The 219,165-nt window shown below is 36.2% G+C and overlaps 1 protein-coding gene across 3 annotated transcripts; it reads right to left on the bottom strand.

Annotated features, from left to right (window-relative positions):
- Window positions 1–34,015: 34,015 nt before the first annotated feature.
- On the bottom strand, window positions 34,016–174,166 carry LOC145689825 (LIM homeobox transcription factor 1-beta). Of its 3 annotated transcripts, none has more exons than XM_081764038.1 (7): window positions 173,869–174,166; window positions 132,547–132,747; window positions 96,928–97,145; window positions 93,567–93,763; window positions 64,266–64,380; window positions 60,898–61,080; window positions 34,016–40,904 (listed from the first exon to the last, which is right to left on the bottom strand). In XM_081764038.1, the coding sequence occupies exons 2-7, from the start codon at window positions 132,732–132,734 to the stop codon at window positions 40,714–40,716; spliced, it is 1,092 nt and encodes a 363-aa protein (XP_081620164.1). In that variant the 5' UTR covers window positions 132,735–132,747; window positions 173,869–174,166; the 3' UTR covers window positions 34,016–40,713. The 3 variants fall into 3 exon arrangements, with proteins under 3 accessions (XP_081620164.1, XP_081620163.1, XP_081620165.1); XM_081764037.1 differs by having other exon boundaries at window positions 64,266–64,392; window positions 173,869–174,164; XM_081764039.1 differs by having other exon boundaries at window positions 60,839–61,080; window positions 64,266–64,392; window positions 173,869–174,164.
- Between the last annotated feature and the right edge of the window lie 44,999 nt (window positions 174,167–219,165).

The raw sequence follows: 219,165 nt of genomic DNA on the forward strand, positions 1-219,165 counted from the left end.
GGTAAAAGGTAGTACGCAATACGGCCGCTTAAACTATCAACATAGATTAATTTTTAGATGTAAGTTTCTAACGACAGTTTATCTCCTTTGAGGCATTCCAAGTGTCCCTATTGTTTCAGGATTGAAATTGATTCACAATAAGGATTAATATACGTTACATAATTTAAAAAATCTTACATAACAAATTTATAAATGTATAGCATATGTTTTGAATCAAATTTAAGAATTATTGGCTTAGTGTTTAACGCTCATTTCAGGACCGAGTCTATGTAATACACGGACCTACATTTTAGTGTGACGTCCGAAGCACATGAGCTCCGACCCAGAGTAAACTCGAGTCTCCTGCGCCAATACATACATTGAGAAAAAAAATGTAGAAGGCGTACTTAAGAAGGTAGGTTACATGTGTAATTCCTGTAGTTTTTGGACTTAACGTATAACTGAAAACGTATGTTTTATAATACTTTCCGTATAAGTGTTCCATCTATACGTACTTTCCGTATGAAACAATATAGGCGGTCAGGATCTCACATAGAAATGGACGTATATAACATATAGCTGACGAAGGTAACATACTTATATGTATGTAATATAAGGAAGACTGTTAGATATCAGACATCAACCTCTAAAAGCAGTGCCTATGTAGCATATGGATAACGTATGCCCTATACTGATTTCTGTAGTAAGAAAGAGGATTCCGTATATTTGTACAATATACCGCTGTCCGGTGAATAGTTTTTTCTCAGTTTACATATATAAAAGTAGCTATCCTTTCAGTGTTGCAACGGGCTAGGAACTTTGTGACTCTTGATTCAAAATGCGTGATCTACCAGATTGACAGCTCCATTGTGAGCCAGAGAAAATGAAGTATAGTCATACATGTGGAGACTATGTATGAGGCTTCTAATGTATTTTAACAAAAAATTTCTCTTCCCTCTCTCTTCTCTCACTTAATCTTTTTCTCTTGTTGTGTGTATCAGAGATAATAAACAAGTGAAATCTCAGAAAAGAAAATCCCTATGTTTTTCTTAAGAGGAATCCTCTAAGTTTAATCAAGCGAATCTGTAAGTTGAAAACTTCTGACGTGGAATATAAAAGATGCCACTGAGCACAAAACAGCGTTTTGTTAAATGTTTCGGAATAGTCTGTCTTCAAAACCAGTGTATTAGTTTTCATTATGTAGAGACGAATATACATGAAACTATGTTTGAAATACTGAAGACATGATACCCAATTAAGAAAGGTCTTATCGGAAATCGAACACGTGTGTATTGGAGCTCGAATAGTGGACATCACTAATTTGCCATAAAATAATATACAGGGGAGGCCAAAAATAGGTATACATACCAGTATCGATCAAGTATGACATTTTAATTGATTAAGATAATGAATTTATTTGCTTTGCTTTGTTCCCAGCTTAAGGTAAGAGTAAAAATAAATTAAGAAGAGATAAGGAAGAAACGAAGTCAATACCTGTATGGATAGCAATAAGTAAATGATATAAAATGTCATGAGCGATCAGTACGCGACTGTATACCTACTTTTGGGCCACCCTGTATTAATATTGTAGAATTCATATTACTGCTGTTGAAATTCGAATGATTCATTACTTGAACATTCGAATAAAAATCGCTATTCGGAAAACAATGAGGAACAATTGTTCGAATAACGAATAGTTATTCGAATATTGAAAATCATAGGTGGATCTAGCCTGAGGCCGGAAGGGGAATCCTAAGCCTCCCGAGTTTTCTCAGTGACAAAAATAAATAAGCCATACACAAAAAATGAAAGTTCTATGGACAGGTTTCGAAATTCTAGAACTACTGACCGTGTCAATTTTGTTTTATTGGAGATAAACGTCTGTCCCCCCTATCCAAAATCCCTCAAATGTTTCAGCCACTAAAAAAAAAAAAAAAAAAAAAAATGACACTGTTAATCGTCCTGCGGGTTTTGAAATTTGGATTCTGCATAATGCAATACATCGAATCCATACTCTGGGGTTCGCTGAACAGAAATTTTCTGTGTGTGCGTATGTGTGTGTGGCTGTCTGATTTAAGGTATTACTCATATAAACTTTTTGAAAGTTTATAGTAAACTCATTAATAGTCCGGGTTCTGGCTGGCTTCCACCCCCCCCCCATCAATTTTTACCTTCTGGATCCGCCGCTGTGGATATTCGAATAACAGAATAAAAATAATTCGAATAAATAAATTATTGGAAATAGCACCAGTTGATATTATTCACCATTTATGGTTTACCGGTCAAACTAGGCCTGATGGTTGATTTGGAGTTTAGTATCTCTCTCAGCACCATAACTAGACAACACGTGGACCTACAGATTGAAGTGGTATCCGACCCTTATAAACTCCCACCTTCAAATATATGTTATTAGAAGTGGGAGACTTTTATATATGTCCTGATCCAAGTATGCTACCTATCACTGCTTGTGCTAGCTTATAATTTCGCAAAAGTGATTTTGACTTGATATCATTTGGAATTTACTGCCCCTTTCAACAGCGACCTACAGCTTAACTTGGTATCGGAACCACCTGAGTTCATGCCGGGAATCGAACCTGGATCTCCCATATCAAAGATACGTGTACTAATCGCTTAGCCAGGAGGGAGCTTTCGCGAAAATCAAGTCCGTTTACATATAAACCAAGCATTTGGAGATTTCTTAATGTATCAGCTTACTCAAGTTAGATTCGTAGTTCTTGGCATGGATGAGAAAAGTATACCACATAATTTCCTTTGAATCAAACAATATCTACAAGATGTTAGTATTCTGACGTTTCAGCTGATCAACAGCCTGATTGTAGTGGTTCAGAGTAAATACAATCATGTATTACGAAGCGAAAGAAAAGAGAATTGGTATTGTTGAATCCACCCTTTTCCCACGCTCTGTTTCACATAACGAAGAAAATACAGAGTAGGGGAAAAAAAAAGAATGAAGAAATTAAATTTGTCCGAACTGATTTGCTGGTATGATGTGGAGGGTAGAGGAAAACCACAGAACAACCCCAGACGAAGACTTCATATAAAATGTAGCAGCCGTAAATCCAGTGCGCAAGTGTTAACAATCCCCTGGGTAGGAACCAATGTGTAGTCACCTCCCGACATCTGCGGTGCTGGCTCCACGGTTTTTGGTTGCATTCTTCTTCCCTTTCCGATCATTTTTCTCTTCTCCCTTTGATTTCGTTTCTTTCATATTATGTCTTCGCCTTCAATTTATGTATCTGCTGCACAAACCTCTTTCTTGCACTTTGCAATTTCGGCATCTCCTGACAAAACACGTTTTCAACTACTCTCTGTCAGCTTCTTCTGTCACTGAACACAGTTGTGTGGCAACCAATTTCAAAACGAAAATGCTTTTCAATTGCGTCTCCAGTTATTTTATTCGCTCAAAGATCGAAAGGAGTTAAATTCAATTTTCCATCGATCTAATCATTGCTATTGGATGCTACCAATTTAACAAGACAATTGCTTGCTACGAGCAGCGCCATAACTTAGATTTTTTCTGGGGACGGGGGCAAGCATTGATATTTGGGACCTCTAGAAAAAGTTGCTTTATGCCCTCCCGCAAAATTCGAAAATAGATCCCTTCTTTCCATCTTTCTCTTACTCTTTGTGCGTCTCCCGGAACTTGTGGGCCCTCCCGCATGCTATGGGTCCATTCCATACATGACAAATTAATTTAAGGGGATATATATTGACAAAACTCAAAGCCATACGAATAAATATTATTTATAGGCCCCCTAAAATAGTAGACATTTTTTACTGAAATGGGCCCACGACTCACTTTTGTTTTATTTACGTTTTATGTGCTATTTTGTTTATGAATGTAGTGAACCTTTTGATGCTTTATTTATAATTTCATGTTCGTATCGTATATGGAGTAAGTAAATTTTGTCTTAAAGTGGGCCCCCCTCGAAACGGCGGGGAGCTTCCCTGGGGAAAAGTTGCCCCCTACCTCCAACAAGTTACTGCCCTGACTACGAGACAACAACTGGGGCTTCCTCTTCTAGAAATGATGCAATCGAAATGACGTTTCGTCTTAAAAGATGTGTCAGTTTCTATTGGAAGAGATTTGTATCTCGTTATGAAAATTCTACCTCTTCTCTTGGGCAACCTAGTTGCTTCTATGATTGAAGTTCGCGCAAGTGAGCTTTTCTGCTATTCGACTCAAGATGCATTTTGTGTGTCTGTTGGTCAGTCTGTTTGTTCCCTCGTAGCTTCCAGAATCCCATTTGAGTGAAAATTTCCGTTTGACTTCCTTGGAGCTTAGCAATAGGCAGTGGTGTTGCCAGCAAATAGTACTAGGGGAAGTGTATAACTTTTACAGGGTGAGCGGGCTTTTAACATACTAAAAGCAAACCAAAAGTCTTCTTTCAAAATAGAAAGCATTAATTCACCGTACACACATACATATTATTGTGTATGGAAATCCATTTGTTTGACTTTGCTTGTACGTATTATAGGGAGCTGGCTTTAATGCGAGGCTGAGGAATTCAGAGTTGATTGACAGGTTCCCCACCCCCGTCACCAAGAAACGGTCACTCGACGGTCCGGGGCAGGGTTGCCAGTGCCTTGTCAAAAAATTCAGCTAATACTCACTTAATTCAAAGAGTTTATGCAATTATGCAATCCCTTTCGAAGATCCATGTATACGTTGACACACGCAAATTAGGCTGTGATCAAGGGCGCCCATCAGGAGGGGGCAAGGTGGGGCGCTTGCCCCCTAAGAGGAAATTGTACTTGGGAATATTGAAAACCCAATAGAATTTTTACAGCAAAATATGAAACTATATTTGAAACGTTGCTTATACTTGCCCCCCCCCCCCCTTGGAAACCACAACATGGGCGACCTTGGCTGTGATAACAAATGTTTCAGTTTTTTCTCCCTCTCTTCTTCGTCGCACTGCACTATGGCCTTCCTTATTACTTCTCTAGCTTCCCTGTGCATAGTTTGCCCTCTCTTACGCTGTGAAGCCATTGTCAAATGAATAATAAGCAACAAAACCGCAACCACAACAGCACACAACAAATAACCAACTCACACTAACTCTATGACATTCATGTGACAATTTTTTAACCCTGGCAACGCTGACATATAGAAGGAGGGTAAGGGAGTATTGCAAGAGTCAGGCAGAAAAAATGTTAAAATTTTTCTCCCTTCACCTCAGCCCCCGCTGGTAAACAAGCTAGCTCCCTATAATACATATATGAGTATAAATTTTAAAAAACGAAAGTCAGACACTTTTTCAGGGGTGTATACGGGAATATATGTAGCATGTAATCACTTAATATTCTTATATTCCAGCATAGAGTCACCTTAAATTTACGAAAGAACAGTCTTTATGATCTGGGTACGTTATAATCTTTGGAAACGATCGACCGTATACCTAGCAAAGATTCTACCATTATCTTACTGACTCTTATTCAATAACATAATAATAAATTTACAACTGTGAGTCCTGTTAGGAAAACTGAGAGTGCTAAAGGGTAAGGTTAATCTCAGTATTTTTAATTCCTTCAACATGTTTTTGACATAGTTCAACTTTTTAAAACCACTTTTCTTATATAGTCTATTATAAACTTTTTTAATTTGGTGTAAGAATTAAACAACTTTAATAAACACATTAGCAGATGAACCCCATTTTAAGGGACTGGGGAAAAGTTTCGGGGGCCGGTCTCCCATTTACCTATCAGTAGCCACACCTCTGCAAATGTGCTTATTTTGGGGTAGAAAGGGGGATAAAACTTTCGAACTTGAAAATTTGGCCATGTACTCATATATATTGTGATAACATTTTTCACCATGACTTCCATAAAAATCATTCGATTTTGATTTAATGTGGTGAAAGATTTTCTTTAGTGCTTCAGAACTATCCTTGTCGACATTCAAATCTGCCAAAGATAAGGGGGTAAAATGGTTATGTACAACCTCAAGTTGTTAGCTGTTTATATCTAATGTGATATCAAAACTCCTTTCCATAGTAACCTCCGTAAAATTACTCCATTTTTATGCAATTATAATAATTTTCTGACAGGTTTCCCAATCGTCGTTGTTGCTGCGAGTTTGAATAAGATAAGAGCATACGGTCCAGAGTTCGATGCCCGATGGAGACACTCGCTCGAAAAAGTGTAGAAGCTTTTTCATGCTGGCCATCTTGAGTAATGTTTACCTGGGTTTTCCTAATTCGCACCAGGGCAATGCTGGGATGGTACCTAACATGCAGGCCCCAGGCCGCTTCCTTTCTTCCCTTTAGTCGAATAGTGTGATCGCCTGACGGGCTAACACGGCCATAAATGCCGAAAACCCAGAAATCTAATTCCTAATCCTAATGAGCTAACAATACAGTTGACCTTCCTTGTACCAAGAGATACATTCCCTACTAGTAAATTCAGATATGTTAGACCTTAGTAAACCGAGCGAAGTAGCTCAAGTACTAGACCGTAGGCTTCGCATTCTGGAGATCGTGGGGTTCGACTCCTGCTGCCAACCTTCCTGACTGGGGTTTTTCAGGGTTCCCCTCAGTCCTACCAGACAAATGGCGGGATGGTACCTACTAAACAGGCCCTTTCCGATACTTTCCCAAATCCTTTCTATTGTTATCGTTGTTAGATATCCAGTATAAAATGGCCTCTGAGCTGTATCTGGTGATTCTTAAATAAATAAATAACCGGTTTTCATTAAATATGGCCTAATTTTGTGTATGATAAGGGTTACCGTTATTGCTTGGAGTTGAAAGACGACGTATATTTTATTTCAGGATTAAGAATTACTGTTGTTGGTTGGAACAGAAATCAATCAAGCATACTGAAATTCCTCAATTATATATAGTAGACCACTATTGCTAGTTACTCTACCTAATATAAACCAGAATTATAAACAAACACTAAGCTAATTTATGCATTCTCCTAATTTCCTTGGCAATTGTTTACCAACCATAGAAAATTTGATATGGCATCTCATAGTCAATATATGTTCTACATTAATATAGAGTATGGTTTCATTTCCGGTGCGTACAGGTAGATAAACACCGTTGTGTAATGAACTTGATACATTCCAGAGTCAATCATACTCTCTGTAAACAGAATTCTGACAACAGCCAGAAGCACAGTTTATTCCCCAAATAGTTAACTATACTCGGATCAAAGTAAGAAATGAATTGATATTTAGAGGAATGCGTGTTTTGCTGTTGGCACTTCATGCATGAGAAGACACACATAAGGAAACGATACGAAAATCACTTCATGTACACATGGAATTCTGTTCCTTCCACCCCAATTGACGTATGGGTCATTCAGAGCACAACGGAATTAAGTTCATTTACCGAAGTTGTGAGAAAAGGATGCGTAAAGTTTGTTCGAAATGCTTAAGTACATGGAAAAATTAATGTTTTTTTTTTTACATTACAAGGGGCACTGTGGCACAGTGGTAGAACGCTTGTCTGTCACGCATGGGGTCCCTGGTTTGATTCCCAGTCAAGTAAGTGTGGACAACATCGTGTCCGTGGGTTTTCCCGGGTACTCCCGTTCCTCCCACTTTCTCATTCCACCAACCCTACGTAACACACATATACACAATTAAATACTACAGTTCCAGTTCGATTAAACTTACTTTAATAACCACCAAAACTTAGCACGATAATTATTTCAATAAATTAAACTATTTTAATTCCTTTTAAACTTTGTGTTTTCTTAATACTTATAATTCATTTCGCAGAAATTAAAAAGACACTTCCATTAATTATGGCTTCCTCACTTCGTCACAACATTTGTTATCATAAGGTACCGGACTATTATCCGTGTTGCCCTAAAACTAAATATACAGAAACGTTATTGTTGTATCTTCCATTATCATTTATTTGCCTTAATCATCGTCCCTTAGCGTAGAGGACATAATCGCCAAACTCTTCAATTATTCCAGTTTGGTCTGATAAATGCACTTGCCAGAAAATGCGTGTCCCTTATATCCCTATTTTTTGTTTTTATCGGGGTAATAAGAGACAGTCTTTTGATATTTCCAGGTTCAGTAACTGAAGGTTAAAATTCCACTTGCCTCCTCATGATGATATTCAGGAAATGAATAAAGTGTTTATTTTTTATAGTCCTGTATTTTTATTAGGAAATGATCCGTCCATTGTCAAAAGAGCAGAACTTGTAAATATTAAGAGGCTTTATTCTATTAAAAAGATAGAATGTTTGGTGTAAAAAGTTTTGGTTTAGGCCTATTTTGTGTTTTAGGGCTTAAAGATTCATTCCATTGTTGTTGAAAGTATTCACGCAAGCTATTTTTTATTTTGGTAAATCCTATTTAATTTTGTATAGCGTACTGTGTAAGAAGTCACTGAAGTATAAAAAGTTGTTTTACGATGTAGGCCCTACCTTTTTAATAAAAAGGGTTATATGATTACAATGTGTTCAGAATGAGTGAAAAACTTCACAAAGTATGAAAGGCTGTAATTTGTGTAGTTTGTAACTAAAAGCGTTCAAGTACGACTTTCACTAACGTTAATTTTCACATGACAATTGACAGAAAAGTAGCCAGAATAAAAACATGTAAAAAGGCAGAGCAATAGAATACATCTTAGGCATATCGCTTGTAACTCCAGTTGAATAACAAGGCTCAGCATGAAAGAAATCTGGGTAGCGTCTCCTATTATCCCATACGGGGTAATAAGCGACAACAGAAATTAAAAAAAATAAAATTTTTTCGCAGTCTTCCTGTTCATTGGGAAGAAATAAAATAATTTTCTATTGTGTTGCTCAGTAACAAAGTATATATACACAAAGCACCAGAAATGTGACTTGAAAACTGTTAACATTTTAAATTACTTTTGTCTCTTATTACCCCGAGTTTTTCTTATTCCCCATCTTCCCCTATATACAAAAAAGTTAGAACATACTTCTCGTAAATATATAATATAAAAGGGGTCTACCTACCAGTGGTCCTAAATGAAATCTACCCTAACATAAACATCAATATAATACTATCCAGAAACATATAGTACAAAACCTACTCTCCAAATGGACACTTTCATATTATTAAGCAATCACTGCTGTGTATTTCTTCAAAATCATCCAAGATTTCTTTAATTTTCCAATAGCTGCTTGCCTCGGATTCCAATTTCAACTGTATAATCCTGTCTCATATTGCCTTGGTGCTGCAACCATATGTTAAACGTCACGTCACTTAACCAATCCAACCAACGTGTCTGACTGATTTCGTTTCCACCTCTTTCAGTGGTACACTTAGGAAGTGCAACATTATCCTTGCACACAACCTGCGAAGACCAGACATTTTACCACAGTATTCCATCTTCTTGCTTCAGGGTAATATTTTCTCAATTAATGTTACAACTGGAAGTAGTATTAGATTTCTACCACTTCCAGTTTTAGTAGAGATTAGAATGGAGTTTATATGTCATTGGGACGATTAGTTCATTACAGAAAACAACTACTCGCTATCTATTATCGTGTTTACTCTATAGCGATGAACGTTAGAACCGGAAATGGATGACTTCTACTATTTCCGGATTGAATATTGCTTCCTGTCAATGAACTTTTGACCAACACCCTGTTGAAAATGTATTTTGATCCTTCAAATAGTTTTTTGAGATGTATGGACGGAGATTGTCGTCCGCTACAGAAGCAAACGATTTGTCATTATTATTTTAATTAAATGTTTCACCAGCTTACATTTGATCGATTTCAATGCCAATCAATAGGACTCATTCTTATGACTCCAACGAAACACATGTCATGTTTTATGAAAACTATATGTTTTTCACAAAGTTGTATAAATGATCATGCTCTTGTATGTGATCCATCCCAACCTTTAATAGAATATGGATTTAGGATTTTAGATTTTAGATTTCTGGGCTGTCGGCGTCTATGGCCATGTTAGCCCGTCACCTTTGAGGGATGACGTCCCTCGGATTACACTATCCGAGGAAAGGGAAGGAAGGAATTCGCTATATGTTAGGTAACATCCCGGTATTTGATTCATGTGAATGAAGGAAACCTCATTCCGGATGCCTGACCTGAAAAAGCTTTTGACACTTTTTCGACCGAGTGCCCTTACAGAAATCAAACCCGGGACCGCTGGCACCGAAAGCGAGAGCGTTAGCTACTATGCTACGAGGGGCCACTTAGGGAGAATATCATATTGATAATTATCAAAGGACAAAAACAGTGAAGAACACGCCATACTTGTCGAAACGCAATCTATAATGGCTTTCTGTTCTCTGAATAGAATCGTTGCGTCGAAATATGTTTTATCTATACAGTTTCTGACCAATTTTCGTGTGGGATTTTTCTTGGATTTTCGTCATTCACACCAGGCAAATGCCGGGATGGTACCTTAAATAAAGGTCCCAGGACATTCCTTTCCTTCTCCACTTCCCGTTAGTGTGAGGGAGGTTAGGGATGTTATTCCTCAAAGAGAATGGGCTAAAAGGACATACATGCCCAGAATACCCAGAAATATAATTTCTAATCCTAATCCTAATGGAAGATTCGCGAGAAGTTAAGTAATCCAGACATTTAAGATTATCTTACCTAAGATATCTTGAATTCAAACCCAGAAACATTAGAATCTAAACCCTAGTGGAGGATATAGCAACAAAGAGCGATTAGGGAATGAGAGTGTTGTTCCTTTGAAATGGGGTTGTTGCATACGAAGTGTTGGTGGGTGCTGTGTTGAAAAGGGAAGCCTTTGTCACAGGATCCATTGAGCTCCGATTATATGGTTTGTCAAACACTGTTAAAACGACACCGGCCCCAACCAAAACAGTAACTCGTAATGCATTGACGGTCACCGAGCCATGGAAGGAGATCCGAGGCGCTACACAAATCTTTCCTCCTCCCGTTGGAAAGACATTAACAAGAAGGGGGGAAGCCATTCGAGGGAACCTTTCTTCTGCGGATCGACTGCTAATTTTCAACCATAAAATGTGCATCTACTCTCTTCCCCTCGATGCAAACAATGATTGCTTACAATGACAACTCGTTTCTCTTTTGTTTTTTATTGTTCATTTGTATCTTTTGTGTACACTGAGACAGAGGCGAGTTCTGATGACGTCTTTCTTTACAAACATTGCCACGTGTGACGTGGAGAACGCATTTTGTATTGTAAAATGTTGCATTAGACGCATTTACAATTCATTCAACGCGCGTATTTTCCTTGCTCACTTCTGTTAGCAAGAAGGACGGTAAAGGGAGTAAGGGTTCCACGATTAACAATTACACTACGTGTAGAACGAAAAGAATCTCCATTCCGAGATCGAACTATAGGCTATTGCATGGTCAGCGACAATTACAGGTGTACTCCTCCTTTAGTAGTAAAGTCCTAATGAAATAATCAATTGAAAGAGATATATTTGTTTCTTGTTCATAATAGCTTCTAATGATATTGTGTAATTTTTTATATAAAAACTTGTATTTACTGGCAAAATGTGCTTTTATAATATACACAAGCTATTCAAAATGAAGAAGAAGAAAATATAAAGAGAAATAGATGAAATTTCTTTTCTGTTATTATGATTGATGTTCTGTTGTGATAGTGATATGACATGTTTTGTAAGTTGTCATAGCAACGGAAATATAATGTATAGAGAATCCATCTTGTGAAACTTACATGTACACTCATGTCCAAAATTATTGTCGCATGTCTATAAATATGTTGTTGTCGGAATATAACTTGATAACGAATACGCTCGGTATCTTTTATAATGTTAGTATGTGTATAATCGGGAAAGACATCAGTATTAAAAGCACCCTGCAAAATCATTATCAAATTATATTCTTACAAGAAGATAGTTATAAATATGCGACAATCATTTTGAAGATGAGTGTACATCTTGTGAAACTCACATGTTTAACTTATTACGTACCACAATAAAAAAAAAAAAAAGGTAATATCGAAATGAAGTGTTTAGATGGATTTTGATAAAAACTGTAACCTAGATTATATAAATATACGCACTGTGGACTATAACGACATATAAAATATGCAAAACAAGCATTAAGCTCAGTACAAACTGGTGTTTTCCGTAGTTATACACATTTAGTGGTCGTTATAAGCTTTGGAAATATTCACAATATTATTAAAACGAAAACAGACCAAAACACCAAATATAGATTAATAATACTTGTGTAACAATTTCGACAGTAACATCACCTTCATCAGACACGTTATCTGATAAAGGCGATGCTACATTGCCGCAACTATTAAACAAACAACTATTATTAATATATTTGGTGTTTCGGTCAGATTTGCTCTATTAATACTAATACCAATATATATGTTGAGACGGGTGTAATGAGAGTGTGGGAGGAAAGGTGAAACCTCGAAGATCACACTGAGAAAAATCTTTTATCCGGACATCGGTATATTGTCCAAATATACGGAATCCATATGTTTACAACGAAAATCTTATTTAGCATCTGCCTTTTATTTGCTTAGATGTTACATCATGCTGCTGCAAGATGTCTGACATCTATCAGTCTTTCGTATATTACATACGTATACTATGTTACATACGCCAGCTATATGTTATATACGTCCATCTGTATATGAGATCCTGACCGCCTGTATACAGTCATACACAAAGTACGTATAGACGGAACACCTCTACGGAAAGTATAATAAAAGATAAGTTTTCAGTTATACGTTTGCTGTGGATGTTACATATGGTGCTACGTTAAGCCAAAATATACAGGATTTACGCATGTAACCTACATTTTTACGTACGCCATATATGTTTTTTTCTCTGTGCATGAATATAGTCCACTATAAACTCACATACCCTGGAAACGAATAACGTACAATTGGCACCCAAGGTGAGCGCTCTACAACCAAGCTACATGTCTACTCTAAAAATGTATAATCTTCAAGACATATCGTATATTATGTAAAAGTAAAGGAATGAAATCAGAGCTGTAGAACTAAAACTTCAACACTGCAAATATTCTGCTGATATTATAATACTTTGAACGTTGATGAAAAATGCAGGAACAAATGGAAAATTCCAGTAACAAAGTTGTAATATTCCAGGTTGAAGCCTGCGTTGGCAGTTAAAACTGAACTTAAAAGAAGATCTGCTGATCATGCTCATTCACTTTTGGATTCGTTGTACACATAAGCTACTTTCGTTTCTTTCTTTTTTATTTTATTTTTTCTTTCTTTTTTATTTGTGCTGGGCTGGACACCAGAAGCTCAGAGAAAATGCGAGAAAAATGTTTGGCATACTTTGCAGTGTATCGCGTGTTGTTAGCCCTGATACCGCAGGAATGCCAGGGCCTGGATCATTGTGCAAGGCTAAACGTGTGAGTGCATTCTCTCTCTCTCTCTCATATGCTATATGTGTGCGTAAAATAGCGGAACTTGGTATGGATGAATATATTTGCGTTCGTGTGTGTCGATGGAATTCAACTTGGATATTGCACATCGCATGGCTATGGAGAGCGATCAACTCCGCCCTAGCGACAGACAGATGCTGCAGACGAACCATCTCTCTGCTCCCTTGATTCAAAAGAACTCAACTTCTGCGTTTCTGAATTTCAAACTACTTTTTTGATGTTTATACCAGTTTTTTTCTGAAAGTTGTAACACTACTCTTTAGGATTATTTTTTGTTTTATTTAAACAGATGCATTTTTATTTAACGGTCAGATATAATATTTTTACTTTTCTCACATCATATCCTCTGTAATTGTTGAATTCAATTAAATTCAAATAGTAAACAATTTATACAAAAACACAATCTTTAATTTCCGATTCAAGATGCTTAACTGTTACAAGCTCCAACCTCATGTATATTAAATGTGTATTTTGTATATACAGGGTCGGATCCAGGATTTTCTGAGGGAGGTGCACCAATAACTACCAAAATTACCAATCAGACTGAAACTTTTCAAAGTGACATGCGACTATTGTTTACCCCTGACAATGCTGATACATAAAACGGGGGTATTTTAAAGAGGGTTGCAAGTGATATACAGGAAAAAATGTTCTTCTCTCCTCCTGGTTTCTTTTTTCTTCCCTACTTCACAAATGCTTTGCTTAATGAATCCTTTTCCTTCAACCTTCAGAAAATCGACTTAAACTAATGCTTTTGCAAAGCTCTGTTTTTTCTTAAGCCCCAAACAGAAAAATAAAGGCAAAAAGTTTCGGAAAGTGTTACTATTTTCACTGCTAGCTTCTCATTTTAAATTATGTATATTTACAACGAAGGGGGCTGCACATGCACTGGTGCACCCACCCTAAATCCGGCCCTGTATATATATATATATATGGAGAGCTTGAAAGGCAAAAGAATGACATAATTATTGTTGGCAGGATTAACACTAATCTGTACATACTTACTACAGATGAGAACCGAATCCGTTGGTTGTCCAAGTTTATACTCAGCCCAATTCTTGCATTTGAACTAGGTGGTGGCAACATATTGGACAAAATCGAATTAGTATCCTCATGTTGAAGGAAAATCGGTAAAAACAATTCATGAAGAGATGAAGATGGTGAGAAGTGCTCAATCTTATGACTGAAAAGCTGGAGGAGTAAATTTCAGAATTCTACAACTTGATCCAAGGTCATGATCCAACTGTGAAACAGCTGGTGCTGTGCTCAATATATGTACAAGGGTCGTATTTTATCTGATCCATCCGAAGAATGGGTATTTCAGCTAGTTTTACATAAAAGTTGAAATTTTATAAAACTGATGCACTTATTTCTCTGTTATACAAGAATTAATAGTTTGGAAATGGAATAAAGTAAACTACAAACATCACATAACAGGATGCTGCTAATCTATGAAGCATGTTGTGAATACAGTGTCACTCTATATACAAGTCACTTGAGCAACACTTGTTGCTTACTTTTAAAAGAAAAGACCGTTATTTGTAAATTTTATGGCGCTTTAAGGTTTCCAATTAATTTTTTTAAAAAATAAGTTAGTTGTTTACGCAGCAGTACAGTAAAGATTAAAAGCTCGAATCTTTACTGACGTTTAACATTTCATTTCTTTGACTTTGCCCATCACCCAATATGTGGTTGCTCAAATCTAATTATTTTTACGGTCTCCCATAATAATAATAATAATAATAATAATAATAATAATAATAATAATAATAATAATAATAATAATAATAATAATAATAATAATAATAATAAATATCAAATCTCGTTTCTGTTTACCATTACCATTATCAATTAAATTGTCGTAATAGTTTTAAATCCTACTATTGTGATCAATTAGGTAGGCAACGACAAAGCCTTTTCTTAGCTCATGACACTTCTTAGCATGACTGCTTATTATTAGAAATTCACGTGACACAAAATGAAGGAATAAGTTGCCATTTTGTAATTCCGTAGGAAACCATCATTGCTACAAAAACCCTTCTGAAACTGAAAGATAAATTCTTGTTCGGGTGAGAGAAGAGTAAATGCGTGATCGTATCGTGGCCCCGTCGCTCATACAGAGAGCAAAGGAACTTGGTGGCTATGGCAATGGGCGTTTGATTTCATTAACTCCTTCTTTCCGTAACACGTTTCACCAGAGAAACTTCTTCTTCTGATTCCACACACATTAGAAAGCTCCTTTGACCACAAATGGTACCAAATTTCTTGAAGCAGAATTAAAATACAAAACATGCCCTCTCTCCGCTCTTTCATTATATAATTAAATAAATCAATCATCGCAGCTTTGACCTCAAAATTTTAAAACTGAGAGCAGCGTCCACGTCATGCAGGGCGTCTCTATGTTCTGACATTGAAATGAGGAATTGCGCACTGTTCTTCTGGGACGCAATTAAAGGAGTTCTTTGGTTTTAGTTTTTCCAGATAAACCAATTGACTGAATTACAGATCACATTGTTTCATTTTCAATTATTATTAAATGTGTTGCATTAGTCGGAAAATACTACTAGCGGTATTACTGAGGATGAAAATTTAGATCGCATTAAAATAGTGAAATAGATGCATATCTATTCAACTTGTTTTAAAACATTTTTCTGATAACGGAACTTATAAAATACAAACTAAAAGACCTGTTCTTGGGACCGAAACAATAAAATTAATACACGAGAATTTAAAGATGTGAAAGGTAACCACAGGAAAAAAAATAGTTCGGTTATCTACTACAAATATAATATGTCTTATGCATATACGCGCTTATAAATTTTGGATTACGTACATCCACGAGTGGAAGACTGAAAAACCGGTGTAAGATATTAGATGTGCTGGAAATCTATCTGTGAACATTATTTGGTGGCTCCAGGTGATTTCTTTCTATGCGAAAATCTAATGACATATACACACGTTCTAGTAGTTCCATGTACTGTAGAAGGGAGCAGAATATTTAAAGTTCGAGATTGTCAAAATATTTCCTTTGAACCAACAACATAAATTCTTAAGTCTTGAAAGAAATTTTTATGAAGATCGATTAATTAATTTTTATGGTAGTTACCCTGAAATACGTTCTTTAATTTCAAGTTGGATTGACTCTGTTCCTGATTCATCTTAACCTGATTCATCTACCATTATAAATCATAATGGTACGACACTCATTACGAATCTAAATAAAAGTTACAACCGAAAATCATTAGAATCATTCAAACGGGACACACAACCGTTGGTTATTACACACAATAACTCTTGAACGAAAGCAAATTTTTGAATTCTGTTTTTGTAGTAGATTACCTAGAGCGATTATCTTGACCAAGCTCGTTAACGAAATTAATCCGTTAAAATCTTCACGAGTAACGAAGACTTTAACGGTGGTTATTCGTATCCCATTTTCTAGTATTGAAAGAAAGGTGTATAATACCAGAATGCTAGAAGTTACACATCACTCAGTTAGATGGAAGCAAACACTCTAGAGTGGTTAACATTTACCCAACGAAATTGAAACTTCTACGAGGATCCTCTCAACTGTCTTTAGCAGACTTTATTTTTATTTGTATTTATACTATACTATTTTACTTCTATATTTTTCGGAGCCTTTCCTCAAATTTTCTACCACCATGTTAATTTTTGATTTCCACTACGCAATAAGAGGTAGAAGGGTAATCCGAAAAGTAACTTGCGCTAACCAATCAAGAATACACAAATGCAGTGGAAATACAGTTTATTGTGTATTGAAAGACAGACCTTGGACTATGTTTCGACATATTTGTCATTCCTGATCACACACTTATCACAACGAGAGACCTTACTTTATATTTTTATATCGCAGAACAATGTCGCCTGTGACGATAACCTAAGAGTAATAATTTGTTTCACTGTATCGTTATTCCCGAAGCCCTGATCATCAAGGAATGCTTTCAGGCGCAAAAAAGTATTAAAATCAGACTTTGTGAGGTCTCACATATTTGTGTGATAAGGAAATTGAATTTCTTTAAGCTTAGTGTTCCTTTTGATCATCGAGGCTACATGAAAAGACGTGGTCCTAAAATTTAAGGTGGAATCACAACCACTGTAATGGGTTGAAATTTGAATGATTTCTCGCCGGGACTCGAACCCGGGCTCACACACTAGGCACTACACGGGGTACGGTAGCTCAGTGGTATAGCGTTCACCTCCGGTTCTTGGGGTCCCTGGTTTGATTCCAGCTCGCGCCGTGTGGACTTTGTGGTGGACAAACACCGTGCGCGTGGGTTTTCTCGGGATCCTCCCGTTTCTTCCCACTTTCATCATTCCATCATTTAATTCCTTTCTCATTATTACCGTCTCCTTAACCTAAGTGGTATAACTAACTAACTAACTAATTCTATGGCCTATGGAACCCGAAGGTTCAATGCCGCGTTCACAAAAGCTCTCCACTGACTTCTATCCTTAGCTAACTGCATCCAGTTTCTACTTTGTATTCCAATATCTGCGAGATCCATCTTAATATTGTCCTCCCATCTGCGCCTAGGTCTTCCTAATGGTCGTTTTCCGATTGGTCTTCCAGTCAAGACTTTGAAAGCGTTTCTACTTTCTTCCATTCTAGCTACATGACTCGCCCAACTAAGCCTCCTAGACTTGACGACCCTAACTGGTATAACTGAGGGACTGGTATAACTGGTATGACTGGTATGACTGGTATAACTCAAAGATTTCATTTTCATTTTTACTAGTCACTAGACCAGAGGAGAGGGGAGGGAACACTGTTTACACTTGTTGCCACCATTTTTAATTGGCGCTACGAAGTGAAAAATGCAATATTCTCCATTTAGTTGGGAGCCAGATCACGTGGTTATTAGGTTTCGTTCAACCCAAGAGAGTGAAAGCAACCGGTGGTCCTAAATCATCAAGTCCACTATCTTGATCATTTCTAGACCACCGGTCGCTTGACACAAGCGTGCGTTAAAGATCACAAAACGTTGAGATAAGTAGAGAAGTCTTTTATAGTGTTAAAATCCATTTACAGCTGATATTCAGGATGATTTCGATTTCTCAACTATATTTGTATGCGGTATTTCCACCGGTCGTCGAAAATAATTCCTTATTTCTTTAACAAAAAAGTTTATCTTGCCATAATGAGAAAGCAGAAAATATAAATAATGTTAGAACATATGTAAAGATGTCTTAAATGAGGTGAAACACCATTTATAGATACAGAGTGATTGATAACATTGTTGTACACTTAAAATTAAGAATGGGTCTGTATTTTCTTAATGGTCGCTTTAAAAAATGTTTCTGCAGAAACCTCAATAATTATATTGGTAGGTAAGTTATGAGAATATTACATCGAATTTCATAAAATACTAGTTACTGGAAACAAGCAAAACTATAATAATATTCCACATTATCATATCAAATCTGCGCAAAATATTTGCAAAATTACTTATTTCTTTAGTCTTTTGAATCTTCATCAGATGAATCATTTTCTGGTACTTAAATAAGTGTTTACAAGTAAGATATAACACTTGTTACGATTACAACTGCAGGTTCCAATACACTCCACTAAAGCACGCACACACTTGCAATGGTTTGTGTCTTACATATGTTTACATGTACAAGAGAACTCTGGGAAACTTTTAGGCATAGATTCCATTTGGGCACCAATTTTCCATTCGTAGTTTGTCAACCAAAATGTTCGGGTTGAAGGAAGTTAATATTCGAGTCTCTGGCGTGTTGCTAAATATATGTTTGAAGATGTGCTCGCTTGATGTAGAGCATTAGAGCATCCTTCGTTGGTGGAAATTGATCTGGGTTTTTGTGAACGACCATATCAACACTGACAGCATTGATCGAGAATTTTTGTGAGTCAGTGTAGAGGTTCATCAGAAATTCTTCTGCACGCGCTATCGTCTCATCTTCCCCATTACCAGATCCTAAGTATGATTTTTAAAAATATACATTCCATGCTTTCTTTTTTTAATTCTTGCGAACTGACTGGTGGTGTCTCTTCCAGTAAATACATGGAATGCTGGCAAGGAATGAAATATTTCATCGTTGAGCTCATTCACAATTGTGTGGATTGGAATAAATTGTAATTTTATTGCTGTTCTAATAGACATTCATATTTCTTCTGTCTTAATTGTTTTTAAAAATGTATAAGGAGAATAAGAACATCGGTGTCTTTGCAGTAAATGAGCAGTTGCTTATAACCTCAGCTGGAAGCGTGGTATGCGTGGGGTATTATCCTCGTATCAGCCTATTTATGATTAGATTCCAGAAATGGTAGGTCTTCTTCCTGTGATGACTCCACGTGAAGTAAGTCTGTAAATCCAACTGATGTGATAACTAACTGTTCTGTTCGTCTTTCAATGTTTGCCTACAGAATCTAATCGGCTCTAAAGAAAGAAATGCTGCGAGATCAAATTTGTTTTCAGGAAAATTAATAAAACATTTCCAATGCTCAGGAAGTGAACAATCTCAACCATCAATACTTCTCCGAATCACTCAGTAAGTACTTGCTATTCGCCTAAATCTAATCTTGTCTCTTCTTTAACAGAACATGGACTGTAATGGTCGAATAAACCATCAATTCCTGAGCACGCCCTGTTTTGAAAGTTCAGCTCACATTTTACAAAAATATCCGCCAAATTACAACCAATCAATTCGCAGATATTGGAAAAAAGAAAGCATGGAATGTATATTTTAAAAACAATCATACTTGCTATGTAAGTTAGAATCTGGTAATGTAGATTATGAGCCGATAGCGCGTGCAGAAGAATTTCTGGTGAACCTCTACACTGATTCACAAAAAAACCTTCGATCAATGCTGTCTGTGCTGATTTGGTCGATCACAAAAAAGCAGACCATCTTCCACCAATGAAGGGTGCTCTAATGCTCCACATCAAGCGAGCTCACCTTCAAACATATATATTTGGCAACACGCCAGAGACTCGAATATTGACTTCCTTCAACTCGAACAATTTGGTTGGCAAACTACGAATGGAAAATTGGTGCCCAAATGGAATCTATGCCTAAAATTTGCCCAGAGTTCTCTTGTACATGTAAACATATGTGAGACACAAACAACTGCAAGTGTGTGCGTGCTTTAGTGGAGTATATTGCAATCTGTAGTTGTAATCGTAACAAGTGTTATGTCTTACTTATGAACACTTATTTAAGTACCAGAAAATGATTCATCTGATGAAGATTCAAAAGACTAAAGAAATAAGTAATTTTTCAAATATTTTGCGCAGATTTGATATGATAATGTGAAATATTATTATAGTTTTGCTTCTTTCCAGTAATTAGTATTTTATGAAAGTCGATGTAATATTCTCATAACTTACATACCAATATAATTATTGAAGTTTCTGCAGAAACAGTTTTTAAAGTGACCATTGAGAAAATATAGGCCCATACTTGATTTTCCAAATACCCTTCAGGTGTACAACGATGTTATCAATCACCCTATATATCGCCTGTGAATGGTGTTTGCGCTCACTTAAGACATATTTACATATGTTCTTACATTATTTACATTTTCTGATTTCTCATTATGACAAGATAAACATTTTTGTTAAAGAAATAAGGAATTATTTTGGACGACCGGTGGAAATACTGCACACAAATAGAGTTGAGAAATCGAAATCATCCTGAATATCAACTGTAAATGGATTTTAACACTATAAAAGACATCTCTACTTATCTAAAAAAAAATTGTGATCCTTAACACACGGTTGTATCAAGTACGTTCAACTTCAAGTGCGGTTGTATCAAGTGCGTTGTATCAAGTTGTTCATTCTTCAACTTAACAAAGTATGACGAATTGAGATTCATTTTCTAGATGCAAAAAATGTCTTGTACATACGTAAGAATTTAAATTTAAACTTCTCTGTTAGACAAGATTTTATGTGATTGAACTGCAGCAGCAGTGATTGATTGCTCTTTATCTTCCAACTACGAGTATTTACAAAATATAATAAGTGTACTGAATAAATAATTACTTTACCAAATTTTTCTGTCACACAACAATCCGACTAGAAGCCTTCTTTAAATCAATAACATTACACAAGATTTCACCTCTTGCCTTCTCTCATCTCAATCCAAACTGCTGCTCCTCAACTTCCACATTTGTTTGACCATATAATGTTCTGTTCAACATTCGAAGCTGGATTCTGTAGCTCCATAAAGACTAATACAGATGAAACCTGTTACAACGACTCCGAAGGAATCGCATATTTACCGTCGTTATATCCGATAGTCGCACAAAGCAGGTTTTTCTGTTCTTGCTGAAAATTTTGTATCTAAGTTTTAGGCTATACACTTAGATGGTTAATGAACAGAATAAAGCTGAAACTTCCAAGAAAAAAAAACTGAAATACAGTGCATTCAATACAATATTTGTGCTGTGGGACGGAGAGGATTTTTCTTCTAATGTTTGTATAGTACGTACAGCAATAATAATACTGTATGGCAATAAAATATAAAAAATTAAAATAAGCTATTAAAAAGTAACAACAGTGTAAATTGTTCAATAATGTTGTACACGGTGTTCGAAAAGAGACTGTGTTTCGTCTCCGTTCTTCCAAATTGTAGAAATCCTTGTATTTGATAGAGTCAATTCCTTCGCGATGCTGATGTTTGTTTCTCCGTTTTCTAACTGCCATATTATGTATGATTTTTCTTCAATATTAAGAATTTTCAATTTCTGTTATGACATGTTCAGAGCGATGCTTGCCTTGACTATTTAACAGACATAGTGATTTGATATCTATAATATACTGAAAACAAGAATTTGAGAATAAACCTTACATTGTTGTCAGCAATTTCCAAACACGTAACAAACAAAAATCCACATTGAACGTTATAGCCGATACATTTCTCCGATAATGTGCTAAAAATAAGTCGTTTTATACGATATGTCGTAATAAGCAATGTCATACTGAGAGATTTTTTAAATACTACAGTTTTTTACATAGGGTTTAGACGTGACTGTTAGATTCGCCATTATATCCAATATGTCGTTAAAACTGATGTTGTTATAATCGGTTTCGACTGTATTTCTATGGACTTCACATTTTATATTCGACTTCTTAGCAACTACTTAATAATATTTCGATTATTTCCCAACTTCATACCTTTTTTTTTATTGCAAATAGCAAATATTTCTTTCTTGATTTGTTCTTCTATATTCTCAATTAATTCAATTTCTATATTATCCATATGATTCCTATTATTCGTATAATTATTCCTATCATTTTCAACTTTCTCATATTCATTTCGTAATATTCCAAATTGCATATCATTCTCACTTAATTTGTTTCGCTCTTCTATATATATAGGCTATACTATCTATTTTTATTTTCACAGTTCATCAGTGTTCCCATACGTTTCATTTTTTCTAAAGCTTTACTTACCCGGCTTTTTTGCCTTCTTACTATTAATGTTTTAGTGTCATTGTTGTTCTTCCTTTTTTTAATGTTTCCAATGGTTTCACCATCCGCTTCCTTTTCTTATATTTTTTTTACTCTTCGTTTCACGACATTTATGTTCTATTGTATTCCGCTGGCTTTCCCGTTTTCATTTACAACTCGTATTTAACTTTCTATACGTATTTCGTCTTCTTCCCTGTAATTTTATTTTCACCTCTTTCTTTCTCTCTTTTACTTTAAGTTTTCTTCTGTAACCAAGAAATCTTCATTCCTACATTGTTCTAAATGTTTCCACTTCTCGTTACTTGTTGTTTTTATTCCTTTCTGAAATATACTTTTTTTTTATCACTATATTAAACAAATGCGTTTTTCATTTACCTTCCTCCAGTTTCTTTGTACAACTTATTCTTTCCTACTTTTTAATTATTTGCAGTTGAGTTTGTACTTTGATTAGAACAAGATTGTGATCTGAGAAGTTATCACACCAAAGGAGATCCTTGTACTATTTAAAAAATTATTCTATATTATTATATAAGTATAACCTATTTTATATCTCCTTTATCATGACGACTTCAAAATATATCTTTTTTATAATGGTTGAATCACTTGTTTTGTATTACGAGGAATCTTTATCGAGAAAAGTTGGCAATCCACTCCCATTCCACGTCTTTTTATTCTAAGCCATATTTGTCTACTATATTACCACCCTCTTCTTCATTCAATACGTACGAACTAGTGATGAGCGCAAGAGTCTTGGTCTTGCAGTTTTTGCAAGAGTCTTGCATGCAAGACCAAGACCAAGACCAAGACCAAGACCAGGAATCCCGATGCAAGACCAAGACCAAGACCAAGGGGTGCAAGACCAAGACCAAGACCAAGACCAAGACCATACCTGCAAGACCAAGACCAAGACCAAGACTCTTGCGCAAGAGTCTTGCACAAGTATGATACTACTTGATTTTTTATAGAATGTAGAAAGGAAGGGGAAAAATCATTACATCTTTCACGTAAATTTCTAGGCTCCAGTAAAAATACCGCCGGATTGAATGGGTTCCCAGTAGTTTATGCAATCCATGTGAGTCGATCTGCTCCTGTAACATATAGCTACAGTATGTCGTTTTTTGAATCGGTTGTTCACGAGACGACCGACAGCATAATTCTATGAATTGTTACAAGCTATAATAACTTCAGTGTCTGATTTACTTTGGTCATCATTTGATCATTCACGACGGCCCATGATTGGATTTTGGGAAATCATACGAAGTATAGTTGTGTCCATAAGAAGTGGATAAGCAAAAATAAACTAGAGCATGTTATCGACACGGTAGCTCAGTGGCAGAGCGTTCACCTTTTATACATGGGGCCCTGGTTCGATCGCAGCTTGCGCTATGTGAGCTTCTTTGGTGAACAAACACCCTGTGCGTGGGTTTTCCCGTTTCCTCGTACTTTCTTCATTCCACTATTTCTCATCATCACTGTTTCCCTTAGCCTCAGTGTAATAATCGTGGGACGTTAAAGTAGATATTTTATTTCATTTCAAAACATATTAATGGTGTTCTTCTTCCAAAACTAAAGAAATGTAGTATTGAACATCGGCAATTCCGTACACCATAGGTGCCGACTACATGGGTATGACCTTGGCTCTGAGGTTCAAGCATCCATTGGAAATTTTTAATGTGTACTTATAAAATTAATATTGAAATAATATTTTCATGACATTGACAAAAACTTAGCGCATGTGACCGCAAGTTTGATTTCATAGGTGGATGCTTATACGTTGAATAATTGTTTATCAATATAACTTATAGCCCCCTTAGGTATACGGCATATCTAGGATTCAACGATATAACATTATACAACAATAAATAATCTATATTCACAACTGAGAGTGATTTCGTACTTATTTCAAATAACTTGAAGTTTGATGCCGTTATTATGTATTTCTAAAGTAGGTCAAAAGTAAATTCAGTTTACACAAAAGACATAAACAGTTGAGTCGTTTTCAGTTTTCACTCAAATTACTCTAAAATTTTGGGGCCGCGGTGGCTCAGTGCTAGAGCGTTCAGCTCTGGTATTTGGGGTCCCGCGTTCGATCCCCACCAAGTGAACTTTGTGGTGGACAAACACCGTGTGCGTGGGTTTCCTCGGGGTTCTCCCGTTTCTCCCATTTTCTTCTTTCCACCATTTTCATTCATTTTTCATCATCACCGTCTCCTTTAGCCTAGCCGGCATAATCGTGGGACGTAAAACTCACAAATTTAATTTCATTTCATATTCTAAAATATTAAGAGGTTTAATTATTATTATTTTATTTTTTTCTCTCTTTTTTGGTCAATATTGCAAAACATATTATCATCGTCATAATAATAGCTATTCTGCCATTATTGGCAGGTCACTTGCTGCAGCTGAGAAGCTTCGATGACTGTGGTCCTCAGCTAGTCTCTTCGTCTTAACGTAGCAATTTTCTGTCTTAATATCTTTCTTCAACTACAATCTCCTTCGCCCCCTCCCTCTAGCACGTCCCTCATAATAAAGTTCCTCCCCAGCCAATGTCCTACTCTTAATTACATCTGAAATTCTTCTTTTCCCCCCGACTGCTACTATTTCTAACACCTCATTCGTTTTCCGTTCAACCCAGCTGATTCTCTCCTTTTTTCTCCATGCCCACATTTCGAAAGTCTAATTGTTTCATCGTTTTTGCGTAATGTCCTTGTTTCTGCCCCATACAGTACATATTAGAATCAGTAAAACAAAATTTCAATATTTAATTGGGAGTTTGTTCAGGGCCGGCGCGAGGGGGGGTCGAGCCGTGCCACCGCCCAGGGCGGCAAGTCTAATGGGCGGCAAAAATTGAAAAGGAAAAGAATACCATCAAAATATAATGCTTGGTAATGGGCCCACATGGAAAAATAAAACTGTGTTCATCTGAGAATATAATTGAACTTACTGCACTCACATTTAGGAAAATACTCACTCAGGAAATTCGGAGCATTTTTCCTCATTTTCAATTATCAAACAGGTATCGTTCAATATTTTCCTTGCAGCGACGTAGATAAGATTTTCAGCTAGGGTGGATAAGATTATCAAGGTATATTTTATATGTTTTTCTATTCAACAATGTTCTAACGGTCCACTCCAAGTATGCAAAAGGTACACTCCCACTTGAGATCCATGGGAGGACCAAATAAATACCACCATTACTTAGGAATAGATTTCCAAACTGGAATCATTCAGATTCTTAGTGAACAAATAAAAAGTAAAATACTGTCTTTGTTGAGAGTTGCAAAATATTATAGTATAATACTAGACTGTATACCAGATATTTCTGGTACCGAGCAAATGACAATAATCGTTCATGTACAAATTACATACAGTAATGGAGAATGCCCTGTAAAAATTTGAGAACACTTTCCTGGTTTCGTAGTTGTAACAGACACCACTAGTCTAGGACTGATAGAAGTAATAATTAAACATATAAAGGAAATTAACATTCCTATCGAAGACATAAAGGGCCAAGGATATGACAATGTTTCCAATATGAAAAGGAAACATTCAGGTATTCAGAAGAGAATTTTAGAAATAAATTCCCGAGTCTTCTTTGTTCTTTGCAATAGTCATTCACTAAACCTTGTCGTTAATGATTCAGCCACAACATTTCAGTACGCCGTTCCATTTTTTGTATAGCTAAAAAAGTTAGAATTTTTTTCTGCATCGGTTCAACATTGGGCCATACTAAAGGAACATATTAGCAGTCTCACTTTAAAACCATTGAGCACCACAAGATGCGAGAGCCGAATTGATGCTCCGACTCCATTCAGATACGAGTCCCTTGTATCAAACAAGGAAAGTTTATGATGCCTTACTTCAAATAAGTAATGGCAATAGAACAGATAGAATGGTCGCCGTCGATGCTCTGTGTATAGCAAACCAGCTGCATAACTTTCCTTTCCTTTACTCACTAGTTATTTGGTACGATTTTTTTACTCTACATAAACATAGTAATTAAAAGTTTCCAAAGCATTGATTCTCATGTGTTGGATGCAGTTGGGGTTTCTTGACAATATATCTGAATACTTTGAGAGGAGCAGAAATGATGCAAAGTTTCAATCTTACTTAGTTGATATGATGGAGTTGTCATCACCATTAGACATGGATGACCCACGGATAGGTAATACAGTGCAAGCTCTAAGTCGAAAGAGCAAGAGACAATTTCAGTACGAGGCAGAGGATGAAGCTATTGAAGATCCACAAACAAGATACAAGAGCGATTTTTATTACAAAGTTCTAGACGTGATTGTGTTAGCTTTAAGAGAAAAGTTTGAGCAACTTAAACATCACATCGAGTATTTCTATTTTCATTACGATATAAGTAATCTTAAAGATATGTCACCTGAACTTTTGTCTGAAAAGGTACTGAACTTGCCGGCATTTTAACACACGAAGAATCGAAAGATATTAATTCCAGTGATTTGAAAGACGAACTAAAAGTGTTATCCGCTATACGTAAGCGTAAAAGTTCAACAAAAGAAACTTTAAGGAACATGACTTTACTCCCAATGTTAGTGTTGCACTTAGGATTTTGTTAACCTTACCGGTAACCGTGGCAAGTGGAGAAAGAAGGTTTTCGAAACTTAAGCTTATTAAAAACTATCTACGTCTTCCATGTCTGAAACACGCTTTAGTGGCCTAGCGATGATATCAATACAATACGAATTGGCTGAAACATTGGACTACGCGAATGTTATACAGCAATTTGCTCATATCTAAGCAAGAAAAGTTTCTTTCAATTAAGGTATGTTAAATTCATGTATCACTATTGTGTTCTAGTACATCATAAGGATTAGGCTAATCACTTAATTTTGCCGTAATAGCTGATTCACTATTATTTTCATGCTCCATACTCTATTGAAAACACCTTTGGCGTGGGAGACCCGGGTTCGATTCCCGGCGGAAGCTCATGTGGTTCGGATTCCACGTTAATCAGTAGGTCCATGTCTCATATAGCTGGCGAAAGGGACGCTAAACTAAAAATCAACTCAATCAACCAACTCTATTGGAAACACCTTTTGATATAAAATACGTTTAAAAATTAAAATTCTTAGTTGTGACTAAAGCATTTTTTTTTTTAATTTTATTTTCTGTATGCGCTGCTGTATATCACAGGTATACAGCGAAATCGAGCATACTGAATATTGTGTTACATATGGAGTCATTTAAATATTACGTAATCATTCGAGAGAGGTAGTTCAATTTTTTCTTTACTTTTACATTTCATACATGTTTTTAAACGGGGCATCCTACTTTTTCGTGACACTTGAACGTTTCCTGTCAAAATAAGGTTGCGGGTTAAAGGGGCGGCATGTGAAAGTACCGCCCAGGGCGGCAAAACTGCTAGCGCCGGCCCTGAGTTTGTTCAATACAAAGATGAGCTAATCGTGGTTGGAAAGAAAAAAATCTGACGCCTTTAGAGTGTAAAAATAATTTTGCAATTTATGGTATTTCAGTAATCTGTGCCGTCTTGGTTTACTTTCATGCGTCTCACTGTCAGGGGTAGCCTCCCCAGTTTGGGAACCAGTGGAGTATTGGATCTGTTAAAACATATAAAAAGATTACGAAATGTTGTGATTTATCTTATAAGTAATGAAGCGTGATCAACCATTGAAAAAAAAATGTAAAGGTCATCGCCTATGTTACAGTATCATCACACTTACACGAAGGTAAAATATATTACATTTAGAAACATACATTGTATTTCCCTCACTATTGACGCAATGTATGATTTATTATCTCTTATATCCAGAGTAAAATTTACTTATGAAAATCATAGATTTCTTAAAAGCAAAACTTGCAAGACTCTTGCAAGCAAGACCAAGACTGGGTGTGCAAGACCAAGACCAAGACCAAGACTAGGTGTGCAAGACCAAGACCAAGACCAAGACCGAGGGTTCCAGTGCAAGACCAAGACCAAGACCACCCGGGTCTTGGTCTTGGTCTTGCATTTGCTCATCACTAGTACGAACCCTCTTTCTGGAGTTGAGTTGATTTTGAGTTTAATGTCCCTTTTAGCAGCGAGGTTACATGAGACGGGACCTACTGATCAACATGGGTTCCGAACCACGTGCGTTCCGCCGGGAATAGAACCCGGGTCTCCCATGCCAAAAGCGTACGCTAATTGCTCAACCACGGAGGAGCTCCGAACCCTCTTTCTTGTTATATATGTACTCTTTTATTTTCTATGTCGTGTGTGAAATGAGTAATGCGTATATTTGTTCAAACACATATTCTTTTTCTTTCTTTTTTGTCTAACAGTTATTAGAGTCACGTGTACATTAGTATATTGTCCACGTCTGATAACAGAAATCCTAGTTTGATCTCAGTCTATATGAGCTTGTGTAGATACCATTGTATCTAAGGATTTTCTCGGAATTCTCTCTTTTCTTTCACGTTACCATTCCACCAATTCTTCTATAACTACTCACGTGTGTTTATTTGTCTCCTTGAACATTCAGATCTAACGATAAAGATTTTCCTACTTATTTCTCGCTATAATTAAACTATCATCTGCAAAATTCATTTTCACTGCTATTCCTTTTCCGCGCTTACCCGGAATTACTCTCTAACTTTTACTACTACCGGTCGTGTATAGTATATATCCTTTACTTTATAATTCATTATCTTAGCACCTAGCTTCACAAATCCCAACTAAATCTGGTTTATTTTGTTTCACCTCTTCCTTGGTGTTTTCTAATGTTTTTTTCTTCTTACATGATAGTATCTTCTACATTTCTATCCTATTCCTTTATTGCTGTTTGTCTTTTCTCTCAACAATCTTTCCCATATTGCTGTTCTCTCATCCAATCTTATATTTCAAATTATTTTTATTCCCGGAAAAATAATTTACTTTTCTAACTATATTTTAATCTTCTTTTCTAACTATATTTAAAGACCATTCTACATACTCCATCTTATCTTTGTCGGCACACGAAGGAAAATAAACTGGTAGTTTTGTGTTGTTTTCCACCTTGTAGTATTCCAATGGTAAAACTCATTCTGACCACGCCTGAGAGTAATATCAAAGTTGGCGTTAATTTAACTGTGACTATCAGAGCTCCTTTCTCCCAGGATACTCTTCGTTTGGCTGCTTCATTTAGACAATATTTTCAATTTTATCTTCTTCATCTCACAAAACTTATGGAAATTCAGAAAAAGGTTATTAAATCTGTTTTGGATACGAAATTAACTGGTGCGTAATATTTTTTTTTTCACTCCAAAGAAGTTACACACCAAATATTTCTATATTCAACCAGTTTTAACGTAATTATTTTTCTGAGTTGCAATATATTTTGTCAGATGGACAAGAGTCGTTTTGAAAACATACACGTCAGTTCATCAGAGATTGGTCTTCTGTTTGCAATCTAGGAGCGACAGAGCCCACTGCGACCCACCGTGACCCACCGACCCACTATGACCCACTCTGCTGAGTGCATTGTAAACAACATCTTCTGAACACTGGTGAATTTCTCTACGTTTTACTTTCAAGGTCTTTCATTTTTCTTCCCTTTTCACTTGTTTCTATTTACTTATCAAAGGTGAGTACATCTGAGTGGAAAAACTTCAAGCACTTTTGAATATTGATATTTGTAATTGTAATAATAGCAATAGGGCTTATTACTTGGCTTTCAAGACACGACATCTTCTGAACACTGGTGAATTTGTCTACGTTTTACTTTCAAGGCATCCATTTTTCTTCCTTTTTCATTTGTTTCTATTTATTACCTGAGATGAGTATATCTAAGTGAAAAAAGAACTTCAGGCACTTTTGAATATTGATATTTGTAATTGTAATAATAGCAATAGGACTTATTACTTGGCTTTCAAGACACGACATCTTCTGAACACTGGTGAATTTGTCTACGTTTTACTTTCAAGGCATCCATTTTTCTTCCTTTTTCATTTGTTTCTATTTATTACCTGAGATGAGTATATCTAAGTGAAAAAAGAACTTCAGGCACTTTTGGATATTGATATTTGTAATTGTAATAATAGCAATAGGACTTATTACTTGGCTTTCAAGACACGACATCTTCTGAACACTGGTGAATTTGTCTACGTTTTACTTTCAAGGCATCCATTTTTCTTCCTTTTTCATTTGTTTCTATTTATTACCTGAGATGAGTATATCTAAGTGAAAAAAGAACTTCAGGCACTTTTGGATATTGATATTTGTAATTGTAATAATAGCAATAGGACTTATTACTTGGCTTTCAAGACACGACATCTTCTGAACACTGGGGAATTTGTCTACGTTTTACTTTCAAGGCATCCATTTTTCTTCCTTTTTCATTTGTTTCTATTTATTACCTGAGATGAGTATATCTAAGTGAAAAAAGAACTTCAGGCACTTTTGGATATTGATATTTGTAATTGTAATAATAGCAATAGGACTTATTACTTGGCTTTCAAGACACGACATCTTCTGAACACTGGGGAATTTGTCTATGTTTTACTTTCAAGGCATCCATTTTTCTTCCTTTTTCATTTGTTTCTATTTATTACCTGAGATGAGTATATCTAAGTGAAAAAAGAACTTCAGGCACTTTTGGATATTGATATTTGTAATTGTAATAATAGCAATAGGACTTATTACTTGGCTTTCAAGACACGACATCTTCTGAACACTGGTGAATTTGTCTACGTTTTACTTTCAAGGCATCCATTTTTCTTCCTTTTTCATTTGTTTCTATTTATTACCTGAGATGAGTATATCTAAGTGAAAAAAGAACTTCAGGCACTTTTGGATATTGATATTTGTAATTGTAATAATAGCAATAGGACTTATTACTTGGCTTTCAAGACACGACATCTTCTGAACACTGGGGAATTTGTCTACGTTTTACTTTCAAGGCATCCATTTTTCTTCCTTTTTCATTTGTTTCTATTTATTACCTGAGATGAGTATATCTAAGTGAAAAAAGAACTTCAGGCACTTTTGGATATTGATATTTGTAATTGTAATAATAGCAATAGGACTTATTACTTGGCTTTCAAGACACGACATCTTCTGAACACTGGTGAATTTGTCTACGTTTTACTTTCAAGGCATCCATTTTTCTTCCTTTTTCATTTGTTTCTATTTATTACCTGAGATGAGTATATCTAAGTGAAAAAAGAACTTCAGGCACTTTTGAATATTGATATTTGTAATTGTAATAATAGCAATAGGACTTATTACTTGGCTTTCAAGACACGACATCTTCTGAACACTGGTGAATTTGTCTACGTTTTACTTTCAAGGCATCCATTTTTCTTCCTTTTTCATTTGTTTCTATTTATTACCTGAGATGAGTATATCTAAGTGAAAAAAGAACTTCAGGCACTTTTGAATATTGATATTTGTAATTGTAATAATAGCAATAGGACTTATTACTTGGCTTTCGAGACACAGTCGAATTTTAGATTGGCCTATTTTACGTTTTTCTTTTACGTTGGCCCATTTTATCTTGATTTGAGACTTTCAAATTTCATCCTATTTTCCACTAATTCAACAGGGAAATAATTATATATGAAAATTAAATTGAAATTCATCGTAATTTGGACCATGACAAATTTACCAATATATACTGTAAAGGTCAGATCCACTGGTATTATAACAGTGCGGTGCTTGAGCGATTGACCTTAGAAATTCAAATTCTGATTAATGATAATTTCACAGCCTTGTTTTATTACAAGGGTAAATTGTTTAGTCAGTGGACAGAAGAGTGTAAATCATGGGTCAGAGAGGATGCGATGGTTTTCGGTGGGTCAGACTGGATCACAGTGGGTTAAGTTTTCATTGACCCATACAATCTCTGGTCATAAAAGGAACATCTGCTATAGGTAATGTCTATCAGGAATGTGTCAACTTGATAATAATATAAAATATTAATAATATTATTATGATTATTATCATAAATGTGTTATAGAAAGATTTTTGTTTCATCACAGTTGCACATTTCTAACGCCATGTTACTGCTGAATCTAATTCAAAATACATGAACTATAATATATGTGCATTCTGATAAAAATAGTAAGGAATAACAGAGTATAGGGACATTGTCATCACGATACTAAACCAAAAACCATCAGTTCCTGAAGTAAAATGTTACCCTGTGTTTCCGTGATACCCTGGAAATAAATTCAGTTGCAATGTTCCTTTGTAAGCTGTTGGTTTATTTTAGTGTTTTTTAGGTTTTTTTAATTAACTTGTGTACAAACGTGTTTAAAGAAACTGATCCACTTTTCTTTCGAAGCTCTTTTGGTAATTGAAAATGTCCAACAGATGTAAGCATTCAATTAGTATTTGATATTGTTATTCGAAGACAAATGATTGAAATACAATGGGTCAGTATCAAGGTAATTTCCCACCTTTGAACATTAATAACTTATAAACTGTACAAGATAGAAAAAAAATTACACCACTAAATTTCTGAGCTCAAGCTAGTGTTATTTGATGTGGCATACACCCCCTTCCCATTAAAAAAAAAGACTTGAATCCAAAATGGCGGATTTGAAGATGGCGGCCATGAATGACATACACTCCAAAAGTTGCGGCCCCTCATCAAACCTCTGTTCCCATCATCACTTTTTACTTTTCCCGTCGATTTTCAAACTTATGCAGGTGTCCAAGGACTTTTGACTCACCCTGTACGTATCCTCGTATATACGTTTTGAATAAAATACTTTTATCTCTTTGAGTAGGTGGTCATTTCTTAATATGAATGTACACTCATGTCCAAAATTATTGTCGCATGTCTATAAATATGTTGTTGTAGGAATATAATTTGATAACGAATTCGCCCGGCATTTCTTATAATGTTAGTATGTGTATAATCGGCAAAAACATGTATGTGGCAAATTTCATGACAAAAGAGCAGTAAATAAGAACATTAAAACGGAAATAAAACTTTCTTGTCAATTTAGCAACATTTTGTTTTACACATTCTCATTTTCGTATTTATAATTATTTTCCTATGAAATTTACCACAAACATGCATTTCCCGATTGTACACATAGTATCAGTATTAAAAGTAAACTACAAAATCATCATCAGGTTATATTCTTACAAGAAGACAGTTATAGGTAAGCGACAATCATTTTGGACATGAGTGTACATAGAGTTTTAATTTCGTGAATAAAAGGCACTGATTAAAGTTTAAGTTAATTCATTTTTATTGCTATACACTTTGTGTACACTTAACATCATTTCCTTTTATAAATTCTGTATTAATTTACATGTTTTTAAAGTATTTTAAATAAAACTTATATTTAAGAGCAAAATAACTACACAAACTTAGTGCAGAAACCATTTCAAAATCATGATCTGTCTTTACAATGTATAAAAAATGCAAGTAAAACGCTCTTTATTTTAATAACTCGGAAACATTAAGTTTTGTGTAGCTATTTTTCGATTTAAAATTTTCTTTTTCTAATTTGTATTGGAATGTAATTACATTTTGGATAACCAAACTTTCAATTTAAGAACATTTAACAAACTTAAAATAGTTTTTGGGGAAAATAAATTAAACAATTCTTCATTAATTATGTTTGGAATGTTTTGCGTTTTCATTGATTGCACACCCACAATGCAACAGGAAAGAAAAAAAATGTAGGAATGGATGGATTTAAAACCAGTTGTTTATTTTAGAGAGAAGTGTTCCAGCGCTGTTAACCACCCTTCGCATCGGCTACCCAATGCGGTTGTTTGCCTCTGAATAGCCAATGAATTTTCAATTGCATTCAGTTCACCAAAAACATTCACTTCCCCCTCTCTTTCTTTTCACGGAAGTCCGGAAGGTGATTGACATGGTGGGGTCGTGGCCCCTCCCTGGAATTCAAGTAAATGAATAATTTGAATTAAGTTCCCGAACACGAGTAATATTTTCAAAATGGCATTGTACATTATTGTATTTATTTCTTTAAGTTTTCAACTTCTGTTGTGAAAAATACTTGTTATGTAACACTAAATGGTCATCAAAACAAAGCATTTTCCTTTTTTCTGAAACTGTCATGAATTTTCAATGACTGGCGACTTCTTTGCGCATCGTTTCCTTGTTCCGAACTGATCCTTATTTAAGTAAACGCCATAAATAACTTTAAAGTGTGAAATATCAAGAGCACAACTCGGATCTCTCCTGTGGAAGCCCCTTTTTTCGTATTTACGGAAGGGGAAAGAGTTCCTTTCCTCAGTTCTAGAGCTACAAACTCTGTGCCAAGAGTCTCAGACTCAGTGCAAGCTATGTGAGTTTATAGTATGTTGGTGTTTTCGATATTTTTGGAATTTTCGTGTTTCCTCCAATAGATAGCCTATCCAAATCTTTCGCCATTACTCCACTGGGTAAACAGTTAAGAGAATGGATCATTTTGGTATTCGAGCTCTTTAACGTACGTACTTTCGAAACTCATTCTTGGAATTGAAGTTGGTACAACTTTCTTTAAAATTGATATTTCTGTGAAATGAAGTTCGTATTATAGGGCAGTCTTTATAATGTTTTACGTTGCAACAATGTGAGGTGAGAGGATCACCTGACTGACAGCGGTCACATGGTTTCAAGATAAAATCAATTCAAGAAATCAAGAAGTGCAATTGTACTGTGATATGCAAACTGAAATCGTTTCGTTTATGCTGCAGATATTGCCTCTTCTGCAGCTGGTTGCAAGAAGTAGTAAGGATGAGCCACATTTCCAGCAAGACGTGACCCTTCCTCGTTTTGCTCTCTCAGTCATAAACTTTCTGGATCAGGAATATAAAGGGATAGAGAATATCGTCGAGGATCCACACCATGGCCCGCAAGGTAACCAAGCCGGACCCTGTGTGACTTGTGGCTATAGGAGCATGTCAAGACGAAAGTGTACGAGGGAAATTCAACAAATCTCGATAGTCTTAAAACAAAGATATTTGCAGTCATAGCGTCTATTTTGTATAAGCAGCGTCAGTTCGGACCGCCATTTTGTATAAGCAGAGTCCATTTTGTATAACAGCGAGTCCATTTTCTGTGTTTCAGGACGAAATTGCAAGAATAGTGCCCCGTTGGAGATATGGCGGTGAGGACAACACGCAGGCAGTGTTGTCAGATAAAACTTGAAAGATTAATAATGAATTAAAAATGACTATAAATCATTGCTTTAACGTCTCACGGAAACGCCATTTAGGGTAAAGTGAACGAATGATTAATGAAAGAGAACGATTAAGAAAGCATTGTTGGAAAGAGAATGCAGGAGGAAAGGGAGAGAGAAAATCTACGGACGTAATATTGTTGTCCACCAGAAATTCACATTGCGTGAGATGGAACCAGGAATCCATCGTTTCAGAGGTGAACACTCTACCACTACGAAGTCGCCATATATCTTCTCCGTACTTAAAGAGCAGTGATATAAGGAAACTCTTTTCTCACCCTGTTCTTTTATATACTGTTATAGATTGGTTCAAAAGGTCATACAAAAGTCGAATTTTCACTGATAGCTGTCAGCATTCTGAACAAAATAGTGTTTGCTAGTGTAAATATGTTCTTAATAATTAAGTCGATGATTTTAGAAAGAATCTGAGTACATTTTGTGTCGCTTTGATATGTAAGAGAAAAATTATTTAAACCCAGGACCTTTCTTACCCTTCAGAAAAATGTGACTCGGATCATTTGTGCTGTGCTCGATTCAATTGTCACCGATGTAATTATTTCCCAACTAAAGCCTACAGTAGTGAGCAAAAAAATCAATGTCCAATATGATTTCTTGAGCCAATATCTAACATGACATTGAAGAGTAGAGTGAATGCTTTCAGTTTATTTAGCTTTCCGTATCCGCGAAGATATTAAAATAGTCGCATGGATAAGAAAGATGAAAGGAATGACAGGCATTATCGTGAAAATGAAGGGATTCAAATAGCAGTAGACTAAACGTATTATTGCAAGAAGAGAATAAGCGATGGACAAAAGAAATTATTGACTGGATACAAAGAGACAATACACTACATAGGAAACGCCCTTATAGAAGATGTGACGGAATCAAAAAAGCGCTGCAGAGTAACGTGGGAAAGACTTACCAAGAGTCGGAGAGACGTTCATCCAGCAGTGGATTGAAGATTAGCCTGTCTCTCTTAACTCTACAGATTTCCGTCGCATTTCCGGAGAAGGTTTTTGAGCTTGAGCTTTGGAGTCTTTAGGCATCAGCGAGGTTATGAAGAATAGGAGGTATTGCCCTCTCTGCTGATCTAATGGTTAGCGTGCCCGCCTTTGGTGTACGGGATCCCTGGTTCGATTCTTGATGAAAGAACTTTGAACAGATTACAGTATCGGATTCCACCTTAAACTGTAGGTTCAAGTGATATATAGCCTTTGCTTTCAAAAGGGACTTTAAAACTTAAATAAACAATTACAATTTCAAGGAGACGAGTAAGTGTTAATGTGGGGTTGAATATTTTGCAGTTACTGGATATCATCAAGTAAGGTCAGCCTGCATGGTATACACAGTTCACCATCACAGTATTTCATCTACATGATTCCTGTATTAGAGGACTGTGACAGCTGTTTATAAATAATCCTGTGTATTTCTCTTTAATTTTGTAAAAGAACTATAACGCAACTCTTTATTCACGAAACAAACCTTTCTTCCTCCTAAAGGCTTCTTTCACCATTCCTTTTCTTGCTTTTATTTCACGTTTGCACTTCATATTATCACTAATAATACTACCCAGGTATCGAAAACTAGTCACCTGTTGTATTTTCTCCCCTCCTACTTCTATATTTGACACCGACTGCTTCTACCAATAATTATCTGGAAGAAATATAATAGTGGAGAAATATTAATTTACGTCTATAATTTACTTCCTGAGTAATGTAAGCATAATTGCACAGTTCTTGTGGTGCAATCTTAATGTTCAGCCTATTCTTCTAAGTCATCTTTTCATTTCAAGTATTTACTAATCATTTTATAGCTACACAACAAACCGGCCATCTTTCTCCTACTTTATAGGCTTGTCTGTTTTACCGTAAGTGGGTACAACTTCACTCAGACATAGAGATATAATTAAAGCATACCTTTAAACACATTGGAAAGTTTGAAATTTAAATAACTGTTCACACCGACCGTATAATTTGAATTAGAAGTAAAGAGGTGGTGATAGTATTTGCTTCTAAGATAAATTATAATCTCTCTTAGAAAAAATATTTATGGGAATGCGAATAATCATTTTACAAGACAGCTAAGAGAGGGGAAGATGAATCAAAAACTCTAAACTTTCAGAAGAGTCCTTTAGAGGCATAGATATGATTAAAATTGCCAATATAATAATGTAAATTCTCACTTTTCCCATAAATGTATGACAATATTAACTGACTATACGTACGTTGCATTCAGGCTGCTACATATGCATGAATTAACCAGCAACATATGCTATCACAAAGATGATCTTATCTCCGATGAAGGAATGGTCGATTAACGTTTAGTCGACTGTTTATCAAATGTCAGTTTGATTTTACCACTCAATTACCGCTATCCGACTGGTATCCTTTTATAATGCTAATATCATCGCATAATCTGTCCGTAGCGCGTTGGAATTCCGCTCAAGGCGTTGATATTATATATCGCCTTTTCATCATTAACATCCAATACGCATCGCTTCCTTTAGCTTAAAAAGCATAATTGTGCGTTATAAAAGTCAAAATTTAATACAACTTTCTTTCACTATTACTTAATTTATGTAATGTTCGACGATCATTCTTTCAATGTCAGTTTACACAAGAACTCAATCTGAGTACCAAAGGTGAACCAGGTAACCATTCGATAATTTCAGAAAATCTTTCCAAAAGTAGTGTTCGTGGAGTTTCTCGTCTCGTCTCGTCTAGAAAACAACAAAGAATTAAATTTTCCATCTCAAGTCGAGACGAGACATTTTACGAGTGTCGTGACCAGCACTACTTTACCCAAGTCTTAGTTCTCAAACACTGTTCTAGTGTTATATATGGTGCATACCATAAGATATATAACTTGATACACTGATTATACGAACACAATGAAGGGAATTTATCAACGTTTATAGATACGAAAGTCGTAATATAATATTCTTCAATAATAAATATTGTTTAAATGTTGTAGTATCACACTTTTCGGGGACCTCATGTGACGCGAATAATTCTGATCACTTCTAGACGAAATTAAGAAAATAATCAGGATATAAATTTTATACCTAAATTTACGAAGCGAGACGAGAAAAGGTTTTCGAAATTCGAGACGGGATGAGAAATACTTTCTGGAGAATCGAAAGGAGAAACATTCTTTCTCGTCCTGTGGGCGTGGGCAACACTATAGAAATGTAGTGATGACGCCGGGGGATTTTTCCCAAACCGTTTATGATGTCACGAAAAGAAGAAACATATCTGAGAAAATCTAATAATAAATGGTAATCTCTTCATTTTCTATTCTTTTATAAGCGCTGGAACACTACATCTCCTTCTTTTGATATTAAGAAAACAAAATAACTTCGATACTTACTCTGGACAATAGAACATAATTAACAGTCCAGCAATAATAAGGAATGTAGGGAAACAGTATTTTACGTAGTATAAAAAATGTTTTCCTCTTTGTTATTTATAACAATTGAATAAAATTGTTTCCAGGCAGTTTTAATACAGCTATTTAAACTTCCCAGATATTTCACAATTCTATACATTTCAGATGTCCATTAATTACATCAGAGAAGTCCCTAGCAGCACAGCCAGTAGACCCAATAATGATAAATGCCAGGCTATCAATTACCAACGTGAACTTTATTTTGTAATTAATTAATTTGCTGAGCGTTTTCCAACCAACTTAATTACGGCACTAAATCTAATCGAGCAAAATCTTTTCGTGTATACAAGACAAAAATTAACTAAAGAACCAAAGTTATTCATGGTACCTGATAATATATAGGAACAATAATAAAGTCGTTCATGATACGTAGGAACAAAAGTAAATGAAGATCACAGGTGAAAAAGGAGGTAAGTCAAGAAATGTTCGAAAATGAGTTAAGAGCAGAATTATATAGCCTGAAAGATGGACTGAATCCCACAGTAAGAAGAAGGTTAGTAAGCAATTTACTGCTAAAAAAAAATTCGCCCACAAGGAAGAAGTAGGTAAGTCGCAGGAAAATAGGGCAATTGTGTAAAGTTATAAGAAACTGACTTTTCTCCTTTTTTTCCCTGTAGTCTTCAAATCAAAGTCATTCATGGTATGTTGGAAGACGACGATAAATTAAACTCGTTCGTTGTCTGGGAGAATAAAATTAAAGTCATTCATGCTATGTAAGAATAGGAATTAATTAAAGTTATTTACAGTACGTGGGAACAAAAATTAAATTTGTTAATTCCATGTAGGAACAAAAATAAAGTCGTTCATGATACGCAGGAATAAAAATTAAGTCATTCATGGTATGTAGGGACAAAAAATAAATTAAACAATAAGGATTGTATGTTCCGGACGTATCAAGGAACGCAATAAGTTGGATTCAAGTAGTTTTCTTAATCATTGAATACTCTACTTAAAACTCCAAAAGCGTAAGGAAGCACATTCTCTTTGGTATGAAATTTATTTAAAGCCTTGAAACTTCTCGATCATCTTCAATAAAAATCACTGGAAACATATTTTATTCTTAACAAGACCACGAAATGTTGTGATGTGTTAATGTTTGCACTTGTACAAACATAGATTGATGCAACCAATCAGAGGTTCAGAAGCATCTAAATACTTGTTGTCGTTGCTCCAATGGGATCCTTATTTCTTCAGAAATGAAACACAACTGAAAAAAGAAATAAACAACGAAGAAATGAAGATCTGGAATTATCCTTTCGTTTCAATTATCCTTCGTTATTAGTGTCGATGGTTATTGTTCCATCATGGCGGAATCGTCCCTAGGGAAGTAGTTGGAGGTCATGGAGCAGAGATGGTCGATGGGGTTCAGCGAGGGGGGCTGTTGGTGGTGCACGACGAACAAATGATTGGCGGCGTCCATCGATGACGATGAGAAAGGGAATCCAAGGATGGTATTGGCGTTGCCCATTTCGCCACGGTCACCTGCCGGCGGAACACACAACCAAAAGAAAAAAACCAAACAATTCCAAACAGATTCAATGACAACAAACAGATCCTGTAGTTTCTAAAGCAACAACTTGACTTTATATTAGAAGCAAGGGAAAGAGTTAAATATCGACAAATGAAGAAAGCTTTTCAATTGATCCAAAAAAGTCAAGATGATCCTTTAGAAATACAGGCTTCAAATATAGTTTAGAATAACTTATTTTCTAATTTTAGACATTGTTTTCTAAATTCATAAAGTCCCTATTACCTGCTACTTTTATATATCTATGTTGAATACCTACGCCATTCTGTAGGGAGTTTCCTTCAGGATTTTATTTGAAACAAACTGGAACTTTATTTTCCTGATTTTACTGACTTTATTAACTCTAGTTAAATGTCTATTGCTTTTCAAAATGAATTTGCAGTACGTATAAATCTATTATATAATGAAATTTCTGAATAACAAACACCAACTATATGTCCGTAATACAGATGTTACACAAATGTAGATTACTCACAGATCATGCGGTATAGTATAAATACATTACTTATAAATGTAAATATAGGTTAATATCTAAGTACTGTACTCGGTTTTTCAATTGCTAGAGAGGGAAATATCCTCTGTAAAGAAACAAAAGTATCCCTGAGGGATGTGTTTGTATGGATGTCTGCTGCAAACAATATTTCATTTATGGTAAATTCTCTTCTCAAGTACATGGTATCCCCTCTAAAAGTCCTTTAATTCGCATATTGAGTGTGCAAAAAGTAAATGTAACGCAATAACAGCATGCAACATTATTATTAAATACAGAAAAAACAGATACAAGATACCAACCATGATGATTTATGAATTTCTTGAGGACAATGTTTCGGCAGTTGCCTGCAATGGAAGTATATCCTGTAAATACCAATTTCTGTTAGAATCTTGTTCTACTAATACAATGTCGCAGATTTATTTATTTTATTTATTTACATTTCAGAAAGTATCTTCTGTGCTAAATAGTACGAACTGAGAATAACTTCTGTCCATTACAAAGAGGATACCAATATATTTGAGTAAAACAATGGTGCCTATGTCCGTATCTGAGAGTCTACGTTGAAGCAGGGACGGCACTAAGGGTGGGCGAGGGTGGGCGACCGCCCACCCAATGAATGGCCTTGCCCACCCATCCGCCCACCCCAACAGAAGTAGGATAATGAAGGTGACATCCTGTACTTCAAAAGCAATAGGTATTACTATTGATTGTAATGTAATAGGTTCTAGGACCCTGTTTAACTCTGCAATGAACAATGATTTTATTTACAAATTAATTCCAGATACAGTTGAACGCCAATTTACACTGGAATAAGCCGTCTTCACCCTAAAAGTGAACATTTCCTCTCATTTGAGAAAATTGAACCACTTGTGCTGTACGTCATTATGGATGTGATGTCGATAGTGTAGAGTAGTGATGAGCGCAAGAGTCTTGGCCTTGCAGTTTTTGCAAGAGTCTTGCATGCAAGACCAAGACCAAGACCAAGGGGTGCAAGACCAAGACCAAAACCAAGACTATACCTGCAAAACCAAGACCAAGACTCTTGCGTAAGAGTCTTGCACAAGTACCGGTACTACTTTATTTTTTTTATATAGAATCTAAAAAAGAAGGGGGAAAATCAGTACGTCTTCTACTTGAACTTCTTGGCTTCAGTAAAAATGCTGCTGGAGTGAATGTGTTCCCAGTAGTTTATGCAAGGCGTGTGAGTCGATCTGCCCCTGTAGCATGTATGTCGTTTTCTGGATTGGTTGCTTTCATTTTCTGTAGACGTTGCTCGTTTTCAAGCCACAGATGTGTCATATTGAGCCATGTGAGCTTTTTTGGTAGACAACACCGTGTGCATTGGGTTTTCTCGGGGTTTTTCCATTTCCTCCTTTTTTCATTCCAACATTTCAGTTATTTCTCATCATCAGCTAATCTACCACTATTGGCAGGTTACTTGCTGCAACTGAGAAACTTCGATGTAAGGTGGTCCTCAGGTAGTCTCTTCGTCTTGACGTAGCAATTTTCTGTTTTAATACCTTCCTTCAACTACAGTCTCCTTCGCTCTCTCCCTCTCTTTCCTTACACCATACCCTCTAGCACGTCCCTCATAATATAGTTCCTCCTCAGCCAATATCCTAACCAGTTCCTCTTCCTCCTCTTAACAATATCTAAAATTCTTCTTTTCTTCCCCTACTGCTAATATTTCTAACACCTCATTCGCTTTCCGTTCAACCCAGCTAATTCTCTCCTTTTTTCTACATGCCCACGTTTCGAAAGCCTGCAATTTTTAATCGCTTTTGCGTAATGCCAAATTTTCTGCCCCATAGCGTACATATTGGAATCAGTAAAACAAAATCTCGATATTTAAATGAAAGTTTGTTCAATACAAAGATTAGCTAATCGTGGTTGAAAAGAAAAAATCTGACGCCTTTAGAGTGTAAAAATAATTTTGCAATTCATGGCATTTCAATAATCTGTGACGTCTTGATTTTCTTTCATGCGTCTCAGGGGTAGCCTCTCCAGTTTGGGAACCAATGGAGAATTAGATCTGTTTAAAAAGTATAAAAATATTACGAAACGTTGTAATTTATCTTACCCATTGAAAAAAAAAAGCCTATGTTGTACACTATCATCTTATTTACACGAAGGTAAACTATATTACATTTAGAAACATACATTGTATTTTTGTTACTATTGGCGCATTGTAGAATTTATCCAGAGTAAAATTTACCTATGAAAAGCATAAGCTTTCATAAAAGCAAGACTTGCAAGACTCTTGCAGCAAGACCAAGACCAAGACTGGGTGTGCAAGTCCAAGACCAAGACCAAGACTGGATGTGCAAGACCAAGACCAAGACCACCCCGGTCTTGGTCTTGGTCTTGCATTTGCTCATCACTAGTGTTGAGGTGGAAATGAAACTTCTTCCGAAAGTTTTGAAACGTTATGAGGAGGAAAAGCAATACAAAATTACCTCCATTTCTCAGTTTACTGAAGTGATGGATCCTTTCAAAATTGCTTTTCATGAAATTCACAAATTAGCCGTAATTGCTGTCACCATTCCTCTATTAAAGTGCAGGTATAAAAGTTTATTGTAAGCTTGTTCGTACCATGTGATCAGCCCTTCATAGTTTAAAATACATTGTTGTTTCTGTGGATCATGATGAAGTTTTGTTAATTGCTGTTTACTTCTTTATCCAATCTAGGCCTAGGAGGGAAAACAGTGCAGCCACCACATCCAATATTGCAAACGTAATGACGTTGCTCAGTAATTAGACATATTCCAATATAATCACATAGCTTAGATAATAATATAAATTAGGAAATTTTAGCGATTCGAAAGGTTTTTTGTACCCAATGTACGTAAATACGGGACATTTTGGCGTCCCGGGAGAATTTTCGGGACACCGGGAATGGTAGTGAAAAAACGGGACAATCCCGTTTTTACGGGACGGTTGGTCACCCTAGCAATAGCCTATTTTAGCCTTGTTTTACTTTACATATTTATTGTGTATTTTATGATATTAACGAAAGATGGAGTACAGGGTTTTCTTAAAGTCTGGACGGATTTAATTTGCTTATAATTTTCATAAAAATGCTCATAATGAAATCAAATAAAGTGCAAACGGTAGCGGAAGGATTAAATTTTTACTTGGCAACACTGTTAGATAAGCGGCAACTCTGAACACGTTGAGAGAGGGAGAGGGAGGGCAAGGGTCAGTTTCTTACCAAATTCCATCCATTGTTGTTTTCATTGTTGGTTCAATGTTGACTGTTAAAAGTAAGTTGTAAGCTGTATTGGTGTGTGTGTCTTTTAAAGAAATAAATAAATGAAAAACTCCTCTGAGAAGACTATTTTTTTTACCGTATCAAAGATGGCGTCGGTGAAAGAGAAAGCGCAATGTGTTCTGTGGTACGCAGAGCTAAAATCACCAATTCTGGTGTGTCGAAAGTTCACCAAAGAGTTCAAAAAGCCGGCACCGACTGAGAGTGCAATCCGAAAGTGGCATGCTAAGTTCTTGGAGACAGGAAGCGTCCTGGACCTTCCTCGAAGTGGGAGACCGCCAACATCGCCTGTGAGTGGATTCCAGCGCCGCCTACGCGAATGTGTGGACGTAAGTGGCGCCCAGTTGGAGGTGTGGCGGTGAATGAACTGAGCTGGTGCAGATTACAGGTAAAAATTTAATCCTTCCGCTACCGTTTGCACTTTATTTGATTTCAATATGAGCATTTTTATGTAAATTATAAGCGAATTAAATCCGTCCAGACTTTATGAAAACCCTGTATATCTGTTAGTCTGTGTTGTTTGAACCTTCTTTTATTTCTATGCATTCATGTGCATTCTTGGAGGGAGAGAAAATAAAGCTGTTTTGAACTTCATCGACTACACAGTACACACCGTTATTATTGTTTTTTAAAAAAACTGGAAGTAGAGATACTAGGCCTTATGCAGAGTCGTTTTGGCGTACGATTAGCGTAATACTAAAGACTTCACTACTGCAGGAAACATATGTTAGTCATTCTCTTTAGTATGACACTAATCACGCGTCAGAATGACTCTGCATAAGGCGCACTGTGTCTGCCACGCGGAATTCAGTAGGTCGAGCATATAGCCACGAACTCCCGCAGCCCATCCTAAGTCTGCATCTCTTCAGACCCACCAGGCGAATGCCGGAATTGTACCTTCTGTAAGGCCAAGACAACTGTTTTCTACATCCTTGTCCCTCCCCTATTTCGGTCTGAGCCTTAACTAACTAAAGAGTTTAAAGATTGAAAATTATTGTCCAAAAAATGTCTACATTGCCCAATTCTTATTTTCATTGTCCGCCCACCCAGCAACTGGGTCCGCCTCTTTCCGCCCACCCCATCAAACGTTTCTGGCGCCGTCCCTGCGTTGAAGAGAGGGTTCTGTCCAGTAGGAACATATATATTTTTGCCGGGATAAAGATGTCCGTAAAAGGAGGTTTCACTGTATATAAATCTATTGGTAGGAAAAAAAGAGGAAGAATATTAGAGGCATCACCCTATTAGAATTCTTATTGCATTTCTGTACTATTAGGTATGTACAGAACAGCAGAAGGAAAAGTGCGAAGAGGAAGGCTGCGATTGAAATATAGGGAACAACAAGATGTAGGAAAGAAAAAGAAGAGGGAAATGAAAAGAGTGGGTAAGAATATGGAAGAGGGGAAAACTGCTTCAAATTAATCGAAAACCTGCTGATATCAGAAGAAAAATGTAAATCTAATATTATTACAGGTTAAAATTATCATTAAATATTAAAATATAACAAAGAACTAACGATCATTCTATTAATTAGAAGTGCCCACGCTAATTTCAAATTTCGCTCTTTATATTAATTTAAGTACACTGAATCAATTGAAACTATTTTAAATATATCCGTCCACGGAGTTAGGAGAAATATTTCCTCAAATTTGTAATTTCTATCCCAACTTTGAGATAACTTTTCTAGGCACTCCATCGAACATACGTTTTAAAATAATTCCATTGAATTCAGCGTCCTCAAATTAGTACAGAAACGGAATTAGAAATTTGTCCAAGTGTGGGCACTTCTAATTAGCAACAGCATCGTTAGTTTTTTTTTTTTTTTTTTTAATTTTCACGAAGTTACTAAGATTTCAATAAGTATGAAGAACAAATCAGTACAATCAACCGATTAAAATTCCAGTTCGTCATTTAAAAAAAGAAAATAATTCCCCGTATAAATGAATGGATTAAAAGTTAAGAATGGGGCAGGTATTCAACACAATTAAAAGATGAAATTGATCGTCGTATTAATTACAGTTATTAGAACGTCCCTTATATTACAAAATGTTGTGCTTCCCATGGAGCAAGCACAAATTAGAAAGTAGGACAACAGCGACTGCTTGTGAAACAGTGATTTTTATTACTTCGCACTCTCAGAAGAAGACTGTCGTAACTTAAAATAAATTGTTAATTGTTGTTAGTTTTTAATGTGTAATAATTGTAATTTCTATGTACAGGATGATTGTAAGTGATTCATCGCGCTTCAAAGGTCTATATTAAAAATGATTAACACATACAACACACTTCATGTATGCTATTACAAATGTTGGATGTGGCTTCCTTTCGTCACATGACACATACTTATCCGGTAGTCTATTTCGACTCACATACGTTCCTATCATATCCCTACCAATGGTCGTAAATGTAGTTCTAATGCGAACCTGGAGTGACATATAATATGTTTTTCACATGTTCCCCCCCCCAAAAAAAAAATCTCAAACACATTTCGGCAGAGTTAGGAAGTTATAGGAAAAAAACGTTAACTCATTTCAGTACATTGGAAGGCGTGGGAGTTCGCCGTTCACTAGCACAAAGATGTGTGTAGCATCACGAAAGAAAGTCACATCGAACATTTGTAACAGTTTATCTGAAACTTGAACATTCTCTGTATATCTTCATGTACCATTCGTTACTGTATGTGTTACGTATTTTTAACACATCTCTTTCAAATCCGTTTAAAAAAATGAAATCTTTAAGTTTTACGTCCCATAGTTATGCCTGCTAGGCTAAAGGAGACGATGATGATGAGAAATGAATGAAATGGTAAAATGAAGAAAGTGAGAGAAAACGGGAGAACCCCGAGAAAACCCACGCACCACAAAGTTCACTTGGTGCGGGCTGGGATCGAACCAGAGACCTCATGCACTAGAGGTGAACGCTCTACCACTGAGCCACCGCTGCCCCTCAAATCTGTTTAATCATTTACAATCACTCAGCATTTAAGGAAGTTCAGTACGTATAATACATATTGAAATAATTATAATTCCCGAAAACAGAAAAGATAAGTTACATTAGAACAAACATTTTTCAGTTCACCTGTAAAATTGATACTTTAAAGCTACGACAGTTTTATTTTGGGAGAGAGACTTGCTGCCATCTATGATTGGGATTGTACAGAATGGGTCGACTATAGCTAAACGAAAATGCAGCAGATGAAGCAGAGGCATTTTTTTAAAAATTTGTACTCAACGAACACAAATGTATAAATCTATCATAACGCAATTATATCATATATATAAACTTAGGTCAAAATGTTTAAGGTTGTATCGTGTGTCATTTGATTGATACACATTTCATTTAGAGAAAGCAAAACAAAATTTGAGGAAATATCATGAGCAGAAACATGTAAATGCATTAATCAAATAAATGAAACAATTCCATTGAACTCAACTATATTATGCACTTACTAGTTAGTAGAGTTCTTTATTTACAAATATTTTTATATCCCTCCCTCCGAAGCCCCGACTTTTCTGTAAATTTAGTGTAATTTTAGTAATAGAGTATTATGCAGACATACCAACAGGAGGTCGTCAAAACACAGAATAACTTCGGTAGCAGATGCGATGGTCTCTCCGGGATGTCTTCACATTTGACCTCTTTCTGATTCATCTACAGCCCTCTTTGTAATTTATATCAATAATCCTCTCATTTTACATGTAGGTCACACAGGAATTCGTGTTTCTCCTATTCATGTTCCGCCTAATCTTTCCCAAGAGATATATAAAATATTCTAACATCGAAATTCCAGCTTACAGTTTCATCTTGTGTTCCAGTTTGTAGGCACTGTTAGATATTGCTTGCATTTGGAAGCTTAAGTGGCGCGAAGGGTTAATTCCTGTAAAATGATAGGTAGTAATAGCACCAGTGTAATTTCAGATTTTGCTTGAGGGGAAGGGGGATCTTCAGGCTTTTCTTTCGTATATTATTATCTTATGGACTAAAATGTAGGCTATACAAATGTCGAACTCAGGGGGGCGAATTGATCCCCTGGAGCCCCCAAAAAGCACCCCTAAGTAGCAGTCTAACCAATATACGAGAGTCGACTAATAAGTTATCGGCCCGACTCCCTTCCGAATGTACTACCCTGATGTAATTGATGTCATGTGAAACATTGATCCTTTGTATGTTTAAGTACCAAGTTTCACGACTCTACCATGAACGGTTTTTATTTTACAGGATACTCCACTGTGAAGAAATGGTGTGCGAACTTCAAGCGTGGTGAATTTTCAAGAGAAAATGGTGACAGGTGGGACAGGCCAGTGTCAGTGTCAACTCCGGAAAAAGTGGACCAGATTCATGACCTGATTTTGAGCAACAGACGGATTTCGCTTCAGGAGATAGCTGACAAAGTGCACATATTCAAAGAACGTGTTGGTTCAATAATCCATGATCAGTTGGACATGACCAAGCTTTCTGCGAAATGGATTCCGAAATGTTTGAACGCGGATCAGAAAAGCGAACGTGTAAGATCATCGCAGGTGATTTTACGGCATTTTGCGAACTCCAAGGACGATTTTTTGAATCGGCTTGTTACCCAGGATGAAACGTGGTTGCATTACTTTGATCTGGAAACCAAATAGCAGTCATGCGAGTGGCGCCTCTCAGGATCTCCAAGGCCCCAAAAATTCAAAGCACAAAAGTCCGCAGAGAAGGTGCTTGTCGCAATATTCTAGGATAAGGATGGTGTTTTGCTCTCAGACTACCTTCCAAAGGGCCAAACAATAACTGCAGAGTATTACTGCAGTCTGCTGGCTAAGGTAAAGGACGCTATTAACGAAAAGCGCCGGGGAAAGCTGGCATGAGGAGTCTTGTTCTTGCAGGACAATTCTCCCGTCCACAAGGCTGACAGAACAATGGATTTTCTGAGAAACCTAGGGTTTCAGCACATTGACCACCCACCTTACTCGCCAGATCTTGCCCCTTCTGATTATTATCTGTTTCCAAAACTCAAAACAGCAGTGAAAGGACAGAAATTTCACAGTGATGAAGAGGTGATAACAGCTGCGGAACAGTTTTTTGCAGACCTTGAGAATTTTTTTTTTTTTTTTTTTTGGAGGGGTTGGAGAAGTTGCAGCATCGATGAGCCAAGTGTGTTGACCTTCGAGAGGACTATGTTGAATAGCCTCACACTTTCATGCCTGCAGCTCAAGTCCTTCTGAGTCGAGCCGAGAACTTATCAGCCCATCCTCATACTATGTATTCCATTTCGACAGAGGTTACATGAGGTCTGTGTCATGTTGTGTGTTTCTCATTAGTGTGTGTAATCAGATATCATTGCAGTTGCTAGACGATGCTTTCTAGTAGTGCAAGTGTTGATAAATATCACTTATTTTTATTTGATGTTTTATTATTTTCCTTCCTTTTGCCTTGAATGTTTTATGACCATAATCGTGGAATTGGCGGCCAAAGGAATATGTTAAGAAAGCATTGATCCAATACTTCATTAGAAAGTCGTATTGCATTAAATTTAACATGTTAATAGTATTGTTACGTGCAAATGAATATACTGTGTGGATGTAAGCTGTTTGAAGAGACAATAGTTTATTATTGATGTTCAGGTACTTAGCCCTCTCCATAAAAATACAGTTCAATTTCCGAGAAAGTTAGTTTTATAGTTGTTACCGAAACCTCATCATCATCATAGGTATTCTGGCATTCTTGGCAGATCACTTCCTGCAAATTGAGAAACTTCCACGCATCATCTCTTCCACGTTCATCTTTTTATTTACATGACAATATTAATAGGGTCCATCAACTGTAACCTCTTTCGCCCCTTCCTCTTTTTCTTTCCGCCATACATTCATCGCATCCCTTATTATACAGTTTCTGTTCGACTTTTGAATTACATTGAACATTGTCGTTTTCTTCTTTACAATTCTTGCATTTCCTCATTCGTTGTCCATTCTACCACTCCTCTCTTCTCCACACCCACATTTCGAGATCTTCCCATCTTTTTAAATCGGTTTTGCGTACTTACTATGGTTTTATTCCATATACTACAAACATTTTATGAGACTTTTCTTAATGATTTATTCGAAGATCTAGAAAATACCTTATACTATTTTTATTCCTAAATGCTTCTTTCGCCACTCCTATTCTTGCTTTCGTTTCACTTCACACTTCATCTTCTCACTAATAGTACAAAAAATATTTACTTCTTTTACTTTTTCCACACTATATTTGATTACAGCGTTTCGATCGAATTACTATTCCTTTTGTCTTTCGAACGTTGATTTTTATGTCAAATACGTCGCAGATTTTCTTCAAGTTTTCTGACATCATTTTGAAAGGAATAATTATTCCATTTTCTGAAACTGTTACAAATCTCGGGATAATAATAGATCAATTTCTTGAGTGGAAACCTCACATTAACGCTGTACGTATGTAATAAAGCGTTCTGGTCTTTGCATTCACTCACTAGCCTGAAGAAAATTCAAGCCACTAGTAGAAAGTTACTACTTGTAAAATTTCTATTGCTTTACCTTGAATATTGTGATGTAGCTCTATCAGACTTAAATGAAGAATTAGCGTACCATTTGCAATGTATCCAAAATGCCTGTATACGGTTTGCCTATAATCTCAAACGATCAAATCATTTAACTCCATACTACAGAAAGCTGGGCCTTTTGAAACTTGCCGATAGACGTGATTTGCATCGACTCACACTTCTCTTTAAGACTTTGGGCTTTCAACAACCTTCCTACTTATTTCAACGCTTGCAACCACTAAATGCTCACCACGATCACAATACAAGATCAGGTGTAAATAAACTTCTTTCTCTTCCCCTACGTTCGTCAAAATTCTGCTCGAATGCGTTTGTTGCATCTGCTATCCGTGCATGGAATAACCTCCCATCCAACACAAGACAATCTCAGACAATCAATCTATTTAAGAAGTCGGTTGAACAGACCTTCGATAACTCTGTCAAGGCTTACTAATATCTGACAAAAACGCTGATTTTTATTCTTCTTACATTTTATTTGTTTATTATTCACTAAATGTATGTGAAAATGTTATATGGTTATTTGTAGTAATTTATGTGTGTATGTGATGTGATATGTGTGTAATGTGTGTTTTATATTTTATACATATTGAATTATTATTATTATTGTAATATTAATCATGATGATTGCACGGTTAAGTGGGAGACAAGACATGATTACTCTTAACTTCGCTATGTAAAATAAGACTAATTATATAAATAAATAAATAAATAAAAGTGGAATAATTCAATGCATATATACTTTGTTCGTAGTTTGAAGAAAAATCTATGTTGGAATTTGCGATTAATGTTGATTATTGATACGCAATTGATAGAAAAAAGGAAGATAGTGAATTAAGCAAAAGTCTCAATTGATACTGATATCAGAAGCCATATTCTTGCATCCTTGAGAAAAGAATCCACTGCTCTCCCCCTTTCGATGTCACTTAACTGTCAACTTTTTCCTTCTAATGACGGAAGAAGAAGAAAGAGAACGCAGCCCCTTCACTATTTTCGTTCCCGCAGATCATTTGCCATTTTTCCTTCGACTCCCTTCAAACCCCGCCCTCTGTGGCCCCATCATTCTGTTCTCCCGATAGTCATTTGTCTGCTTTTAGCCCTATCATTGATTCCACATACACTCGCAAGGCGTCGTTACTGCAGCCATTTGAACCTTTCCTACCTCCCCCCTCTAAAGAATAAGTAAAAAAAAAGTCCCTCTGTTGTATCATCTCGAAAGAAAGAAAGGGATCTATTTTTTCCCTTTGTTCGTCTTGTGGAAGGATTTTTCAGTCGCCCAAAAGGGCCATTAAGCTTTGAAGTAATGACGGCAACATACTGTGATAAAGAGTTCAGAAGATGATTTTAAGTCTTCCCCTTCCTTCCACTTCCTTCGACAAAGATGGAGAAGAGATTGCTTTGCCGAAAGCAGAAGAAGAAAAAGTCTGAATGTATTGAACAGGAAAAACGCTGGAGTATCCTACTGCGTTTGCAACTGTATATACACAGAGGTAAAGCTGGTTTTATATTCTCAGGAGCAAACATGGATGGATTTTGTCAAGATATCCATTGTTCCTTCCTTTTCCACACAAGACAAATGGCTCACTTCCTCTGAGTTTCCCATTTTTATACAGAAGAGAAAACTTTTGGTGAAACCGAACGATATCACAGTTTAAGACGAACAGAACTTTAACGAAAGTATGAGGGAAAACCATAAACACGAGATATTAATCTCCATCGCATGTGTTTACTACCAAATACAGGATAAGCTAAGAAGGATAAGAACCCTTTGTATTAAATTGAAGCATGGCCGTCCTTATGTTGTGTATACGTAGTGTGAGAACTTCTTTCTTTGTTTTAAACTGGAGCATACCTATCCTTCTATTGTATTTGCTCTAAGAGCTTTTTGTTTTAAATAGGAGTCTGATGCGCTGGAGAAACGACTAAAATTTTGTTTCAGAAATTCTTAGATGTTTAGATTGACGTAACCATTAGTCTGTAACCGTTTGAATTATCACTCTAAAGAGTAAACTGTAGAAAGTATGTTCTCTGTGCTCAATATTATTGAAAAAATCCCGAGCATTCACATCCTTTCACTTTTATTAATAAGCGCAAATTAATTTTACAAATGTGGACCTTCTTTGGGTGTTGTAAGGTATTTATTTCGACCATAGCCTCAAAACAGTCGTAGTAAATTTATGTGGATCCAACCTTTTAAATAGAGATGTGTATCAGGTTACTGTAAGTAGGGCTGAATATACAGTGTGAAAAATAATATTGTTGGACTGTTAGAAATTACTAATGCTACTGGTTTACGAGGATCGCTAACACAAATATATAGGAGAGAGACAGAGTTTCAAAATAACATCGACAACGTTTGGGAGGTGATTCTTGACGCCAAAATAAGACAAAAGGTATAGAGCAACATAGGTGCATAAATGCTTTCTTTCGGAGTTATAGGCTGCCGAAAACATAAAAAAATGAACTTTAAAAGTCCATAGCTTCAAATCTATGAAACCTACCGTAGTTGGATCAAGACTTCACTTAGGAAGTAGTATGTGCGCTATCCAAAAATACATGTTTCAGTATCCTGCGGCACTCACACAATAATTTTTATAGAGGGAGTTTGAGTACAGGCATATAATTTGAAGTAGTCACCAACTACCTCCATAAAAATCATTGCGAAATTACTGGCGAAGGTACTGGCAACGAACATAACTAAGTGAATGTACTGGCAACAAACTCAAAATTTGTAATAAAGATATAGGAAATGCCTATCTTATACGTTTGTAGTTACTGTGACATTACTTTCCTGAAGTAAAGATTCTCCCAAACAAGTCCTCAACTAACTTCTTCATCCTGGAGTTATGTTTATAATTTACCCTTTGTTCCTATCTTCTATCACGTCCATAAAAAGGCAGGTTTTTCTCACGTCATACCGTAACAATGATACCAGCCAAACTAAACTCTTTCCACTTTTCTCAAGAGCACAAACAGTTAATGTCTTCCTACTTAAGTAACCGTAGGCAATCAGTTGTTTATAAAGGGTGCATCTCTGAAAAGTTCAATGCTTTGTCAGGAGTTCCCCAGGGCTCAAATCTCGGCCCGCTTTTGTTTCTGTTAGCAGTGAATCATTTGCCGACTAGAATAAAACATGTTAACTGTCTTCTATTTGCAGACGACCTCAAAATATATATTAAGGTAGATTCAATTGATGATTGCGAGAAAGTACAACATGACTTAACTAACATTATGGAATGGTGTAATAAAAATAAATTTAAAATGAATGTAAATAAATGTAACTTCCTACGTTTTACACGTAAGAGTAGTTATGTAGACTATACTTATTCGATTGATGGGACAAAATTAACTCTCCCAAGTATATCAAAGATCTTGGAATTTTCTTTGATCAAAATTTAACATTTAAGCATCATATGGAAACAGTAACGAGCGAGGCTTATAGAAACCTTGGTTTTATCATGAGGCTAGGTAAAGAGTTTCGTAATGATTTAACTTTAATGAAATTGTACTTCACTTACGTTCGGTCAAAATTAGAATATGCTACTGTTGTGTGGACACCAAATATGCAAAAATACTGTGATATAATTGAGGGAATACAGAAAAAATTCCTAAGACTTCTAACGTACAGGAAAACTGAGCTTTACCCGAAATATGAATCTTACAGAGAGTTACTGGAAAATTATCAACTACCGACTTTATACGAAAGAAGAAGATATAATGATCTAATATTTTTATATAAATTAATACATGATAAGATTGACTCTATTGAGCTCCGTTCATTGCTTTGTTTTCAAGTCCCATCAACCAGAACGAGGATAGGAAACACATCTACGTTTTATCAAAGAAAGGCAAGAACAAATATCCTTCGGAAATCTCCTATATGGAGGATAAGCACTTTTCACAATGAGGTCGAAAAAGACTTCAATATTGTAGCACTTCAATAGTGTAGCTCCCACCGTGTTATTCTACGATGTTTGACAGATTTTTTTTTTTAAATATGATAAATACTTAAATTAATATGCATATATATATACAGGGTGTTGGATAAATATAGTCAATTATTTTTGTATTTTATACCAAGGATTTTGTCAATTTCTAGAAAGAAATTTATTCGAGAACGCAGTTCCCTCATTTTGAAGGGGGGGCATGTGAATATATACGGTTTAGGAACATATTATTTTGGAAATAGAGCATCTTAATTATTAAATGTTATATCAAAGCATATTAATGAAATGTTGTCATATAGTGTAAACACGTGTTTGTGTTTATGTGTTTACGTCAATAATTTGTATATGCGTTGAATGTTATGTTTTGTTACGACTAGACGCTAAGTCGTCAGTTTGTATGTTATTGTGATGTGTAATGTTTTGGTTGAAGAATTGAAATGTCATCAAGATGTAATGCTGTAACAGTGACACACTTTGACTGTGGCATAACCGTCAAGTTTGCAGAAATTTGTTGGTTTGAGAATTTGATCACGATGTGATTCGGGTGAAACCAATGTTTTACCAATAGCTAAGATATACAAAAAGTCAACAACGTGAATTCCAGAATGTCTGGAAACTGAGTATAAAAACCTATGGTCCGAAAGGATTTGGATCAGAAGTGGATCATCAGAAGTTGAGTATCAACAGAGAGAACCACTTGTACTCGTATCACAGTAGTCATTCAACTGTGAGTCCAGTCTAGGAGTAGATCTAGGGAGATCTAACATTATCCAGTACAACCATTAACTTGGATTATGGTTGAACAATAGTTGGCGAACATAGACTATTGGCAGCACGAGCTATTCATCGTTTTGAGAACTTCAACATCAGTCCAGGCGTCATCTACTAGAAGGTATGTGTATCTCAGCTATGTTCGAGTTATTCGTGATTGACTTCTTAGATGCTTAAGATATGTGATCTGACGCGTTATACACAGTCTACGTTAACAACATTAACACATGATATTTCATAGAATACAAATATCTAAATGAAAGTTAACTTTATGTGGTTTTCTTCTGTTCCCACTTCGTACCTACTCATTACAGATGGTGAGTAGTAGCGATCTTCAACCGTCAGACATTGATTTATCCCCATGCAATTTAGACACGACGGTTGGAGGTTGTTAATATTTAGCATGTCGGAAAGTGTGTACAAAAGAACAATTCAACAGGCATGTTTTGAAAACGGCATATAAAGAGCACATATGCTAAAGACAATATGAATGTGTATTCTTAAATTGTCTATTTTGTAATGTGTATTTCTTTTAATTATTTGTATGTCTCACTGTTTTGTACTAATATGTATTTCGTTGTCAAAGACAACACAATAATTGGGCCTAGAGCCTGTTGTGTTGTGCTTGAACTAAAATTAAAAAAAAAAAAAAACTAGTTATGTTCTGGTTTTTAACAACCTCTGAATTCAATCATCTTCTCTTCCTAGCCTTTTACTAATACTTTTCCATTACGTTTCTATTGTATACCTTTACTTTTATCAATTCTTTATATTCATGTTATCGAATCAGTAATTTTTCATTGTGTCGTTTCAATGCTTCTGTGTGTACTTCGCATAATATGGATATATTGATGGATATGTTGTCACCGTTCGTTGACAAAATGAGTTGCTGAACACTAGTCACGTGTTGTATTCTTATCTCCTTACACCTTCTCTAACTGAACTTTTTTTCTAAATTCTAATCCTGATTTCCTTAATTATTAAAAAAACAATAATAATTTACTCTATGTACCAGGGTGTTTCTGACTATCAGAAGGAATTAACTTGTTTCTTTTATTTTAATTGTTTGCGCAACACAATAGTTGTTTTTTAGAGCAGTGGTTCTCAACCGATGTATCGCGACACACTGGTGTGTCATGCATACCCCTAAGGTGTGTTGCGAAATTTTAGACTTTAAAAGTCATGAAGAGTTTAATATTAATTAGTTAAAATCGAGATAGACTGTACCCAGCGATAGCAATAATGTTGAGTGCTATATAGAGTCATTATAAAAACTAATTGGTTTCACTATTATAGAAGATATTATTATTATTATTATTATTATTATTATTATTATTATTAGTAGTAGTAGTAGTAGTAGTAGTAGTAGTAGTAGTAATAGTAGTAGTAGTAGTAGTAATAGTAGTAGTAGTAGTAGTAGTTGTAGTAGTATTTATAATAAAAATATCAAACAATTGTGTCGCGATGTCTTTAACTTTTAGTAAAATGTGTCGTCCGTGAAAAAAGATTGAGGACCACTGTTTTAGTAAACTGAATTTCATTATCCTGTTACGAATATGCTTCACAAAGAACTCCTTATATTCTTACAACGATAAGAATAAATAGAATCAACCAATTAGTAACAGTTCAAGAACCATTCGTAAAGTTTATTTATATCGGCAATTTCTTGCATCGAGACGTAAGTATGAATATACATCTGTCAAATTTACGTAATTCGCGGACTGTCTCTACTTTCTCTTTTTTAAAGTGTATTTTATAAACACATTGCTTTTACGTTAATGTTTACTATATCTTGCTGTTACAAACGATTTATGGTGGCCATCAACACCGTCAGTATAGATCAATGTACTCAGTATCGGTACATAGTGGCATACAGCATTTGATAACAGAAGAGTTTTCTCGTTTGAGAACTCTTAATGCTCAGTTATTCGAGACCAGTTGATTTATGTATTTAAAAGGTGTAACTTTATTCTAAATTTATCAGTGAAGGTAAAATAATCACAACATCGGAGCTCAAAACCTTCTAAATACGTAGATGAATTCTTTATCCTCCTCCTAAAAAGTTCTAAAATCTTCCTATCTGCTCTGAAGTTACTGGCAAAATTAATTGTGAGAAGAGAATTCAGTATTCAAAATTGCATTACAAATACGAGGCGCGTACAGAAAATAAATTTCCTTACACGGAAACACATACAGTGACTTTAAGACATTTATTGCCACTGATACAGGATAGGTAACACTATTTTTCAGCATATCCATCACCCACCGGAATTCCGACACTTATCATACCATGGAATCAACCTTTGTATCCCGATATCATAGAAGTCAGCCACCTGGAAGTGCAACTACTGTATGTTATCCGTCTGTAACTGTTTATCACTAGTAAAATGATAAGCGGACAAGAATTCCTTGAGATGTAAGAAGATGTAAAAATAGTTTGAAGCAGTGGCGTATTTAGGATTTGGTTTCGGGGGGTCTATGCACAACATGTGAACAAGCACTTACATTTTCCTTTAGAAATAATAAAAAGGACTATTGTTGTAAGTGGAATTTCGGGGGCTTGAGCCCGATAGCCACCCTCTAAATACGCCACTGGCTTGGAGCAAGATCCAGGCTATACGGCAGGTGATAACCGATCTGCAGTTATTGTGCAGACCGGATCTTATTTCAAAAGATTTTCATTTCTTCTTACATCTGAAAAAGCTCCTGTCCGGTAAACATATTGATAGTGAAAAAATGAAATCTTTGAGTTTTACGTACCACGGTTATGCCGGTTAGGCTAAAGGAGACGATGATGATGAGTAATGAATGAAATGGTGGAATGAAGAAAGTGGGAGGAAACGGGAGAACCCCGAGAAAACCCACGCACACGGTGTTTGTCCACCACAAAGTTCACTTGGCGAGGAGTGGAATCGAACCCGGGATATATTGATAGTGATGAACAATTGCAGACAGCTTTAGTTCACGGGTTGCACTTCCAGGTGGCTGACGTTTACGATATCAACATAGAATGGGTTGACTTCATGGTATGACAAATGTCTGAATTCCGGTGATTAACATGTTGTAAAATTCTGTCTCCTGTTCTGCATTTTTGGAAATAAATGTTTCAAATTCACGTCTTGAATGTGTTTTCCCTAGGGAAAACTTATTTTCTGGAAGCGTCTCATAATGAAAAAAGAAAACATAATAAAATGTTCACTGAAAATTAAACAATAATTAATCATAAGTAGTACATTGTAATTAAAATGTAAGATATTTCAGATTTTTTTCGAGTCGGCAATACCTGAGACAGAATTGTGTAGCAGAAGAGGGTCAAGTATTAAGACTAGAAAGAAGTAAGTCTTGTGACTAAGAAACAAAGAACACGTTCGAGAAAAAGGTACAATATTTTTATATTCAACATATTTCTGACATGATAATTTAGGTATTTTACACTGTTACCTTGAAATTTTGTTAAATCTGGTCAATTTGAGTAAACAATGAACGTGTGCAGATTAATTGTGTCATCATTTCGTAATTTTAAAGTAGTATTACATAATGTTATGTGTAATATGTGTCACCGTTAGATCTACGTGTGTCATCATTAGAATAAATTAAACAATAATAGGTCCAATCTTCAACTTAAAGAGTGGATATATTTCATGTTCAGTAGCTTATAAATCAATGCAGCAACAAACAATATACTTTTTAAACTCGTTTCTTTGTGAATTTGCTCTCAAGCATCTCGCCTTGTTAAGTTCGATATGGTCTATGGATTCATATATCTTATCTTTGGACTTTGAAATAATATCCTTAAGGATGCCAGAAAAAATGTTACGTCCTTAGTTTTCTATAGATATACATCACTTCCCGCAACGCATACGCACGCGACCTTTGTATAGAGGCTCTGGAACGGCCTAGGAAAGTCCTTCGCAGAACTGCTATCCAGTACCACCGTAACATTCGCTTGAATCAATCGTCAAATGTTCTCTCTGAAGCCAGATTTGAGCTTAGAGTAGACCATGAAGTCCGCTAGGACCAAATCAGCAGGATATAGGGGTGTTCAAGAACTGTGACCCTTCTTTTGGTTAAAAATTGACACACTACGAAAATCTCCGACCCACATCAATTTTCTTTTGCATCAGGTTTTGGCTGAAAGAACGTCTGTAGTCTTTGAATACCTTGATATTTAGCTGATTAGGCCCCAGTGGACTTTTAAGTTTTCCCTAACATAAAATCAAGAGTATTCCGTCAATTCAAGCGAATATTACGATGGTACTGGACAGAAGTTCTCCGGAGGATTTTCCTAGGAAATTCCAGAGCCTGTTAACGTAAGTATATGACGGTTCCCGTAAGTATGTGATGTGGGGACGTATGTAAGTTGAAAATTAACGCCACAAAAGATTTTCTGGCATTGTTAAGTTATGTATATTTCGAGGCAGTCTTGGAACTTACTGAAGGGATTCACAATTTAATTGTTCTTCATCTATTTCCTCAAGACCTAGCACCAAAGATTTCCACTCACTGATATCAATTGGTATCATATACAAACTTCTTTGTTAAACGCTGATACTACTGTACATGTATGTCTCTAATGTAATATTTTTTATTGTTTTGCTATTATTTTTAAAATACTTTTGTCCATACTAAAAATTGACCCTCTTTCGCTGAAATTTGTCCCAAGTATCGATAAACTTTTAACAAATGTCGAAAATTAAATTTATAATTTCAATATTCCCCACCCTTACATTACGACGTTTAACGATCTGCGTTAAAATTCCATCTCCCTGTATTGCGTATACTAGATAGCTATGCGTCTACTAGAATCTATGAAAGGATGTTATGAAAGCGGGGAGAATGGAGCTTAGAAGAAAATTCGAGCTACAAACTGGCAATGTGTATCCAACGGCCGTCTGATGGGGAGGTGAGATGAGCAGGAGCTGGGTACCTGCTTCGAACTCCTGATGCGATGGTTTGAAGTAGACGGCCGGGGGTCCATCTCCGTCCGACTCCTCCTTCAGAGGCAAGAAGTGCGGCGAGGGCTCTATTTCGCCAAAGCCTTCGACGGGCGCCGCCATGCTACCTGCTTCCGTGTCGCTGCTGTCGTTAAGGAACGTATTTGGTTGCGGACCTGAAAAATTCAAGAGAAACAATAGCAATTAGAAGCAGTAATAAAAGAGAATTGTTTTCTGTTAAAATACGAGGGTAAGTCTAAAAGTAATGTACGACGAATCACACGTGTCATGTTCAGGGGGCAGGGAGGGGCAATTACCCTCCCTGCGTTTGAGATTTATATAGATTTTCACTGAAAAACGCGAAATTTTACTTATATCAGGCCCCTCCCCCCTGTAAAATCTGAAATGACGCTCCTGGTCATGTTCCCTGAGGTATGAACAGGCGGGTTTTAGGGCCTAGCTTGCGTCCATTAAATTTTTAAGAAGACATATTTTTTCACTAAAAATACCAAAATTGAACATTAATTACACCATCATGGTCGTTTGAAAACACTTAGCGTGAAGAAGATCTTAGCGTAAATAACATTTAAAATATATTATCAAAGAATGGATTCTTTTTGGATTGAAAGGACAAAATTGTGGCGGTAGGTGTCAACAGATATAACACTGATTCTGTTTAAAAAGAAAATGGTAGAGAATACCAAGTGAAGTAGTTTCTTATGTACTTAACATACAGATCAGTGTACAGATCAAATTTCCTTTTTGGGGGGAGGTTAACCTGCACAAGCATTTTAGGGGTAAAGCTGGCGCAAAATGGTGAATTCTAAATAGGTATGATATTTTTTGCTTTGCCAGTCTCCAACATTTCTCCATGCTTTTTTTCGATCCGCAAGTATCGAAAGATTGAAATCCACTGTTTTAAACCATATACACTGTTTTATTACAATACAGAGACTCTGGGTTATTTATAGGCCGTAATAAAATTTAATACATTTAATGCCGTTTGCGCCATTTTGGTCTCCTGAAATTAATTTAACTCTGTATTAAAACGTTCAGAGTATTTTCCATAGAAATTTTTTGTTACAAAGTTTTGTTTCAGGGAATGTCTTTTCGACTGGCGACAGTCACGCGTAAAAAGTAATGGTCACGAGAATACTTTTGATGGAAATTATTTCAACGTTTTAACATAGAATTAAACTAATTTCCGGAGACCGAGGTGATAGAATGTGTCTGTTGTGATTTCTGCTTCAAATATCACACCTTCTTTCAAGTGACTCTGTCACGTAACAAAAAGTAAAAAGTTCCCAGCTCTTGAGAAGTCATCTTGGTCTGCCCAGGCGAAAGCATTCATACTTTCAATATACAACATCATCTCATCATCATAGGTATTCTGCCATTATTGGCAGGTCACTTGCCGCAACTGTAAAGCTTACATGCACCACGGTCTTCAGCTAACCTCTTCATCTTCAGGAATTTTATCTTTTAATACCATACATCAACCATAATCTCTTTCGTCCCTCTCTCTTTTTCTGCCACCATACTTTCTGCAACATTCCTCATGATAAGTGTTACTTCTCAGCCAATATTTAAACCAGTTATTCTCTGAGTTTTAAATTACAGCTAAAATTTATTTTTTCCTCTCCCATTGTTTCTAATACTTCCTGATTAATTTTCCGTTTGATTCAGGTAATTCTCTCCGTTCATCTCCACACTGACATTTCGAAACCCTCAAGTCTTTCCTATAACTTTAGCATAATGTCCATATTTCTGCCCCAAATAGTACAATTATTCACACGAAACATTTTTATGAGTCTTTTTATTAATTCTTTATTCAAAGACGCACAAAGTAAACTTTTCTTCCTCCTAAATGTTCTTTCGCCATTTCTATCCTTGCTTTTATTTCACGTTCTCACTTCAAATCCCGGGGGCACGTAGCTCTTACCTCTTGTAATTAGGTCTCTTGTTCGATCCCCGATCAAGTAAATTTGTGTTGGACAACATCGTGTCTGTGGGTTTTCTCGAAGCACTCCTGTTTCCTCCCACTTTCTCATCCCACCAATTTTTCCATCATCATTCATTTCCCTTAATCAATGTTTCCCTTAGCCTAAAGAACATAATCGTGGGACGTTAAACTGAAACGTTTCAATTCATTTTTTTACTTCAAATCCTCACTAATATTACTACCCAGGTATCGAAAACTAGTTACTTTCTCCCCCTGCTGCTACTTGTATATTTGAGATTGACCGTTTCGTTCCTGTCACTATAACGCATATTTCCATTTCATATTCTTCGTCTTTTGAGATTGAGATAGATTTATTTTAGAATACCAAAATGATGGAATGCATACTGTTATGATCTCTATGCAGCAAAGTTTATTACTTAACTGCAATGATTATAACGTCACAAAATTTAAACACATTTCAGTATGTGAGAAGCTACCATATTGGTATGCCTGATTGAAAGAGTTTTAGTGGTTAAACAGACTTTCCTTGCCAGAAATCAAACTGGAGGAATATGTACTCATCTACTTTCTATATATTGCACTGCTTGACTTGAGTGACACTGCAAAGATAGGAAGGGAAGGAACATTTTATAAATAATCTTTTTGAATGATCGTCTGTAACAACATATTTTGGTGTTTATTATAAAGTAATGTTTATACATATCCTAACCATATTCTATATCTGCTCCTAAACTCATCCAAAATTCTTGCATTAACTTTTAGGCAACCATAAAGCAGAGAATTATGGCAATATTGTACATGAACTAGTGAGATCATATCAACGTATGGGATGTAACATGTCACCTAAACTGCATTTCCTGAACGACCATTTGGACTTCTTCCCGGATAACTTTGGTGCCATTAGTGACGAACATGGTGAACGCTTTCAGCAGGATATTTCTCAAATGGAAAAGCATTATCAAGGGAAGTGGAGTGCGGAAATGTTGTCTGACTATTGCTGGACTTTACGACGGGACTTTCCTGAGGCAAAGTTTCGTAGGATAGGTAAGTTTTATTTTAGTTTTTACTTACTTCTATGCTGCTCATTCCTTTGGTTCCTTTGTGTACTAATACCGATTTTAAAAACCTTTATGCAAGAAACTATTTCTGCAAGGCCACGTCTTTATGGTAAATACATATAATACCTAAGCTGCCATAGGCATGAACAAAAACCACTTTTACATAAAAACTGAGGCCGATGGAGAAAATCTGTAATTTGATCTGGACTCAGGGCCAAATTATCTTCCAGAGACAATTTGTTTTGTTCTTGTGACAGAAACTTTATTTGTTTATTTTATTTTTTTATTATTTTTTGAATACCAGTATTATTAGATAACATTCGTGATTAATTGTACTTACTATGTTCTTCCTCTTTGAGTTTTGGCTTCTGGTTCTTCTCATCTAATTCTCCGTCCTTCGACTTGTTCTCCTGCCTCGCCTTCTTCTGGATTTTCTTCATCTTCGCCCGTTGATTCTGAAACCAAACCTGCACAATAAAAAAATAGTAGATGACCACCACTAAACAGTTCCATTTAACTACTACAAGCAACACAATCATACCTTCAAGATCTTCCTTGTGTCTATGTGGGTAGCGTACTGGGAGATTCAGATTCGATTCGCGGTGGAAGCTCATGTGATTTGGATCCGATTAAGCTGTAGGTTCAAGTCTCATGTAGCCTCCCTACTGAAGGGACGCTAAAATTAAATTTAATCCAATCATCACCCTCTGTTGGGTAATGAATATAAATATCCAAACAGTTCAGTGTGACAAACAGATCTAATGCAATCAGTGGCGTACGCAGAAGTTCGTCAAGGAGGCTTTAAGCTACCAAGTTCTTATTACTTCAGATATTTGTATACATATCGTAATGTGACAAATGATTATTCTGACATAATATCTTGCTTAAGTTGTTAAAATAACGCTGGGAAATAAAATGAAATGAAATCTTTCAGTTTAACGACCGATGATTACGCCCGTTAGAAGATGGGAGTCAAATGATTAAGGCAAGTCGGATCTATAGAATGGGTAAAGAGTTTAGAAAAGAGTCAACATTCATTAAACTTTATAATTTGTACGTAAGGTCCTGATTAGAATATGCGTGCGTTATTTGGACACCGAATGTGAATAAATACTTACAAGCAATAGAAAACATACAATTTAAATTTCTAAAAATGCTTACGTACAAGAAAACAGCTTTCTATCCCAAACAGATTCCCTACGTAGACATACTAAGGAGTTTGAATTTCCTAACGTTGACGAATCGACGAAAGATGTTTGACTTACTATTTTTATATAAAGTATTAAATAATAAAATTGACTGTCCAGAGCTACTCACGAAAGTATATCTGAGCATTCCAACAGGCAGAACAAGACCAGGGAATACTGGTATTTTTTTTCTGTGAAAGGGCAGGAACAAATATTCTCAGTAAATCTCCGCTGTGGAGAATGTGTGACTCCTACAATGAATTAAGTCATAAAACTAATGTTTTAGATATATTCAGTATGTCAGAATATGCATTTAGAAACAGGATTATTACCGAGTACCTGACACTCGAAGTGAATTGATTAATTGTAAATGTATATATGTCTATATATGTATTATACGACACTATAATTAGGCATAAGCCTCTTGTGTTGTTTTCTAAATAAATAAATAAATGATAATAGAAGAATCAGTAGAATGATAATGTAGGAAGAGACGGCAGTGTCCGAGAAAACCCACGAATAGGATGGGAACCCACAAACTTCGCCAGGGATCGAACCAGGGACCCCAAACACCAGAGGTAAGCGCTCTACCATTGAGGCATTGAAGCCCCCTGAAATTTCCCTTGTGTGCATTAGTGAATATAATATTATTCAGTTATCCGTACATGTTCCGATTGAGGCATGCTTAACACATCTATTCGCAACTATTATTTTTGTTTAAATACTTCTAACACTCCGAGAAAGGTTATGCTGCTGCGTGGAAATAACAAGAATCGTATGCTTTTATTGTATGTATGTCGCGCTCAGTGCACGAACGAATCAAGTCCACTTTTTTTGTCATTTAGGACATATTTCATCTTTAAGATCTCTATCTGAAGCTCCTTTCACAGCTTAAGAGTCTTCATCCCGGCGAAATTAAAATACCGCTAATTTTACAGTAATTATGTGATATCTTCAAATAGATAAAAGATAATTGAAATATGGAACAAGAGCGCCCTAGACAATATCATTTTACATAAGAAACCGTTATCACGACTCACTTATCTGCTTTCGATTTCGAAGCATTTTGAAAATCGGCATTTATTTTCGCGTTTCTATAAACGCCTGAAAACGGAAAGCCGCCAGGTGACTTGTGATAACGGTACCTCACGCAAAATAATATTGTCTAGGACGCTCTTGTTCCATATTTGAATTATCTTTTATCTATTTGAAGATATAACATAATTAATGTAAAATTAGCGGTATTTTAATTTCGCCGGGATGAAGACTCTTCAGATATTGTATATGACTTTTATAATGTAAAGAAGAAAACAGTGTTAGCTTTTCAATGTACTTAATCAACGTTACATCTCTTTTTCTCAAATTTTGGTAGTTGAAGTTGATTCTCTTGTACAACGCACCGTACAAGCACTGACTCACAAGGAATGCCTCCCAATTGTAAAACAAGTTTTAAGAATCTGAAACATTAATTTAGTGGATTCCCTGGAGATGTGATGTTTTTTAAAGTTCTAGGAGCTAATAGGCATTTGTAACAAAATTATGACTAATAAATGTTCTAGGTTTATGAATTCTGATAATGGCAATAATCAAAGAATCTTTAAATACTTGTAAGCAACCAAGAGAATTTTGGTGGATTAGATATAATATAACATTATATCCATGTATTATAAAGATAAAATACAGACTATCCACAAGACCTATCAATGATGTCAAATAACATAGTGTTTCCTATTCGACAGCAACTTATTTGTTTCCAAATGTCGCTCCTTTTTATTACATTTTGAGAAGTCCTACATACCGGTAAGCAAAATATATATTACATGAAGCAGTATTGCAAACTCAAAGATAATGCGTGGAGACGAATTTCTCAAGGTTAAGCATACAGATTGCAAAATGCATGAGAACAGCAACTTGACTTCGACTAAAAGTAGTTGTAAAGGATATTATCGTAAACTCACTTACAAAAATATATATTACATGAATAAACAGTGTTGACAGAATACATTTGAGTAATTTTGTAAGTAATTATTTCAAAGTTACACTTCACTTTTACCATATCAAATGAGTCCATGCATACAAGGAATTTGTGAGTTAATTGAAGAAAGTAACAATCAAAAAGTAGTCAACGGAAAGAAGAAAAATCACTCAGTTCTTTCGGTAGTTTTCTAATATACAACGTGGTCATGTGATTACTGGATTGAACAATTGTACAAGAATCTTATCTTCTCCCATGCAATGGTGTTATTGCAGATTTTGTCAGGGAGAGAGAGGGTGGGCAAGATGCTCCACTGATATAAGAACTTCAAGTTTTTTTTTTTTTTTTTACTACTAAATTAGTATACAATCAATTAAAAAGTACGGACTTCTCAAACTCAGAGGACAATAGTCCCCACCCTATCAAAATCACGCTCCTGCTCCAATGATATTTTTAACTTTGGTTTTGTATCACATTATGGAAAATACTACAATACACCATGCACGTCCAAAAAATGTATGGCATACTGTAGGTACTGCCTTTTTTTTTTTTTTTTAACTGCCTGCTTACCTCTGGAAAGCTGTGTACTCTTACTCATATTTGGAAGTAAAGGAAATAAATGTGGATATACTTTGGCCAAGTAAGATCTTTCTTTAAATCCAAAGTAAGGCTATTATAATTTCCTGCGTACAGTTGTCAGAACCAAGGAGGATAGTCCAGATTCTTTAAATAAAAGTATTCATTTTATCAATCATTATTCGCTTAATCTGAATACGTAATAATTTGATTTAAAAATAATTTCAAAACATATAATTATCTACTCAATTGACATCACTGTATTACTTACAAACACTCATGATGTCTTTTGGATACTACCAAAATTTATAGTATATGCCATTTAAAATATAAAAGTACTCTCCACTATAGCAAGCAACAAATGAAAAAAGTACAAAGTCTTGTATTTTCTACATTGAATATAAAATGAAATAGATCTGCATGGGTGTAATGAGTAAACTATCTACTACCAACTTAGTGTCCCGAGTTCGATTACTACATCAAGATAGGCAATAGGATAATTTCAGGAAGTGGCCTGAGGGGAAATTCCTCCAGGGCATTTCTCAGATCGAATTCAGCCAATATTTTCGCAGTGCTGCTTTTACTCCCTGTTTATTCGAAGTTTTCCCCGGGGGAAAAACTTCTGAAATCATCCCTGGGTTTTCTCTCGATCCATTCTCGTTCAATGCAGTTCATAAATTCTCCCACTCTTTGTAAAAGAGGAATCTGAGTGCTGTTCGCTACATATACGAGCTTGAGCCGAAATGTTAGTAAGTGTGACCACAAGACAGGAGTTGAATTTGTTCCGTTTTGGAAAGATATCGCGAAAGTATACATCGTCTAAGGAAATGTATTTATTTCTATTAGAAGAGTCCTGTCTTGTCTCGTCTCGTATCATGGAAGTTCATGCAGACTTTGGGACTTACGTGGATTGTTGCACGTAGCGTTGCCCACGAGACGAGAAATACGTTTTAATTTTGAGACAACACAAGAAATTTCAGGAGTCTCATGGGCAATACTAGTTCACCCAATTTTTAGATCTCAAACATTGTTGTTTAGATCTGAAATAACTTTATACATTACTCATAGTATAAAGTTATAAATTCATGAAGTGTTTGTACGAATACAATGCAGAGCATTTATCAGACTTTAGAGATACGCCAGTCATTACACAATATAATAATTTTAAAAAATGTTTTAAATAAGCGTTTCTCAATCTTTTTGATGTCGTGGACCCCTTGCTGGAACTGTTAATTCTCCGTGGCCCTGCATGAACTCGATTAAAAAAAAAACTTTATATTTGAAATGAAAGGATTAATTATATTTTTACAGTACTAAATGTGCCATTTATGACAATGGAATACTGGTATAAAAGGAAATATTCGTAAAAATACGATCATACCAGTCATGCTTAATATTATGAATTTATCATTGACGTAATGTAATGGCCTAGATTGGTATTTCTTCTTTTGGCTTACATATATATATATTGTTGAAATGTAATAAATGTACGTTGAGAATACCCCAGCTGTGAGCAACACAATAACATAAAATTCAATGAAAATATAATGTTTCGCTGATTTCCTTTCAATCTCTGACGACTCTCGGGGCTTCGTGGGCCACATATTAGAGAATTAGGATTAGAAATTAGATTTCTGAGCTTTCGGCATCTATGGCTATGTTAGCCCGTCATGTTTGAAGGATAATGTCCCTTGGCAATCACACCATCCCAGGAAAAGGAAGGAAGGAAGCGGCCTGGGACCTATATATGGGGACTATACCGGTATTTGCCTAGTGTAAATGAGGAAAGTCCAGGAGAAACTCACTCAAGATCGCTGTCATACTTTTTCGACTGAGTATCCCGATCGGGAATCCAACACAGAACATATACCAGATATTTAAAAAACACTTGTTTAAATGTTGTTATATTCTGAGACGAATATTCGGACCCAATTGGAACAGGAATTGGGAAGAGCGGATACTTCATAACGAGGAACTACATAATTTATATGGATTACCAAATATTGTTAGGGTCATCAAGTCTAGGAGGCTCAGGTGGGTAGGTCATGTATCCAGGATGGAAGAAAGTAGAAACGCTTTCAAAGTCTTAACTGGAAGATCAATCGAGAAACGACTATTAGGAAGACCTAGGGGCAGATAGGAGGACAATATTAAGATGAATCTCGCAGAAATAGGAATAAAAAGTAGAAACTGGATCCAGTTGGCTAAGGATAGAAGTCAGTGGAGAGCTTTTGTGAATGCGGGATTGAACCTCCGGGTTCCATAGGCTAAAGAATTAGTTAGTTAGTAAGTTATATCACAGAAACAAAAAATCAGGGAATAAATTTTGTACATTTTACAAAACAAAACAAGAAATGATTTTCGAGAATCGAGACGACATGAGACGGGAAGGAGCGCAACGCTATTTATAAACGGCGATTGCTGTTTATTTCTATAATATAACAATTGAAAAGTGCACATAGAGAAAAATCCGTACTCCGGACAGCGGTATATTGTACAAATATACGGAATCCTCTTGTTTACTACATATATCAGTATGAAGCATACGTTATCCATATGCTACATACGCACTGCCCTTAGATGTTACATCATGTCGTTGCAGGATGTCTGACATCTAACAGTTTTCCATATATCACATGCATATACCGATACCTTCATCAGCTATATGTTATATACGTCCATTTGTATATGAGATCCTGACCGCCTACATTCTTTCATACGGAGAATACGTACAGATGGAACACTTATACAGAAAGTATTATAAAACATGCGTTTTCAGTTATACGTCTGCTGTAGGTTAAGTCCAAAAACTACAGGAATTACGCATGTAACCTATCTTTTTAAGTATGCCACCTACATTTTTTTCTCAGTGCAGGAAAACTCTTTAAAATCCCATATTCATGTCCTGTAAGTTCATATGGGATGAAATGAGGACGGTCAAACTATTGAAATGAAGAGAGTTGAAGCAATGGGAGAAGAAAAACAAAAGGCATATGATATTGTTAATTACAAACTTACATTATGCATAATCGAACCACAGACCCTTTATAATAGAGGTCCATACATTGTCACTGAGCTACTGTGTTACCTACAATATAAAATAGTTTGTTCTTTGTATCCCGAAAGTTCCTCTAAACTATCCAGAAAAGAAGAATAAATGTAGAGTTTCGTCTGTTGGTTATTTTTAACATTAAAAAGTTGGTGTTTATAGTGGAATGGCGAAGTCAATATTTGGAAGCTTGACACTTGCTAACTTTTGCAGCTAACATCGATGTTGAGGCGGTTGGTGGTTGGAGTTTTATTCTCTGGAAGGGAGGCGGGGGTTTTGTTGTGGGAAAAATAAAAAGAAGGGGGAGGGGACATTATGGAAGGGGAGAGAAAAACACTGGAAATGAGAATCGATAGAAACTTTTGGTGTTGCATTTCGTGTTTGCAGTGGGACAACATAAAGTTGGGAATTTTAACATGGCTGCAGCAATCTCTCCTGGATGATTGGGTTGCAGGGGCGGAGGAACATGGATATTGTGAACCAAAAATCTCCTGTTAACCATGTTTTTGGTTTTTTAATTCTTTTTTTCAAAATTTATTTCGTATGCATGGAGAGAGGGGCGGATGAGGCTAAAATGTGTTGCTCGTGTGATACGTTTTTAATTCTCTCGGCAGTCCACTCGCATACAGCAGCACTCGATCGCCATTTTTTTCCTGCGTGTTGCATACATGGAATATATTCAGATGATGAAATGAAAGCCAGAAGTGGTGTTTCGAATGAATATTGAATTCTTTCTCTGTGGAGTTGGATCTGATACACTTGAGCTACATGATATTTGTCAACAGTATTTTTTGTTTTATTTTATTTTTGAATTCATTTATTGCTTTTCAATTAGTTTGTTGTTCAGTTGACGAATAAAAAAAGAATTTTCAATAACTTTCCAATTGCAGGACATAGTGTACGCCTTTCCAAACTCATAAATTGCATGTTTGGTTTATATTGGTGCCGAATGACACAAATAGAAATATGTGACTTCATTTTGATTGGTACGCGTACATACATGTCCAGAAGGCACTCGCATTGACGACCGATGCAACAAGTGCTGTCAAAGAATTTCATTTTTTTTTCAGTTTTTTTTTTATTACAAGTGGATGTGTGTCACTGCTAAAGCATGTGTGTCGCCGTTAGAGGAATAGAAACTTCGAAATAGATACACAGTCTTTTACTTAATACTGTAGTTTGAAATGAAAATGAAATCTTCCAGTTTAATGTCCAACGATTATACTCTTTAGGCTAAGGGAGACGGTAGAGACCTGTACGGGCCGAATTTTTCGGCCCGAGCCCAATCCAGCCCGAACGTACCTAGGCCCGGCCCAGCCCGGTCCCGAAAAGTTTTGGAGATTTTCGGCCCGAGCCCGGCCCGGCCCGATAAGTTTTTTAAAATTTTTGGCCCAAGCCCGGCCCGGGCCCGATAAATTTTAAAAGTTTTTGGCCCGGCCCCGGCTTGATAATTTTTTTTAAAAAATTAGCTCGAGCCCCAATCTTTCTCAAAATTTAGTACTAAATTTGTCCTAACCCTCAGAAACATTTTCTAAACTCTGGTTCACAACCTGACGCTTACCTCCCGAATGGCCATTGCCTCCTAGAACTTTGCCTGTCATCGAGAGAAGAAAAACTCCATTCCCTGTAACAAAAATCTAACTTAATGATTTTTAGCATAAAGTGAAGATGGCAATATTGTTTAGCGACAGGCAAAACATGCCCACTCCTTCTTGTTATATTTTGAGTTCAGTGAAGGTCAAGGTTAGAGCTCAATTTACCGCATAATGCCTGCAATCCTCTATAGTGAAAGTGGAGCCGCTAAGCAACACAAACTGTAAATAGCTATTGCATTCTTTGTAACACTTTTCACGGACACACTTCTTCAACGTTTGGCTTTGTTCCAATTATCGTTTAACGAAAGTCAATAATTATTAAAGAATTGCAATTGATCGGCCCGAGCCCGGCCCGACCTGAAGAGAAATCAGTGTCGGCCAGCCCAAGCCCGGCCCGGCCCAAAGAAATAATAGTGTCGGCCCGTGCAGGTCTCTAGGAGACGGATGATTAAGGCAACTAAATGATGATGGAAGAGTGGTTGGATTGAGAATGGGAGAAAACAGAAGTACCCCGAGAAAACCCACGGACATAATATCTACCACAAACTTTCTTGGACGGGGATCGAACCAGAGATCTCACGCACCAGAGGTAGGCGTTCTACCACTTTTTTTTTTTTTTAACAGGCCTCATAGAATAAGATTAAAAAAAACTATGGACCAGTACATCATGGTGTTAATTGTTCATTTAAAACAACAAGAAAATTGCCAAAGTTCTTTTGCTGTACACTGGGAGAAAATTTCCATTTTTCTTTGAAAACATGATATTTGTAACTGTCCACTGTATATTCCTGATTTGTCAAAAGATATTGTATCGTAATTCCACAAAGCCAAATTACTGCATTGTGTTTTTGTGATGGAAAGTATTTAAAATCTGGAAATAACATAAAGTCTGGCGAAAACGTATCAATACTGCAACGACATATAATTCGTAAAATAGTTCCGAGAAGGAGCCAGATGGGACTAATTAGACTGCAAGTTCTTAGTCTATGTTGAAGGTTATCAAGTTGAGAGCAAGACACACAATTTGGGGATTGAGTGAGATTAATCTTGTGTAGTCTGCTTTTTGTTGGTACCAAATCATGCACTACTTTATACCAAAGAGATCGTTGTTTGGCGTTAAGAATTGTATTATTTATATTTTCCCAAATCTGATTCCAATTGTGATGTGGATGAAACTTGAGACTTCTGTACATCACTGTCTGTGTGAGTTGTAAGGATTGATACATATTTTTGACACTAAATCTTACTGGTACACTTGGATCGAGAACATTATAACCACTTTCAAAAATATTGTCCTGAATGTATCTGACACAGGAGGGAATCACTGTGAGGTTAAGAGGTGCTACAGTCCCTGTTTTCTCGATCCAGTATAAACTCCATACTTTCACAAATAACGATTTGTCTGAATGAAGAATGTAGAACCATTTAAGGAAATACAAAACTTTACACTTAATGTGAACATCAACTAAATTCAATCCTCCATTAGATTTGGGTTGAGTTACTACATACATAGGAGTTTTAAAGATGGACCCTTTCCACACAAACCAATAAAGTGCAGTCTGAATTTGCCTACTACAACGTAATGGCAAGGGCAAGAGTTGGGCAACGAACCAAATTTTCGCAGCTATATATGTATTAGAAATCCAAACTCTTTCCTCTAAACAGAAATTACGATCTTTCCAGTTGTAGCACGTAACTTTGATGTTTTGAATAATCACATTCCAGTTGTAAGTAATCATTTCATGTACAGACCTACAAACCCAGATTCCTAAGATCTTGAGATTGTCAACTTGAGAGATCGATATATTATGTTCATTATTCCAGTTTCCAAATTTAAGTAATTTTGTTTTCTCCATATTAAGTTGTGCACCACTATATTTTGCAAAGGCATGAATAGTAGCAATGACACTATCCAACTCAATTGTATCTTTAACAAAGACAGTTAAATCGTCTGCATAGGAAAAAAGTTTAAATTGTAAATCAGCGAATTGTATACCAGATATGTTTACTTCAAGTGTATAAAGCAAAGGCATCATATATATATTAAAAAGGATCATGGATAATGGACATCCTTGTCTCACTGATCGTTTAACAGCAAAGGATGGAGTAAAATATCCATTAACCTGCACTTTGGATCTCGCCATAGTATATAATGCTTTGACTTGTTGTATGACTTCCATTCGAAACCCAATATTACTCATCACGTGATATAAATAATCACGATTTACTAAATCAAAAGCACCTTGAAAATCTACTGATAATATTCCATGTGGTTTTCTGCTGTAATCCAAATATGACACTGTGTCTCTTAAATCCATCAGCAATTCAATCATGTTCCGATCATTAAATCCAGCTTGCATTGGATGTAATATAGAGGGTATAACCTTCATTAGCCTATTGGCTAAGCATTTAGCAATGATTTTGTAATCCACACAAAGCATAGATAATGGACGATAATCTTTAATTTTACGTGAATATCTAGTTTTCGGAATTAGAATAATGACACCTTGGGAGAAATTCGGATGACTAACGTTACCGAAAAGAATTTCATTCACCATATGAGTGAATTCTGCTCCAATGGTGCCAAAAAATTTCTGGTAAAATTCTGCTATTAAACCATCTAATCCTGGCGTCTTGTTTCTTTTAAGATTTTTAATAACTTCCCATATTTCTTTCTCTGTATACAATTCCATTAACATATCATTAGCTGCAGGTGTAACTTGCGTCGCGTCAGAAATGTCTACAAGATGAGTTAGATCTGTTGTAAATTCTTTGTCAAATAAATTTTTGAAATGTTCATATATGCATAAGGAAATGTCAGCCTGTGATGATAGTACATTGCCGGAATCAGTTTCCAGTTTTGTAATCAATTGTTTCTGTCTTCTTGCACGGTGTTTAATCAACTGGTATAATGTTAACTTTTCGTCAGGTAAAATATCAGTATTTCGACATGAAGTTCGAAGTTTTTCAATTTTCTTACATTGTAGCTGTAATATTTTACGTTTGAAATATTTCCCATCCCTGTAGGAAATCTCAGTATTACCGTGAGAAAGTTTGGTTGTTTCAGCTAAACATTTCATATAATAATCCATAGTATATATATCTGTATTTTGTATTTCCCGAGCATATTGTATACAAAACCATTTTATATTTTTCTTAACATACGTTTGCCACCACTGGGTTGTTGTGGAATATCGCTGCTTGTATTGAACCCATAATTTCCATTCTTCAGAAAACAACTCATTGAATTCTTGGCGTTGTAAGAGCTGGGCATTCATTTTCCAATAACATTTCCCATAAGAGACAAAAGGCTTTCCAATGGCAAGCTCTAGTTTAATTGCAGAATGATCTGTGAAGGGCACAGCGTAGACATTATAATCAACTAATTGTGAAATGATAGTACGATTAACATAGCACCTATCTATTCTAGAACCAGCATTATTCCTGAGATATGTAAATAGCTGATCTCGTTTACACTGAATAGCACAATCAACTAAATGGAATTGATCGATGAGGAGTTGTAATGCTGCACTATACGAAGGCACACCCTGACAGTCTTGTGGTCGAAGGTGACAATTAGTATCACCTATTAAAATCATGTTATTGAAAGTGCCTGTAAACAGATATAAAATGTCGGCAATATAAAACATTTCTCGAGCTTCCCTGTTTTGATGCCCACTCGGAGCATATATATTTACAATAACAGTTTGATCCCAATATAAAGCAATACCACGACCATCAACTAACATTTTAATATCGGAAATATGAATGCCATCTTTAACTAAGATCGCAGTACCAAAGTTCTTCTCCCCAAGATTTACATAACTAGTATAGCCAAAAATATGTGAAAAATCATCAGTCGTAACCTCCTGAAGACACAGGAAGTCGACATCATGTTCATAAACAAACTGTTTGAATAGGGACTGTTTTACTTCAGATTGTAGTTTGTTAATATTTAGTGAAATGCACCTAGTAACATATGGCATTCAAGTGAACATAAATAACTATTAAACTGCACAAATTGCTGAAAATGTATGTTATGACGTCAAAAACTATGTCTGTACACTTTGCTTGTCTGTTCTTTCAATTTGACTAATTTTTCGTCTTTTCTTCTTGTTTCTACTCTCATTCAAAATCTCAGGTGATGTGCTCTCCGTGTTTAAGTCATCGTTTATTCCTTCTGTCTCTGGTAAGCTCATTCCTTCGTCTGGGCCCGCAATATAATGGTTCTTGTCAGCTAAAACAGTACCATCTTCGTCTGCTGTCACAACAGAAGGTATAGTATCGTCTGATGGTTTGTCAACAGATACAGTCATACATACTTGCATTTGATTGTCATTTGTAAAAACTGGGCCAAGACTAACGTCATCAGGCTGTAAAGCACCTATGGGTTCCGCAATTTGAAGGGTAGCAGCACTCTTTTTAGTCATAGCTTGAACTAATGGAGGGAAACTGTGCTCGGAGAGAGTGAAGTCATCATTCTTGTTAATATGGGGATCGAGAGTGTTGTACCGCGCTGCTGATCTGGCAGTTGAAATATGTTCTCTTTCCTCTATTCGTTCAGCTATCTTTTGTTCTGTAGTTGGTGATTGAGTTTGTCCATCATCCTGTAATAATTCTGTTGGAAGGAAGTTTACTACCTGCCGTTGCAAGACACCTGAAGATGTAGATGGCAAATTTTGTTGCTGTGTCACTGTAGTTCTTCTTCTGTTTAAAGAACACCTATTAGCTACGTGTTCAACTGATCCACAAATAAAACACGTGGGGGGTTGTCCATAATAGATAATCGAGGCACGATAGCCACTTATGACAAGACGAGATGGGATATGTTGTTTTATTTCCATTTGTACTATACGATTGCCATTATTAACTTTATATTCAAATTTGTCTGACCACTGTTCATTTGATACTGTTTTGATTACACCATACTTGCCTAAGATCGCGACAATTTTTTGATTTTCCATCTCCAATGGAAGATTGACTACCTTCACTTTCGTTATTTGTTCAGTAGCATTTGACACTAGAACTTCACTGATCAGACCATCTTCATGTTGAAAATTGACAGACTGAGGCAGTGAGGACATAATCTGTTCAAAAGAACACTTAGAAATTAACTTTAAATATACACAATATTCTTCGCTATTTAATTGTATACCTTGCACCTGATCAGCATTGAGTTTGATCGTATCAGACAGCCATTTATGTATTGCATAAGGGCTAGGCCTATTTCGACTCGTCGACTTATCAAATGCAAATTTGATTGTATTTTCTCTTAAATTCTTTTCCATTTTCACAAAAATTCAGAAGCAAAAAAAAAAAAAAAAAGTTCGTCAAGTATCGTATATAATATATATATATATATATATAAATGTGTAGCAGTCTCAGGAAGAACATGCAAAATAACAGGCCACACTTTACCTACCACTCCGCAGTTCCATTTGATAGGCACTACACAAGTAAACACGTTAACTTCGCAGAGCACGCAGACACGTCCACACACTTCCACGGTCAACGAGAAAATCCAACCGACTGACCACTGAGCCACCAGTCTCTTTGAATCGCAATACAAACTTGGTGATGGTATTATGGGTCGGATGATCGACGCTCTGTCTACCACTGAGCCACCATACCATTAACACTACGTTACACTGTAAAAAAATGAGGTGTTGAAATAACACAAAATGACTACCACTTTAGCGTGTTACTTGTGTGTTAATTCAGACCAAGCACATCGTCTTCCGAGCATATCAGAAATAACTCGTTGCTACCTTAGAGAATTTGCATTGGTATTTATCGTTTGCGTAAAAGTTTTGCGAAATATATTTGGCACTTATGCCAAGTAACGAATAATGTTCTATGTTTTCTGTAATCAGTCACAATAATATTGTTGTACAGGGTTTGTATGATAAGTAATGAGACCAGGTCTGGAAACATTGTTTTATTGATCTGATCTGTACAGGGACTTAAAAGCTTTCGAAGTACTCTCCTCTTGCGTCGATGCACTTCTGCAATCGATGTTTCCACGCTGCAAACGCCCCCTGGAAGTCAGCAGCCGGCATGTCCTTTAGAAATGTGGTCACGGCTGCTTGGATGGCTGTGACGTCTGCAAAACGGGTTCCTTTCAAGCGTGGCTTCAGCTTCGGGAAGAGGAAGAAGTCGGCCGGGCTCACATCTGGGCTGTAGGGTGGTTGTGGAAGGACTTCCACCCCAATCCGGGTCAAAAAGGAGGTCACTAAGAAGGCGGTGTGGGCAGGGGCATTGTCGTGATGCAACTTCCACCGGCTAGCGATCGCCGGTCTTTTCCGCTTGACGCTCCTGTGCAGTCTCTCAAGGACTTGTTTGTAGAAGGCGGCGTTGACGGCTTGTCCTTGGGGTACAAACTCCTTGTGGACCACCCCCACATTGTCAAAAAAAACAATCAACATTGTTTTCACCTTTGACTTCGACATTCTGGCCTTCTTGGGGCGCGGGGACGCAGGAGTGTGCCACTCCGCGCTTTGACGTTTCGTTTCAGGGTCGTACTGGAACACCCACGACTCGTCACCTGTTATGACGTCATCTTCAAAGTTAGGGTCACTGTTCATGAGGTTCAACAGTTCTTGACAACAATCAACACGTCGTTGCTTTTGTTCGTCAGTCAACACTCGCGGCACCAGTTTCGCACAGATTTTTCTCATTCCCAATTGTTCCGTCACAATCTTGTGCACTGTTGTGTGGTTCATATCGAGTTCATCAGCAATCAATCTCAACGATAATCGACGGTCTGAGTTCAGGAGATCCCTCACTTTTGCCACAGTTTCGTCCGTAGTCACTGTTGTCGGGCGTCCAGCCCTCTCCAGATCCTCAACGCTTTCCCGGCCGTTCCGGAACGCACTGTGCCAACGAAACACCTGGGCTTTGGATAGGGCTTCCTCTTTGTAGGCCTCCGTGATGAGAGAAAGCGTCTGAGTAGCCGTTTTCCCCAGGCGAACGCAAAATTTGATCGCATAACGCTGTTCGATGGAACCCTCCATGTTTGTTGATTTTCCGCCGTGACAAGAATGTTCACAAGGGCTTTGTCCAAGGCTTGTCCGCGCTCCACTAAGGCTCGGAGCCAACTGACGCGCGGTGCGTTGCTTTGCTCGGACCCCCCCCTACATCCTCCATCACCGACAAACCCGCTCCAGCGACACGCGCGCCGCGGCGCGGCGAGTCTCATTACTTATCATACAGACCTTGTAAACCTGTGAATCGTCTGACAACAGTTACACAGGCAACAGTTCTGCCATCTTCTGTTTATATGTGCTAAGACACAAGAATAACAGATAAAGAAAACAGATGGAAGCACAGCTATTTGTGTAACTGTTGTCAAACGATTCACAGGTTTACAACAATATCATTGTGACCGATTACAGAAAACATTGAACATTGTTCGTTCCTTGGCATAAGTGCCAAAGATATTTCGCAAAACTTTACTTATACCAAACAATAAAAAAACATTGCAAACGCTCACAGACAGTACCGTGGTATTTCCGATATGCTCTGAAGGCGATGTGCTCGGTGTTGAATTGACACACAAGTAATACGCTAAAGTGGTAGTCATTTTGTGTTGTTTCAACACCTCGTTTTCTGCTGTGTATATACATCACTTAAAGAAATAAACAATTTTTCCAGATTTTCTCGAAAACTAATCATGAGTGTTTAGCTTGAAAACGTGTCATTTTCTTCAGCTCGCTCCCATCTGTCTCATCTTCGCCAACATTATAGTTAAATAACAAGTAGCAGTGTCATGTGTACACCACGTGAAGGAGTTTGGTTTGTATGCCGTAATATTTTCTCAACTACTATCGAAACCGGAAGTGCTAGTAGATTTCTTCCACTTTCGGCTTTAGTAGAGAGGTGAAATACATCCTCCGGACGCTTACCGGATTACACAAAATCGCTTCACGGTATATATTACTACTTTTACTCTACAGCAGGCACGGTATAGTGGCTGGGTTCGAAACCTGAGCAAATAAGCTTGTGGTGGACAACATCGTCTCCGTGAGTTTTCTCTGGAACTCCCGTTGCCTCCCGCATTCTTATTCCACTAATTCTTCCATCATCATTCTCTTGCCTTAATCATCCGTCTCTCTTAGCCTAAAAGGCATAATATTGGAACTTTAAAAAAAATTCATTTCATTTCATTTCTACATTAGGCGCACTCCCAGAATGTTTTGTTGGGAGGAGTCCAAAGTTCGGGGAGCCAATGGTATAACACGCTACGTCTACATAGTATTGAACCGATGCTATTCAACACCTTAAAAGATGATAGGTAATTCCTAAGTAGTGTCACTTATATTTGCAGGAATAACGATAGGTCTGTTTTTTGTTATAGCAAAACAATGAGCACAGATGAAGTGTAAGAAAAATCTTCAGGTTACATCAATCATTTCTCTACTAGACAAGTACAATTTTATTAAGAAAATGTACACAAGTATGTAGAGTTACGAGGGTTCCTTTTTTTAAGGGTGGAAGAACCCAGTGGATCCCCCGTGTGGGTGAACCTTTGATTCTATAGTGATCAATGTTAAAATATGAAATGGTTCCCGTTTGAATAGTAGGTTAAGAAACAACGTGGTAACTATTTCTAGAACGTTAAATCAATTGCAGAAAGAAAACGTTTCCCGTCATTTCTTATAGTTTCTGTGTTATGTACAGTCCGCAGCAAAAAACCTGCAACATGAGCATGTAAATTTATTGTGAAACTACACCTAACAGCCTAGGGATTGAACATAGCGTCTAAGTGACACGAATCACGCCAGGAGAAACCTCGGCGTCCTCCCCTGCACACTTAACTTTCGAGCAAAAGACTTTCGTCGTTTCACAATAAACTTACATGCTCATGTTGCAGGTTTTTTGCTGTGGACTGCACATCAATATCGAAACCGGAAATTGTAGTAGATTTCTACCACATCTGGTTGTAGTAGAGAATTAAGGGTTAAGTTGAAATATATTCGTGATACGTTTAACCAACTACAGGAAACCCGTTCTTGCTAGGTACTACTATTTCACTCTAGAACAATCAACGTTAAAACCGGAAATGGTTAATTTCTTCCACTTCCGGCTTGAGTATGACGTCATTCAAGAAACTCGATTCCGAACTTTTTTTACCTTCTACACCCTGACTAAAATTAACGCTGATCCACTAAGTAGTCAAGGGCGCCAATCAGGGGGAGCAAGGTGAGGCGCTCACCCCCCTAGAGGAAATTGTGGTTCAGAATATCGAAAACCCAACAGAATTTTTACATTAATTACAGGAAAATTTGAACCTATATTTGAAACGTCGATTATACTTGCTCCCCTTTGGAACCCCCCTACCCTTGTAAGTAGTTCTTAAGATTTGTCGTTTAACGAACGGACGGAAACACGAACAGGGTAAATAATTACTTAAACGACCTTTGGTAAAGCAAGTTTCTTAAAAATCCAAATTTAAGAGTTAATCGTAATAATGCTCTATATTTTATTAACCATCCTATTTACCATCATCTTGCTATTGCTATAATGGAAACCTTGATGAACTGTACTTCTGTATCATTTCTATCTTAATAGGAGATGAGTTTATCGAAAAGTATTAATGTTCAGGTAGATTCTTTAAAAAATTCTTTCGGCGATTTTCTCGAAAATTACTCATGAGGATATAACTTACCGTACTCCCAATTACTAGTGAATTTTGTCTAGAGAAATTGACCAGCCCCTCTCCCTTTTCATTTCTTTTGCCTAAATCATATTTGCCTTCTTGTTTTTCTTCCACAACTGTATTGAAATCTCCCATTACAATTATACATGCACCCATCTTGTCCTGTCTATAATTTCTTCTATTTTCTCATAATTTTCCTCTAATTCTTCAATTGTATTGATTCTATGCATATGTCTGTATCACCACTAGATTCTTCTGTTTGGATCAAAAAATCCATTTTATTTCAATCAAAAATATTCTTGTAGGCCTTATATCTGGAGAACTACATAATAGTGCAGCCAAATCCAAACTATCACTTAACTCAGTATGGTTCCGTAGAAAATACGAAAACTCAATTTAGGGTCCGTTCAAAAATTTTGTGACCCCTGATTCAAAAATAATTATTAGCCATGATCGCAATCTTTTGATGCATTTTTTATATTATAATTCCTAAAATTCTTGGCCAAGATCGCGATCTTTTGAGCCTTTCTTTTATGATGATTCCTAAAATTCTTATTTAAGTCTTAACATTATAACTCTATCATCAATAAATTCTATTTTCACTACCTTCTCCTTTAAGCGTTTACCACGAATTATTTCCACACCATTATGACCGCCCTTTTCATTACCTGAGTGAAACATTTTATATCCTTCGCTGTTCAACACTCCATTACCTTCCCATCTAACTTTACAAACTCCAACCAAATCCAGATTATTTTATTTCATTTCCTCTTTAAGATTTTATAATTTTCCTGCTTGCAACTTGGTACATACTTTCCATGTCAATATCCTAAACTTTTTTCTCTTGTATGTCTTTCTTTCCCTATCTATCTTTTCCACATTGTTACTTTCTCGTCCAATTGCCCTTCTCAAGCCATCAACCTCGCGGAGATTCGAATGAGGGATTTTAACCTTGGAACTATACTTTGACCTGCGAAAGACGATTGTATATATGCTCTTTTTCTGCTGTCAGCAAACTAGGGAAAATAGAGTGGTGGTTTCCCGTTGCCTTCCATCTTACAGCATCCCAGCGGTTAAAGTTACTCTCACCACGCCTCTACTAATGTCCAGGTTGCCGTACCAATCACCGTGATTTCCGCCAACTTGGCTACTGGAGAACTGCTGTCTTCTCCCAGAACACTCTTCGTCTGGCTACTCCATTAAGGCCAATTCGGTAGGGATGACGCTTCTGGTAATGCACTACCGCCGACATACCTATAAATTTCACTGTAGCACGCAATCCTCCCTGCCTGACACATTAGTGTTTTTGTAAAGGTGTTGTTTATCGGGAAGGTGGGAAAGGCAGGAGGCTATTGTCCCCCTAAGTTTCTGAAACATATTTTTTAATCAACTCTGTACTAATATACAGGGTGGTTATAATTAAAGTGCAGCTATTCACAGCACGCCAGCGCGGGCTATAATCAACGTATTACATTGAAATTTGGTTAATATGCTAATGAGACCATGCGGAATCGAATTACTCTGGAAAATATATTACTTCCACTTCTGCCACCAGGGGAAAATGTGATGCTGCACAGGTCGAAACACACGGGAGCTCATACACGATCGCGTGAGGAACAGCATGGTTATTGATAAAAGAGACCGTATACTGTTAGTAAAATTGATCTATCAGAAGGGGAGCAATTACAATGCTGCATTGAGGGAATATCGGTGTCTGTAAGAAATTTTGTGCAGGAATAGCCATTATACTCTGCGCACATTACTGTGTGGTGTAGATTCACAGGGACGTTCATTATTGGCTCGTTTTTCTTTGAGGGGATGACATTCCAAGGAGTTGTCACTGTACCGTGACATCGGCACGTTATAGGGACCTTTCAGTGCAACATGTGATTTCTGTGTGACAGGCACGAAACTGTTTGGAGATGACTGTTTTCAAATAAGACGGGGCAACACCGCACATCGGTTGCCACGTGAAAGATCTGCATCGTGAAACCTTCACTGCTGATCGGTTTTCCAGATGCTTGGCCAGAAAGATTTCCTGATCTAAATCCATGTGAATTTTAGTTGTAGGGATAGCTGAAAGCTCGGGTCTACCAGGGAAATGTCCAGACGCTGCCGGATCTCAAGGACAGCATAAGGCGACGTGTTGCAACAATTCCACTGGAACTGCTGCAAACAACTGTTGCGCACGCCATTTTGCAGATACATCATGTCGTCGATTTGTCTGGTGGCCATATGGAACATGTTATGTAAATTGGTTACTGTAACCGAAAATGTTAATGAAGTTATTCCCATTCCACCTTTTGTTACCATTAAATGGAAATGAAGTTTTAGGTTTTGTTACCCTCACATTCTACCCCTTTGCACCATTTGTTACAATCACCTGTCCTTCATCTTGTTTGCATATCTCACATGTTTGACCTCTTCGACATAGATAATCGTCTTATCCATACATTCAGATCCATTTCCACGTACGTATTACCTGTACAGCGCCACATTTTTCCTGGTGGCGGAAAGTGGAACTAATATTTTTTCAGAGTAACTCGCTTCCACATGGTCTCATTATCATATTTACCAAATTTCAATGTAATATGTTCTTTACAGCCCGCGCTGGATTGCTGTGAATAACGGCACTTTAATTTGTAACCACCTTGTACTAATAGAAACGTGAAACCCTCATGTCAGAATAGAGTCTGGTTCGTCTCCCTCCCTCTCTTGCAAAATCCGAAATGATGGGTTAGGTGGTTAAAACTTTCAGGATACAAAGAAAAAAGCTTTCGCACGTTTTCACTGTGCATCGCACAACTAGAACTTTAATGAATATGATTCTCATAATAGTACTCAACCATAAATTAAAGCTTTGGTAAAGCAAACATCGTCTGGAGCGAACCGGCCGACGGAATATTACATAAATAACATTTTAATTGAACTAGTCAAATCAACCTGAAATTTAAAAGTTAAACCAATTGCATGTCAACGGATGAAATGTAAAACGCATCAACATGTCAACTTGAATCTGGACGCTACACTGGTGTTTTCTGATGGCATAGCTGTACTTGTTAAATGCACCAGATGTCAAAGAGCAGCCATGAATTTTGTATGGTGGAACCGCTAGACTAGAAGTGAAAGTAATATCATATGTTGAAATATTTCCTCTCGTGTTAAATTGTAAACAGTTGAGGCTGACCAATTGATGACTTGAAACAACCGTACTTTTTATCTCACTCAGAGACTAGACGAAACTTTTATAAATTCAAAATCGAATTGCTTTTTAATTCTTTCTTCGCGTTTATCGAAAGGAGGACGTTCAACAGAAGGGGAAATACTAGGTTCTATTAAAAATGTTCAAGGGTCTTAATATTCCACCGAAATTAGTAACAGTATGGACTGTCACCACAAGTTGTCTCCTGGTATATACTATTTCAACTGGTAACCTTCCAAGTGGTGTTCTTATGTTAGTTTTTGCTCACATCATGTTCTGCTGTTACCAAGGTCGAACTGACTAGGTTGGCAATTGGAGAGATCAGTTGGCCCCGAATGTTCAGAAGAGGGGGAGGGCTCCCGGATATAAACTAATAATAAAAAAAATATAAAATACTGCGAATGATATAATTTCTTACATGGTAGTGAAATTTTAAAACATGGTAATTCGTCCGATATTTAATATAGGTTATTTAGGTAAAAATAGTTAATTTTGATACAATGAGTCTTTCATTTATATAGTGTTTATATCTACAGGGTGTCTGAAAAATCCCCTGACATAGGGTAACTCTCTTATTATCAGAGTTACAACAAAATGTAAGAGGAAATCCTTCTCCAAATATGATGTTTTCAATCTAAAGCGATGGATTCTTTTTTAATCAGACGAGCCGTTTGGGGTGTACACTCTTTATGCGTCTAATGTTAAATGAAAATGCAACGTTGCCATTTACCTGGATTTACAACATAAGTGAATAAAGTTACTGTATTTTACGCTAACGTGTCGATGGCCAGTCCGCATTTTAAGTGTATATCATTTTCATCAATTTTTACATTAAAATCACTACAATACAAAACAATTAATTATACAAAAACTGAGTAAAACAGGTGACTGAGACCTAGGTCTGCATCTGAAGATATAAAAGCGTCAAGAAAGAAGATACTACGTAGATAATTTTAGTAAAATGTCTGGATATGTTTTCTTTTCTACTTTTATTTACTTAACTTATTTCAAGGAATTTAAACAGTTCGCTACTGAATTATATATGTCTGTGTGTCTGTCTGTCTGTCCGTTTGTCTGTTATTTGCGATTTTTTCAATTTTGAACCCTGCATTCGATAGAGCATCAACAACTATCAGAGCAAGTGATTAAATTTTTCGCGTCACTCTTACCATTCCTGAGATATGGACCAAAAAAAAATCCGACTTCCAGATTTAAGAAGCCATATCTCGGGAACCGTAAGTCATAGAGAGATCATATTGGTATTGATCAATATCTAAAAGGATGCTGATATTTTGGTATCAAATAGTAACTGGTGGCCACTGTCCAACTGGCTAGTGGTTTGGGCAATGACCAGTTGGCCAGTGACCACCAATTATTATCGGTACCAAAATATTTATCATACTCTTAGGTATTGATTAACATGAATATCCTCTCTCTATGACTTACCATTCCCGTGATATTGGCCAAAAAATTGCCCATTTCTAGATATTTAACAAGCCATAGCTCGTTAACCATAAGTTGTAGAGAGATGATATTGATGTTGATCAATATCTAAGAGGATGGTAAATATGTTGGTACCAGATTGTAACAGCTGGCCACCGTCCAACTGGCCACTGGTTTGGTCAGTGCCAGTTAGATAGTGGCCATCAATTAATATCGGCACGAAAATGCTTGACATTCTATTAGGGCTTAATTAACACCAATATCATCTCTCTATGACTTACCGTTTCCGTGATATTGGCCAAAAGATAGTTCAGATTTCGTGAGATTTAAGGAGCCAAACCTCGAAAACCGCAAGTCAGACAGATCGTATTGGTGTTGATCAATACCTAAGAGGATGGTGAACATTTTGGTACCAAATAGTAACCGATGGGCACTGATTAACTGTCTACTGGCCAACTGGCCACCGTTTCCATATATTGGCCCAAAAATTCGAATTTCTAAATATTTCAGCAGCCATATCTCGAGAAGTGTAAGTCATGGAGAGATGATATTTTGCTAATTTTTGCAAGAAAGGGAAGAAGGTGCGGATAAAAAGGTTTACATCTAGGAACAATGAGAGTTATCCTTCCCGCTCCATCAAAACTCGATAGAGCATAAAACATCTATTTTTTTTTTTTTTTTTTTTTTTTTTTGCAACAATTGCATTTTTGTTCTTATTGTACATAACCTCTATTGAGTTCTGACAAAACCTTTACGATTTAGTATTCTGTACACATGACACATTTCGATATCCTTCAATTCTGATTTCACAGCTCGATTGGTAGGACAAAAAGCATACCTCCGTTTCTCAAAATTTTCTCTATCGAGTTTTGAAAAAACGGTCCTCAATTGCTAATATTGACCGCAACATACTACAATAGGTTTGGCAGGAGATAGACCATCGCTGTCCAAATGGCGGCCCGCGGGTCGCATGCGGCCCGCCAAACCATTTCCTGCGGCCCACATAGCTCTCACGATTTGCGATTGTTATTAGCCCTACTGATACTATTTTCATTTATATTTATTCATTCATTTAATGTTTTCACTCTTCTTTCGAAATAACGCATCCATTTAGCGCTTCTGGACAACAAAAAGGCGAGGACATCCACGGCAACATTCCCTAAAAACTGTGAGTTTGTTCGGAAAAGAGCGTCACTATTTGATAGCACTCATTTGTGTAAAGTGCAATTTCCACCATAAAACTTGTGAAGAATCGCTTTAGAAGCTGCCTTGGAGATTCTTATTTTTTACATTTGCTGCGACTCACAACAACAGAAATGAATATAGATATCCCACCCCTTGTAAACGCTGCTAGTCACTCTCATTTGTCACATTGAATAGGTATATAATATTTCAAATACTTTTTCTATATTTTTCTTTTGTTGCGTATTATTATTATTATTATTATTATTATTATTATTATTATTATTATTATTATTATTATTATTATAAGCTGCGGCCCTCCACTTTACTAGTAAAGACTGTTATGGCCCTCAGGCTCATTATAATTGGACATCACTGAGATAGACTATCGGGTTGATGTGCTCCGTGTTACGCGACGTGCTCACATAGACCATTTGTGAATATGTTCCAAGAAAACTTTGACAATTTATATTTCTTAGCATATGTCTCACAATACATTTCATAGAATAAATTTCTAAAATCGAGTCCATCATTTTTACTTGACTTGTATATCCTTTAAAGACAAAACATATATCTGTCAATAGACTAGAGCTAGATGAACAAAATAACAAGGTTTGTAGGAAAATTTCAGGCGTAGGCTTTTATGCCGCTGAAAACTAAAGCCTGTGACAAACATCTTGGCATTTCAGCTAAACGAATAAAACGTAAGCTCTGACGCGACGTTGCCGAGTGCTAAGGGGTGTGGCTATGGCTAAGCAGACAAACTACAGCGCGATCAGGTGGCAAGGATAGACGCGGATGTGTACAAAATAAACGTGGCAATACCGCTGGACTCTCATTTGCTAGTAGCATTTAAAGAGAATTTAGAGCGCCGCCTTCAAATGCCAAGATGCTTGTCACGCCGTTTAATGTTTGTGTGATGACGGCAGTAATACATGACCGAATCTATAACACCATTGTTTATCAAAACTGGTTTGTTTTTGTCAGACTGTAGTTTTATTTTTAGAAAAGTTGTCGTTCGTTTCCGATAATAATTCATAGTTTACTTTTTATTTTGTTGAAATAAATTATTATTTGTGTACTGTACATGTACAAACTAGACTGTTTACTAACAGATTATATCTATTGTATTTCCCAACTGTGACACACACGCCCCCACTCCTACGCACATACTGTTATAATATTGTAAAATTTTCACTAATTAATACAAAGTTAAGTTGATTCCGTGCTTATATGATAGCAACATATAGTATTGATTTCCTTGTAGACATCCCCCTGAGAAGAAATGCTGAACGTGGGATGGCAAAGTTCAAGAGCTCTTGTCTTAACTGAAATTAAAACACTTTTCTTCAGACTAACGAGACTTGTATAACGCATCCGCGTTTCTCTTTATTGGAAACGGAGGGGAATCGAACAAGATTTAAGGAGATGGAAGTTTAAAAGTTCTTCAGTGGCGTGCTAAAGAGTACAAGTAACCATGATAATGTGTGTTCGCCACTTCTGTACTGAACCAACTAACATGTAAAGTTTCGAAAACGGGAAGTGTCGCAAAAATAATTGTGAATCCATATTTTATATACTATATATAACTTGTATGAAATAATAGACAAATTCTGACCAAAGCATATATTAACTAATAAATAATAGCGTTACAGTTTCGGCAAATTAACTTTGCCTTTATCAGAATGTGTCTGATGAAGGCAAAGTTAATTTGCCGAAACTGTAACGATATTATTTATTAGTTAATATATGCTTTGGTCAGAATTTGTCTATTATTTCATACAAGAAGTTCTAAAGCTAGAATGAGTGGCATTCAGATAGAAGTACCTCCAAGTCTAAATAGGAGGATAAACGGATGGAAGGACAGGAGAAGGAAGGAGATATATATAACTTATATATTCTCATCCTCCCCTTCTTGTTTCATTTTCAACCATATTTTGCCACTTTTTCTGAATACAATTTTTTCATAAATAATATTGCACTTAGTTTCTGTATCTCTATAGTATTTCCAATACAAAAGCCACGAAAGTATTAAAACTATCATTTGATAATATAATAATTCTATTATTGTAATATATTTTAAAAGAACACGCTATTTTTTAAAGTTGATCCCAAACTCTACATTTAATACATATTAAAATATTCATTAAACATTAGCTGCTATAATCATTGTTTTCTAATGTACGCGACGGTTTAAGGTAGCAGGAGGGTTAAGTAGCAATTTCTTTAACTTTTCACATGACAAAATGAATTACCAGTTCGAGAATCGAGCTCACATGTACAGTCAACAGCAAAAGTATCTCCCTCTGACTGCTATAATTCCATTAGCTTAGGTTAAGTACTTTTTCTGGTATCACAAACGCCTGGATAGATGCAACCCAATTTACATCTAACATTTCAACCCAGCAGACGATAACTGCTAAGCCTGTAGAGCAGTGAAACAGGTTTTTGCTGTAGATTTAATACATGAAAGAAATCTTGACTTTAAGATTTATCTATATTTTTTTGAAACGCTTTGTTCAGAGAGCGCTAAATATCAATGATACTATAGTTTGCTGTGTGTATAATGTATTATTTTACTATATACTTCATGTGAGAAAAGAGAAGAAACACTGATCATACATAAGTTTAAAAGTGGTTTAAGTTAACTGAAAATATCAAATCTAGAACAATCGAAGGAAATAAGTTTGTAAATCTTTTGTCTCCATTCCTGGATCTGTTCCAATTCCCTGTCATTCTCGTCACTCAAACATTTCTTTCCTCCTCCACAGGAGATATTGCTTACCACACTGAATATGGAAATTAAACTATGTTAAAAAGTTCGAAAATACGGGGATCTTAAGATGGGTAACCTTGATATAAATCAAATGCCTTAACCACTTGCCTATGACATTCACTTACTTAGTGTTGCACAAAACTTATTAGTATCTTAAAATCTTTTCCTGTAAGTTTATATGGGCCACTGAGGACTATGTGAAAAGACAATCATTAGTTGAGTTAATTCATTCTATTCATCTAGGGAGGGCGCGGTGGCTCAGTGGTAGAGCGTTCACCTCCGGTGCTTAAGGTCCCTGGTTCGATCCCAGCTCAAGCCGTGTGGACTTTGTGTTGGAAAACCATCGTGTTCGTGCGTTTTCTCGGGGTTCTCCAGTTTCCTCCCAACTATCTTGATTTCCTTCACTTCTCATGATCACCGTTTCCTTTAGCCAAACCGACATAATCGTGGGACGTAAAACTCAAAGATTTCATTTCATTTTTTTCTATTCATCTAATTTCATTGCTTATTAGGTAATTGTTATCGAAGTTCTATTATAGTGTATTAATATTATGATAATTCCAACTCCACAATTTTACAGGTTCAATCTGTTTTACACCAGTTATTGTGACGTAAAAGAAAATGTGGCAATGTATAAATGCATTGTGCGAAAAAATACATTTATACATTGCAAGATATGTATCTTCTAGTTATTCGCTGCAAACATAATCGTATCTGATTGTAAACACGTTTTAGTGTTGAACAGAAAACCATTTTACACAAAACAGCTTTGAGGTAGTATACGAAAGTCAACGGATTTGGGTGAAAAGTTTGTTAATCACGTGTTCAAATGCTGGATTCGGAAAATTTTGTTGCTCCTAACCTACCCAGCGGCTGACAACATTTCTTTGAAAATCTCTTTATTACTTATTTTCCTTTCAAATTCGATTAGGAAACATTATATCAATTGTAAATGTAAAAGGACGAACTCATTTCCTTTAATCTTTCCAGATTTGATATTTTCAGTTAATTTCCAGCACTTTCTAACTCATGTATGATCAGTATTCTATTTTTATTTTCTATTACATACAGTATGAAGTAAAATAATACACACAAAACGAATTAAAATGTCATTGATATATAGAGGTCATGAGTAACACTTTTTTTTTTATGCAATAGCCTGTTTCAGTGCTCTATAGGGTTACCTAGTTGAAAAGTTAGGTAAAAGTTTGGTTGCAACTTTTCAGGCGTTTGCGGTTCCAGCAATAGCACTGAGACCCCGACCTAATGGAGCTGTAGCAGTCATGAGGAAATACTTTTGCTGTTGACTGTACAACATAATGTTACAAATATTGAATACAAAATTCTCTACAGATAAAATTAAAGTAAAATATACTTTAACATGTATATGGTAGCCCATAAGTCATTTGACAGAGATGCATCAAATAAAGGCAAGGGTACAGTTATGTTTTTCCTTTATAAACATGTGTTTTATTTTTTAAGCTATAACATACTCAATGTGGTGACTTACATTTTCATTGCAAAAGGTCGAAAAACTTCTTCATTAGGATCACGCTAAGTGGTTCTCATAAGATTGTAATGTTATTGCCTCCTTTCATTCTTTATTCCACATGATAACTCTTGAACGAAAGTTAATTTTTAAATACTATTTTCAGGAATAGATAGCTACAACAATTATCTCGACCGTGTTCTTGAGTGGAGACAATCTGCTTACATTTTCGTAACGGTGTCCTTAATGTACTGTATCCATCACATTCTCTAACTTGTATGCAAGCTGTACAGTGGCAAAGCATTGCGTTTACCTATGTTAAAAGATATGCAGCTTTTCACTCATGAAGTCATTATTCTTTAGTTTCGCGTTATCCTCTTTATAGTCTTTGCCAGAATTTATTAAGGTTACGAGATGAGCATTTTTTTTTAATAAAAGACGATTCATAAAATAAAACAATAAACAAACTGAACAACGAACTTCATTTTACGTAATCCATATAAATTGAGTGTTCGGTCTAAAACAAATTAAACACGAGAGGTATACTCTCATGCGAATATGTAGGACACCTTAAGGTGTATTCGCAGTTTTCTCCTGTCGACAAGACGTCAGGGAGTATTCATATATTTAACGCTCATCTTTCGATTTCATGAAATCATGGATCGACTTAAGCCGTATTATTGCATAAAATACTTCCAATAAGTTGTTTATATCCGAATTGAAACCATTTACAAGATCTAAAAGACTTCCCGTCACAATATTGTGCATATCACATAAATTAAGAAAAACTGTATAAAAATGGAATTGCACCGGTAAAAAGCTAATTATGTTCGGATATGCGTCAACAAACTTAAATAACCAACTAATTCATTAAGTGTGGACTTTCGTCATGCAGGACCGTCAGCATCAGTGTTTAATAAATTATAAACTAGATGGGAAATAATCATCGCTTTGGTACTTTCCCATTTCAAAGAAGCTTTCGCCATGTGAAATCGTAATGAAGTTTTTTTTTAAGATGATTGAGACTTTCTCGATCAAACACCACGTTCATCTAATGTTTCAAAATGAATATTTCTGTTTTTGGCTTCTGTATGATGAAAGAGCGACATGACCATATTATGCTGAACGCGATAGCCCAGTCCTAACCAGAATTGTTTCTAGCAGCAGCACCATCGCTGCTTCCAAGTCAGTTTAGAAATGATATTTAAGAAATTGAATGGTACTATTATACATAAGTAATTGACAAACTAATAACGGGTTACAGTTTTCAGAGCTCATTATACGGAATGCTATTTTCCTTGCCAACATCTACTAATTTTTAATACATCTAATAACACTTCTGAAGAAGACGCTTTTCTTTGACATTTTTTTATTCTCGCTTATACAACGATGCACAATATGGTAGCTGCTATGTTAGTCAATTAGAAATGAATCAACCACTGCTGTCAAAATGCTTCTGGGCCACAAAGACTATTTTTCCAGTAAAGAATTTGAAGCAGCAGTACTCACCTGAACTATCCGAACACTTAACCCAGTTTCTTTGGCGAGGGCTTCTCGAACCTTCCGACAGGGCTTTGGACTAATTTCGAAGGAGGCTTTGAACGCTCTCCGCTGTTGCGTTGTAAGAATCGTCCTCGGCCTCTTGGGACCTCGCCGCCCATCTTGGCTCCTCGCTGTCGGAAGGAGTTCGTCACAGGAAAATTCACCTGCAATTTGAGAATGGAAATCATAAGTTAAATGATACAATGTTTAAAATATCTTAATTTAGCATGTATTGATTTATGGACTGTTAAGGTAATGGACTGGTATCATATTACTTATATAATTATTTATTATCTTATGTCCACATTTACTATTACGGATGAAACAAATATGCACTTTCAATAAACTTAATCCATTACTATAACACAACTACTTTAATGCTATGCTTCACAAACATTTGGTGAGCTTTTTAATTGCTTCCAGTTATTCTCTTACGGTTGTCAATATTTTAGTTGGATTTCAAATATATTCTAGAATTATATCGGAAACTTTTAAACCACCTTTTGGAATACACAAAAACTTTCTGTCCTGTACAATTATATTCTAGACCAGTGTCAAATTTTCATGCAATCCTTCTGTGAAAAAGTTTTGTGAACCCTTATCATGAATATTTGAAATGATAAATTGAAATTGTCATCGGTGAAAATAATTTAATAAGTGAAGTACGCATCGTTCTTCATTTATTTTTTATTTCCAAGACGTACCTTTAGTTGCTACTTAAACAATGTTTACTATTTTTTTTAACAGTGTCTTACTTGAGAGCTTTGTGCGTAAGAAATAAAAAATCTGGCCACTAAAATATTTCACATAGCAGGTTAAGGCCAAGTTTAGTCCCAATCGGACTAGCTCAGTGTATTTTTTTTTTTTTTTTCAGAAAATACGGTCAACAACTTGGGAACTGAAGGATTTGTACATAATATTTCACTCTTTTACAGCAGGTGAAGATCTATCACTATGCCAAGTTTGATCCAGATGTGATCAGTTCGATTGAACTTGTATGATATATAGTGTTATTAGTTTTTCAAGGAAAATTCAAATTAACTGCGATAAATAAAATCAAGAAAAGTAAAAATTTAGAAAAAACATTTCTTTAAAAGGAGTCGATTTTGGATTTTGCGGTACATGAAGATCAAAATGAAGGAAACCTCCGTTCCAAATTTGATGTCTGTATTAAGATATTTTCATAATGAATGCTTCATAGGAAATATGTGCGTATCATTAATTAAATTATAAAGTACACCAATAAGTACGATCGCTATTAGGGTGCCTCCACCATACTTTCTACTTTGCAAAACGAATTAGGTGTAAAGGCTATCTGAAATGTCAGAAATCTAGGGGGTTGCAATCACTTGATTTTCTAGATTAAAGAGAATTGAAAACCAGAAAAGAGAAACGTTTCAAATTTCAAGTATCCTTGACCCCTTGCAATAGCGTTAACTAGTATGAGTGATTTTCCTCAAACGTCAAATATGACTTCATAGCTTAATCAGTTCTCTGTATCATTGACTTCTGCGAATCATTTTAGAAATGAACTCCACACTCAAATAGGTACTTATGAATACTTTGGCAGGTTAGTACCTTGTGCATCCACACGGTAGCGGTGTTTTTCTTCAATTAGGCATGGTAGTGGTTGAAAATTCGGTTCCACTTAATCACTTATAGTTGAAGTGGTCTCTATGTAGCAGGTAGAAAGAAAGGTCGATAGAATAGAACTGCACCACATGATAGAGTCCGCCTCCATAGCTATTGTATCAAATCCTAAAGTACGCGTATTTATAAGTAATCGTTTTCTCATTATTATTGATGGCGTAACTTTTCTTTTAATCCCACCATTAACGATTGGTATTGGTAATGGAGCTGAGACTGGTCGATCGTGAGCGTTTCTGTTTATCAGTGATTTTATCCAGTCAAGGATATCCAATGTACATTTCCGAGAAAGTCAAAAGCATTGATGATTGTCTTTTTCTGCGAGAAGGGTGTCAATTGTTAGGAAGACCAGAGGAAAAATCCTTTTAGAAATAGAACTATAGATTTTGTTTTAAAAACCATCGCACACTAGCACTTGAATACGTTGAAAATTTGTTACGAAATGCAAGACTATCTCGAATCCTAGATTATCTCCGACACCACGCATCGTTCCACTGCCCTCTTGATGAATTGCTGTCCTAGACTGTACACCCCGAAAACGATTTCATATTGTTAGTTTATATAGTTTGACGTTTCACAATTGTTAATATGTAACGGAGCATTCTCCGTTACAGAATATTATATGAATTCTTCATTTGTTGTTATTGCTCAAAGAATGAACATTTCCTTTCTGACCAAAGGTTGTAATTTAAAGACACCATCGTGTAGAACTAGTCTTCAATATACCACGCACTAAAGTGTTAAAAGGTCATCAAATATATCTAATCGAAGACATCGATAGTCTTCTCAAACATACTATATTGATCTCTACTTTAATTTTTTTTTCTGATCTTAAGTGTGAAGAATCGTATTCTGAGATAACACTTTAAGAGATCCTAGATTAACCATTTCCAATCGACTAATTTCTGAGCCGGAGCAGCTCTTATTCCGGAAATAGTATTGAAAGCTAACCAAGAAGCAAGGCGACACAAAAGACAAGAATACAAAAGACTCGGTATTGCAAAGTGGTCACAGCTTTAAGAGATGTACCTAGAAGACGATCTACTCTGTTATCAATGTTTCTGTTTGCCTGCCAACACTGCCTATGCAAGTTGAAGTGGCTGTTGTCTGCTTCGATATTCTATGCGTTACTGATAATGGCGTCACAGAGCGTACAGTCTTAACCAACTTCACACATATAATCCACTTGTTTAAAATGTTACAAACAACATAGACAGTATAATATACTATTAAAGTGTTACGAAACTTTGCAGTACAATCCCTGTGTTGCTATGCAACCATAATCACACCAAAGAATGTATGGTTGCATATAAGCACGTTACTTTGCTATAATTAAGCCAGCGTCCGTTGGGGTGTTTCATACTCTAGCTCAAAAGATTAGCATCAGATCCTAAAGAAATTCATATAAAACCATCGGAAAGGTATATTAAAAAAGAAAACTAATAAAATATCTTTAAAGTCTGTGCACCTATGCCGAAGTTATGCATGAATATATCCAGAACATTAAACGGGTTGGATTAAGAACCACTTTTTTTTCTTTTTAAGCCGGTAAAACTGTATAACAACGTGTTGACCAAGATCCTATATTCTTCCACTATAGTTAACACTTTAGTGTAGCCAGAAGACATTGTAGGTGTTAGGGAGAGGAACAGATAGTTTCTAAAGGTGTCTAGAAATATACCTTGGGCATACCCTTGAAGCATTTCCACTTCCTTCTCGTAGTCTGGCCTGCAGAATAGTTGGTTCTGTTTGATGACAAAATGGTCGCCCTTCTGCAGACGCCCTCCGCACACTACACACACGAAGCATTGCAAATGGAAGACGGCGTTCAGGGCACGCATCACCAGCTCCTCAGGACCAATCCTTTCCGAGCAGCCGAGGCACTTCTTCCCGTACAGTCTGCAAAAGAAATATACATTTTATTCGTTCTCTGGAAAAAACATAGCAAATGAAACCTGAAATAAACTATGGTGAGGGCAGTAAAGAGGATCACGAGAATGTCGTAATGCTAACATTACAATATTATAAGGCCTACTTATCGTGATTCTTATAAATGGGTACAGAATACAACTCTGCTAAGAATCTCCAACGTTGTCCAAAAACTACACTTAATTTGTCAGATTATTTCCTCGTTACCGAAGTTATTAATTAACTATCATAACAAGATGAGGTTATTAACTTTTAAATGCCCATTGACGCAACTGCTGTTTGAAAGCTTTAAGCCTCAATAGCTCAGCTCTTAATTAAGTTAGGAATATAATTTTGGTATCAGTGTGTTCCTGAAGGATTAAGCTTTTCGCTGATATACACTTTATTTATATGTAGGTACCACGGAGAAAGGGGAGGATAAAATACGTGTTTTTGCATCAGAATTTTTTCAAGGCTCAATCCCCCTTTAGCGGTACACTCATAAAGGGAGTTAGGAATTGGATTTCTGGGTTTTTGGCATCTAAGGCCATTTAGCACGTTTGAGGGTTGCTGTCCCTCGGCGAGTGTACTATCCAGGGAAAGGGAAGGAAGGAAGCGACCTGGGACCTATACCACCACCGGTACCACCTCGGCATTTGTATGGTGAATGAGGAAAGTCCAGGAAAACCTCATTCAGGGTGGCTGCCCTGAAAAATCGTTTTACACTTTTTCGACCGCCCCCACCGGGAATTGAACTAGAGACCGCTCGCACAAAAGGCGAATGTGTTAGCGACTACGCTACGCGGGGCCACGGTACACTCATAAAAATTGGTATTTAAAGTAATAAAGTAGTCCACTATATTGTAATTCCCCATGTATGTACTTGTTGCTTTTTGGGAGAGGACGGGGAGGAAAGTTGGCAATTTTTTGTCTGTTTTTTGAAGTAAATTACATTATTTTCAGGACGGTTCCATATAGACCGTTCTTCTACAAATAAAGCGAGAACTGCACAAATTTTACCTCTTTGGAATCTGTGTTCCATAATGTTTCCAATGATGTGTCTATCATGACTGTGATAGTTAAGGGGCCGCGGTGGCTCAGTGGTAGAGCGTTCACCTCTGGTACTTGGGGTCTCGGGTTCGATCCCAGCCACCACCAAGTAAACTTTGTGGTGGACAAACACCGTGTGCGTGGGTTTTCTCGGGGTTCTCCCGCTTCCTTCCACTTTCTTCATTCCACCATTTCATTCATTTCTCATCATCACCGTCTCCTTTAGCCTCGCCGGCATAAACGTGGGACGTAAAACTTAGAGATTTCATTAAATTTCATTTCTATATTCTTCATATATATATATATATATATATATATATATATATATATATATATATATATATATATATATATATATATATATATATATATATATATATATATATATATATATATATATTAAATGAAGAATATAGAACGAAAATTACGTTACCCTTTTCTAAAAGACAAATAAGTCACTAAATTAAAAGAACACAAAAAGAATAACAAAAATAATTTTGATAACAGCATTCTCACAGATAACGTTTACAGCGAACGTGGAAAAACATTACTTTGTGCATGGAATTATGAGTATATGACTATGTGTGCGTTCAGGCCCCGAAATATTGTTCGCAAGCTGAAGGAAAAATTGTCCATAAAGCTTGTTCATAAACAGATTTGTGCGTAAAGAGAGGAGTTAGTAATGCGGGGTCCTTTGTACAGAGATTACATTTCAATGACAAGCATAGGGACACAATTTTTGTGGTATCATCCTGCAAAGATACAGAGCATCGAAGCACATAGCGATAGAAAAACCTTTTTTCTCCGTAGCTACATTTGGTTAATACTGTTCGAAAAGCTAGGAAAGTTTTAGTGAAAAAATATTTTTAAAAGTGGATCGCATAGAGCTCCTCTCTCGCAGCTCGGTACAGCAAAAGTTAGTATATTTTAAATTTGGTTTTAGAGTATTTCTGTTTGGGATTTAGGGATTGGAAAACATGATTTCTTGTTTTCCAACAGAACAAAGAAAGTAAATGTTCGGGTATTATTATTTGATCAACATAACTTCCGCCTTCCGTAATCACACCTCAGCCACAACACAGAGTAAAACAAAAGAGACTCCATTGAGCGTAAGCCTCTCCCCCTCTAATTAAAGTACATGCGATGGATTTGTTTTCTCTTGAGCTGGCCATTATGAACACAAATGAAATAACAACAATCCTCAAGAGATCTCCATTGTTTCAGCCAACTTCTAACAAATTAGTGAAAAGAAGTCGGAATGGGAATTCTCTTTGTTCCGTTGGAAGATACGAGCTCTTCTCTTTAATTCACTGGGATTCCAGTTTCGTTCACTAAGAGAGGGAGCTGAGAAAATAGATATTACTCAAATCGTATTTTAGAAACAAACTAATACTCTTTTTGTTATAGGCTACGTTAATGCTTACATAAACGGTGGACGGGAGGCTGAGGTTCATACAGCGAGGCATAAATTATAAAGAATAAATAAATAAATTCTGTGACACGAATAAATAAAGAATAAATAAATAAAGAATAAATAAATAAGACAAAGAATAAATAAATAAATTAGCATAAAACGGACAAAAGTCGAAAGATGAGACATGTACCAGTCAATAGACCTCATTGAGATGAACAAAATGAATATATTCTCATGCGTAGTTTTCGAGAGAATCAAGAAAACGATTCATTATGTAAACAACCTAAAAATTCATGCTGATCATAACAACGCCATCTATTAAGACAAAAAGTGATTCTGACGTATAGTTTCATAAAGCTTTACGTTATCTCGCTACAATGAGAATAAACGTAATAACGTAGGTTACATGCGTAAATCCTGTAGTTCGGAGTTAATATATGACTATAGGTTATATCTTGCACCAAACGTATAACTGAAAACGCATGTTTTATACGTACTTTCCGTATAAGTGTTTCAAATAAACGTATTTTCCGCATGACTATCAGGATCTGACATACAGATAGACGTATATAACATATGGCTGACGTGCGTAGCATACGGAAGACTGTTAGATGTCAGACATCTTGTAGTGACATGATGTAACATCTAAGCGGCAAAACAGCAGTATGTACCTCATATGTAGCATACAGTGATGAAAATTTTCCGGAAAATTCTGAAACGGAAAATTTTCTGGAAAATTTTCCCGGAAAATTTTCCGATTCATAAAAACATACTCCACTTATTCCTACATCGTTGTTTAGTCGAGATGTGAGGTGGAAAATTTTCTTCTATATTTTTCCGGAAAATTTTCCGTTCTTAACAAATATCAGTGATTAAGTAACAATTCGTCAGTATTCATAAAATTGATTGAATTCATATATGAAAACGTTAAAAAGTGAAAGATCGTTGAAAGAATCTGAAAATTTTCATGGCTCAGACAATTTTCAGTACGATGTAAGAACTAGTGGAACAATTTTCCATGAATCTAAAAATTGTTTGTCCTGTACAATGAAAATTTTCCGGAAAATTTTCCGATTCATAAAAACATACTCCACTTATTCCTACATCGTTGTTTAGTCGAGATGTGAGGTGGAGAATTTTCTTCTATATTTTTCCGGAAAATTTTCCGTTCTTAACAAATATCAGTGATTAAGTAACAATTCGTCAGTATTCACAAAATTGATTAAATTCATATATAGAAATGTTAAAAAGTGAAAGATCGTTTAAAGAATCTGAAAACTTTCATGGCTTAGACAATTTTCAGTATTTTGTAGGAACAAGTGGAACAATTTTAAATGAATCGAAAAATTGTGTCCTATACAGTGATGAAAATTTTCCGGGAAATTTTGAAACGGAAAATTTTCCGATTCGTAAAAATATACTCCACTTATTCCTACATCGTTGTTTAGCCGTGATGTGAGGTGGAGAATTTTCTTCTATATTTTTCCGGAAATTTTTCCGTTCTTAACAAATATCAATGATGAAGTAACAATTCGTCAGTATTCATAAAATTGATTGAATTCATATATAGAAATGTTAAAAAGTGAAAGATCGTTTAAAAAATCTGAAAATTTTCATGGCTTAGATAATTTTCAGTACTATGTAGGAACTAGTGGAACAATTTTCCATGACTCGAAAAATTGTCTGTCCTGTACAGTGATTAAAATTTTCCGATTCGTAAAAGAATAGTCCACTTATTCCTACATCGTTGTTTAACCGTGATGTGAGGTGAAAAATTTTCTTCTATAGAGAGAGAAAAACACTGTGTAAAATTTTATTTCCCAACTTGAAATACAAAATTTTCCGGTTCCCGAAAGCTAATTGGAAAATTATAATTTGTTGCTGATTAACTTTCCTCTACTGAAATTCAATTTTGTAGCTCTATGTGCAGTTAAATATAGTAGATAATTTTCCACCTAACATCACTATCCATAATATCCAAATTTGTCAGGCCTATGAAAAGTGTTTTCCACTTGTTTCTACATAGGGATGAAAATTTTCCGATCTATGAAAATTCCGATCTATGAAAACTTTCCGACTCCTAAAAAATTCTTCAATTTTTCCATATAAGGCAGAAAATATTTCGATTCATGAAAAATTGTTTAACTTGTTCCTACATAGTACTGAAAATTGTCTGAGCCATGAAAATTTTCAGATTCTTTAAACGATCTTTCAGTTTTAACATTTCTATACATGAATTCAATCAATTTTATGATTGCTGAGGAATTGTTACTTGATTACTGATATTTTTATAGAACGGAAAATTTTCCGGAAAAATATAGCGGAAAATTTTCCGGAAAATTTTCCCAAATGGAAAATTTTCCGCCTCACATCACTAAGCATATATATAACATATGCTCCGTATAGATTTCCGTAGTAAACATATACATCCTGTATATTTGTACAAAATACCGCTATCCGGATAACGGATTTTTTCGAGTGCATCTGAAACTACGTCCCGTTATTACGAATATGAGATGACTGAATACTAATGAACTAAAATATGTATGTTTAATGCGTATCACCGTTGCAGACTTTAAGAGTTGTTTGAGTATATTGGAAGCTACAGATTTGTTCCATACATTGCAGAACACACGAGAAAAGAATATAGTTTCGGACGAAACGAGTTCCAGAAAGAGCTACACTAACCTCAAATACATAAATTTGTGTCTCAAAAGTCTTGTTAAAATATAATATTATCTTTCAATAATTTTGTAAGGTGTGTTTTGCACTGAATGGTTTCCAAACTAATATAACACACTTATCATATCAAAATATTTCAAGCATACAAATCCTAGAATAACACAGTGAATTAAATGAAATAATCATCAAAGAATCATGCCAGAAATAGAAAGCGAAGTGAAAATAACTAATATGAATTCCATTAACCAATTCTCGGGTTACCCATATCATTAAGTTGGGCCCAATGAGTTCTATCGACTGGTATTAATCTTATGTTTGGAATTTCTCCAGTAAAATACTAATAATTTCTGGAATTGTATTTTAGTGTACTGTACCAGTTTATATTTATTGATATCTTACAAGTTGCAGTATATTTTTGCTGACAGGGGTTTACAAAACTGGAAGTAAAGCTATTATGACTATGATATTTGGAATTCCATCTCGCAAAACAATAACAACACATCGGTTATATGTAAAGGAAAATAAACAATAAACAATCACTCCTGAAAAGTTTGAATTATAATACGAAACTCAGTGTTGCATGGAAGCCCAAACTCTAGACACGTTTTACCAAAAAAAAAAAAAAAAAAACCCTATATTATACTCTGGAAATAGTAATGGAGAATATGTCATTAGTCAGCATGTACCTCATATTTTATTTGTATATCTTCATTGTATGTTCGATTTATGTACGAGGGTTGAACTCAAAGTTTTGTGAATTGTATATTGAGGAACTTGCAATATGTTGAAATTTGTTATATCTGTGAAGTATGATATGTGTTGAATATACAAGTGGCTTTCCATCTAACAAGGTTTCCTTTTTGTTTTACAGGAGCAGTTTGAAGCGAAGAAGTCGGTCAAAAAATGGATTTGACCAGAGAGCATTTTCGCGCAATGATTTATGATGACTTTCGATAGGATTTAACGGAACAACAATGTGCCAGTCGAATCAGTGTTACGTTTTCTGATGAAGCCCCCTCTAAAAAAGGAAAAGCTATTCATTGTTGGGTTCAAGAATTTAGATTTGACTGCAACAGCCTCAGTGACCAAGTTCGTGGAGGTCGTTCAGCGTCAACCATAGAACAAGAGAACATCGACACTGTGACCAACATGTGACATACTGTGAAATTTAGTCACATTTTGATATTGACATGAGTCAAATATGAAAAATTCTTTATGATTATTTAGTGTGAAAAAGTTACGTTCCCGTTGGATCCCTCAAGAGCAAAAGAACAGCCATGTGATGTAGTGTAAGACTATGCTCAAACGGTTTAAAGCAGGAGCATCAAATCTTGTGTGCACATCATCAAATGTGATTAAACGTGGATATATTCGTATGATCCGGAAACTAAACGACAATCTGTTGTAGAGATCTTCTAAGATTAGTCAAAACCAACAAAAGTCATTAATTCACGCGGCGTTGCGATGCAAATGGTTGCTTCATTGTACGGAACATCTGGACTCGTCTCTACCACTGCTTTGGAGAATTGCAGAACAGTTAATATTGAGTGTTGCACTATCATTTGTTTGCCAGAAGTAGTCAGTAGACTTAGATCCCACAAATCCAAACATCGCATCATTTTGTATCATGACAATGCAAGCTCTCATACTGCAGCTCACATTGGAGTATCTGAACAATGAAAATGTTGAAGTAATGTCTCACTTTGCTTAATCACCAGACCTAGCCCCAAACGATTTCCTTGTTTTCAACCATAAACAAGAATTTTAGAAATGATCAAAAAATGCATCAACAGATTGCGATCTTGGTCAATAATTAGTTTTTGGAACAGGGCCCGCAAAATTTTTAAACGGCTCTTATATCGAGTTTTCGTATTTTTTACGGAACAAGGACATCATATTGAGATAAGTGATAGTTTGGGTTTGGCTACACTATATGTAGTTCTCTATATATAAGGCCTATAAGAAATTTTTTGATTAAAATATATTGGATCTTTTCATCCAAAAAATAAAATTCATGGGTAGTGATTTCTAAGCCCAGAAGAAGCAGTACAAACATACAAAATGCATGTCTCTGAGATACCTACTTCGTTTCATAACTGCTTAAACAATTGATTTATTCAAATGGACAAATGATGTCAGACAAATCCGTCCATTCGTATAATTTGATTTCTGGGTGAAGGGGTTCAGAAATTTCCAAATTCAATATGAGGATAAAATCACCCCTAGAATTATACTAAATTAAAAAAAAAAAAAACTCGAGACCTGGTTCCCAGGACCCACCCATATGTACGTCCCTGATTGCTGTTAAGAACAAATACTTTGAAAAGCAATAAAGAAATACGTGCATCCTCTCTATCATCTTTCTGCTAGTTCTCGAAACTTTCAGTGCAACCCTCGTATCTTAGAATCTTTGTAGAATCAGTTACATTTTTATTCAATTTGTTACGTATGTACCAATATAATATATTCTCGCTGTTTTTAGCACAAGAAATTCCATAAAATGATTATATTATTATTATTATTATTATTATTATTATTATTATTATTATTATTATTATTATTATTAAAAGAACTATGCACATGAATATGGATATTGGTTAACATTTTGGGGGCTTCAAGAACTATCGGAAAGGAGGAAAGTTACTGATAAATTATTTATTCAAATGGTGTTGGAAAATAAATATAGTAGCGAATATTGCTTAGAAAATATAGGAATAAGAGTGCCGACTTATAGTGTTAGGAATCAATCGACATTGGTTGCATTAAACTTAAAACGTGAAATACTAAGAAGGATGACAATGTCCTACAATTTAAAATGAACAAATGTTAGGATAAATATCAGAGCATTTCTTACAAAATTAAACAGTTTTAACTTTATGACAAGGGTTCTATATGACAAGGGTTCTAGTTGCTTATCTTTATTTTATTGTTATTGTGTATATTCAGTGTATTTTTATGTTATAATATTTTACTCAAAGAACCAGTCTTTTACGTTAACATACATATGACAATAAGTGAAAGAGATTTCTGCATGTCAAGGTCAAATTTTAAGTAAGGTTGTTTCATTATTTTAAATGGAATTACTTCCAGAAGCGACATTCCTATTAGCGACAAGAACTGTTATCTGTCCTATGAGCGACCGATTCATTTACATTGAGATGATGGAAGATGATATCATTCCCTCTCGTGAAATATGTTTGCCTCTGGCGTTATTAGCGCCCGAACAACCTTGCTATGAAAAATGTATGTGCCAGTAATACAGTTCATCAAATATATTTTCCCTCTACAGTGAGTGCAAATAAAACTTATTTTAATTTTGAGTTAGATTTGACACAAAACATATCAAATAACTTAGCGAGACAACAGGGACATTTCCATGAAAACTATATTCTTATGTAATTATTGAAAATCCAGTTGTAATATCCCCTTTCTTCAAAAGCTCTGTTTTCTGTACTTAATTTGATTCAAATCTAATTACTCACTAAGCACAGTAATATATTTTATTTTGAAAAACTTAAACGTGTAACAGTTTCGCCAACTATCTAGTTTTTAGACTTCCAAAGACAGTGAATAAAATTACAAAAAAAAAAGTGAATGATAAAAGACAGCTTTTGAGATCGTTTACATCTGATTGGCTAACCTCAACCAATCTCACCAATTACAATGCAGTTCACTCTAAACAATCCAAAAGGTAAACAAACTCTTTAAACTACCTTCCTCCCTATTGTAAACTACAAAAACGTAAACTAATTGCTTAATTTGCTTTCCTTCCTTGTTTTGACTTATACATAAAAGCTTGTCGTATAGCAATCTGAAATACGAATAATCCCTTATAACTAGACGAACTGTTAAGTCCTGCGAGAGATTTGTAACTTGTGTAATAATTTCTTCGAATACATTTTTTTTTTTAGATTTCTTTGATATCCTCAAGTGGTAAACACCCTCTTTCCATGGGTGCACGATGGGAAGGCAGGGAACCCCCCTGGCTAACTAAAATGTATACGTAATATAGCAAACCACGTATATTAAATACCAGATATACCAGACATGGTACAGCAACCATGAAGATGCCCGTCCCTAGAAAATTTTCTTCGGGCGCCCCTACCTCTTTCTGATTTCTTTCTTATGCCATAAATATATTCAATCTAAAATTATGCTCCGCATCATTTTAACATGAAATTTTTAATTATATTAGAATCATAGACAAAGGCGGAGCTACTCTAAATATTTAGTTAGTTTTCCCCTTGATATAGTACCGGTAAGTGTATTCATAGAAAGTAATTCAAAAATATAATATTAGGAAAAACGTAGAAAATATTGTTAGTGTAATGAGAGCAGTTTCACGTATTAAATTCAGGTAGAGCGAAATTTTTCATAGCACATTTTGTTAGGTTCTAAATCGCATTAGCATGAAACAAGTTAAAGAAGAGAGAACCTTGTCTTCTTCCATTATCTTAGTATGAACGAATCAGTGACTCATAGAGCAGTTAACAGATCGAATCGGTCGCTCATAGGACAGTTAACAGTTCCTGTCGCTAATAGGAATGTCGCAAGTGGGATGACACCTTTTAAATGGTAGTTAAATGAGACTTTAATTTGCATAGTTCTTTTAATCGTATATTTTGAGACTGACAGCTATCTTTTATTTTTTGTTTTATATATCAGTTTGAACCTTATAATTTTAATATATTATTCTTCTGACAAAGGCTTTATCCTGCTCTAATAGTAATTTTATGTTATATAATTTCTGGTCTATTTAAAATGATTATATAATGATTTTAACATGGTGCTGTATTTTTGCTTATGAGCTGTTCATAGCACTTAAAATAAAGTTATTATTATTATTAACAATAATAATAATAATAATAATAATAATAATAATAATAATAATAATAATAATAATAATAATAATAATAATAATAATAATAATGTTCTGTTTCAGTAAACAAATAAGCAAATAAATTATTATTATTATTATTATTATTATTATTATTATTATTATTATTATTATTATTATTATTATTATTATTATTATTATGTGTGAATTCCGAGAGAGTGAATCCTTCCGCCAGAAGAGATTATTGTAAAAGGGTCAGGGAAGAGAGATGAAAGGGTTCCGAGAGCAGAGCATGAACCCTTCTAAATACAGCCATCTGGCTGCGCGAAGTTAATTGACTGATGGAGTCGCCGATATTCTAATCCTCGCTAAGCCTCCTGTAACTCTCCGCTGATACACCAAGAGATAACGCTTTTTCAGACTTGATACATCGACTTCACAAGTGAATACTCTATTGTTGGATGGCGTGTGGCATAACACTTAAAAATCTTTTCACCTCTTTACTGGGAACCTCGTTACGCTTATATATGTAGTTTTTTTTTCTTTAAATCCCCTTTAGTAATTATGTATTCTTATTCTTTTATCAGTATCATGGTATTATTAAGTGTGTTTGGTACTGAATTCTGTCCGAGCCACCAACTAGCCTAGAGTGCAAAAGAATTGAAATAAATGGTGCGAGCACTTTCTTGCTCCTATTTCTAAAATTAAATCATGCAATGCTCCAGATATTACGAATAATGAACAAAATTATAATATCTGTTTTTGAAAAAAATAATCTGGATAAAACACATCCTATAAGAACAACACCCCATCTGAATTCTAAACAAAGAAATCCATTATGCCATACTCACGATTAATAATCAAATGTTTATTCACAAAATATCAAAGAGGTCCTTAGTGCCGTCTACATAAATATATAAAAGAGCATGTGGGGAAATACGAGGGGGGACCCAAAAGAATCCGGATTGAAAGAGCGCTGCCTTTCCTAGGCGTAGTAGAGAGTTCTCCTGCTAGGTGGGTCTAGTAGAAACCTTCCCAGATCAGTTGGCCAAGCGGCGTCTACGTAGGAGGTTAACGTTTGATCGTATTATTGTTTTTCTCAACTGTTCTCGTTTGCCGCCTGCGAAATCGTTATGGCAGATTCAAAGGAACAAGGAGTGTGTTTGCTTCCTACTTGGAAAATCGGAAACGAAAACTTACCAAATGCTTCAACAGACTTTCAAGAAAGATACTATGAACCGCACACAATTTTTTGAGTGGTTTGGGCGCTTTAAGTATGGTGAGATGAGTGTTGAAGATCATGCTCGTTCTGGGTGCTCTTCATCATTTTGAAACGACGAAAACATCGAACAAATCTGCCCCAAAATCAGCGAGGATCGTCGTTTCATGATCGATGATATTTCAAAATAGGCAGGAGTGAGATGGAGCTCGTACCAGCGTGAGGTTTTGCAAATGAGACATGTTGCCGCTAAGTTTGTTTCTCGCCTGCTCACACAGGATCAAATCATTCGTCTGAATTTGAGCCAGGACTTGAAAAATAAGATTGAAAGTGATCCAAACTTTTTGACCAACATCATGACATTTTCCGAGAATTAAATAAAATCTAAAGGGAAAATGTTTTGATGGTATAGAGGCTGTAAAAAGAACTTCGCAGAGCGCATTGGACGATATAAAAGTTCCAGAGTTCCAGAGTTCCAGAGGTGCTTCAAACAGTGGGAAAGAAGATGGAAGAAATGAATCGCATTTAATGGAGAGTACTTTGAAGGAGACTGAAACAATTTTGTAAAAAATGTAATAAATTATTTTTTAGAACGATCTTTTGGATCGTATTGCTATATTTTCTACCTTTAATTGAGATTTTGTCTCCAAAGTCATCAATTTTTTCACAGGGTTATCTGACTGTTGGGTGTTGAGAGAAAGGAAAAAGATTAAATAGAATTTGAAGGAAAACTTTACAACTGTAAAAAGATTGAATATTTTGGGTCGATATGGATAACAATCTTACTATTTATACTTGTACTTAGGTTATGTTTTGTTAATAATTATTAAAAAGATGACATTTTGGGTTGATGTGGATCTTAGTATTTATATATGGTTGCGTTTGGTCTGTAAAACATTAAAAATAGAGATCATACATTGTTCAGTGTCTGATATGATTTTTCATTAAGCCTATGCGTCTTAGTAGCAGAGCGATTTTTACAGTAGTCCTGGTTATAATAAATGACAAATCCTAAAGGGTCACATTGAAAATTCTGATAGATTTTATGAATCACTGTAGAGGCATTTCTTCAAAATTTTCGAGTGATATTAGAAGGGACCGCAGTGTCTCAATGGTAGAGTGCTCATCTCTGGTGACTGGGTTCTTGATTCGATTTCAGCTCTAACCACATGAACTTTGTGGAGAACAAACACCGTGTGCGAAGAGTTTCTCAGAGTTCTTCCGTTCCTTTCCAACATTTCGTTCACTATAAACATTACTGTTTCCTTTCGCCTCGGAGCATAATCATGGGACGTGAAATTTAAAGGGCCTTATGCAGAGTCGTTTTGACGTATAATTAACGCCATACTAATGGTTTGACCAACGCATGGTTATCAGAAGTGTATTCAGTATCTCTAATTAGTACGTAATAGTTGACTAAGTTACTCATATGTGACTAGTTAATTTAGATCAGAGGGTATCCTGGTATAGAAACAATTTAGCCACAGTAAACTTACATTATAAGAATATAAAAACAATTAATTACCTTCGTTCTTTCTTTCCTTTCACCTCATCGGATGAATTAACTATGAAGCAGCTATTAAACCGACTCCTCTATAATAGCAAAACTATTTCTTAAAGTAAACAGTGAGAAATGAGTAGAAAATTTCCAGTTTTCTGAGGAATATATACAACTAATCGATAAAATATCTTCCCTTATAATTACCACATAATTACCCTCTCTCCATGGTAAGTACGTCATTGAGAAATAAACACGTTTCTTATCCGATGTGCAGGGGTTGTATTAATCATACCCAAATCAAGTTAATAGCTGGACTCCAAGCAGACTCTAAATACCAACAAATACACCTCCTTAGTACAAGGCTAATACGAAAGTAACTAGCCACGTGACTAACGCTTGATTAACGAATTTTCTCTGAATACCGCTGAAAAAAATCTTACAAACTTAATACATGATAATTTTGATGTGAGCAATTGAAATTAGAACGTAAAATATATTTGAAATTCTACAACGTTAGCGTCTGTGATCTAGACAGTTAGATCGCCTAGATCCCGTGCAAATACAATTTATGAAATATAGACCAACTTAAACCTTTGTATAACTTATAATGAGTTGGACAAATGTCATCATTCTTTACAATTCTGGACATGTTACGTCAAACTCATCAGACAACTCAAAAATTATATGCTGTGCTCATTGAAGATGAAAACTGTGCTGACAAAATCAAACTGGAAAAGAGAAACATCAGAAGTTGAAGAGAAACAGATGGACTATCTTGCCGAAACTCATCTTAGTAGTCTTTAAGTCTGAACCTAAAATTGTGAGTTGAACTCATATTCATGAAGCATTCAATGTAAAGACGATACTGTAAGCATTAATATTGAATAAGCGTGAGAAGACAAGACATTATAATAAAGAAAGACAGAAAAACATCAATATTCATCTCAAACAATTATTTACGTAATAATTTGGTAGGTTTCGAGCTCATCCGTGGACATCTCTTTCAACCTATTAATAACTAACACAGGACAAAGTATATATTGGAGAAACTCTAGAGATCTCCCCCACCTAAAAAGTAATCAATTTGGAATTGTAGTTAAAGCAACCTTCAAAATTGATTCTTGTGTTCTTTACATTGTGCAGTATTGGATCTTATCCTACGAAGCAATGCATCCCGAGTAAGGTTTTTATGAATTTTACTTATTAAAGTGACTGACTTAAATGAAGATTTAGATATAATTAAACAATAACTTCTACCATCTGAACTCACTGTCTCTACATATATTTGTTTAATTTTATTTATTTTTTACATGGGGCACATAGCTATTACCGTCGTTGTAAGGATTCTCCAATAGTTTTTACGGATGATTTTAGTAATTATACAAGTCATTTAAGGTTGGTAATAAGACATGAACTACGTACTATTTTAGGTGGATTTATGCCACACTAGGATCCGTTTCCTTTTCATCTTAGTCTGGAGTTCATTCATTATTCATTTTCCACTTTGTGGAAAAAGTTTTATTTATTTATTTTGGTTTAAGAAATTGAATTGTATAATGTGACGCTGAGTTCAAAAATATGGTTACATTGCTCTTTATTGAAGGAATTGAAAAAGATAATTTTGATTCATATGCATTTTAAAAGTCATTTTTCTCTCTTGACTTGCTACAGGCTAGCAACAGAAAAAGGAAATACGTAAAACCTTCTAAAGGTGACTAATGTTGCTTTTTCTGCGCAATTTTGTAGGAAGTTTACATGTCGAAGGTTACTCATAGTCATCCTACAGGATATATAATCATGATTTTGGCAACGTGACACCGCATTAATATGTTGAAATTGGTTATATAGATATGAATCTATAGATAAGTCTAGAGATCACGCTATTGAATTCTTCCGGCTGTGACAGTACACGTATGTACATGTGTGTCACGCCACGTATTTTGGGTGCGGCAGTCTCTAAGAGCCAATCAAAATGCAAATGAGCAATAAGTTTCCATATTTGTGGAAATGATAAAACGGATGTACCGACGGATGTGAGACTTGGGTGTGACCCTCGAGAATAATATAAAAGAACCTCAAGGTCTCAAACGGTTGATTGAGAAGTTCAGAAGTTCCGGTGCAAAGGTGCAGAGGTTCGAGACGTCGGTTGTGACCAGACAGAATCATCGTCAAAGTTTCTAAGAGTTACAAGAATACTACCATAAGGTATGTATAATCTCTTGTTGCATCATAAAATTCAAGTTTAGAGATGTCATGCGGTACTTCAAGATGAATTGTGTACCTACCATAAAACTTTCAAGATTAAGAACTGTTGTCACATACTTGTATTTCATCTTCCGTTTCTTCTAACTTAAATATTTCAATCTCTAGCCTGTCAATCAATATATATATATAAGTTAAGGTATCAATCTATCAAATGAACTATCAGATATTCCATTACTTTTGTTGAATCACTAAATCAAATGTTGTAATATATTACCATTTTAGTTATGTAATAAACTTACTTTTTATAAATAACGTTGTCATTCCCCTAGATTAAAACCACCTTTTCCCATGAAAATAATGGTGTAATTTAAATATATTTCTTTGTGACATCCGCTACAGAATTAGCGTGAGCAGATCTCTACATTATGATGGAATAAAACGAGCTAAATAATGAAAAAGAGACTGCACATCGTCACAATAACAATCAAAGAAAGAAAGTCATTCACAAATAAATGTGCTTGTATGTACACATATGATTTGCAAGAATACTGTGATGACAATCTCTACACAAGCAAGCAGAAATGGAAAGAGTTTTCTACGACTTTTTTATACAGGTAGCTGTAGCAAGATAATTATAAGATGACGTGTTATGTGGCTGATACTGGGATTTATTTCTAGCACTTTCAGATATTCAAGAGATGGGATACCTTTTTGTCGTATTTAATACAATTTGGATTTTATAAAATTGAACAGCTTAATAATCATACAATAAGAATCAACAGCTCAAATAAGGTTGGATTTCAAGAACGACAATAAGTTACTTGAGTACATATTTAGAAATCTCTAACAATAAACTCTACCACCTGAACTACTTCTCTACAACACTTAATTTTATTTTCTTTATTCAGTGATAGATCAGAAAAGTCTCCTTACTTATTAGACTTTACATCGATTTTATGTTTTTAAAAACTGTTATTCCAGGAATTTTCATCTTGTGTATTTGCAGCTACAAGCGTGGATTGTATAAAACCCAGTTTCAAGACATAATGTGTGTTTTCGTTGGGCAGATGAGAAGTCTGTTGATGAAAAGCGTGATTTTCCTCCCTAAAACTATTTGTTTCTGAAGCGATAGCCATCGATTGTTCACTTGGCAACAATGGGTGGCCCTAAAGCCAAGGTACGATGGCCACAGTGAGAGCGTGTGCTTCCTTCTCCATTATTGATCCGAGAGGGAGAGAGAGGCTGCGGCCGGGGACTCCCCGCAAGGTCCACGAAGGAACAATGTTTACTCAGAACATCGCCACCCGAAGCTGCTGCAGGTCTAAATCTTCTCCCGTGTTTACTTAGCTTTCCAATATTGCTGCCTCGTGCCAAAGGAAGAGTCGGATGGTCACGTGGCCTCAGCCGGAGGACATGGTTCTCCCTCCCCCTACAAAGACCACCCGCTTTCTTCGCTCGCTTGCTTTCACACGGGGATCCACAAGAAATCATTCGGACGCAAATAGAATCCCTGCACCAACCAAAGTCCATCTGTTCATTTCGTGGTTGTGGATCGACTCCTGAAAGATGTATGATGTGTTGAGATTTAAGAGAGACCTCACCCTCTTTGCTTCTCAATATAATCATTGGTTGCTCTACCTCTACAAATCTAAATTCATCGTACCTGTTCCGAAGTATGGGAAACAATTATATCAGCTTGAACAAAGTTAAGAAAGCTCTACATGAAATTCAGCAAAATATATCAAACTTGACCAATAATCGATATTGGTTTTTCAAAAGTAAATATGAATTAATTGATATCCGCTGCCTGTTGCTATGCGGCGAAACTACTTTCTCAGTTTTAGCTTTCTTCTATGAATAGGGTAGCTCACGAGACGAGGCAAAAATTTTCGTGACGACACGAGACAGAGTTCTTCCAATAGAAACAAATCCGCATTCGGAGATGAGACATTTCAGTGACACCTATTCAAGATGAGGCAGCCTGAAATCTTGACTCATAGGAAACTCTATTTTCAGGTTTCTGGTTGATGTGGTTCAAGAGAGCACAACCTCCGGATGGCGATCCGTTTCTATCCGAACAAATTGAATTATTCCCTACTTAAGATATTCTAGACATCCACTTTCAACCATACTCGATATGATGACCACAGATATGCACCATTGCACGACATCGCACTTTCAACTACAGCAGGTTTCGTTGCAGCTCTACCAGACGAAAAAAATTACTCCACTCTACTTGCAAGCTTTCCAGAGGTAATTTACCATGCGAATCCGATGTGATGAAAGGCGTCGTAATTCATGGGACTTGCATCTTGGACTCTTAATGGGAATGTCCTCGAACGAAATACTAAGGATATCAGTTGTGGCTGCCATGAATGAGAAGAAGGCCATAAAGCTTTGCCCTGGTGCAGTTCCATATGTTAGGTGTTGTCGTCATACAATGGTGGCAATGTTCCTGCTAATAAACAGTATTAATTTTGACATTTTTGTCCCCAACTCGAAATGAATTTTGAGTTTCCTTAACCCAGTAATACTCATGAAAATCTTTCAAGAAATTTTCTTTGCATTCTCGCATAAAGTTACATCGGTCTTTTCATGAACACACCTGTATATGGTGGCCCTACCTTTTCCAAAGTCATTATGTAAGTTCATACTTTACCTACTGTCACAAGACATTTTCAACGGTCTCTAGTTAACGGTCTACAGCAGTTTTCTTTTGCTCTTTTGCTCCACAATATGCCATGATCCACACACATGCTCCACATGATGCTCCACAATATCCACAATATAACATATCCACGCTGGCCTTGCGGGCAGTTTGTTGGCTCAACTTGTGATATATTTCACCATTTACTGCTGATTGAATTAACATGAAATCTTTGAGTTTTACGTCCCACGATTATGCCGGTTAGGCTAAAGGAGTCGGTTATGATGAGAGATGAGTGAAACGGTGTAATGAAGAAAGTGGGAGGAAACGGGAGAACCCCGAGAAAACCCACGAGCACGGTGTGTGTCCACCAGAAAGTCCACACGACGCAAGCTGGGATCGAACCAGGGACCCCAAGCACCGGAGGTGAACGCTCTACCACTGAGCCACCGCGCCCCCTTAGTGCTGATTGAATTATACAGGGTATGTAATCATTCGACCATAACTTTCACAAGCCGCCATATTTTGGTCCTTCATTAGCACAGGTCTTGGGAATTTCACTGAGGCCCTCTTCGATCCGATTTCGTTGGTGATTGTAAGGTTGCTGTGCATAAGGTTTAACTATAACACTCACAGTGACCTGCTTTACAACTAAGTTATTGTTTTGACACTGTTCTAAGTTGCGGAGAAATTTTAAGTTTGCTGGAAAAGGGCTATGATGTTCCCTTTTGCAAAAGCTAATCTTTGTGGTGAAATTTCGGCACTACAAGACCTTAAAGCTGCTACATAACAACTGAGACGGATCACGTGTAGTGATGGTAGGTCCTTAAGTTAAAATTTCCCTCAGAAATACTCAAAATTCCCTTTTTAAGATAAAATTTCCCTAATAATTGTTTAAAGAGAATATTATTGCGTATCCATGGATTATTATACTGTGCTCATATGTCCACAACATACATTTCTTACATTTCTGCTTTTGATCCCCTGTTATTACTTCAATGTTATCTTGTATAATGGCATCCTCAAGCCAGGCCGGGGAAGGCTTTTAGGGAAATAAAGTTTCTCACTTTGTGTGTGGGATTCTAGAATAAATGCCACCGTCTTTCGTCATACTGCCCCAGTGCTTAGTAACGTAATATTTGCTAAAAAGCTAAATTTCTCTACATTTTAACTCATATTCGTAAAATCTCCCTTTTTCCCTTCTTGCTTACTACAGAATTCAGTATGGAGCATACGTTATCCATACGCTACATACGCATTGCCCTTAAATGTTACACTATGTCGTTGCAGGATGTCTGATATCTAACAGTTTTCCATATATCACATATATATACTTATGTTACATTCCTCAGCTATATGTTATATACATCCATTTGTATGTGAGATCCTGACCGCCTAATTATATTGTGTCATACGGAAAGTACATATAGGTGGAACACTTATACGCAAAGTATTATAAAACATGCGTTTTCAGTTATACGTCTGCTGTATGTTAAGTCCAGAAATTACAGGAATTACGCATGTAATTTACCTTTTTAAGTACGCCATCTACATTCTTTTCTCAGTGCATTTGAGGTTCTGATGGACAACATCCTCTCCCTGAATTTTTCGTGTTTTCCCATTTCCTCCCTCATTCTCATTCTACCAATTCATTCACAATTTTCACTTTGATTTCTCACCTGTTTCCTTTGGACTAAAAGCATATTCATGGGATATAAAACTACATATTTCATTTCAATTATTTTCATTGGCTACACGCGCAGTTTCAGTTTATGTCGTTCTGGATTGATTCCCAGTGAAAAAGAATTAAAATTCGAACACATTACAGTGTTATAGTTCGATTTCTACCTTAAACTGTAAGTTTCATGTAGTCTTGCTGCTGAAAACGAGCACTAATCTTAACTTGAGAAACCAACAAATAAATAAATAAATAAATATTGAGTAAAAGCAAAGGTAGGAATGCGAAACAAGCTCTTGAGCAAAATAAAAGTATATAAGGTGAGACCATTGACCAAAGAATTACGAAACAATCTCGTCTAATTTGTAAGGTCACGGTGGCTCACTGCTACAGCGTTTATCCCTGGTGTGTGAGATCCCTGGTTCGATCCGAGCCATGTGGACTTTGTGGTGGTTAAACGGTGTGTGCGTGGGGTTTCTAGGGGTTCTCCAGTTTCCTCCCACTTTCTTCATTCCAGCATTTCATTCATTTCTCATCATCACCGTCTCCTTTAGCCTAGCCAGCAGAATCGTGAGGGGTAAAATTTAAGATATCATCTTATTTCATTTTTCGACTCATTTGTCCTGTACAGTAGTTTACTATGTGCGAAAGAATCATAGCCACTACGCAAAGCTACGAAAAAGATTAAATTGTATATGGGTGGCCTGGCTTATGACTTCAACTGAGCCTCCAACACAATCTTGTTATTTGCAGACAACGGTAAACAGTACAGAAGATTCCGACCTACTTCAAAATGACATAGATAATTTTTCCTTTTGGTGTAAAACGTGGCTTTTAAAAGTAAATCCCTATAAGAGTAGATTCGTAACATTTTCCCCAAAGAAAAATATTATACACACTTCATACAGCATACGGTTCATCCATCACGAGAGTCAATAGTCGTAAAGGTCTTGGAGTTACTTTTGACACAAAACTAACTTTTACAGCACATAAAAACGCTAACACTAAACAATCGATGCGTCTTCTAGGACTTTTGTACAGATTAACAGAGATACGGAACCTCTCTTCCTTAGCGACATTCTACAAGGCCGATAATTTCTCCTAAATTAGAATATTGTTCACCTATCTGGAGAATGGCAGCTTTTAGAAACCAATCACAGCTAAACTCAGTTCTAAACTTCTTCCTGGCAATAGTACGTTTCAGAGTACCTCGCACACGTGCGATGACAAAGCACGAACTGTTACGAACACTAAATATGTGAACTATATGACACTCCTCATAAAATCAGTGATCTCAAATATCTCTACGAACTCACACATGGCAGGTTCAGATCCGAAACGTTACTTTTAGAATTTTATTTTTGAATTCCATTCAGACAAACACGTAACATACATCTTTTTTCATATAGTACGACCTAGACTGTCAATAGTTGAACAATTTCTGTTCTGCAGGCTTCCTAAGTTATACAACGAAATGTGATACATCCGTAAATTTTTTTTAAATTCTGAAACTGCATATAACTCTGCACTATGACTCATTTTAATGGATAAATTCTAGTCAGATATTGTCAACCTTTCTTGTTATTAATGTTATTATTATTATTATTATTATTATTATTATTATTATTATTATTATTATTATTATTATTATTATTATTATTATTATTATCTTAGATTTATTAGATATCCCAGTGTAAACTGGCGTTGAGGTGTAGCTGCAGCTTGAGCTGTAGTTTTAGATAAATAAATAAATGCTTTTGAAGTGTGGATACGAGAAATAATTAAAGTTTGATTGGAAAACCAATGAAACAGCTCCCAAAATAATAGGCGGGCGAGAAAAATAATAGGTTAGAAAGCTTAAAAGAAATTGGTTGGACATTGTCTGAGAGAGAACTGTACCATAAAAGGCATAATTAGTATAGCTCACGAGACAAGACGAGAAACAAGATTATGTTATCTGCTCTCGAAAATTCCTCATCTCGTTTTCTAAATTTATATACAAAATTTTTCCCTGATTCTTTAAAAAATTCATCTAGAAATGATCGAAATCCTTCCGCGTCCAGAAATAGTATGATATAAGAACATTTAAGTCCTATTTATTACTGGAGTAGATATCTTGTGAAACTTCAAACATTGATAAACGCACCTGATTGTGCGATTGCAACCACTTTATCAATTTGTACTTTTTATACAATAAATCATGCAACACTAAAGCAGTGTTTGAAATGAAATTAAATTAAATCCTTTAGTTTAACGTTAAACGATTATGCCCGTTATGCTAAGGAAGACGATGATTAAAACAAGTGAATAACGATGGAAGAATTAGTGGAATGAGAAAGTGGGAGGAAACCGGAGTACCCGAGAAAACTCACAAACACGATATTGTCCACCACAAACTAATTTGACCAGGAATCGAACAAGAGACCGCATGCACCAGAGGTAAGCGCTCTAGCACCGTAGATACGCCGAAAGGAAAAGTACCTTCGAATCATTTTTTTTTTTTTTAATTGTTGCATTCATAAATTGCATAAATGAATCATTTCCGGTTAGAATGTTGGTTCGAAAACAGCCAAAAGGTTGAAAGAGAGCGAGAAATAGTTTCTCTTATGAGTTCAGAGTCTGAAGAATAAACTCCGTCTGCACCCTTTACACTCTACTGAAACGAAACATTCCACTGCAACTTCCGGTTTTAGTTTGGATCCTCATACAGCAAAAACAATAATAAATACTAGAGAATACGTTTAATCTAATCTCTAATTCCTTTTCCTAAATCCGGAAATTGTAAAAATCTGTCGCTTCCGGCATTGTTTATTTTTTAAATAGCAAAATCGGTAAGAGGTAACAAGAAATTAGAAATTCTTCACGAAATAAATTCAGCATCTCAAGCCTTAGTTCCATCTCCCTCTCTTATCTATCGTTTCAAACGGTAACAGATTAAAGCTCTCAGGAGTGGTCTAGTGGGTAGCTCGCCTTTGCTGAACGGAGTCTAGGGAAAAGAGCTGTAAGTCTATAGGTAGGTCTGTGTCTCATATAGCCTCGCTGCTAAAAAAAGATACTGAACTCCAACCAGGAAGAGGTAACTTTATTATTTCTGGTTACATTATTCAAACTTAGTTTGAGACTTTGCCATAGGTTCACAATATGAAATGAATCCCGTTTGTTACATTCAGGCAGTGGGACTTACAAGGTTGTACTATTAGTACGTCTGTCCGTTACTCTACAAGACAACTCTTGATCAAAATCGAAGCCTTGATTTCTGTTTTTGGCAATACACGTCTAAAGCGATTATTTCGGCAGAGCTTCTGAACGGAGTCAATTCGTTAAGTTCTTCACGGGTAACGGTTATGTTAACGACAGCTATCCATAACCCGTTTAAAATCTATAACATTCCCTAACTTCTATGCAACCTGTAAAGTAGCAAATAAAAGCCTGTTACCTATAATAAAAGGATATGGAATCACGTGATCCTCTTTATTATATTTTAGCAGAGTTTATTTTTCTCTCTTCCTCTCCATTTGATACTATTTTGTATCATTCTGGTATATAGAAACACACATTCAATAAAAAGATGATATTGGTTTGTAGCGATAAGCTCGAGAAAAGTATGCCACTATTATACCCTTCTCTATCCTTACTAATATATGAAGGAACGTGTGCGTCTCTATTATCAGCTTTTCTCATATGAAGGAGTCACCTACAGCCACCAAAGTTTGCACAAACTATCGAGAAGAGATATTGAGAAGATCTAATCTCGTATGAAGCCGAGAGGGTGTTGGGGAGTCAAAATATAAAGTACGTGTATGTACAGCGAACCATAGCGCCTGGGAGGTAGGCAACTCAACCATTTTGCTTGTATTGATGGTTACATATATATCAGATATTTCTCATCATTTGCATTAACCTTATTCTTGCAATGCAAATAAAGAGCACGTCAAGTGCCCCGAGAGTGCCAAAGGGGGCCAGGGTTAAAATAGTCTCCCCGGGAAGGAACTGGAATTTTAGCTAGTAAGAAGTAAACAAAAAATACAAGTAAATAAATACATAAATAAAGACAAATAATTGCAACTAGCTGTGAGTGAGGTCGTGAATTGGTGAGATGAGAATCATATTGTAAAGGTCTATTAGTCACTCATTATTGTGAAATAGATAAGAATATTAGTACTGTTGATATTAAAATCGATCTACCGATACATGGAAATATCGCACACCCCTATCCCTCGCCGAAATGATGTTTTTAATTAGTCTTCCGGACAAAGGTGTACGAGATTATGAACTGACAATTTGACTTCACCAACTGTAACAGTTGACGAGGATCTAACAAGAGACACCCATCGCTGAATCCACTTGTGATAGTCGTTTTCATGCAAAATCAAGCAGTCGAGCAGCGGCGGCGCCAGTTCGTGTAGTATGGGCCACTTTTCTAGAAAAGGTTTGAGAAGACACACGAAAATTGAAATGCTCAATGTAGTAAATATGATTAACGATTGAGCCTACAACATATCGAAGCTAATGTGAATGCCTTACGTTAATCACAGTGTTACCAACTCACTGAAAATCATGTATGAAAATGGTAATGGAAAGAAGTATCAAAATAATGCTATGATCGTAATACTTAAAAAATCTGATACATTATTTGGGATGCAGCCTTCTCATGTTATGCGTAAAGTATAATGATGATGATGTAATGTCCTGTCCGGAGGTCCGAAGGTCCCTGGGCAAGGTGTACCCATTGTGGATTGTCATTACCTTCCATGGGATGATGATGTCCTAGGACGGGACCTACAGTTTAAAGTGGGATCCCAACACTTGTGTCTCCACTGGGAATTGAATCGGGGATTCCTTGATTACCAGGCGACGACGGTAACCACTCATCTACCGGGATACTCATAAAATATAAAAGAGATAATATATTTAAGTAATAAGCAAACAAAAATTTAAAAATCCTCTTTTATACTCTCTGTTATAACATTTTTTAATACTTTTACAGCTTGACTGCTTGATTTTGCATCGAAACGACTATCAGCACTGGATTCAGTGACCTGAAATTAGTTAGTGTAGAATATTTTATCTGGTTTCTTCTATTCAAGTTTGCGGGTGTCCCTTGTAAGTGCGTACGAAGTTTCGACTTCCCTTCCGTTGCTTGGTTGGAGTGGAACTGAGAGGAGACATGATCCAGCGGTTTAACATGTGATCCGAAGCATATGAACTGTCACTTGGAATCAAACACGGGTCTCCAGCCAATAGCCACGAACAGGCTCTAAATTTACTTCCGTTGAACACATTACCTGATGAGAAGTACATGCTTTCTTGGGTTACGGTAGAAAGAGAAGAAAAAATACTTTTGATGTTTCATCTGTCTGTAAGAGTTTGGAAGCTGGAGACGCATCTTCCACATGTAGAGTATCTGATATGTGAAGCGTACTTGAAAGTATTTGGCTTGAGAAGGGCGTATCATTTGACATTCAGCGTCGGATTGAAGTGTTTCCTCTCACATGTGGCGCTCGAGTGTTTGACTAAAGTTAGATAATCTCTGTCAATATTATCCTAAAACGAAGGAACACGTCAATGTTATCTGTTTCAGCTACTATCGCAACTTCTTCTCCCACTGTTTGCGTCAGGTGGTCCAAGGGGGAAGCGCTTTAACATTCAGACAGCAACTCCTCGCACACACCATGTTCTGCATACGGATGTACAAGAAGTCAACCTCGCATGACTTTTTCTTCTCTAGAATTCTCTCTCTTCAGCTTTTTGATCCGATCTCTTCTCTTGCATATGCTATCTCAACCTTCAATGTGAAGCGACCCACGTCCGCAGTCTATTATACAGGAGCAAAATACTATTGTTTCATTGCAAAAGAAATTATTGTTTCATGATTAAATAGATTCATAAGTCACAAATATCTAAACGAAGAGATTAATTAAAGTGAATATTTTCACAACGTGAAACATCCTACATTTCCAAACTATAGAGTCCAATATTCTATATCAGAAATTATATTTTTGTCAGTTTCAATTTCAAATTGAAGAATAATAATGAACTCCCTCGTGGCTAAGCAGTTATTGTATGCGTCTCTGGGGTGGAAGACCAGGGTTCGATTCTCGGAGTTAGCTCATGTGGTTCGGGTCCCACGCTAAACTCCATAAATAGTTATAGGTCCATATTTCATATAGCCTCGTTGCTGAACGAGACGCTAAATTCAAAATCGAGTCAAATTAAATTAAAGAATAAGACAGGGAAAAGTGAAATCTACTCTTAGGATGACGAAAAGGCCGGTAGACAGCCCAAAAAAATGTAGGGCGGTAGAAGTTAGGGGGGCCCGATCCAACCATATTATAGTTCATTTGCAAGTTTTAGGGCAAAAATTTAGGGGTGTCCGCCCCCCCTAGACCCCCCTTGGATACAGGCCTGACGACGAATCTATAGAGGGAACAATTTCACGCAATCTTTTACTGTTTTGCTCTATCAAACTCCAATATTAAAAGCGGAAACACATATTTTGGTAATTTCCGGTTTCAATACAGAAAGTAAAGCCCGAAGTGGACCTATTTTTGAGACACTAAATTAAGCTATATCAAAGAAATTGTTTCTTATTATCTATTACAGTTCGTGATGGCCACGAGACGAGAAAGTTCTTATCTCGTCTCGAAAACAAAATGAAAGTCCATTAAAAGTATTTTATTATTACAATTGTCAATTCTTGTCCCTTTTGCATGAATCGAGACGAGATGACAAACCTTATGAATCTTGTGAAGAATATTACTCATGCCTGTAAGAGGTCAGAAGCAGAGATGGCGTGGGTCAATGAAAATTCGACCCTTGACACATTGACCCACCAGCCATGATGACCCATTGATCCACCACCCATCAAAACCTATTGTCATGAATTCTTACCCATGATCCACGCCCTCCTCTCCACTGACTAAATAGTTTACACTAGTAATAAAATAAGCCTATGAAATTACAGGGTTTGTATTTTAAGTAATGAGAATAAATTCTGAAAACAAAGTGTATTACAGATATCACTACAAATCTTTAGTAATCTTCAAAGTATGCCCTTGAGCGTCAACACACTTCTTCAGGCGAGCGTTCCACGCTTCGTACGCTCTCTGAAAGTCAGCAGCTGGAACAGCCATCAGAGCACGCGTGCAAGCCGCTTTAACAGCATCCAGGGTTCCGTGGTGGTGTCCGTTGGGGCTTCTTTCACTCTGAGAAAGAGAAAAAAGTCTGCAGGTGCAAGGTCGGGGCTGTAGGGAAGCTGAGGAATCGTTGTGATCCCAGTTTTCGTCAGGTACTCTGTAACCACGAAGCAAGTGTGACATGGCGCATTATCGTGATTGAGCTTCCAATCGGAAGCAATTTCTGGTCGCACGCGGTTGCCCTGTCTCTTCAATCTTTTTAACACTTCCACGTAGAAGCCGCCATTAACTGTCTGTCCTTCAGCCACAAATTCAGAGTGGACCAGACCTTTCTTGTCGAAAAACACAATCAGCAATGCTTTGATTCTGTACTTAGACACGCGAGGCGATTGCGAAGCGATAAACTTGAGCTTGTAATAAACTTTCACTGCCGTACGCTTGCCGAATCATTTCCAGCGTTGATGCACCAGATTTTTCAAGGCGAACAAAAAATTTGATTGCGTAACGCTCAGTGGTAGAGTGATTACCTCTCGTGCGTAGGGTTCCTGGTTTGATCCCACGGTCAAGTAAGTTTGCGATGGACAACATGCTATCCCTATGCTGTAAATGTCCTTCACTTCTTGTATTGGTTCTTCAATGTAGAGATTAAACACAATTTGTGACGATGAGCATCCGTGTCTAATCCCTTTCTGGATTGCTGCTTTTCTACTACTTTAATCTTTGGCTTCTGTTTTTGTACAGGTTACATGTTATTCTTCGCTCCTTATAGTTTATTCCTGCTTCATTCAGAATTTTCAACATTTTATTCTATTCTACATTACCAAACGCTTTTTCCAGGTCTACAAATGCTACGTAAGTTGCTCTTCCCACTCGAATACTTTCTTCTAGCAATACGCTTAATGCAAGTATTGCTTCCTTCCTTCATATTTTCTTTCTGAATCTAAACTGGTCATCTGCTTGTACTACTTCTATCTTGGATTCCTATCTTCTATAGATTATCCTTATCAAGATTTTCGAATCATGCGTAAGCAAGCTTATCGCTCTGTGGTTGTTGCATCTATCAGCAACGACTGGTTTTCGTATAACTACTATGTTACTGCTCTGGAAGTCTGTAGGCATCTATCTTTCTTCATAAACGTTGTTGATTTATACAATCTGTCCTGAACTTAATGATCCGCAGCACCTGGAGTTTCCATCATCTTGCTCTTTCCATTTTACTCTTCCCATTACATCCACGTTCAATCGTTCCATCTCTCTCTTCAGATTTCTTAACTTCTCTACGATGTTTAGACTCCTGACCTTCTATCCTGCGATTTGCATTGCCTTCCACAACTAAACAACTTCCCCCCCCAAAAAAAAAAACATGGAACTGACTACTTTTACAGTTTGGGATCCTAGGTAGACCTATACTGGTCTAAAAAGTTGTGGTAGTTCAACTTTTTTTAAAAATGGCCATTGCCATGCTGCGTGTTCTTTGGAAAGATGATATGGTGATGGTTTCCCGTTGCGTTTCACCGGTTAGAAATGCACTCTCATGCCCATACTCTACTAGTTTTGGCCGTTGTCCACTGCTACCTCAGGCACGCCTAGACCTTTCTTGTAGACTAGAATCTTCCACTGTGACGATCGCTCCACATGGCAAAGTATCATTGCCAAGAACTCGCCCCTAAGAGGCGTGTGCAGTGCTCTAACACACCCGATCCCTATCATAGCAGACCAATGCGAATTAATACCAGAAAAAAAATACCATATTACAAATATAAGTCTCACCCTGTCATGGAAAACAAAAGCTTCAAATTATACTGCGACAGATTCATAATCATAGATAAAACTATGGCATACATAGACCTGTATTTGTCGTGGAAGATATAACCACGAAAACCAACTTTTGTAATAAATATTTCAGTTATTCAAATAACATGTCCAGAAGAAATGCACAAAAAAGAAAGTACACTGGTCTAGTATTTGAAATTGAAGACGTGTGGAAACAAGAAAATGTAACCATTGTCCCACTCCTAATATTTGCCACAGGACTTACACCAATCACTTTGAAGACAGAACTCAGCAACCTAAACTTTCACAACATACTCATCTCTAAATTACAAAGGGCAGTGCTACTATCAGCAATCAGATAGTAAGAAAGCTCCTCAAATAACCAGGGCACAGTAGAGAAGAAACAGTCTTAGCTGGACCACAACACCAGAGTGAATCTGGGATAGACCCAAATATTAATAATATGTATGTTTGTGTGATATATGTATGTACGATTGGTTCCCTTTTGGTATGTAAATAACGCCCTTCCCCAAACAACTTACTGTCTACACCGCTGAGCATGCAAGAAAGAATTTAACCTTCCGGGAGGAAGTATTACAATCTTCGTTGGGGAGGGGGGGTCCTTTCCAAGATTGCTCATGACTTCTGTTCGTTGTTTTTAGTTTAAGACTGTCAAAGGCGAAGAATGTTTGTACTTTTAATTGTTGAGGCTGAAAGTGAATGATGCAAGCCTTCTCCGTTGCATAAAGGCGTGTCTGCGTGACATACGCACAAACTCATAGGCTTTGGGGGTGAATGCCTAATGGGCAGTAAATGAATATCAATAACCGGAGGCGAATAAATTAATACATTATTTTTCATGTCATTTGAGATGATGTCACACGTGGATCGGTTGCATATCTTTTATTCCGTTGTATTATTATTCCGCTAAAGAAAGGTTTTGAAGGGAGGTTGTGGTAAGCCTAACATAGAGGGAAGGCAGCAGCTGCATTGAGGGTCTTTTGTCGCTGCAGAGTGACACAGGTGCTGCTCGACGACATATTGTGGCTGGGCTGTTTCTTTTGACTTTTATACTCCTCGTGGCTGGCGTTGGAAAAAGAAACGAACGTAACACAAACTGGTTATTTCTTCTCTTTTCTTTTCTTTTCTTTTCTGTCGCGTATGCACTTTCCCTCTCTCATTCGTCCACACATAGAGAGAGACGGAAGAACAATATGTGCTTACGTGATTCTGCTGAAGTAACTACAATATCACAAGAAATAAATTCTGACTGCACATTTCGATCGCTAGCACTGTTTCTAGATATAATAATAATAATAATAATAATAATAATAATAATAATAATAATAATAATAATAATAATAATAATAATAATAATAATAATAATAATAATAAATGTAGTTATTATTTTTATTATTATTTACCGTACCTGATCATATTATTTGTGTTATTTGATTTGTTTTACTTTTGTCATTGTAATCAATTTGTCATTATTTTTTGTTTATGTCAATAAAATATTGAATTACAATAAAACCTGTCTTTAGCGGAATCGAACGGTACCCTCAAAAATTTCCGTTAAATATAGGTTTCCGGTTAAAAAGATAAACCTATGCTATGTAAAAGAGCATCTACATGCACATAATGAACATACTGAGATAAAATAAAATTTTTGCGTCTTATTCAATTTACAGTATTTATTACTGCCACCAATTAGTATACGTAAATCTTATGATGAACAGAAAAAATGCTTTACATATCAACTTATCCAATAGTTAAGAAGGGATTCCTGTATATATTACTCCTTAGCTGCTGGACTTCCCACAAACACTTTATCCTGAGGAAACACACTAACCATATCAATGTCATTTCAACATAAGGCAAATTATTGCAGTTTCCTTCAAATTGTTGACAGTCTTTAGTTTATCCTCTTTTTCCAACTCAGTGCCATATTCCTCTTATTCCTCCACTTCAGTTTCTCATTTCAGACTTTTCGTATTATATTCATAAGGCATCTATATACATTATATCCGTTTCGGTTCTCAATCACTATTTATTTCGTTGACAACGCAGTGTATTTTATATCTTTGCTCTTTAATAGGACATCGAGAAACTCTCTAAATACTTCTGGTTTATCTTGATTTCCGTTGTCCGCGTAAAAATTTCCGTTTAACGAAGGGTATTTAACACGTGTTTCGACCCTAATTTCTTGAGACTGAGAAATATTTCCGTTTAAGACAGATTTTCGTTTAATAAGTGTTCCGTTGATGGCAAGTTTTACTGTATTATTATGAAAAGAGAAAAGATGATCCAAAAATTTAAGGGTGCAGACTACTAAATATTTTTTAAAAATGTAACAATTTTTCTTTTTCCCGTTTTTCGCAAGTGAAAAGACATAATGAAATGTAACTTACCACAATAATATGTAATGTTATTCTACACTCGAAAATACGAATCGGAAGATTTTCCAGTGTTGCCATCAATAGAAATTATAGTGTGACCAGAATTTGAATTACCAAAAAATCTAGGTTAAGGCAGCGACTAGAAAAATGAACTCAACGGTAATTGATAATTTATCGCGTTGTCTTTGTTCCTTGTTAACTAGTTTTCAAATAATATTTGTATTTAGTTTGTAATAACTTATTTATTTTGTAATAACTTCTGCAAATTATTACAAAATAAATTCAAATATTTTTGAAACAGTAGTTAACCAGGAACAAAGAGAATGCGATAAATTATCAATTACCGTTGAGTTCATTTTTCTAGTCGCTGCCTTAACCTAGATTTTTGGGTAATTCAAATTCTGGTCACACTGTAATTTCTATTGATGGCAACACTGGAAAATCTTCCGATTCGTATTTTGGGGTGTAGAATAACATTACCTATTATTGTGGTAAGTTACATTTCATTATCTCTTTTCACTTACGAAAAACGGGTAAAAGAAAAAATTGTTACATTTAAAAAAATATTTAGTAGTCTGCACCCTTAAGGACGGTCGTCTATCGAGCCTCTAAATTTTTTTTTTTATATTTTCCGAAATACATTTTACAAAAGTTCAAAAATATAATCGTCAAATTTATTTGCGTGTTTACTTTGTAGGTACGTGTTAATGTGAGCAATATTTTGATTCCTTCTCTCTGAACATTTCAAATATAGTTCGTCTGAACTCAAAGTCCTGCTTGAAATCTGAACGTCTGTTACGGGCATCATAGTGAATCATTCTTCAATTCTAGGTGAAACATGTAACAACACTGAAATGCGTGTGTGATTATTTTAAGTGAAAGTCTAGATAGATAAAAATTTTCATGTCTGCATCCTTAATTAATTCCGAGGTATGAACAAATTATAATAACTTCTACCGCCACCCCTTTTCCTTCCTAACTCTATTCCTCTCTTCTAGGATGATACACGTGTTGGATTATTTTAAATGGAATGTTTAAATATCAAATTTCATGTCTCTAGTTTTAAGGGATTCCGAGATATACTGTAGACGTCGTACTATAATAACTGCAAACTCCATTTTCCACAATTCCACGTCGAATTTCCAAATAATATTTAGTACACTGAGAAAAATCCGTTATTCGGACAGCAGTATATTGTACAAATATACGGAATTCTTATGTTTACTACAGAAATCAGTACGAAACATACGTTATCCATATGCTACATACGCACTGCCCTTAGATGTTATATCATGCAGTTGCATGATGTCTGACATTTAAAAGTCTTTCGTATATTACACACGTATACGTACGTTACATGCGTCAGTTATATGGTGCATACGTCTATCTGTATGTGAGATCCCTGGCCACGTATATTCAGCTCTTTTGTACCTACGGAAAGTACGTTTATTCTGAACACTTATACAGAGAGTAAGTATAAAGTAAGAGAGTTACATGGGTACTTTTTCAGTTACACGTTTGCTGCAGGTTGTTAGGCCCTACCTATAGTTGTACGTTAAGAGTCTTCATCCCGGCGAAATTAAAATACCGCTAATTTTACAGTGATTATGTGATATCTTCAAATAGATAAAAGATAATCGAAATGTGGAACAAGAGCGCTCTAAACAATATCATTTTACATGAGATACAGTTTTCACGACTCACTTATCTGCTTTCGATTTCGAGCCATTTTGAAAATCGGCATTTATTTTCGCGTTTCTAAATGGCTGAAAACGGAAAGCCACGAGGTGACTTGTGATAACGGTACCTCACGCAAAATAATATTGTCTAGAGCGCTCTTGTTCCACATTTCCATTATCTTCTATCTATTTGAAGATATCACATAATTATTGTAAAATTAGCAGTATTTTAATTTCGCCGGGATGAAGCCTCTTAAGTTTAAAAAAAATACCCATGTAACCTAAGTTTTTACGTGCGTCACATACGATTTCTCAGTGTAGTGCCTTACACCACAAATCCTATGCCCTGTTCTAATTTCAAATCTTGCCTTTAAGCTCACGAGTGGGTAAGTGGTTAGCATACGCTCCTTTGGCGTGGGAGACCCAGATTCGATTCTTGGTCAGAGTTCATGTGGTTTGGATTACACTTTAAGCTGAAGGTTCACGCCTCATATAGACTGCTGAAAGGGACGCCAAACTGAAATCAAATCGTACCTTTACCAATTTGACCTAAACTTTGATCAATGAAACAGAATTTGTTTTGCACGGAGATTGCCATCCTGCAGTTTTAATTGATCGATGTATTTTCAACGGGTTTGCCGGAAGTTGAGAGGCATACAATCTCTTGATATAAAGAATGCATACCTTTATTCAAAACACACCCTGCCCATTCATTTCTCTTTGAGAAGCCCTGTATTCTTTTCCTTATTGGAATTAAATCAAATAAAGTAAGCCATCATTAAACACAATGATTTCGACAACAGAGACCAAAGAAGTCAGTCCAATCAAACCCCGAATCTACCAATCAGTCAGAAAACTAAGTAAAAAAATATTACTAAGGTATAAACATAATCTAGAACATGAGGAAACGAAGCAATCGTTTCGATGAACGTATAAGACCAATCAGAATGTACAAGGAGTTGAAATATGGATGTTTCTACCTAAATATGTACATATGCTGAAACATCTTCCTTACATCATCAGAAAAAAAAAATGTTTCTTGCTTGGTACAATTTTTACCATCGACTCTTTATTTGAAAATTTAATTTAGTTTTATACAAGCCAATATAGTTATAAACTAATAAATAATCCTACTTTTGTATAGAGTACTGTAGTGTTACTTTTCAAATATTGGTTGATTGATTGATTAGTTTTAGTGTCTTCTTCAACACCAAGACTATACTTTTTCTATGAGACCTGGACCTATAGCTTAACGAGGAATTCGAGCCACACGAGCAGCCAATAGGAATCGAACCCAGGTCTCCTGCACCAAAGACACTTGCGCTAACTCTACACTGAGAAAGGAACTCTTTTATAAATAGTAATTATTTCAAATTAAATTGACTTAAGAATCTCGAAGGTTCATTCCGATAGACGAAAATTCTAAATTCTACATAAGAACAACCTATTTTGAAATAATTCTATGAAGGTAACCGAGAAAGTTCTGCTGCTTTTCACCCACCACCTTCAAACATCGATATGTCAAACGTCGATGTACCTGGAAGATCAAAAATAGTCCCAACCTGCATCCAAGACCTTCTGCCAACGTTCTGGAAGGCCATGAATTCCATCCCGGAAGAGCTTGGTGGACCGTGAAGCAAATAAGGTAAGAAGTGCATTTGGAACCTCTACTAGGAATTTGAACTGGCGTCCTCTAAGGTGATTGTCCAAGGAATAGTACTGGTGATAATCGGATAGTATAATCTCCGGGGAGTATGGCGGAGTCAATCGTGTTTCCCATCCAAGGTGTAGAATGGTGTTCTGGGTCATCGTAGTCACGTGGGGATTAGCGCTGTCCTGTAACAGGAGGACCCTTTTGCGATTCAGAAATGCTGGTTCCAGAGTTTTGAGTTTTTCTTGAACACGGCTCAACTGCTGACAGTACACAGTTGCATTGATGCTCTAACTAACTCGTAGCAGTTTCCGATGCACAATGTCGCGAGCAGTCCATCAAACACACGGGAGGACCTTCTCGTGCAGTGCTGAGTTCGGCTCTTTTCGAACCGGTTCATGGGATACTAACCAATGATAACGGCACCGTGGAGCTTTGTACAGGACCCACTTCTCACCACATGTCAACACCCTGTCCAAAAACGGCTTCTTCCATAGACGAGACAGCAAAGAAACATTGGTGTCTGCTCGAGTTACCTTCTGGTCTGCAATCGAATCATGTGAGATTCATCGACCTAACTTGTAGTGCTTCCCAGGTTGATGGATGTGATGCCGAATGGTTTCTCCACTCACACTGAATTCTAGTCACAGTTCCTCATATTTCTGGCCACTGTTCGCCTTGATTGCTGCCTGAAGATCTTCATTTTGTACATATGTTGGTCTTCCGTCGCGTGGTGCGAATGTCTCGTACCGTCTTTAAACTTGTTAAACCACCGCTGCACTGTCTGCCTAGTCACGACACCCACACCAAAGGTCTGGCATATCTTTCGCCCCGCTGCAGCGGCGTTTGACTTAGTTTGAACTCGTACAGCATGCATACCCTTATGACACTCTGTGGAGGTCCCATGTTCACCTGTCCTTATGGAAGTTCACGGTGTAACTGAACTGCCCCAACCAGGTAGTATGTTGGATATAATCACACCAACAACTGACCTTCGTCTTATCTCCATTCGTATTCAACTCATGGTGTGAGAGCCAATGAAACACAGACCTCCACAAAAAGCGACATAACTTTATTGGTTACCTTTATATATAATCCATCCGCTCGCGATATCTATATTTTACGTTACCCTCCGCCTATTTTTTAGTAAGCCGAATTTTTTTCTCGAAGATACTTCTCCAAAATTCCACACTAACGTAATTCAAAAAAGTTTTCATCTACTCGCGTATATTTCCCATATATTTCTACGTACATATATGAGTAAGGCGGTAATCCTAGACGTCTTACTTTACCATCTGTATTACACGTATTTAGTATCGCGTGAAATAATTTTGGAACGTCCACATATACATTACTTGTACTTACTGAGAATGGGAGGAACAAACTATGAAGGAGGGAAGATAAAGTTGGAAAGGACTTCTGTATTAATATGAAGAAGGCGGAGGCGAGAAGGAAGTTTCCACCTCTTGAATGTAATTGAAGTTGGAGTGAAGTTGAAATATTAATGTAAAGAGGACTTACCTGTCATAGTCTATCTTGCAGTAGAACTTGGAATTCCTTGTGAAGCACTTTCCGGAGAGCGGGGAGCCACATTCGCAGCAGAAGAGGCAGCATTCGTGGTAAGAGACGTCCACTACTCGAAGATAGAAGCGGTCACAGATTGGCCTACAACAAAGCCCACACAGAGGGGGCTTTCGGTCCTCCGCCATCTCCGGGGCCTTCCTACACAAACACAAATATTTCATTACTTCAAACAAAGAATTCACAGTTCAAAAATCAAGAAGAATTAAACTCTTCTCAAGTTAATTACAATTTTTTCTCTTAATTGGTTTGATTATTATTGCAGTTAGATCTTTTATGTGTACTATAAACGCTTCATAATATTGCTTTCCTTCCAATTCTGAACAGAAGGTTGTATGGAAGAACAAATGAACAAGTTGAGGAGGAAAAGTTCGGGTTCAGGAGAGGTAAGGGCACAACAGATGCAATTGGATTATTAAGGGCGATCGGTGAAAGGTTTATAGAAAATGTGAAAGGTGCGGAAAACTTTTGACCGCATGAATTGGGAAGTGTTTTGGGGAGTTCTAAAGAAGGTTGGGTTGAAATGAAAACATCGAAGACTCATAAGAAACTTATATATGAACCAACAAGTAAATGTTAGAATAGATGAGGAAATGACAGAGGAGAGTGCAATTGGAAGAGGAGTTCGACAGGGATGATGTCTCTTGCCAACATTATTTAATATCTATCTAGAAGAGAGAGTGAAAAAAGAGCCTACAAGATAAAGACAGCATTTCAGCAGGAGGTAGAATAATTAGGTGTACACGGTTTGCAGATGATATGACGCTTGTTACGGAATCTGGAAAGAAAATTAATAGCGTTAGAAAACTTGAGGAAGGATTGTGAAGAATATGGGATGAAAATAATTGTTAGAAAGATAGAAGCGATGGTGATGGGAACAAAGCAGTCGGTGTCAAATATAGAACTAGGAGGAGATAAAATAGAACAGGTGAATAATTTTCGATACCTGGGTAGTATTATTAGTGATGATATAAAGTGTGAACGTGAAATAAAAGCAAGGATAGGAATTGAGAAAGAAGCTTTAGAAGGAATAAAATATTATTTTGTGGGAGGTTGAATAAAGAGTTGAGAAAAGGACTTATAAAATGCTTCATGTAGAGTATTGTACAGAATGGGTCAGAAACATGAACATTACCCAAAAATGATGTAAAACGACTGAAAACTTTCGAAATGTGGGTGGAGAAGAATGGAGAGAATTAGTTGGGTCGAGCGGAAAATGAATTACAGGGTGTTAGGAATGGTGGGGAGGAAAGGTCAATTTTAGATATTATTGATAAGAAGAAGAGAAACTGGTTGAGACATTGGGTGAGTAGGGACTGTATCATGAGGGAGGTACTAGAGGGTATGGTGGCGGGAAGAGACAAGGGGGCAAAGGAGACTGCAATTGATGAACGATATCAAAACAGAAAAATCGTACGTGAAGACGAAGAGGTTAGAAGAACACCGTGCGGAAGCTTCTCAGTTGCGGAAAGTGACCTGCAATAATGGCAGAATACCTATGATGATATGATTGCGTAAAATAGAACAAAACGATGGTCAGAGTGGTGGATATTGCCATCTGCTAATTACATCCTCTATTATAAACATACCAAAGTTTATGGAATTTTATATTGGTTCTGTGTGAGTAGTTTGTAAAATAGAGTCAAATGCGTTAATTCAGCAGTTATAAAATAATAAAATAATATATTTATATAACTTCTGAATTAACGCATTATTTAAGACATGGAAGGAAAACTTGATGTAGTATTGGATCTACGTGAGATGCAATCGAGGATCGAAGCCAGAGGCCCTCGTACCACGTCATTTTTCTCATGAATACTAATGCCTCTGACACTCAAGTGGACACAGTATATTCTATAGGTTTTAAATTACTTGAGACTTTAGGCTGGAATAGGCCATGGATTCAAGTACTGCCTCTTGTCTTTGTGGCCAATGCACTTTCTGTGCATTTGCTGGTGGATTGAATGCTTACTATAGGTAGTAACGTCGGATTCAAATTCCAGTTGAGGTTTGTGCCCCCCTTTTAAGGAATAGGTTCTATCATATATCATAGATGATGAAAAGGATCAATCAATCAATCAAGTCTTCTCTCCTCTTCAGCATTAACATTTAGCCCCAGTTTCTATCATTATCGTAATTTACAATGCTTCTTAAAAGACCTCATCCCGGCGAAATTAAAATACCGCTAATTTTACAGTAATTATGTGATATCTTCAAATAGATAAAAGATAATTGAAATGTGGAACAAGAGCGTCCTAGACAATATTATTTTGCGTCAGGTACCGTAATCACAAGTCACCTAGTGGTTTTCCGTTTTCAGCCGTCTAGAAACGCGAAAATAAATGCCGAGTTTCAAAATGGCTCGAAATCGAAAGTAGATAAGTGAGTTCTGATAACGGTATCTCATGTAAAATGATATTGTCTAGGGCGCTCTTGTTCCACAGTTTGATTATCTTTTATCTATTTGAAGATATCACATAATTACTGTAAAATTAGCGGTATTTTAGTTTTGCCGGGATGAGGCCTCTTAACATTTTTAGCTTATAGAGCTTAATAGAAATCAGAAGAAATAAGTTTTTAGGAAGTCTATGTCCTGGCAATCCTTTTTTAAGCTCACAAGTCTGTTATCACTGCTTTGTTGTCTTCTTGATACGGAGGCAGCTATGACCTTGAGAGCCACTGTGTTTTCCGAGACCAAAAATTCGCCAGACGTGCGTTAAACATTTCGTAACATTAAATAATACACCTAAAATTTCCAACTGTTTGTTTTGTGAAATGGGATTACAATTTTGACTTCTGACGATGAAAGAGGTAATCTGCTTACGCTGATGATATCTGCAACTGCTTCCATGTTGATCTTGTCGCTCCAATTAACTTCGTGTTAAAAGTCGTTGAGTTTCGTGTGCAAAGGGTCGAGTAAGAGAAGAGAAGGGATAATCTCCTCTGATCTACATCCGCGTTTTCCATCTGTTTGGTTCACAGCTGACACGCAATTAATGGTGCCAATCTTTATAATCGTTCTTTATTCCTTAAACCCATAATTCTCATACAAATAGCTACTTACATGGATCGATTTCCCTTACATAAACAGTTTTATTCTTTCCATTAAAGCTATGAAGAGATTATTCTTATCTGATAGTGTTTCAATATGCTTTTTCTCATTTCAAAACTTAATCGTTTATCAACTTGGTCGATTTTTCGCTCTCTCGCTTTTGTTGCCAGATTGCCTCCACTCCAGAATGGCCTTCACACATTGGATTTATAGTAGGAATCTCACTTCTGGTGACAGAGGTCTCTGGTTCGATCACAAATCATGTGATTTTGTAATGAACAACACTATCTTCCGTGGGTTTTTTCGGGATTCTCCCATTTCCTGCCAGTTTCTCATTACACCAATTCTTTCAAACAATTCAGTTCATTAATCCTCCATAATTATTCTTTAGCCTACAGGACGTTATAACGATATTCGATATTGTGTATTTTACCTGTAATCTTAAATATTTCTTGTATTTACGGGCAATATGTGCTATTGAAATATGCAACAGTTAGTTAGAAGAAGAAGAAGAAAATATAAAAAGAAGTAAAATTAATTATTTTCTGATATTATTATTGATATCTTGTCGATATGATAATCTGACGATATGTGTTGTTGGTCGTCATAGAAAGGAGAAACAAAATATATATAACAGAAGATCGATCTTGTAGAATCAACATGTATGTTATTTAAAAGGTGTAAATGTTTAATTCATTACGTATTATAATAAAAAGGTAATATCAAAATGGAGTGTTTAAGTGGATTTTGGTAAAAGTAGTAGACTAGATTATAAATATTCGGACTGTGGGCTAAAGTGTAACCCTGAATGTACTAAATTAATATATTGGTTACAACGTAACCCAGGAGTGAAAACTAGAAATTTCGTTTCATTTTATTTTCGAGGATGGCCGTTTTCAAATCAGGTTTTCTGCAGTTTGCCCCAGCTCCCACGTGGCTCAGCGCGTAGCATACGCGCCTTTGGCATGGGAAATCCGGATTGGATTCCAGGCATGAGCTCATGTGGTTCGGATCCTACTTAAGCTGCAAGCTCATGTTTCATATAGCCTCGTTGGAAAGGGACTCTAAACTCAAAATCAAATCAAATAAAATCTCCAGCTTGCGTGGGCTAAGATTACCTATTTTCAATGAGGTTGCGCTCATTAATGTTAACGAGGAGGACGCGGTGGCTCAGTGGTAGAGCGTTCAGGTTCCAGGTTCTCTCGTTTAATCTCACTTTCTTCATTCCCCCATTTCCTTCATTATCATCACCTTTACTCTTCGTGGGAAGTTAGAGTTTAAAGGGGAAAAAATACATGTCGAAATACGAGACGAGACAGAGCACTTCCTATAGCAACATACAAACTTTTTGAGACGAGACAGCAGTTTCATGACTCATTTTCGAGACGAGACAGCCTAAAGCCTTGTTTCTTCGCAACACTACTCACTTGACCTCGGCCCCATTTAATTTCACTCTTACTGACCTAATTAAGGTTGGACTTGTTAAGAACTTGGACTTGAGCTGTAGCCAGTGACGGATCTAACCCGGGGCCGTGGAGCCTATGCCCCCCAGTTTTTTGCATGACAAAAATATTTGAATTTATTATTTACATAATTTTGAAGGTTTATAGTAACGTGGAATTATCTATATCGGTTATTTGGAAAAAGGACAAACGATAAATGGAGAGTACTATGCGTCGTTATTGCACAAATTGAGAGAAGAAATAAAGAAAATAACGTTCTCATTGGCAAAGGTGAAAATTTCCTTCCTCTCTTTCATCTTTGATTGTGAAAATTTGAATTATTACAATATCTACCGTATTCAGTAGATTTGGCACCCAGTGACTTTATTTTATTTCCAAAGTTAACAAAATGGCTCGGCAGAACATAATCCACGTCGAACGAGGTCATCGTCCAAGCAGATGCCTATTATGAGGACACTCCAAATTCAACCTTTTGGACGGCTTAAAAAAGTTGGAAAAACGCTGGGAAAAATGAGTCGAGCAGAAAGGAGATTATGTTTAAAAAAAATTTTAAAATCTGCCCAAAATTATTTTTTAAAATCTTTCTCTAAGGACTTATTGAATGACTGTCGCAATTTAAAGAACTGACAAATAAAATTAGTGAAAAAGAAATGCTGATATTATCATGATAGATTAAGTAAAAAGGTGTAAAATTCATAGAAACCTCCATTGTAAAAATTTCATTATAAATAATGACTAATTTACCCTCTTCTACCGATGAATGGGAAGATAGATTGATTTATAATGAAAAATGCAAACATCCGTTCTGCCAGTATAGTCTGCAGCGGTTTGCAAACTTTTTAAGTAACAGTGCAGTTTTTCAGGAGAGAAGTTCATCACGAAGTATTCAATGTGATTTTATGACTTTTACTATTTTATTTATTTTGTGCGTCAATGTAGCCAACTGGCTATCGTCGTTGGCGTGTGTTCGATTCAAGGCGAGGACATAAATCTGTTGGTGGTTCATCCACCAGCGTGACGAAGTTGAAAACTATTTAAATTAAGAAATAGATCAATCCTATTTAGAAAGACCAACTAATGACGATGGTAGCGATGTGGCAACTACACTACACCAAAAGGGGGGGGGGGGAAGCCTTTCGTTGGCAGCTACTTCATGAGCTCTAAAGCTATAAATTTTTGTTTATTTATTTTTCAATTTCTTTACGGATAACTTACAGTTACACAGCTTTGACGCAGGGAGCTTCTTAGTTCGGTCATTTAAGCTTGTTATTATTATTCTCTTCGTATTACAAATATGGCGTATGTAGGTGTTTTTAGGTGGAGCTATATGATTATTCGTTTCAATGAATGTTCTGGCACTGACATGGCTTGCAAGGATGTTTTTCCAAAAATTTCGGAACAAAGTGTTTCCACTCCTTTCAAATATTTTTAGCTTGCTTCTTGCACGAAAAAAACAAAAGAAAAAAGAAAGAAAAACTTTTCCCCATGAGTAGGTAAATATTTCAAGAAATTTCCCTTCGGATACACTCTTTAACCCAAGTGACATCATAAAATCCCAGTTTGAGGTAAGCACTGTATTCCAAACTTCATTTCAAACGGTTCACCCATTTCCCTGTAATGCCATAAAGAAAACAGACAACATGGCTTTCAATGTTAAGAAAGGGATTATAAAAAATATCCCCTCCTCCTCCTCCTCCTTAAAACGGATATTTTCAAAAACGCTGCTGATAGTGTTTTCCATGTTTCTCCACTCGGTGAATGTCTTATGTACCGAGTTCCATCTTCCAAACTTGACGGGCTCGTGTCATGCTGTATTTTTATTAATGTAAACTTTAAATTTTCTCTACACCTTTAGGACGCGCACTTTAATCAAAGCAAGATGAGAAAAATTCAGTTCAAGACAGGCATTAACTAATTACAAAATTCATTTCAAGCTATTGAACTATTTCGTCGTAATGTGATCACAAACAACCAGGAACATTGCTTTCAATGTGAGTTAATATTTATATAAAATGTCCCTTCTCCCTTTAGAAACGGGAATTCTTAAAAAAGCTGGGTCGCTTATTTCTAATGGTGAGTTAATATACCAAGATTGAAATTCCTAACTTGATTGTGAAAAAGTCAAAGTAACACAATAATTACCCAGTTCGATGTAAGTGATAACTACAGTATATCCAAAATTTCATTTCAAACGATTGAACTGTTTTCCCGTGATGCGAACACAAACAAAATCCTTTTTATTTCTGTATAATAGATTACCCATTATTGTAGATAAATTTTCCATTTAGATAGAATGTTATATACCTAAAAATGTATGTATGTATTTATGTTCAAATATAACTGTGGAACGCCTGGATTAATTAAAAAGAAAACTTGGTACACAAATTACTTACAAACTGGAAAAAAATACTGTGAGGCTAAGAGACACATAGCATCCCTAGTGGGGAGGTGACTTACATCTTTACAACAGCCCCTAAGAGATTAGGCAACACTTTCTGGCTTAATTCAATGTTGATTGCCTACACAACAGGGGTAACACTTTCATTGAAATGCTTATTATACGGGGATAAAGGGGTTGAAAATGCTTCCCATAAACCTATTATGCTCGTGCTACTGTAAAAAGGGCGGGCATAGTACAGAAGAACGGCCGTTCCTTGTTGTTATTTACTCTACTCAGTGTTTTATTTTCTAATAATTCAATTAAACTTTATTCTTCTCAAGCGAATAATAGCATTTCAGCTAATTTTTTTTTTACTATAAATTTTAGCTCGAACATACGCATTTAAATAACCTGTAAAGTCAAACATTTCATCTAAAATCAAAATTTATGAAAATACAGTGATTGATGTGAACAAGGATATCCATATACCTAAGCTTATTCTTCATTATATTTATCTAAGGCTTGTTCAATATTTCCTGCACATCAGGCCACTTGCAAATAATCACAATTTGACTTAAAACATTAACAATTAAAATATAAACAACCCCGTTCCCCTAATCCGTTCCTGTATATCACTTTCACTATATTAAAAAACAAACGTGAAGGAGAATCCAATCCAAGATCTCAGAGTGAGAAAGTATAGCGCTCTCTGATGAATGAGAACCTCTTTAATGGAAAATGAAGTTTCCCCCCCCCCCCAGAAGAAAAAGCGATGCTTCTTTTCTCGGAAGACAAAAGATCCTGTGATGTAATAATCATTCTGCGTAAATTGTAAAATAAATTCCGCTAATTGTTACAGGACTTCAACCCTTTGGAAGAAAGAAAAATGGAGAACACAGCGCGTAATGAAGGGGAAAGGCGAAATTGAACGAAACTATGCAAATGCGGCAACAAAAAGAATAAGGGGGAGGGGATATTGCAGACACCTGTGGCAGGAGACCGTGTCCTCGTTGTGGATCGATTAATCACGCCTGGACTAATCTAAATAAGCTTCTGTCTATCCGATTACTCGGCTCTTTAGGCCAAAAAGGGGAAGCACAGAGGAGAGGCTTTCATTTCTGACTCCTGACGTCATCTGTGCCGTTACTGGAATATATGGAGACGGAAACAAAAGAACTACAATCTTGGTTGTCTAAAAAAAATATATTAAAAGATTCCCTTTTCATTGAGTTTACAGAAAGTGTTGCTTACTCATGATCTCTCCCTGACATATATATTTGGGGCTCAATGGAAGATTTACTTTGTCTTTAAAGCTTAAAGCCTACTTTTTTAGTTATAGTGTTTACATGAATTTGTTCAGCTTTACTTCTCTGTTATCTGTTTACAAACAATTTCTGACACTTCTAACGACTCTATTATTATTATTATTATTATTATTATTATTATTATTATTATTATTATTATTATTATTAGTAGTAGTAGTAGTAGTAGTAGTAGTAGTAGTAGTAGTAGTAGTAGTAGTAGTAGTAGTAGTAATAGTAGTAGTAATAGTAGTAGTAGTAGTAGTAGTAGTAGTAGTAGTAGTAGTAGTAGTAGTAGTAGTAGTATTGCGTTGATTTTAGTTTAGCGTCCCTTTTAGCAGCAAGGCTATATGAGACGTGGACCTACTGATTAACGTGGAATCCGAACCACGTGAGCTCCCTCCGGGAATCGAACCGAGGTCTCCCACGCCAAAGGCGCGTACGCTAACCGCTTAACCGCTTAGTAATAATAATAATAATAATAATAATAATAATAATAATAATAATAATAATAATAGCAGCAGTAGTAGTCAGATTAAAGTTTAGCATTGATCATTCTTTTGTTTTCAGCACCGAGAGTGTACGAAACGTGTAATACAAACCATATAAGCTCTGGCTTGGAATCGAACCCCAGAACAGAAGAAAACAGTAACAATTGAGGCATAAGGGAGCTCAAATTCTACATTCGTCTTCTACGATGATACTGAAATATTCCAACAATTCTACTATTGTGACGAAGACAAGAACTAGAAAAAAAAAAGTGGCTCGAACATAGTCGGTCGGTCCGCGCTAAGTATCGAATAGAAAGTTTTCAGAAAAAGGTATGTTATTTTAAAAGAAATGTTACACCCAAATTCCTTTGTTTTCTTTACGGTAGTTTCGATTGAAGCAAAATGATTTTTTAAAATAATAAAAATATTCCATTTTCATTAAGAGTGGGTTCACATTTCTCCTTTGTTATCTCGAAGGATAAATGAGTGTATTATTGCTCTGATAAAAAAAAAGAAAAGAAAAGAAAAACGAATTTGGAAAGGCATTATTACTCAACTTCTCGAAAGAAAAAATACAACTCGGACTTCCCTCGTAAAACTGAATTAAGAAAAATGAAGTTGTAGTGGTAGATCGCCATGTATTTTCATAGTTTAAGACAGATTAGTGAATCAAAATAGTTTACACGTCCCTACCGTATAGAATGACTTATAAGCTTTATAAATAAATTGATTTTCTCGAAAACTACGCATAAGATTTTAAGTAACATATGATTTTGTTGAACTCAATGACATGTCTTCATTGGAATGCTACATGTCTGATATTTAGATTTTTTTCTTTTTGCTAAACAATTATAATATTGAAGAATCTGATGCATTGCTATATTACATGTAAATCTATTCACTCTATTTTGTAAAACATATATTTTCAGTGTTAATTTCAATCACTACAGTTGTTCTCTATAACCACAAAGAAACATTTATTTACGGATAACACGTAAATGCATTCATCAATCACAGAAAATTGCTTTGGCTCTGTGCTTAATCATTGGACGTAATAGACTGAACGTATACGTATGGTAGAAGAAATTCTCCAAAGTAATACGAACACAGACTGTTATTAGTTTAGGATGCCTACATAGAAAAATCCAGCAGTATATTGTACAAATATACAGAATCCATATGTTTACAACGGAAATCTGTACGGAGCATACGAGATTCATATGTTACATACATAATGCCAGTTTCCCGCTAGGATATAACATCATTCCGATACAGGATGTCTGACATCTATTAGTCTTCTGTAGACCCTATATTGCACGTGTTTACGTATACGTATGTTACATACGTCAGCTATATGGTATATACGTCCATCTGTATATGAGATCCTGACCGCCTATATACAATCATACACAAAGTACGTATAGATGGAACACTTGTACGGAAAGTATTATAAAACATACGTTTTCAGTTATGTTTCCTGCAGGATATACATTTCCTGCTGTTACCTATAGTCAGTGGCGTATTTACGATTTTGTTTCGGGGAGGGCTTTGCTAACTTTCGGGGGGGCTTTTCCTGAAAATGTGATAATTCTGCAAGATATTTCATATACTTTACTATAGTAAGTAAGATTTCGGTGGAGGCTTAAGCCCGGAAGCCCCCCCCCTAAATACGCCACTGCCTATAGTAGTACGTTAAGTCGAAAAACTATAGGATTTACGCATGTAACCTACGTTTTTAACTACCCCACATACGTTTTTTTCTTCTCTGCGTGTTAATGGTTGACGCACGGATGTCAATTGGTTCTCCAGGGAGGCAATTCCCCCCCCCCCTCCAGAGGTTGAGATTTATGTATACATTTTAATCAATGGCATAGTATTATAACAATGAAAACCGTGAAGATTTACTTACATCAGGGGTCTTGCTCCTGCTTTGCAACATGCTGCTGCTGGGTTGTAGGCAGTGCTTTAGAAAGGAATCATTTTAACAATCACTTGTAAACACTGTTTTTCTATACAGTGTTACGTAGCTACGTTAAATCGTTTGCAACTAACTTGATAAGCCTTTATCATATAATATAAGTAAGTAGGATAAACAGCTGCACATATAAATTAGTTGTGTTCACTTTTTTCAGGTAGTGTTATTGAAGAGTGAAGCTCAAAGAGGTTCCGCTACTGAAGACAGCACAGGAACAGTTGTACTTAAAATCGTACAAGAAAGACGAAGCTAATCCCGTTGCTCGACCTTTTGTCATCTGGTCCCGCCATTCGGTGAGACACGGATGGATTCATCGTTGTTTACACAAGAGTCGTGTCGAAAGGTCAGTTGTGGAGTTGGACGAAGACACGAGGTCCCTGGCCACCGTTGACTGAAGATCTGCAGACATTCTCAAATCGCTTTCTTCTCAGTTTGGCGATGCAACACTTGTTCTAGCTCACAGATTGAATAATGTTTAAGGTAGAGATGCTATATTTTAAAAGTCAAAAGAGATCCGAGATATGATTCCTTCATTTCAAAATGCGTGATGTAAAAGGAGCAAAGTTCCTTGCATTGCTGTGGTAAATGTGAAAACCTAAAACGAAGTGATTAACAAAAGTGTTTTAAAAATTTGATGTATTGATATAGTTTACTCGTACATCACTCTGATAGTATTAGAAACCTAATCAAAGCTTGCTGTTTCAATTTTCTAACGTAAACGTAAGCCATAAGTCTTTCTGCATTGTTAGGCACAGCGGCTTCAGAAATACAAGGAAAATTACTGGAAGGTAATATTCTGTCATTCAACACAGTTTAAATATCAATATGTGGTTTCTAGACGGTGCAAAAAGAAATATCCACAATATTACAATAAGGCCTGCTATACACCATGAGATAAGTTCTAGGAAATATTTTAGGATTTATCTGAGGAAAAAATATTAACGACGTATCTCGTAGGAAATCCTACCCTTTCGTGCCATACACGTAACTACACTGCACATCTTACTGATATTGATACCAAGCGCTATATTGTCAAATTGCACACCTCTAAACAAAAGATAATAGTCAGAAGATAAAAGAGGAAAACTTACTCCATCAATCCCTTCACCGCTCTTCATTTTCTCAAGTATTTTTGATCTTTCATTCACATGCGGCTGGCAGTGACAAAACAAATTTGTTTCCATTTTCTTCCACCTGATGTCTCTTGAATCAAAATCTTACGAATTTCCTTTCCGAAATAAAGCGTGACCTAAACAAGAGGAATCTCGTAAGATCGTTCAGAACATAGGAAACGACATTTCATTTGATACCATACACATTGAAATTTTGACTCTATGAACAATCGTAAGAGACTTCCTATAATCTATCCTATAATGTACAGGACCCTTATTGTCAGGGTTTCTCAGTTTATGCTCAACCCCTTTGTGCTTTGAGCTGTTATTCTCATATACTGACGAGAACTCTTTTTTTTTTTTTTTTAATGTTGGGGAAAATTATATTTCTCTTGTGCTTCCAAAACTGGGACGTTTATGTGTCCCAAAATTTACTTTCGAGACGGAGATGTCGATCCTGGTACGATCCTGGAAATTCCACATTTTAAGGAAATAAAACGTTAGTTGGATTGGAATTTAGCGTCCTTTTCAGCACCGAAGGTATATGAGACATGGACCTACAGCTTGGACAACATAGTATCCGTGAGTTTTCTGTAGGTACTCCCACATTCTCATTCCACCAATTGTTCATTAACCTGTTTCTCTGAGCCTAAAGAGCATGGTTGTCGGAAGTTAACCTGACAGATTTAATTTCATTTCATTTTACAATTAATTGATAGCACCAAGAACTTCTCCTCTCTCTCTCCTTCAGTAGATTTACCTAAGTAAATATCGAGCAAGAGTATTAAGTTCTGATTGTGTAAATAACTGATAGTTATCTTCTTCGCATGAAATATCTGCTTCACAGCTTGTTCCGAAACATTATTCCTTTTTATTCTTTGCATTGCATCCTTTGACTTCTATTGCACAGAAATAACAGTCATCTTGGTGGTTTGAGGTTCTTTCCATATCACAGGCATTCCAAACTTCATTTCTTTCTTCTTACTTTTTGTCCAAGATCTCAGTGTCTCTGCGCATATCCTCCAGCGTCCATGATTTATCTCTATCACCCAATCCGACGCCAAAATAAGCCAAGTACGTTTTTCTTACGAAATTTGTAATAAATAGTCTGTGTTTGAGCACAATGTAACTGTTACACACATAACCAAAACATCAGGATCGTTCAAGCACTTATATGAAGTTATTTTTAACACTTGAGTATATTGTACATATTGCGGTACCAAAATAACTACGTTATAACATATCGTATGGAGATAACTTATATAGTCACATATTTAGAATCTTGGTGTGACTCGATAAATAGGCACACACATTATCAAAATCAATGTATTTTTTTTATATCAATATTGCATCAGAAGGTAAAATAAATGTTTACATTATTTAATTCATCTACAATTGCAAAATTCAAGATTTGAATTTAAGACTACATGCATTTTACACAAATTTATAGACCGCCATCTCTTGGCAATATCTGAAACAATATTTTATTATGTTAAGAAATTAATATATTGCAGTTAAGTGTAAAAAACTGTACGTGATGGAAACAAACAGTTTTTATTTTCTGAATGAGCATGTCAAAATTATTTAGAAACAGTAGTAGCCTGCGAGACAACCGACACTATTCTGGGCCTATGTTTAGCAGAAGGGGTCCAGCTCTTTTCTCTAAAAAATGTTACAATTTTGGTGATTTCTGTTCACATTTGGTTAGTTTAGGGTAGGGTTGGTTAGTTTAAGTTAGGTTAGGCTAGTTTAGGTTACGTTAGGTTAGTTTAGGTTATGTTATATTAGTGTAGGAGTTCCGCATAATTGTCCAAAAAATGATAGAATTTCGCTTACTTCTACTAATATTACGTTAGTTTAGGTTAGTTCAGGTTAGCTTACGTTAGTTTATGTTAGGTTAGGTTAGATTTGGTTACGTTATGTTACGTCTACGTACTTGCATCACTCATTTCTCCTGTAAATTTTGTGTTTTTTACGTGCTTCTGGACCCCTTGTACTAAACATACCCCCTATTCTGTGCAGTACAGGAAAACATCTGAACATAAATTTTATGTTTTCGAAAATAGAGGCAAGACGAGAAGTTGAAACTTTATTTCTTGTCTCGTCTCGTCTCCTAGTTAACATTATTCAAGACAATCATAATCAAATACAGAAACGGGAGGCAAGGTGGCTCAGTGGTTCAATGTTTATCTTTGGTGCGTGGTGCCCCTGCTTCGATCCCTGGCCAAGTAAGATTATGATGGGCAACATCGTGTTAGTGGATTTTCTCTAGATACCCCCGTTTCCTCTCACTTTATCATTCCACCCATTTTTCTATCATCATTCACTTGCTTTAAACATCGTCTGCCTTGGGGTAAAGGGTATAATGTGGGACGTTAAACTGAAATATTTCATTTTTTTCAAATACAGAAACTTCATAAAAGTGGTCACAACCTAGTCTAATTGTTAAAAGGAACCTGTATCCGTAGCATAAATAAAATTAACATCATTTATCAAAATAGACTTAGCACACCCCTCAATCCGGGTTGTATATCATTTTGACACAAATTACCTTAAGGGCAGTGGCAGATTACCTTAAGCCCAGGGCCGGGAATCTAGTCCTCCCTAATTTTCTGAGTGTCAAAAATAATTTGAACTATTATGTATTTTTGAAAGTTTATGGTAAACTCATGGTATACCTATCATAGTCTGGGTTGTAGCTGGCCCTCTCAATTTTTAGTTTCTAGATTCGCCACTGCTTAAGGGTCGAAAATGTTTTCCAAAGATAGAGTGTCTCAGAATTCCTTCAAGTTAGGGAGGTAAAACTCAGCACATAAACTCCTTATTGGAAAAAACGAAAGAAAGGAAAAGAGGCTTGTTTCAGCATTTTCGAAAATTTCTTGTCTACGGTGGGAGAAATTCCTAAAATAATAATAATTTCCGGTTTTGTATTTATAAGATGACCAATATCAGGAAACGACCGATACGAAATGAATGAATTTAGCACATGGATCGGACTGGCTATCTATAATTTTATTTACGTTAAAATACAAACTCAAAAAGAGACAAAGTTTTCCTCTTCTGCCAAGAATTGAGTATCTCACGATACTTTGAAGCTAGAGAGATGAAACTCAACTCATAAACTCCTTATTATTATTATTATTATTAAAGTGAGTACCTGTCTCAGAGTTTTAGTAAACTCTCCTTGTAAAGGGAGGACGAAGATAATTTCTCTAATAATTATAATTTTAAGTTTTTTGTGTAACAAAACAACTGAACTGTTTAAAATGAAATTTTCAACGTAGAATCTTATCCGTGAATCTTCTTGCCGCACAGAGAAAAAAACTATGTGGCGTACGTAAAAATGTAGGTTACATGCGTAAATCCTGTATATTTTGGCTTAACGTATCACTATATGTAACATCCACAGCAAACGTATAACTGAAAACGTATCTTTTATTATACTTTCCGTAGTGGTGTTCCGTCTATACGTACTTTGTGTATGAAACAAAAAATTGTATATAGGCGGTCAGGATCTCACATGCAGATAGACGGATAGCTAACGTATGTAGCATATAGGTATAGGTAGGGTCTATATAATATACAGAAGACTGTTAGTGTCAGACATCTGTAACGATATCTTGTATTTTCTGTATAAATTTTAAATATCTTTTCTTATATTTCCGGGCAATGTGTAATTTTAAAATAGGCACTCACCAGTTCGAAGAAGAAGAAGAATTTTTAAAAAATTTGATTCTAAGATTATTATGTAGAGATTGTGATTTGATGAGTTTTTTTGTCTTTAGGTTGTCATAACAACGAATTGTAAATAAATGATAGAATTCCCGGATCCATCTTAAAAAGGAGGATATATACATAATCTTTAAAGGTGTGTATTTATTTTAGTAATTGTGTGCCACAATAAAAAGAAGGAAAATTAAATGCCATATAGACTGTTTTATGTGATTTTCGTAGCTTGTTCTAAATATAAATATGACTGAGGGCCTTTGTATAAGTGTCGTCATATAAAATATTGCGGTTGTTGTTATACATAATTTTGGTGGTCCTCGCCGCAGGATTGACGACGTTACACATCCTGCAGCGGCATGATGTAATATCTAACCGGGAAAAAGGCAAAAAATGAAATCTTTGAGTTTTACGTCCCATGGTTATGCCGGTTAGGCTAAAGGAAACGGTGATGATGAGTAATGAATGAAATAGTGGAATGAAGAAAGTGGGAGGAAACGGGAGAACCCCGAGAAAACCCACGCACACGGTGTTTGTCCATCACAAAGTTCACTTGGCGGGGGCTGGGATCGAACTGGGGACCCCAAGCACCAGAGGTGAACGCTTTACCACTGAGCCACCGCGGCCCCGGGAAAATGGCAGTACGTGTGTAACATATGCATAAGGTATACTCCGTACATATTTCCGTAGTAAACCTAAGGATTCCGTATATTTCTACAATATGCCTCTGTCTGGATAACGGATTTTTCTCAGTGCGTGCACTTCAGATAATGTTCCCTACAATTCCACTTTAAATTCTCTGAAGAAAGAAAAAACATTGATGACCTTATTCTGCAAACACACAAAATACAATATTGTTATTAGCGTCGGTGATAAAATCCAAGTTCCACCCGCTGTACTTTAGTATGAGTCGTTGCACTCTCAAAACAATTTACAGAAGGAAGCATATTGCTGTTTTGAAGAGACAATTTTTCACTATTTGATCAGGCGACCTCCATGGCGGAGGGTAAAAGATTTCTCCCCCCTCGAGAGTTACTATTTTTGCAGGGCAAATGTCGCGTGGCTGAGACGCTAAGTGCGTGTGGCCTAGTGCTCTCATGAAACTCTCAACGCCTCCAATAGCTTTGACGAAAAATGATAAGAAAAACATAGGCTTCTACCAGAGGAGCCCTCGCTGCTTCGATGATGGATTAGTGGCACAAACACTCCATTCTAACCTCGTCAATCTTTCCCCTCTTTCCATGCTATTCTGTGTCAAAGACAAATGCCTTCTGCAATTGTTAATTGCATTGTTGAAGCTCGAAATTGATTGTTGATGGATGTTCTCTTATCTCATCTCCTGATAAAATAAGCTGTTCGAAACAAAAGATTTTCTTTGCAAAAGCAGATTCAATATGCCTGTTCTCATTGGCTTTCACTTCATGAGTCGTGTATTTGCAAAACTCCAAAGGACAAAGCTTCTTCCCACTGATCTAGAGGCTGCCACGCGCGAACGTGGTCTCGTGTACGATTTCCAGTAAGGGAATCTTGAGATTTGAATCCATTACGTTGCTCCAAACTCCATCTTTAAGTGTAGATTCATATTTCATATAGCCTCGGTGCTGTAAAGAGATGATAAACTTCAATAAATAAATAAACTACGAAATCTGGTATAGCAATTATTATCTTCTATTTGTTTTGATTTAAAATATTTTTCTAAATGAACCAATATCCTTATTATAAAACTAGGATGTCTCAGTGTGTCCGTCACACTCCTAATAGTTTACAGTCAGGCTAATAGATGTTGACAGTCGCAGACGATATTAATAATAATAATAATAATAATAATAATAATAATAATAATAATAATAATAATAATAATAATAATAATAATAATAGTAATAATAAATGCTTGCCATTACTTAGCTATCGTTCCTACTACCTACAGAGATGGCGAAAGAGGACAAACGTTTCCAATAATGGTTGCTTCAAGTGGCGTCATTTTGGGTTTTGTTTGAGGAGGTGGCAATACTTTCCGACAGAGGTCGATTTTTCATGGTTTTCGTAAGAGTATTGCTACTACGCATATCTGTCTCAACTCCGGAGTGGCAATTACTTTTTCTCCCATTGAAGGCTCAAATGACGATAGTAGTGGCTTTATTTCAAGAACTAGCATTAACGCCGAAAATACTAACTTCGAAAATGACTATGGACAGTAACAGCGATTCCATACGAATTATACAAACAATAACTGAAAATACTGTTCAAATTGCAAATAACATACAACGAGATGATTTCGAACATGTGCAAATTAGTCAGAAACTATTGATTTGCGACCCCTAGTTCTTCCAAAATACTTGTAGAATATGCTCTTGCAAGAAATACATCAAATTACCAGTCACCCTATATACACTATCTAGATCACTGTTGTTGGGTGAGAAGGTTTACTTGTGAGACCTTGCAGTATTTCACACGATGAACTTTTTCGCTTAGCGTGCACCTTAAACATTATTTTCTTAAAACATGCTGAAACGCCTGTTTCAATCTTTATAATAATTATACCTAATAGAAATAAGAATATTTTTCCAATTCTCATGCCTCGAAAGTGGCATTCTTGAGATATACGAGAAAAACATGGTTTATTAAGTACCCTTCTCCATGAGTGTATGGTTAAAGTCGTGGCTTCCTAATCAAAAGATTCTTGGTTCCAAACAACTTTTTCCAAAAACACTGAAATTTTTAATTCTTCATTCTCCATATCTTAAGATCTTTCTCTCACTGCGAAATCAACTGATGCTTCAAAAAAAGAATTCTCCATTTTAATTCGTCAACTGCAGGCGTGACGCTCACAAGTCGCATAAATTTTAAACGTTAAAACGTATTATTCTTATTATACTTCAGAAAATCCCAAATTTCCTCGGAATATGGGTTTTGTTTGGATGTTTATTTTTCCAATTCCAAATTTGCATACGAGGGAACATTCCTATATTCCCTCTCTATTCCCATATTTGAATCTCTCTCCCTTCTAATCCTCTTTCATTAACAATATCGTCCGTTACTTAGCCTAAATTCAAACATCCGACTCTTGAAACCAGAAATAAGCATCTACCACTAGCCATCGTGGCTCCCTATAGGTTTATTTTTAATAGGCTTTAGATATTGATGCGCTTCAAATAGGAAATTTAGACACAAAAATCAGCAAAAGAGTCGATTTCGTTCTGAAAGTTTCGATCTCGAAGCAGTTTGTGAATATTCACAGAAAAAAGTGCATGATATTCTGACAAAAGTTTATCAAGGCTGGCATGTAGACAGTCATCATCTAATCATCCATCACCAGTGTTAGATCATTCGGAGAAAACGAGATGAAAAAGGCTCTTACCCCTTGGGTTTATGCAACCCTCCTTACTTCGTTGAATTTTTTTGTTTCAGTATACAGGGTGTCCCAGGAGGAAAGGGCAATATTTTGGGAAATAAGTCCTTACAAGCAAAAAAGTCTATATAAACTATGGATCGCGATGTCCTCCTCTTCGAGATATGATATATCGAAATAAAGACCAGGGAATAGAAATATGCTTTTTAATGGGATAATAAGATACAGTCAAGCACCCTGTTGCAATGAAGAGTAGACCTACTACTCATGACGGTACACTTTGAGATGAAACAATCATTAGAATGCTGGCATTTTATGTTAATTTTTTGCTGTATCTCCCATGTAATAACGATATTGCAACACAACTTTCAGTACTGTTGCGATAAGGGGCCGTCCACATATTACGTAACGTTATTTTTGACCAATGTTTACCCCTTCGTCCCTTGTTGTCACACTTCGTAACGCAGAGCTGAACTCCCCCTTGTTACGTAACACTTTTGGATTTTTCTTTTTTCACCAATTTCATATTTTGGGAGTTATTACAGTAAAAAACTAATGCTATATTTAATGGTAGTCATTTTTATTACATAATGCTTGTATTCTGAATATATTTGTAGTGTTTTCCCCCAACAAATCAAAGTAGTATTAGAAAATGGTAGTACCGTAATAATATTTTAACACCATAAGGTTGATTAATTAACCAGTCTTAATTCTTTGAAACTGCCTACTGTCGCTTCCCCGAGGAGATCGCACCCATTCTTTTAGGTCACCGATGATCGGCAAGGAGGAAATGCTGGCGGAAGATGCAGGTGAGACAGGATCTAAAATATTGACATCGACCACTTTTTCAGGGATCCAGGATGCTTCGTGCATTTGAAGTTTGCCAGTGTCGTCAATGCAAAGTTCTCTTCCTCGTCTACCACAGATTCGAAGTGGCTGCACACGTGAAAGAGCAGGGACAATCTTTCAAGCATCTTCTATGAACTTTGAACTTCAGTTTATCCCTTTCTAAATTCTTGTCCTAAATCAGTGCCAGAATGCGAATAAACTCGACTTCTCCAGAAATATTAAAATCCAAAAATGAAAAAATTAGTTCGAGATTAACATTTTACGAATTAAGTTTTAATTATCTTATTTTGATCTGCAAATCATGATTCATTCCTTCGGCAAAAAATATTGTTTTACGAAAAAGAATTTCTTTTTCACATGCGAAACCCTTAGAAGAATAGAATGGATAATGATTCAAATCAAAAGTGTTAAATAATATTCTTAGGAATAGCGATACGAGTGGGAACGTAAGATTCTTTTTAACTGATGGTTACGATCACTAACAACTAACTCCAGAAAAGCGTGTGCCCTAAATGCAATGCTACGATAGCCTCAAAATGGAGTTTTATTATACAGTAATACACAAAGTGTTTATCAGTCATGCTGGTGTCTAGTATATCTTCGAATTCCTTCTGCACGTTTCAATTTATATGGGCTATATTTATGTTCGTAATTTCCCAAAGCAATAAAAATATTTATTTATTTATTATAAGAAAGAAAAGAACTGAATAAAATTATTTGTTTAAAAGATTGCACATAAACTTGAGAGCAAACATAAAAATGACAGAAAAAAAACATGCGTTACGTAACGAAGATGTAAATCCCCTCTCCCTTGTCACACTTTGTAACGCAAGGCCGAACCCCTCCCCCTTGGCACGTTAGGTAATATGTAAACAAACCCCTAAGCCTAGATTGAGTATTGATAACATTCATTTATATCATGACCTTCAGAAATATCAGGGATCAATGTCACATTTTGGAAGAACTGTTCTGAAATTTGTAATTAACTTTCCCGAATACAGGGATACGATTGTTATCATTGAAAAGCCTATTTCCCTGCCTTGGTCTTTATTTTGGTGTATCGATATCTCGCAAACGATACTTAAGTACGTGTACAAGAACCCCAAGGGCATTTTCCAATTCAGAATAAATTGTCCGCGTTCCCAACAGGAGCTTGACTGTATCTTATTATCCCAATGAAAAGCCTCTTTCTCTCCGTTGGTCTTTATTTCGATATATCGATATCTCGAAAAGGAGGCCATCGCGACCCATACTTTAAATAGACTTTTTTTCTTGCAAGGATCCATACTTTCATATCCCAAAATATTGCCCTTTCCTCCTGGGATCCTCAATTAGGATAGGTTTATCTGATTAGGCATTGCAGGATTTTTTATAAATAATTAATTAATTATTACTTTTTTGAAGTTTTTAAATATGTATAAACCTTCCTTGGGAATAGCTTATTTGATTAGTGAAAACCACATCAAAATATGACCAATGGTTCCCGAGATAATCGAGTACGTCATACATAGAAACATACACACAAACGGATCAAACTCGAAAAGGGTCGTGGAAAGTGAATTTGTTTCTATTGGAGGAGCTCCGTTCTGTCTTAAATATCGTCACCAAATTTCTGTCTGGTCTTATCTTCTGAACAACTCTATTCAAGTTCACATTTCGCGTAATCTTATGTTCTTCTATTCAAAAGGAAGCAGTTGAAATCTACAACAACTTCCTGTTTCAACACTGATCACAATAAAAATACAACTCCAACAGATAGCGAGAAATTGATTTTGATATGAATTTGACGTTCCAGAAAAACTACTTCAATCTCCAACTTTATTATTGTATTGAAACTGAGAGACGTGCATCCACCATTTGTGATTTCACTGTTGAATATTGAACTCACTGTTTGAGAGTTATCTGTAGTTTCACAAAGTGAAACGAAACCCAACACTTTAACTTTTGATTAGATTAAATGACACCGTACATTTATTTTTCAATTGTCAATTTCAAGGTACTTGATTCTACAGAATTTTACACACTGTACATACAAATTAAAAACCTCTTTTTAGAAGCGATAAGCCCAGAAAATGGCAGTGAAAAGTGAAGAAAGGAACCGTAAACATGAGAAGTAAACTTGTATCGGAATTCCGGTTGTTTCTCCCATGAATACGTCATGTTTCTGGGTGTTCAAATTCCCACCTGTTTGCAACTTTCGCGTGAAAATCAATAGACGAGTCGAGACGCTCCTCTCCGTGAAACCACACAGTTAGCTTCAGATTTCTCTCGGAAACTCTGACGCAAGAGGTCTCTACAACTCCTCCTGGAATTAATTACTTCTACTAACGACAACAAAATCACAGTGTTTACAATGTATAAAGTCCAATTATAATTTTTACTCTATAACTAAACACATAGATCAATGTAAGAATAAGCACAGAATAAGCAGATCATAACCCAACAGCCGAACATTCCTTTTGATTCATTGAATATTTGGAGTTTTGCGTCTCTTTTCAGCATCCTCCTTATCTATATATACAACAATGGAAGTGACTATGTTTGTATTTAATAACTCTTGAACCATCCTACCGATCTCGATCAAATTTTTAACATAGAAGAGGTTCGGGCCTGGGATGGTTTTTTATCATTTTACTTCGATGGTGCCACTTAGAAAAGTGGGAGGTAGGAAGATATTTAAAAATGATCGAAAATAACTTATATTATGGTCGAATCCATAGTTTTTGGGGTCGCTGAGATGAACAGTGACACTTCCGATGCCGTTTAAATCAAATTTAGACTCACAAATGTATAAATGATTGAAAATGACCGATATTAGTGTCGAATCCATAATTTTCGGAGTCGCTTGCATGAACAGTGATACTTCCGATACCGTTTAAATCAAATTTAGACCCACAAATGTATAAATGATTGAAAATGACTACGGATGGGCACGAGTCGAGCTAAAACTCGACTCGACTCGAAACTCGAAGCGAATTCGAGTCGAGTTTCGAGTCGAGTTGGAGGAAAGTTTTCGAGCCGAGTTCTTGAGTCGAGCTCAAAGATGTCTGTTTCGAGTCGAGTCGAGTTTCAATGAAAACTCGCTCGAACTCGCTCGTGTCCATTCCTAAAAATGACCGATATTAATGTCGAATCCATAGTTTTCGGGGTAGCTGAAATGAACAGTGACACTTCCGATGCCGTTTAAAACCAAATTCAGTTCTTTATGTCCAAAATGAAAGGTATTCTTCCCGTGCGAAGAATGGTATTCTGCAAGTATAAAATAAAATCGTCATCACAGATATTCTGCCATTACTAATACTATTTATTTTATCCCCTGACACAAAGTGGCAAATCTTTTCAAGTACTAGGGTTCTCAATCTAGCAAACAGGTTTAGCCCAATTACTTTATTTCATTGCATTCGTAAACATCTCATTCTTAGTGCATTTTAATAAAATGATCGTTTTTAGTGTTTTAATGACTATCATTTAATTTTTGGTGTTCACTTAATATCCTGAAATATATATATATATATTTACACGTAACTTTCTTATCTTGGAAATACTAAACGATTTCAATTTATTAGCTTGTAGAACGAAATAGTTGTGAAGCATTTATGGAAGACATTAGTTGCTAGAGATGCGCACGAGACGAGTCGAGACAGGATTTTCCTGACAACATTCGAGTCGAGACATGGGTTTTCCAATAGGGAAATATACATTTTTCGAGTCGAGACATCACTTTTACAGCACATTTTCAAGACGAGACAGCCACAAATCTTGTCTCGTGCGCATCCCTATTAGTTGCTAACTTTACTGGTAAATTCGGCACATAGTCTAAAGGACTTTTAGCACCATTGTACTATCCTGCGGTTCTTGCCATCTACTAAAGTAATAACCTAGTTGACAGCGTTGCCTACGAATATGCGCAATCCATCGACATTTGTAATAAGTTAATTAATTAATTTTACAGTAAAACGATAAACGGAAATTATGTGAAAATATTAGGTTGTCATAGGGACTACGCATCTGAACAATATTTGAGAGCTGAAGTTAGTTTGGTACTGCGTAATATTTAAGATGCAAGGTTTGACTCAAACAGAAAAGTAATAGAGACAGTAAAACGTTTTGATGCTTTCAAAATGGTTGTCCAGAAGTGTAAGGAAAACTGCCTGGATTGAAAGGAAACCTAATTTGGAAGTATTAGGAATAGTAAAAAGGAAATGAACAATATTCGAAGTTGATTAATGCATCGTTTGATGTGAATATGTATTTGAAGGGCATGATAGAAGATACAGTGGAAGGGAGACGACAAAGGACAGAAGAATGCTACAATTGCTGGGTGGTTTAAAACCAATAAATCATACACAAAGAATTAAAGGTTAGCTGATAACTCTAATGGATCAAAACATCTCTCCTTGCAGCAGAAATAACACTATTCTTATTATTATTACGTGTAACACACTAAAACGTATGCAATCCAATATCCACTGTACTGTAACTTTTTGAATTTGAGGTTTTTTTTTTTTTTTTTTGCAACACCAAGGCTATAAAGCTTGGGACCTACTATTAGCGTGGGCTGCGAGCCACAACCAGGGATTCAATCTGATGTAATTTGATTGGCACACATACAAACACCATTAATCATCATCAATTCTCATAATATATGCAGTGTTGCCAATGTGTGTGTAATTACACAAAATGTGTGCAATTTTATCCTGTGTGTTCATTTTGTGTGTAATGATAATCTGTGTGCATATTGTGCGTAGCTCGGTAGAATTCAATTTTTGATCATTAATGATTTTTGCGAAGTTCCTTTCAATCAAATATTCATTATTTCCATTTTCTTCCCCCTGAAAATTGCCTTCTAAAAAGTACGAGCGTAACGCCTGACTCCAGGGCGGCGCAATAAAACATGTCTTGCTTTCTTGATACCCAGGCCCGAAACCAACCGCAGAGGTTTGGGGAAGTCATTAATATGTTAGAGGGGGCTAAGTCATTAAAATTCTCTTACAAATATCTAAATTATGTTTTTTTTTTTGTACTGAGATCTAGAGGGGCCACGAAAAGTTATGGGGGGAGTCTGGGCCCCTAGCCCCCTCTGGTTGCGGGCCTGTTGGTACCTCACTTCTTGTGTTTCAGAAGTGGGTGTCATGACCTTTAGCTCACATCCCCAAACGAAGCCGTTTTGTTCAAGTCAGGTAATATGAATGAATGTTGACCCTCGATGTTCACCAAAACATGAGGAGGACGGGGGTAAGAAGTCTTTTTTGTCTTCTCACCCCTTGGCAAGAAAATGCTATTTTGCAAACAAGATGAACGAGAGAGACGGGAGGTCTTTTATTGAGCAAAGGACAAAACTCTAAAAATAAATAAATAAATAAATAAATAAAATAATAAAAGAGAGAGAGAAAGAAAGAAGATAAAGATTCAACACTCTTTCTGTGACAATGGGCGGGAAGAAGGTGGCGGTTTTACTATATTATTATTATTATTATTATTATTATTATTATTATTATTATTATTATTATTATTATTATTATTATTATTATTATTATTATTATTATTATTATTATTATAGTAAATCAAATGCTGAATCTTTGAACAATGGCTGGTCGATGTACTTATAGATATGTACATATACATAGGTAGTTATGTATTGTGCAATTTTGTGTGCGCTGTCTTCTACTTTGTGTGTAAAATTGTGCAATTTGGACGGAAGGTGTGTTTAATTTCGCGTGCTGTGTCTGGCAACACTGAATATATTTCGTTTGCCACTTGTGTTGTCCACGTGAAGAGAAATATAGTTTTCTCGTCTCGTCTGTATTCTCTAAAAGATTTTCTCGTCTCGGCTTCGAGGTTGTCTCGGCTTCGAGGTTGTCTCGTCTCGTTTTGTAAATTTATGTATAATATGTACGTCCTGACTTTTTTCCCCTAAGTTCACCTAGAACTGATCAGAATTTTCCCGCGCAACGATTGGTTCACGAAAGATGTGATATAAAAACATGTAAACTATATTTATTATTGGAGTATATTGTATAATGACCTGTGTATCTATAAATGTTGATAAATATCCTTCATTCTATTTGTACAACCACTTTATCGATTTAAAGCTTTTATACAAATGAATCGTGTAACACTAAAACAGTGTTTGGGATCTAAGACCTCGGGAATTAGTGTTGCTCAAGAGACTTGTGGAATTTATTGTCTCGTCTCGAAGACGAGAGAAAATTGTCATGTTTCTCGTTTCATCCCCAATTCGAAAATATATTTTTTTTTTTGACTCTAGTCTCGGTTTTGAGAGAAGAAATTTCTTGTCTCTAGGGCAACACTACTAGCATTACCAATCTGATATAATTTTCATATTACCATTTCAAACTCCTGCTCACTCAACCTCACACTCATTTTCTGACATTGAGTGTAAATTTCAAGCTTCTGAGCAACGACCTTGATACCGCGAGGAACTTTGGTTCTAAGATTTTCATAAATGGCTTAAATTTCCTCATATTTTATGACTGGATGAATAAAACAGTAATTCATTCACTTCTACTTTCTCTATTGTTCATGTCTTACAAAGATCAATTGAGGCATGTCATAATTTTTTAAGCGTTCGGCTGTCTCTTCGAAATGTAGAAGTCTCCATCTACTCGATTATACCGTTCATCAAGCTCAATCTTCGTTTTTCCCCTTTCCCTTTTATCTTCTCTTGTAATTCCGTTCACGTTCCTAACAATGCAGTTTCTTCTCATATATCCTAACTATTTTGGTTCTGTTTTTCTAACTACGAAGTATTTTCTTTTATATTTTCAAGTTTGTAACACTTTCTCAATTTACCTGTTTCTTCATTCACATCCTTTTTCATATATAATACATATTATTTCTTTTTTTTTTTTTTTTCCACATTCTGTTCCACGGAGGACGAGACTTCGCCCGAATCATTTGACAGTTCTATTTTTCAACAGTTTGTTCAACAATAATCAAAACATGCCTTTTATTTGCCATTCGTACCCTTCATTTTCGTTTATACAGTATAACTGATCTTCACTACTACTAATACTACCTCAGTACCGTAATGTATAGTGATTACAAGGAGTGGTGAGGCTTGACTTAGATTTATCTACTTCATCATCACATAGAAATCGACGGTATGCCAGTCGTCAACCCTCATCTATGCAATGTTGCCAGTGTCGTCTATCACGCTATATGGAGAACATCTGCTAGGGGTAAATTGTTGATGGATTGCAGCTAGATTTCGTTTTGCTTATTTTTATTATTATTATTATAGTGGTTGATTTATATTTTTGCTAATATTGTTGTTATCGTTTATTTCGAATAGTTCTTACCGTTCGAGTTATAGTTTTTTCGCTAGTTCAAAACTTGGCAACATTGTTCGTACATTTGTCATTTTTAACGTTTTCTGATAGACTTATGTTCTGAAGGCAGCTCCACGAATCGCACCGTACCAATATCTGCCGATGCATCACACATGGACCAAAACAGTTTTATGATTGGTGTAGACTTCAGGCTTGACGAGTCGTTTCAGTCACTGTAATTGCCTTTTCTAATGTCTTCCCTCAAGTGTGTCTCCATTGCCGTTCCGTTTAGACATTTATTTTCATCTGATTTTCAGTGCTTTTCCCTACACTTTTCTAATACGATGCCAGTTTTTGCTACAAATCGAGTATAAAAGCAAATATCTTGGAAAACAAATTACATGTTTTGAGAAACAAAATACTGTAGAATAAAACATACTAATCAATACTACATTATAGAAGTTAGTTAAATTATTGGGATTTAGCAAAAAAAAAAATAAAATTTAATTTTAGGCATCTATCAATTTGATAGAAGTGATTGGGCTGAAGAAATTGATATACTCTTAAATTTTCATGAGTAGAGTTTTGAGGAAATCGAAAAGAAAGAGTTTCTTTCTAAAAAAAAAAAAAAAAATGTGATTAGTTAGGTTTCTTAAACTTTTTGCATAAATGGAAGAATGTAGCTGACCATCATAATATATACCTGAATTAAAACTTCACTTAACTGCAAAAACATTTCCTTCAACCGTTTGGTTAACAAGCTCATTCTGTAACGTAACGGCTGGTTTTTAGAAAAAAATGAAATCTCATACAGTCACTTTCTGTTCTTCTTAGTTCTCAGGCTCTAAATTGGGCTTGATATATGAAACACGGTTACGCAGAACACAGCATTCAGAAATCGTATGAATTACGCACATTCTGTGAACCGTTGTTCCAGGGCAGAAGGAAAATTGTTCTTCTTTTGCTCTGTCTTGTGCTACATTACCACCACTGATTTACTTCATAAAAACATTATTTTCATTTATCATTTTTAAAATGGTTAATTATCCGAAATATTCGTGTCGAGCTCCTTCGTGACTAAGCGGCTAGCGTACGCGCCTTTGGTGCTGGAGACCCGAGTTCGATTCCCGGCGGAGATCAAGTGGTTCGGAGTCCACGTTAATCAGTAGGTCCACGTCTCATATCGCTTCGCTACTGAACGGGACATTAAACTCAAAATCAAGTCAAGTCAAGCCGAAATATTCGTGATAAATAATTTAAATTTAAACCTCGAACAACGCACGTGAACGTTTCTGAGAACCAATTAACCGCGCCAAACATGGAACTCCTGTATACTCTATAGATAGAACATTATGACCAGTTACCCAATACCAAGTATGTTCACCTTTGTTTAGCAGGGCAGCAACAATGCGCTTTCACATGGAAACAATCAGACTTTGGTAGGTGCCTCGAGACATGGCGCTCCACATTTGCACGAGTTCAGATCTGACGTTTAATAGCATCCCAAAACTGTTCGATTGCGTTAACATCGTGTGAATTCACCACATACACTTCGAATTAATACAGCTTAACGTTGAGCTTGTGAAAAGGATCATAGTTCTGCTGAAAAATTCCGTCGTCAGCTTCAATATGGCCGACATGAATGAGTGAACCTATTCAGTAATGACTGCTTATAGCTAGGAACCATCATTGTGCCCTCCACACGCACTATTGGCCCATGGATGACCATATCAAAATTCCCCAAATTATAATGGAGCTACCGTTGCCCTGTCGTTATCCTATTGTGTACGACTCGAGCAGCTGTTTCCCTGCAAGACGACGAGTTCTGACTCGGCCATCGATTTGATGGATGCCGTGTCGTGACTGTTCGGATCATGCAACGACCTGACATTGCTGTGTTGTTCAATTACGATGAGCACATACCTATTCTAGTAGTTATCGATGATACTGTGGAGTTAATATTGGTACACGTGCAATATGTCGCCCATATCTAACATTGAACGATGGACCATGTGCTCAGACAAGTCTGTTAAGTCTGCTGTTAATTGTACCAAAGATTGGGCCCTATCCTATTATACCAACTTCGACAGTTTACGACTTCCGACATCCTTAATGGAGTGTGACCACCCCATGTCTTGTGGGTTGGTGCTGATGTCACCATTATTTTCCCAAATTTGAAGGACTTTAACAATGGTAGCTCGCAATGGTTGGAAGGACTTTAACAATGGTTGAGCTACTTCCGAGATGCTTGTTCCCAGTCGTGTGGCCATCACAATCTAGTCCCTCTCAGATATGTTGCCAGCTTTCTCCATTCTACGAACAAGCACTACACTGTCTGATCGAGTGAGATCCTTGTCAACATCAGACGAACGGTTCTTATGTGTCTGTGACTCTTGCACCAAAACATACCGAATGGTCATAATGTTTTGGCTGGTCATTGAATATGAAAAAGGCCTATAACAGTTAACGACAAGTGAACTCTATCATTTTGTTTTATTTTAATGTTATTGTAGACAAATATCAAACAGATATGCGAAAAGAAATAGGCTTTACAGATATAAAAAAACTAAACATGTACAGTAACAGGGGGAATTAATGACGTCGTAACCGTAGAACTTGTGTTAACAGTTTCAATTGATATTCAGTTCGTTCGCAAGACTATATAATGTACAGAGGCTAGTCTTTGCACCATTTTACAGCGACAAACACTGTCAAATAATCCCATTTCATAAAGCATTTTATCTTCGTCCCCAGCGAATGCTCACTTCTTAGTGCGTGAAGTTAAAACACAAGTTTTACTATCTCCGAGGGTATGTGACGGTCATCTATGCTTTTAAAATCTCCTTTATTTATGTGTGTTTCCTCCTTTCACCGGAAACATTGTTTCATTTTTATAGGACACTTAACATTTCGAAAGGCTCCATTCGATGGCAACTGTTTCGCGATTCCAACCAAGACGAAGTCATAAGATTTGCTGATGTTCGCGAATGTTCTCATAAAGCTCATACGACCTCAATTCTGTTAATATCCATCTCTCTTCCTCTTTCTTTTGCAACGATCTTCCCGACTGAATACGATGAAATATCTGTCATTCCGGAGGCGTTTTAAAATAGGACGAAGCAATATCAAATAATAAATTGAAAAACTTATACACCTTTCACAGTAACTTTTAAACAATTGAGTTTCATTTCGCGAATTACGATTCACTTTCACAATACAGACATATAATCAGGGGCCGACCAGGCCAAATTTTCACCCGGTCAAAGTGACTTTTTGGCGCCCTCCCCCCTAGTACTAGCCTATATTTTACATTTTATCATAGTGTTTTTAATATTTTAAACCCACATTTCAAAAGACATTAATTACCTAAGAAAACTTCACAAAGAATATGGCCCACTATAAACAATACCAACTCCCCCCCCCCTGACAGTTTGGTTTATTGGCTAGCACGCCTGCCTCCTGTGGTCCAATTCCAATTCCCGGTAGGTTACTGTTGAACGATAAAAGTGGTTCGGATTCCACTATAATCAGTCAGTAAACTCAAGCAAACAAACAAACAATTCTTACTCCACCTCCACTCTTTATTCTACATGCAATGTTTCCATTTGTCGATACAGTCCCCTTAGTACTATGAAACTCTCTTCTTGCATGGTGAAATGGAAAAAGATTTTATAATTGCCGCTACTTTACAAGAATATAAACCCAAAAAGTCAGTAGAAAACACATTATAAAATTTACTTTTTGAGCCCCTCTGACTCTAGTGTCCCGGGCAGTCGCCCAGGTTGCCAGCCCTTTGGTCCGCCCCTGCATATAATATTGAACTGAGAAGTAGTACGGGGACATCTGGCTCAGTGGAAGGCACTCGCCTCTAGTGCGAAGGGTTCCTAGCTCGATCCCAATTGATCATGTAAGTTTGTGCTGAACATCATTGTGTTTGTGAGTATCTTCAAGGTTCTCCCGTTTCCTTCAACATTTTTATTTCACTGATTCATTCATAATAATTTACTTTCAATAATAACCACGACTCTAAAGGGCATAATATTAGGTGGCTCTACTCAGGGACGTACGCAGGGATTAGGTCCTGGGGGTCTGGACTCCCCTGAAATTTTGACTTCTGTGTAAATATAGCCTAATTGTAGGGGCAATTTGAGGAATTTTAATATACAATACCCTCATATTAAGTTTGGACCCCTCCCGAAATAAATTCCTACGTACGCTGCTGACTCTACTACTTCCGATTTCAAGAAAAGAATAAAGTTACTTCCGGTTGCAGTCATATTAATCAAGATGGAAGTCAGTTTGTTTCTGATTCTATCACGAAAAAAAAAACGGTTTAAACCTTTAAAATGATCTTTTGAAGATAGTACCTACCTGAAAGTGCGTTTACAATATGAATTCGATTAAAATGTTTATCCTAAATGTCCAAGAGGGAGTTAAAAATAAATTTCTTGCAAAAGTATAGGCATAGTATCTCACGAACCATTCACATTACAAAGATAAAACTCGGAATAAAAACCTCTCATAAAAAATAATTGAATACGTCTCCCAGCGTTTCGTAAACTTCGATCTTAAGGAAAGTACCGAAAATGAGAAACCAATTGAACCGTTTATGCAATGAAACCTTTGAGTTTTACGTCACATGTATTTCTATATGTCGGCTAGGCTAAAGGAGACGGTGACGATGAGAAATGAATGCAATGGTGGGATGAATAAAGTGAGATAAAACAGGAGAACCCCGAGAAACCCACCCATACACTGTTTGTACACCACAAAGCTTACTTGGCGCGAGCTGGGATCGAACCAGGAGTTCCACACATGAGAAGTGAACGCTCTACCACTGAGCCACCGCAGCTCAATAAAAATGAGTTGTAGATCATAGTTAGCACTTATTTTAACCTGACTTTTTATCTTTAGACTTTCACTTAAATGAGTATTTTGTAGCGAACATGCAGCCAGAATGGGCAAAATTATAAGTTTATTTTAAAAACACCTTTTATTATTAAGAAATTAACATTTCTTGTTTGGAACTGTGAGCATCCTTTGCGATTCCAGAATAGACTGTTATTCCGGAAATAGGGACACGGATGTCACGGTAACACACTTTCGCCGACTTAAAATAAAAACCCATATGAGTAAACTAGGATGCTTATCCATATATAAGCTCAATTTTAGAAAGTTTACTTGTCCAATTCAACACGAGTGAATAGAATGTCAACGCCGTCGCTCTGTGCGCCGAAAGAAAGGACGCGACGCCAATACTTCGGTGATGTAGCATCTAGCACCAGAGGTCCAAGTAGCTGATCCGGCCTACGTCCAAGCGTCCAGAAACCTCCCTGCCTGAGACGACCTCCAGGAAGGACTTCACAGACCCAGTCCAGCTCCGCCGAGGTTGACGACGAGGACAGCCGCCAGCCAAGTTCGAACCCTGGACCAGAAGGTTCCAAGACGAGTAGCGAGGCCCAGCGAGTCTACGAGGCGACGCCACAAAAGAAGAAGAAGAGTAAAAGTTTCCCGGCGGGTTTGAACCAAGGACCTCGACAACCGAGTACAAGTGCCTAGTGCGTCGTATGAGTTCCAATAACAACAGTGTCAACAGTTAGCCCAGTTCATTGGACAGCATCCAGCCGAGAGATACATGAGTAAGCAAAATCATATTTTGATTTGTTTCTCAAAGAGGTTCATTTGAGGAAAAAGGAAGCTAATATTCTATTCCCACACATAGCCTTGCATGGGCATGTTTTAATTCATTTGTCTCAATTTGGTTAGCTTTCAGCTAACGAGACACCCGGTCATAAACCGAGACCCTTCAGGTCAATGTGTAGACCGGTCTAGTTAGAAATTTAAATTATCCCCTTTTAGAACTCCGGATCTTTCATCTCATTCATTCATCTTTTCATCATCACCTATTTTGTAATAAAATATAAAATCTAATTTCCAATCTTTCATTTACGTGACATATTATCTAACCACTGTACCCTTGTAATTTTAAGGGGAGGAGGAATTCAAATATTTTCCGTAGAACTATCCTTGTCGCACGAAGAACACGCATTTCAACTAGTAGAATGATAAAGGCAGAGGAGAAACCTGTCTTTCGGGTTCAGCATTTATATAAAAAGATTTTAGCATAGTTAAAAAATAGAAACAAATGAGTCTGAAACTACGATAGACTTCCAAACTCTACGAATCCAATACTTACACTGACATGCAAGCGGTCCCGGATTCGATTCTCTGTGGGGACACTCGGTAGTAAAAGTGTAAAAGCATTTTCAAGCCATAAGGTTTTCCTCATTCACACCAGGCAAATGCCGGGATGGTACCTAATATAATAGTAACAGGTCGCTTCCTTCCTTCCCTTTCCTCGGATAATGTGACCTCCGAGAGACGTCATCCCTCACGTGACTAGCTAACTGGCCATAGATGCCGAAAGTCTAGAAATCTAATTCCTAATCCTAATCCTGAAGTAGGTCTAATACAGCTACAATTTCTGGTTGAATAGAAGGATGAGATCAAACATAGACCACGTTCCTCAGACGCTGAATCCATATCACTCAGCATCTCTTACAGTTTTCTCTCTACGCAGATCAATATGACAACCGGAAGTAGTAGTAAATTTCAACCACTTCCGGTTTCAGTAGAAACATAAAGGTGGAAATGGAATTTACTCTTAAGACCCAGAATCAATTTAGGAAAACCGGTTCTCGTTGTCTATTAATGTTTATGTTCTATGAGAAATAACGAAACCGGAAGGGGTTAATTTCTACCACTTGCAATTTGAATAGAAATTTAATGGAGGAGACAGGATCTATTGTGGTAAAGCTAAATCGATTCCAGAAAACAGCATGTTCGTTAGTGGCGGATCTAGGCTAGGACCTGGGGAGATCTAGGCCCCCCCTCAGTTTTTTGGGTGACTAGATCCACTTTTACCCCTGATATGCACAGAAAGTATGTCCTGAAAGTAAGGAGACAAAAACGTGACGTTTCGCGCACGTGCACTTGATCATTAAACCGAAAAAGGTGGGGAAAAGTTCAGCTTTACGACGCGATAGAGTTCACCTTGCTGCAAACAGTCGAAGTGAGTGGACAAGTTACACAGTGTACCCTTGTTTCTTCGCTGAAACGATCTTTGAAGCAGCACTAGGCCTACGAGGTGAAGTTTTGGGTTAAACTGAGACATTGCACATGATCAAGACAACATCTGGCAATGATGTACTGTGTAGATTGCGAGTGTTCAAATGACAAAAAAGCCTTTACAAATGCCGGGAAGATGTCCAGACGAGGTACGTAGGCGGCGGTTACGGACGTTAATATTAATTGCGTGTGTGTGTGTGATCGACATCGGTATGATTGCAGAAGAGTTATGGATTCCGAAAACGCAGGTTTATAAAATTGTAACTGAACATTTGAAAATGTGTTCGCTGTCAGGAAGGTTTTGACCGAAAAATTCATAACCACTTTCCCCAGCCATCATACAACCCCAACCTTCCTCCATGTTTCTTCTTCTTATATCTGAGGACGAAAAGCGCATTGAAAGGACAGCATGGAATACGTCCAAAGGGCCGCGACGAAGATGCCTTTCGTGTTTCCTGAAAAAGACTTCCGAGACGCATACAAAAAGTAGGAAAATCTTTGGGCCCGGAGAGTCGATGCCGAAGATTCTTATTTTCAAGAATACCGGTACTAGGCGTATTGGAAGATTTCACCAAATAAGTTTAGTAAAAAGTCACGTGTTGTCTCGATTTTTGAAGAAGGTTTTCTTGTTTCGTCTCGATTCTCGAGATTAGGGATGCGCACGAGACGAGTCGAGACAGAATTTTCCTGACAAAATTCGAGTCGAGACACGGCTCTTCCAATAGAGTAATATACATTTTTCGAGTCGAGACATCACTTTTACAGCACATTTTCGAGGCGAGACAGCCACAAATCTTGTCTCGTGCGCATCCCTACTCGAAATACTTAACTGACGTCTCGTTTTGTGAATTTGTACACAAATTTTAAGCCCTAACTTTTTTCTTAATTTAGAAGTTATTAGAATCCTTCTGCGCCATAAAAAGTGTAATATAACAACATTCAAACTATATTAATTGTTGGAGTATGTTGTGTAATTACTTGTTTATGTTTAAACGTTGATAAATGCTCTTAATTGTGTTTGTAGAATCACTTTATCAATTTATAGTGTTCATATTACAGGGTGTCTACTAAAATTCCAAAGTGAAATTCCATGACTTTTTTGTGATCTTTTCTTTACTAAACCATAAAATTTCGTAATATTCTCCAGAGTGAACTTGGGTGTGAATTAGGACAAATTTTCATGCATGCGTTAGAAGCGTGCTTTGCTTGCTGTTTGGTAACGTCTAAAGCCGACCATAGACATTTTTGGTAGTGAATTTTGACATTTTATAGAACAAATATTTTCAGTCTGTACAGATTTAAAAAAATCGTGACCCAAAAGCTAAATTTCGTGACATTTTCTTGACTTTCATGACCGTTTTCTGATTTCGTGACTTTTTCATGACTTTCGTGACTTTCATGACTGATAGACACCCTGTATTAAGAATCATACAACAGTAAAACATTGTTTGAGATCTAAGACTTGAGTGAAATAGTGTTGCTCACAGGAATAAATGTATAGTCATGTCCAAAATTATTGTCCCATGTCTATAAATATGTTATTGTAGGAATATAATTTGATAACGAATTCGTCCGATATTTTTAATAATGTTAGTACCTGTATAATCGGCAAAGACGTGTATGTGGCAAATTTCATGTCAAAAGAGCTGTAAATAAGAACAATAAAACGAAAATAAAACTGTCTTTCCATTTAGCAACATTTTGTTTTATTCATTCTAATTTTCGTACTTATAATTATTTTCCTATGAAATTTATACACAAATATACATTTCCCGACTATATACATAGTATCAGTATTAAAAGTACTCTGCAAAATCTTTATTAAATTATATTCTTACAAGAAGACAGTTATAGATATGCGACAATCATTTTGGACATGAGTGTACTTCTGGTTTCGACCCCCGTTTTAATTTCGATACAAGAAGAGAAATATGTTTTCTCGTGAGCAACACTAGTAAAGACAATGATGTAAAAAGCATTGATTTAATGTAATCACGGCTTGAGATGGAGATGCCAAAGTCAGCATTTTCATTAAAATTTCTTTATTTTGAAACATGAATTAAAGTTTATTGGCGGCTCAAAGAAAGTAATCTGGAATTTAATACTTTCAGCTTCCTCCAATTTGGACAATTTGTACTTCATTGAAGAGCATAACAAAGATATTGGTAGGCCTATATTCGAGAAAGCTAAGCGAGGCCAGAAGAAAATTATTATTATTATTATTATTATTATTATTATTATTATTATTATTATTATTATTATTATTATTATTATTATTATTATTATTATTATTATTATTATTATTATTACACAGAGAAAAACTCATGTGGCATAGTAAACAACGTAGGTTATATGGGTGAATCCTGTAGTTTTTGGACTTAAAGAGTCTTCATTCCGGCGAAATTAAAATACCGCTAATTTTACAGTAATTATGTGATATCTTCAAATAGATACAAGATAATTGAAATATGGAACAAGAGCGCCCTAGACAATATTATTTTGCGTGAGGTACCGTTATCACAAGTCACCTAGTGGCTTTCCGTTTTCAGCCGTTTAGAAACGCGAAAATAAATGCTGATTTTCAAAATGTCTCGAAATCGAAAGCAGATAAGTGAGTCGTGATAACGGTATCTCAGGAAAAATAATATTGTCTAGCGAGCTCTTGTTCCACATTTCGATTATATTTTATCTATTTGAAGATATCACATAATTACTGCAAAATTAGCGGTATTTTAATTTCGCCGGGATGAAGAATCTTAACGTACAACTATATTTAACATCTTGCAGCAAACGTATAACTGAAAACGTATATTTTATGCGTACTTTTTGTATAAGTCTTCCGAATAAACATACTTTCCGTACGAAAGAAAGAACTATATAGACGATCAGGATCTCACATACAAATGGACGTATATCTATAACATATAGCTGAAGTATATAACATACGTATACGTATGTAATATACGGTAGACTGTTAGATATCAGAGATCCTGCAGCGGCATGTTATAACATTTAAGCGTCTGAAATCCAGTACGTATCTAGTATATTTATAGCGTATGCTTCGTACATATTTCCGTCGTAAACATACGGATCCCGTATATTTGTACAATATAGCGCTGTCCGGATAACGGATTTTTTTTCAGTTTATTATTATAGCTCAATGTCCCACGATTATGGATCGAGGTTAAGAAAGGCGATGATGATGAGATAGATGATAATATTGGAATGATGAAAGCGGAAGGAAACGGAAGAACACCGAGAAAACCTACACACATTACAAAATTCACTTGGTGGGATCTAGTATCGCACCAAGGACTCTGACGCGCTAAAAGTAAGTACCCTACCATTGAGTCACCGCGGCCCCAAGGAAATTGTTAAGTATGCAAGCACAGTCTCCTAGGATTCTGTAATACAGTAGGATTCTTGGTAGATAGTAGTAGACTATAGTATTTTTTTTTAGTTTTACAAGGACAGTAAATAGTAAAGATCTATGCCGTGATCAGAAATCGAACCCACGACAAACAAGGTTTGCAATCGCCAGTCTGATTTCTTACACAACTAGATCCCCCAGCCAGAAAAAACGTATGTTGTGTACCCTTCAATTAAATACAATAAAATAACCAAGAGCAATACAATAAAATTTGAAATTACTACGAAGGAATGAAACCCAAAACTCTCCTGATTTCGAAGTAAGAAGTTAACCACTAATGCCGACCCTCGTAATAATGACTGTCGATAAGAATTTTATTGGTAACTTCAGAAACCATGTGTGTCCCAGTTTAAATTTTGTCAGAAGAGCAATATGGTGCATAAACTTTCTAAACCTGATTTTACGGGTCTCCTTGTGTTGTTGATCAACAATAAGTTGTGTTGTTGATATGTTTCTCATTCTGAATAATAAGTCTTCAATTCAATTATGATTTCATCGGTTTAGATCACGAAGTAAGCAAGAACGAAGACCATCTCAAAAACTATGGTTAGTTTACTAATTAATATTTTTTTTATGTTTTCTAGAAAATTACTCAATACAAAGAAATTATAATATTATTCTTTTATTCTTGGAGCTATTAGGGGAAAAAATGGGTCTGGGACTGATATGCTCTTAAGACTTGAATTTACAAATCATAAACTGCTACAGAGACGCTAATGTTAGTTTGTTTTACACAAATAATTTCGGTTATTATGTCGCAAATAGGTGTCACCAGCTTTTGTCAACATAAAGCTACCTTGTGGATCAGGCACGTAGCCAGGATTTCGCAATAGGGGGGGTCCGTGACGAAATACTGTGGTTGTCATACCAGGGGCTCGATCATTCTAAGCTATTTTAGTAGCAACATATATTCGTTGGTTTAGCAAGGATTTTGTAATGGGGGGGGGACGTGACATGAAACAATTTGGCTACACACCAGGAGATCAATCAATCTAAACTATTTTACTGGCAACATACCCATATTGGTTTGTTCCGACAATAAAATGAGGATATGTAAGTAATTATTTTAATTAAAAAAAAATATGAAGAAATCTTGAGTAAAAGAACATAAAAAAAAGTATTGAAAACGATAGTCTTCCGAGGTAATTTGAACTCGGTTTTACTGTCTTCTTTCTTCTTCTTTTTCTTATCTTCGTTTAATGCCGTCAAGGATAGCAACGAGATCTCTTTCGGGGGTAAAGACATCCTATAAAAACGATTAGTGTTGCCGCGAAATTCAAAATGGCTCATATTATTGGTGATTCTGAGCATTTCTTAAGTTCTACCTGAGAGTCTATCTAATCGAACCGGTTTATCGATCGTCATTTGTTGTCCATAGGATTAGCATGGAGCTAGACGGAATTCGGAATGCTTCGTCAGAATAATATCCATTTTTAACTTGACCCTCCTCCCCCGTTTCCGCCACACAAAGCTCCTCATAAGAAAGAGTAACCCAACGCTTGGTGTACTTTATATTTTTGACGTTGATTCAACTTTTTCTCGTTTCTTTTTGTTTTATCCTTCCTTAATATTTTTCATTTCTGGATCCGAAGGGGGGGGGGGTCCGGACCCCCCGGACCCACCCCTTGGCTACGTGCCTGTTGTGGATATATGGTTATCGTACGAACCGGGTTCGATTTTCGGTATTAGCTCATTTTGCTCGGATTAAGTTAAGCCGAAGAACAACATCTCATACAGTGTCAATGCTAAGAGGGATGTTAAAACTCCAAACCAAACGATTAATCAATCTCGACACGAATTTCAAACCTTTATACATATTATAGTATACTATATACCACTGGCTTTACAGAATTTTCATCAAGTGTGTGAAATACACAAGTTCATATTAAATAATATTTGAAATAATATAATAATAATAATAATAATAATAATAATAATAATAATAATAATAATAATAATAATAATAATAATAATAATAATAATAATAATAATAATACATGTAGCAATACCATTGACTCATAATATACGTACAACATTCAGTACGAAAATAAGCAAATATAAAGACCTAACTGACGAAATCAAAAAGTTATGGAACTGTCAGAAAGTTACAGTAAGACCAATCATTATCCCAGTTACAGCAATTGTCCCTAAAAGTACTGGGAAACAACTTGAGCAGATAAACACAAAACGTCTCCTAACAAATCTACAAAAGTCAGTAATATTAGGCACCTGTCATATGGTCAGGAAGTTCTTTGGAGAAGAAGAACTCTTGAAATAATCTGCACTTGCCAGAGACACCCTTCAGATTATTAAGCTGAAGCCGGTCTAAACCGAGATACAGCATTAATAATAATAATAGCACTTAATAATATATGTCTTAATAATATATCTGGCATGTCACCATTTTTACATAATAATTAATGAGCTTGATTTGAGAGAGGTTAACTATTAAATTTAGACATTTAATAGTTTTCAAAGTAGGAATTGCTAATATTGCTTCCAAGATAGATAACTGTTTCTGAGTGTATACTTCTTTCAAGATAATTTGAACCATTTTTGAGAAATCGCACAAAGAACGTTTTGTCTTATTTTAGAGTTGGGAAGCGACTCTTTTATCTGTTTCCATACATTTTCCGGGCTCGTATAAATCATTTCACAAGAAGTTAAATAGTATCAAAATATTTACATTATTACACTTCCATATTAAACTTCATTTCAAGTTAAGGTGCTACATGAATTATTAATAGAAAAAGTAATAAATTAACTAAACATATTTGTAGTGAATGTTTTCTAGGCAAGATTTTCTAGGAAATTCATCAGAACAATCGTTTGGCATTTATATGACTTTAATGCTTTTCCAATTTTCTCTTTTGTTTTTTAAGGCTGATTCTAAAAGACACTGGAGGAGATCTTCGTTTCCCAAATTATGTAATCTTAAGCGTAAAGTTTATAATGGTAACTACTGCTCAAATATCACAACCAAATTACAAAAGCAACAGCTTTCAATGATCTTGCTTCATCGTGGATAAATGGTCTGAGTTTCTTCTTTGGCACAGGATCGATGGGTTCGATTCCAACTGTAAACGCTTGTGTTTCGTGCTCCACGTTAAAATGTACGTTCACGTATCATTTAGACTTCCAACCGAAAAACGGATGTTAAAATCTAAACAAATAAATAAATAAAATGAATGAAATTATTAGCTTAATTTGATAAAAATTATCAAATTTATTTTTAAGGAGAAATAAAAAATCCTTAGAATTAACAAGAAACAATTTTATGATGAGGTTTCTCTCGGAATAGTAAGCAATTGATTCTTCAGCACTTTTCTCAATCCAGTCTATAGAAATGGTGTTAATGAATGTTCCAAGACTTATTCCTTCAATTCTAATAGTATTTAACATTTTTTTTATTATTCAGCAATGCCATTAGTTATATATATATATAATTCAATAAATTGGTTCATTAAAATTTTAAAAATAAATAGGGTCTATTAGAAGTCAAAGGAAATAAATAATGTTATCTTTGTAACATAATATAAAAATAAATTATTAAAGCATCAATCATAATATAGCCAGAGATGTAAAAAATTGTAATTTTTCTTTACAATATTTATTTTTTTGTAATTTGGGGAAGCATGCAAATTCCGTTTTAGTTACGGAAAAGATCTTATTTTTTCGTTTAAAATATATGAAATATTGGAGAGACAGACTTACCTGAAAAGCACCAGGGAGTTTATTTTGACGACTTGTAGAACAAACAGGCGACAGAAACACGATTTTTTTATAAATCGATCGGAATAATGGAAATATGTAATTTTAATAAATTCTTATATTTATGTTGTGTGTTAATCGTACATGTTGCGAAAATATGTAAAAACAACTAATTGTGCCGACGTCTTTTCGTAGAGAAACAACCGTCATACAACAGCGTACAACATGCATTATCATCGGATGCACTTCTCCCCCTCCCCTCCTCCCCGCAGCAAGCAACACAGAAACGGACGAGGGATCATCCTGGTTGCGCGCCACTTTCTCGGAAGCTGTTTCCGCGCGCGCCATGATTGTATTGTATTCCTCCGCGCGTTGGGGGGCGAGGCTGCCAGCTCCACGCCCCGCCCTCAAGGAGCTTCTCTCTCAGCCAATCAACGACCAGTCGTGTTTTGGCCTACGGAGATGTACAAGGGAGACACATCATACATCAGTTCACTTCCTCCGGTTAACGGTCGCCTTTCGCCATATCCTTGTCTTCTTTCTTCTCGGTCCATTTCGACTGATCTTTCTATTTTATTTTTTTTTTTATTTCCTTTGGAGTTGGCGTGAAGTAAGTCGCTTCCAAGGTTTGTGTTAAGTATTGAGGCTCTCTGTCTCTCTCTCCGGCCTTTTATAAACAGATTCATCTCCCCATCTTTTGATAGGTCCTTATTCGAGGAGGTTTCTTTTGAAGAAGGGATGAAATATTAGAGGACTTTTTGCTGCCGGAGTTGGTGGTCAAAATGGCCGTCAAAACTGTCTGGAGACTTTTCCTCTTCTCGTTCTTAGAACTTTATGTAACTTCACGAACTGAGGATAAGATTGATCCATACAGCATGCAGAACTAAACCTGGCACATTTTCCGCTAGTGGAGACAACTTGAAGTGACTAAAACTCGTAGCAGCTGCACGCTAAAAGTTAAAGCTTCTTTTTAAGTGTGATTGCGCTGGAAAAAAGAATAACGTAACTTTTTAAACTTGAATATATCTACTTTCTATATAATAATAACAATCATTATTTTACTTCTTCTCTTTCTTCTTCTTTTTTTGTTACTTCTCATTCAAATAAATTCATCTTCAAAATGAAGATTCATATTTGATTTGGTTTGAGTTTAGCGTCCCTTTCAGCAGCAAGGCTATATGAGACGTGGACCTACCTACAGCTTAAAGTGAGATTCTACAACATAAGCTCCAGCTGGGACCGAACCTAGGTGTCCCACGCTAAAGATGTATACGCTAACCGCTTATCCACGAGGGAACTCTGAAGATTCATAAATCCCGAATGTAGCTTATTTGAAGATTCTCATTCACAATCGCCCTTTTGGTTTATGTAATTACTTATTTTTAAATAAGTTATCGAGAGGACACAATGTACTGGTTAGAGATCCAGCTTTCCAATAGGGAAGCCCTTGGTTCGTACCCGGTGCCCAACCATTCTGACAGGTTTTTCCTCATTCCCACCAGCCGAATGCCGACTATTGAAACTATCCAACTTCCTTCTTCTTCGATTGTTATTGTTTTATTCCCAGTAATGATTTCAGGCAATTTCTCCCGACGGCAACTTCAATACACAGTCGGTAAACTAATATATTTCGAAAATGCTGGCAACCCTTGTTGAGCACTGTCGAGATTTGTTTCAGTGTTGCGGATCAACTCAACGGATAACGGCGACTTTAACTTGGGCTATCCATATAGCACTTAAAATCTATAACATTCCCTAGCTTCTATGCAACCTGCACAGTATCAAAGAAATGCTAAAAGGTTATACACAGAAGTGACTATTCATTATATGCCATACTGGAATCACGTGTAGAATCTGATCTTCTTTACTTTACACTGTAGATATTCTTTACTATCTTTAGCAGATTTTATTGTAAATTACTGTTAATGATTCAAGCATAAATACGCTTTCGAGGTTATATCTGGAAGTTGGCTAAGGGTAAAGACATACCTAAGAGACCTCGCAACGGAGGTCGAGGTTTAAGTCCCGGTCGCTACTTCGATACTGGCACAAACACATGGATTTAAATGCGTGAGCGCATCATGCCAAAGATGCACGCTACATCGTGACCTATAGGTCGACCGCGAGGGTGAACTAGTGGTCTCGATTATAAACGACCGAGTTTGTTTTTACATCAATGTTCAGCGGAAGCATCGCTGTGGCTCGTGTTCTCATTGGTTCTTCCTGAAGCGCTACACGGAATAAAGTCTTCATTTGTTTAGAATTTCGTCTGCAGATGATTGTGTGTCTATGCTTGAGAGCTTTTGCTGCACTATTAAATTTGATTATGAAAGACATTAAATAGAACTAGTAAGGAATGTTCCAGCAATATGGGATAAGAAACATCATAATAGGCACGGTAAATAGAGAATAGAAAAAATAGCAACTGAAATAGGATATTATATAAGGCAGTGGCGGTTACAGGGAGAGGGCTTTCGGGCTGAAGTCCGTAAATTACGGAATTTCTAAAGAAAAAAAGAAGCTACTGTTAATCATATCTATGCTTTAAAACTCCAAGCTCCCCCCCTCCCGAATTCCGAGATTAATAAAAAAGGGTGTATTCTAAATTCGTTACTACATATAAGGTAAAGAAATACCTGTAAAGACAGGCAAGTATCCATAGGGAGGAAACGTCGAATAATGGAATTGCAGTGACGAAACTTCATTTGTTGAAGTTAATACCCCCTCAACCTCGAAACCTGAAGACATTTTTTTTTGTTTTTTTTTTTTTAATTTTACTGGGAAATGATCTCTCGCCTGAATGCTGAAAGAGGGCATTTCTTCACAGAAAATTGAAAAAAAATGTAAAAGTCTTTGATTTATTGATAGAGATGGACAAGAGATGAGACTTAAATATTTTTGCGAAAGAAGAGACGAGAGTTTGGTATTTCTCATATCTCGTCTCGCGTCCATCCCTATTTATAAACTGTTTGGTCCTTTCAATTTCAAAATGTGGTTTCAAAGTGATTTTTATACACTGACGGAATAATTTCACACGCGTCACAATAATGTTTGTCCTCAAACAGAAGAACGAGAGTGCGACCTTCTCGCTACATGCGTTCTTCATCCATCGCGACCTAGACATCGAGGTAGCGACCGCGACAGTAGCGTAGGGAAGGGGGGGACCGGGCCCCCCCACCAAAGAGGTCTGACAATGTACTTTGGTACTTTGATGTTTGCAATGTTTTATATATTTTTATGTTTATATATTTTTTATTTGTAATTTTTGTTTGTAATTTAATTTGATGTTTCCTCCCTATAACAGCACTTGCCCCCCCCCCAAACACACATCCTGGCTACGCTACTGGACCGCGACCTAAACCTCGACCTCGATCGCGAGGTCTCTTCGGTATGTATTCACCCTAAAACTAAGTAAATGTACTCTCTCCCTTTCTTTACGAGAAATAACAACGTTTATATTGTTCATGAGATCCGAATCAATTCGCACCACAGGATGTTTCTCTGTAGTCCCTAAAGAACGTGCTCCTACTAGTTAGAAGGTCGTCGGGCCTTATTATGACTGTAGCTTTGTGAGTGAATCGGTATATGTACACAGGCCCGTATTCTCCCAGGGCGCAAATTTCTAGAAGCATCAAATTAAAAAGTCGAATTGAACTATGATATGCAGAGAAAGGAGGCTGTCCACAACAAAGAAATTTAGTTGAATATATCTACTGGAAACTGGAATATATACTGGAAACGGATTGAAAAGTGAACAGATTAGATGTATTTGGAAACTTATTCACAATTAATATGTTGTATTTTCTCTGTACACTAGTACTGAGTAGTTTTAGTGACTTTTGTTTTTATTTTGGATCTTAAGAGAGAGACAATAATGTTTTGTCTTTTGTGTTATTTTTGTTTAAGCAATAGCAAAAGCGAACAAATAAGGAAGAGAGTGCAAAATTTTCTTGGGCCTAGGGCGAAAAATACCGGTACCTAAAAACGTGCCTATGTTTGCATCACAGTCTGTCTCTGCAATCCCAAAGAACGCTTCTGGTGCAATTACCTAACTTGACCCATGGCTGTGCAATGAAGCTCCAATTGGGCATTGTACTGCAAAATTGCTACGCATGGGCTGAGATATGTCGGTGGTCCATCAATAATGTAGAGAATGAGAGGTAGAGGGTCCCTACACCGGACATTATCTGGGGTCGTCTGCTCATAAAGATCATTATGGGCACAAAGACCACCCCAACTGGTAGGACCAAAGTCGGCAGTGCAATGCATCATCGACAACCGTGTGAAAGTAGGTTCAGGAGCGTCATTTCAGATTTTACTTGGGGGGAGGGCAAGACCCCATGATATAAGTAAAATTTCGCGTATTTCAGTGACTTTCTACTACTCTATTGATAAAATCTATATAAATCTCAAACGCAGGGGGGCAATTGCCCCTCCCTGCCCCCCTAAATGACACCCCTGAGTAGGTTGCCCACGGAACGAGACAAGAAAAAAGGTTTTATCGTCTCAAATTTTGTAGAAATATTGTCTCGATTCTCGAAGAATTCTTTCTCGTCTCGTTTCGTAAATGTATATACAGTCTTGTTCAAAAATCTTGGTCATCCACCCTGATTCAAAAAGCGATATTCTAACAAATTCTCGTCCTTTGGCTCTACATAAAGGTGTTAATTGGTCAAAAGAAATCGCTCATTGATCGATTTAATTCTAACTGTTGGTGGGAGAGCAATTACCTGATCCTTCCGCGTTACTCGAGTTCCATTAAGGGTCTGATATAACGACATTTAAACCATATTCATATTTGCAGTATACTGTATAATGATCTGCGTCTCTTTAATCATTGGTAAATGCTCTTCATTGTGTTCATACAATCACTTTATCATTTTACAGTTTTTATACTGTGGGTCATGGAACACTAGAACAGTGTTTGAAATCTGAGAGTTAATGTCAAATAGTGTTGCTTATGAAACTTGTGAAATTTCTCGTCACTTCTGGAAAACTAGAAAGCTCAATGATCATTTATAGCACTTGCTTCTCGTGCTCCTTGTTCAATCCGCGGCCAAGTAAGTTTGTGGTGGACAACATCGTGTCCGTGAGTTTTCTCGGGTACTCTCATTTCCTTCCACTTTTATCATTCTCTTCCATTATCATTCACTTGCTTTATCATCGTCTCTCTTAGCCTAGCAGGCATAATCGTCGGACTTTAAATTGAAAACTTTTAATTTACATAAAAACTCGATTGCTCCTCAACCAAAACAAAACTGTAGTAATAAATAAAATACTGTACTTCTGATGCAACAATCTTTAGAGGACCACAGCCTTCCAGCCGGCTTGTGACGCGCTTCTGCCTTACAACTATGTTCAAAAACACTCTACGCAAAAAAAAAAAAAAAAAAAAAAAACTCATTATTTGAAAATATGATTGCGGGGGGACGCGGCAGTCCTAAATGGCAGAAGTCCTAAAAGGCACAAGTCCTAAAACTCATATCGCGGCAGAAGTTCTAAACGGCACAAGTCCTAAAAGGCAGAAGTCCTAAAAATCTCTTGTGGCGCTACGATCGCGTCCGTAAGAAGAATACTGTCAATCTGTTAGTCAAAGTTTTAGATATACTGTTTCATATTACAGAGCCTTAGTTCTTACAAGTTATTTGTATAAATACATATTGTATCGTTCTGAAATAATAAATAAATAAATAAATAAATAAATAAGCCTATTGTCCTTTCTTACTCTTTCCATGATATATTTCTATGTTGACAAAATTTTAACTTTCTACCAAACGTGATTCCCAGATCTTTCATAATGTCTGTTTTTCTCTATTTCCACACCATTGACTTCATATTAGTAACATGTGTTTTAGTTATGTACGTCATAAATTTTGCTTTCCTTGTGTTGTTTTGAAGTAAATTATTTTTACACATATATTTCTTGTACAGAAGTCTTTCTGTAGCAAATAATTGTCATACTCGTAATTAACTACTCCTGGGATACGGCTGTTTCGGTGTAGGACGTTTTGGTGCAGGGCGTTTCGGTGTACGGATTGCTCGGTGTAAGGACGTTTAGGTGTGTGGCTGGTTCGGTGTAAAAGTTCTAATGTTTACACCGAAACGTCCACTCTTCAAAATGAAAATTATTCGTTAAGGAGAAATAAATTCACGAATAGAATATATAAATTAATAAATAAAATAAAAATTAAATGTTTCTGTAATTGGCAAGGGTTACTTATTTATAGTGAGTCCCCTCGCTTCACTCTATGTCAGAACTTCTTATATCCTCAAATGTTATAATTATTAATTGATTGGGAGAACGTTTTACGGTAATGATATATAGTAAAAAAGTGTGTGATGCATAAACATTGTGTACACCACACACACCTTATTATGGCAATAACTGCACAAATCGCAAAATGCTGCACAATCTTTGAAAGAAAATTTTCAAACACAGGTGATTTTTTCTTCCAATAACCGCTTTTATATCATGCATACCCAATAAGATTAGCAAATCTAGGAAAAGAAAACTGATTATGAATCAGTGATGAGATCTTAATTATATTATTACGGAGATGTAAATTCATGTTATAGTTGAAGAGAAGGACAGTGTCAGAAAAATGTCTCAAGAAAATTTTTAACGGCCTAAAGAACACAACAAGAGGCTGAATCCTACCAGTTGTTCCTGCAGAAATTGTTTCTATTATGAGTTACTCTTTTGTTCTTAAAATAGGTCAAAGTTGAATTGTGACCACTCCACGAAACTAATAACAAAATGGACTTTGCATTAGACGCTTGAAGAAAAATCTCTTGGAACCATGATCTCACAAGACTTGATGTTAATTTTTTCCGGATTTGATACTTTTACAAGCATATCTTCAAATTTAAAGAGGTTGTGTTGGACTATAAGACCAAATGTTCCATTGTTTCCCTACAAAACAATTAAAAGTGGTGATAAAACACTATTTGCAGAAATTAAAGGCTGTATGATGTAGCTACGAGTCATAGAATTTACTGACTGTACCACACTTTCTACTGTTTGTGTCCCTGTAAACACTAGAGTACGTCCCGTCTGCATTTAAAAATTAAACCTATTGATCAGAGTTATAAATATTTAATTTTCCAATATGCTTTGGAACAAAATATATATTATTTTAAACTCTGTTAAACTAACTTTTGTGACACACAGAGTTTGACCCTGGTTTAGCAGATACGCAGTAGTGACCAACAGATTCCCTTTTGTTGTATGTATATCTTATGTAAATAAACACTCATCATCATTATATATTTTCTCTCTTATTCCATTTTGCAATTGTTAAATAAGATTAACAAAAGTTTGTAAGAACTAATAGCGTTATATTAACAAAGGTTCACCAAGTAGTTTATAAAATAATTTCGTCCTTATTTGTAATGGAATTGCAGGGGCTTATCGCCCATCCTTGTTAGGAAGAAGAAGCATATACAGTTTATTGCATTGCAGATAGCATACCCTACAGGGAAATTAAATTATAGGTCACACTCTATCACTGTACTACCACACCAAACTAGTAATATTCCAAGACAAGAACCATTCATTGTCTTGTTCTACAAATAACACTAGACTAGCAAGTGATAACACAATATGTGTACAGAAACCAATACATAGTCATTCAGGGAGTAGCCAGCAAGTTATTCTAGAGGGCCTTGATGTTTACAAACTAAAAACAAATCCAAAGTGTCTTTCAAGATTATGAAAGAATTAATAACGCATAGATACATACGTATTTCAGAAGTGCATATTATTATTATTATTATTATTATTATTATTATTATTATTAGTAGTAGTAGTAGTAGTAGTAGTAGTAGTAGTATTACTATTAGTATAGTAATAATAGTAGTAATTGTAGTAGTAGTAGTAGAAGTAGTAGTAGTATATTTCATATATGCTACATTTCTGAGCCTTGAGTCTTGAGAGTATGTGAAGTTAAAATCAAAGGTTATGTTACGGACGGCAAATGATGACTTAACACCAAAAACACATTCCTGGCCGGGACCGGGGGTTAGTCTGTTTTATGTTTACTAAAAGTGTTTAATAATTACAGCAAATGAAGGATGTTTATAATAGAATGTGAAAGAATACAGTTTTAAAAGAATTAAACTACGTCAACATGTTAAAATAATTAAAAGAACCTAATTAATTAGCCACTTTGTACTCTCGTTTGCTTAACTGGATGAATCGAGGCCTAAAGGAAAAGAGTTTTCTGCCCAAATCTTATAAGCAGTGGGATATTTTAATATTATAGAAATTGACCCTCCTTCCCCTTAGAAGTGTAATTTTCAAGTTGCTGAAACATATAGTATTTTATTACTTTTAGTTAAAAGTTCAAATACCGAATTTCACGCATCTAGCTTTAAAAAATCCTTCCTTAATTTATTTACATATTTTCTGAGTAAGTAATGGGGATTTCGAACATAAAAAGTGCTCCCTTTGCTCTTTCCTTTTTATGTGTTCAATTTTCAGTTTTTTTTTTAACAGGAAAGTTTATATGCCAAGTTTCATTTTACTAGCTTCAGAAACTTGCGAGATACACTACCCTTTAAAAAAATCTTGCCCCACCCTTTTTACGATACTTATTTCCAAAAATTCTTTTTTATGTCCTGCTTTCATAAGAAAATTATATTTTATAATTAAAATTTAACGACTCTACTTGTAGTAGTATGCCCAAAAAATTACTCATCTTTACTCTTTTATATAAGAATACAGAAGATAAATACAGTCAAACAAATGGATTTCCATGAACAGTTTCCGATTTCTTATAACTACCTGATTCGTACATTTCCCACAAGCTGTGATTTTAAATTTACGCTCTGTCAAGGTCCAGGTTTCAAAAAGGAACTAACTGGAAATATAATAATATTATGTATTTGTGTACATGTGTAATATGTATAAATTTATTGTCTTATTGAAACTTTCGTAATCTGGAAATAAACTTTTGATTTGCTTTTAATATATAAAAATCATGCTCCCCTAGAAAAATTTGCAGGCTACACCCCTAAATGACTATGTAGTAATTTCTGCAAAACTGGCACAGGACCTAAAATTTAGGTCTAGTGCCTATATTTTTAGGACTTGTGCCGTTTAAGACTTATGAATGTCACCCACTGTATTGCATAATAAATGTTCTTTGCTCAATTTTAAATTTACTGCGTTCTTTATGTATACAGTTGGCATTTAATGTTCACTCGTGAAGTGTCTAGTGAGCTTTTGTCCTAATTAAGTAAACTTCGGTGGATTTTTGTCCTACTCTTAATAAAATACGCTCCGCACAGTATATATTGTAATTCTGAATGTTTGCTTGGTTTCAGAAGTCTGGTAAAATATGCTTTTTAAACATTTTTTATTATTTATTTATTTATTTTTGTTTTAGGAATTTGTCTTGGGATTCTCGTATCTCCATTCGAAAGAAACGAATTTCTTAACTAATTATGTAATTAATTCTTAGAATGAAATAGGTTGTCTTATGTAATTCGTGTATAAGTGCAGAACAGATAGTGATAATAATAATCTTAGTAGTACAAATATAGCTGTTACTGTTGGAAATAGATACGTTCGTAACATTATTGCCAACTAGTTGATGCATCGTCCCATTTTCGTGTGGTGGTGGCGAATTTCAGAACTAAAGCAAGTGAATGAAAAAGGCACAAGTCCTAAATGGCAGAAGTTCTAAAAGGCACAAGTCCTAAAAATCATGTCGCGGCAGAAGTCCTAAACTGCAGAAGTCCTAAAGTGCAAAGTCCTAAACGGCAGAAGTCCTAAAAATCATACCGAGGCAGAAGTCCTAAACTGCAGAAGTCCTAAAGTGCAGAAGTCCTAAACTGCAGAAGTCCTAAAATTTAGTTCTAGTGCCCATATTTTTAGGACTTCTGCCTTTTAGGACTTCTGCACTTTAGGACTTCTGGATGTCACCCATACCCGAGGAAATTGCCAATCGGGAACCGCAATCGGGTGCGGTTCCCGATTGGCAATTTCCTCGGGTATATTTTAGAAGGGCAATGTACTGTAAATTCACTTCACCGTGCTGGCAACCCTTGATACCACATCTTTTCCACGCGGAAAGGCCAAGCATAAACCATTGTCCATCCCCAGATTCTGAAAATAGAGTTGACCTTCGTGCCTCTCTTTACCCCTTCACCCCTCTGTATAGAGTTTACTCGTGGCGCAAGATCTGTACCTTATTTCATTTTCATTTTCGAAAACTGAACAATTATGATGTTTCTCGTGTCGTTTTTGAGGCGAAAATCGAGACAAAACTACAAATCCCTTGTCTCATGGGCAATCTTATGAAAGCACGAAAGTTAAACAATCGATTGTTGGAGGTAGCTGTAGATTCCAGCGTTCTTCTCGCACAACTATCCCTGACAGCTCTTCATGGCTGCGAATGTCTTCACTGGTTCTGAAGGAGGAGAGACTGTATTGTTGAGCATAATGAGAAAAAGGAGGAATTAGCGATAACAGCCCTTTCTGTCTCCTATACAGCGGTGTGTGCATATTCATAGCCATGTACGTAAGCGTAAACATCCAGTGTCTATTTTTATAGGATCGACACCTCACATTCCGCTATGGGACAATAAGCTACACATCCTGCTCACTAATGGTCTTATTCAGATGAGTATGTCGACAGTATTTCAACTCTTTCTGGACTCCATATTTCAGCAGGATAAAGCGCGACCTCATACTAGCAGGGAAAACCAGTGTCTTCTAGTCATATACGCCTTCTACAATGCCCTGTTAGGTCTCTGGACTTGAGTTTTATTGAGTGTGTGTGGAACCTAGTAAAACGATGTCGAAATGCCAACAGGGTCCGCCATCGACCATCGACCAGGTACGCAGGACGGGTGACAATGACCTATGACCCGGAAAACCCACAAATAGTCAGATTACTGACCCACTAGACCCGGTGACCCGAAGATACCCATGATCCAGAGTGACCCAGACAGAACCATAATCCGGTCTGATCTGGAGACGGCGGAACATAGTAATATGCATGCAGAGTAGGATAATATGTATGTGGCTGCTAATGGAATTCGTTCGAGTTCGATAATGGAGTTCATCTGTTAACATTTCTGCAGGTAATGGTGAATAATGTCCGTCGTTGTTTCGCACGATAACTCTTGAACGAGTACGAATTTATGATTTTTTCTTTGTTTTCCAATTAATAGAGAAAGAGAGAGATTGTTTCGGCCGAAGTTGTTAATGGAGACAATCCCTTAATATTGTAATAGGTAACGGTAATTTTAACGGTGGCTATCCATAACCCATTTTCCATTATTGAAACAAAGGCATAATGCTAGAAGTTACACATGACACCGTTAGATGGCACCACAGATGCTCGAGTGGTTGACATCTACCGAATGAAATTGAAACTTGTAGGTGTGACCGTTTTTACTCTCTTTGGGTGGGTTTATTAAAATATGTATGCAACATGAGAAAAAAGATCATGTGCGTATTTGTCTTTTTTCTTTTTATCCGCTTTTTCCCATGTTTATATGAGGTCGGCGTTCTCGTCTTTAATTCTTTGTTGGGGTTACGGTGGCTCACTGGTAGAGCGTACACCTCTGGTGCACAGGATCCTTGGTTCGATCCCAGCTCGTGAAATTGTGAACTTTGTGATGGACACAGGCTCGTATCCAGGGGGGTCTAGGGGGCCGGGTACCCCTAAAATTTTCACGGTAGGCTTGCAAATAAACTATAATATGGATGGATCGGGCCCCCTAACTTCAGCCGAGCCCCCCTACATTTTTGGACTGGCTAACGGCCAGGGTGGACAAACACCGTGTGACTATTAATATTTATTTTAATACTTGTTTTTACTTATAAAACTTAGACTATTTGGTTTCTCTCCTGTTTTAGATTAATCAACAAAGTTTTTTGTTATTTATGGAACCTATTTGATTTTATCTGTATTATATAGTTTGTAAGTCAATGACTTAATTACTAGAGCAACCCAAAAACATAAAAAGCATAACAGCAATTTACACATATGGTTAGTATTTTGAACATGGTTGTGTTGTCTAAGGGTTCAGAAGAAACTAATTTTAAAAGCATAATAAAGCATAATTTTAGAAAATAAAGCATAAAGCATAATTTAAAATATATAGCACAATTCTTGGAAAATTCTGTTTAACTGCAAGTTTCACATACTGTATTAACATTTTTTAAAACCAATATTTATAATACAAAATCATTGAGAACATAACAATGCAACAATGAAAAGCTTATTTTTATTTCTGTATGCTTTTGGTGTAATCCTTTGATGAGAAGAAAAGAAAAAAGGAAAAGATGAAGAAAACTTTCCGCCAACAATGAATAGTACACAAGAACTCCACACTATATTGTTATGTATACCTCTTGAACTTGAGCACATTCTGCACTTTTTGGTGGCATCTTTTACTTCCTTTTCTGTATGCACCTCTAAGGTGCACACAAGTGATAAAAAAACGGACTCGAGTAAACCATATCTCTTTACAGTGCATTAAGTAGGAAGTTCATTAAATATGAAAGAAACTGGTTGCATAAAATATTAATAAATAGGTCAAGATAATTAGAATATTTAATGTGCAGTAAATATTATACATTATACAGGATTAATGTGAAACAACGATTGAAATTAACAATAAAGCATAATTAAACAAAAAATAAAGCATAATGTGGGTTGCTCTAATATTTACTTTCTTGTTGGTCCTCTGTACCGTTTCTGTTTAATATAGTTTGTAGCTATTAAATTTGGACTTTCTATCCTGTTGCTACTAACTAAGTGGTCCTCCACTAATTTCGATTGTTAACTTTGACTCTCCTTTTCAAAATAATACACTAGACATATACACACTACACTGGACTAACCACTAACACAAAACACTGTATGTAACTTGAGTACCGTTATTATTATACAACTTTCTGTTCATTGTATAACATTCCAATTATTACACTTAATTATGTCTTCTTCGTGCTAGATCTAAATTTATTTGTGCTCTACTTATTTCTGATATTTTAGTGCAAATTTTGTTTAAGCCCTTTCTATAGTTTTCTTTGCGTATCAGTTCTATTATTCCGTGTTGTCCCCTCCCCTTCAGATCATCTCACATCTCAACTTGGGTCTTCCTCTCAAATGAGAATGGAATAAAACATCAGCACGTGAAGCTTATTGGATGTCTGTCAGAGAAACTGGTTATCGGCAACACTTTTACATTAATGTCAAGTGTATGTATGTATCGTACAACAACATTCTTGGCATATTACTGTATTTTCTTAGAAGGGTCCCTAGAAATCGTAAACAGAATTTTCAATGAATTGACAGTTTATGATGATTGTCGAAGTAACAGATAAACAGCTGACAACAGAAAAGAAATCGAAAGTGAATCAAGTAATAAGGAAAGATGGCTTGTTCTTTTCTGTTGCTTTATAAGTCCAAGTTTTTTTTTTTTTTTTCATTCTATTGATATGGGGCTCACATCGTACTCTGTGGATTCAATTTAAACAAAGACCCTTTTTTTTTCCTATTCAATTCCACCAAACTATTTGTGCTGCTCCGCACAGAATTTTTCTCTCCCGCGAAATGGAAGTCCTTGACGACAAATGTGCGGCATATGCGGATTCGATTGCCACCGCTTGATTCACAAAAAATCCTCCGATTGGTCCATTAGAAACAGATCTGTCTCGGTAAGCTGGAGATCAGAATTTCGATCCTCGCTGGTTGTAGGCCTTCTCATAGCTTTTAAGCTCTTGGTATAAGCATGCGGCAGCTTATAGTTCCACTGAAGGTACGTATATATATATATACTGTATATATATATATATATATATATATATATATATATATATATATATATATATATATATATATATATATATATATATATATATATAGGGTGTCCAATATACAACGCAATCCGGAGTTTAGGATAGTACACCTCTTGAACCTGAAACGATACACAAATAATGATTATACCAAAATGAAGCCTTGTTTATGTATATATTTTTAAACTAGAAAGCAACGATTGAAGTTAACTAGGAACCACACAGTGTTGCCAGATGTAACCGGAGTTTTTTTTTTTTTTGCAAAACACGTAAATTCACTCATAAACTCATACGTATTGATGTTTTGTCGTTAATTTTCAGTTTAGTTGGAGGAGCTTGTAAACTATGAAGCAGAAAGAAGAACTTTTCATTTCCACCGATAACTAATCGGATGAGACCTCTGTAAGGGGGAACTAGGGAAATCGAAGTTTTCATAAATTAACATTCTGAATTGGCAACAATGCTGATGTTTCAGTGCATCAAAAGATGTGTTAAGGATCTGTCTACATTATTCAATTCCTGAAAAGAACGAAAAACATACTTTGAAATTATCATGATAAAACTTTTACTTACGTGCATCCGGCAGCGCTGCAATTATCACGAAATGAGTTATCAGCTCTATAAGATTCTGGGAGTGCCCCCTGTTTAGCAGCAACTTTACGAAGAGTAGAAGTATTAATGTTGTCAATGGCATTGCGAATGTTCGTTTCCACGTCTTGTATAGTTCGAGGATTGTTCTTGTTTACTTCTTGCTTTAAGTAGCCCCATTGAAATAAAAAGCAGTGTTGCCGGGTGCATGTAAGTAAAAGTTTCATCATGATAATTTCAAAGTTTCTTTCTCGTTGTTTTCAGGAATTGCATAATGTAGACAGATTCTTAACACATCTTTTGATGTACTGACACATCAGCAGTGTTGCCAATTCAGAGTGTTAATTTATGAAAACTACGATTTCCCAAGTTCCTCCTTATAGCCCCATCCGATTAGTTATTGGTAGAAATGAAAAATTCTTTTTTTCTGATCCATAGTTTCCAAGGTACTCCAACTAAGCAAACTGAAAATCAACGACAGAACATCCATACATATGAGTTATGAGTTAATTTACGTGTTTTGCACGAAAGAAAAAAAGATTTACACCTTCAGTTAGATCTGGCAACATTGTGTGATTCCTAGTAAACTACAATCGTTGCTTCCTACTTTAAAAAATATATACATGAACAAGGTTTCATTTTCGTATAAAGATTATTTGTGTATCGTTCCAGGTTCAAAAGATGTATTGTCTAAACTCCGGGTTGCATTGTATATTGAACACCCTGTATATATATATATATATATATATATATATATATATATATATATATATATATATATATATATATATATATATACACGCTTGCAGGGACATGGGTTTAGAAGTAAATGCAGAGAAAACTAAATACATGCGTCGGGAATGGAAGTGCGTCGGGACCGGAATACAGCAAATTATGGATGCGTTAAAATATTAAATAATACTTTTGATAAAGTGGATAGTTTCAAATATCTAGGATCAATATTAACAGAGGAAAATCATATGCACGAAGAAATTAAATGTCGACTAAAAGCAGGGAATTCGTGTTACTATTCGGTTCAAAATCTCTTGTCGTCGCGAATTCTGTCGAGGAATTTGAAGCTTAAAATATACAAAACGATAATAATGCCTGTTGTTCTGTATGGCTGCGAAACATGGGCACTTACTCTGAGGGAAGAACATAGACTGAAAGTATTTGAGAACAAGATCCTGAGACGAATATTCTTACCCAAGAGGAACGGGAATGGGGAATGGCGGAAACTTCATAACGAGGAACTACATAATTTATATGGTCTACCCAACATTGTTAGGGTCGTTAAGTCTAGGAGGCTTAGGTGGGCGGGTCATGTAGCTAGGATGGAAGAAAGTAGAAACGCTTTCAAAGTCTTGACTGGAAGACCAATCGGAAAACGACCATTAGGAAGACCTCGGCGCAGATGGGAGGACAATATTAAGATGGATCTCGCAAAGATTGGAATACCAAGTAGAAACTGGATGCAGTTAGCTAAGGATAGAAGTCAGTGGAGAGCTTTTGTGAACGCGGCATTGAACCTCCGGGTTTCATAGGCCATAGAGTTGTATATATATATATATATATATATATATATATATATATATATATATATATATATATATATATATATATATATATATATATATATATATTAGGGTGGTCCAAATTTATATGGAGAAAAATAAATTTAGGAATTTCTTTGGACTTACCCCCTAAAATGGTTCCATATGGGACCAAATTAAGCCAGGAGAAAACTTAGATCCATTAAATAATTTTAAATGCTTCCCCAAACGACCTAAATTTTTGAATGCGTTTACAATACATAGTATATGGGAAAAAGCTAGAATAAACACTCGTAATTTAGAAACGGCTCTAGGGAATGAAAAGATATCTTGGATAATGGAACTAGAGGAAGAGACCAACCTAATCTTGTATAGCGTTATCATGGCGGCCATATTAAAGTCCGCCATCTTGAATTCAGGTCAAATTTTTTAAATAGGAAGACGGTCATGTGACATATCTTTTTGAGGTACCGGTAGCATTTTACCAGATGCCCAAATCTGGTATTATTTTCAAGTTACCTATATTCATGTAAGAGTTATTACGTGTGAAAAACAAAATGCTTCATGTAATGTTATTTTATTGCAGTTATAGAACACAGATTTGTAAGAATTTTGGAAGTCTTTTACATAAACTGAAACAAACTGCTTGTTTCGCTTTGAACTACAAATAAGTTTCTTTTTCCATGTAGATGATTCATACACCATTATGAGGAAAAAGAAAAATTATAACTTGGAAGAAATTGAAATATCCCTTATTTATGTAGTATCTTTTTGGTAAGTTATGAATCTTATTTGCTACATAGTTCACTTTGTCGCATATAGGAAAAGATTGTCTGTGGGCCTTCATTATCTACAAAAGAAACTGTTTGTGCTCCTCATTTTTCGTAATCTTCTATTAGTTACACTCCCCTTTCTCCTGCACCGTTTGTTACGTGGATGAATTAAACTATTGTCTTTCCTTGAAGATAGTCATTGTTATTTGGCCAAAACAATATGTCACATGACCCTGTTTCTATTTTAAAATTTTGACCTGAATCTAAGATGGCGGATTTCAAGATGGCCGCAATGGCAGTAGTATACAAAATTAGATATGTTTCTTCCTCTATTTCTATTATCCAGGGTATCTTTGCATTACCTTTAGCCGTTTCTAAATTACACGAGTTTATTACATGATTTTTCCCATATACTATGTACTGTAATCGGATTCAAAATTTTAGGTCGCTTGGGGCACCATTTAATATTATTCAATGAAGCTAATTTTTCTCCTGGCTTAATTTAGTCCCATATGGACCATATTAGGGGGTGAGACCAGCCCGATCTGAAAATTGATATTTATGGACCACCCTAAGATATATATATATATATATATATATATATATATATGTGTGTGTGTGTGTGTGTGTGTGTGTGGTACTTTATTTTTCGGAAACTATTGGCCGTATCTAAACCAAATTGGGTTAGCAAGGAGCCCATTGTCTAAGGAAAATCACTATATTTAATGATTTATATGGAGCATTGGACTGTGTGGTTCAGACTTGGACATTACGGAAGTTAGAGAAGAAATATTTAGAGAGCTTCAAAATGTAGTGTTGGAGGAAGATGGAGAAGATAAAATGGACAGAGAGAGCAACAAACGAACATGTTTTGAAACGGATAGGAGAGAAGAGGACACTTCTAGCCACCATCCTTCGTAGAAAGGCCAGTTGGATTGGACACATCTTGCGAAGAAATTGCCTTCTTCACACCGACATAAAAGGACAGATGGAAGGGAAGCGATGATTAGGAACAAGAAGAACACAACTGATTGATGATTTGAAAAATAGGAGAAAATATTGGGAGTTAAAAGAGGAAGCTGAAGATCGAGAAAAGTGGAAGAAACATTTCCAGGCTGTAACGTAGTCTGCGTGGGGGGTTAAAAATATTCCCACAAAAACTATCGTCATTGGACATGTACTGTTAAAGTACATAGACACAATTAATATTAAAAGTAAAAAAAAAAAAAAAAAATAAATCATCCAATATCGCTATTGAAATATGCAATGAAAAATAACGTATATTTGATTAAGTAAAGAAAATCCAGGAATTTAAGTTTAACGAGTTTAAAGAACAATTTGAGAAACGTCAAAATAGGTTCTACAGCAAAATAAGAATTTAACAGGATAACCTTGAGACTAAGAATGTTCAATTACAAAATTAACACTTAACAAAGTTTTCCACATCTAAACATATCCTCTTCCATAGCGAATTTCGTCTTTGTATATACAATGAATTTATGGTTCTTATTCCAAAATAAGTAACTATGAATCACTAAAGCCACTTTAAAGACCATTAATTGATACACAACACTTACTCGAATGGAACTAATATACACCTTATAGCCGTAATCACAATAAATATGAAAAGTTGAATTTAGTTTGTCACTCAGTATCTTCAAAATTACAAATATCTTTAAACCACTCGAATTCTCGAATGTAGTAAATTCTCGAAAAATTTGAGGAAAATTCATTTAACAACACTAATCATAAAGTGATAATTCGAACGTAGTAGCACATTTTTTTTTAAATATAGGATTCAATTTCCCCGACAACATACCCCTTCTTGCCTATCGGTCGCTATTTTATCCAGTTAAGAGTCTTCATCCCGGCGAAATTAAAATACCGCTAATTTTACAGTAATTATGTGATATCTTCAAATAGATAAAAGATAATCGAAATATGGAACAAGAGCGCCCTAGACAATATTATTTTACATAAGAAACCGTTATCACGACTCTCTTATCTGCTTTCGATTTCGAGCCATTTTGAAAATCGGCATTTAATTTCGCGTTTCTAAATAGCTGAAAACGAAAAGCTACTAGGTGACTTGTGATAACTGTACCTCACGCAAAATAATATTGTCTAGGGCGCTCTTGTTCCATATTTCAATTATCTTTTATCAATTTGAAGATATCACACAATTACTGTAAAATTAGCGGTATTTTGATTTCGCCGGGATGAAGACTCTTAATGAATAAATATATTACAGAAAACTTTTGGGGATATTCGAAAAATAGAATACTATTTATAATTCTATAATCTTTTCCTCCATTTCACTTTAACTGAGAAAATTTAATGAAGACTAATTATTACAATACTTGAACTATGAGAATTTGACTGTTCTATCTTTGTCGCAATGCATACGACTACGAACATCGAACCACCTAGGCCAGTGGTCCTCAAACTTGTTGTTACCGCGACCCACACTAAATATAAAAAAGTATTTTGTGGCCCACCTATTTTTATTCAAATACACATTGTCGTTCTACGCAATGGTGGTGTATTTCAAACCAATTAAATTTTGTAAATCATATTTCTAATTTTTCCATATAAAGGTAATACAGAGCTAACACTATTCCCAACGCAATGTCCTACCCCTTAACAGATTTTGACTCACCCATTCTCTTTCCATCCAAACCCAGCATCTCTACTGACTGTAGAACAACACAAGGCTTTGAGTAACCACTTACTCTTCACCTCATTAACAAACATTTCCAATTTTCATTTCCTGAATAGTACGGTACTTACTTTACAACATATGTTTCTGCATCAAATAAAATTTTCGTAATTAAAAGGAAAAACTTTTCGCGACACACCAAAAAGCCGGTCCACGACCCACCAATGGGTCGCGACCCACACTTTGAGAAACACTGACCTAGGCTACTAGTACCAATTATTCCCGCTATAAAATTAGTGGCGCTATTTACATTACAAATCGCCTAACAACTTTTTTTTCAATGAAATTGTTACAAGGCCCAAATCTAAAATTGAAAAAAAAAATCCTCATTAGTTCCAGGACCTGCCAAAAGGCAGAATACTTAATAATAATAATAATAATAATAATAATAATAATAATAATAATAATAATAATAATAATAATAAGGATCGGTAAATCACTGGCTTACAGTGGTTTTGGTGCCGGGTGTTTCTTAGCTGATTTGAAGTAGAATTGGGACGCTGAATCCAAATATGGCGTTAGTTTTCCCCTAACAGCTTTAGTTTTTGAGATATAGGAATTGCAAGACTGACCTGCTACAACGTTGAAAATTGCATAGGTGCTGTTTTACTGTAAGTGAAAAGAAAACTATGACATTTAAATCTGTTATTTGGAACACTTTGAAAATAATGAAAACCATATAAACACAAACATCAAGTACATAATAACTCTGTAACTACATTTTATAATAGTTTTTATGAATAAAAAATCAAATAATTTGTTCAAAACGATCTATTCAACACTTCGGAAGCTTCGTTTTCGTGACATCCTTGAATGTTTCTTTGCACAGTCTCTTTTTAGGTTCCAGCAGTAATCTGCCATCATATGGGCATCCCATCTTCCTTGGTAGCGGTCCTCCATTGTTTTAATATCTTGGTGAAATCTTTCACCTTGTTCTTCACTCAGACTGCCTACGTTGTCTGGGAAACGGTCCAAATGGCTGTGCAGGTAATGAATTTTGATACTCATATTACATCCAAGTTTTTGGAATGCATTAAGCATCTGGTTCACTAGCTCAACATAGTTATCAGCTTTATTATTGCCAAGGAAATTCTTGATAACTTCTACAAATGAGGTCCAAGCTCTACGTTCAGTCTCATTCATGGACTCCACGAAAGCCGGATCTTTCATGAGTTGTCTTATTTGGGGACCATCAAATATTCCAGCTTTTAATTTTTCTGTGCTGATCTGAGGTAGCTTGTTTCCCATGTAAGCAAAGCACGGCCCGTCCTTATTTAGCGCCTTTACAAACTGCTTCATCAAACCGAGCTTGAGATGTAGAGGTGGCAAAATGATTTTGTCACACTCAACAATAGGCATGTTAATAATATTTTTCTTACCAACAACCATGTCGTCTCTCTGCGGCCACTCTTTTTTTGACCAATGGTTTGCTTTGTCTCTGCTATCCCACAGACATAGAAAACAAGGATATTTTGTGTAGCCACTTTGCTGTCCAAGAAGAAAGTTCACCATCTTTAAATCCACACAAATCACCCACTGATGGTCCTGATATTTAATTTTTTCCATAACCAAAGCAATTGCTTCATATTCTTCTTTCAGTCGTGTTGAATGAGCGATTGGAATTGAGCCATATTTATTGCCATTGTGTAGAAGGACGCATTTTAAACTTCGCTTGGAGCTATCAATAAACAGGCGCCAATCATCTGGATTGTATTCTGGAAGACCCATGTGTTCTAGGAGACCTCTAACATCGTGACAGAATACGAGATTTGTGTCTTCAGTGAAAAATGGTAAAAACTCCTTTTCCCTTGTTCGGTAGAATGTGATTTTAGTTCCTTGTTCTAGTACGTTTTTCTCCTTCAATCTGGAAGCAAGTAATTCAGACGATTCTTTTGAAAGATTAAGGTCCCTAACTAGATCATTTAGCTCATCTTGATTAAACTGTTGAGGAATTGTTGACATTCCCTCATAATCACTGTCACTTCCATCATCCATGTCACAAGAATGTTCACTACGTTCGTTTTCAGTCTCACAAAGCTCTGGCAAGTGGTGAAACGCTGGGATTGGTATTTCATCGGAATGAACAACTGGACGTCTTGCTGAAGGCAGATCAGGATATTCCCACTTGTTCCGGTTATTTCTATTCATACCCGTAACATTTACCAGGCAGAAATAACAGTCATCAACATGGTTTGTGGGTTCCCTCCAAACCATTGGAACACCAAACTTAAGACTTTTTTTTTTCAGTTGTCCACTGTCGCAAGTGTTCAGTACACATTTTACACACAATATGTGGAGCCCACGTTTTATCTTGGTCCCCTAGGCGTACACCAAAATATGCATGATATGCTTTTTTTACAAAGTCACTGATATGTTTTCTATTGTCTTTAAATGTGTACTCACCACATATGTAGCAAAACACATCAGGATGGTTAACACAACTTCTTCGACTTGAACTCATTTTATGTTCAGGCCACTAACACGGATGTTAAATATAAAGCCTTAGTATACGCGATACAAGTTATGATTTCAGAACAAAACTCACATGTTCCAACATGTCACTCCACCTGCAAGACAACAACTACGATCCACTAGCCAAGTAGAATACCAATGCAATCTAGTGGACGTTCCTGGAACTACTATATGACTAGTTTCCGTTTAGTACCGACAGATAGCAGCACTAATGAGAAAAGAGCGCCGTTCTTCCAAATAGAAATCTCTATAGAGCACAGTAGGATTTATTTGAGTTGCAGAGTTTATAAGATCATATTCAAACTTGTTATTACGAGAATATTTGTATTTCTTTTGCTTATTTTGTATACTATTGCAAGAAGCATGCAGAAATAGTGGTTACATCATTTATAATTTACATATTTATTTTGGATTGTAATATTTCTTCCACATACATTGTAACGTAAATAACACTACTGGTACAGTAGCCTGTATCTACCAAAGTAGAGCTGATAGAAAAAAACTGCTTACATTATTGCATTCAGCGCCCCACACATAGTTAAAATCAGCTCTAAAATTTTAGGCACCAAGAAAATTTTTTTTTTCTGTAGGCCTGTGTCGTAAATTATTAATTATATGTAAACTTTGTTATTTTTAAATAACTGAAGTGATGTAATCTTACGATGATGTTTTAAAAGCTGGTAATTTGGGGGTCTGGAAAATCATTTGGGAGCTAGCTCCGATGACCCCCCTTTGCTATACCCCTGACCACACCATTCTCCACGTAATTATGTTAGGTATTTAACCGCTGTCTACATACCATTTCCTGCTTACAATTTTAATTCAATACAATGGTTGTCTGTTATTCAAGTTGTTAAATTTTGACACATGTCTGGTTCAGTGCCGTATTAATAGTATTATAGGCCCCTGCACAAACAGCGTGCCGGGGCCACTATGACTAAATTTTACAGCAATACGTAGAATTCTGCTTGCATTAAGACAGTTTTGGCTGGGTGCTATTTCAACTACATCGGATTTTTGTTGTTAACAAGACCCTTGACCGACGACCCACTGACCCACCACCCACCGTGACCCACGACCCACTGACCCACCACCCACAATGACCCACGACCCACCATGACCCACTGTGACCCACAATGACCCACCACCCACGGTGACCCACTCTGACCCACCACCCACCATGACCCACTCTGACCCATCACCCACCGTGACCCACCATCCACGATGAACCACTCTCATCCACTTTGACCTCTCTGACTCACCAAAATCTATCGTCATCAACTCTGAACAAGATCCACTGCCTCTTCTGAACTGACTAAAGAGTTTACACTTGTAATAAAACAAAACTGTGAAATTGTCACTAATCGGAGTTTGAATTTCTACTCAATCGCTCCTCAAGCACCACTCTGTTACAATAACGGTGGATCTGACCTTTACGATATAAAATGGTAAAGTGTTTGTCAGTGAGGAAATTGAAACAGTTCGAGGTGGGGTAAAATTAGTGTGTGCCTAAAATATACTTGTACTAGGAGAGTATTCTTGCAAGTGTTAATTTCTGAACGCATTCCAAAAGAAACTTCTATTCGCAGGAAAATACCCCTGTACAATATGGAAAAGGTTATGGTTTCTCAGTTCACAGTATTTTTCTCACAAAAGACTTGAAAAATCAGTTGTTCATAGGGTATAAAGGTGCTTGGGTACCCTATGTGAGAGCATTTCTATAAAGCATGCTCATAATTGTAATTTGTGTAATCACTAAAACACCACGTTAAATTTGTTACAAATATGCATAATTGCAATTATTATGAATATTTATTCAAAGTAGTTTACCTAAAGCATAAAAATTAGGTACAAAGTTAAATAATACAAATAAGGCATTAGTAATACAAGTATACATTTTCCGTAACTCGTAATTTTCCACCTTAAAACAAATCTGAAATCGGATTTATTTCCTGTTGATAACTTTTGGGCGATAAATCGTCCGCAGTGGAATGATGTCCATCCTTCAGCCAAGAAATAACTAGCTCGTCTACTTTGAGCATGTCTAACGGTGGGCCATTAACATTGATGAGCAACAAGTTAGACAATGTGTGAGCACTTAGTCTATTTTTAATATCAGTCATCTGTAAATTCATAAGGGAAAATCCCCGTTCGCACTCTGTCGTGGAAATTGATAATACTTCTACCCGATTTCTGCAACTTCTCATCGACAATGTACTTGTTAGACTTAAGTCTGATAACGATTTTTCTTAGTCAGTTTTGAAATACTCAGCAAGAAGTATCATCTCTCTATCACCATACAACATCTTTTCCATATCGACCATGTCAGTTGGCAATGTCGACCCATGTAGAACAGAAACTTCATCTACCACGCCTTTGATAGGGAATCTTGTGAATAAATTATCAATTAAAGCCTGATAAACTGATGATTTCTTATTTGTTTATAAATTTAATTTTTGTAATTACACATGAAGGTTTGATACCATTACCAAGTTTCCGACCCCGTCTAGAAAGCGAAAGGGAACGAGGTTCCTGGAAAGTGTTCAGAGGTGAATGGGAATTTCCCTCCTTCTTCCCCTTCAATTATCACACTGCTGTTTGCCATGTGCCAAATTACGATGAATTTCAATTAAATTATCATAGTATAATTATTTCCTTGTTGAATTATCAATACTTTTCAGTGGAAAAAAGGATGGAATTTCAAAGTTCCAAATCAAAGTAAGTAGACTAACGTAAAGGGGAAAAAAAGTGTAAAATTTTCCGTACAATTATGCGTATAATCCAAACTTAAAATTTCCGTGTAATTAAGCTTAAAGTACAAATTTTATGTCTGTTTTTCTCACAACTTTATGGGTTGATTGCCCTGTGCTGTAAGCGCTCCATATAATAAACATTAGCTTCAGCAATTGTTATAACAGAAAGCAATGGATATATGAAGCCAAGCACTGTATTTTTTGTTTCTGATTTTTTTTCTTAATTAACATCGGTGGTTTTCGATCATTTTTACAAACCAAATCACTACCAATTTTTCATATATAGAAAGTACCCCTCCCCCACATAAAGAAGAATTTTATAAAATGCTAGGACACATTCTGTTTATTTTCAATAAAGAGTTAATACACTGAATTTCAGCTCCGTAAGTTTAACGGCTTGCGAGATGGTCATTTTTTTTTCGCAAAAATTTGGATCCTCATTACCTCCTTAGGATATTATGCATTATAATAAAAGCAATATAACATCTCAATTTGGATTAAGGCCTAACTATATACCAAAAGTAATTTCATTTGACTTTGCAATTTGACCGTGATGATCAGGCACACATAGTTACATTCAATTTTTTATATATTACAGTGATTCAAAAATGTATTTTTTCCAGTAGTTAGCTCTAAAAACTCTCAGGTCTCGAAAGCCAAGTTGTAGTGTAAGTCCTATTGCTATTATTACAATTAAAAATATCAATATCCAAAAGTACCTGAAGTTCTATTTTCACTTAGTTAGATACACTCACCTCTGGTAAGTAGACAGAAACAAATGGAAAAAGAAGGGAAATGAAGGTCTTGAAAGTAAAAGGGAGACAAATTTACCAGTCTTCAGAAGATACTGTCTACAATGCAGTGAGCAGAGGGTCGGTAGATCATGCTGAGTCGGTGGATCGCAGTGGGTCACGGTGGGTGGTGGGTCACAGTGGGTCATGGTGGGTGGTGGGTCACAGTGGGTCACGGTGGGTGGTGGGTCACAGTGGGTCATGGTGGGTGGTGGGTCGCAGTGGGTCACGGTGGGTGGTGGGTCACATGCTGTTGACCCACGACCCACTGACTCACTCAGAAAACTTGACCCACTTGACCCACCGACCCACTGACCCACTCCATCTCTGCTGTGAATATTCTTATTTCACCAAAACTTCAAGGCCGATGAGGTTATTGGCAACTATTAGGCTATTTCTAAATTCATCTGTGATTCGAGTAGTTTTTACCTTTATTACTTTTTCTGCAATATTTTACCTCCACAGTAAAATAATAATAATAATAATAATAATAATAATAATAATAATAATAATAATAGTTCTGTTAATTCAAGACAATGGCTCTGTTCTACCTTAAGTGTTAAATTTTGACATATGATGCTATTTCAACTTCAACACATTTTGGAGTGAATTGCTCAAATGAAATCGATTAAATCATCTACCCTACGCAGTTAATATGTATTGAAATACACCAAGAATAAGTGTAAGAACACCGAAAACAAATGACAGTAGTTTTTCTAATGTAAATTATATGAGAAAATTTATCGTAGTTTTACGTTCCTCGGCTAGCCTAAAGGAGACGTTGATGATGAGAGATGGGTAAAATGGTGGAATGAAGAAAGTGGGAGGAAACGGAAGAACCCCGAGAAAACCAACGCACATGGTGTTTGTCCACCGCAAAGCTCATTTTACGCGATTTGGGATCGAGCCAAGAGCCCCATGCATCAGAGGTGAATAGTGATGGGCAGGAGTCGAGCTAAAACTCGACTCGACTCGAAACTGCAAGCGAATTTGAGTCGAGTTTCGGGTCGAGTCAAAGGTAACTTTCTCGAGTCGAGTTCCGAGTAGAATCACTGTTTTGAAGTCGAGTTTCGAGACGAGTCGAGTTTGATAAATGACTTGCTCATTCTGCTCGTTTTAACTCGTTTTGAAATCATTGCCAGATTAGACTGGAAAGCGAAAGCCATGATAAATGTAAGCAGTAATGTGGAATATTATTAGTGTTGCTTACGAGAATATGTTTTTAGTGTTGCTCACACCTCGTCTCGTCTCGATTAACGAGACGACAATAGATTTTTATAATGAGACAGCCTCAAATGTCCTGAGCACCAATAAAAGTATAGAGTTCTTATCATCAAGACTGAAGAGCTGCACGGTCGAAGTTTTGAGTTCAACCTGGGTACCAATGTCAACCGGCTGAACTCGATTCAACTGAGCGAACAGCTAGAGCTGGCTCGGATCAGGTGAACCATCGGTTTGAGTCAGCTTGATTGGATGAGCTGTTGGTTCGGCTCGATAGTTTGCCAAGCCACTCGAGCCGTTGACAACCCTAAACCTGGGCCGAACAGTTTTGAACATGTTTGGACGCGCCCTATAACTTTTAAGAATTCTTGACTCGAGCTCGAATACTTGTTCCTCCGGAACTGAAACCCAGAACCTCGTGAACGATGTTCTTGCCTCCTAAACTTCACTACTACCGAGGTCAGCAGTCAACTAGCTTTTAGTATTAAGATACAAACTTCCTGTCTTTTATGATTATATACAATTTGTTGTAATAATAATAATAATAATAATAATAATAATAATAATAATAATAATAATAATAATAATAATAATAATAATAATAATAATAATAATAATAATATGATGATGATGATGATGATGATGATGATGAAGAAGGAGTAATAGTAGTAGTAAGTATCATTGATAATAATTGTATTGTCTATGTAGGATACTTGAAAAATTTACTTCGAACTACACATAGTATTTGTCTCATTTTGGCTCTACTCGACTCGAAACTCAAGTCAAATTCGAGTCGAGTTGGAGGAAATTTTTCGAGCCTAGTTCTCGAGTCGAGCTTAAAGATGTCTGTTTCGAGTCGAGTCGAGTTTCAATGAAAACTCGCTAGTGCCCATCCCTAGAGGTGAACGCTCTACCGGTAACGCTGACAATGAGCCACCACGGCCCTTGCAGAAAATATAATAAGTTTTCCGTTACTTGGTATAAATGTCAAATATAGAGGCTAAAGCTTTGCTCATAGTTCAAAAATTTGTACAAATTTACAGTTTCATATTATATCTGTGCAACGCAATGTACACCCAGCTGCAAAAGTATTCCCCCCCTAACAAGCAACTTACAGAACAAAGCAGGATCAGATCCGATTCAAACTTCGCCCAGAGAACACATGTTAGAAGAGAAGAAAAATGCCAAATTAAAGCTGTCCCCATCCAGAAACACCGGAGACATGCTCCGCAACATAACGCACCACACGACAATATGATATAAGGTCGACGTCGCAAGATACCCGTTTATGTCGAAAACGGACAGGATGGGCAGCACCAGGATGATATCAAGATATTTGACATGCTATACCACTGACTTCACGGCCATTTTAAAAGCCGCGTTCTTGTATATAGCGTAAAGTATTGAAATGAGAAGCGGCGTGTTTGATATGTCAATGTAAGGTAAAATGCAAAAGGGAAAACAATAATGTAACAGCGAAAAACATATGTGTAATGGTGTGGACGAGACTCGGGCAAAACAAACGTGTATTCGAAGGACAGAATATATAGGGGAAGACCCCACGACAATGGTACGCCACAAGTAACTGCAACAGTATCTGTGCATGGAAGTGCACCCGCCTTGACAGATCATGCCTTTCGAGGATATTGGGATTCCGTTTGGGACAGTGAAAACCACAGTTGCAACCCGCGATACGAGCACTCCTTTGGAGACTACATAAGCTACAAAGGGATATCTCTTATGGAACAGCAATTCGGCAGCTCGCTCCGGAGTGTACGAGATATCATCCTGGATTGGTGATCAAAAGCACGACCTACCTGGGATTGAAGCCCAATCCTGGACAACGTTTTATACGTTTCTTGTTCAATTTTCTTGCTGTTTCGTGTAAACAAAGGACATTTCGGCCTACGTTTGTTTAAACAACACTATCTGAAACAAAGTGTGTACGGATGAGAAAGCCCAGCCATGTTCTTCCTTACATTTCTTTACGAATGTTTCTTTTCCTTTTCGCTGTTTGCTACACTGTTTTGCCACGGTCCCAAACAGTCACAATATCAGGAAAGGGCAGCGTTCTGCATTGACTCTATGAGTTCCATGAGTTGTTTCAGTCTCCTACGAGAAGGCTAGTTTACCTCACAATAAGACGAATCGAATTTTGTCTACTGGTTTCGAGAGTCTCATCCACATTCACTTCTGTTACACCATGGTTGTTCAAAATCTCCAGCATTTGTTCAGTTGCTTGTCGTTCGTCCACTGTCGGTTCTGTCGATTGGACGTACACTTGTTTTGGAAGTACACTTTGCATCAGTTACACCACATTGAGAGGGTTGGCCATTGAAATCTCTACATTGGTGTTTGTATATGAACGATACTGTGGACACATTCACTACACAAAATATTGCGCGTTTTGGCTTGCGTATGCCACAAACACACTATCATTTCTCACTGGCCGGCCACCGCTGTCACGTTCACTTCGTTCCATATGTGCCAGTGAAACCAGTAGACACAATTAGAGTCGTCTCATCGTGTGGTAAACTAGCCTTCTAATGGGAAACTGCAACAACTCATGGAATTAATTAAGACAATGCAGAACGTTGTCTTTCCCAGATATTGTGACTGTTTAGAATCGTCGCGAAACAGTGTAGCAAATCGCGCAAAGGAAAAGAAACATTCGTAAAGAAATGTAAGGAAGAACATGGCTGGGCTTTCTCATCCGTACACACTTTGTTTCAGATAGTGTTGTTTAAACAAAGGTAGGCCGAAATGTCCTTTGTTTACACGAAACAGCAAGAAAATTGAACAAGAAACGTACAAAACGTTATCCAGGAGTGGGCTTCAATCCCAGGTAGGTCGTGCTTTTGATCACCAATCCAAGATAATATCTCGTACACTCCGGAGCGAGCTGCCGAATTGCTGATCCATTAGAGATAGCCCTTTGTAGCTTATGTAGTTTCCAAACGAGTGCTCGTATCGCGGGTTGTAACTGTGGTTTTCACTGTCCCAAACGGAATCCCAATATCCTCGAAAGGCATATTCTGTCAAGGTGGGTGCACTTCCATGCACAAACACTGTTGCAGTTACTTGTGGCGTACCATTGTCGTGGGGTCTTGCCCTATCATTCTGTCCTTCGAATACACGTTTATTTTCCCCGAGTCTTCCACACTTCGTCCCGTCCATACCATTACACATATCTTTCTCGCGGTTATATCATTGGTTTTCCTTTTGCATTTTACCTTACTTTGATATGTCACACACCCCGTTTCTCATTTCAATATCTTACGCTATATCCAAGATCGCGGCTTTCAAGATGGTCGTGAGGTCAGTGGTATAGCATGTCAAATATCTTGATATCATCCTGGTGCTGCCCATCCTTTCCGTTTTCGACATAATCGGGTATCTTGTGACGTTGACCTTATATCATATTGTCGCGTGGTGCATTATGTTGCGGAATATATCTCCGGTGTTTCTGGATGGGGGCAGCTCCAATTTGGCGTTTTTTTCTTTTTTTCTATTATGTGTCCTCTGAGCGAAGTTTGAGTCGGATCTGATCCTGCCTTGTTCTGTACGTTGCTTGTAAGTGTTCTATTTCTGTTACTTGGGGTCCAGGTAATTTGTAGTTGTGAGAACGCCTAGACAGATGCAACCCAACTTACACGTAACTTTTCTCGGAACTGACAGAAGTTGGTAGAACTGATCCAGGTGTTTATCCAGGTAAAATTGTAAAGTAGGTGATTAACAAAACAGTTATCCATTCTAAGATGAATCTCTATGGTTGCTACTTAAAAAAGAAGCAATGTCTAGGGAACACATATATAAAAGCGATATGTAACTATAGTAATAATACTGGAACACGATTTTTACTGTAAACGTGATTTCAATGGTATATACTCTCAGGGTATGGTACTCTCATGGCCTCCCACAGGTATGGTAAGAGCTTTCCTTCAAGAGTATCAAGTTCTTCGTAGTACATATCAAAATACATTAGACTTGCTTATTCGCTCAGTATAGTACTTATATTAAAAACTATAGTACTATGATATATTTACTGTAGTTAATAAAGTTACGGAATGTGCAGAAATAATTGTTGTGTTATTATGTGCATGTGATCAAGATGACCGCATTTGTATTGGTCTTTTTCTTAGGACATCCAGTGATCAAAATTTTTCGAAAAATTTTCCGATTCATGAAAACATACTCCACTTATTCCTCCATCGTTGTTTAGCCGTAAGATTTATTGGTAATAAATAGTGATGTGAGGTCGAAAATTTTCCGCTATATTTTTAGGGATTTTTTTCTTTTTCGTTCTAAACAAATATTAGTGACCAAGTAACAATTCCTCATTGATCATAAAATTGCTTGAATTCATGTATAGAAATGTTAATATAATAAGTGAAAGATTGTTCAAAGAATCTGAAAATTTTCATGGCTCAGACAATGTCCAATACTATGTAGAAACAAGTGAAACAATTTTTCATGAATCGAAAAAATTTCTGTTGTGTATGGAAAACTTGAAAAAGCTTTTGTGAATCGGAAAATTTTCATTATTTTGAAGCAAAAAGTAAAACAACTTTTTGTGAATCGGAAAGTTTTTTGGTGTGTAGAAACAAGTTAAAGGAATTTTCAAGGATCGGAAAATTTTCATTACGATGTAGAAATGCGGGGAAAAACTATTCAGAATCCGAACAGTTTTGAATTTTATGTATAGAGATGTTAGGTGTAAAATTTTCCATATATTTAACTATACATTGAGCTATAAAATTGAATTCAAGCTTGCAAGTAAAACTTACATAGTGTTTTTCTCTCTCTGTCTCTGCGAGCTCCTTCGTGGCTAAGCGGTTAGCGTACGCGCCTTTTCCGTGGGAGACCTGGGTTCGATTCCCAGAGGGAGCTCATGTTTGGATTCCACGTTAATCAGCAGGTCCCGTCTCATGTAGCCTCGCTGCTGAAAGGGACGTTAAACTCAAAATCAACTCAACTCTGTCTGTCTGTCTCTCTCTGTGTGTGTGTGTGTGTGTGTGTGTGTGTGTGTGTGTATGTGTGTTTGTGTGTGTGTGTGTAAAGTACAGGGAACATACATCAAATTTCGTAGAGTACAAATATCCCAGTGCATTATTTAAAATGTAACAAGAAAGCCAAAAGAAACCTTTGTGAATTTATCAATTATTTCAAAAACAGAAAGTTGCACAATTTTTTCACATATAGGCTTGCCTATGTAATTGAATAACTACATAAAAGTTCCTTATGAAGATTATTTTTGTAACAGAAAATAAGAAGAAATACTTTGATTTTATTGTGTTTAACACTCGTAAATTATAACTTCAATATTGGAGTTTTGTATAATCGATATCTTAGAGCAGATATTTTGTATCGTAAAAACTACCATTATTATGTATAAAAGTGATTAGCAATAATAACTATTCAATAGAACAAGTACATATATAACATAAAAGAAATATTTTTTTTAGTTTGTAAATTAAAATAAAATTACTTGTTGCTTTTAGAACGCAGCACTAATAGGGCAACTTTTTACGTTTATTTTATTATTTTGTTGGAAGAACAACTTCACAGTCATCTTGCTTATTAGTTACATTTTACTTTCTTTTCTGAGTGAATATGTGCATAAATAAATGTTTATTTCCAGAAAACGATCAGTATTTATTTAAAGAAAGAAGAAAATGTAATATATTGGATGTATTAAAGAATATACATAAACATACTAAGTTATAAAAATATTAATGTAATAAAATAAAAGAATAAGAAAAACTTAACTGCTACAGAAATTGTCAAATCAAATTTCCTACTTATATTTTATGTGCTATTACATCTCTAAAGGAAATCGGACTTCTTAGATTTCCTTTATTAATCGAGTTGAGTTGAGTTGATTTTAGTTTAGCGTCCCTTTCAGCAGCGAGGCTATATGAGACCTGGACCTACTTATTAACGTGGAATCCGAACCACATGAGCTCCCGCCGGGAATCGAATCCGGGTCCTTTATTAATCGAGTTTAACGTACATGGTATTCAGAGATGACAGGACTTCGGACTTCCAGAAATTGTCTATCTTCCGGTGTCGGGCAGATTAATTCAATGCACTTATTTCTACATTGCGAAAATTTTTGTATTTCTTACGCAAAGAATAAAGAAATGATAGTGGCTCACATAAGTAAAAGCTTGTGTGTGAGCCTGATTCTTGTGTTCTATTTATTTATTTTCTTACTGTAACATATCAGGTTTATAATTTTTACTTTTAGCTAGCAAGTTTTTTTTTTTAAATACTTTTCATTCTTTTAACCACTGTAAAATTAACCTTTTATACACTTTGAAATTACTTTCCTCTTTGATTCGAAGTGGGAGTTCATTATACATCTTCGAAGCTCTGTAATATGTTTGATATTGAGTTATAGATTTACTCGTTGCTTTAATTTCTAAATTTTTGTTTGTCACATTTCTGGTTATATACATATGTTTTATTACGTCACATTTGTTACTATCCTTTTTAACATATATTAATACCTTCTGCAAATATAATTTTGAAAGTGTTAACACTGAAAATTGGTCATACAGTCTATATAGTCTACTTCCAAATCCCTTTTTTAACATATTCTTACAATATTATTTTGCTGAACAATCAAAGGTATTAAATGAGTAGGGTAAGCAGCACCCCAAATTAATTATGCCATATGTAAGTTAGGGTGGAGCGTTTTGCACTTTTGTTGGAAATTCGATGACGGCTAGTTGCGAAAAGATCCATTAGTGGCACCGACCCTACTGATTTTTAATTTTTTTTTTTGACAACCCCTTACCCTGCCCTAACGGACTTAAAGTATTTTAAGTGTTTGGCTAGGCAACGCGCACAACCCCAATGACAGAAAAGCTACTTGTGGTCGTTTTTAGAGTTACCTGATGGCTATTATACAATTATTTTATTAAAAGAAACTTGTAGCAATGAGAGTAAATAATTTTAAAATGTTTACGAGTCAAAGTACAGCCATATTAAGTCAGTTGTTGGAATTAATGTTCAGATTTTGTTTGGAATGCCACGTTAACGATGATTATAGGCATAGCTCTTATATAACACGATTTGTTTTTGGCAACTCTTCGCTTGTTATGTACAACGACACCAAATGCCATCTAGCGGCAGGCTAGACAACTTCGTGGTTGCTTACTTTGGACACGCTCTTCGAGCGTCGTCGCAACGTCCGGCTCAGTCCGGCTCAGAAACGTCGGCGTAGGTTCTGGAGCCAACGAGGCGAGCGGGAGGTGCGCGAATCTTCTGAGATTCGCGCACCTCCCGCTCGCCTCGTTGGCTCCAGAACCTACGCCGACGTTTCTAGAATATTTTCGCTCGAAGTTCGGCGGTGGTATAAATATTGCGTACTTCGGCCAACCAATCCAACAGGCCAGTTTATTGCAGCTTAAACTTTAACGGTTTTAGTTCGCTACTGTTTCTGTTAAGACATAGAGTTTGTACATTGTACCTAAAGTTACAGTCTTCTTAGTAGGATACGATTCAGAGACATTTTGTATACTTTGGTTTCCAAGTTCGGAAGCAATGGAAAGCAAGATGAAGAAAAAGCCTCATAGCAGACTAACGCGGGAAAGTGTGAAACGAGGCTTATTTGGCACTCCAAGTGAAATGAGTGAAGTGCGGTTACCCACGTACGCTGACGTTATGCGACATTATCATTGGTTTCGAAGTGGTTTAAATGGTGACGAAAGTGTACCTAAATTACCAGTAACTGACATTTGTAAACTAGTTGGACAAAGAATTGTATATATTTGGCATAAAGTAAGCATTACTGTGGTTTCAGAAAAGAGAGTTTTTGACATGCTGAAAACATTTTATAATAAGTGTCGCACCAAGGAAAAACATTTCAGTCGACAAGGACAAGAAGCAACACTTCATGCAGGTTTTGTTGCACACGCGGAAAAGTCTCTTTTTGATATTGCGTCTTGCAAATGTAAAACCGCCGAAGATTGCAACTGCGAGAGGACACGAAAAATTCCAAAACGAGAATTCAAGTTTCTTTTGGACCAGAGAACATCACGGAAAATGAGCATTGGCAACATTGACGTCCGAACAAGCAAATCTCTGTCAAAGATGTTTTCCCGTAAAGTGAGCAGATTTAAGGGGCAGACAACTAAGAAAGACGCTGGAAGTGTTGAAGCAAGTCCATCAACTAGTGGGATTAGGCATAAGCACAGGTCAAAGATACTGGCATCGTCAGGGGAATCCAGCGAAGCTGTTGAATCTGGAAGCACGTCAGGATCTGACTTCGAGGCGCGACCAAGAAGGAAACATAACCTAAAGCGCATCTGTCTTCAAAATACAGCGGAGGCAGCGTTTAGAACTGGAGCTTCAGACAAACAAGTTGCTTTGATCGCTTCTGCCGTACTTCAGGACGCGAGACTCATAACGCCAGAGGACAAAAATCTTGTTGTTGACAGATCGAAGATACGAAGAAGAAAAGATAAAATGGGTGAGAAAATCCAGAAAGAAAAGGCTCACCTAGGCCAGGCGATTACAAGTATCTACTTCAACCAAAAAAAAAAAAAAAAAAAATATGCAACTCTTGTGCAAGAAAAAATTAACGGCAAACTACGAAGACGATAGTTACAGAAAAGTATATCACAGTTATATCGGAGAACGGTTCAGAATACTTGGGTCATGCCACACCTAAGTCAGGCACTGGCAAGGATATTGCAGACCCTATATTGGGGCTTTCAGAGAAGAACCAGTACGACGTGTCAAGTCTTGAGGCAGTTGGCAGCGATGGTGAAGCCACGAACACAGGATGGGATAACGGCGTGATTAGTCTGATACAAAGATTCCTAGGAAAGGAACTGCAGCATCTCATTTGCCTTCTTCATACCGAGTTGCCATTTCGACACCTGGTTACCGAATTGGATGGTGGGACGACCGGACCAAACGCTTTTTCCGGCCCCATCGGAAAGAAATTAAAGAATTGTGAATGTTCACCGATCGTCTCCTTTACACCCATTTCCGTTGAATGGGTGTCTGAAATGAAAAAACAGATGGTTTAAGCAGCGACCAGAATTATCTCTTTGAAATTTGTAAGGCTGTTGCTACAGGAATGTGTACTACCAATGTAGCAAACAGAAAAACAGGACCATTATCACATTCACGATGGCTTACATTGTTCTGTAGGATGCTTCGCCACTACATCAGTACTGATAAACCTAGTTCAAGTTTGTGTCTACTTTGCTAGTGCATTGTTAAAGTATACGCTCCCGTCTGGTTTTCAACAGGCGAAATCCTTCGTGCGAAATGGACGCCATGCATCTGTTTAGCATAGTTAAGCTATCACGTTTTCTGCCAGAAAATCTACAACACATAATTCATTCTGTTCTACAAACAAACGCATACTACGCTCATCATGAAAACCTGCTGATAGCGATGACAGCAGATGAAAATCCGCATATTCGAACGTTAGGCTCGCAGCCAGAAGACTCCGAAATCAAGCAGCCCACGTAACTTCATTGTTCCGAAATTAAACTTTACAGCTGAAAATTACTACGACATGATTAATTGGCCTAAATGTCTAACAGAGCCGCCAATCACACGAAACATAACAGATCAGCAGCTTGAAGAAAACATCCGAACTTCAGCTACTCTAACAACAACATTCCCTTGCCATAGTCAAGCTGTGGAACGCACAGTGAAGCTGGTGTCCGAAGCAGCGTCGAACAAGTGCGGCTAGAACGCAAGAGATATCTACGTTAGAGCCAAACTGAAGTCTAGAACAAGAATGTCCCGCTTCGAGACAAAGAAGAACTACATGACCTAAGGTCAAATGTCAACGTATGCTTACTGGGTGGGTGGGTGGGCGGAACTCGATGTGCAAGCACCTCCCCGTGTTGAGTTCTGGGTTATTTTGCGTACAGAGCAAAATAAGCGAAGAGTTGCCAAAAACAAATCGTGTTATATAAGAGCTATGCCTATAATCATCGTTAACGTGGCATTCCAAACAAAATCTGGATATTAATTCCAATAACTGAGTTAATATGGCTGTACTTTGACTCATAAACATTTTAAAATTATTTACTCTCATTGCTACAAGTTTCTTTTAATAAAATAATTGTGTTATAGCCATCAGGTAATTCTAAAAACGACCACAAGTAGCTTTTCTGTCATTGGTGTTGTGCGTGTTGCCTAACCAAACACTTAAAAAACTTTAAGTCCGTTGAGGCAGGGTAAGGGGTTGTCCCAAAAAATAAAAAAATAAAAAAATCAGTAACGTTGGTGCCACTAATGGCACCTTTTCCGCACTAGCCGTCATCGAATTTCCAACAAAAGTGCAAAACGCTCCACCCTAATGTAAGTATACCATTTACAAGAGCCTAATATACAGTACGTAATATTTTTAGGCTTACAATGTTTTGTAATTGAACAAATTTATATAATAATTTTCTTAGTATTGTGGCGATATGTGTAATGTGAGAAGACCATTTTAGATGCTTATCAATAAATATACCTAAGTATTTTACTTTATTTTCACTAATAAGAGGACTACAGTTACATTTTTCAGTATTTTGACAATAATGCAATCTTAGTGACATGTTTTCTGGCTGTCCTGTTATAGTTGGTGAAAACGTTATATACCTGGTTTTCTCAGCATTTAATACTAACTGATGATTATCAAGCCACTGTTTTACCTTCTTCATTTCTGCTTCAGTTTTTTTGAATACATCTGTCCATGTTTTACCAGTAAATATAAGTGAGGTGTCATCAGCAAATGATTGTATATGCCCGTCCATTTTTAAATTACAGAAATCATTTATATAAATTAAAAATAATATTAGGCCTAATACAGTTCCTTGTGGGACTCCTTGTTTCACATATGAATAATTGCTTTGAAAATTACCTGTTTGGACGGCCTGTTTTCTGTCTTTCAAATAACTGCTAAACCAAGATAGCGATATGCCCGTTATTCCACATCTTTCTAGTTTATTTAGGATAATTTTGTGATATTGTGTCGAATGCTTTAGCTAGGTCTAGGAAAACTGCAATTACTTTTTCAGCTTTATCAACATTTTTATAAACAATCTCTGATAAATTATACCGCATCTGATGTACTTTTTCCTTTTTGAAGTCCATATTGATTTGAAGAAAATAATTTATTTTGTTCAAGAAAATTAACTAATCTTCTCTTTATACATTTTTCTAACAGTTTAGCACAGTTATTGAGGATTGATATAGGTCTATAGTTATTAGGATCAGCCTTTGAGCCTTTTTTATGTATAGGTTTTATTACAGCAGTCTTAAAATCAACAGGAAATACACCTGTTTCTAGCCTTAGGTTTGATTTCGTATGTTTCAATACACTCGCTGATAATCCATAGTATATACCAGATGTCATTTTTGGTGATAATTCATTTATGAAGCGTTCAATTTCCTGTTCAGTGATTGGAGTGAAAAATATAGAGTTTACTTCTTGAGTTTACTACTTGAGTTTACTACTTGAGTTTACTACTTAAGTTTAAATATGTGTCTATATTTATTTTCATGAGTTCCTTAAGCTGGAATTTCAGGTAGTCAGATTTTTACAGTAGGCACCTTATATTATCTCTAATAGTTGCAAGTATGTAAATCCAGAAAAGCAGTAAAGCTATGAGAAAACTTCGTCTTACGAGTATTAAACTGACGAAATATGATTTTGTGAGACGAAAGGTGAATTCTGAGGGAAGAACACATTGAAGTTTTTGAAACATTTTTGCAGGAATGAAGAAGAGTTAGAATTTAACTTCATGAAACTTTATCTAGACAATATTTATTACCAGTGATGAAAATTTTCAGGAAAGTTTTCCGATTCATGAAAACATACTCCATTATTCCTACATCGTTGTTTAGCCGTAAAACTTATTGGTAATTATTGGTAATACAAAACTCCAATATTGAAGTTATAATTTACGAGTATTAAACACAGTAAAATCAAAGCATTTCTTATTTTCTGTTACAAACATAATCTTCATAAGGAACTTTTATGTAGTTATTCCATTACATAAGCAAGCTTATATGTCAAGAAATAGTGGAATTTTCTGTTTTTGAAATAATTTATAAATTAACAAAGGTTTCTTGTTACATTTAAAATAATGGAATGGGATATTTGTATTTTACGAACTCGATGTATATTTCATGCGCTTTACACACACACACACACACACACACAGAGAGAGAGAGAGAGAGTTGAGTTGATTTTGAGTTTAACGTCCCTTTCAGCAGCGAGGCTATACGAGACGGGACCTGATGATTAACGTGGAATTCAAACCACATAAACTCCCGCTGGGAATCGAACCCAGCTCTCCCACGGAAAAGACGCGTACGCTAACCGCTTAGCCACGAAGGAACTCGCAAAGAGAGAGAGAGAGAGAGAGAGAGAGAGAGAGAGAGAGAGAGAGAGAGAGAGAAATACTAAGTAAGTTTCTACTTGATAACTTGAAATATTAGAAAATTCCAATTGCAAAATTATAATTTGTTGCTGTCTAACTTTCCTCTACAGGAATTCAATTTTATAGTTCAATGTGCAGTTAAATATAGTGGAAAATTTTACACCTAACATTACTATACATAATATTCAAAATTGTAAGAATTATGAAAAGTTTTTCCACTTGTTTCTACATCGTAATGGAAATTTTTCGATCCGTGAAAATTCCTTTCACTTGTTTCTACAGAGCAATAAAACTTTCCGATTCAAGTAGTTGTTTTACTTTCTGCTTCAAAATGATAAAAAAAAATCCGAGTCATAAAATTTTTTCAATTTTTCCATACAGAACAGAAAATTTTTCGATTCATGAAAAATTGTTTCACTTGTTCCTACATAGCACCGGAAATTGTCTGACCCATGAAAATTTTCAGATTCTTTGAACGATCTTTCACTTTTTAACATTTCTATACATGAATTTAATCAATTTTATGATTAATGAGGAATTGTTACTTGATCACTGATATTTGTTTTCCGAAAAATTTTCCGCGGAAAATTTTCCACCTCACATCACCAGGTACATCACCCGAGGCTGCAGAAGGGCGCAATTGCTCCTCTGAACTTATATATTAATGAAAAACGTAAAACTGTACTATATCGGAGTGTCTTGTCCCTCTAAGTGATACAAGAAATGACCAACTGTTTTGCTCTCTTGGAAAAAGGTCCTCTGGGCGTCCCCATATACACTCCAACACATAATACACAGTTGTCTTCCAGTCTCCCAGTCAATGACTGCCAACCCTGACGGTCCGTGACACTTGGCTACCACTATGCACTGACGGTCTTTCAGTTTTGCACTTTCTTATTGATTATTAAACAAATATTCGTGTGTAAATATACCATGCAAAATAGCAATTTGTAAACAGAATAAGGCATTAAGTCAGAACAAGTTTATTTAGATTATTACGAAATCAATTTTACAAAATTAAAACTTTTTTTTTTTTTTGCAAGACTATTCTTAATCTCCACGTCTCTACCTTCTTTTGTGCTTTTATTTGTTTTTTGTTTTTTTCATTTCACCTTTAACCCTTTCGAGACAGAGATATTTTAGGTGTTTTCGTAGACTTTCACTTAACGAATTATAACTCAAGGACTATTTACTCGATAGATATGGTTAAGACCTTGTTTTTAGAAGAAGAATGTGGCAATGTTATGATCTAAGTTTTATTGCAGTATCGCCAACGGGAGGGAAATGTAGGAGGGGTAAATATTCACAAAAAATTCTCTAACCGAATTTTTAAAGATTTCTTGGAGCTGGCACCACTGTTGCCACATGGGTCCACGTCACCCCCCAAAAAATCTTTGGTGTATCGACAACGCACAGTGAAGACATGAAGTCTTTGGCTGCCATACAAAGACAGAAAGAAAAAAATCTCTAATCGTACACACTTTGACACTTTTTCCACCTCAGAAGCAAAAATCAATAGTTATGCAGGTGCTGCAACTTCCCTAATTATCTTATTCAGGAGTAAAAGTGGACCTGAAAAGGTAGGGGGACGCACGACGTCACGCCGTCCCCCGTTCCTATCTTTGCCCATTGTATTAATTTTGTTAGAAAGTGGGGGACGCCACGGATATTTTCTGGAAGTGGGGGAACGGCGTCCCCTACGCATTCCCCTACACTTTTACCCCTGATCTTATTGAAACTTTCTATGGTGCGTTGTGTTGGGCAAAGACGAGGCTTTCAGATACGGGTATGTTGTTTCAATGTAGCCAATAAGAGGGAAATTTCCAACTTAAATTATTCCCGGAAATTTCCTTTTCCCCTAAAATCGGATTTTAAAATTTTCTGTGACAGGACACACTGCTACTATACGAATGTAAACCATCTTAAAATAAACTTTGAGACACCAGTAATATAGCCTAGAAGTATCATGCCGACATCTAACAAACGAAGCTTGTAATAAAGAAAAATAGAAAAGTAAAGAAAATCAAGGATAGAACCTAAATTCGAATTTTCCGTGCGTCCCCTAATTACCGAATTGTAACGCTCTGTACTTGCTTTTGTTAAATATGGACTGATGTTCGACTGGTGTAAGTTACAGTAGCGTAACTAGAATTTTTCTCAGGGGGGGGCAATGAAGGGCCCAAGAAAATTTTGAGGAGGCCATCTCCAATGAATGATTATATATATATATATATATATATATATATATATATATATATATATATATATATATATATATATATATATATATATATATATATATATATATATATGTGTGTGTGTGTGTGTGTGTGTGTGTGTTTTCAAGGTGAATGTTTTCATCTTTGTTGTTCATGATTTTACTCTTTTACGATGAAAATGTATGAATTTACTACTTCAAACAACTAGGATACATTAATACAATTGATTTCCAATATAAGTAAGTAGTAATTTAATCGCTGCATTTAAAATATGTGTGGCTGGTAGATTTAAGTGGAAGCAGAGAAATACACTTTTACAGGTCAAGAAAATAACTTAGAGGTTCATGCCTCTACTTAAAAGAGGATCTTTCTATTATTGTGGGCAGCAGCAAACTTATCAACAACTTCTTCAAAATCTAACGATTTAGCAATTTTCTTCAATATATAGTAATCCTAAGTTTTTCAACCTATCATCAGTCATTGAATTGCCTATATATCTTTAATCTTTTCAAACATGAGAATGGCATTTCACATGTAGCACTAGAAACTGATATAGTCGCAGATATTATATCTAAACTTGTTGGTTTCTAGGAATGCGTTTTTGTAGACGCAAAGATCAACGAAATTCACCAAGGAATCAACTTTGGTTTTCTCTCGTCTTTATACAACTTAATTGTGTTTGGGAGGATTTTGAGTTTACATTTAAATATTTCCAGATCACTTTCATAATACTAGGCCATATGCTCCACAATGTTGTAATTTAGAAAGTTTTCACCTTTTGGATGTAGAGTGGTGATTGATCTAATGATTTTGCTACATGATTCAAAGCGTTTTTCCGTCTCAGTGATTGCTTTATCAATAGTAGGCAAAAAAATGTCTCTTAGTATATCATCTTTAGAAAATTCGTTTTCTGCCTCCAATGAAAGAAGAGATTCACCAAAATGAATTTGTGATATTTCGATGGGGAATGTCTAATTCGTTTCCACGAGGAATCCCTATAGCCTATCTGTTTCCGGCTCTGGAATTTCAGGACCATTTTCTATGCATATCCACAAATATTCTTGATAAATTTGTTCGAATGTTGTTCGTTGAGAGTCATTTTCTCCAGACCACATTTTCGACAGCGTTTGAACTAGTGAATCAACAAGAATCAAACCTTCCGACATGTCTGCATCTACTTAAAATAAGGCGAAGCTCAAATTACAGCATGGCAGCAGTAATATTAAATTTTACCCGAAAACATTCCATCTCGTATAGATGACATTTATTTCTCGGCTGGAATGATGGAAGTAAATAAATATCACAAGTTCCAAATTTGGTTTAATACTGTATAATAATATAAATAGTTGTTTGGTAGATAAACTGTATTATTATTATTATTATTATTATTATTATTATTATTATTATTATTATTACTATTATTATTATTATTATTATTATTATTATTAATAATAATAATAATAATAATAATAATAATAATAATAATAATAATAATAATAATAATAATAATAATAATAATAATAATAATAATAATAATAATATAGTAAAATGTGATGTACGAGGACAAAAGTGCTTACAAGACAAACGTCGTACAGAAACAGGAACTGAACTCTAACAGGACAGTGATTTGCCGTTCCACCCCACTTTAAATTATAAGCCTTGCTCTGGAAGCTTAAGTTTCACTCTAAAGTAAACTGCCAATAATTATAATGTTTTCTTAATAGTTCAGAAAAATGTCAAAATTTCACGCTCTAAAAAATGGTAGCCTAATCAGTGATGGAACTAGACATTTGGTGCCCAGGGCAAATTTTGCGATTAGTACCCCTTTCATCTACATCCACACCAATAAACACACATATTAGCTTGCTGGCACCCGGGCAACTGCCCCGGTTTCAGGATCTTGTTTTGATCTGGCCGTAGTTTAATTACTTTTGGTTACTTTTACCCCTGAGCTCTAAAACTGAGTAATGAATGTGCCTTTACGTTATTAAAATGATGAAGTAAGCACACTTTGAAGCAAAAAGAGGAAATATGTTTTTCTTTCCCTAATATCAAACAGTGTTAGAACAGACATTTAAATCGGGACTCCTTACAGCAAAAGAAGTATATGTGGTCCTTTTCTTTCTTTCGTTTGTTTACCTTCACTACTTTTTAGAATTTGACGTGAATTCAAATACACAAACACTTCACACCCACACCAAATGGCCAAAGCTCAGCGGTAGAACATCAGCTTAAGATTCGGAAGATGGTGTGATTGATCCCTCGTGGATAAATATTTCAACTGAGGAGATTATCAAGATTCTTCCTCGGTGGCCCTATTGACTAATTTCCCCTATTTCTATCCTCTGAGTCTCGGATGTTTCAAAGCCTTAAAATAAATTCAAATGTAGTTGAAATAACGCTACTATCCTGTAGTCGATGGTAAATTAATATTGTAAGTTTTGAGATTAGATTTGAAGGAGGGACATTAATTAGTATATCTTGTTGAAAATCCATGTCACCACTGATTTACTGTTCTGCATAATTCCTACAATGTAATTTTCTCAGAGATGCTTAATTTTCTCAGAAATGCATATTTTGACGCAGAATTAATATAAATCTGTGATAAAAATCGGTATTCACTGACTGAACTTACTGAATGGAATATCAGTAGATCAGTCCCACAAACATCAGATAACAGGATGATACAACCTGGTCATGGGAGTAACTACACTTTTACACAAAACAGCATTACTGCCGCGACCAAGTTGTATCATCTCGGTATCTTACCTGTTGGTTAGTAGTCAGGATATTGTAGCACTGGCTCTGTGATAAATTTCGGAATTTCTCTAGTAGTAGCAGTTTTAGGATTAAGCTACAGTTAAAATAGTTTGAAAGAAAATACTTATGAAAGATTTATTTATAAAGAATCACTGATTTTTGTTAGCCTCATTTCCCCAGGCTTTAGTTAGTAGAATAGGTCCACCAAGCGCTGACTCCGTTTTCCTTGGAGATCGCTAGTATCGCTTATTAACATCGCAGCAAAAGGTTTCTACTTAGTTGCCACGGCCAAGAACGTTAGGAAATTAGACGTACTAGAGACAAGACCAGAAGGTAGACGAGAAGGAGAACCAGTACCAGTAGTAAATAGTAGGTGTTGGTAGTATTCAGTATCTTAATTTTCTGGGATACGAACAGCAGAGAGAATGACAGAAATAATAAAAACTTCTGCTCTCTTCTTTTACTGTATATTAAACAAGACCTCTCGATATTATTTGATGATGATAATAATAATAATACCAAATTATTTAATGGATGCTATGCATTTGTTCTATGTCGCCATAATCGATGGAAATTAATTACTTAGTGTACGAAGACCTCTTTCGTCCAACACAAGTGTAATGTTTCACTGCAGTGCATGCTATTTGTAAGTAAGCATCTCTTATTTTAGTATGACTTTCAACATTGAAGCAAATCAGAATGCAGACCGATTTTGCTTTTTTTTTTTTTTTTTGTTCTTTGTCGAAAACAAAGAAGACAACCAGATAAGAGACAGAGGTTGAAAGGAACGTTCAGATGCTGAGGTCAATGCATGCACCTTACAGATTTAGATAAATTAGATCTTGCTGTACTACAAACAAAAAAGAGCCTGAAGATTTTTGCTCGGAACGCAGACTATTGCAACATACGATATTCTGCAGTTGGTAACTTTGTTGTCGAGGTATGTTTCGGTAGTAGTTTAACTTGCGGCCACTATTAACTCACCGTTTGTCGACTTATAGCAGTATCACTCTGTGTGGGGGGGCCGCTAGGGGGACCAAGATTTTGGGCAAGGGGGCTGGCTCCTCCATGCCCACCCTTGGCTCCGCCACTGGTAAGTTAACTTGCGTTCGTACGTATAGGTGCTGATTTATAAACATAAATTTCGATTTTTTGACCGAAAAGTAGGGAAATTTTAATTTCTCTAGTTCACAACACTGATTGTGAGTTTTTCTAATTGATCTAA

The sequence above is a fragment of the Thermobia domestica genome, chromosome 7 (assembly GCF_964235325.1).
Source record: "Thermobia domestica chromosome 7, izTheDome1.hap1.1, whole genome shotgun sequence".
Lineage (NCBI taxonomy): Eukaryota > Metazoa > Arthropoda > Insecta > Zygentoma > Lepismatidae > Thermobia > Thermobia domestica.

Coding starts and splice junctions, on each gene's coding strand:
- LOC145689825 (XM_081764037.1), bottom strand. CDS start 132,734: ATGGCGGAGGACCGAAAGCCCCCTCTGTGTGGGCTTTGTTGTAGGCCA. Junction 64,393..93,566: donor TAAGTGTTCGGATAGTTCAG/GTGAGTACTGCT, acceptor TTTATTGTGCAG/GTTTGGTTTCAGAATCAACG. Junction 40,905..60,897: donor GCATCAGGAGTTCGAAGCAG/GTACCCAGCTCC, acceptor TTCCGCCGGCAG/GTGACCGTGGCGAAATGGGC.